This window comes from Macaca fascicularis, chromosome 13 (assembly GCF_037993035.2).
Source record: "Macaca fascicularis isolate 582-1 chromosome 13, T2T-MFA8v1.1".
NCBI lineage: Eukaryota > Metazoa > Chordata > Mammalia > Primates > Cercopithecidae > Macaca > Macaca fascicularis.
In genome coordinates, this window is record NC_088387.1 from 78,187,148 (window position 1) to 78,421,337 (window position 234,190).

The 234,190-nt window shown below is 41.1% G+C and overlaps 5 protein-coding genes, 2 long non-coding RNA genes and 2 pseudogenes across 40 annotated transcripts; 5 read left to right on the top strand and 4 right to left on the bottom strand.

The window, feature by feature from the left end:
* Positions 1-6,953: 6,953 nt before the first annotated feature.
* On the bottom strand, positions 6,954-36,184 carry ABCG8 (ATP binding cassette subfamily G member 8). 6 transcript variants are annotated; one of them, XM_005576001.5, is made up of 13 exons: positions 36,048-36,184; positions 30,047-30,148; positions 28,366-28,522; positions 21,890-22,128; positions 21,228-21,360; positions 20,846-21,115; positions 13,554-13,716; positions 13,385-13,465; positions 11,721-11,920; positions 11,232-11,308; positions 10,315-10,582; positions 8,336-8,463; positions 6,954-8,251 (listed from the first exon to the last, which is right to left on the bottom strand). In XM_005576001.5, the coding sequence occupies exons 1-13, from the start codon at positions 36,108-36,110 to the stop codon at positions 8,114-8,116; spliced, it is 2,019 nt and encodes a 672-aa protein (XP_005576058.1). In that variant the 5' UTR covers positions 36,111-36,184; the 3' UTR covers positions 6,954-8,113. The 6 variants fall into 6 exon arrangements, with proteins under 6 accessions (XP_005576058.1, XP_005576057.1, XP_073867980.1 ...); XM_005576000.5 differs by having other exon boundaries at positions 13,385-13,468; XM_074011879.1 differs by lacking the exon at positions 30,047-30,148.
* A 203-nt stretch (positions 36,185-36,387) lies between these two features.
* Positions 36,388-64,113, top strand: ABCG5 (ATP binding cassette subfamily G member 5). Of its 3 annotated transcripts, none has more exons than XM_005575996.5 (13): positions 36,388-36,615; positions 37,198-37,319; positions 44,782-44,918; positions 44,997-45,095; positions 49,102-49,234; positions 50,712-50,851; positions 51,683-51,812; positions 52,271-52,484; positions 52,585-52,790; positions 54,097-54,235; positions 56,911-57,096; positions 62,416-62,528; positions 63,644-64,113. In XM_005575996.5, exons 1-13 carry the CDS (start codon positions 36,473-36,475, stop codon positions 63,835-63,837), a joined length of 1,956 nt encoding a protein of 651 aa, XP_005576053.3. In that variant the 5' UTR covers positions 36,388-36,472; the 3' UTR covers positions 63,838-64,113. The 3 variants fall into 3 exon arrangements, with proteins under 3 accessions (XP_005576053.3, XP_005576055.3, XP_073867984.1); XM_005575998.5 differs by having other exon boundaries at positions 52,585-52,655; XM_074011883.1 differs by lacking the exons at positions 44,782-44,918; positions 44,997-45,095.
* Positions 40,684-45,254, bottom strand: LOC141408349 (uncharacterized). Its single transcript, XR_012422433.1, has 2 exons — positions 44,203-45,254; positions 40,684-41,474 (listed from the first exon to the last, which is right to left on the bottom strand). It is a non-coding gene; the product is annotated as an uncharacterized lncRNA (long non-coding RNA).
* DYNC2LI1 (dynein cytoplasmic 2 light intermediate chain 1) lies at positions 48,860-104,279 on the bottom strand. Of its 14 annotated transcripts, none has more exons than XR_010580474.2 (15): positions 104,168-104,279; positions 101,473-101,590; positions 94,868-94,902; positions 90,630-90,699; positions 88,164-88,252; positions 83,199-83,385; positions 81,887-81,955; positions 80,729-80,806; positions 76,600-76,676; positions 75,655-75,725; positions 72,621-72,718; positions 72,121-72,213; positions 64,682-64,811; positions 52,421-52,548; positions 48,860-49,832 (listed from the first exon to the last, which is right to left on the bottom strand). XR_010580474.2 is itself a non-coding variant. In XM_065527126.1 (14 exons), exons 1-14 carry the CDS (start codon positions 104,173-104,175, stop codon positions 49,639-49,641), a joined length of 1,317 nt encoding a protein of 438 aa, XP_065383198.1. In that variant the 5' UTR covers positions 104,176-104,279; the 3' UTR covers positions 48,860-49,638. The 14 variants fall into 14 exon arrangements, 12 of the variants coding, with proteins under 12 accessions (XP_065383198.1, XP_073867987.1, XP_073867986.1 ...); XR_012422430.1 differs by having other exon boundaries at positions 103,969-104,279; XM_065527126.1 differs by lacking the exon at positions 52,421-52,548.
* LOC123568391 (uncharacterized) lies at positions 85,032-109,848 on the top strand. 3 transcript variants are annotated; one of them, XR_010580475.2, is made up of 5 exons: positions 85,032-85,129; positions 86,344-86,540; positions 103,380-103,524; positions 103,981-104,255; positions 108,286-109,848. It is a non-coding gene; the product is annotated as an uncharacterized lncRNA (long non-coding RNA). The 3 variants fall into 3 exon arrangements; XR_012422431.1 differs by lacking the exon at positions 103,380-103,524; XR_012422432.1 differs by lacking the exon at positions 85,032-85,129 and having other exon boundaries at positions 86,284-86,540.
* Positions 109,225-233,424, bottom strand: PLEKHH2 (pleckstrin homology, MyTH4 and FERM domain containing H2). 12 transcript variants are annotated; one of them, XM_074011875.1, is made up of 32 exons: positions 233,330-233,424; positions 230,392-230,494; positions 225,779-225,908; positions 210,439-210,640; positions 201,423-201,485; positions 184,515-184,664; positions 182,623-182,706; positions 181,903-181,984; positions 179,766-179,951; positions 176,543-177,504; positions 173,077-173,152; positions 170,737-170,831; positions 169,612-169,756; positions 167,045-167,181; positions 166,841-166,951; positions 166,596-166,682; positions 164,812-164,970; positions 156,211-156,291; positions 152,673-152,852; positions 149,026-149,134; positions 147,163-147,275; positions 140,228-140,407; positions 137,765-137,862; positions 135,837-136,018; positions 134,766-134,917; positions 132,642-132,739; positions 124,563-124,704; positions 119,650-119,795; positions 118,167-118,296; positions 114,820-114,906; positions 112,852-112,989; positions 109,225-111,806 (listed from the first exon to the last, which is right to left on the bottom strand). In XM_074011875.1, the coding sequence occupies exons 5-32, from the start codon at positions 201,483-201,485 to the stop codon at positions 111,621-111,623; spliced, it is 4,359 nt and encodes a 1,452-aa protein (XP_073867976.1). In that variant the 5' UTR covers positions 210,439-210,640; positions 225,779-225,908; positions 230,392-230,494; positions 233,330-233,424; the 3' UTR covers positions 109,225-111,620. The 12 variants fall into 12 exon arrangements, 9 of the variants coding, with proteins under 9 accessions (XP_073867976.1, XP_073867975.1, XP_065383193.1 ...); XM_074011874.1 differs by lacking the exon at positions 230,392-230,494; XM_065527121.1 differs by lacking the exon at positions 210,439-210,640.
* LOC141408348 (small ribosomal subunit protein uS5 pseudogene) lies at positions 152,852-155,296 on the top strand (annotated as a pseudogene).
* On the top strand, positions 198,295-199,238 carry LOC135966928 (zinc finger protein 106 pseudogene; annotated as a pseudogene).
* C1GALT1C1L (C1GALT1 specific chaperone 1 like) lies at positions 202,319-203,625 on the top strand. The gene has a single exon (XM_045369421.2). It carries the CDS (start codon positions 202,452-202,454, stop codon positions 203,397-203,399), a length of 948 nt encoding a protein of 315 aa, XP_045225356.2. The 5' UTR covers positions 202,319-202,451; the 3' UTR covers positions 203,400-203,625.
* Positions 233,425-234,190: the final 766 nt, after the last annotated feature.

The following is a 234,190-nucleotide window of genomic DNA, read 5'->3' on the forward strand; positions in this document are numbered from 1 at the left end:
ACCTCAGCCTCCCAAAATGTTGGCATTACAGGCATGAGGTCCTGCACCCAACTGGCACCTTCGTTTTTATCTTATCAAATGTTTGCACAAGTACTTTAAGCCATTTCAGAAGACTTCAGTCTTAGAATTATAAATTAAAACTGAGGCGGGGACCTCTGTTAGGACCAGAATTTCCTTGTTAAATGGCCTGTAGGTTGTATGTGGACAACCAACAAAGTCACTGCTTATCTGTTTTAAGGACAAGCAGATAATTTGAGACCTCTGTGGGACAAAGTTGGCAAAAATTAGAAGGTAGAGTAAATTGACACCTAAAATGAAGGAGGTTCTATCTATCAGAGCATTTTACGTCCCCATAGATGGCTGGGGCCCACCCACCTCATGGACAGTCCGCCTTCAGCACCTGTACCCTTTTTTGAGAATGCTGAGATCACCATCAGTGTCACCTCTGCCTCTTGGACCCCTCACCCAACATATTGTTCCCTTTCCAGGTCTTCCACAGCTGCTTGAGCAGAGCAGGTATCACACATACTGTCTTCCACACAGATTCTGAACTTCGCAAGGACCAGTTCTTGGTCTCGTTGCATGTCCCCAGACCTAGCATAATCCTGTCACAGTAAATCAAGCTGTCTGTAGTCAGTTCTGTGGGTTCTAAACACTGCACCTACTACTATGGGTCAGGCTGCCCTTTTGCAAAGAGAATTCACCATGAGAAACCTAGGCTTACAGCAGTGAATTTGCCCAGAATCAACTTGATAAGTCGCATGGCTAGGACTCTAACTAAAATCATTTACTTCCTATGAGAATACAAAATGAAAGCAATCCGGTTTAAAGTCAGTTAAAAGTCAAATTGGAATTGAAACTATAAGAATATTCTGCTTTAATTAAAAAAAAAAAAAAAAAAAAAACCCTTCACATTCACATTAATACAAGTGCTCCCAGTTTCCAGACACCTCACACTGTAAGCCTGTTTTCTTCTATTTAATCAAATATCCAGTGCCCGGCATAATCGCTGAGTTTACGAGTTCCAGTAAATTATTAAGCAAGCTTTGTATTGCAAATTGTTCTCAGGACAATTTCTGTCTCAAGTCTGCAATGTGTGTACTCTGCATACTTTTTCTCATGTCCTTCAGCATAATTTTCATTTAATATTTGTCTTTCTGATGAACGAATATTTATAGAATTTCTATAACTGAAAGCAACATTCCTGAAGGAGGGCTGAACTAATAGCTGCAGGGAGTACAAAATCACGGTAATTTATCGCTTTGCTGTTGTACAATCATGCATGGGAGTGTTTCCATTAGAAATGTATCCTGCTTTCAGGCCCACAGACTTTACAAAGCCCACATTATGCAGCCTTAGTACAAATAAAGAAGCTGCATTAGCAAATCAAAGATAGGCACTTATCTTTTTCTTTTCTGCATGGAGGGGGAAAAAAAAACAACCCAAAACATCAGGTCCAGGTAAAGCAAAAGTATTCAACCAGCTTCAGTCTTCCTGCCCTTGCAGTTGTTTGGACAATAGTTGGCTGTTGAGATCTATCCTCAGAGAGTTCTCTAAAGTCACATCCTGTTCTTTTGTTTTGTTTTGGTTTTTGTTTTTTGTTTTTTGAGACGGAGTATCACGCTGTTACCCAGACTAGGGTGCAATGGCATCATCTCAGCTCACTGCAACCTCCGCCTCCCGGGTTCAAGCTATTCTCATGTCTCAGCCTCCCAAGTAGCTGGGATTACAGGCACCCACCACCACGCCTGGCTAATTTTTGTATTTTTAGTAGAGACAGGTTTTTTCCATGTTGGTCAGGTTGGTCTCGAACTCCCGACCTCAGGTGATTGCCCACTCGGCCTCCCCAAGTGCTAGGATTATAGGCGTGAGCCACCATGAAGTAGCGTCTTTACCAACCCAGGCCTGGATGTGCACTTGCTGTAACATTCCCATTATTTGCTTGTTTTTTTGTTTCCTCCCTAAGGAGGTGAGCTCTTCCAGCACTCTGCAGACCTGCCAATTAGCAGAGCTTGGCATGTTGGGCACCCGGTAGGCACCGCTGAATGAATCAATCAATGGGCACACCACCATGTCCTTCCGCTTTCCAAGTCGTGTTCCTTCTGAGATGGATGGTTTGTGTGCTTTGGAGGGCTTCCTCCCACATGGTGGTCTTACAGGATTTCTAGTCAACTTGGTAGCTCAGAGTTAGGACACTGGGGGTTGAGGCCCAAGGAGTCCTTCACAACCCGAGTGCCCACATAAAAATATTTTCAAGTTTACTGTCAAGAAGAGGAGGCCTGTGAAAGTCAGACAAATTCAAGCCGAGTCCAAGCACAGTGCAGGGTTTCTGTACAATAGTGGAATAATGGAATCAACAAAAATAAAGCTTTTCATTTTGAGACGGAGTTTCACTCTTGTTGCCCAGGCTGGAGTACAGTGGTGTGATCTCGGCTCACTGCAACCTCCATCTCCCAAGTTCAAGCGATTCTCCTGCCTCAGCCTCCCAAGTAGCTGGGATTACAGGCATGTGCCACCAGACTTGGCTAATTTTGTAGTTTTAGTAGAGATGGGGTTTCACTGTGTTGTCCAGGCTGGTCTCGAACTCCTGACCTCAGGTGATTCACCCACCTTGGCCTCCCAAAGTGCTGGGGTTACAGGCATGAACTTTTTTTTCTTTTTTTTTCTTTTTTTTTTTTTTGAGATAGTCTTGCTCTGTTGCCTAGGCTGGAGTACAATGGCACGATTTTGGCTCACTGCAACTTCCACCTCCCGGGTTCCAGTGATTCTGCTGCCTCAGCCTCCTAAGTAGCTGGGACTACAGGCACTTGCCACTGTGCCTGGCTAATTCTGTATTTGGAATAGAGATGGGGTTTCACTATATTGCCCAGGCTGGTCTTGAACTCCTGACCTCAAGTGATCCACCCGCTTCAGCCTCCCAAAGTGCTGGGATTACAAGTGTGAGCCACTGCGCCCGGCCGAAAGAGCTTTGTTTTTTTAGCATGGGTCAGTAGAGCTTATTAGCAGTTTGGAGGAAACAAGAGTATTTCCAATTTTAAAGAGAAAAGACAATCATACAAATGATGTGAGCACTATTCCATAGAAAGCAGAGAAGTGTTTTTGAGTTGGTATGTGTTTGAAAATCTCAACCCACTGCTTAGACATTATTGTTTTAATTATTAGCTGCTAACACCACATGTGCTGCTCTTCCTAGAGCACCAGCAGAAAATGGGCTATGCTCCATCTGCCTGCCTGCCTACCCTGCTGAAGCTGCCTCAGGCAGAGCCCATGTGATAAAGACAGGGGATGTTGCTCTGTACCCAGGCCACTTTAAACCAAGAACAAATCATTATCAAGTATAAATGACAGATGATTTGCAATCAGAATTATCTAGTGCAGACTATTTGCAAATAAGGATGTCTGTTGTCTCTCAGATGTGAATATTGGATATATTTTGCAAACAAGCAAAGGCCAACCAACAAAATATTTCATCACTTTCCCTGCATTCCAGTCCCTTGCATGCTTCCTCAGGGCCTGGTTAGTGCTGCAGACCCCAAGGCCAGTCGGGCCAAAGGAAAGTGGTTTGTCTGCTGTGCTAAGCCACTATGTAGAACCCCCGGTCCCAGGTCTGTTAACACGTGGATTTGACATAGATTTAAACATTTCTGTTGCTAGTTGTTTAATTTGGGATGAAGACAAGAATTGAAGAGAAGTAGAAAAAAACAAAAGCAAATGCAAGATCTACCTTTGTAGACTGGTTTAACCCAGGGCAAGATTACATCTTATATACTATTTATAGGAACAAGAGCAGATTTTTTTTTTTAAAAATCAGGAAATATTTGAGCCAGTATTTATTTTTTTCTGTTTAATTAAAATTCCCCGCCAATAGCATAACTTGAAATTGGAGGGCTTAAAATGCAAATTTGAAAACCTTTACCAAGGCTCTGCAAACTACAGCCTCAGGTCAAATCTAGCAACATGCCCGTTTTTGTAAATATTTTCTTAGAAGACAGCCACACCAGCCGCACGTTACTATAGTCCACAGCTGCTCTCACACTGTAACACCAGAGTTAAGTAATTGCAGCAGAGCCTATATGGCCCACAAAGTCCCAAATATTTACTATCTGACTTAACAGGAAAACTTTGCAAGCCATGCTTTCAGTAATGACAAATAAACAAATCTCTACCCTTTTGCAATGCAGGGCAGGGCTCGCTAAACAGCATGCGTGCCTTGAGAGCCTTGGTTGTTTTTTGGGTTTTTTGTTTGTTTTGTTTTGTTTTGTTTTTTTTGAGACACTCTGTCACCAGGCTGGAGTGCAGTGGCTCAATCTCAGCTCACTGCAGAGGCTCTGCCTCCCGGATTCAAGCGATTCTCCTGCCTCAACAGCCTGTAGCTGGGACTACAAGCACACACCACCACGCCCAGCTAATTTTTGCATTTTTAGTAGAGACAGGGTTTTGCCATGTTGGCCAAGATGGTCTCGATCTCCTGACCTTGTGATCTGCCTACCTTGGCCTCCCAGACTGCTGGGATTACAGGTGTGAGCCACCGCACCCGGCTGAGCCTTGGTTCTTTGTTTCCCTGGCCTCACAATGCCTTGAAGAGCATTTTTAACAAAACAGACCCATGGGATCAGAATCTCTGGGCAATGGGTCCACATTGGCCTTCTTAAAGCTCCAGCATGGGCAACCAGGGTGGAGAACCACCACTGTAGAAAAAACACAAATAAATGGCAGCTGCTGTAGTTTCTCCATCTCTCTTGCCTTTGCACTTTGCCCTTTTCCCCTGCAACCCGGCAGGCAGAGCCACTGGGTTACCAAAGCCGTTTGCAGACTGAAGAGTGAACTTACAAAGTCAGGTGATGTATCTTAGTGGCTGTCAATCACTGCACATTAGAATTACCTGGGGGAGTTAAGGAAGGATACCAATGTCCTCTTCATCCTTCCCCTTCTTCATTCAGGCCTAACGCCATTAGGGGACACAGTGACAGGGAGGTGGGGGGAAGCTGTGGTGGGCCAGGGGAGGGCGAAGGAGACAGCTGCAGATTCAGGGAAAGCTGGACATGGGAGTTGGAGCCTGAGCAGGGTAGGCAGGATGTCCACACAGGGCAAAGTGTGGCAGTGTAGATGGGAGATCACTTACATGCAGGCGGTTAATCAAATGAGTAAATAACCTAAGGGTAATGGAGGCCAGGTTTCTCACAATTAGAGAAGAGGGAAGAACCAAGGATCAGCTCTGTGTTGCTGGATTAGAATTGGGTTTTATCAGAGTAAACTCGTGTAGTTAGGTATGTATGTATGCGCGCACGTACTTGTACACACACACACACACACACACACACACTCCCCAACTCTGTTCACTGAGAGAGCCTGGGAGCAGAGATGTTCCAAAAGCAATGAGCTTACTTATCGCTAAAACCATAGCTCCTAAATACCATTTTCCACTAAGAGGAACCCAGATTCTCTGGAGAAACATCTGATTCCAGGGCTGGGAGAGGAAAATACAAGATGAACCTGTGACGCCGGGTGCCGTGGCTCACGCCTGTAATCCCAACACTTTGGGAGGCCGAAGCAGGTGGATCACTTGAGGTCAGGAGTTCAAGACCAGTCTGGCCAATATGGTGAAACACAGTCTTTACTAAAAATACGAAACTTAGCCAGGTGTGGTGGTGGCCACCGTTAATCCCAACTACTTGGGAGGCTGAGGCAAGGCAATCACTTGAACCTGGGAGGCAGAGGTTGCAGTGAGCCGAGATTGCGCCATAGCACTTCAACCTGGGCCACAGAGTGAGATTCTGCCTCAAAAAAAAATGAGCCTGAAACTCTTGGTTGTTTCAGCCCTCAAAGGATGATGAGGAAATGTCAAAAGGATGCAGGAGCCAGCTCGACAGGGTTCCCACTGGCCAAATCAGGGACAAGTTGAGCATCAGAATTAATCACAATAGTAAAGGGTTGTAATCCATTGGATACAATGGGAAACCACAAGTTTACATTGATGGAAATTTTAAAATGAATATATAGAAAGTTTACATAGTTTCAAAGTACCCACTTACAAAATGCTTATTAATTATAAAGGGAGGGAAAATAGTAACTTGGCTGTGGAGAAGCCTAGCAGACCCCCTTTAATCAAGTGATCAAAGTGAACGTTGTTGGTATAGGACAGGTTGAAATCACGTGCCTCCTGATAGGATGCACTGGGCAGAACACAACATCACTTCTGTGACATTCCTGCCCAAAGTGTGTGATCTGAGCTTAATCATGAAAATACACCAGATAAGCCCAAATTGAGAGACAGCCTTCAAAATTAAGTATCAGGGTCACGAAAGTCAAGGAAAGTTGACTAACTGTTCTAAACTGAAAGAGACCAAAGAGACTTGAGAACGAGATCCAAGGCTTGATTCTGATCTAGATCCTCTTGCTATGGAGGACATGATAGGAACACCCAGTGAATCTCAGGAATGGGGTCTGCGGGTTGGATGGTGGCAGCGTGACCGTGCAAGCATCCTGAGTGTGGCAGGTGCTTTGGAAAAGGGCAGCGTACTTGAATCTGCACAGATCACCAGGGGTTCTTCTTAAGATGCAGACTCATTGAGCCTGGGTGGGGCCTGAGGCTCATGGGACCTATCCAGCCAGCTCCAGCTGTGACCTTTCTGCTGGCCCAGGGACGATACTTGGAGTAACGCGGCTCTAGTGAACCTATGAAGAGTACTTTCTATTTGCCTTCCAAACACCCGCCTTCCCCTTCTTTTGATTCTAAACTCTAATTTTCCTTTGAGAACATTCTCTGCTGCCCTCTGTGCACCTGTTTTGAGTCAGATAGTCCCCAACACTCAGGCATGAAGTGTGCAACCTGGGCCTCTGCCATCCCATCCTCTGGCCACTGTGAAAGGTTCAAGGCTGGCCCTGAAACCCAGGCAGGGTCAGTGTATTCATCTGCTCTCACACTGCTATGAAGAAATACCCAAGACTGGGTAATTTATAAAGAAAAGAGGTTTAATTGACTCACAGTTCAGCATGGCTGGGGCGGTCTCAGGAAACTTAACAGTCATGGTGGGAGGCACCTCCTCACAGGGTAGCAGGAGAGAGAATGAGAGCTGAGCGAAGCGGGAAGCCCCTTATAAAACCATCAGATCTCGGCCGAACTCACTCTCAGGAGAACAGCATTGGAGAAATCACCCCTGTGATTCAATTATCTCCATCTGGTCCCGCCCTTGACACGTGGGGATTATTACAATTCAAGGTGAGATTTGGGTGAGGACGCAGAGCCAAACCATATCAGTCAGCGAAATGTAACTCTAACAAGCCTGGCTGAGTTAACACAGCCTCTGCAGACCCCATTTATCTTCTGGAGCCTTCCTGAACTCCTAAGCCTTACAGCAGCTCAGGCCTTGCCTTCTGCCCTCTAACTCCAAAGGCTTCCAAGGCTTTTCTGACCCCTACGTGACTCCACCACAAAGTATCCATGTGCCCTTAGGAAAATGAATTTTTGCTTCAGTTTTCACACCTATAAAATGGGATACCACTTACCTCAAAGGATTGTCCACCTAAAGTGTTTTTGCACAGGACCTGCCACAGAGTAGATGCTCAATAAATTTTTAATTGTTCACGTTGGCTTTTGGAGCCCATGACCCCACACAAAAAGAAGGGATGGAATCTTGCTGGTACATCTTAGGTCACTTTCTGTATTGATGGTGGCTCACCACGGAGTGTGGAGCCCCTGGAAGATGAAGCCATATCTGCTAGCTACTGTTACTGTTCCCTCCAGGTTCCAACAATTCCTGCACAGTCTAGCTACTCAATTCATTCCTAGTTTGCTCCCATCCTATATCAAGTTGCCTATATAAATGCATATCAAAAGGAAATAAATTAGCAACGTTGTAGGTGCCACCGAGTGCAGGTTTTCTCACTCCCAGTCATCGCAGTCTCCTGCCAGTGAGCAGAAATCCCTTTCGACTGTCTTTATTCTACTGCCATCCTGTGGCTGGTCTGTGCCACTGCAGCACTGTGGGCCGGATGTAGCTGAGCATCTGTAGGGTCATTGTCTTCACGGTCCCCAGGAAGGGGGTCTTGAGGAGGGAGTGCAGTTGAAGGGTCTGCTCAGGTCCCTCACCAGCGGGCAGGCGCCTGGCGTGAATCACCAGTCTTGACTTGGCTTCTGTTTGATGAACCTTAAGGACACGTAGTACAGGACCATGAAGCCACCGCTGAGGCCAATGACGATGAGGTAGATGGCGTAGAGAGGGTACGAGTTCAGCTCCATGGCACTGAGGATCTGGAGACAGACATGCAGTGGGCTTACTAGAATGATGGGCAGCCGGACGTCCAATAATTTAGAACCCGAGGCCTCCCCGCTTACTTTATCTCCTGAGACCGCGGTGGTGAAGTTCCCGAGAGGCATTTTATAATTTCTTCCGCTGAACTGAATCTTCATCAGCCCTTCAAAACACCACCGCAGGAAGGACACTTTGGAAATCCACGCGGGCACTGGAAACAGAGAGCCTCGTTACTCACAGGTCTCCCTCATATTCTCACGGTTTCCCCATATTCGCATGGTCTCCCCCATACTCACACAGTCTCCCCATATTCCCATGGTCTCCCCACATTTGCATGATCTCCCCATATTTCCACGGTCTCCCACATATTCAGTCTCCCCATATTCCCATGGTCTCCCCATATTTGCATGATCTCCCCATATTCCCATGATCTCCTTTATATTGACACAGTCTCCCCCATATTTACGGTTTCCTCATATTCCCATGGTCTCCCCATATTCCCACGGTCTCCTTTATATTGACATGGTCTCCCCCATATTCAGAGTCTCCTCATATTCCCACGGTCTCCCCATATTCCCACAGTCTCCCCCATATTCACAGTTTCCTCATATTCTCACAGTCTCCCCATATTCCCATGGTCTCCTCATATTCCCATTGTCTCCCCATATTCCCATCGTCTCCCCATATTCCCAGTCTCCCCCATATTCACACTATTTCCTCATATTCCCATGGTCTCCCTATATTCTCACGGTCTCCCCATATTCCCACTGTCTATATTGACATGGTCTCCTGCATAGTCACATGATCTCCCCATATTCCCACAGTCTCCCCATATTCCCATGGTCTCCCCATATTCACGTGATCTCCCCATATTCCCACAGCCTCCCACGTATTCCCACAGTCTCCCCATATTCCCATGGTCTCCCTATATTCTTGCAGTCTCCCCATATTCTCACCGTCTCCCCATATTCCCACAGTCTCCTCATATTCTCACGGTCTCCCTGTATTCCCATGGTCTCCTTTATATTGACACAGTCTCCTGCATATTCACACAGTCTCCCCATGTTCCCATGGTCTCCCCACATTCCCACAGTCTCTCCCACCTGCACAAGGGCACATTCCACTCTCTGAGACAGGGCCGTGGTGGCTCTGGCCCAAGTTCTCTGATGAGCAAGGAGGGGAGAGAGGCCAAGGGGCAAAAGGGCAGAGGGGCTGCTGGGGACACAGACTGGGGCTGAGGGAGCTGAGAGGCCACGGGGTCACCCACACGTTTGATCCATAGCAATTCTCGAGAGGGATTTGATGAGGCACCCCTGCACGTGCTCAGCTTCATGGACCGTGCGGGCTGAGGAGACTCAGCGGCCCCACACCAGAGACGATGGAGCCTGTGCCCTGATCCTATGGAGGTGGCATGGTATGGGGAGGGGAAGGAGGCAGTGAGCCCTGCCTGGATGCGTCAGGAAAGCCCTGGCAGAAGCGAGGCCCCGTGGAAGGCAGGGCATGACATTCCCGGAGACAGCAGCTGGGCAGGCTCAGAGGTGAGAGGGTGGGGTGTGCTGGGGGCTTCAGAAAGCTGGGGAGACTACAGGATTGAGCAGCCCTGGGAGGATTTGAACAAAGAGAGGCATGGGTTTGCACCTTGGAAAGCTCACTCTGCATGGCTGAGTTGAGAGGGATGTGGAGGGGCCCAGGTCACAGAGACCAGGCTATGGCAGTGGCCCAGGCTTAAACGATGGCAGCCAGGGATGGGGACACAGCCAAGCAGACATTTCAGAGAAACCCAAGGCAGAATCAACCTGGCTCACAGGTAGATGTGGAGAGGGAGGGAAAGAGTCAAGGGTGACTGCTGGGTATTGACTATGGGATAGAAGGAGGTGCATCTGGAATCTCTAATGAAATCGTTCCTTTGGCCTCCAGGACAGCGGGCAAAGGCCTCTGCTTCCAGAAGGGCCAGACTTAAGTTGGACCCAAGTAACGAGTGTCCATCTCCGGATGAAAGCAGGCTTCACCCAGCCGCATGAGGCCTAACAAAGCTGGCCCAGGCCCGGGGTGCAGGCCTCACCTGTCCACAGGCTGCTCAAGTTTATCATGTAGCCCGCGGTGAGGTAGAAGGAGTTGTAGAGGGCGTTGCTGAGGAAGGAGGCCATGTGGAAGGTGGGGAGCAGGGCCGCGGTGGCCAGGGCCATAATCCTGCAACAGAAGACCACCAGCCACACCAGCAGGAAGTGCAGCAGGAAGGGCTGGAGGCCCGGCCTCAGGTTGGCCAGCCAGTAGGTGGGCATCCCGTAGATGATGATGTAGGCACAGTGCTCCGGAAGCTCGCCGAGGATCTGCAAAGAACAGCCCTTGCAAGGATGTGAAGCCAGCACCTTCACTACCATTATAATAAATGTTTAAAAGTATCTGTGCCCTCCAGTGGCAACCTTCCCTCCTGGTGATGATGAGGCTGTGGCAGGAGGGTGTGCTGGGACCCGGCACGCTCAGTGCTGGCTTCCCCCTTGCAGATGCCAAGCGTTCCCTCTAGGGCAGTTCAGCCTGTTTCCCCCGGGGCAGCACTGGGCACCTGCTGTCCTAAGACCTGGTTTCAAGTCCCTACTCCCCCTGACCAGACAAGTAGCTGTGTGGCCTTGGAGAGCCGAGCAGCCTCTCCGAACCTCTGCTTCCTGGAAACGCCTGCCTGGCCGCTCGGGGCCACAGTGAGGCTCCGAAGAGGTAAAATACAAAGAGGATTTCTTTTTTTTAGACTCCTTCTGACCAGAAAACTATCATTCCTGGTCCACAATCCTGGTGTTTTGGTAAATGTTTAAAAGTTCAAGTCTCCGAAACTCCCCTAGAAAATGTGACATCTGGTGGCATCTGCGACTTCACATGACCCATAGCCCCATGGTTCAGAAAAGGCTTCCTGGTGGCAGTGTTTTCTCCACACTTACGCCCACCCTGGTGGGCGGGGGGCACTTGCTCTCAACCCTGCCCAGTCACCTTGGCAAAGAAATATGGACTAGTGGTGTACAGCCCGTCTTCCAGTTCATAGTAAAGCATTGCCCTCTCCGAGTAACCTAAAAAATAAGGGAAAGGAAAAGAGAATGAAAAAGTAGAATAAATCTACAGTGTTTCTGTTTTGGAGATTCTCTCAATACAATTCAAAGCAGTTATCATATTGCCCAAGTCTCTTAGGTTTTTTTAAAAAACAGGCACAGTAAAGCCATCCTAATTTAGATGTCTGATGAGGCTCTTCAGGTTTTGCAAGTCTGTAGCTCGTGTTCTGCTGTCAAATATAAATCCTGCTAGGATAGGAACAGCTAAGACTCGGTAATTTGCTTTCATTTGCATACTAACATTAACATGCAAACTTTAAAAACATTATTGTCTTGTATATCATAATCACGATGAAATCAAACCCAGAGCTCAGAGGAACACAGCTCAGAGGTGGCTGAGGTCCTGCGTGGCCACGCCAGTGGCCACACTCACATTTGGAGATGACATCCAGAATGACATTGAAAGGGATGAGAGCGCCGATCATGAACAAGAGGGCGGCTGTATCCATGAAGGAGAGCTGGATGTTCCCGTGGCCAAAATAGAGGAAACCGATGGTCAGCGACATCAGACAGGCTTCTGCCCCGTGGATGAGGAGGGTGGGCAGGTCTCGGAAGTCGTTGGAAATCTGACGACTTAAAAACCAAAAGGAAGAGATGCTCAGGCAACAACATACACCAGCCCTGTGACCTTGGGAATGTCACATTCTCCGTGCGCCTCGTTTTTCTCGTATGCAAAATGGGGATGGTAATACCTGCCTCCTAGAGCTGCTCTGAGGATTAAATCAGAAAACTGATGGCAGCATCTGTCCCACTGTAGGTACTCAATAAATGGTTGTTACTTTTATCATAATGTATCAGCTTGGCAATGTTAAAGAAATGATCCCCAGGAAAAAATCAATTAGGTCTGTGAAGATGTACAGATAGCCTGGGCATGGTGGCTCACGCTTGTAATCCCAGCATTTTGGGAGGCTGAGGCAGGTGGATCACTTGAGGCCAGGAGATCAAGACCAGCCTGGCCAATGTGAAGAAACTCCATCTCTAAAACACACAAAAAATTAGTCGAGCATGGTGGCGCACACCTGTAATCCTACCTACTTGGGAGGCTGAGGCAGGAGAATCACTTGAACCTGGGAGGTGGAGGCTGCAGTGAGCCGAGATCACCCTAGTGCACTCTAGCCTGGGTGACAGAGATAGACTCTGTGTTTAAAAAAAAAAAAGGTGTGTGCTCAATGATGTCTGCTGCCTCATTGCTTGTAGTAGTAAAAGCTGGAAGATAATCTGGCCATCAAGATGGACTTAACGGGTGGGTGATTATGGCTAGACTGACGGGAATGCCGAGGAAGACCCAATCAGACAAGAGGTAGAGGCGCTGCCCTCACTGAAAAGAAGCCAGCTACAAACCAGCATGCAGAGTATGATCCCACTACGTTTAAAAACACGTGTGTGCATGGAAACATCAGGAAAGACACACGCCACACAGTGCCGTCTGGTTTTCTTTGAGGGCTGGTGTGACTGGGACTTCCCTTTTTACTAGAGATTCTCTCCTATTGTCTACATTTTTCTCAATGACCCTATGCTATTTATACGATCTTCCAGCTGGTGAGGTTATCTTAATTTTGTTTAAAGAATAAAAGCAATAGGGGTGTTCTGTGTCCCTTGAAGATTAGTGCTGGTCCCAACAATGCTGTTTTCTTTTTTTTGAGATGGGGTCTTGCTCTGCTGCCCAGGCTGGAGTGAAGGTGCAATCACGGCTCAGTGCAGCCTCCACCTCCAGGAATCAAGCAATCCTCCCACCTCAGCCTACCAGGTAGGCCCACGCCACCATAACTGGCTAATTTTTGTACTTTTTTGTAGAGACGGGCTTTCACCATGTTGCCAGGCTGGTCTCGAACTCCTGAACTTAAGTGATCCACCCGCCACAGCCTCCCAGAGTGCTGGGATTACAGGCATAAGCCACCACGCCCCGCTGGATGCTGTTTTTTCAAATAACTCTATCTCTCATTTTCTCCTTTAAATTCACTTAAATAGAAAAGGCTTAATGTGATATACAAAGACTTGGTGGGGGCGGGGGTCAGTAATAAAAAGACAGATAATTACCGGATCAGCGTGGTAAACTGCTGCACCGCCCCAGGCATCTTCGTAGGACTCGAGAGGCAGTTGGTGTCTAGTGGGGTCAGGCTGCTGGGAGGCAGAAGATGTGGCCAGGTCATGTGGGGCAGCCACCTTCTGCAGGGAGCTCTCCTCTCAGAGCCGCCCGCCAGATTACCTTTCCACACAGGTGTCCTCATCAAGATCCTTCGTCTCTGCTTTCCACAGGAAGTCATCTAAGTCACGCACTTTTTCTAGAAACAGGGCTGCAAGTGACTGAGCCTTCTCCCTGGTGGCCACTTCCTGCTCTCTGCTGCGCCTGTCAATGCCGGTCAGGTCCACTGCAAGCAGGGGATGTGGAGTCATGGGTGGCCTGTTCCCTGGCACCTGCTCCCAGGTGAGGAGCTTGGCGCACGGCCAGCTCACAATGCTGATCACCCCTCGTGGGGCTCTGGGACATGCTCTCCACCTTCAGCCACGAAGCAAGGGGCAGAGCAGAGGGAGGCAGAGGGACCCCAAGGGCTGGGCCTTCACCCTGCCAGGCCTGACCACATCTGCAGAAGCCTCAGGGGAAGGGCAGTGGATCAAAAAATGGGCAACAGTAGAGGCCCCACCCAAGTCTTACTACCCAGGCTCATTTTGAGGATATCTTAGGACAGAGCAAGAGCCTTCAGAGCCAAGGGCCACATCACAGTCAGGCTCTGGCTCCAACTCTAGCTGTCCAGGAAGCTTTTCATGAGGACTCAGTGCCCCTCCATGGGGAGAAGTTGGGCTGGTCAAGGGGAGGCTGAGTAGTTGGGTTCACAGTTAGTGAGAGTTCTATCCAGAGAGTGAGAGTTCTATCCAGATGGTGAGACTTCTATCCAGGTAGATAGTGACAGTTCTATACAGATAGATCGTGAGAGTTCTATACAGAGAGTGAGAATTCTATCCAGATGGTGAGAGTTCTATCCAGATAGATAGTGAGAGTTCTATCCAGATGGGGAAAATTCTATCCAGATAGTGAGAGTTCTATCCAGATGGTGAGAGTTCTATCCAGATAGTGAGAGTTCTATCCAGATGGTGAGAGTTCTATCCAGAGAGTGAGAGTTCTATCCAGATGGTGAGAGTTCTATCCAGAGAGTGAGAGTTCTATCCAGATGGTGAGAGTTCTATCCAGGTGGTGAGAGTTCTATCCAGAGAGTGAGAGTTCTATCCAGATGGTGAGAGTTCTATCCAGAGAGTGAGAGTTCTATCCAGATGGTGAGAGTTCTATCCAGATGGTGAGAGTTCTATCCAGAGAGTGAGAGTTCTATCCAGAGAGTGAGAGTTCTATCCAGATGGTGAGAGTTCTATCCAGAGAGTGAGAGTTCTATCCAGATGGTGAGAGTTCTATCCAGAGAGTGAGAGTTCTATCCAGATGGTGAGAGTTCTATCCAGATAGTGAGAGCTCTATCCAGAGAGTGAGAGTTCTATCCAGAGAGTGAGAGTTCTATCCAGAGAGTGAGAGTTCTATCCAGATGGTGAGAGTTCTATCCAGAGAGTGAGAGTTCTATCCAGATGGTGAGAGTTCTATCCAGAGAGTGAGAGTTCTATCCAGATGGTGAGAGTTCTATCCAGAGAGTGAGAGTTCTATCCAGATGGTGAGAGTTCTATCCAGGTGGTGAGAGTTCTATCCAGAGAGTGAGAGTTCTATCCAGATGGTGAGAGTTCTATCCAGATGGTGAGAGTTCTATCCAGAGAGTGAGAGTTCTATCCAGATGGTGAGAGTTCTATCCAGAGAGTGAGAGTTCTATCCAGATGGTGAGAGTTCTATCCAGGTGGTGAGAGTTCTATCCAGAGAGTGAGAGTTCTATCCAGATGGTGAGAGTTCTATCCAGAGAGTGAGAGTTCTATCCAGATGGTGAGAGTTCTATCCAGAGAGTGAGAGTTCTATCCAGATGGTGAGAGCTCTATCCAGATAGTGAGAGCTCTATCCAGAGAGTGAGAGCTCTATCCAGAGAGTGAGAGTTCTATCCAGAGAGTGAGAGTTCTATCCAGATGGTGAGACTTCTATCCAGGTAGATAGTGACAGTTCTATACAGATAGATCGTGAGAGTTCTATACAGAGAGTGAGAATTCTATCCAGATGGTGAGAGTTCTATCCAGATAGATAGTGAGAATTCTATCCAGATAGATAGTGAGAGTTCTATCCAGATGGGGAAAATTCTATCCAGATAGTGAGAGTTCTATCCAGATGGTGAGAGTTCTATCCAGAGAGTGAGAGTTCTATCCAGAGAGTGAGAGTTCTATCCAGATGGTGAGAGTTCTATCCAGGTAGGTAGTGAGAGTTCTATACAGATAGATTGTGAGAGTTCTATACAGAGAGTGAGAATTCTATCCAGATAGATAGTGAGAGTTCTATCCAGATGGGGAAAATTCTATCCAGATAGTGAGAGTTCTATCCAGATGGTGAGAGTTCTATCCAGATAGATAGTGAGAGTTCTATCCAGATGGTGAGAGTTCTATCCAGATAGATAGTGAGAGTTCTATCCAGATGGGGAAAGTTCTATCCAGATGGGGGAAATTCTATCCAGATAGTGAGAATTCTATCCAGATGGTGAGAGTTCTATCCAGATAGATAGTGAGAGTTCCATCCAGATGGGGAAAATTCTATCCAGATAGTGAGAGTTCTATCCAGATGGTGAGAGTTCTATCCAGATAGATAGTGAGAGTTCCATCCAGATGGGGAAAATTCTATCCAGATAGTGAGAGTTCTATCCAGAGAGTGAGAGTTCTATCCAGAGAGTGAGAGTTCTATCCAGATGGTGAGAGTTCTATCCAGGTAGGTAGTGAGAGTTCTATACAGATAGATTGTGAGAGTTCTATACAGAGAGTGAGAATTCTATCCAGATAGATAGTGAGAGTTCTATCCAGATGGGGAAAATTCTATCCAGATAGTGAGAGTTCTATCCAGATGGTGAGAGTTCTATCCAGATAGATAGTGAGAGTTCTATCCAGATGGTGAGAGTTCTATCCAGATAGATAGTGAGAGTTCTATCCAGATGGGGAAAGTTCTATCCAGATGGGGGAAATTCTATCCAGATAGTGAGAGTTCTATCCAGATGGTGAGAGTTCTATCCAGATAGATAGTGAGAGTTCTATCCAGATGGGGAAAATTCTATCCAGATAGTGAGAGTTCTATCCAGATGGTGAGAGTTCTATCCAGATGGTGAGAGTTCTATCCAGAGAGTGAGAATTATATCCAGAGAGTGAGAGTTCTATCCAGATGGTGAGAGTTCTATCCAGATGGTGAGAGTTCTCTCCAGATGGTGAGAGTTCTATCCAGATGGTGAGAGTTCTATCCAGATGGTGAGAGTTCTATCCAGATAGTGAGAGTTCTCTCCAGATGGTGAGAGTTCTATCCAGATGGTGAGAGTTCTATTCAGATGGTGAGAGTTCTATCCAGAGAGTGAGAATTATATCCAGAGAGTGAGAGTTCAAGCCAGATGGTGAGAGTTCTATCCAGAGAGTGAGAATTATATCCAGAGAGTGAGAGTTCAAGCCAGATGGTGAGAGTTCTATCCAGAGAGTGAGAGTTCTATCCAGATGGTGAGAGTTCTATCCAGAGAGTGAGAGTTCTATCCAGAGAGTGAGAGTTCTATCCAGATGGTGAGAGTTCTATCCAGAGAGTGAGAGTTCTATCCAGATGGTGAGACTTCTATCCAGGTAGATAGTGACAGTTCTATACAGATAGATCGTGAGAGTTCTATACAGAGAGTGAGAATTCTATCCAGATGGTGAGAGTTCTATCCAGATAGATAGTGAGAATTCTATCCAGATAGATAGTGAGAGTTCTATCCAGATGGGGAAAATTCTATCCAGATAGTGAGAGTTCTATCCAGATGGTGAGAGTTCTATCCAGAGAGTGAGAGTTCTATCCAGAGAGTGAGAGTTCTATCCAGATGGTGAGAGTTCTATCCAGGTAGGTAGTGAGAGTTCTATACAGATAGATTGTGAGAGTTCTATACAGAGAGTGAGAATTCTATCCAGATAGATAGTGAGAGTTCTATCCAGATGGGGAAAATTCTATCCAGATAGTGAGAGTTCTATCCAGATGGTGAGAGTTCTATCCGGATAGATAGTGAGAGTTCTATCCAGATGGTGAGAGTTCTATCCAGATAGATAGTGAGAGTTCTATCCAGATGGGGAAAGTTCTATCCAGATGGGGGAAATTCTATCCAGATAGTGAGAATTCTATCCAGATGGTGAGAGTTCTATCCAGATAGATAGTGAGAGTTCCATCCAGATGGGGAAAATTCTATCCAGATAGTGAGAGTTCTATCCAGATGGTGAGAGTTCTATCCAGATAGATAGTGAGAGTTCCATCCAGATGGGGAAAATTCTATCCAGATAGTGAGAGTTCTATCCAGATGGTGAGAGTTCTATCCAGATAGATAGTGAGAGTTCTATCCAGATGGTGAGAGTTCTATCCAGATAGATAGTGAGAGTTCTATCCAGATGGGGAAAGTTCTATCCAGATGGGGGAAATTCTATCCAGATAGTGAGAGTTCTATCCAGATGGTGAGAGTTCTATCCAGATAGATAGTGAGAGTTCTATCCAGATGGGGAAAATTCTATCCAGATAGTGAGAGTTCTATCCAGATGGTGAGAGTTCTATCCAGATGGTGAGAGTTCTATCCAGAGAGTGAGAATTATATCCAGAGAGTGAGAGTTCTATCCAGATGGTGAGAGTTCTATCCAGATGGTGAGAGTTCTCTCCAGATGGTGAGAGTTCTATCCAGATGGTGAGAGTTCTATCCAGATGGTGAGAGTTCTATCCAGATAGTGAGAGTTCTCTCCAGATGGTGAGAGTTCTATCCAGATGGTGAGAGTTCTATTCAGATGGTGAGAGTTCTATCCAGAGAGTGAGAATTATATCCAGAGAGTGAGAGTTCAAGCCAGATGGTGAGAGTTCTATCCAGAGAGTGAGAATTATATCCAGAGAGTGAGAGTTCAAGCCAGATGGTGAGAGTTCTATCCAGAGAGTGAGAATTATATCCAGAGAGTGAGAGTTCAAGCCAGATGGTGAGAGTTCTATTTAGATAGATACTGAGAGTTCTATACAGATAGATAATGAGAGTTCTATCCAGACAGAGTGAGAGTTCTATCCAGATGGTGAAAGTTCTATCCAGTTAGTAAGAGTTCTATCCAGAGAGAGTTCTATCCAGATAATGAGAGTTCTATCCATATGGTGAGAGTTCTATCCAGATAGTGAGAGTTCTTGCTCTCACTGAAAATTAACAACTTGGCCTCCCAGGCAGCCTGCCCAAAGCAGGAGGATGTCTGGCTGGAGGGTTCCAGGGACTGGCCAACTTCAGGTAGATTTCTCACTGCCCCCTTTGTTGGCTGCTCTGCCCCAGGAGGGAGACAGCACACTCGGCTGGAGACCCAATCTGATCAGCCCTGCCTCCTAAATCCAAGGGATGCTAACCTGTGGGGAGCACCAGGCAGCCCCACACCACAGCCATCCTCTTGCAGTGCCTCTGCCTTCTATCTCCAAGGCCCTGGCAATGCCACAAAAGGCAAACTGAGCCCAGCCACAGCCAGGATCTCCCTATACCCAGCTCAGTCTAGACCCATGCATGCCTGCCCACCCTCCCTCCATTCCTTTCCCAGAGCCTTGGCTTGGCTAGAGGTGACCTACTCCTCTCTCTCCCCCTTCCTATATCCTCTTTTTTTTTTTTTTTTTTTTTGAGATGGAGTCTCACTCTATCGCCCAGGCTGGGGTGCAGTGGCGCGATCTCAGCTCACTGCAACCTCCACCTCTCAGGTTCAAGCAATTCTCATGCCTCAGCCTCCCAAGTAGCTGGTACTATAGGCATGAGCCACTGTACCCAGTTAATTTTTATATTTTTAGTGGAGACAGGGTTTTGCCATGTTGACCAGGCTGGTCTCAAACTCCTGACCTCAGGTGATCTGCCTGCCTCAGCCTCTCAAAGTGCTGGGATTACAGGCGTAAGCCACCGCGCCTGGCCCTTCCTCCCCTTTTCATAACACATCTCAAGACAAGATAATGTCTAGGTGAGGTCTTATAAACCATGATGTGGCCCCCCAGTGTGCAGCACTGTGGCTCAAAACATCAGATTTTTGGGCACCCCAGGCCCCGTGTAGCTCTTGCATCCCAGGTTGGTGAGGGGTTCCTGCCCCAGGGCTTGTAGGCCAGAGCCCCCTCCAATAACAATATAAAATGTAAAAAAGAGTTTTCAGGTCTGCTGTGGACACTTGACTTCTGGTAACCCCTCTCCAGGGTTACTTAAAATTATTCCCTGGTGGCCAGGTTGGCAGGTGCCCTTTGGCCCCTATTCTGGGGATAGCTGGCCTGAGAATGACACATCATCAGGAAGCCAGGCTGCCACCTGAGCATAGGGAGGGAGGTGACCTTTCTGTGAGTTTGTGCAGAACGTGAGTACATAGAGTGAGGGGCGGCCTGTCCTCCTGGGGTAAGGATGGTGGAGAACTTGGAACACTAGGAGGAGGGTGTGGGCAGCTGGATGAGGAGTCAGGGCCAGGGCTGGGCACCAGTCCCAGTTCTGTGCCTTACAGCTGTGCTGGAGCAGGTGTTTAGCTCTGCAGGCGCCAGGCTTCTCATCTGTAAAGATGGAGATGGCCTTGGCCTGGCAGGGGTTTGAGAGTCAAACAGGAGACCCTCTGGGCCTGGCATGTTTGGGCCCCCTGTTTGCCTTCAAGATGATCACTGTTGTCCTGTTTACTGGTGGGGTCTTTGCTACAGCTTGCCAGCCTGGGTGGAAGCTGGGGGCTCAGGTGACCTACAGGACAAGCCATGACAGCTGCCTCCCCGGGACCTGGTACAACAATGCCGCCTGTCCAGCAGCCAAGCCCTTCCTCAGCACTCAGGATTTCAGGCCAGGTACCTGGGAAGGCAACTGTCCCCTGCAGAATGAAGGCAGTGGCTCACGCTCCCTGAGTGTAATATGCTGAGGGTTCAGGAGCCAAGCAAAGGGCAAGTCTGGGGCTGCCAGAGCAATTTTCATATCTAGAGATTCTCTGGCCAAGGCCACCACCCTGGGCCCCTCTCTGCCACCCTGCACCTTCAGGCTCCCTGCCACTGTTTGAACACCAGGACATGTTTTAAGATCTGGTGACTTCTTGACCTTAAAGGTTGTTTTCCTACCGAGTCTGAATAAAGACTCTGATCTTTATTGATCCCCACCCTCTTGGATTCCATGCCCCCCCATCTTTGGAGCTTGCAAGTTTCTAATCTATCATGCACAGAAGGGTGGCTATTTGTCAGAAGCTTCTATTTCCAGGCCCTCATATCCAGCATTTGATAGCTGGTAAACCACCCCCTGTTCTTCTCCATCCTTGCTCCTCCTCTCCTGAAGCCTCTGGGAGTTTCTCCCCTGAATCTTTTCAGCAAGCTTGGGCAGGGTTTAAGCATCTGGGAGGCCCCGTGTGCCAGGGCCCTGGCTGCTGGCCTTGGGGACTCACCATAGAAGTCAGCGGGGTTGCTGTAGCGAGGACAGGGGTAGCCAATGGCTGTGAAATACTGGACCATGTGCTGGGCCGCCCCTAAGTAGATGGGGGTACCAGACGTCATCAGAAGGACCAGATCAAACAGCCTGAAGATGTCGGAGCGAGGCTGGTGGAGGGAGATGAGCACCAGCCGGTTGCCTTTGGCCAGTCTGGACAATGTCTTCACCAGGTTGTGTGCCGTGAAGCTGTCGAGCCCAGAGGTGGGTTCGTCGAGAATGAGGATTCCTTCCCAACACAGCGAGGAGCCTGGTGAGTCGGTGGGGCTCTGGCCAGACCAAGCCAAGCCTGAGGGGACCACACAGGTCCCTCTGCCCCCATCTGCCCCCTAGGCCCTCACCTGGGTTCCACAGGAGCTGCACCCCAATGCTGACTCTCCTGCGCTCGCCCCCCGACACCCCTCGCACATACGTGTTGCCCACGCGGGTGTCAGCGCACTGCCGAAGCCGCAGCTCCGCGATCACATCCTCCACCTGTGGGCCAGAAGGAGCTTTGAGACCACCCCAGGCGCCTCCTTCAGGGCTGGACACATTGTGACCCCAAGGATAAAGGCAACTGCTCCTCTGGCTGGGTTTGAAAGTGAAGGGAGACAGCTCCCGCACTTGAGTTCCAAGCTGCAACATTGGTTCCCCCTATTCTTTCCACAGGTCCCGAGCAGCCTCGACATACCGGGCATGGTGCTCTGTGCTAGGAACATGGCTGTGTACTGGGGACCATGGCTGTCTACCCACATGGAGGCCCAGAAAACACACAAACAAATACACTCATCCTACATCTTAAAAAGTGCAATGAAGGGAACCAATGGACTGAGCTAGCTTCTGGCAAGCTGTGGGGTTTGAAAGGAGGGTGCAGGGCAGGCTGCAGCCCAGGGCGGGTGGACCGCAAGCTGAGTTGTTCAAACTCAACCTGTGGCTGGGTCCTGAGGCAGGGCAGCAGGGGAAGAGGGGGTCATGGACACTGTGGCTTCTTGGACCCTGGGGGGTCACCACTGGGGCCAGTTACCCTTTTGTCACGCTGGGCCTGGGAGAAGGTTCTGGGCAGCCGCATCTGGGCAATGAAGGCCAGGGTCTCTCGCACAGTCAGGTTGGGGAGCAGCTGGTCGTGCTGGCGCACGTGGGCCACGCACTTCCTCACTAGCTGAGGCGAGCTGGGCTGCCCGTTGATCCAGATCTGGCCTGACTTGATCTTGCCACCGTGACCTCGGCTGGTGATCACGTCCAGCAACGAGGCTCTCCCACAACCTGCAAAGCCACCAGAGACATCCCTGAGAGCAGAGCTTCTGTGGGGGCCAGCCTGGCAGCCACTGCTCCCCACACACTCTCCAGGACCCTGGACTACTCTGTCCGTGCAGATGTGACCAGCCCCTAGAGAGGCAGCATAGTCCCTGGACCTAGCTGGGGTGGGCCCAGGACATGGAGCTCCAAGCCTTCTGTCTGCAGCCAATGTGAGCACCCCGTGGGGCTGTGAGGCCTGATGGTGCTGGGGGTTCAGGCCAGGCCAGCCAGTGGTGGCCTGACAGGAGAAGGCTAGAGTCCTAGATGCCACAGGGCCAGGTGGTGCCTGGAGCATTTGTCCCCTCCTGCCACCAACCAAGGCCCTTTCTCCCCAAGCAAGGCTAGTGTTAACGTAACTATTTTTGGCTGGCAAACATGCCAGCAATCTCTCATTATTCAATGTCGGTTGGCTCAGAAGCTGGTTTTGTGAGGACTAATTTGGAGCATTTATAGAGTGTCTTTTAAAAATGCAAAACCAAATCTATTTTGAGAAATAATGGAGGAAAATATAGAGAAATAATAGAAGTAGAAACGATTTTAAAACTACAGCACAGTGTACACATATGTTCTGACTGTATCCATACCCATCTCTCTCTTCTTTCCATCAGTGGTACTTTTTCTTTTTTTTTTTTTTTTGAGACAGAGTCCCACTGTGTTGCCCAGGCTGAAGTGCAATGGCGTGATCTCAGTTCATTGCAATCTCTGCCTCCCAAGTTCAAGCAATTCTCCCTGCCTCAGCCTCCTGAGTAGCTGGGATTACAGGCGTCTGCCACCATGCCTGGCTAATTTTTGTATTTTTAGTAGAGATGGGGTTTCACCATGTTGGTCAGGCTGGTCTTGAACTCCTGACCTCAAGTGATCCACCAGCCTTGGCCTCTCAAAGTGCATCAGTGGTATTTTTAATTCTCTTTTTTAATAAAAAGATTCACCTAACTGAGGGTGGAGGATGGGAGGAGGGAGAAGAGCAGGAAAAATCTCTTGGATACTAAGCTTAGTACCTGGATGATTAAGTAATCTGTACAACAAAACCCCATTATACTAGTTTACCTATATAACAAACCTACTTGTGTACCCCCAAACCTAAAATAACGGTTAAAAAAAGATTCATTGCACTCGAGTTAACACCACCCTCTTCCGAATGATGTACTAATTATTATTGATTTGAGAAAGTCAGCATCAGATTGGATCTAGTTTCCAAAGGCTTTCGATGAGGCTCTTTCTGTGACAGCTGTTTAAGATGTGAGTGCGGATTGGGCTCAGGCTCAGAACATCTTCCTACCGTGGAGCTAGGAATGAGCTCTTTCCACTCACCCAGATGGAGTGTTTTCTGCTTGTTTGCGTGTTTGTTTTGGAGACGGGGGCTCACTCTGTGGCCCAGACTGGAGTGCGGTGGCATGATCTCAGCTCACCGCAGCCTCTGCCATGCCAGTTCAAGACATTCCCCTGCCTCAGCCTCCCGAGTAACTGGGAATACACCCTCCTGCCACCACACCCGGCTAATTTTTGTGTTTTTAGCAGAGACAGGGTTTCACCATGTTGGCCAGGCTGGTCTCGAACGTTGGCCTCAGGTGATCTGCCTGCCTTGGCCTCCCAAAGTTCTGGGATTACAGACGTGAGCCACCGTGCCCGGCCCCAGACGGAGTTTTGATTTCCTTACTGGAGAGCAAGTTTTCCAAGTTGTGTTCAAACAGACTTGTCACATGTTGAGCCAATACATATGTGACAAGTCCTTCCTGCCACACACTATGTGCTTCTTGCAGGAAGCCCCAGAGCACCCAGTGCAAACCTCAAAAACCAAGAAGCTTCCCCACATGATCTCTCTGGTTACTGTGCAGAGGATCTCAGGGTAGAAGGGGCCTGTGCGCTACCTCTGGGTGTACCTCATTTAAGATCCCTGAGAACATAAGTGGAGCAAAATAGCCAGGAGAGAAACCTGGGAGAGAAGCTTCAGAGCCAGGCTCCAGGGGCACCGAGGACTTCACCAACATTCACAGGGACCACGGATTCCCACTCAGAAAGCAGGAAGTCCACGTTTTCTGAGCAAAACTTTGTGAGAGCAGTGGGGAGCCTTTCCAATGGAGGATGCCTGTGGTATCTGGGGAGACTCTTTATATGGTATGGCTCACCCAAATCTCATCCAAATTGTAATCCCCGCTTGTCGAGGGAGGGACCTGGTGGGAGGTGATTGGATCATGAAGGCAGATTTCCCCCATGCTGTTCTCATGATAGTGAGTGAATTCTTATGAGATCTGATGTTTTAAAAGTGTTTGGCCGTTCCTCCCCTCACTCTCCTCTCCTGCCACCATGTAAAATGTGCCTTGCTTCCCCTTTGCCTTCCACCGTGATTGTAAGTTTCCTGAGGCCTCCCCAGTCATGAGGAACTGTGAGTCAATTAGACCTGTTTTCTTTATAAGTTACCCAGTCTCAGGTAGTTCTTTAGAGCAGAGTGAAAACGGACTAACACACCCTGCATGAACTAAGACAAAACACCCACTGGCATTCAAGACCCTTATTGAATGGCTGGAATCTCCGAATCAGTAAACTCATCAATTGGAAACCACTTTTGGCATTGCTGAATCGATAAAAGAAACTAAAATGCCTAGGGCTGTTTTCTTTTATTTTCTTTTTTTCTTTTTTGAGATAGTATTTTGCTCTTGCTGCCCAGGCTGGAATGCAATGGCACAATCTCAGCTCACTGCAACCTCTACCTCCCAGGTTTAAGCAATTCTCCCACCTCAGCCTCCCGAGTAGCTGGGATTACAGGCATGTGCCACTACACCCAGCTAATTTTTTTTTTTTTCCAGTAGAGACAGGGTTTTACCATATTGGCTAGGCTGGTCTCAAACTCCTGACCTCAGGTGATCCACCTGCCTCAGCCTCCCAAAGTGCTGGGATTACAGGCATAAGCCACCATGCCCAGCCAGGCTGTTTTCTTTATATTTAAAAAATTATGGCCAGCGTTCTTTTGTGTGTGTGTTGGGCAGGTGGAGGAGGGGATGGCAGTAAAAGTCACAGGAAGTGTAGTTGATGAACCTTTCTAATAAATCATTTTAATAATTTCAGTTGCTCAGTTAAACTAAATTTGGCCTGAGACTGCCTGCATACTTTGAGTTCCCACAGAGCAAACTGCAAGCAAACTTAATATGTAAACAAACTGCAACTTATCTTAGCAGTATATTCCCTTAAGACAGAGATTGGCTGAGACAAGTTGCTGAGTCTCAGCCAATCATGGCAGCCAAGCATCAGCCAATCACAATCACCGCCTCAACCTACCAACTGATGAGATCCTGTCCATATCCAACACCTGATCACATCACCCTCCAATAAATAAGGTGAACACCCAACTGTAACCAATCAGCTATTTCTGTAGAGCACTTGCTTTTTCTGTCTACAAATATCACCTGACCAAATTGCTTGAGGGAGCTCTCTGAACTGGTCCTGTTTTTGAGTGCTGCCAGATTCATTAATCACTATTTGCTCAAATAACTCTACTGTTTATTTGTCTAAAGTTTTTGTTGTTGTTTTGTTTTGTTTTCTGTTTTACACAGGCAAGTAAACCTGAAGTCAAACAACACTGAATCTGTAGTTAAACAACCAGGAGCTGCTGGATGCAGTGGCTCACGCCTGTAATCCCAGCACTTTGGGAGGCCAAGGCAAGCGGATCACCTGAGGCCAGGAGTTGGCGATCAGCCTGGCCACCATGGCGAAACCACATCTCTACAAAAAATACAAAAGCAATTAGCCAGGCATAGTGGCACCCACCTGTAATCCCAGCTACTCAGGAGGCTGAGACATGAGAATCATTTGAACCCAGGAGGCAGGGGTTGCAGTGAGCTGAGATCACATACTGCACTCCAGCCTAGGTGATAAAGCGAGACTCTCAGAAAAACAAAACAAAACAAAACCAATTAAAAAACAAAAACGAAAAACCAGAAGACTATTCAATGTAATTTATTCATTCCTTTCTAAGACATGAGATCTTGCTGTATTGCCCAGGCTGGAATGCAGTGACACAATCATAGCTCACTTCAGTTTTGAACTCCTGGCTCAAGCACTCCTCCTGAGTAGCTGGAATTACAGGGGCATGGCACGCTGCCCAGCTAATTTTTTATTTATTTATTTATTTATTTATTTTATTTATTTTTTTTTTTTGAGACGGAGTCTCGCTCTGCCGCCCAGGCTGGAGTGCAGTGGCCGGATCTCAGCTCACTGCAAGCTCCGCCTCCCGGGTTCACGCCATTCTCCTGCCTCAGCCTCCCGAGTAGCTGGGACTACAGGCGCCCGCCACCTCGCCCGGCTAGTTTTTTGTATTTTTAAAGTAGAGACGGGGTTTCACCGTGTCAGCCAGGATGGTCTCGATCTCCTGACCTCATGATCCGCCCGTCTCGGCCTCCCAAAGTGCTGGGATTACAGGCTTGAGCCACCGCGCCCGGCCCCCAGCTAATTTTTTAAATTAAAAAAAAATTATTTTATTGAGGGAGTCTCCTCCCTATGTTGCTCAGGCTAGTCTCGAACTCCTGGCCTCAAGCAGTCCTCCTGCCTCAACCTCCAAATATTCAATACAATTATTGCTCTGCTTTTCTGAACTTTCCTCAACCACAAATTAGGGATACTGACAGCTAGAGGGTTGTATGTGCGAAGTATTAACCATGATATGACCCTAAGTAAAGACCCATGTGTCCCCTAAATGCTGGATTCAGGAAGAGAAAGTAGATACAACAAGAAACACTACTAGATGTTATAAATAAAAATACAATAGTAGGCCCATGAGGGATCCTCTTTTTTCTTTTTCTTTTCCTTTTTTTTTTGAGATGGAGTCTCACTCTGTTGCCCAGGCTGGAGTGCAGTGGCACAATCTCAGCTCACTGTAAGCTCTGCCTCCCGGGTTCACGCCATTCTCCTGCCTCCGTCTCCTGAGTGGCTGGGACTACAGGCGCCTGCCACCATGCCTGGCCAATTTTTTGTATTTTTTAGTAGAGATGGAGTTTTACCATGTTAGCCAGGATGGTCTCGATCTCCTGACCTCGTGATCCACCTGCCTCGGCCTCCCAAAGTGCTGGGATTACAGGCGTGAGCCACCGCGCCACATTTTTCTTATTTAGGTCAGGATTGCAGGGACAGGGACAAAGTGAGAGGAACTTCATGACTGTGATGCTGTTTCAGTTACAAAGTGCATTTATATATAAGATTTCATTTGATCTTTGGTTATACAGTAAACAGAACTTATCTACCAAATGGGTGTAAAAGTTTGGAGCAGATGTTTAAAAAAATTGAGTAATCTCTACCTCTGGAAATGATTAATTAAAAGATATAAAATTCTCTCTCTAACATTATGTAAGGGTGTCCCAGGGAGAAATGCGTTGATCCGAGAATCATGAAACCAAAGTTCTAGTTCTAGCTCTGCATTAAATATGTGTCCTTACGAGAATCTCTCAATTTCTCTGGATTTGAGGCTCCTCATTTGTCAAATGGAGGGAAGTGTGTGTGTGTGTGTGTGTGTGTGTGTGTGTGTGTGTGTGTGTGTGTGTGCGTGATCCCGCACAAGAGAATACTCTAGACACACTGAGGAGTAGGGAGTTTGAACACCTTCCTCTAAAAATGCTTCCAAAATGGTAGGGGAAAGAAAGGTGGAACATAATGAGAATGAACTCTGTTCCCCAAGCCCCCTTTCAGCTCAGACATTCTCTCATTTTAAAACTGGCTGTGGAAATGACAATTTGAGGCACTCCAAGAACATGGCTCTTTGCAGACGAGTGAAGGTTGTGCTAAGTAAGACGCTGGAGAGGCTGAGAGGTGAGAGTGTGGCAGGGGCTTCTGGCTATAATCAGAATGTGATTGCGGAAGAACAACCTGAACCCATGCCCCTCGTGGCTGGAGGAGTCTGAAAAGAACATCACATGCTGAAGCTGTTTGCTGATCTTTCAGTCCAGGTGTCAGCCAAAGTCAGATGCTCTGGCCACAGCCCCGGGTGGACAAGAGGCACACTCATGACTCTTAACAACAGCACCTACCCACAAAAGCCAGCAAATGGAGGAGCCAGGATTTGAGCCGAGGTCTGTCTGACCCAGAACCTGTGCTCTCAACCATTCTGCTGTATTATTCTACTAGTCAGCAAAGAGCTCCACAAGAAGCATCCATTTGTCCAAAGGACCATTCTGCATCCCAGGAGAGAAACCATTGCCCAGCGATTTGCCTTTCCGGTACCTGAGCTCCCTATGATGGCCAGCATCTGCCCACTTCTGACTTTGAAGCTTAGGTTTTGGATGCCCAGCTCACAAGAATTCCGGCGGCTGGCAGATGTCCAGGGCATCTTGAACTGAGCCAGGTGCTCAAACCAAGGGACCTGAGAAGCCAGGTCCACCTGTGGGGAGACATCAGAAGGTTCCTTAGAGAGCTGAATGGTTCAGAGGGCTTCAGCAACTTCTGTTTAGCATCGTCGTTCCTCAGGTGGCCCCTCTCTACAGAGGATGTGTCCTCACCTACACACAATAGGCCCCAACCCAGGTTTTACCAAACACGGAAGCGGGATCCATGCTGAGAACCTGTAGCTGCTGTTTCCAGGTCTGAAGATAAGAGGAATGAAAAGCATGTACAGGCCGGGCGTGGTGGCTCACGCCTGTAATCTCAGCGCTTTAGGAGGCTGAGGCAGGTGGATCACCTGAGGTCAGGAGTTCCAGACCAGCCTGGCCAACATGGTAAAACCCTGTCTCTACTAAAAATACAAAAATTAGCCAGGTGTGGTGGTGGGTGCCTGTAATCCCAGCTACTCGGGAGGTTGAGGCAGGAGAATCACTTGAATGTGGGAGGCAGAGATTGCAGTGAGCCAAGGTTGCGCCACTGCATCCCAGCCTGGGGCAACAGAGTGAGACTCTCAAAAAAAAAAAAAAAAAAAAGGAAAAAAGAAAGGCATGTGCAATAGTGGTACAGAAATAAAAATAAAACATGAAGCAAAATGTCTTTACTAATAATTTATCAAATGTTTACTATGTGCAAGACATTGTGTTAATCACTTAACATCCATCACCTTATTCAATCCTCATTGCAAACCTATAACACAGACACGATCAGAATCCTTGTTTTACAGATGAGGCTCAGAGCAGTTAAGTAACTTGCTCAAGCTCACACAGCTGGTAAGTGGCAGAGCAGAGAAAGGCTCATTGGCTTGTCCCAACTCACACCCACAGGAAGCCAGACTCAGGCCTCTGAAGTTCACCATCCCAGGCCCCACCATGTTCCATCTGGGTCCTTGGGAAGGTGAGGGAATATGGATCCTTGAATCTGACCAGGGGGTTCCTGGGTGCCTCTGAAAGGTCAGTGGTTGTCTTTGCACTCTGGATGTTTTATAAGCTCCAGGGATAGTACATTTTACAAAAAAAGAATATATATATATATACACACACACACACACACATATATATATATAAACTGATGAAATCTGAATAAAGTCTGTAGTTAATAGCATTGTACATTTTAATTTCTTAGTGTTCATAATTATACTATGGGTACGCAAGATGTTAACATTCGGGGAAGCTGGACAATGGGTATATGGAAACACTGTATTATTTTTGCAATTTTTTCCCAAAATCTAAAGTTATTTCAAAATATAGTTTAAAAAGAGTCCCAGAGACATTTTTCTATAGATTCACACATTTTGCTTTATGTTTATACAACAATTTCATTCTCTTTTCAAGCCTCTCAACCTCCAGCTCTGATATATGCCATTGATGACACCTATTGCACCTGACACGTGAGGCATGAATGTGGACTGGACTCTGTCCTTGGGGGTGGAGGGCCTGTAAGGTGGGCCCACCCTTTTATTCCACCTGGGGAATTTCCTGGCTGTCCCTGCCTGCTCCTCTCCCCTTGAACCCAGGCGTGCCTCTACCTGGTAGTTGAGGTCTCTGACCTCCAGAGTGTTGGGCTGACCACTGTAGGTGAAGTACAGGCTGTTGTCAGTTTCAGAGGAGAACAATCTATCCTGGAGGCCCTGTGGGAGACAGGACAGGTGAGGGGCTCCTTTGGAAGCCGCTGAGAACATAGGAGAAGACAAGGAGGAAACCGACAGGTGAGAGCAACTTCTTAGAGCCGACGTAGTTGAAATCTCAAATTGGCAAGAGATGGGATTGCACAGGTGGAGCCTTGGCGCTTTGGGAAAATAGGAGCGCTGACAAGGGCCCATCTCCTCTTCCCTTCAGAGAGAGCTTCAGGGCTTCTCCTGGGGCACCTGCCCCAGAGAACCTCAACCTCAGGCTGGTGGAGCCTGAAGCCAAGCGGCTTACGGTAAAGAGACCCAGACTCTGGACTGGAGAGAGTTCTATAAACAAACCTCTGTGCTCCGAGAAGATCTGACTGGAGCGGGCAGACCCTTTGCCTTTAACTTTCCCTGCAGCTGGCTTCATATCTCCTAATGCCAAACAGACATGACACATGCAGCATATGAGAGGGAAGTAGCTGTCGAGAGTTAATGCCCAATACTCATGAAGACACCACCCTGAGAAAAGTCCTAACCAACTTCTTAGTCCTCACTAACATCTGGCATACGTCTCCTCACATCTGATTTTGATGAGGAGTTCGTGCAACGAAGCAACTGAAAATGCTGCTGGGAGCTTTGAGAGGTAGTGCCTCTCATCGTCATCATCACGTTGTTGTTATTGTTGAAGTGGTGGTATATTTGAATGTACATTAAAAAATCAGCATTTCATGGTGTCAGCTGATACCTTTGAAAGGTACTAACCATCTGCAGACCTGAATTCCTCCTATTCTGACAATTCTATCATTTAAATCATTGAGGCCCAAACAAAGAAGCAACTAGGAAGTCCCCCACCATTTCTTTTTCTTTGGATTGGGTCTTGCTGTATCACCCAGGATGGAGTGCAGTGAAACGATCAGAGCTCACTGCATCCTCGACCTCTCAGGCTCAAGCAATCCTCCCACCTCAGCCTCCTAAGCAGCTGGGACTACCGGCGTGCGCCACCACACCTAGCTAATTTTTGTATTTTTCGTAGAGACAGGGTTTCGCCATGTTGGTCGCAAACTCCTGGGCTCAAGTGATCCACCCACCTCAGCCTCCCAAAGTGCTGTGATTACAGGCGTGAACCACCTCGCCTGACGCCCATTTTTTACTGCATTCAATTTTTCTTACATTTCTGTCAGGCAGGAACAAGTACATTTTCATTAACAAGTTCCCACAGACTTTCCTCCTCAAGCCACCATTCTCACACTATACATTCCTTCAATCAACCACGCATCCAGCAAACACTTATGGAGAGTCCAGAACACCCTTCGGGCTTGGAATTTGGGATGTGACAATGAAAAGGCCGTTGAAAAGCTTAGATTTTGGCAGGTGAGACAGGTGATTAGGATGGAGCGAGACAGATCGGGCAGAGAGGAAGGCTGGTAGGTTGACTTTCACTGTGTACGCAACGCACACACATGCTGTAGGTGAAAATAACAAGAGTATGCTTTACGTGAAAATAACAAATGCCATACGGTAGGGTTCTTGTCAAAGTACCCCTGCAACGATGGGGGCCAGAAGTCCTTGGAAAGAACATTCCAGGTCAGTGGAGGCGGAGGGAAAGAAATTCGGTGACAGTATGCTGCAGGCATGCTGTGGGGAACCCCCAGAGTTCTGGGAGAGCGTGAAAAGCAGCAGACCAAAGTGACTTCCACTGCTTAATGTTTGATTTATCACCATAAAGACCCAAAATTATACAGAAAAAAATGGGAAAGAGAAACACCTAATTCAGGAGAGGGGTTATCTCTGGGGAGCAGGAAGAGATGAAAAGAGAAAGGGGACACAGTAGGAGTGCAGGATCAGGCTTCAAAGCTTTTGGTAATTGGTGGCGTGTACATGAGGGTTCTTTAAGCTGATTTGTGTATAATATTTCACAATATGTTGTCAAATTGAGAGAGCAAGCCAGTGAGTAGAACTCCAGAGTTCCGTTCCCACCTCAACCCCAGCTGCCAAAGCCCCAAAACAGGAGGGAGGTTGGGGGAGAGGAGGTAAGAAGGTCTGTGACCCAAGCTCCTGGGGAGATTGAAAACAGCTCAGACTGATGCTGGACTCCTGGCAGATCAGCGCTTTGGTCTTGCCCCTCACTCGCCCTCTGCACCGTCACTGTACACATTGCTTCGTTGTCCCATTTTTGTTTGTTGTTGAATCATCAAAAAATCTTAGCCATTGCCAGCTGTGTGCGGTGGCTCATGCCTGTAATCCCAGCGCTTTGGGAGGCTGAGGCGGGCAGATCACCTGAGGCCAGGAGTTCAAGACCAGCCTGGCCAACACAGTGAAACCCTGTGTCTGCTAAAAATAAAAAAAAAAAATTAGCCAGGCATGGTGAAGCACCCCTATAGTCCCAGCTACCCTACTCGAGAGGCTGAGGCAGGAGAATCGCTTGAACTGGGCAGGTGGAGGTGCAGGGAGCTGAGATCATGCCTCTGCACTCCAGCCTGGGCCACAGCGTGAGACTTTGTCAAAAAAGAAAACAAAACAAAAACAAAAATCTTATCCATTGCTAAGAGACTCATGTGGGTTAACATGCATCTTGCTGTTGTTTTTAAAACAAATATCTGCAGGAAGGATATTAGACAATGTAAATGAGCTGAGAAATTACTTCTGCTGGCCCAAATACCCCCAGGTCGGATTTAGGCATGGAGGAGGGGCTGAGGAAGGAAGGTCAGACATTTGGAGTCGGGAGCGATGTGTGGAGGTGACCTGCAGCCCAACTGGGTTCCGCTGTGCGGTACTTTGAGAAGGGGAGGGAGCTGACAGAAAGACGAGGCAGAGCAGACACTGGATAAGAGGAAGGGGAAAGGTGCCTGGTTCCTTGTTCCAAGGCTCGCCCCAAGCCCCTTCACTGTGGGCTGGGAAGGCAGGTATGGGCCAGCCCGGACTCCAACCACCACTGAGGGATTGTGCCTTCCAGGAGGCATAGGCAGCTCGTCTTTCGGAGGAAGAAAATTAGTGCCTGGGTTGGGGACGACCTCTGTTCCATTTTAAAATATTTTCCTTGGCTCCCAGGAAGGATTTGTTAGACTCTTCCTGAGGTTTTGACAAACTCTCTGTATTTTTCAAATACTTAAATATCTATTCGGCTGACATCTTAATCAGTACACCTGTCAGAACATCACTTGAATTTCCGACAGGCGACACCCAAAAAAGCAAAAGCAGGTTTATTTGTAGGTAACCAGCTCTGCTCCTGCTGGGCTACATTGTAATTTCTCCCCGTATTAACTTCTGATCGAATTCCTGAGTCAGATGCCTAGGCAAGAAGGAAACTCACAGCGTACATGTTTCTAGTTCTGAGATGAGGAGCCTGTGCCTCGCGGGGAGTGATGTACTGACGCTCGCGGCTGGAGGGTTGGCGAGGGGACACGCAGGACTTGTTTTTGGCTGAAGGAATTTTATCGAAACATTCAGCCTAGGTCACACACAGTTCTGCCTGCTGCAGGGTCTCTCTTGTCCTTCTCTGTTGCTTCTCCTGCCCATGGCATGAAGAGTGCGTGGGTTAAGGGCACTTACCACTCCAGGTGCCTAAGCTGCCAGAATTCTCTGTGCAAATGGCCCCAAGTCCATCCCCAGGGTCTGTGCACTTCCTTCCTCCCCGGCCCAACCTCCTGAGGACCTTTAGGCCAGAGAGGTATATATGTCTGTGCAGGGCAGGGCTGCAATGCAGGTAGGCAGGAGGGTGACCACCCAGGGTGTTGAGGGCCCCATGGAGTGGGATGGAGCTGAGGGGGGGCAGAAAGGGGGACAGGTTGTGGCTTGGGCTAGAAGTGGTTCCCCCGTACCAGTGCATTCTACCCAAGATGCCTTAGAATTTCTCAGTTTACACCTGACCTTTCAGGTTGTGAGGAAGATATGTCGAGACAAGAGGATAGAAACTAGAGAACACACACTGATGTTCCCACAAAAGCCATCTGTCACCCTGTCTCACCCATCACTTCACTACTGAGACCAACCCGACAGCCACATGGGCGGAGGAGACACCAGTGGAGTCCCCAGCACGGGTGGGCACGTTTCTATGATGGAGTCTCATTGGGAAAAAGCAAAACTGGCCAGGAGCGCTGACTCATACCTGTAATCCCAGCACTTTGGGAGGCTGAGGAGTGTGGGTATCTTTGACTGTTCTTATAGCTTGACTGATGACTTTTATATATCTAGACATAGGAAATGTGACCCTCATTCTCTTGTTCCAAGCCCCACACGTGTTAGGGGCAGACCCTCGCTCAGCACCTGGAGTGACAGGATTGGACAGAAGGGAAGCAGAAATGGCAGGGCTGGAGTGCATTTCTGGTGCGGTCCTAGCATTTCTTTGCCTCTCAAGCTGTGGTGGCTGAATCGTCAGCCCTCCCAGGCAGAAAGTGTTCCCAAAGCCCTGCTAGCTTTCTATTCTATTCAGGCTTTAACCATTCCCCAAAGTGGTGGGCCCCACAGGGTATTCAGAGAGCAGAGCTGGTCAGGTGTGGTGGTTGCAGAACCGACTAGAAATGGTGGGCTCCTTGGGTCTGGCCGAGTCAAGTCCTGGAAACTCAAGGCCAGTCCAGATGGTTTTCCCCATTGGGTGCGGAGTCCTCAGTCATGCTTATCTTTCTCTCCTCCCTCCTACCCACGACAGGCAAAGATGGAAAGGTGGGATGGGGTGAGGCGGTGGGAGTGGGGATCTGCTTCTTGCCTGTCTTCCAGTTTAGCCTCCTGCTTCAAATCCTGCCACACTCCAATTTCAGTCAAAGGCTATTTCTTTTTTTTTTTTTTTTTTTTTTTTTTTTTGAGACGGAGTCTGGCTCTGTCGCCCGGGCTGGAGTGCAGTGACCGGATCTCAGCTCACTGCAAGCTCCGCCCCCCGGGTTTACGCCATTCTCCTGCCTCAGCCTTCTGAGTAGCTGGGACTACAGGCGCCCGCTGCCTCGCCCGGCTAGTTTTTTTGTATTTTTTTAGTAGAGACGGGGTTTCACCGTGTTAGCCAGGATGGTCTCGATCTCCTGACCTCGTGATCCGCCCGTCTCGGCCTCCCAAAGTGCTGGGATTACAGGCTTGAGCCACCGCGCCCGGCCCAAAGGCTATTTCTTGAGTAAACACTTCTCAGGTAAAATGAGGAAGGAAACGTACCTCCACCTCCTGCCACCTGGCTGCTTCTACTCCTTCCAGCTTTCTCCCAGACTTTACGATTGCCTGCTAGAGCCACACATACTGATGTTCCCACAAAAGCTGTCTGTCACCCTGTCTCACCCATCACTTACTACTGAGACCAACCTGACAGCCACATGGGCAGAGGAGACACCAGTGGAGTCCCCGGCATGTGTGGGCACATTTCTATGATGGAGTCTCATTGGGAAAAAGCAAAACTGGCCAGGTAAGCGGCTCATGCCTGTAATCCCAGCACTTTGGGAGGCTGCGGAGGGTGGGTAACCTGAGATCAGGAGTTTGAGCCTGACCAACATGGTGAAACCCTGTCTGTACTAAAAAATACAAAATTTGCCAGGTGTGGTGGCAGGTGCCTGTAATCCCAGCTACTTGGCAGGCTGAGGCAGGAGAATCACTTGAACCCAGGAGGCAGAGCTTGCAGTGAGCCGAGATAGCGCCACTGCTCTCCAGCCTGGGCAACAGAGCAAGACTCTGTCTCAAAAAAAAAAGAAAAAAGAAAAAGTGAAATTGTCCCACATCACACATAAGAACATGATTTCCCTAAAGGAGTGTTTCTTAGGGCAGAAAGTGACCTCAGAGGCCTCTGGGACCCTGAATCTGTTCCCCTCAGCCCTTTGCCATGTCCTCACACTGCTTGCTGTCCGGGTGGTGCTAAGACAGAAGGCTCCTGAGGGAAGAGAGAAAGGTTGGATTTCTCCTGCCCGCCCGCCGGGCCTGGGCTGACTCCCCATCGCTCACTCACCGAGGCATCCTGGGCAGCGGTCCCTTTCGGCAGCCCTCTCTCCTCTGCCACCTTCCCAGCCATGGGGCCCACAGGTCTGTGCCCCTGCGCTGCAGCTCTCTTAGACCCAGCTGCTGCCTGCCAGGGCCAGTGTCTTCACTCTGTTTCCTGGAGCCTCCTGCCCTGGGCCCGTCTCTCCCAGCATTCCTCTCTGGCAAGCCCACCTACAAACATGTGTGTGTTCTGCCCACTGTCAAGATAAGGACGCGCTGGCTAAAGGTACATCAGATAATGGTCTCCGTGGCCAAGTCCCAGTCCTGCCATCCCGAGGGACTCCGGGGTCAGGTGGAGCAGGCAGGGCAGTCTGCCCCAGGCTCCCCAACTGAAGCCACTCTGGGGAGGGTCAGGCCACCAGAAAATTTGCCCAGCTTTGCTGCCTGTTGGCCATGGGTGACCTCTCATTTTTGAGCCCCGGAGGGTCCACGGGTCTCCAAGTAAACAGGGGCTCCCAGAGCTCCCTGGAGGGGGCTCCTGCCACTGCCCTGGAGCCTCACAGCCTGGGCATCCTCCATGCCTCCTACAGTGTCAGGTAAGGCAGAGCCCTTGCTGCTGCTGCTCCCCCAGGAGTACGGGGCTCTGCACTCAACCCTCTGCTGCCTTTCTTCACGCTTTAGGTGTCTGCCTGGGGACTTTGGGTTCCCTCTTTAGTGGATCGGGTGGAGAGAGGAGAGGGAGAAGGGCTGTGCTGGGAAACGTGGAGCGACAGTGAATGGCCCCTCCCCCTGCCCAGGGAAGGGCCTGGGCATAAACAAAGTGGCAGCAGTGCCCTGCCTACCCCAGTGTCTACGGCCTGCCCTCTGTGGATGGGAACGGGGGTACTGGGAATGCAAGGAATCTTGAAACCTGGTGAAGGAATGCAGGGACAGCCACCTCCCAGCCAAACAGACAGGACATTCAGAGCAACTCCAGCACAGGCCCCCTCCCTATGTGACAGACAGCCTCAGTCGCTATCTGCCAGGTTCTACAGAGGAGGGCGCTGAGGCTGAAACACGTTAGGAGCCTGTCCGGAGACAACTGGGGTGGGGCATAGGTGCGATCAATGCTGGGGACCCGGGTGTAGTCCCTTCCAGGGCCCCAAGCTGCCTTTGCCTTCCTGGGGTTTCCTTTAAAGCCACCGCGTGAGGCCCTGGTGGGACGTCGCATCTTGCCGGCAGCAGTGGACCAGGCAGATCCTCAAAGATGTATCCCTGTACGTGGAGAGCGGGCAGATTATGTGCATCCTGGGAAGCTCAGGTAAGCTGGGGAAGGAGGATTCTAAAAAGGCTTTGGCTTGAGTTAAACTCCACATTGAAGAAACAGATTAAGTTGTAGCAAGAAAGCCACAGGTTTGATATTAGAATGAAATCTAATGATGTCTGACTGTGAATGGAACCTGCTACCAACGTGAAATCTTTAGAAAGATCCTTGAAAGAGGATAAAATCCTGCCTAACATATACGTGAATTCATATTTCAAAATATAAAAAGGCCCCACAGTTCCACGGCATATAAAAGTACTCAGAAAACACAATTTCCCCTATCTGTACACTGCCTAGAGAAAGGAAAAGGATTAAATAAGCACAAAAATGCCCATTAAGCCCCTATCTTTGATTCCACTGGTCCTGTTTTATGATGGTATATTTTGGACATACAATCAAGAATAGAGAATAGGCTGGGCACAGTGGCTCACGACTGTAATCCCAGCAGCTTGGGAGGCTGAGGTGGGAGGATCGCTTGAGCCCAGTAGTTTGAGACCAACCTAAGCAACATAGTGGGACCCCATCTCTACAAAAAAATACAAAAGTTAGCCGGGCATGGTGGTGCATGTCTGTGGTCCCAGCTACTCGGGAGGCTGAGGTGGGAGAATTGCTTGAGCCCAGGAGGTTAAGACTGCAGTGAGCTGAGATAGTGCCACTGCACTCTGTTGCCTGGGCAACAGAGCAAGACCCTGTCTCAAAAAAAAAAAAAAAAAGAGGAATTCCCAGACTGTCTCAGTCCATTCAGGCTGCTAAAACAAAATACCATAGACTGGGTGGCTTATAAAAAGCATAAATTTTTTTCTCACAGTTCTAGGGGCTGGAAAGTCTAAGATCAAGGGGTCAACAGATTCGGTGTCTGGTGAGGAAGACTTCCTCCTAGACAGCCATTTTCTTTTTTCTTTTTTTTTTTTTTTTTTTGTGTGTGTGTGTGTAAAGATTTCTTTTATTATAAGCTTCATTTATCATCAGTAAATACCTAAGAGTAGAATTACTGGATTTTATAGTAAATGTGTAACTTTATAAGAAACTGCCAGACCAGTTTTCAGAGTGAATGTACCTTAAAGGTACATTTAATCTTCAATTGCATGTCTGTTAAATAGCAGAATTTCCTGATACTTATAAGATGTTTTAATCTCATATGAAGAGCTATGACCTAGACAATTTCAGCCTTTCAGCCTAAACATTTTCCAAATTTGTCAAGTTGATTTCACAGTATTCTGACTTGTATCTTAATAATGGAGACATAGAGCTAATAATGAATAACAAGTTAGTGGTAAATTAAAATATTTTTTAAATGAATGTGTCCAGTATTTTTCTTATTTAAATAATTAATATGAACTTCAAAATTTTAATTTAATTCCAATATTAAAGTATAAATGAAACTAAATATTTCACATACTGTAAATATATTAAAATTGAACTTGAGTAAACTTTGAGAGTAATTTTTAACTCGAAATATTGTAACAGTGCAGCTCTTACTGTGCAGAACAAATCTGGCAAAATTAATTTGACACCAGTCTTAAAAAACTACATTTTGTTTTCAGGTGCCAATTCTAAGGGAATTTTAACATTTATGACCATTGTTTTTCTTCAAGAAAACTCTAAAATATGGAACACAAATAGAAATATTCCAGCTTCGTTAGGTGAAATATCCATTCCATCAAATAACCAAAATGGATCTAACTTTAGTGTATGTTCATATCTGCTGAAGAAGAATCTCATGAAGGTCACCTGTGTGTTAGTATTTCACTATGATTATCATCTCCCTATGGCGTCATTGAGAAAGCCAAAGCATTTGTGATGGTTTACCAATGATTCTCTCTTAAACCTTTAAGAACCATTTAAGTTGTTTCATTTTTCTATGACTATTTCTTCTACTTAACTCTTTCTTTATTAACTCTTTAAAATATCACGTACCTTAAAATTTTACCACTGATGGCATTCTCTTTCTTATATTCTCCTAACAATTTGAAATCTTTTTTTTTAATTTTTTAAAAATTTATTTATTATTATTATACTTTAAGTTGTAGGGTACATGTGCATAACGTGCAGGTTTGTTACATATGTATACTTGTGCCATGTTGGTGTGCTGCACCCATCAACTCGTCATTTACATCAGGTATAACTGCCAATGCAATCCCTCCCCCCTTCCCCCTCCCCATGATAGGCCCCGGTGTGTGATGTTCCCCTTCCTGAGTCCAAGTGATCTCATTGTTCAGTTCCCACCTATGAGTGAGAACATGCGGTGTTTGGTTTTCTGTTCTTGTGATAGTTTGCTAAGAATGATGGTTTCCAGCTGCATCCATGTCCCTACAAAGGACACATACTCATCCTTTTTGATGGCTGCATAGTATTCCATGGTGTATATGTGCCACATTTTCTTAATCCAATCTGTCACTGATGGACATTTGGGTTGATTCCAAGTCTTTGCTATTGTGAATAGTGCTGCAATAAACATACGTGTGCATGTGTCTTTATAGCAGCATAATTTATAATCCTTTGGGTATATACCCAGTAATGGGATGGCTGGGTCATATGGTACATCTAGTTCTAGATCCTTGAGGAATCGCCATACTGTTTTCCATAATGGTTGAACTAGTTTACAATCCCACCAACAGTGTAAAAGTGTTCCTATTTCTCCACATCCTCTCCAGCACCTGTTGTTTCCTGACTTTTTAATGATTGCCATTCTAACTGGTGTGAGATGGTATCTCATTGTGGTTTTGATTTGCATTTCTCTGATGGCCAGTGATGATGAGCATTTTTTCATGTGTCTGTTGGCTAGACAGCCATTTTCTCACCCTAACCGTGCGTGGCAGAAGTGGGGAGGGGTCTCTGAGGCATTCATCCCAATTGTAAGAGCTCTCCATAACCTAATCATCTCCCAATATCACCTTCTTGCATGCCCCACCTCCTTTTTTTTTTTTTTTTTTTTTTTTTTTTGAGACGGAGTCTCGCTCTGCCGCCCAGGCTGGAGTACAGTGGCCGGATCTCAGCTCACTGCAAGCTCCGCCTCCGGGGTTTATGCCATTCTCCTGCCTCAGCCTCCCGAGTAGCTGGGACTACAGGCGCCCGCCACCTCGCCCGGCTAGTTTTTTGTATTTTTTAGTAGAGACGGGGTTTCACCGGGTTAGCCAGGATAGTCTCGATCTCCTGACCTCGTGATCCGCCCGTCTCGGCCTCCCAAAGTGCTGGGATTACAGGCTTGAGCCGCCGTGCCCGGCCAATGCCCCACCTCCTAATACCATCATCTTGCGTAAGATTTCAACATATGAATTTTAGGGAGACATAAACAGTCAGACCATAGCACTGACTAAAGCTGTTACACTTTTCAAAGACTTTCTGTCAGTTCTCATTTCCATTTTTAACCAATATCTAGCTGTACACATGTACTGTAACGTGCAGGGTCATTCTCAGCTTCCTTTTGATAAATACAGTGCGCTTCTTTAAAAAGAAAAAAAACCTGCCTCTTCTCCTTTAACAAACTGTCACCTGTTGTCATCCTTATAAAGAATTAAACAGGGTGACATTTAGCACCCTTCTCAGAAGTGTGTCCCACTTCTAAGAACAACAAGAGATGGAACCCCCCATCTCAGAAGTGCACTCCAAAGGCCAATGTTGTGTTTCACGCACATACAGCAGGACAGCGGGAGGGGCTCTTGATTGGGGTGGGGGTGTGGGCTGGTTTCTGATGAGATGCCTAATCATGGCTTTCGGACAATGCCTACCCTTTATACTGAAATGAATCCACAGTGGGCTGCAAGTTCTACAAGGGCAGGGACTGTATTCTGCTGTATCCTTATCACCTAGAACAGGGTCGGTCACACAGTGGGTGCTTAATAAATATTTGTTGAATAAAGGAGTAAAATAATTTTATGAATTACTCCATAGTATTGCATAAAATGACAATCCCATTGGTGTCTTATCTCTAGCAGTGTTATCTATCAAATCTTTATTAGCGAGGCAAAAGATGATGACATATATGTTCAAAGTCTCACTAGAGCGTAGTCCAAAGCAAGCCTGCCTAGAGCCATCTGACTCCAGGGGAACTCCAACTGAAACTCATTTGAATTGTTGTTTGCTGTTGAGGAGGGCGTAGACTCTGGATTGGATGCTTCTTTGCAGATTATTTAGTTGCAAATGATTTCTGTCCTGTTAGAAAAGAAAACTACAAATGTCATAGTTTTATTGCCCTTTAGGGCATTAACCATTTTTGTATCTAACTTTGTTATCTTATTCCAACCTTCTTTTCCCCACTGTCTATACATATCAATTTCTCATATTCTTTTCTTTTTGAGATGGAATCTCACTCACCCTGTCACCCAGGAGTGCCGTGGTGCGATCTCGGCTCACTGCGACCTCCACCTCCCAGGTTCAAGCAATTCTCCTGCTTCATCTCCTGAGTAGCTGGGATTACAGGCGCCCGCCGCCACACTCAGTTAATTTTTGTATTTTTAGTCCAGACCGGTTTTCACCATGTTGGCCAGGCTGGTCGTGAACTCCTGACCTCAGGCTGCCTGCCTCAGCCTCCCAAATTGCTGGGATTACAGGCATAAGCCACCACGCCCAGCTTCTCATATCCTCTTTTGAATGAGCTTTGTCATCTTGCTGGTTCTCTAATTAATGAGTTAATAAATATTTGACATGTTTTTTAAAAAACTAAATTCATTATCTATTGTTAAAAAAAAAAAAAAGTATCCCACAGTTTAGTGGCTTAAAACAACACCATTCATGATCTCTCAGAATGTCTATGAATCAGAACTCTGGAAGTGGCTTGGTTGGGTAGTTCTGTCTTGTGATCCCTCCCAGAGAAGTATACGCTGGATGTGGCAACAGTAAAGTGGATTTTATATCCCTGGGGAGGCCAGTTTTGATGATGTGGTGGGGTGGGACTCAGGCAGCAGGACATCTGCAGCTTCTGTCAGAGTTCAGATTGGATCGAAAAATGTAAAGCCAGGGTGGCTCTGGTTAGAAGAACCGCACGACTGGGAAATTACAGGGCACATTTTGAAAGACAATCCCGGCCGGGCGCGGTGGCTCAAGCCTGTAATCCCAACACTTTGGGAGGCCGAGACGGGCGGATCACGAGGTCAGGAGATCGAGACCATCCTGGCTAACACGGTGAAACCCCGTCTCTACTAAAAATACAAAAAACTAGCCGGGCGAGGTGGCGGGCGCCTGTAGTCCCAGCTACTCAGGAGCCTGAGGCAGGAGAATGGCGCAAACCCGGGAGGCGGAGCTTGCAGTGATCTGAGATCCGGCCGCTGCACTCCAGCCCGGGCTACAGAGCAAGACTCCGTCTCAAAAAAAAAAAAAAAAGAAAAGAAAGACAATCCCAATGAAGTCACATTTTGTTTCTTTGTCATGGGTTTTCCTCTCTTTCCCCACTCTGACCACCCCCTGAACACGCTGGGGCTAATTCTGAGTTTTGTCAGTTATGCATTAGAAAAGAAGACAGCTGCTAAGGGAGTTGATTCATCTTTGTACCTCTCACAGCAACAAGCAAGTTTCTTCAAAATATTTCAACAAGGGCCAGGTGCAGTTGCTCATACCTGTAATCCCGGCACTTTGGGAGGCCGAGGCAGGCGGATCACCTGAGGTCAGGAGTTCAAGACCAGCCTGACCAACGTGGTGAAACCCTGTCTCTACAAAAATACAAAATTAGCCAGGTGTGGTGGCAGATGCCTGTAATCCTAGCTACTCGGGAGGCTGAGGCAGGAGAATTGTTTGAACCTGGGAGATGGCAGTTGCAGTGAGCTGGGATCTTGCCACTGCACTCCAGCCTGGGTGATAGAGTGAGACTCCATCTCAATAAATAAATAAATAAATAAATAAATAAAGGGCCAGGTGCAGTGGCTCATGCCTGTAATCCCAGCACTTTGGGAGGCCGAGGTGGGCAGATCACGTCAGGAGATTGAGACCATCCTGGCTAATGCAGTGAAACCCCACCTGTACTAAAAATACAAAAAACTTAGCCAGTCGTGGTGGTTTGCGCCTGTAGTCCCAGCTACTCAAGAGGCTGAGGCAGAATAATGACGTGAACCTGGGAGGCGGAGGTTGCCGTGAGCTGAGATTGTGCCACTGCACTCCAGCCTGGGCAACAGAGCAAGACTCTGTCTCAAAATAATAATAATAATAATAATAATAATAATAATATTTCAACAAAAGATCTCTTTGACTGCACAGCCATCTCATCAGCAGATTTCTCTTGCTATCTTCCCAGATAGTTCAGAACTTCCTGCCTATTTCTCTGTTATGAATCCCAACTTCTCGGCCTCCTTGGATAGGAAAGGCCTGGGAGGTCTATTCTGTCTCCATGAACTCTGGGTCTGTGGTAAACTTGTGTCCAGTATGACTGAGGGGCCATCAGGCTGTTGTCTAAAGGCATCACCTAACCTTTAACCTTAGAACAAAGCAGTGGCTCACGCCTATAATCCTAGCACTTTGGGAGGCTGAGGCAGGAGGATCACCTGAGGTCAGGAGTTCGAGACCAGCCTGGCCAACATGGTGAAACCTCGTCTCTACTAAAAATACAAAAATTAGCCGGGCGTGGGGGTGCATGCCTGTAATCCCAGCTACTCAGGGGGCTGAGGCAGGAGAATGGGTTGAACCTGAGAAGTGGAGGTTGTAGTGAGCCGAGACGGTGCCACTGGACTCCAGTGTAGGTGACAGAGCGAGACTCAGTCTCACTCAAACAAAAAAAAAAAAAAAAGAAGAAAGAAAAAAGCAAACCAAGGCAAGCATTATCCCGCAGTCACCTCCAGCAGGCAGGCAGTTCACCACAACCCCTCTGTGGGAACCTTCCTAGTGACATCCAGCTAGGCTGTGCCCCAGGCTCTAGCGTAGGCTGTGGCCAACTTGGTTTTACCAAAGGACTTACCAAGCCAGTGCTTCTCAACCTCGACTGAAGCAGATCTGACTCAGCAGGTCGCGGGTGGGGCCTGGGGCTCTGCATTTCTGGCAAGCTCTCAGGGGTTGCTGATGCTCCTTGCTTTGTGAGCAAGGCTCTAGATAATGTCACCTACATCCAGATACAACCAGACCGCCCCAGGGGGGCCACAAAAAGAAATCCGTCCTAGGATCCAAACGTTTCCAAGAGTCTTGGCTTTCCTCTTATTCTGATACCTATAGGTATTTTGTTTTTCAATCCAAAACAGTTTTAAAGGCAAACAAAGAAGCAGAGAAAGCACCTTCGGTCTTGACCCAGATGAAAGAAATGGCATGTCCCCTCTCACTCAGGGGACAATCCAGAGACTCATTTGCGCGTGAGACTGCTGCATGCACAGTGCGCGTTCTACAGGGCAGGGCCTGTATCCTGTTGTATCCTTAATACCTAGAACAGGATCCCTCACGTAGCACTCCTGGCACGCGGGGTCATGCCCACACAGAGGGTCTCGGGAAGCTCCTCCAAGGCCGGCATAGAGGGGTTCCCCCAGGGCCTTCTGTTGTCGCCCCACAGGCTCCGGGAAAACCACGCTGCTGGACGCCATGTCCGGGAGGCTGCAGCGCACGGGGACCTTCCTGGGGGAGGTGTATGTGAACGGCCGGACGCTGCGCCGGGAGCAGTTCCAGGACTGCTTCTCCTACGTCCTGCAGGTGGGCGCGTCCCCCACACCCCTGGCCAGCCGCCCGCCCCGGGGGCTTGGGCTACACTGACGCCCGAGTCTCCTGCAGAGCGACACCCTGCTGAGCAGCCTCACCGTGCGCGAGACGCTGCGCTACACCGCCCTGCTGGCCATCCGCCGCGGCAACCCCGGCTTCTTCCAGCAGAAGGTGGGTGCAGCCCCCCGCTCACAGCAGGCAAACTGAGTACCTTTGCATCCCCCGCTGCCCTCCTCTCTTCGCCTACGCTTGCCCATTACTCCCCTTTGCTCGTCACTCCTTCACTCTAGAGCGCGCCCTGCGCCTTGCACCGTGTACCCTGTGCTGCCTGAGAGGGCAGCCCCTAGTCACATGTGCTTTTGGAAGACTTGAAATGTCGCTAGTCCAGACTGAAACGTGCTCTGAGCGCAAAATACACATCAGATTTCAGACTCTGAGTCTGAGAAAAACAGAATGTGAAAAAGCCCATTAAGAATTTTTAGGTCTGGCAGGGTGGGCTCACACCTGTAATCCCAGCACTTTGGGAGGCCAAGACGGGAGGATTTCTTGAGTCTAGAAGTTTGAGACCAGCCTGGGCAACATAGCGAGATTCAGTCTCTACAAAAAATACAAAAATTAGTTGGGCGTGGTGGTGTGCGCCTGCACTCCCAGCTGCTCAGGAGGCTAAGGCAGGAGGATCTCTTGAACCCAGGAGGTCGAGGCTGCAGTGAGCTATGATTGCACCATTGCACTCCAGCCTGAAGGACGAAAGGAGACCCTGTCTTTACCAACCAAATAAATAAATAAATAAATAAATAAATTTCAAAAAGTATTGATTACAGGTTGAAATGGTATTTTTGGCTGTAAATAATATGTTATTAAAATTTCACCTGTTTCTTTTTACTTTTCAAAATATGGCTACTAAAATATTTCACTTCTGTCTGTGGCTTGCACTGCCCTTCTCTGGGACCATGCTGTTCTACAAGTTCCCTGTTTGAGCAGATATAGTTATTTTTGCCACTGATTTTTCTCAGCTTGCTTGGAGACATCTTGAACGTGCCTCATCCAAACTGGACTGAGTTAATGAAGGAAGAAACGAATGAATTGTCAACTCCTTCTAGGTTCCAATCTCTTTCTTAATTGTCTCCAGTTTGGAAGTAGCCACAAGTAAACCCACCGGGGACCTTACCTGGAAACTGCTTCATTTCTCTCTAGACTGGGAAGGCCCACAAGCACCCAGGGAACCAATGACAGGTGAACATGCCTCCTTCAAGGGGCACAGCTCCCTGGGAGCAGGAGAACTCCTGATAGCAGAGTTCTCTCCAATTGTGAGTCTTTTCTGAGCAAATCCAGCCCACAGCGTGTAAAATCCTGACAAGTAATTCAGTGGAAAGGAAGTGCTGATTATAATAAAGGAGACAGCATGGCAGATCTGCTTCTGTCCATGGAAGAACCTGGAAATAAAGCATGGCCAATGTGAGCAGGCTGTGTCTGCTGGGCTGTTGGCTAAGGCTCAGGCTTCCTGGACCGCTTGAGAGAGCCCAGACAGTCCTCTCAATCCTGGCCCTGCCATTTGCTAGTGGCATTATCTTGGGCAAGTTATGGACCTCTCTCTGTTTTCTCCTCTATAAAAATACAGTAAGAATGCATTTCTCCTGGGTTTGATGTGAGGAATACATCAGATTATGTGAAAGCACAGAGCATGGAGGGTTGGACTTGATCATCCCAATGATCCTTACAAGGTCCTTACAATATTCCTTACAAGGACTCTGAATTCCATTTCCAACAGTGTTTCCAAAATATGGGAGAGCATTGCTGCTGGGGTGTGAAACCTCCGAGACAAATTAAGTAAATATCTTCTCTGTCCATCCCTTCCAAGCCAGGAGGGGCAAGCTTACTCCTTATGATGTTATAGAGACATTCTAGAAGAAGGCTCAGACATCTACCCTGGCTGGTGAGCACAGAAATCTCACAGTGTCAAGCAAAGCTTAATTCCAGGATCCTGCTACCCTGATGGCAAGAGAAGACCTTTCTTTTTTTCCAGAATATATCATGCTAGTTTATTTATGCATTTTTTACCTTCTCGTTATTCCTTTGTACCTATTTCAGACACGTCCATTCTTTGGGTGGGTCAAAGCTACCTGTAAGGTGTCAACCCCACTCCCTGACTCCTCTTGAATGTAGGTCCACAAGTCATTCCCTCTTCTTCTGCAATCTAGCTTATTGTTTTTTAATGCAATGGTTTTGTTTCCATTTTCATAACACGGCTTTATTAGGGGTGTCTGGAAACAAAACTCATTACCATATGAGGACCTTCCGTCTCTTTCTGCTTTCCCCCTGGGGTGTCTGCAGATAGAGGTAATCAGTACGGGAGGACAGAAACAGATTTGTGAACAGGTCTCTGGAGAGGAGATAAGCTGGGGAAGGAAAGACAGAGAGGGAGGAAAAAAGCCAAGCTTCTTGATTAGAAAGTCAGTAAAGAATTTTTTTTAGTTGTTATTGTTTTGGGGGCGTTGAGAATGAGGAGGAAAAAGGGTTTCAGGGAGCTGCAGGGTTTAAGTAGAGTGAAGAGAATTGGAAGAAAGGGGATTTTAGATGTGGCTGGGGGTTATAAATTGGGTTCCCCTTAAAGTCCTTAAATAAATTCAAATAAAGATTGGAATTATTTTTAATTGCTTCTGAAGGCTGGATTATATGTCTCTGATGTGAAATCACACGGAGATTGTACCACACGGGACCCCAGCACTTATTTGGGTTATACAGTGGGAAACAGGTTTAGTTCAAATCAGGTTGGATTTTTTTAAACATATTTTCTTTTTCTTTTTTTTTTTTTTTGAGACAGAGTCTCGCTCTGCCGCCCAGGCTGGAGTGCAGTGGCGTGATCTTGGCTCACTGCAAGCTCCGCCTCCCGGGTTCACGCCATTCTCCTGCCTCAGCCTCCCGAGTAGCTGGGACTACAGGCGCCCGCCACCTCGCCTGGCTAGTTTTTTTTGTATTTTTTAGTAGAGACGGGGTTTCACTGTGTCAGCCAGGATGGTCTCGATCTCCTGACCTCGTGATCCGCCCGTCTCGGCCTCCCAAAGTGCTGGGATTACAGGCTTGAGCCACCGCGCCCGGCGTATAATAAAGTTTCTAAACCCAAACACTTAAAGTAAGTGATATTGTAATCATGACTTTGGGGGATTTTTCTGTATGGGCTGCAGTGACTGTGGCTCCTGCAAATAGGAGTTTAATGAAGTATCCGTTGTTTCCTGGCTAATTTTCCTGAAGCAAGTGTAAGCAGTTTTTGTTCTAGGGAATCTTATTTTATTTTATTTGTTTATTATTATTATTTTTTGAGTCGGAGTCTTGCTCTGTCACCCAGGTTGGAGTGCAGTGGCGCCATCTTGCCTCACTGCAACCTTGGCCTCCTGGGTTCAAGCAATTCCTCTGCCTCAGCCTCCCGAGTAGCTGAGATTACTGGTGCCCGCCGCCACACCCAGCTAATTTCTGTATTTTTAGAACAGACGGGGTTTCACCATGTTGGCTAGGCTAGTCTCGAACTCCTGACCTCAAGTGATCCACCAACCTCGACCTCCCAAAGTGCTGCTGGGATTACAGGTACAAGCCGCCATGCCAGGCCTATTTTATTTTATTTTATTTTATTTTATTTTATTTTATTTTGGAGACAGGGTCTTGCTCTGTCGCCTAGGCTGGAGTGCAGCGGTACCATCATGGCTAACTGTGGTCTCAACCTCCTGGGATCAAGCCATCCTCCTGTCTAAGCATCCCGAGTAGCTGGGACTACAGGCACGTGCTAGCATACCCGGCTAATTTATTGTTTCTTTTTTTGTAGAGACGGGGTCTCTCTCTGTTCCCCAAGCTGGTCTCAAACTCCTGTCCTCAAGCAATTCCCCCTCCTCAGCCTTCCAAAGTGTTGGGATTACAGGCATGAGCCACTGCACCCAGCCTCTGGGAACGTTTTAAAAAATACATATTATTTATTTAAATCTGACACATGTATTATATTACGATTTAAGTCAAATTGGATCATATTATTATCAAAGACGTGCTTTCTCCAGGGTGTGGTGAGTCTGGAAGTGGCCCTTGGATTCTTGGGGGCGGGGGGGTGTTGCCTCTTTCATGTCCTCCCCAGCCCGTGAATTGAAATAGCACCCACAGCCACGCCCAGCCTTCCTGTAATTTGTGTCTCCTGCAGGTGGAGGCCATCATGGCAGAGCTGAGTCTGAGTCATGTGGCAGACCGACTGATTGGCAACTACAACTTGGGGGGCATTTCCACTGGTGAGCGGCGCCGGGTCTCCATCGCAGCCCAGCTGCTCCAGGATCCCAGTAAGTGGCACCCAGAACTGTTACTAGTTGCTGTCTGGACATCTTCTGTGTGTCGCAGATGCTTTGGGCCCTGTCTTCACAGTCCTCATTCAGAAAGGGGTTTGTGTGCAACTGAAATCATAGATTTTTCAAATTGGGGACCCAGTTTTTTCAGAAATGCTGTATAGTTCATTTCCTGATGTGATTCCATCATCCAAACAAAACAACTCCTGGACCCGGAAGCGTTGCATTGGTGTTGGAGTGTTCCATTGGGATTTTCCATGAACACGGAGCCTTGCCCGGCCAATCATTTCTCCTCACCAGGGGAATACCACTGTGTGGGCTGGGGAGAGCCAGTGAGTTTTGGTATGACCACAGGTGTTTATGAAATGGCAGGAATTAAAATAGGAATTTGAAAGATAAACTCAAAAGTGTGTATGTTGTGGGGAAGGGAGTATCAAAACAGAGTAGTCGATCCTCTGCCTGGTTTGGTCATTTTCCCCATCACCTGGGGAAACCTCGCCACTCATATGCAGCTGGAGAGGACAAACTGCATCTGGATCCTTTCTTTGCACTGTGGTAGACCAGGACTGCCTGTTCTTCAGATGGTGCTTGGTCACTAGAAGGCAAATAAGAGAGATGTTTTTAAGAGCCCTTGTCACTTTTTTGTTTTTTTTTTTTTTTGAGACAGTCGTGTTCTTGTCCCCCAGGCTGGAGTGCAGTGGTGCAATCTCTGCTCACTGCAACCTCCACCTCCCGAGTTCAAGTGATTCTCCTGCCTCAGCCTCCTGAGTAGTTGGGATGACAGGAGCCCGCCACCACACCCGGCCAATTTTTGTACTTTTACTAGAGACAGGGTTTCACCATGTTGGCCAGGGTGGGCTCGAACTCCTGACCTCAGGTGATCTGCCCGCCTCGGCCTCCCAAAGTGTTGGCATTACAGGCGTGAGCCACTGCGCCCGGCCCCCTTGTCACTGTATAGGTAGAAATAAGTTACTTTAAACCCTCTAAAGAACCCAAATGCCTGCCACACTTCAGACCTTGTTTTATTAGTCAGATTTTTTTTCTTTTCTGTGCAAAGACCCTGCTGGTGTTGGAAAATGTTACAGACATGAAATGGGGTTGTCTTTTTGACCAGCCTCCTCTCAGTCTTGTTTTAAAACAACTTGATGCCAGCCTGCCAGCCGTTGTTCTCTGGCAGGGTGCCCTGAGCAGAGCGCAGATGGCCCATAGTACCCTATAAGAGGCCTGATCTCCTTACTCCCTGTACCCTCGAGGATTTGAGCCCCACATGTGCTCCAGAGCTGGGAACTAGGCCCCTCCACAGCAGGTGCTTTCTCCTGAGCTCAGGCTGAAAGCTAGTTTACATGTTTCCTTCCCACTGCACACTGTTTGGATGTGGTGCAAGCTCAATAAGGAACAGTTCAGAACTCCGAGTTTTAAGCACAGAGCCTGGGCTCTGCAGTGCCTCAGAAGTCTGGCCCTTCTTTGCTGGCAGAGGTCATGCTGTTTGATGAGCCGACCACAGGCCTGGACTGCATGACTGCTAATCAGATTGTCATCCTCCTGGTGGAACTGGCTCGCAGGAACCGAATTGTGGTTCTCACCATTCACCAGCCCCGTTCTGAGCTTTTTCAGGTAAGGGATTCAACTCGTAAAGGCCGGGTCTATGGTGTATTGAGCTGGGAATCGCAGGGGCAGGGGTAAGATTTGTACCAGTGGCCAGGCACGGTGGCTCACACTTGTAATTCCAGCACTTTGGGAGGCTGAGGCAGGAGGAGCACTTGAACCCAGGAGGTTGCAGAGAGCCGGGATCATGCCACTGCACTCCAGCCTGGGTGACAGAGTGAGATTCCGTCTCAAAAACAACAACAACAACAACAACAAAACAACAACAACTAATTGAGCCAAGATCACACAGTTATTAATAGTAAAAAGCTAGCATTAGGCTTTCACAGCCAAGTTGGCTTCAAAGGCTGTGTTTTTCCATGAAATCATACAGATTTCCTTCCAAAAAAAATCTCACTTTCTCTGCCCAGTATCCCTTTAGTTAGCTTTTATTTGCTTTTTATAGAGGAGGAGCCGAGATTTAAAATGAAAACAAAACAACAAACTAAGACCCACCCCAGCTCGCCCGAGGTCACTCACTTGGCTTGGCTGGGACTTAACCGCAGGTTCAGTCATGCTTGTCTCTCCTAGATATGAAGCTGGACCTCAGGATGGGAGGCAGCGTGACCCACAGTGGTAGCCTAGGCTCACAAGGGTAGCGATGCACTTCGAATGTCTCCAAGAATACTGATGCAGGGCCAAGGTCATCGAAGGACTGACTGCTTAGAAATGCATTTCCCATAAGGACATGGCGACTGTAAGGAATACTTGACCTTGGGCCTGCATCAGTGTTCCCGGAGACATTTGAAGTGCGTCGCTACCCTTGTGATCACACACTAACTTCGTCTGTTGGCTGATCAGCTCTTTGACAAAATTGCCATCCTGAGCTTCGGAGAGCTGATTTTCTGTGGCACACCAGTGGAAATGCTTGATTTCTTCAGTGACTGCGGTTACCCTTGTCCTGAACATTCAAACCCTTTTGACTTCTATAGTAAGTTTTTCTTTCACATTCCCCATCATGAATGTTTTTTAAACTGTCTCATCTCAGACTTCTGCCTGGATGACACGAGCTCTAGTGGGTTTGATTTTTGCTTTTGTTTTTGTGCTTTATACTCTTCAAGGAATTAATTTGGCCGGGTCAATTAACTTGCCAAAGATGACTATCAGAATGAGGTCGGGGATCTCTCTCAAACAAATTGGCGCACTGCTACTACTTTATCAGAGCATAATTAGCTGAGCTTGGGAATTCTCCCAGATAATCCCAGTGGGATCCTCAAGGCCCTGCTGGGATGCTTTAAAGTATTCTGATTTTATAGGTGGGCATTAACCACAAATTTTATCTTGATGGGATGAGGTATTATGGCCAGTACTCCTGTACTAATTGTATATCCATGTGCATGCATGCATTTAAAAACACATTGGGTGACATCTTTTGGGAAAAACTTTTAGTGGACCTGACGTCAGTGGATACCCAAAGCAAGGAAAGGGAAATAGAAACCTACAAGAGAGTCCAGATGATAGAATCTGCCTACAAGAAATCAGCAATTTGTCATAAAACTTTGGAGAATATTGAAAGAACGAAACACCTGAAAACATTACCGATGGTTCCTTTCAAAACCAAAGATTCTCCCGGAGTTTTCTCCAAACTGGGTGTTCTCCTGAGGTAAGAGGCTCACAAATGTGAGCAATGCCCATTGGAGGTATTTAGCCATCCCCCAATAACAGTTCTGAAAAGGAATTAAAACAGGGTTGTTTATTTTCAGGAGAGTGACAAGAAACTTGGTGAGAAATAAGCTGGCAGTGATGATGCGTCTCCTTCAGAATCTGACCATGGGTTTGTTCCTCCTCTTCTTCGTTCTGCGGGTCCAGAACAATGTGCTAAATGGTGCTATCCAGGACCGCGTGGGTCTCCTTTACATGTTTGTGGGCTCCACCCCGTACACAGGCATGCTCAATGCTGTGAATCTGTGTAAGTGCCCACGTGCTGGAAGTGCACCTCTTTCTCCCTAAACACCTCCCTTCTCCAGCTGTAACCTTACAAAAGTCCACCATTATAAGGGTATTTCTCTGAGCTCAACCCGGCCCTCTCCGGATTCCCTCTCTGGGGAAAGGCAACTATTGAGTTACCAACACATTAATATGAATGAGCTCACCAGGTGGATCTCTCTGAGGGCTAAGGATCCAGGGAAACATGAAGTGACAATGCACTGGTGGGGAGAGTTTGAGGAGTTTTTCAAAAGATCATTCCTCCTATCTCATCTTGGCCACCTCGAATGCACGGCCCATGGGGGCTCAGCGACCAGGCCAACTGTGTGCCATTAGCTTCTTTTTGGAGCTGGTTTTAGGACAGCCAGCACCTAATTTTCAAATTCAGTGGAATTCCAGAGACAACACCTGGTTGCCTAACCTTGCAGGAAGCTGGCGTTAGAGGGATTCCCCAAAGGCAACACTGTTAGGGAATAAGACGGAAGGACTTGGTCGGGCGCGGTGGCTCAAACCTGTAATCCCAGCACTTTGGGAGGCCGAGACGGGCGGATCATGAGGTCAGGAGATCGAGACCATCCTGGCTAACCCGGAGAAACCCCGTCTCTACTAAAAAATACAAAAAACTAGCCGGGCGAGGTGGCGGACGCCTATAGTCCCAGCTACTGGGGAGGCTGAGGCAGGAGAATGGCGTAAACCCGAGAGGCGGAGCTTGCAGTGAGCTGAGATCCGAAGATCCAACCACTGCACTCCAGTTTGGGCGACAGAGCGACTCCATCTCAAAAAAAAAAAAAAAAAAAAAAAAAAAGACGGAAGGACTTTGCTATTGTGAAGTTGCCCTAGAGCTTGACATGAGGGGCAATGCTAAGTGTCTGCATCTGTGGGGTTTGCCTGGCCTTCTGAGAGCAAGTCTAAAATGCAGGCTGCTGGTGGCAGGGGCAGGGCGGGGCGGGCCGGGGGGAGTCCTGCACAGAAAGGAGACAAAATGCTTCAAATCACTTATTCATGCCCCTTTTGCATGTACTTTTCTTGAATTGGTGACAACTCCTCACTTTAGAGAGAAGGAAATAAATGACATCTTTTGCAATTGTATTGCAATTCAGGTAGAGTGTAGATTTCTGGGGTGGAAATTTATTGTCCTGTGGATGGCAGGTCCCCTCCTTCTGACTAGGGAACTCCCCCTAGCTGGTCCTCACCATCCAGCCCTGACAGACCTCACGTTCAGCTTGGGCTAGCCCTCCCTCTTTCAGCTGGGTGGTGACTGACTTCGGAAACCTGCCTTCCATTCCCAGTTCCTGTGCTGCGAGCTGTCAGCGACCAGGAGAGTCAGGATGGCCTCTATCAGAAGTGGCAGATGCTGCTGGCCTACGTGCTGCACGTCCTCCCCTTCAGTGTCATTGCCACGATGATTTTCAGCAGTGTGTGCTACTGGTGAGGGGTTGTTCTGTTCACCCAGGGCCGGGCTCCCATGGAGTCATGGAGCTAGTGGGACTTGTGCAGGGAGAGCTCCAGGGTGAAGTTCTCTGCTCCGGAGGATCTACACTTTGCCCATCAGTGTCTAGTGCAATGTCCTATCTTCCAGGACATTAATGTTATTGTAAATAGCCCAACTGTGGGCTGGGGGAGACCTGAGAACAAACCAACAAGACGACACATGCCTGGGAATGGCCTGTCCCCATTCATGGCAGGGCTTGGGCCAGAGAAGAGGGCTCTGAAGTGGCTGGGACCCAGGTGCATGGGGGGCCCAGGGGCAGGGAGAAAACAGCCTGAGTGTAAAACCTTAAAACTGACACATTCGAGGGTGGGAAGAGGACAGCAAGCCAATAGAGGCGGCAGAGGGTGATCAGGGAGGCAGAAAGAGAAGCAGGATTGGGCAGCATCAGAGAGGATGAGGAGGGATAGAGTTTCAAGGAAATGTTGTAAACACTTCGATATTGCAGGGGTTAAAGGAGGTGAGGCATAAGGGGAGGAGGCCATTGCAATTTTCCAAAAAAGAGCTTTGGTAGAGTCATGGGGGTGTAAGTCAGGTTTACAAGAAGGTAAGGTGTAAGATGGAGGAAGCAGATACTGTTTTGAGAAACTTGGTGTTACAGGGTAGGATGAAAGGGGCAGTTACTTTAATCATGATCAAGTTCAAAAAATGGTTGTTTTAGCATGTGGTAGATAAGACCATCAAAAAACATCAGATTGAGAGTAGATGAAAATGCAGTCAAAATTTGGATAAGTCAAAGGGGAAGTTTCCAGAGTAGATCAAGGTAGGGATAGGGGAATCAATAACATGGGATCGAGGATGCAAGCAGCTAGGGTCACACTTTCAAAGATGGGGCGCGGGAAGAGAGAGGGGGAGAGAGAGAATGAAAAATAGAGATGATGAAGATATCAAGAAATTCATAAAATGGAAGGTGGATTCAGCTGCTGAGCACTGGGGAGAGAGATTGCAATTGGGGAGGGGAAATTTTAAAGTAGAGGTTTATATCAGTCATAATGGGACGTGCTATTAGAACTCAAGACACAATGAGGAAATCTTAGGGGTCCAGGGGCCAGCTGAGGCAAGATGGCAGAGGGGATCCAGTTAGTGCGGCAATAGGCATTGTCCAGCATACCTTCCATTGCTTAAGGGAGAATAGGGTCCCCAGATGTGGGAACTGATAAGGCAAAGAATGGCAGAAGGGGCCCAGCATCTGTGGCAGTGAGGGCACTGGGGAAGTGAGAGGCCCGAGGCCATCATCAGAGAGGGTGTCCTCAGACTCTGAAATCCTGGGAGTGAAACCGTTTTGAGTGATATTTAAGTCCAAGACACGGTGAGTGATGAAGATTAGGTTGCTGGAGCCACTGGAATTGAGATTAGCTAATTAGGAACCACTGATGTGGATGGCTCATCAAGAAGGTTAAAGAGCTTGAGGAAAATGATAGTGGAGAGGAGCAGAAAGAATGACTGTGGTCCAGATGCTATAAAATAATCAAAGGTGAGAGGATGTTTTAAACATCACAGAAGACAACAACGAGGAATGGCATTGATAGCATAGGCAAACTTCATGATTTGTACAGAGGAAAAGTAGATGGCCTTGAAGAGGAAGTGGTAAGGAGGGGTGAGTATAAGACACGCCAACCTTTTCTGCTTACTCTACAAATGGGATAAAGAGCAGCCATGCCTAATGGTCATTGAAGACATGCTATCACCAGGGAAATGTAATTTGGAGAAAGGAATAGAAGAGGAAAGGTGCATGGATATAGGGTGGTTTGTTTGCCAGAAAACGAAGGTCAGGCCAGGCACGGTGGCTCATGCCTGTAATCCTAGCACTTTGGGAGGCTGAGGTGGGTGGATCACTTGAGGCCAGGAGTTCGAGACCAGCCTGGCCAACATGGCGAAACCCCATCTCTACTAAACACAAAAAAATTAGCCGGGTGTGGTGGCGCACACCTGTAATCCCAGCTACTTGGGAGGCTGAGGCAGGAGAATCACTGGAACCCGGGAAGCAGAGGTTGCAATGAGCCAATGTACTCCAGTTTGAGCAACAGAGTGCAACTCTGTCTCAAAAAAGAAAACGAAGGTCAAATCAGTGGAAGGGGTTGGTAGAATAAAAGACAAGAATGGAATGGAGTAGACCTGGGGAGGGCTAACCTGATCAAGGACACAAGAAGTGAGGGGTTTTCACACAGGCAATAATCCCACAGAACAGAGATGAAGTTCAGGCAAGGGGTGCTGGGAGGCGGGTTGGGTGAGCCCGTTAACATTAAGGTAGGTGTGGTGCTGGCTAGGCAGAACATGGTTATTTATGAAGAAGCCTGTAGAGTTCAACAAGCCTGCTTCCTGCAGTGAGTTGTGACCATTGTCTAAGTAATTTAATGTTTTCCTATGAGAGCTGAAGGAGCTGTGAAAGGGAAAAGGTGGCTCCCAATGAATTGCAGCCAATGGGAACAATTTGATGTAATAAATAGTCTCATGTTGGCTCTGTTCCGAAAAGACCTTTCAAAGGGGAGTGTGGCTTGCCCTGCAAACGCCTCCCACCCACTCACTACCAAGGGTTTATTCATAGAGGCAAGCACAGTATTTTTCTTAAATGATAGCCCTTGGAGAGGAAACTGAAGAGCTTATGCTTTTCTAGGACGCTGGGCTTACATCCTGAGGTTGCCAGATTTGGATATTTCTCTGCTGCTCTCTTGGCCCCCCACTTAATTGGTGAATTTCTAACTCTTGTGCTACTTGGTATCATCCAAAATCCAAATATAGTCAACAGTGTAGTGGCTCTGCTGTCCATTGCGGGGGTGCTTATTGGATCTGGATTCGTCAGGTAAGATATCATAATTCAAAAAATGTAGATTGGGATAACCTGTTATTAATGATCACCTAATAATGACTGAAGTAAAGGAATACCAGAGAACTGATAGTGGTTATGGATATTACCTTATAGTCTGCAGCATTTGTACTGCTCGTTAATCATTATTGCCTTAGACCTTGAACTGTTCATTTGTCCAATAAAATGTCTTTTTTATTGGGAATCAGGAACTGACAAGTTTATGTTATGATATGATTCACGTGTAATAAGCCATTATACCAAGAGAAGAAAACCAGTCCAGATGTTCCAGGAAAAACTCACAGCCCACGTGACAGGCTAAATAAATTGCATATATTAGTTCATTTCTGACCTGGTACTGTTGATTTTGTACTGCAGTTCTCAATTCCCAGTTATTCTTAGGAATTAAGACTAGTCAGATAAAAAAAGAGCCTGCAGGATAAAAGACTGCTCCAAACAGTATCAAGGCTTAAAGGACATGCACCAAATGATAGCAGTAATTATCTCTAGGTGATATTGATTTTAATTTTTTCTTCATATTTCCATATTTTATCAATGTTCTATAATGGACAAGTATCATTTTATAACCAGGAAAAAATGCATCCACACACGTTTTTAAAAAGCAGCAGCAAAAAGGGCAGAAAATTTTAAAAGGCTAAAAAACGATCCCAGGCAGGTGGTATGAGTGGGATCTAGTAAGTAATCCCTGGGTCCCCAAGGAAACATGAAGGCTGTTTCTTTGACTTAAACTTTTAAAACTCAAGTCAAAAAGCAAAAACATTACTGAGCGTCTACTATATAAAATTATATGTGTGTGTGTTTAATTATTTAACTCTTAGAGCAATCCATTTTCAGAAAAGAAAATGAAGCTCATTTGACTTCGCTCAACTCACACCACTATGCTCAAATGAAGACTTGACTTTGCTCAAGTCACACCACTATGAAGGCTGTGATGCATGTGACTTCCTGAGAGAGGCTGACCTGAGTCAGAAACTTCCTCTACCACTTGCCAGTCTCTTTTCTACCTAAATTAGTTTCCTCATTTGCAAAAAAGAGATCACTATTTCAGCCTCACCATGATACCTCAAGGGATCATGAGAAGGAAAGAAAATAATCAATGTGAAAACACATTATAAATTGTAGTGAGTTATATGAAGGTGAGATATTATATAAAGCAAAGTGAACTAGGCTTTGATCAATCAAGGAGGATATTTTTTCACACTAAGACCATTACATTGTATTTGTCCATGTTGCTTAAGTGGATTGTTAATATTTATGAAAAATGCAGAAATCAAATCACGCCAAGAGTCAAGCCAGCAATGTACAGAGCCAACCTTGGGCAGCATCTCCTCTTTTATATTATTTGAATCATTGTTTCAGTTAATCTGGTGCCATTTCATGTACAGATAATCCCTGACTTACGATTTTTTGAGAAAGTGATACTCGTTCTGTAGAAACCGTATTTTGTTTCTGTTTTTTTTTGAGACGGAGTCTCACTCTACGCCCAGGCTGAAGTGCAGTGGCACTATCTCAGCTCACTGCAACCTCTGCCTCCCAGGTCCAAGCGATTCTCGTGCCACAGTCTCCTGAATAGCTGGGATTACAGGTGTGTGCCACCATGCTTGGCTAATTTTTGTATTTTTAGTAGAGATGGGGTTTTGCCATGTTGGCCAGGCTGGTCTTGAACTCCTGACCTCAAGTGATTTGCCCACCTCGGCCTCCCAAAGTGCTGGGATTACAGGCATGAGCCACCGCAACAGGCCTAGAAACTGTATTTTGAGTAGGCATACAATCATTCTGTTTTTTACTTTCAGAACAGGATTCAATAAATTACATTAAATATTCAACAATTTATTATAAAATAAGCTTTGTGTTAGATGAATTTTCCCAACTGTAGGTTAATGTTAAGTGTTCTGAGCACATTTAAGGCAGACCAGGCTAAGCTGTAATGTTTGGTAGGCTAGGTGTCCTAAATGTGTTTTTGTTTTGTTTTTTGTTTGTTTTGAGAGGGAATCTCACTCTGTCACCCAGGCTGGAGTACAGTGGCATGATCTTGGCTCACTGTAACCTCTGCCTCCCATGTTCAAGTGATTTTCCTGCCTCAGCCTCCCGAGTAGCTGAAATTACAGGACATACCATTATGCCTGGCTAATTTTTGTATTTTTAGTAGAGATGGGGTTTCACCATTTTGGCCAGGTTGGTCTTGAACTTCTGCCCTCAGGTGATCCGCTCACCTCGGCCTCCCAAAGTGCTGGGATTACAGACGTGAGCCACCGCGTCTGGCCTTAAATGCATTTTTAACTTATAATATTTTCAACTTATGATGGATTTATCTGGAAGTAATGCCATCATAAGCAGCATTTGTATTGGGTTTTTAGGAAAAGGAGGTTAGTTGCTCTTTATTTATTTTTTTGTTTCTTGAAATAGAGTCTCACTCACTGTGTCACCCAGGCTGGAGTGCAGTGGCACGATCTCGGTTCACTGCAACCTCCGTCTCTTGGGTTCAAGCAATTCTCCTGCCTCAGCCTCCTGAATAGCTGGGATTAGAGGTGCGTGCCACCACACCCAGCTAATTTTTGTATTTTTAGTAGAGATGAGGTTTCACCAAGTTGGCCAGGCTGGTCACAAACTCCTAACCTCAAGTGATTTCCCTGCCTCAGTCTCCCAAGGTGCTGGGATTACAGGTGTGAGCCACTGCGCCTGGTGGTTAATTTGCTCTTAAAAGGTAGGCAGTGGCAAAGAATACTAAATGCTCTCAGATTAGTTGCAAAATCTTAACATCCCAAGGCTTCACATGAATTCCACTTCCATCACTGAATTAAAACTCTGCTCTTAAAGGCCACATCAACCTGCTAGTCATTCCATTTACCCATTTTCCTGCCCAGTCATCATCGTTCTAGGTGAACTGCCTGTGGCATTTGTGCTGTTGGCTCCCTTCTCCTTTAAACACAAAGGAAATTAGCTTTGCTGTTTTTTCTGCTTACAAAATCATGAAGTTCTTGGGGGAAGAAATGCTCACAATATAAATATGGATGAGGAAGAAAGTAAAAGTTACCTGAAGTATCAGAGCCCAGAGTTAAATTTTGATGTAGTTCTTGCTAGAATTTGATATAAAATTTAACAAAGATGAAATAATCCTGTTGTATAAGATACAAAATATGCATACGTTTTTTCCCATTTAACAACATAATATGAATTAGCTGGGTGTGGTGTCACGTGCGTGTAATTTCAGTTACTCAGGAGACTGAGGCAGGAGAATCACCTGAACCCAGGAGGCAGAGGCTGCAGTGAGCCAAAATCGTGCCACTGCACTCCAGCCTATGTGACAGAGCAAGACTCAGTTTCAAAAAAAGAGACCAAAAAAGCACAAACCAACATAATGTGGACAATGTCATGTCAATACATCTAGATCTATGGTTCCTCCCGCTACTTCTCCTTCTGTCTGTGCCTTTCACTGATCCATTTGTCTCTCTCTGCCACCTGCACAAAGTTTATTGGTTGTTCCCAAGGCTAGAGGCGCACTCTCTCTGAAGGCCCCCTTTGTTTTCTCTCTCAGCCTATCACACGCTACCTCCTGTCATGGTTTTCCTTTGCAGTAATAGATTATCCGCCTCTTGAAGGCAGCAGCTGTGTCTCATTCATCATTTTAGACCTTCTCAGCAGCCAGCCCAATTAGGCCTTGGACCATCAGGCCTGCAAACATTATTTGTTGAGTGAATAAGTGAATGACTCTGTCTTTGAACTGTATACACACTGCATCACTCACCAAATCATGTTGGTTTTCTTTTCTGATATCAAACCATAGGTGCATTTGGAACATTTTTGTTTGACTCCGTGTGGTATAGGCAGAAACAAAGGTGCACGCTTCCTACCTCAAAAAGATACCACCCTAGCCACTAGACAGCCACCCTCTCATGGCCATCATCCTACTCCAGGCCTTTGTCATCTCAAACTTGAACTTTTGTTGGAGTCTGCTTTTTTTTTTTTTTTCTGTTCTTACTCTGCCCTCATTCTGGCCATCCTTCTTGCTGAAGTCACGTTAATTTTCTCAGAATGCTGATTTCAACGTGACCTTTCTCATCCATGGTCATTCGACCTCAACTCACCGCAAGGCCCTGAAATAGCTGTCTCAGGCTATTGTTCCGAGCTCCCCTCCCACTGTTCCTTCACATCCTCTCCTCCAGTCTTTCTGGTCCAGTCAGTCCAATATGCAGCCCTTGGTAGGCCTGTACTCATACCATTTCTGCCTTCCTAGAATTTCCTTTCTGTTCCCCTAATTCCTTCCCAGAGTCCCACGTATCCTTTTCAATTAGTAACCTCTCAATGTGGTTAATTCAATGTTGTGCCTTAGGAAACTGACAATAACTGAAAGTTTGAGGACCACTTGGAAATAAGTGAAACCATAAATACTAAATACAAGAACAGCACGGATGTGTGGTACACATTTTATTTTAATACTTTCTTGGCACAAATAGTTCACTACTGTGTATTTTTATAGTTTTAAGGATATAGTCTATATCTCCAACTACATTACGAGTTCTTTAGGGATAGGATACGTCTTTTGAAGTTCTCAAGCTCCTAGAACTAGTGTCTTGCAACCAGAAAGAATTTTAAATCTTTTGATTGACAGGAAATATATGGTGGACTAAAAAGACCACAGTGTCAGCATAAAGTTTCACCTGACATAGATTGGAGTGGAGACATATTACATTTTCACAATGAATGTTGGCTCGGTCTCTCCTTCCTTTTTCCTTTGTATTCTAGGTTAGTTCTAACTTTCTACACTGGTACCTTCAACTTTCTGTGTAATCACAAATCTCCTCCTCCAATTGGTATGTGTTAGGTCTGTATTTTCTTTTATGTTTATATCAATAGTGCTTACCAAAATAATTAGACAGTAACTGTCTACTTGAGACAACTGTTAAATTAAGGTCTTCACTATAACAGGCTACCAAGCTGTGACTAAAAATGACAAAGTACTATGCTTACTGACTTGGAAGGATGTCTGAGACATGTTTGGCAGAAAGAGTAGGTTGGGAAAGAGCATGAAGAGTTTAATTCCACTTATATAAAACTTTATAAACACATATGTTATATATATTATCAAAATGTTAACAATAGTTATTTCTAGGCAATGGTATTTCTTTATATATTTCAATGTTGTTTGAAGGTTTTTTTTATAGTGAGCATCATTTTTACAATAAAGAGATAGAAAACTATATTCATGTTGGAAAACATAAGGATTGCCTTTCTTTTTATTTGGTAGGACTATTGCCAGAGCCCACTGAATTTCATTTTTGTTTTCTTTTTCTTAAGAAACATACAAGAAATGCCCATTCCTTTTAAAATCATCAGTTATTTTACATTCCAAAAATATTGCAGTGAGATTCTTTTAGTCAATGAGTTCTACGGACTGAATTTCACTTGTGGTAAGTATTCTATTTGGGGATATTATTTTTGCACGTTACTCTGAGGAAGCAATTTATTGGAGGAAATGTATTTTTGAAATAAAAGCTGTGTTTCATAATAATTCAAGTTAAAACTCTGTCTTGAAATACGGTCCATTTTCTCTGATTTTTAAAATGAAAGAAAATAAGCAGTAGTCAAGTTAGTCTCCTGTCAAAGGTCAATAGGTAAGGGACATTCGGATGTTGTTAGAAAATGACAGACCTTATGTACACTGAGGTAAACTCTAGTATATTCGGGATAGACTCAGTTTCTGTATCTACTGAACACATTCAAGCAGGCTGAAGTGGCTTCTTTTTCCCCAAAATGTACATCGTACACAGCTAAGTAAAGCCACTTTTGGCAAAAGTCAGAAGTAGGACCAGGACAAGGACCTCATGGCCATTAGAAATCTCACGGTGGCTGGGCATAGTGGCTCACGCCTGTAATCCCAGCACTTTGGGAGGCCGAGGTGGGTGGATCACTTGAGGTCAAGAGTTCGAGACCAGCCTGGCCAACATGGCAAACCCCCGTCTCTACTAAAAATACAAAAATTAGCTGGGCGTGGTGGTGCATGCCTGTAATCCCAGCTACTCAGGAGGTTGAAGCATGAGAATCACTTGAACCCAGGAGGGTGAGGTTGCAGTGAGCCAAGATCGAGCCACTGCACTCCAGCCTGGGCAGCAGAGTGAAACTGTGTCTCAAAAAAAAAAAAAAAAAAAAAAAAAAACCCACCAAAAAAATCTCAGGGCCACTCCAAAGACAACCAAATAATATGGCTGAATTCAGTAGTGTTTTAAATAATTTTAAGTGATAATGTCAGTAACTTTAGGATAGCCTGTGCTAAGGGACCATGATTTTTATCACAAATGTGGTAATTAATCTATACTCAAAATAGAAACAAAAGCATGTCCATCTTCAAATGAGGCCAAAGGCCAGAACTGCTCACTCTTGCTTCTTCAAATTATAAACTCTGTGCTTGCTAAAGTGTCCTGTATTTTTCATTAATAAGGGTACTTAGCAAGCATTTGGTAAATACTTGTTGATTAAATTACCTGAGATAAACCACACCTGATACTGTCAATCTTTTCCTTGACAGGCAGCTCAAATGTTTCTGTGATGACTAATCCAATGTGTGCCTTCACTCAAGGAATTCAATTCATTGAGGAAACCAGCCCAGGTGCAACATCTAGATTCACAATGAACTTTCTGATTTTGTATTCATTTATTCCAGCTCTTGTCATCCTAGGAATAGTTGTTTTCAAAATAAGGGATCATCTCATTAGCAGATAGTGAAAACCATGGCTGGGAAAATGGAAGTGAAGCTGCTGACTGTGCATGACTGCTCTGAATGTCTGAAATGAGAGTGCCATGGATTTCTTTCTTGATAGGACATCTCAGGTCTTTTAACCATTAAGACTCTATTTGTGCCTCTTGGATCCATGCAGGCCTTGAATGCAATGGAAGTGGTTCATAGTCCCTTCCTGTTACAACTTGCAGGGACATGTGGTATTTGGAAATTGTGACTGAGCTGGCCCAAGAATTAAATAATAATCATTCATAAAGCTATGGGAGACTCGTGTGACTATTTTTTTCCTTGTTCTAGGCACAGAAAAAAATAGGTCATCCTAAAAATATGTTTACATTTGATAAAGGATTAGGCAAAAGTAAAAGGCTTGATGGATTACTGACTGTAAGTGACAGAAAAAAAGAGTTGTGGGTTTAGATGAAGCAAGGTTATCATGCAGAATTGGGTAAGAATGCTTCTGTTCCTGGAAGACCCAGAGTTAAAAGATCCCTCCACACGAGGGGTCGGAGTTACCTGATCACATCGAGAGAATGCTGGGCAGATGAATGGCGAGCAACACTGCTACAGAGCACCCAGTAATTTTACTGAGGATTAAAATAAAAAACTGCAGGAATGGGCTCAACAGTGAACAAAGCACACCAGACAAACCTCTGGTTATGTTTTTAAAGATTCGTTTGCTACTTTTCACTTTCAGCTGAGTTTACTTATAGAATTACAAGTAAACGTTACTGAAGTGTATACACTGAGAAATAACCTTGTTAAGTTTGGAGATCAGCTGTTAAAGTCCATATAGAAAAAATGCTGACATAGCTAGACATGGTGTCTCACCTCTGTAATCCCAGCTGCTCAGGAGGCTGATGTGGGAGGATCGCTTGAACCCAGGAGGTAGGGGCTGCAGTGAGCTACGATGGAACCACTGCACTCCAGCCTGGGCAACAGAGAGAGGGAGACTCTGTCTCTAAAAAAGAAAGAAAAAAAGTGCTGACATATTATTTACAAAGAACAGGGTACACCCTACAAATTTCACATTCTTGAACTGTAAAGGGTGCTGATATGTATAAATACAGACACCTGTATTACATATTTTCAAGGATAAAATAATATAAATAGGTTACTAAAAATGGGTTCTGGCCAGGCGCGGTGGCTCATGCCTGTAATCCCAGCACTTTGGGAGGCCGAGGCAAGTGGATCTTGAGGTCAAGAGATCGAGACCATCCTTGCCAGCGTGACGAAACCCTGTCTCTACTAAAAATACAAAAATTGGCTGGGCGTGGTGGCAGGAGCTACTTGGGAGGCTGAGGCAGGAGAATCGCTTGAACCTGGGAGGTGGAGGTTGCAGTGAGCTGAGATTGTGCCACTGCTCTCCAGCCTGGCGACAGAGTAAGACTCTGTCTCAAAAAAAAAAAAAATTGGGTTCTCTATTAAAATGACTGATCTGATTCTGTTTCTGATTGATCTTCAAGTAATTCCATGTAAGAACCCGAAATGAAACTGTCTCAGTGTTACTATGGTAACTTTGGGTGAGAATATGGTAGAGAGCGCATGAACTTGTTCACTGACTGTGACCTAACTTGTGAAGAAAGATAAATTATAGCATTTGAAATGTCTCACACTGAAGTAGGAAAGATCATTTCATTAACGAAACCACAGTAAAACTCTGTTTCTCAGAACAGTATTTAAGGATGTGGAGGCATTGGTAAATTATCAGACTAGTATTGTCAATTTTTATAAAAGGTCTTTGACATGGATGATTATGGTGTAATAGTTACACAATGTCTTACAGATTATATATGTCACATCAGTTATAGACAATTCTGGAGATGATAATCTATTACAGTAGTTCAAAGAGAGTCCCACAGGAACCTCTTTTGAAATCACTGATTTCAACTTACTAAAGATATGGGTGTACAGCATAAGTGGAAACATTTTCTACTATTCATATGCAGATGAATTTCATTCTAGCTCAGAAACATTTGGAAAACTGACATCACACGTGACTTCAAGCTATTAAATGTTAGTGATAGCACCTTAGAAAAACACAATGGCTTTCAACATGTGACAGTTTGTGTCTCAAGTCAAAAATGGACAGTGATGTGTAAGAAAATCAAAGTATATAACAGCAATTCCTATTACTCTTGTGGAACAGGCTGTTTCTTCCCACCAAGTCAGTGATGTTTCTGAGATCATAATGTTCACTGTAAATTTAAAGGGATCTCTTTTTCCATAGCACTCAGCAGGAAACCTGTGCTTAAGACTGAGGTTCCTTGGAAACATGCTGAAAACTCTGTTCTCAAGGGTGTGAGAACCATACATACTGCAAATAATTTATGAAGTCCTGGTTCGTTGCAATAAGCAGATGGCTTGCTATCTGCTCGGACACCACTCCCTTGGGGTAGTAAATGTGTTTATCTGAAGCTGGGAGTCAACATATTTTACGTGTGGATATGGAAGAACACAGGATAAATCATTTTTAATCACAGCAATCATACTTACTCAAAATGAACTTGGCTAGCAGGTACACCAATCTACAGATGAGAACGGCTTCTTAAAGGCTATCCCACCTTGGAAATAATCCTGGTTATCCCCAACACGTGATGTTTTGTCCTGCTTCTTGATAGGATATCTCGTTAAATGTGCCTGTTCTTCAAAAAGTGGTATTTAAAATAAATGTGTCAGTCTCACAGAGGGGTGAAATGGGTGCTGATTAAAAACACCCCATTCCAGACCACAGATGGTGACTATCTAGGTGTGGGGACCCAGGGATGTGCATCTCCTATTTCAGGTGCTTCTTGCGCCTCACTGTTCAGAGTAAAGTTTTGACATCTGTGAACCCAATTCTGGTTTCCTCCCAGCTACAGCTGAGAACGCCTCTTAGAAAGAATGTGTCTAACATGGGCACTTAACCTTGCATTTAAAACCGTAACCAAATACTCTTACTTTTATATTCCTAAAAACATATAAGCAGAAACTTATACATGCTGCATTGAGTATATACCACTTAAACATGTTAGAGGTAGGGAGTAGAAGATTCTTTTATTTAAAAAAAAATTACACATGGTTCTACAATATTTTTTCCTTTTAAAAAGCTTCAAAATATACAGGGAGAGCACTAGTCCAAGAAATCCAGCTTGTTCTTTCACAAATTATACAGTTTAACTTTCTTCACATATTGCCACAATAGTTAATTCATAATATAATCTTATTTGTATTTAGAAAAGAAGAAATAAATATACAACAATTGAATTAGGTTCAAGAATCAAGCTCGATTTGTTTCCAAGACTTGGAAGAACTTCTTTTGTACTGTTCCAGTTCCTAAAACAAAAATATGTATTACTTTAAGAAAAATCAACTTAAGAATTCAAGGAGGCACGTTAAAACTGCTTTCTCATTTTTTAGATATAACAATGTATCCTTAGTAGCATTATCATTGTAAAGATTTCTTGACAATTGTTTTGTAAATGATTATGCTTAGGACTTATTTTCTAGAAATACAGTCTTCAGAGTTTCTGTGCTGCTAAGCGGCACTCAGAGATGAATTTATTAAACTTTCAGACAAAATTATGTACATAAACTACATAACACATATGAATCATCTTTCAACTAATGAACTAGACATTTGTCATCCTTCAAGTATTCAAAAATACTCTTATTTTTAATTGTTTGCTGTTCAGTTCTTATCAAAAACTTGGTTGAAATTAGAAAAATATTTTAAAAACATATACCCAGGCTGGGTGCGGTGGCTCATGCCTATAATCCCAGCACTTTGGGAGGCTGGGGCAGGAGAATTGCTTGAGCCCAGGAATTTCAGACCAGCCTGGGCAACATAGGGGGACCGTGTCTCTACAAAAACTGAGAAAACTAATTATCCAGGCATGGTGGTGTGTGCGGTGGTCCCAGCTACTTGGAAGTCTGAGGTGGGAGGATTGCTTGAACCTGGGAGGTCAAGGCTGCAGTAAACTGTGATTGCGCCACTGCACTCCAGCCTGGGTGACAGAGTGAGACTTGCGTGTTCAAATGGGGCTATCTAGGGATACGCGGGATGGTAGTGTCCACTTTTAAGCATTTTCCTGAGAGATCCTGGGTTCTGTCAGGTATGTCTGTGTGCTTTCAGCCCTTAACTGGGTGAGATACATTTTCTGGTACAAGGAAAGTACAGGTATGTCTGAATGTCCTAATCAAAAACAAAACTCTTTATGTAATTCCACAAAAAAATGTGTGTGTGTGTGTATGTTTGTGTGTGTGTGTATCTTTTGTCCCAGTGATTTTACTTTTAGAAATCGATCATACATAACAATAGAGCAATGCACAAGGATGCTCACTGCTCTATCTGAGCACAACTGGAAACAACTTTGATGTCCCCCAGTAAGGACTGATGAAATAATTAGCGTTCATTCACAGGTGGCTTCCAAGGCAGCCAGCAAAAACAAAAGTGGCCACATGAAAAAATAGTATGTGCCACATGAAAAAAGCACACAGCTAGGGAGAGGGCAGGATACTTCCATTTTCTATTTTATATACATCTATCTATATCTTTTGAATTTTTTCACAATGAGTATATGTTACCTTTACAATTCATAAATAAATTTTAGTGGAGGTGGCTATCCTGCACAAGGCAACTGACATGTAAAAGGGGCCATCTAAGGGGATGCCTCTTGGCCTCCTACATGTTGTTCAATGTCTAAATAACTGTACAAAGGTTATCACCACTTCAAATAAACAAAATGTGGTTACTCTGCAAGATAAGGCAATCACTGCCCTTTGGCTAACATAACTGAAGTTCACAGTTGCTATGAAAAGAAAATCCATTCTAATTTTCAGAAAAATTGCAGATCGTCCCTTTCATACCTATACTCTAAGTTACTAAAATTTGAACGTTAAATGTTTCAAAATGGTATACAGACTTTGGAAGAATTTTTCCTTGTTTTTTTTTTAACTTCCTCACTGGATTCTCAGAAGAATTTGCATGGCAATAATCATATGTACTCTTTACAGCTTGTTTTATTTTTTCCTAATAAAGTTAATTCAGTTCACCAGTTATCTACCACTGTGGTTTTAAAGATTAACTCATAAAGAATAAACACATTGTTTACTGCAAACTTTGTCTTTAACTGGATGTGAAATTATTTTTACCAAGGACAAAGGTGAAAACGTTGTTTTGAGATTCTTTGCTAGTAGTATCTCCCTTTTGCAGACAGCAGACTGTGAGAAAACTAGGGCTATCACACAGGCCACGCCAGAGGGAGGAAAAGGAATAACCAATGTGAGACAGAACCCACCAAGTCCACTAGATCTTCAATATGACAATGATATGGCCTCAAAATAATACATTGATGTTTTAAAGGGATAGCAAGTAAGAAAAATTTTCAAAAGATATCTGTGGTTGGCCAAGAAGACCTTAAAAATAAATGTTAACTGTAACTTTTTTTTTTTTTTTTTTTTTTTGCCTTAACAAAAATATAGAAAAGAAGCTGGGTACAGTGGCTCACGCCTGTGATCTCAGCACTTTGGGAGGCCAACTCAGGAGGACTGCTTTAGGAGAGGAGTTCAAGACCAGCCTGGGCAACAAAAAAGGAAAAAATTACCCGGACATGGTGATGTGTGCCCGTAGTCCCAGCTACTTGAGAGGCTGAGACGGGAGGATCGCTTGAGCCCTGGAGTTCAAGGCTGCAGTGAGCCATGATCTCACGATTGCACTCCAGCCTGGATGCCAGAGCAAGACGCAGTATCAAAGAAAAAGAAAAAAACACAAAAGAGGTAGAAGGGCTCAGCAAGTTCTTTCCACATTGACAATCCCTTAAAATCGGGACTGCTTTAAAGCTAGAGGGCTTTTAAAAAGTAGAAAATACTACTATTTTCTGGTGCCCATGTGAAGTCTGGCAAAGACAGAACTTTAATTAAAGAGGGCTAATCACAAAAGACCCTAAGTCTGCAGGAAAGATGAAAGGGGTCTTCCTACCAATCCTCAGATCCTTGAGGATTGACCTCACAGCACACAACTGGAAACAACTTAAGGTCTCACAACTACGCGTGAAAGAGTATGAAATAATATTCAAATTAAAAATGCCGTATAGTAGAATGTCAAAATTTAGATTCAGATTATCAATGAAATAACAGCAACAACAATGATAATCATTAGGGTATCTTTAAAGCTAAAGCATAAAATTATGCTAAGGTCCTATGTGTGCAATCTGGAATCAATGCAATTCATCTAAAACTACACGAATAAAAGTGGTTTAGAGGCAAACTTAGGATAGCATAACTTTTCAGGTGGGTTAAAAAACATCTTGAACCAAGAGATGATAGGAATTGGTGATCTGCTGGCAGTGAGACACAAGAGATGAATGAAGGGTGATATGGGTACTGTGGGGCTGCCTTCCTTTTCCACACAGAATTCTTACGGTTTTAAGTCATTTAGAGAAGGCAGATTTGAATGTGAAAATTCATGATGCTCACAAATACCCTAATCCTTTAATAATACTGATGTATATGAACTTAATCAAAGTGATCATTATGCAATATAAACAGATATTCTTATCAACAACAACAGTTAATCATTGACCCCTAGATAAATATTAATCAGGGATGACTTCCAACTAATCCTTACATCCAAGCTGGAAACATAATAAGGGTTAAATGAGGTCATTTTACTGTTTCTACAACATGCCTCTCACTTTGCTACAGCTACAAAACCTCTAAATATTCATGGCATATTTTTCAAAAGTCTTCTGGACCGTTTACATAAAATGTTTTGCTTACTTCTCCAAGGGCCCCCTGCAGGTGAATGCTGAGAAAAATGCCCTGGCTCCTGCTCCCAGCTGATAGCTGCTTTCAGGTTACCCTCGAAAAAATGTGGCTGCTGCCTGAGAAGCTGCCAGGGCTTTCAATCTAGTGCTTACCATACATAAGTTTACTCATATAAGGACAGATTCTGTACAATGTCTCATTTTATCAAATCAAACTAAAACTTAAGTTTGCTTGTTTGTTTTTAGAAAAATCTAGGCTGGGCGTGGTGGTTCACGCCTGTAATCCCAGCACTTTGGGAGGCCAAGGTGGGTGGATCACGAGGTCAGGAGTTCAAGACCAGCCTGGTCAAGATGGTGAAACCCCGTCTCTACAAAAAAAAAAACCAAAAAAATTAGCTGGGCATGGTGGCGGGTGCCTGTAATCCCAGCCACTCAGGAGGCTGAAGCAGAGAATTGCTTGAGCCTGGGAGGCAGAGGTTGCAGTGAGCCGAGGTCACGCCACTGCACTTCAGCCTGGGTGACAGTGTGAGACTCGTCTCAAAAAAAAAAAAAAAAGAAAAGAAAACTCTAAGTATTTGGGTCATGGTGAGTTTACCAACTCTTAACATTCTTACATCAGATTTGTGTGTTCAAATGGGGCTATCTAGGGATACACGGGATGGTAGTGTTCACTTTTAAGCATTTTCCTGAGAGATCCTGGGTTCTGTCAGGTGTGTCTGTGTGCTTTCAGACTGTGCTTTCAGTCCTTAACTGGGCGAGATACGTTTTCTGGTACAAGGAAAGTATAGATATGTCTGAATTTCCTAATCAAAAACAAAACTTTTTATGTGATTCCACAAACCAAAGAGTATTGAGAAAATGTCCCTCCAGCAGCAAGGTAAGAACCACTACTCACCTTTAATGTACTATAAGCTAGAACATCAAAAAGCTTTATGTGAACATCAAGTCACGTCCGGGTGGTGGCATGACAGGTGATTTAAAAATTTTTCTTTATTCATATCAAATTTTTATTTTTTTCTACAGTATACTATTAGTGTGTTATTTAAATAGATGTACTACTTAAATAATTTTAACAGTAAAAAAGATACACTAAGTAAATACATTGAGAAAAATGTAAGGAATTCCCAAGGCACTCCAGGTTTTGTGATAAAACTTCAGATAAGGCCGGGTGCAGTGGCTCACGGTTGTAACCCCAGCACTTTGGGAGGCCAAGGCAGGCAGATCATGAGGTCAAGAGATTGAGACCATCCTGGCTAACATGGTGAAACCCCGTCTCTACTAAAAATACAAAAAAAAAAAAAAAAAAAAAATTAGCCAGGCATGCTGGTGGGCGCCTGTAGTCCCAGCTACTCGGGAGACTGAGGCAGGAGAATGGCATGAAGCCGGCAGGTGGAGCTTGCAGTGAGCCAAGATTGCGCCACTGTACTCCATGCTGGGCAACAGAGTGAGACTCCATCTCAAAACAACAACCACAACAACAAGAAAAACCTTCAGATGAAATTAAGTAAATGTTTAAGATAATACCTGATCCTTCTGAATTCTCATCTCATCGACTTCACTTTCAGCATACTGAGGATCTCTTGCAGGGTCCTTGATATTTTTCAGTGTGTTAATACTCTGAAATTACAAATCTCCAAATCACTTCATGCCCATAACCCAAAATTCAATGGCTACCATCTGCCTAATAAACCAAGCTCCCATTCCTCAGCCTACCACAAAGGCTCTCTATGATCTTTCAAGCTTTTTTCATCACCACTGAGGCCCGCTTCCAATTCCACCAGGTCCCCTTTCAGTTGTCTCTCCCTTCTCTAACAACCAGATAACTATCTTTGAAAGTGGAGCAGGAACCATGTCTGACTTTTTTTTTAATCACCACAGTGCCTATTTACATTTTCAGCAATGTTTAATTGATTTTTGAGCAGAAGAGATAAAAACAAAGTTATCATAATAGGCCCTTTGGCACGTTTCCTATAACTGTTAGATGGTGCTAAAAATCTTGCTTTTAAAAAATTAGAAATATGTACCTTTGGTGGAAAGAGCTTTTCATACACTTTTTTCCACAACTCCATTGGTGAGTGGGCATGAAGCTTTCCAATGTCATTTTCAGGAACAGGAGGAGATCCTAAAATAGCAAGTTTTACTTCAAATGACTGCATTGATTAAAATATTACAAATTCTGCCAATAAAAGAAATGACTCTAACAAAGGTATACATCTCAGATCACTCATTTTCCCTCTCCTTAATATAGTCACCATTAAAATTTGCCCTACCCAGCACAGCAAGGTCACTGGGACAGATTCTAATACTGAAAGAAGAGGAGCCAAAGAGTAATTGGTAAACTGTAACTCTCATTCTCCACACCCTGTATCTATACCTGTATCTACATCCTATTAACCAGTAATTCCAGTTCTTGGTAGTGTTTGCCCTATAAACACCTGCAAACTGGTACTGTATTAAGGATTTCACACTGCAGCATCATTTGTTATCACTGAATAAATTGACCTACAACCAAAATATTCATCAGTGGTGAATAGTGCATTAATTACTATGCACACCCATGCTCTGTAACACTATCCAACAGTTAAAATAAGAAATAGATCCATATGTAGCATTAACATGGAAAAACTACTAAGGTATATTGGTATATTGAATAAAAAGGTATTGAATAATAAGGTATATTTAATAAAAAAGGGAAATTCCAAAATGATATAGACTGAACATATAATTATGTTTAAAGCAAATAGTTTTTTCTACACTATATACACGTGTGTAAAGGCACAGGAAATTGGAAAGAACACAGATTTGCTCCTTGTATATACTCTTTTACCTTTTTACAAGGAGATATCTTTATGTATTACTTGTATAATTTAATTTGAAAAATTTAAAACTTTGCTGCCATTTACAATTTGTAACTGGATATTTCCCATTCTTTCTATTTCCAACATCTATTGTTCACCAAAACTGTTTTGCTGGTGATCTTCCAGGACATCCTTGCCACTTTGGTGGGAAAAGCATTGATACGCTCCACTGATGTTATTCAGCTTTGCCAAGTTTTACCTGTATTCCTTTGTGTGTCTGTGCGTATATTAAGTTCTATACAATTTTATCACCTGCATAGGTTCATGTATTTGCTACCACAGTCAAGATGCCAACTTAATTCCACTAGCACAAGGATCCTGTGTTGCCCTTTTATAGACATAACCTCCTCCTTCCTGAGCCCTCCCCTCGTCTCCCCATCCATAGTCCTATCCCTACCCTCTGACCACCACTAATCTGTCTCCATTTCTAAAATGTTTTTCATTTCAAAATTTTTTATAAATAGAATCACACTGTATGTAATCTTTTATAATTGGCTGCTTTTCACTCAGCATGATTCCCTGGAGATTCACCCAGGCTATGTGTATCAGTCATTTGTTCCTTTGTGTGGCTGAGCAGTTTTCTCTGGTACAGATGTACCACGGTTTGTTTAGTCATTCACCTGCTGAACAACTTCTGGGCTGTTTCTAGGTTTTGACTACTACACATAAAGCTGCTGTGAACATATGCCTAGAGATTTTTTGTGTGAAATTTAAGTTTTCATTTATCCTGGATAAACGCCCAACAGCACAATTTTTAGGTCATATGGTAGTTGCAGGTTTAGTTTCATAAGAAACTGTTAGACTGTTTTCTAGAGTGGCTGTACCATTTTACACTCCCACCAGCAATGTATGAGAGATCTGGTTTCTCTGACTCTTTGCCAGTATTTGGTGGTGTCACTGTTTTTTATTTAAGGTATTCTGTTAAGTGTATACTGATATTTCATTGTGGTTTCAATTTGCATTTCCCTAACGACTAACGATATTAAACACTTTTTTATGTGCTGCTTTGCTATTTTTATGTCCTCTCTGAAATGAAATGTCTGCTTATGTCTTTTGCCCACTTTCTAAATGGATTGTTTATTTTTCCGTTGAGTTCATGTATTCTAAACACTAGTCCTCTGTCATGTATGTGGTTTGAAATTCTTTTCTCCCAGACTGTGGCATGTCTATTCATCTTCTTCACATGGGCTTTCACAGAGCAAAAGTTTTTAATTCTGATGAGATCTAAGCTCCATGATTTCAAAATTCAGTAATTATGAACTCTCTTCTGGTCTCCAACTATTCAGAGGCAAAAGAATTCCATCAGCATTATCTATCAGTACAATAGTGATTCTCACTGCTACTGGAATTAAGTTGGCATTAATGATAATCATAAACATCAGACTCCATGACCATTCATTAAGCAAAATCACCTCCATTCCTTTCATTCCAATTAATCTATAATCTCATTACAAAGATTTCTATATTTGAAGTCAAGTCACCTTTAGCTTGTAAGAATAATAGAGGATGGGGAATACAAACAAAACAAAACAAAACAAAACCCCTACTGCTCATTAGAGTGTTAAAAGCAAACTATGCCACCTGCAGAGGATAAAGAAGTGCGAGGTTCAAAGAGCTTCACAATGAAAACAGTTTCTGTGGGAAGGTAAGGGGCTTGAGATATAAACTCTTAAACTTCCTTTTGATTCAGAAGCCTGTAGAGTCTATGAGTTTACGAAATACATTCCATTAGATGAGGCATGCTATTTCATAACAAAAAATCAAATCATACCTAATTGTTACAAACGTGCTCTTTTTGACTTACTTTTCAATCTCTCATATACTTGCTAATTGCCCGTAATATGTAGCTTTGAATTTCCTCACTACTCTATGCTCCTAGCTTCCTTAAATCCAAGGAGCTAAAATTTAAAAGTACCTGGAAATCAGTGGGGGAAAGAAAATACATGCAATTTGTTTTTCAGTGGAATAGAGATCAGAAATGAGAAATCAGTCTCTTATGTGGTGACATCCCTTCCATCACAAACATGTCAATGTGATGCATGTTACATTAATACTGGGCATATAAACAAACACATAGGAAATAACAGCAATGATAATGAAACCAGAAATAGGAGTATGTTGGAGACAAAGTGAACATGGAGTAGGATAAAATCAATAAGCAATTAAAAAAAGATTGAACAACCTTAATAAGTTCACTAACCTATTTGACTGAAAGAATCCAATCCTGCTGTGATAAACAGTGGTTTATTCTGATCCACACATATTGATTTGCTACGTAGAGAAAAAAAGATTCTAAATTAGTTTAGCCATTAAATTTGCTGCCACGCTCTCCCATAAACATGAGAGCAATATTATGGACTAGTTTTACATTTAGCCACTACCGAGAGCATTGCCCCAAATGAATGACTATCAATTTAAGTGATTTCAAAAATTAAAATATAGCATAAATAAACATTTTATAGGAAAAAAGTGACAGACCCTATTACCTTAAATTGAAACTAAGAGAAGTAGCAAGGCTAAGAAGATACATACCAAAATTTTCAATTCCATTTCAAATCAATAAAAGAAAGTAATAATAGAGGGAAGCTACCAAAGTGTGGGAAAGGAAGTAAAATAAATCAGGGAGCAAGTATAATATTATCATTATTTTATTTCAGCCTCAAACTAAATGTTATATAACATTTTGGTTGCAAAATTTGAGAAATATTTAAAGAATATAAGAAGCAGGAAATAATATGAAATTATCCCCTTTATGTTGAGTCATGACAAAATAAATAATAATAAAAATAATTTTAAAAAGAAATTATCCCTGGCCGGGCGCGGTGGCTCAAGCCTGTAATCCCAGCACTTGGGGGGTGCGCCTGTAGTCCCAGCTACTCGGAGGCTGAGGCAGGAGAATGGCGTAAACCCAGGAGGCGGAGCTTGCAGTAAGCCGAGATCGCGCCACTGCACTGCAGCCTGGGTGACACAGCGAGACTCCGTCTCAAAAAAAAAAAAAAAAAAAAGAAATTATCCCTTTAAGACTAGCCATCGAGGTCACTTTCCTGGTCAAGACACAACAGACTGAGTAGAACAATAATCAGATGAGACAACATTGGCTAAATCAATCACTCAATAAATGATATAAAAAATATCTTAGCAGTACCTTTTGTCAATGCCAAATGCCAACTGGTTGATAACTCCACGTATTTTTAGTAATAGAGCTTCTGATTTACTGGTAAACTTTAAACAAATCAGGAGAACAAATTATATGCTCTATTTTCCAATCACAGAAACAGGTAAAATAAATATGGCTTTGAACAAATACAGATTGCAAAGAGAATCACTATTTAGTTGCCCAACAAATACTTTTGTTTGAGTAGACAAAACAAAACCTGAATAAAGAAATCTTGGTAACTTTAACTTGTTCTTCAAACTTAATGAGTACATGATGTGGAAAGGACTTGTGTTTATGTACTAATCATTTCAGCTACTCACACAAATGGATCATAATCACTGTCAAATAATTTCTTTAAAATGTATATATGAATGTATGTTTATGGGCTGTATGTGTGTAAACATACTCATTATGGTCTAAAAGAAAATTTTCCAAAATGCAGTTGGGTTGGTTAGAAAATGAGAGGTATACCTCAAAAGTAGCTTTCACATCCAAGGGTGTATTGCTGCCTTCCAAACAGTCACTGTGGGACTGCAGACTGGTCTAATGATGCTGATACTCACTAAAGTAATTTTTAAACTTTTTAAATTGTTTTTGGTGCCTAAGCTACTGAATATTTTCAATGCTGGCATATAACTAGGGAAACCATAACCAGAACATTTCAGAGAATGAAAAGGGTTGGGTACTATTAATCATTAAGCTGTGACATCAGATAAATACCAGGACATATGGTTACTCTACAAATCTTTAAAAACTAGATTGGATTTCTGTAGATACCAAAAGTCATTCACAGCCAAGTCAAAATGACTAAGAGGTATGGAAGTGAGAAGAACAATTTTGAACTGAAATGAAATCTAATTATGAAGCAAAGACATCAGCGTTATGGTTCCAATGGCAATTCCACAAGATAAGCCTCATTCTGGATTAAGAACAGAAAGTTCTTAATGCTCTCAGAGAAAGTATTCAAATGAGAATACTCATGTGTATATATAAGATCTGATACATTTATTTAAAAGAAAGCATTGAAATAATTGTAATGCTTCTACTGAGACCATGTTTAAAAATACATATAGAAAACTTTAACTGAATTTTAGAAATATAACTGCTCTGCTTAATTTTATTTTCTTTATGAGAAAGGAAAAACCTAATCACAAACATATTTCACAGAACATAGGGCTGGGAGAACATTAGAAGTTTTCTAACCCAACTCCTCCATCTGCTGCATCAACCACTTCTGAAACACCCTTCACAAAGACCTGTAAGCCTTCTGCTTAAACAAACTCAATACCTGGGAACTCATCTCCCCAAATAATTCATTCTGTTTTCAGAAAATGGTAGTATTAGAAAGTGCTTTCATATTTTGAGTAAACTCTATTGATTCCTTTTTATGGACTTTAGAATAGCAAAGAATGAAGTTAGTCACTTTTCGATGGAACATTCCTTCAACTATATAAGAGAGTTATCACATTTTAGGTGATATTCTACTGGTCCTCATATATAATAATTTTAAGTCCCTGCCATCCTGATGGCTCTCCTCTGAATCTGGTTCTACTTACCAGTCTTCTCCTGTTCTCTCTGGGGGGTGAGGAGCATATTGGTTTTTTAAGAGATGGGGTCTTGCTCTGTTGCCCGGGCTAGAGTGCAGCAGTGTGATGACAACTCACTGCAGCCTTGAACTGCCAGGCTCAGGCAATCCTCCTGCCTCAGCCTCCTGAGTAGCTAGGACCACAGGCATGCACTATGATGCTAATGACTGGCTAATTAAATTTTTTTTTTTTTGTCAAGACAAGGTCTCATTTTGTTGCCCAGGCTGGTCTTGAACTCCTGGCCTCAAGTGGTCTTTCCACTTCACCCTCCAAGTGTTGAGATTAGAGGCAAGAGCTACCACGCCTGGCCTGTGTTTTGTTTTTATTAACTTAATTAGATTGTTCATAATGTTGAATCAATATTCTCAACTGCACTGTATAGGATCAACTATAGTGTTGGGAAAAAAAACCCTGCTAAATATCATGGAATTTTGCAAAGCAGTACCCAACTTTCTTCCTTAAATGGGGCAGAGGGTAAGAGGAGACATGAAACTGAAAGATGGGGCTTTGATCACTTTGGCTACATTCTTCCCGAAAGGCCTTATGGTTCCTTTGGTGGTCCAGAAGTACTCCACTAACCCAAACCCTGTTCCTTTGGGCTTACTGAAAGCTGAGATGAAGCCCTTCTCAAAGTCATTCCCTGGTCCCTGATCTTGTTCCATCTCCTGGGCCACAGTGAATCCCAGGCTTGCTGTGGCCTGCAATGACCCGACTTCATCTAAATTTGTACCCGTGAGACCAGACTGGGCCCTCCATCAAATGTAATCTGTTCCTAAAGAAATACAGGGATTTCCCTCAGCTAACTTGATAGCCAGAAGTAAATGTGTGACCCTCTCTAGTGGCAAAAATAAGTAACTGCAAGATCTTTACCTCTGTACCCTGGATGAGTCATTCACTTTAAATTCCCCATATCCTCTCAAAATAGTGAAGAAGAACATTTCCCAAAGTACTGTGTCAACCTAATACGTAAGCAAATACAATTCAAACATAAAAGGTGATCGTTTTTAAGAAAATACGTAATGAAATGTATGTATAATGTTTTGAAAGGTATAAAAGCTGAGAATACATACTTTGTAAATATTACTTTCAGTCAAAATATTCTAGCCATGAAGGCAAGGGGCTAGACCATGTTGTCTCTAGGTTCCTCTGAGTGCTTTAATTTGGAGGAAAAAAGAGACCATTAAATAATTATTCAAATGTAAAGGAAATTTTTTTTTTTGAGACAAGCCCAGTCTGGAGTGCAGTGGTGTGATAATGGTTCACTGCAGCTTTGACCTCCCGAGCTCACATGATCCTCCCACCTCAGCCTCCCAAGTAGCTGAGACAACCGGTGTGTGCCACCATGGCCAGCTAATTTTTAAAATTTTTTGTAGAGACAGGTTCTTGCCATGTTGCCCAGGCTGGTCTCAAACTCCTGAGCTCAAATGATCCTCTCGCCTCAGCCTCCCAAAGTGTTGGGATTACAGGCGTGAGCCACTGCACCCAGCTGGAAATTGTTTAAATAAAAATGTTTTGGCCAGGCACGGTGGCTCACGCTTGTAATCTCAGCACTTTGGGAGGCTGAGGAGGGCAGATCACGAGGTCACAAGTTCGAGACCAGCCTGGCCAACACAGTGAAACCCCGTCTCTACTAAATATACAAAAATTAGCCGGGCATGGTGGCACACGCCCGTAGTCCCAGCTACTCAGGAGGCTGAGGCAGGAGAATCGCTTGAACCTGGGAGGCAGAGGTTGCAGTGAGCCAAGACCACACTATTGCACTCCAGCCTGGGTGACGGAGTGAGACTATCTCAAAAAAAAAAAAAAAAAAAAAAAAAGTTGTTATATTTTATAGCATTAAAGGACATTTAGTGAAGTTTAGTCCTGCTATGGGAGATAATAACAGTGATTATAAAAACCAACATTTATTGAGTAATATTCTGTTCTAGGCCCTGTGCTAAGCATTTCACACGTACTCCCTCTTTGAATCCTCACAACAACCCTATGAAGAAGATACTATTTTTCTCCATTTTACCCTGGAGGACAATGAGGCTTAAGTGAAATTAAGTGACTTGCCTAAGATCACATGTCTAATAAATGGTCACCCTGAGATTCGAACCCAGAGCACATGACTTCAGATTTCATGTTTTTAACTTTTACAACAAACAGTACTTTTTAAAAGAGCCCTCATCCCCCGTACACACACTGTTAGAGTTATTTTTTGTTTTTCTTTTAAGGGAATACAGATTCTAATTCTTAAGGGGATACCAAAAATGAATAAATAGATAATCAACTTGTCTCTTTAAACTTGGTTGGGATTTATGGATATAAACAATTTAGAACTTTTGTTCCAAAGAAGGGGGAGACCAACTAGTAGCACATGTTCAACAGATGCACTATCAAACGCTCTGTAACGAGAGGTCTTCAGCAGTGGGAGAGCAATGGGACCATGTGCATTAGCAAAAGCATTTATTCCTCGTAGTTGTGCATCAAGTTGCTAATTTCCTCAAATTTGGTACTGTCCAAACCCAAAGGACAAGAAATGTACAAACCATTAATGATGCTCCATAATAATGTGCAACAAATCGAAGTGTCTTGCATATTACTTTTCTCTTCTCAGACTCAAAATCCTGTAGAAATATGTTATTAAAAAAAGTCAAGATAACCAAATATCTATAGCAGGAAGATTCAAATTATTAAATGTAGAAACAGATTATTTCTTATTTTTTTAAACTCACCTTCAGGAATAGTATTCCATTACCTTGATATTTGTTTCATAGAGAGCTGAACAACAGCTGCAGCCTTCTTAGAGCTTCAGCTATCAGATCTTTCTTTGTTTAAATACTTAGCTCAACAGAATTTAGATATAAGCGCACATTTCATAGTGTGGAATACCCTAACAATTCTCTGACAAGCAAAGATAAGAAGGAACTAATTTTCTACTTTCTTCAATTTAAAAGTTGAGAAGTAAGTCCTATTCCCCAGTGACTGGGTTGAAGACTTTTTTTTTTTTTTTTTTTTTTGAGACGGAGTCTCGCTGTGTCGCCCAGGCTGGAGTGTGCAGTGGCGCGATCTCGGCTCACTGCAAGCTCCGCCTCCCGGGTTCACGCCATTCTCCTGCCTCAGCCTCCGAGTAGCTGGGACTACAGGCGCCTGCCACCACGCCCAGCTAGTTTTTTGTATTTTTAGTAGAGACGGGGTTTCACCGTGTTAGCCAGGATGGTCTCGATCTCCTGACCTCGTGATCCACCCGCCTCGGCCTCCCAAAGTGCTGGGATTACAGGCTTGAGCCACCGCGCCCGGCCTAGACTTTTTTGTTTTTTTTTTAAGAGACAGTGTCTCACTGTGTAACCCAGGCTGGACGTACAGTGGTGTGACTACAGCTCACTGTAACCTCAAATTCCTGGGCTCAAGTGATCCTCCCCCTTCAGCCTCCCAAAGTGCTAGTACTACTGGCATAAACCACTGTGCCCGGCAGGATTCGTTTTCTAAATCTGCCTTATCCCCATTCTAATCACTGCATTTATTTTCTTTACCTATGTTTTTCTGTCCCAACTATGTCTTCTTTTCCAAAATCTTTAAGATGTATGACTTACTAATCTATTCCTTCAATAATTATTTTTCTTATGTTGACATTATTTTTGTACCTCCCTCATAAAAAGCACAGCCATGTATGTACAACAAACTCAGCTAGAAGTGGAAGAGCTTACCTGAAAAATATCATATTTACTTCCAATTATGACCAGAGGTACTGGAAATGGGTCAATTAATTCACGATCCTGTTTAATAAACATATTTCATTGATTTATTATAATTCTTTAATGCTAGGTGCTTAGCAATTTCTATTTACTTCCAAAACCATTCCATTTTCAGTCTCTTCATAGATGTTTACTTAATTTGCTTGACATAGAATTTGTTCCAATATTTAACTTTCACTTCCTAAGCTATATTTCATAAGTGTAAAACTAGAAATGGCAATTCCCTAAATTACTATGATATTTATTATTTTCCTTTTTCTACCCTTTTATTTCCTTATATATTACCTTCCTGGTTTTTTTTTCTATTTTATGTTACCTGTTTGTTGGAATAGCATTTATCCATCATAGATTTGTTTTGTTTCATTATTTCCTATGTAAAACACTTTCTTCCTTTTTTTTTTTTTTTGAGGAGAAGTCTCACTCTGTCGTCAGGCTGGAGTGCAGTGGTGCGATCTTGGCTCACTGCAACTTCCGCTTCCCAGGTTCAAGCGATTCTCATGCCTCAGCCTCTTGAGTAGCTGGGACTATAGGCACACACCACCACACCCGGCTAATTTTAGTATTTTTAGTAGAGATGGGGTTTCACCATGTTGGCCAGGATGGCCTTGATCTCTTGACGTCGTGATCTGCCCGCCTCAGCCTCCCAAAGTGCTGGGATTGTAAGCATGAGCCACAGCACCTGGCTACACTTTCTTATAAACTCTGGATAATATAAAATGCTGCTCTTAGTTTTCCAGATGCTGATATTTATGATTGTATTTGAGGAACCTGTGTTACTATCATAGCAACTTTATAATATAATTAGCTGTCAGATGATAAAAAGATCCTGAATAAGTGACAGAAACAAATGAATGTAAAATACAGAGTGATGGTGAAGGCTATTAAAACTCTACCTCTTGCTTAAAGTTGTAGCTTCATCTAGTCTTTCTCAGGTGACTTTTGTATAATCTGGCTTTTTATCTTCATGTTTACAGAGATTATAAAATCAATATCAAACCACTACTTTAAAACTCTATTTCTCTGATTGGTGTAATATGCCATAACAATCACAGAAGATGTCTAACAAGAAGATATAAGGAATCTTCTTTCTTGTTTTGCTCTTACTGAGGTTTTAATAAATTGCTGTAATTTTCCAGTAAGCAGGTTCATCTACATCAAATGAATTTCAAGTCATGCATAAAAATCTAAAGAAGTTGTTTGTGATGTTATCATTAACTATATACGGGACTAAGGAGTCCAGTAATAATCCCAAACAGCAACTCACAGGATGATCCTTCTGCATATTATTCCAGATCTTCTGTCTCATTTCAGAAGCTGCTTTAGGATTTGTCTTTCCCAGTTTCATTATCATTTTGTCTACATGGCTTTTTGTGGCTTGCAAGAGATTTTCCATGGTGGGCCAAAGATCATTAGGTTTTGAAAGATCCAGAACGAGAACAAGAGAAAACGTCCTAAAGAAATAAAAACATTTTTCAAAAAAGACTCAAAATAGTTACCATTTTGAAACACTAATGTACTGAAATTTATCAAAGAATAACGAAAATATACCTTAAAGGGGGGAAAAAAAACCCCATAGCATTATTCTAAGACCCCCAAACACAAAACAAAACAAAAAACAAAAAACCAAAGTCATAGCCTTATTTATTCCAATACTTTCCTCTAGTGATATTTAAGTGCTACAATAGTGGAACTAAGTTTCTGTTCGAACTAAAAGTAGTTTAGTTCCAATAGAGAAGCTGCAAGCATTTGAGCCGACAATGCCATGTTTACATCCAGTTTTACTGTGTGCTCCAAAAAAGGGAAGCAAAAATAATAAAAGAAGCAAAAACAATAACACAATAATCAGGTAAAGGAGAAGAAAATAGATTTATGGGTGGACCTTGCTAGGGAACTACCTAGTTAATCTCCACAATAACCCTCTCCAGAAGATGTTATAATGTCCATTTCATAGATTAGAAGAAGTCTAAGGTGCAGATTTACATAATTAGTAAATTGTAGAACTGGTATTTAGATCCAAAGTTACATGTTTTTCTGCAATAACTTTTTGTCTCTCTGAAAGCATACTCCTGACCACCAGATACACCACCACCATCACCATATGCACTTGTATTCTGTTCATGCACATCAAACATAAACCTAAACTCAGCAACGAAAACAAACATTCCCATTCAAAAATGGGCAAAGAGGCCAGGGATGGTGGCTCATGTCTGTAATTCTAGAGCTTTGGAAAGCTAAGGCAGGAGGATTGCTTGAGGCCAGGAGTTCAAGACCAGCCTGGGCAACATAGCGAGACCCCATCTCAACTACATTAAAAAAAAAAAAAAAGACAAAAGACTTAAACAGACATTTCTCCAGAGAAGGTATACAGATGGCCAATTAACACATGAAAAGATGTCCAACTTCCTATCCATTAGGCTAGCTACTATCAAAACATTTTTTTTTTTTTTTTTGGTGGAGGAGTCTCTACCATCCAGGCTGGAGTACATTGGTATAATTTCAGCTCACTGCAACCTCTGCCTCCTGGGTTCAAGTGATTCTCCTGCCTCTGCCTCTCGAGTAGCTGGGGTTACAGGCGTGCACTACCACGTCCAGTTAATTTTCATATTTTTAGTAGAGACGGGGTTTCACCATGTTGCCCAGGCTGGTCTCGAACTCCTGACCTCAGGTGATCCACTCACCTGAGCCTCCCAAAGTGTTGGGATTACAGGTGTGAACCACCGCTCCTGGCCTAAAACATTTTTTTAAATGAGAAAATAACAAGTATTAGCGAGGATACAGAGAAATTAGAACCCCTGTACATTGCTTATGGGAATGTAAAATGGTGCAGCTGCTGTGGAAAATAGTATAGTGATTCCTCAAAAAATTCAACATAGAATTACCAGATGATCCAGCAATTCCACTTCTGAGTCTATACACAAAAGAATTGAAGGAAGAGATTCAAACAGATAGTGTACACAGTGTTCATACCAGCATTACTCACAATAGTCAAAAGATGGAAACAACCCAAATGTTCCTGCATGGATTAATGGATAACTAACCTGTGGTTATTTGTTTACACAATGGAACATTATTTAGCCTTAGAAGTGAGGGAAATCCTAACACATACTACAACATGGACGAACCCTGAAGACATTATGCTATATGATACAAATAAATAACAAAAGGAGAAATAATGAATGATTTCATTTATATGAGGTACTGGAGTGGTCAAATTCATAGAGACAGGCAGTAGGGATGAGGGTTGCCAGGAGCTGGGGAGGGAAAAATAAGGAGTTATTGTTTAATAGGTAAAGAGTTTCAGTTCGAGAAGATTAAAAAGTTCTGGAGATGGATGGTGATGAGAATATACTTAATGTTACTGAACTGCACAGTTAAAAATGACTAAAATTTTATGCTATGTATATTTTACCACAATAAAAACTAAACATATATAAATCTAGGAGTATTTTAAAAAATGGTTACAGTAAGTATGTAGAACCATAATCCTTGATGGTTTAGGATTATCTCCAATATAACCAATATATCCTTGATCAACACAGCAAACATTCTGCTAGAAGACATAGCACAAAATTATAATGTTATTTAATTATTTTGTTTAGTTCAAGTAAACAGGCTATTTTGTATAATTCAAGCAAAACAGTAACAATTCTGTTGGTCTAAATTCAGAAAGTGGTCTTTTATACATTAATTATCAAATTTTCTAAAAATTATTGCGTTATTACATGGTCTAGGCAATTATATTTATGTCATTTTAATAAGCTCATAAACAGTTTTGCTTAACTGTAAAAATAATATATACATTTTTAATTGTACTAATTTTATTTTTAGGGTTTTGGTATGGTTATGTTTCAACTATGATTTAACATTTTTTCATTGTGATGAAATGGATATAACGTAAAATTTATTATTTTTTTCAAGTGAAAAATTATTTTAAGTGAAAGAAAACTAAACTACTCAAATTTTTCTAAGATTAAAATTTTTATTTACAGTATATTTGGAAATACTTTTGTTACTTTTTACCTATTTCATAGCAAATGATAGCCCCAAATTTCTTTTTAATAAACTCTTAAAACAGAGATTCAGACTACAGGAAATGTTCGATTACCAATTGTCTGAAGTCTGTGGAAATGTTCAATGCATTTATAATTCTATAAGCGGTTATTTCAGAGATAAACAGTATCTAACAGTATTTGGCAATATTGTTTTCTCAAGTTGTGGGACTTCATCCAACACAAGGAAATTATGTGTCAAACGAATTCCAGTCAAAAACACTTTGAGATTAGCAACCACATGAAGAATGAAATGTTTTCCATGAATTATTTAACCACTCAGCAACCTACTTTAGACCCAAGCCTATGGCTCCCTTTCCCTCTGTTGATCATAACCCTGACCCTTCCTCTTTCCTAAAGCAGGTCCCAGCTGTCCTGGGGCTCCAGGGAAAGGGAGACCAAGACCTCACAAATGAGGTATTAACCCTCAGGATGATCTGGCTTCCTGCAGAACCTAGAATTTCCACAATCCCAGCAGGCCAAAACCTTTTGGGCTTTGAGAAGGGGAGAGAGGTAATATAACAAATCAGCTGAATAGGAGCCAACTTCCGACCCAGGTAAGAGCCAGCTACTGTATTTTCACCCTTTCAGCCTCTGGCCACTCTTAACTGGAAGCTCCTCCTCCCCTTACTATCTCCCTCTCTCTCTCTCTCTCTCTTTTTTAAAGAGACAATGTCTCACTCTGTCACTCAGGCTGGAGTACAGTGGTATGATCATAGCTTACTGCAGCCTCAAACTCCCTGACTCATGCAATCCTCCTGTCTCAGCCGCCTGTGTAGCTGGGACTACAGAGGCATGCTATGATGCCTAGCTAATTTTATTTTTTAACTTTTTTGTAGAGATGGGGTCTCACTATGTTGCCCAGGCTGGTCTTGAACTCCAGACCTCAAGTGATCCTCTAGCTTTGGCCTCTCAAAGTGCTGCGATTACAGGCCTGAGTCACCGCACCTGGCCCCTCACCATCTCTTCTCAACCACACCACTAGGCACTATTCCCAGGCAGCTTCACTTATTTGTCTCCATTAAAGAGAGACAAATGAAAAACTATCTAACTGTAAAATTCCATGTTTCTGAAAAATAATATCATAGGGAAAAGTGTTTAAAAGTGGAAAAGCGAGATCTAAATATGTATATAAAATATCCCAAACCTGTACAAAGTCTATTTACAGATATTGAAAAGGCTGAAAGAAATACCTCAACATGTTAAAGTGGTTATTTTTTAATGTGATTCTGGTTCCTTTTACTTTCTTTGTGTCTTTCAGTATTTTTACAAGTTTTCTATATGAGCATATATTACTTTTGTAATAAGTGAAAGTAAATCATACTTCATTAAAAGGAAAAAAAAAAAAGACAAAATAAAGCCAACTGTATCCAGCCAGTTCTAGAAAAACAACAGTCCCATCAACAAGAAATAATTCCATCCTCCAAGGAGCTTAATGACCAACATGTAACAACTAATTGTCAAGCCCTTTGTATTTGATCCAGGCAGCAGCAATGGTTTATGTTAAACTCTAAGAACAAAATACTTCAGATTAAAAAAATATGTTTTTCTTAGCTAAGACCAGTTCCCAGGAACATTGTAAGAAATGTCACAATTTTCCACACATTTGGCCAACATGTGGGAGTCACTGTCAGGAAAACATCACTCAAGCGTTTTGAGGTTTCCCCTAAGTTCTATTTCTCTAAGGTCAGCAAACGGAGAGACTTTCTCTCTTCTCCGACATATAGTCTTCCTTTAAATGAAGCTTCAAGGATGTAAATTAGCATTAAATTCAAAGGTAGCTTATAATACTCAGCTGAAGAAAAAAACTCAGAGCCGAATTAACTCATACTGAGATGGATAATGGAAAGAATTAAGCTTTTCAAATTTATTTTTACAAAATGAATTCATTGCCCAAGTGTAATTTGATGTATTTTTTTTTTTTTGTCTGTTTGTTTTCAGCTTGGAAAATATGTTACTAGGAGGAATGTCAGCTATCTCAGTTCAGCACAGGCCAAAATCTTGGTTCTTTTAAAACTTCTTTGAAAGCATTACAATTTAGGCATTTAGAAAGGAAGTGGGCATAAGCCGTCAGCAACATAAAACTGTGCCCCAAAATTCTGACTGAGAAAAGCCAACTCATATTTCTCCTAGGGACACTCCTGTGCGCTTACAGCTTTTCCTGGAGCTGGCTCACTTACCGTAAGGTGTCACTTGTGATGGGGACGCTGATTAAGTCCAATAAAGAAGTTCCTCCACCCAGTTCCCAAAAGTGGGCGATATCTTTTGGCTGAAAAGCAAACATTTTTGATTTTTTGAATTTTAAGTACTTCTTACATGTCATTAGCACTTGCCAGTAATAATTATACATATAAAATATTGTAGTCTTTAATCAACCCTTTCTTGGCAGTCAAAATTTTTTCCTTTATTCCATCCCTCAAAATGCACCAAAGCACCTATTTTTAAAGAAAAATGATGAAATATTCAGAATTGTCTATATGTGTACACAAATGCCTTAATTCTAGTAATACAATAAACAGTGTGTCAATCTTGTAAATAACATATGTGGCATACACTTATGCAGATTTTAGATAAAAATTAACCCGTTGAGCAAATTTGGTATTATTTTTTGGAAAACATTTATAATTCTAGACAGAAATAAAACAGGTGAATAGGAAAACATTCCTGTTTAGGAAGACAGAAGCTCGCAGAATGAATTAGACACACGTAAGGCATAAAGAAAAGGGACGAACAAATGGCAGTCCTGGCTGCGGATCAAGATTACTTGAGCAAAAGTATAAGCAGACGATTTGTTCCTGATTCCTGTGGAGAATCTGACAGGCTACCACTGACAATAATACATGGTAGGTGGGGGAACAAGAGATCAAACAATAGTTTCTCTTTTTTATAGGACCCTCAAAATAATAGGAAACTGACAGGGCTAGGCAGCCAAGAAGTTCAGAAATAAGATCATCTAGGGTTGGGTGCAGTGGTTCACACCTGTAAACCCCAACACTTTGGGAGACCAAGGCTGGAGGATCACTTGAAGCCAGGAGTTCAAGGTCAGTCTGGCCAACACAGTGAGACTCCATCACTATAAACAATCTTTTTAAATTAGCTGAGTGTGGTGGTGCATGCTTGTAGTGAATTTGTGGGGGCAGTTTACTTGGGAGGTTAATACGGGAGGATTCTTTGAGCCCAGGAGTTTGAGGCTGCCATGAGCTATGATCCTGCCACTGTACTCCAGCCTGGGTGACAGAGTGAGACCTTGTCTCAGAAAGAAAAAGAAAAGAAAAGAAATAGGACCATCTATTCCATAAGACGTTCCTAGATTGTTGGCTAATGGCATTTCTGCTTCTGTCCTGACACTGAAGACCCTTCAGGTCACTGAAATTGTGTGAGGAGCTGACAAAATACTTCTATTTAGGACTCTTAGGGAATTAAATCTGAGAAAGATATGATGCTTCCAGAATGAATATGGAAATATCCCACTTGACAGTACAAAGTTTAGGAAAAAAAAAATCACACAAGTTTTTATGTATCTACTCCCATGAACCTGGAAGAGACAGGATGTCAATAAAATAAGTTTTAGATGAATATATATTATTTTGGATTTTTGACAAAATTTCATTTTGCAATCTCTACAATTGTTTGGCTGTTCATATCTGAATCATTAATTTTTGTGGGGAAAATAATTATTCACTGGAAAATCTCCCTCAATTCACAATTTGATAAAGGGAAGTTTTTAGAGCTCTTCTCAATGGTTAAGCTTATGAGAGCTGTCTCCAAGTTTCCAATGAAAAGCATAATTACATTTCTAGGCTTATTACTCGTGTCAAAATTCAAGTGAGTCACAAAAATGAAGTTATCCTGTACCTCTATTGTTTTTTTCTTTAAATTTCAGTTTTAATAACCCACTTTCGTTGGTGAATCCTGGAAGCAACGATAGGAAGTTTTATCTCTTTATATACTGTCTACTAATGAGCAAACATTTGGACTAAGTCAGTGTATAAAAATGTGCCTTTGTTAGGGGAGTAGCGGGATGCTCCATTCTAGATTGTCCTTCTACACACTTAACTTTATTTAAGAAATGACCTCTTTTCAGGTGACAACTCCAAAAAGATTCTATTTAGGAATTCCCCACCCCTCCCCCCGCCAACATATACTATAAACCCTCCTTCTATCCTGAAGAGTTTATAATGTTCCTCTAAAGAGACATTAAAACAAGTGAAAATAGGATTATAATCAAGTAGGGCATACGATCTCAACTGGTACTATCAACTTCAAGATGCATTTTTAAATGCTAGTAATTTAGATTTTAAACAGTATATTTTCATAAATATTCCACAGGTCAAACCTATATTTTAGCAGATTTTTGAGAGACCGAAAGTAACTCACAACACTATTCTCATGAACTGCACAATAAAGTTAAAAAGGTATCTTATTATAGCATTTTAAGACATAATACATGAGAAGGCTAAAATCTTTTCACAGTTTGGGTTGGCTTCTATCTGCCACACTGCATTTCAAGTTTAATGGCAGACAGCTATGAAGTGTACAACTGGATATGTTTATTGATTACAGATAAGATGGAAAATGTAAAACAAAGTTAGCAGTATTACTTTCCCATCTATGGGCATAGCAATGTCACTTTAAAAGACACTTACTGTGTTGTGCCCTTTTGCTCTTCTTCCATATGTATATTCCAAAGCTAAGGTTGGTTTTGGTGGCTCATCTCTGTAAAATAAAGGCAGATAGTATCATCATTGTAGGTGGTATTAGTTTCTTATGCTACCATCTTACCTGATTCATTTTTCCTTCCTCTTAAAAACTTTATTAGTAGAGAAGTTACCTTGTATAATAGCATTGAGATAAATTATATATACAAAAGAAATAAACCTGCAAAACACCATCTTAGTGGATTTTAACGGCGCATGCATAATGTGGTAGCCCCTAAAGGCACTGCTGGGGCACGTAGAGAATGAGTTGAGGCTAGCAGTGTGGATGGCCATGCTGGGCACAAGATCTCCACATCCAGGCCATGCAGGAAGCACTGACACTGGGTTTTTTTTTGTTTGTTTGTTTTGAGACGGAGTCTCGCTTTGTCGCCCAGGCTGGAGTGCAGTGGCGTGATCTCGGCTCACTGCAAGCTCTGCCTCCCAGGTGCACGTCATTCTCCTGCTTTTTTGTATTTTTAGTAGAGACGGGGTTTCACTATGTCAGCTAGGATGCCCTCGATCTCCTGACCTCATGATCCATCCGCTTGGCCTCCCAAAGTGACACTGGGTTTATATTCAGCCATGATGTGAGGAGCTAGGAATCTAATGACTGTCACATTACAACATCAATGCAAGACTTGGCCAGGCATGGTGGCTCATGCCTGTAACCCTAGCACTTTGGGAGGCTGAGGCAGGTAAATTGCTTTAGTCCACAAGTTCAAGACTAGCCTGGGCAACATGGCAAAACTCTGTCTCTACAAAAAACGGTAGTAAATGCCTGTAGTCCCAACTACTCAGGAGGCTGAAGTGAGAGAATCACTTGAGCCTGGGAGGTTGAGGCTGCAATAAGCCAAGATCATGCCACTGCACTCCAGCCTGGGTGACAGAGAGAGACCCTGTCTCAAGAAAACAAAAACAATGCAAGACTTTAATGCAGTTCTCTAGCAGTTCTTTATCTTAAATCACAGCTCAAATATAGGCATCATTTAGATAGTGATAGTTAATAAATTATATCAACAAGTCCTTAAAATCAGTAATGATTAGGAAAATATTAAAACAATTTGTTGAATTATTTATACTATAGCTTATATTGCTGGTAAGCAGTTTTATGGTGTATATATATATTTAACTTTTTATTATGGTAAAGAACACATAAAATAAAATTTATCTTACCTATTTTTAAGTGTACAATTCAGTAATATTGAGAACTTTTCCATCTCACAAAACTGAAACTCCATACCCATTAAACAACTTCTCGTTTTCCCTTCCCCCAGTTCTTGGTAACCACCATTCTTTTTGTTTCTATGAGTTTGATTATTCTAGATATATAAGTGGAATCATACTATATATATATACACACACACACATATGTATTTTTGTTTTTTTTTTTTTTTTGCAGTGGCACGATCTTGGCTCACTGCAACCTCCCCCTCCCAGGTTCAAGTGATTCCTGTGCCTCAGTCTCCCAAGAAGCTGGGATTACAGGGGCCCACCACCATGCTTGCCTAATTCTTTTATTTTTAGTAGAGATGAGGTTTCACTATGTTGGTCAGGCTGATCTCGAACTCCTGACCTCAAGTGATCTGCCCGCCTTGGCCTCTCAGAATGCTGGGATTACAGGTGTGAGCCACCACACCCAGCCCAATATTTGTTTTTTCTGTTTCTGGCTTATTTCACTTAGCATAATGCCCTCAAGCTTCATCCAAGTTGTAGCACGTGACAGAATTTCCTTCCTTTTTAAGGCCAAATTATATTGGTACATATCTTTATTTTACTTTCTTATTTTATTTTATTGAGACAGGGTCTCACTCTGTCATGCAGGCTAGAATGCAGTGGCGTGATCACAGCTCACTGCAGCCTCAACCTCTCAGGCTCAAGTAATCCTCCCACCTCAGCTTCCTGAGTAGCTGAGACTACAGGTGTGCACCACCACGCCCAGCTAATTTTTGTATCTTTCGGTACAGACGAGTTCTCACTATGTTGGCCAGGCTGGTCTTGAACTCCTGAGTTCAAGAGATCCGCTTGCCTTGCCCTCCCAAAGTGCTAGGATTACAGGCATGAGCCACTGCGCCCGACCCCATATCTATCCTCAGATTGGAGAAGAAAGAGAAATGATTTTTAAATTTGTAACTTACATAATTATGTTTATTAAATATTTTGAATATCACCCCTGCATATATCTTTTGAATATATTATATAGAGAGTAATGTTTGGTTATATTTTCTGAAAGATAGAAATTTTATCAAGCAGGCCGGGCGCGGTGGCCCAAGCCTGTAATCCCAGCACTTTGGGAGGCCGAGGCGGGTGGATCACGAGGTCAGGAGATCGAGACTATCCTGGCTAACATGGTGAAACCCCGTCTCTACTAAAAATACAAAAAACTAGCCGGGCGTGGTGGCGGGTGCCTGTAGTCTCAGCTACTTGGGAGGCTGAGGCGGGAGAATGGCGTGAACCCGGGAGGCGGAGCTTGCAGTGAGCCGAGATCACGCCACTGCACTCCAGCCTGGGAGACACAGCGAGACTCCGTCTCAAAAAAAAAAAAAAAAAAAAGAAATTTTATCAAGCAAAATGCTACTTTTAAGACAAAATTTATAAGATCTGATATTTAACCTATAGTTTAGAAAATTAACCTTTTCCTAAGTAGACTATTGAGGAATTGAAATTAATACTTTTCAGGGCTGGGCGTGGTGGCTCACGCCTGTAATCCCAGTACTTTGGGAGGCCGAGGCAGGTGGATCACCTGAGGTTGTGAGTTCAAGACCAGCCTGACCAACATGGATAAACCCTGTCTCTACTAAAAATACAAAATTAGCTGGGTGTGGTGGCACATGCCTGTAATCCCAGCTACTCGAGAGGCTGAGGCAGGAAAATCGCTTGAACCCAGGAGGCAGACGTCGCGGTGAGCCAAGATGGCACCATTGCACTCCAGCCTGGGCAACAAGAGCAAAACTCCGTCTCAAAAAAAAAAAAAAAAAAAAAGAAAGAAATTAATACTTTTCAACTCAATGTACTATTTTGTAGTATTTTATCCTAAGCTGGTGTTGTATTAGATGATCTGTTTATGACAGGAAACATCTAAATGTGGTCTAAAAAGACCCATGATTCCTGGAGATGGAAAGATAAAACAGGTGTTACTGTTGATAGTTCCTCTGAGAAACAATATTGTTGGTGAAAGGAATTACACCAAAGCGGGAATTTATTATTTGTATCCTTTAATAATATTTTTCAAATGAGTGATGTTTCTTTAATGTGACCTTAACACCAAATTCCATCTCTTTTGATGATTTTTGGAGAAGTTATAAGATATATGTATTCAAATGAAGGGAACAGAGAAATATCTTCCAAAAATGATTGAAGGCTTTCCTCATCAGCTTCCTGCAACATCTACCAATCATAATCCTAAATCTTTTTTTTTTTTTTTTTTTTTTTTTGAGACGGAGTCTCGCTCTGTCACCCAGGCTGGAGTGCAGTGGCCAGATCTCAGCTCACTGCAAGCTCCGCCTCCCGAGTTCACGCCATTCTCCTGCCTCAGCCTCCCAAGTAGCTGGGACTACAGGCGCCCGCCACCTCGCCCGGCTAGTTTTTTGTACTTTTTAGTAGAGACGGGGTTTCACCGTATTAACCAGGATGGTCTCGATTTCCTGACCTCGTGATCCGCCCGTCTCGGCCTCCCAAAGTGCTGGGATTACAGGCTTGAGCCACCGCGCCCGGCCCATAATCCTAAATCTTAATCTGACGGCCTGCTTCTACAGCATACGTTAGCAAATATATAAAAGAAATGATAAAATATCCAGTTTGAGGACCAACACTGTGCTTCAAAAATGTACCCCTGAGCAGCTAAAGCTTACAATGAATGTTCAAATAACTGTAGATTAGGTAGAATAAAAATAATTTAAATACCAGAGTAGCATAGCCAAAAAGAGGGTAAATACTATTATAGGCTGGGTCATTACAGTAGCATTTCTCCCTCAAATAGGGAAATCCAGTATTAGTCTCAAATAATTTTTGGCTTATTGTTAGTTTTATCTTTAAAGGCACTCTTAAAGGTTATACTAAGGATTTGCTAAGAATTAAATATTTTGTTTGGGTCTTAAAATCGTTCCCCTTCCTTATGTCTTTTAGATCTAACTTGCCCTGTACAACTAGAATAAGCATAACCGTAGTTTAGAGGTTAACATGACACTTACCTGTCAAGACACCTTAGAATAATAGTAGTCTTTCCCTGGAAATTAAAAAAGAAGGAATACTGTGTTAATGTCATTCATATGTAAAAATTGTATTATTGTTCATAATTGTGACCCAAAATAGATTTTTAATCAATTGAATGATAAATTACCCGGAAACTAAAAACTAGAAACTTTCAGAATTGTTCTGAAGTTTGATAAGTGGAAAAAGTTAACTGTCAACTTTCCATCACAGAGTAACTACACTGCTATTATTATAATTATAAAGTCCCACAGATGACAAACACTAGCAAATCATACCTCACTTAAGTGGTCAACTTGGCAACTGTCTTAAATTTTTTCTCTACTCATCAATGTTAATTACTGGTTAAGCTGATGTTTAGTGTCTTTCAAAATGTTTTAATTCCAATTGTTGAAGTGGAAATAAAGAAAAAGGTAACATACAAATAAAGGATACATTGTAAATATGTTCAAAGTAAGCAATTCAGATACTGCATTAGAGTAATTTGTTTTAAGTCCAGAGGATGTACTTATTACAAGTTCTGTTTATTTTTATTTTATTTTATTTTATTTTATTTTTGAGACAGAGTCTCACTCTGTTGCCGAGGCTGGAGTGCAGTGGCATGATCTTGGCTCACTGCAACCTCTGCCTCCTGGGCTCCAGTGATTCTCGTGCCTCACACTCTCGAGTAGCTGGGATTACAGGTGCATGCCACCATGCCTGGGTAATTTTTGTATTTTTAGTAGAGACAGGGTTTTGCCATGGTGGCCAGGCTGGTCTTGAACTCCTGGCCTCATCTGATCTGCCCACCTCAGCCTCCCAAACTGCTGGGATTACAGGCGTGAGCGACCACGCCCGGTCCCAAGTTTCTTTTTAGGAGTAAGGAAATACAGGTTCTGGCCTAATTCCTACCACTAGTCATGCCACTTAACTTCACAGCTTAGCCAGGGACTAGCTCAGTGGTTTATATCATTTTTTAAAAACAGTAAAACCCCTTTTTTTTTTTTGTAAACAAAATACCCCTTGCAAGGAAACAGATAAAAGAGAAACAGCAGGGAGAGCTCCACCCAAGAAAATAATTTGGAAAACTCTGGATTGCCAAAAACACAGAACACTTATTATATGTGTTTTTGTTTTTACTAAAAAACCCATAGTTTTTGACAAAAAAGATAATTATTCCACATTATATCTGGAATATGATCAAATTGAATAAATTTTTTGTAATGAGATATATTAAAAAATAACTGGAATTGTACAATATAAAAATGCTATTATTGAAGGATGTTTATTGGCTAGTGTTACATCAAACTGAAAAACTAAAAACAACCTACATGTCCCCAGTTAGGGGACTGGCTAAATTAATTATGGTAATCCATATAATAGAATATACAGCTATTAGGAATGACAATGTAGAAATATACTTACTGACATAGTAAGACATTCATAATAGATCAGCATGACTCTGTTTTCAATTAAAAAATACTTTTCCTGCTTCCTTGAAGTACACACACACACACACACACACACACACACACACAGAGAGAGAAAGAAACACACAAATAAATGTAGAGGGACATCACTATGTTAATAATGATTATTTCTAGCTGATGGATTTGCAGGTAATTAATGTTTTTAAGAAAATCAGGATTTTCTGCCAGGCGTGGTGGCTCACGCCTGTAATCCCAACACTTTGGAAGGCCAAGATGGGTGGATCACAAGGTCAGGAGATCCTGGCTAACATGGTGAAACCCATCTCTACTTAAAATACAAAAAAGTTAGCCGGGTGTGATGGTGGGCACCTGTAGTCCCAGCTACTCTGGAGGCTGAGGCAGGAGAATGGCGTGAACCCGGGAGGCGGAGCTTGCAGTGAGCTGAGATCACACCACTGCACTTGAGTCTGGGCAACAGAGCAAGACTCTATCTCAAAATCAAAAAAAAAAGAAGAAAATCAAGATTTTCTAATTTTCCTATACTTGTATCATATGTAGTATGCTGTAAAAGTTTTAAATTAATAAGGGCTACATTACCTAAAAAGTAATGTACTCTACAAGAAAGTAGAATAAGAATTGGAAGGAATTTTAAATAATATCTAGCCAATTTCCTCAAATTTTCATGGTACACTAGTACTGATTTAAATCACTCCTCCCTCTTTTTTTTTTTTTTTTTTGAGACAGAGTCTCCCTCTGTTGCTTAGGCTGGAGTGCAGTGGCGCCATATTGGCTTACTGCAACCTCCCCCTCTGGGTTCAAGTGATACTCATGCCTTAGCCTCCGGAGTAGTTGGGATTACCAGTATGTACCACCATGTGCAGCTAATTTTTTGTATTTTTAGCAGAGACGGGGTTTCACTATGTTGACCAGGCTGGTCTTGAACACCTTGGCCTCCCAAGGTGTTGGGATTATAGGCTTCAGCCACCATGCCTGGCCTTAAATCACCTTTATTATAATTTCATATAAATGTATAGTACTATATGGTAACAATTCCAAATTAACATAAACTAATCTGGGAACTGAAATCAAGTTTAAGATTATCATCAAAATTACAACCCAAGATTTAAAAATTCATTAGTACACTGTAGTCCCCTGAGAATGTCGCCATAGTCTTGTAGGTTTCCTAATTCAAGAAACATTGACCTAGTACAAGTTCGCTTAGAGACCATCAAAATGAATCCCATCTTCCCTCCCATTGCCTCAATCACCCCAGATGTCCAGCCCTCTCCACTGACCCATTATCCCTGGAACTCTGAATTTCCTAACTCTCTACACATCCCTTAATCTTGCCCAATAATCCCCTTCTGTCCTCCCTTCCTCTAAAATCCTTCCACTCTATGATTTCAACTCCATGACTGGCAAACTCCCTGATATCTCAGCCTTTTCAGAATATTCTCTCCACCTGTTGGCCTTAACTAAAATATGACTTACCTTGGACCCCTTCCTCTGCAGCCTTGTTAAACGAGGCTATTTATTCTCACTACCTTACATACTTTAGGGTCCTCCTTGTTCCCCAGTGCCACCTACAAACAACTACTCTACCTCCTTCCTCTTGCAAAAACCTCAGAGGCTCCTATCAGTTTACCACCAGGGTTGCTGTCATCTCTTCTGGCTCACAATCTCCCTTGCCTTCTCAGCTACTGTCATGAATCTTCTTCACACCCACATGGGTCTTGGCAATCCACCTGACATCCGGACCTCTCAGTGCATTTGCCTCCCAATGGAGGCCTTTTCCCTCACTCTATTTCTGCCACAGTCACTTCCAAGGTTACATCTTGAAGCTTTCCAGTTTCACTGGAAACTGCACTGCTTCCAAAATCACATATACAAACACCACATTCTCTAACCACTACTTCAGGAATCCCCACAGTAATAATTCCTTGGCCTTAGTGAAAGCTTTCAAATGTCCATTGATACCCCTCTTCCCCCAAACAACAGTCGCTCCTACTCCATCAGCCTCTTCCTACCTTCGCTTTTCTCCTTTTCCATCTCAGAGCCCATAGTTTACCATCACAACCATCTCTGGTAAATATCAGCCATCCCCTGAGCTCCCTCACTTTGCATTGTACCCAGCCAGCAAAGACAGCCCCAGGTAATCACCTTCCTCCTCCATGCCTGCACCCATGCAAGTGAGTGATGGTGGAGAAAATCCATGTACGCTGGGCAGACTAGTATCAAACTAACACCCATCATGAAAATGGCAGTCAACAATGACTGGCAATGCTGTTACATTCCTCTAGTATGATCTCTCTCCCATTTGTTGGAATATCTGTTTCATACATTTTTCTTGACCCTCTTAGAATACTCCACACTCTTCACCTGAATTACTTCTCTTTCCTTACTTCTCACCCTTCAAGCTTTAGCCACCACTCTCTTCAGGAGAATTTCCTAGTCTCCCAACTTTCTGGGGTGAGTAAAGTGCCCTCTCTGTTTTCCACCGTAGCATTTGTCTCATGGTATTGTCATTGTTGGTGTACAAGTCCTGATACACAAGTTCCTTCCCAGTAGAGAATGCCTTTCATTCCTGTTTCCACAGTGTCTAGCAGGATGCTTAGATATAAAAGATGTTTGTTCAATGTCAACCGAATGGATGAACAGCTGGTTGGAAGGAGTAAAGATAAGGCAGCAGGACAGCTGGCTTCTTTGGTAAAGGCTGATTACTATTAATTGAACAACAGAAGCATTAATTGCTTCTCTTTATCTTCCAAAATAACGTTCTCCATGAAGCAGAATCAGATACTTTTTTCTTTCTTTTTTGAAACAAGGTCTCCCTCTGTTGCTCAGGCTAGAGTGCAGTGGCACAATCACAGTGGCTCACTGCAGCCTTGACCTCCTGGGCTCAAGTGATCCTCTTGCCTCAGCCTTCAGAGTAGCTGGGACTACATACAGGTGAGCGCCACCACACCTGGCTAATTTTTTTATTTTTATTTTTGTAGACACTGGGTTTTGTCATGTTGCCCAGGTTGGTCTTGAACTCCTGGGCTCAAGCAATCCATCTGCCTCAGCCCCCCAAAAGTTCTGGGATTACAACCATTAGCTACCACACTCAGCAGAATCACAAACTTTTTAAAGAACAATATCCTCAAAAGTTTTAGGTATCTTAAGGGAGTTCCCAAATCATCAGACACAAAATTACTTTTGTTACTAAAAATGAAAAACAGCTTGTATATGCCGCATATTGCCATCAAGAAAAAGGGGTGGTTTCACAAGTAACAAAAAAACAAACAAAACAAGACAAAAACAGGGTATCATGACTACAAAGGAGTTAAGGATAACTGTTACAGAGAGCGCTAAGAGGATACTAGTAGTGGTATTTTGTATGTGAACATTTGTATGCTGGAGTCAGTAACCAGTACCATTAGTAGAAGCCATTCTATCTAATATTCTGTGTACAGAATGTTTTCTGTAATAGAAATTTATTTGTACCATAAGACTAGTACTAGTTATTTACTCATTTATTTAAATCCATGTATCTATCTACATGGCAGAGTAAGATAAAATGTAGGAAACTGTTAATACTACGCCTAATATGAAAATCACACACATCATAATAGTAAACTCATGGAATAACACGTAGCTGGGCACGGTGGCTCACACCTGTAATCCCAGCACTCTGGGAGGCTGAGATGGGCGGATTGCTTGAGTCCAGGAGTTCGAGATCAGCCTGGGCAACGTAGTGAAACCCCATCTCTATTAAAAATATGAAAAATTAGCCGGGCATGGTGGCGCATGCCTGTAATCCCAGTTGTTTGAGGGAAAATCACCTGAGCCAGGGAAGTCAAAGCTGCAGTGCACTGAGATCGCGCCACTGCACTCCAGCCTGGGCAACCAGAGCAAGACCCTGTCTCAAAAAAAAGAAATAATATGTGTTATGTACTATATACTTATATAGTTGGATTAAAATTTTAAAATAGAAATGCTCTATGATAATTTTATTTTAAAGAATTAAGTTGGAATTTTAAAAAGTGGGCCAATATGAAAACTCTGGAAAATAAAGAAACTAAAAACAAAATAAAAACATTAAGTGATTAAAATTTTACTATCCATATTTCTAACTTTTATTAGAATTTTTTATTTACATATTTGTATAATTGGGATCATATCATGTATGACATTTATGTCCTGCTTTTTCAATTCAGATTATATTCTTATATCACTAAAACCTTTTTCATGGTTGTGTAAGTATTTCTCCCAATAAATGTGATCTTAACGTCGTATATAAGACCCCCCAATGGAGGGTGTCCAGTTGTGCAGCGAGGGCCTTCTGGGACTCATCTGGAGACAAGATGGGTGCTCAGGCTGCCTGGGAACTGATGTTACCCAGTGAACATGTAACCTTGCTGATACAGAGTTTAGTTTCCGAAAGTTTCGTATTTGTCAATGCGCTTAAGTGGAAGCATGTAGCACAGAAAACGAACAGGAATTTGAAACCCACACAGAAATGAGCTAGGGCACTACATGAATTTCAGCATCTTGCATCTGGCAAGTCTTGACCTTTTTGTGTCACCAGCCATTTTGCCTTCCTGGCAGGAACTTTGTGGGCCAGGCAAAGTTGCATGAAGATATGATGCATACGTTCCTGCTCTGTGTGGCCACTTCCAAGCCCTTCTGTACGCTTGGCGAAGGAAAACAGAGACTCATAGCAAGTGGGGAGGGTCTCTTCCTACCAATCAGAGGCCCAATGGAAATGCTGCCATATTTCCCCCACATTTTTCAAAATAATTAATAACCCTGTAACAAATATCACTGACATAGTTCAATTATTCCTTTAATGAGATTTCTAAAAGTAACAATCTAAAATATAAAATTATTAAGATACTGACTTACTGATTTAGAGACTGACTTAGATATTTAAACGAATCCAAGCTTTTATACTCAATTATGGTAGAAGATCTGAATATTTTCAAATCATGAAATAAAAAATAGTTTAAATATATTTTTCTAAAATTTTGTTAACTATTATAGTTTTTCCTAGATTAATAACAAGCACTTTCTAATTCATGCTAAACCAGATTGGTCATCTGGTTGAAGTATCTACATTTTAATCAAAGTATTAAAAGATGTTTTACCAATGGTTGTTAAATCATCACAATAATTGAAAAAAAAGAAAGCATTACCCCATTTTTACTGCCAATGAAGAAAACAGATTTTTCTCCAATTTCAGCTCCATCACCTTCACTTCCATTGATTCCTCTTTTTTCCACTTCAGCTTTTGCAATTTCCCAGAGAGTTTCACTACATGAGAGGCAGAAAAAACAAAACTGAGGGAAAAAGAATTCTTTCAAATATTTATTTCAAGCTCAGAGAAATTTTATTTCAGTATAATTTATGAAATAAATGAACATTATTTTCTGAGGAACAATAATCTGGTAAAACATCTGAGGATTAGTCATGCTATGATTTTGTTTTTCTTTTGTTGCTTTGAACTAGTTCTTTGAAAAATGCTGAAACTGATAAGCAGAGCCTTTATCGCCAGGATTTGAGGCTGTCTTATTTGGGGCTTCCCCTAAGGTTCATAGCTGTGTATGTTAGCTTCTCAGACACACATGGAAGTACAATGATTTTTGGGAACATACAACTTGAAAACCACAAACATTTAAGTCACCTAGGAAGATGGGAAAAGTACAAAACCAGTGTATCAAATAATCTTTTCTCCCTGAAACATTTCTTTTTTGTTTTTTAAATTATGTTTTGGGGTAAAAAATCTTTTTTTTTTTTTTAATATAAAAGTATATGGGAGGCTGAGGCAGGAGGATCACTTGAGATCAGCCCAGGCAATATAGGGAGACCTCATCTCTACAAATAATAATAATAATAATAATAATAATAAGCATGGGGGACAGAGAGCATTAGGAGAAATACCTAATGTAAATGATGAATTAATGGGTGCATCAAACCAACATGGCACACGTATATATGTGTAACAAACCTGCATGTTGTGCACATGCACCCTAGAACTTAAAGTATAAAAAAAGAAAAGAAAACAAACAAAAAAAATTGACTGCGGCTGGGAGCGGTGGTTCACAACTGTAATCCCAGCACTTTAGGAGGCCAAGGTGGGTGGATCACTTGAGGTCAGGAGTTCAAGACCAGCCTGGCCAACATGGTAAAACCCCATCTCTACTAAAAAAAAAAAAAAAAAAAAAAATTAGCCAAGTATGGTGGCGGGTGCCTGTAATTCCAGCTACTCAGGAGGCTGAGGCATGAGAATCACTTGAACCCGGGAGGTGGATGTTGTAGTGAGCCAAGATCGTGCCACTGCACTCCAGTCTGGGCAACAGAGCAAGACTCTGTCTCAAAAAAAAAAAAAAAAAAAAAAAAAAGAAATTAGCTGGGTGGGCGACATGCACTCGTGGTCCCAGCTAATAGGGACGCTGAGGCAGGAGGACTGCCTGAGACCCGGAGGTCGAGGCTGCAGCGAGCATGATCACATCACTGCACTCCAGCCTGGGTGACACAGCAAGACCGTGTCTCAAAAAAAAAAAAAAAAAACTCTAAAGGAAAAAAAAACCCTAAAACCACAAACATTTTGAAAACGATCCTTTCATTCATTTCTTTACACAGATATATAACTTTACACAATAAAATCATATATATATTAAAGCCTAAGTGAAAATGGAATATTAAAACTAAAAACTAACCATGGGCAAGACCTGATGGGTCCTAGCCTGATTCTGCTACTTCCTATGTATGTGAACTTGGGAAAATTACCTAACCTCTTTAAGTCCTTCATTCCTTTATTAATTAAAGAAATATTTATTGAGAACCTAATATATGCAATCCTCTGTACTATTCCCCAAGCTCAATTGTTTCTCTATCGCTAAAATGCCAATAAATAAGAATACCACTTTTATAAGATTGTCATAATTGTTAAAATATGTATTTGTTTAGGGCATGGCCTATACAATTACAAAAATTATTGAGGGCTTGTAATTATTACTATTCAAGAACCAGGAATAAAGAAAAAGGGTCAAAACAGGAGACCTTAAATGTTTGCACTAAAATTCATGCATTTATTTCACAGGTGAGCCTTCAGAATTCAGTTTGGGCCTGTTTGCCCTTCATTTACACAACATTCTTTCAAAACGTGAGGATCTGCTTTCCAAATACCCAGCAGACAGGAGAGACGGAGGTGCTGCAGTCAGCCATGTCACCTGCGGAAATCCTAAGTATAACCATAGCTTTATAACTGTAACCAATTATCCCGTGATGGAAAGCTGACAATTTTCCACACTATCCCAAGGAGAGAAAAAGATTTATCCTGCTCTGTGATGCACTCCCTGACCCCTCTCCCCGACGTGCTTATAAATTGCTGAGAGGTGGTTTAGGAATATCTTGAGAACGGGTAATTAAAATGAATAGCATAGAATTGAAGAGCTAGAATATAATTTACAAACCCTCTCCCGTTTCCCCCCTTCAATGTGATGTTATACTTTCCACAATGCCTTCCAAGTTTCCCCTTGCTTATTACTGCGAATCCCCGCAACGGAGGGGAGGCCCTTGCGGTCTAGCTCATCGCCGAATGTCCTGCTCCGGAAGTAGTCTCCGGCCTGCAAGAAACTTTTATTCAATCATTGAATGGGTGGAGTTGCTGATGTTTCCAAATCTCTTACTTTTCTACCTAGGGAACTTTCTTTCCTGTTTGCGGCAGAATCTTTATGCTCAAGGCTGGTTCCTAGGTCCCCGACCACGCAGACCCGGGTGGCAAGCAGGCCACCCCCTCAGTCTTCCAACAGCTGGTCCCGCCTGGGCTTCCTCTCGCCAGGAATACTCTCAGCAGCCTTTCCCTCGCAAGCCGAGTTCAGGGAATACCTGGGCATCGTGGCCGGGCTGCCGCAAACGTCACGGGCTCGGAGGAGAGACCAGCCTAGAATCAGGCGGCGAGCTATGCAAGGAGTCTGTGAGTGAGGCCTTCTGGGTTGCCATGGGAGCTACGTCGCGGCCGCGGTTGCGTGGGGAGAGGGGCATCATGGGAAATGTAGTTCTCAGGAGTCCTGTTCCATCTCATTCTTAGCCTCAAGCCTTAGGACTGCTTTTAGATCCCAAGTTAGTAACCCCTTGTTACCTCCCAGAACGAGATGATAAGGGGTCACAAACCTGGGATCTAAAAGCAATTGTTTCTGGGCTGGAAATGTTCTTTTATTTTAAAATTTTTTTACTGAGTATCAACTATATGCCAGGGGTTTTTGCTCTCTCTCATCTTTCACCTTTTTCTTCCCAATCGCCATGATTTAGGAATAGAGGAGTAACAATCTCTTGAGCTGTTTTCTAGTAATTTACTAGAAGCAAGGAACATTCGCACTTTAAAATTTAAAATAAAGCCTGTAATTTTAATATTTTCCAACTTTCTAGATGCTTAGTTGTTTCAAGTTTTATTCAATAGCACATTGTGTATTTATTAAAAATTAATGAAGCAAGTGCATCTCCTACATACTTCGTTTACTTTATGAATGTAGATTATTTTCTTTTGGAACTTTGTGGTCTCTTTATAGATCTCCAGGAGTGTCCAAATAAATAACGAACATTGAAATAAATAACAATCACTGAATATGCAAGGCCCTATGCTACACAGAATAAGGAATAAAGAGATGAGTAAGAAAAGATCGCTACCTTTAAGAAAGACATACTCTGCTAATTATAAGCACCCAAGGAAGTGAGTGATCTAAGCTATTGTATAGCGGTACAAAAATTGCATTAGGGCAAGTGACTAATTATGCCTGAAGGAGATGGTGAAATATTCATGGCACTGATAGTATTTGGTCTGTGTTGAATGCTGAGTAGACCTACGCTTTCTAGCCTAAGACACCCTGAATATTTGAAGGAGATACCCTCCCTCCAATGCTCTGCTATTCAGCTTGATTTCTATGGTGTGGTGTTCAAGCACATGGGCTTTGGAGTGAGATGGACCTAGGTTCAAGTTCTGACTCAGCCATGCTGGCTAAGTTGCCACATTGCCACATCAGGTAAATCACTGAATTTCTGATCCTGTAAAGGGGAAAGATTGTGAATCTTAAATGAGATAAATATAGGTAAAACATAACTTACGTGTGTGTCTGACACATTGTAACTGCTTAATGCTTGTTATTATTGTGTGATAAACTGCTGGTCAGTAACTTTGAACAAAGAAACACATTCCTGGAAACCAGGCTGATCGTTGATAAAAGGGTGTTTATTTCAGATAGAGTCATTAGGAACAAAATATTCCCAACATCTAGGTATATTTTGGAGATACAAAGAACACTAAGTTGCACATAGGAAGGGAATTAATGGGAGCAGAGCTCATCGAAGAAAGGATGATTTTTTCAAAGGAGGCTTATACATCTGTCATTGAATCAGCAGCTATAGCCTGGTGCTAAGCCAGCCTCCTTTAAGCTCACAAACTGATATGGGACAGATTGTAATGAATTGTAATGATTTGGGTTCTAGAACTTCAGAATACTTTTGCATGCTAGTTAGGAAGCCCTGTTGATATTGATAGCAATAACAACAGCTAATATTTTTGCCAAGTGCTTGCTATGTACTGGGCACAGTACTCAGTACTAGCACTTCAAAATTACACTTGTTTGAATAACTGGGAGAGGTGTTTGAAGGAGGGAGCTTGTTAACAAGGAAAGTGAAGGTGATCTGGCTGGGCCCTGATCAGCAGCACTGATTCAGGGTTGATTCAGTTGGTCTGACTGAGCAGGTGAGTTCCCCTTTCTTCCCTCATTCCTCTTGAGGCCTTCATACTCGGGCAAAGAAAGTGACCTTCCTGGGTAGGTGAAGATTGTTCTTAAGGTAAGAATGGAAGGAGAAGGAGACCATTTTATGCTCCTTTCTGGTTGGAATGAGCAACAGTGCAGAAGGGTAAAGGCGTGTGCAGGATGTATCTGGGAAACTGAATAGTTTGGGGTGAGATCATATAAAGTACGTGGTGGAGCTACAGTGGAAAAGCAAACTGGGCAGGTAGATGGGGCTACTGTGAAGGATACTGTAGTCTAAACTTTACTGTGTTGGTTATGAGAAACCAAATAGGGTTGAAAAATAGGAGTGTGCCATGATTAGACATGAGTTTCATGAGATAATTTTCTGCAGCTGCGTGAAGGATATTTTGGCATCTAAAGACCATGTGGAGGCTATTAACAATAGCTAGGAAAGTGACAGGCAGAGTTTGAATTTTTTTTCCCTTGTTTTCAAAGTTATATAAGCTAATTGTAGGGGAAAAAAGGTATGCACAGAAAATTAAGAGGGTAAAATAAGCATAAGCCGGAAGTAATCATTGTTAGGTATTTTGGAAATACATTTGATATGTTTCATTCTAATCTTTTTCCTTACAAAGTTGAGATTAATTGTAAAGTTAATTAACATCCTGATTTTAACATGTATTTCCCCATATCAAATTTTAAAAATGCACCATATCAAATTTTTAAAATGCATCATAAACATAACTTTGATTGTTGCAGAATATTTCACTACATAGATTTTTCATAATTTACTTAAGCATTCTCCTAATGATGAGTACGTTTGGGGTGGTTCAGAGTAAACACCTAACATGAGCTGGGCTAATCCCAGTCTTTCCCTGAAATTTTTCAAACTAGAATTGGGAAAAGCAAGTCACTCTACCTCTAGAGGAAATTAGCATATTTTGTGCTAAATGAATTATTTTGTAGTTAGTGAGCACACAGTAGCAGACACACATCAATATGAAGAGAACGCGCTGGCATATGTCTCATGGTTCTAGTTGTCCCTAAGGCTTACCTGTGTCCTCACCTTTCTTATGGCTTGGTTGTTCAGCTTACTCTTTGATTATATGAGACATCCTAATATCCTTGTAATACAACTTCTCATTTTTGTCTAAGCTGGTTCAAGTTGAATTTTGGAATTTACAGCAAAAAGAGTTCTATCTAATACAATTACTAGGCAGTAGAGAATAAGACGTTGGTAAGAGGGAGAAAACTCAATGTTTCTTTCTTGATTGATGAACTGGTGATCCTCTTAACCAATTTTGAGGGGCACAGAGCAGGAGAAGCAGGTTTAGAGGACATGGTGAGTTTGAGATATCACCCAGCAGATAGTTGGACCATTTGGGGTCTGCTGGACTTGGCAGTTAAGTGGTCAGTGACAACCTCATGTGAAGAAGTTTCGGTAGAATAGTCAGAACATGAAAGCAGTGTTGATGATACCCTATCCCTGAGGGGAACATCTTATAATCTGTACATGATCCAAACCTAAGAACTCTCCACAAGCTTTTCTAAGGTTACACTTTCTGTTAACTTTTCTCTCATAAAAGGCAACTCTTATTGGAGTTTGATAGCATTTTCTAGAAACTCAAGAATAACATCTAAGCCATTTCCTCTGGTATTACCCAATATTCAGTTCCTAGGAACTCCTGGGAATTCATTAGAGCCACATAGTGAGAGAGGGAATTAGCCTTCTCTTGCCACTGCCACTGTTAAAGAAGAGTAATTTGATTTTCATAAAACCACAATATAACCTAGCAGCATGTTCAGAAAGAGATGCCCTTCCTCTCCCACCCCTACTCTGTTTATTAGAAAATGATGTTGGCAGGCCGGGCACAGTGGCTCATGCCTGTAATCCCAGCACTTTGGGAGGCCAAGGTAGGCAGATCATCTGAAGTCAGGAGACCAGCCTGACCAACATGGTGAAACCCCATCTCTACTAAAACTACAAAAAATTAGCGGGGCAAGGTGGCGGGAGCCTGTAGTTCCAGCTGCTTGGGAGGCTGAGGCAGGAGAATGGGGTGAACCCGGGAGGTGGAGCTTACAGTGAGCCAAGATGGCGCCACTGCACTCCAGCCTGGGCGTCAGAGAAAGATTCTGTCTCAAAAAAAAGAAAAAAAAAAATTAGCTGGGCGTGGTGGCAGGTGCCTGTAATCTCAGATACTCCTGTGCTTTGCCAACATCATTTTCTTTTTTTTTTTTTTTGACCAGATCCTGACCTTGTGATCCACCCGCCTCGGCCTCCCAAAGTGCTGGGATTACAGGCATGAGCCACCATGCCCGGCCATCCCTTTCTTCTTTTAGGGAAAAGAGATTGGGGGGAAATGTGAGAGGAGATGTCATTTCTGCATAAATCAGGTGGGCAGCAGGGAAACTGCTCTGTCCACTTCTTCCTGCTTGTCACTTCTCTTCCTCAATTTTCAAATTACTGGAGCCTCCCCTCCCTAGAAATCAGCTGCTCGGGGCGGGGGAGTGGGTGGGGGAAATATGTTCTTGGCATCCCACCAACAGGTAAAGCCTTTTTCTAGAGAAACATGGTTATCCATGGTGATTACTTCTTCAGGATCATGCTTCAGGTACAATTAAGGGTTAAATGTATTGTTCTAGGAACTTGACCACTGTGTATTTTTATTAAATTGGCAGGTAGATGTAAGCACATGTATTTCTTTTATGAAAAAAAAAAAAAAATCCAAACAGCAAACTATTAAACACATTTTTGAAATAGAGGGTCTTTATAAGTTGTGACTAACTTCTCTTGTAAATTGAGAGTTAAATTCATTTCTAAGCTATGATAGTATTTGATTTTAAGGGCACACACACACACACACAAAATCCAGAACATTTAAAACAAATTTTTGGAACATAGTCCATTCAACTCAACTATATGAAATATGAAATCATGGGAGAACCAATATTTCTATCTATTTACCTATTTATATATTGTGTATCAATATGCACACATATGGATTAAAATTACAATTTGCCAAAACAGCTTTCTTTTATATGGATAAAACACAGCAACACTGAAGACAAAGCATGAATGCAAGAGAAGGAGGTAATAACTACCATTTTCACTAGTACTACACCTCAGCTTTGACAATGAAAACATTAGGTATTTCTTGAAGATTATTCAAAAGGTAATGCTCAAAATGGGTTTTGTAAATCATTTATTATGATTGAAAGGGAAGAAAATGATAGGAGACAAATATTACAATTAAACGTGTAACATTATTCTCTTGTAACCAATCATAATAACATACTTTGAATTTTTGAATGGCTATATAATTTCCCAGAAAATAAAATTTTCACATCATCAGTTACAGAAAATTGATTTCCTTCCATCAAAATATTTTACCTCTGCTCTATCAAAAATAAATGCCTAGTCTAAAGTACTACTCAGTTTAAGCTAAGCCTTCACTACCTGTTTAAATTAGAAGATTGTGGGGAGGGGCTTACCAAATGATGAATAAACTACTGCATGAGAATAAAGCCCTCACACATAAGTAACAGCTCTGTCGAGCCTCTGGCTCACCAACTAATTATGAGATGGCTGTCTGGGAACTTAGACACTCTACTGTATCCCAGCCAAAAGGTTTCTGAGAGTCATCATAAATTGGTTACCAGTTTATTCTCAAAAACAAATGTGCTTATTCAATGGGCGACTGTGGCTCAAAAGATGTAGGGGAAACAGTCAATGGAAATCTATTTTGATGGGGTTTAAAAAATATTCTTTTTGGTCATTATCAATAAAGTACAATATTTTTTTGAGCAATGTACTTCTTAGCTCTGTCCTTTCTAAGGATGCTAATACAGTATGGAACATTTTTTAAAGACTTAATGTGAGAACAGTACATTGCCACAGGGAGAAAGCAGCAAAGAAGAAAATATGACGTCTCGGCCAACAAATTAATTCAGCAGCTAACATTTCTCAAATTGGTTTAAAAAAATGACAAAGTGATAAATATATGTCCAAAAAATAAATACAAATATTCTATACATAAATAAAATTAAGTATACTCATGATTACCATTACAATTGAACATTTTAATAATATAATTTTCATGTCTTATCACAGTTTCATTTTTATCACGAATATGAAGTACATTGTTTTGACACATACTGGAATACACTGACCACTTACATAACCTAATAAAGTAATGCACTTAAGTACTCTATCAACTAAAATTTAACCTCCTTTGACAGAAGAATTATTTTCTCTTTTCTTTTAAAAAATATTTTTGAGGCTGGGCACGGTGGCTCATGCCTGTAATCACAGCACTTTGGGAGGCTGAGGTGGGAGGATCGCTTGAACCCAGGAGTTTGAGACCCAGCCTGGACAACATAGGGAGATCCTGTCTCTACTAAAAATACAAAAATTAGCTGGGCATGGTGGTGCATGCTTCTAGTCCCAGCTATTCAAGAGGCTGAAGTGGGATTGCTTGATCCCGGAAGGTCGAGGCTGCAGTGAGCTATGATGGCCCCACTGCACTCCAGCCTGGGCAACCAGAGTGAGACCCTGCCTCAAAAAAATAAAATGAAATATTTCTGGAGCCAGGTGTGGTGGCTCACACTTGTAATCCTAGCACTTTGGGAGGCTGAGGAGAGAGGATTGCTTGAGGCCAGAAGTTCAAAGCCAGTCTGGGCAACATAGCAAGACCCTATCTGTATATACATATGTATGTATGTGTAGGGAATCTATTTTCAAACTATAATTAGAAGGTAATGTGTGAGGGGGAAAGCTTTAAGGATTGTCTTTGTTTTTAAAGATATTATTACTAAAGCAAGGTCAAGATGACCCAGCACCAAATACAGTGAAATGTGGGCAATATTCTTGTGAACCTGGGCAGCACGAACAGTCAAGGAATGTCAGGAATCACCACCTTGTTTTAAATTTTATACTCCAGTGATCTGCAAAGGTGACAGGGTATACTTTCTAATACCACACAGGAGGCTCAGGTTACCTAACGTTACCCTGCTTTCTCATATGATGATTCATAGAGCCGGAAGATGTACTGCACCTGCTCTGAAAATGGACTCCTCACACCACTCTGCAGCTGTTTCTTATTCTGCATGTTCTACTCCTTTCCAAACACTATATCATTAATTAAAAGCACATTTAATTATAGCACTTACTATTTTGGCAGTGAACATTTCCAAATAATCAACTGGTTTACCAGATGAGAGTTTGGAATCTCCCTTTCTAAAGATTGCCAGAATATTAAAAAGGGGAAGAAAAGAAAAGAAAAGAAAAGCCACATTGCACAATGTGTCTGATGACAAGGGAGAAGGGAGTTGGAAAAAATGATGAATTCTTACTCATTTACTCTATGAGAAAATCAGTGTGTTGGCAAATTTTGTGTTTATGTTTTACTGTTAATATTTATTTGAATATTTAAGAATCAAATAAAAGAGACTAACCCCCTTCATTGTTAAAGTTTGGAATACTGGTGTGTGGCTGCCATGCTGCCAGGTGTAAAGGAACTTGTAGGGAGCTGATACAGCCACAGCATGGAGGACAAGGAGTGAACGTTCAGGCTCCCCGGCTTTCAGAGTAAGGTGGGGCCTTTGGTCGGTCTGCTGCTTGACAGAAGAGGCTGGCTTCCCATCATTCTGGCTTGGGGTCCCCGGGTCTGGGCTGAGAGCAGTGCTGGAGCAGAGAGGTGGTGAAATGCTGCCTTTTGCTGATGGAAGTTGTTTATGTAACTGGCGATCAAAAGAGTAATTTCAAGAATCTAAAACAAGGAAAACAGAACTGTTATGCTCCTGAGAAGTTCTCATCACTTCCAGAAGAGCACAGTGTTGGCCACAGGTGAGCTCCATTTGCAAGTGCCCAGGCTACCAGAATTCCCTTCTCTCTAGATCAAACAATGAAGTGCTTACATGTCCAGCACCATCAAGGCAGCCACACATTTTTTCATCACTTAAACCGGCAGAAAGAGTGAATCTCAAAAACAACCACATTGAGTGGCAATCTTAGGAAATGTGACAGTCAGTAGTACAGCTCTATCAAATTATCATAAAGCCACGTTCGTGAATATATGAATTAAGAAAGTTAGTGTCATAGGAACTCTCTATTTTCACTAAAGACTGAGTTCCCTGATCTGCACTTACTGGTTAGCTGCTTTCACTTAAGTATAGGCTTAATTAAGAAAGACATCTATTTTTTTAAAAAAGCTTCAGATTCTGAAGAAGTAATTTCTTTTATCAGATAACATTAAGACAGTTAAAGTTTTAGGAAAATCACTTTCAATTAGAATTGCATGTTAGAATGTAATCCATTTATTTATTGCTTTTACTTAGAGATGTTAAAACTACATAGTTTGTTAAAAGTCATAAAGGAGCAAGTATGTTTTAATTATAAAACCCCGGTCTTTCCTCTAATGAGTCCATAAAGCAAACAACCACAAGTGAATAAGATAATGTGCATAAAGTACCAGACAGCGATAACTTAATGCCACAACCATTTATTTGGAATCTTCTATATACCTGGCATTGGGCTAAGTACTCTACAAACTTCCTTCATTTAATTTCTAAGCCAAAAGAAGGAGGGAGTATGTTACCATATTTTTAGACAAAGAAACCAGGGCTTGGAAAGATGATGTAAGTTGGACCCATGTTTGTTTGACTATAAATAACGTCTGTTTTCCCATCTGGAACGTAGTCTTTGCTGAATAAATGTTTTAGTATGAAAACAACTAGCATTGCTTTTTGGACTTTTGGCTAAGATTAAGTGAAAACAACTAGCACAAAAAAGTTGGCAAAAAGGCTCCTACTCACCTTGGGTTTTGCCATGGCAAAAAGTAATTTCTCTGTTGGTGTGTCCTTTGAATGTGTATTGTTAATGACTACCATAAAATCATCTTGATAGCCTCCAAAGGTCATTAGACTCTTGTACACATAGCTGACTATTAACCTCTTTAAAGAGAAGAAAAAGTAAATATGTTATATGCTCTTACTTCCAAAGAGAGATGAAAAATAATAATATAGCTCCATTAAAATGCAGATATTCATCAATTATGGTATAATACAAAATTATTTCTAAAATAAAATCTATTATGATCCAAAATAGATAGTAGTGGTACTAATTTTATTTAGGCATCATCTACCTTTACAATGTTGAGTCTGAAACAAGTCACTGAAGAAAAATGAGAAAATATAAGAAAAAAATAAAAAGCAGCTATACTCCAGCATCTAGTGGAAAGCCACTGTTAATATTTTTTACATGCCCTTTCATATGTCTCTTATATATATGTTAGGTTAAGCCATATTACTGATACTTTTCATGGTCAAAACGGTCAAATATTGGTAAATCTACCCTGATAGATGGATTTTGAAATCTATAAACAGAAACAGTATCATATATTAACCCTTTGTCACATATGCAGCAAATATTTTTTTCTAATGTGTTTCCAAAACAATGTAAAAATGTAACTTAGGCTGGGCCTGATGGCTCACACCTGAGTCTGAGGTGGGAGGATCACTTGAGCTCAGCCTGGGCAACATAGGGAGACCTTGTTTCTATGAAAAAATAAAAAATATTAGCCGGGCATGGTGGTGCATGCCTGTGGTCCTAGCCACTTGTGAGGCTGAGGCAATAGAACTGCTTGAGCCCAGGAGGTCAAGGTTGCAGGGAGCGGTGATCACACCACTGCACTTCAGTCTGGGCGACAGAATGAGACCCTGCCTCAAAAAAAAAAAAAAAATCAAAAAATCAATAAAATAAAATAAAATGTAACTAATATACGGCCTGAAAGGATTCTGCATATCTAATGATTACCTTGCAAGACTGAGCAGACCATTCCAGGACTGAATGCCTCGGACCTGCAACCTACCTGTGTGTGCTTCCCGGCCTGTCTGGCTACCTCCTGAGAGCTAGGGAGCTGGTTTCCTGAACTAAGGTAACTCAATACCGGTGTATAGGTTTTTTTTTGTTTGTTTTTGTTTTTGTTTTTTTTTTTTTACTTTAAGTCACTGATTTTATAATACCTTCAAGTTATCCATTCAAGAACTAAAAGGCACTCAGAAAATATAACCCTTTGAAAAAAAGTGTGTGTGTTTGTTTTTTAAGCAATTGCAAGGGGAAACAGTAACTATAACACAAAAGGATAGTTTGGTTTCCAGAAAATTTTCAGTGATCTCTGATTATAGCCACACGATTAGACCTGCCTGGTGAATGTAGTAATTCCTGCCCACCAGATTAAACAAAAAAGAGAATAAAATTGTATTAAATAATTAGACACATGAAATATGATTTAAAAAATGTAAATTTCAGGTAAATAAATGAACATATATAGAAATCATAGTTTGACTTTATGTGGAAAGTGCTAAGACGCTATATATATGACACTATAGAAAATTATAGAAATTGTTAAAGAAGCCTTAGTGAAAGTGAACTTAAACTTTGGTTATTAAAGTTCCCACTTTAATGATTTCTTACAGATTTTTATTTTACACAGGAAACAATCTTCTTAACACTTTTAAAAATATAATCATTTCACGAATATAACCATGATCACAATATAGTCACGCTATCAAGATTTTTCTCATACACTGTCTTATCTTGTTTTAAAAGGTTAAATTATAATCATAGCTGTATTTGTAAAATGACTGTTCATGACATAGTATTAGGAAGAATGTTTTCTGTGTAAGAGAAAAATCAGATTAAGATATCATTACCTTCTGTTTATGGTACACTGAGCAATGGAAACAGTTGACTTAATGCAAAACTTGAGCGTTTAAACTTACCATGGAGTTGTATTCTAAGAGGTTTAAACCATCCTCATTTACAGCCAGCCACATGAAAGTACTTCCAAGTGATGATGGAGTTATGGGCTATGAAGAGGTGAAAATACACTATATTATAAATGCTAAGCAAAATTACAGAATTTTTTTCAGTCTAAATGTCATGTAACATTTGCCATTAAACAACAAAAACTTATTAAAAATCTCTCCTAGGAAAGAGGCAGGGTGGTATACTGGAGCAAAGAGTGAATGTGGTATTAGGAGACCTAGCTTTGAGACCCAAACCGGCCATTTATTAATGTGTGCCTTTGGACAAACTACTGAATCTCTTTGTGGCTCAATTTCCTCATCTTTAGCATAGGAACAATAATGTTCATATTTTAATTTTCTTCTGCGTTAAGACATTAATAGTCAACAAGGCTTTTAGGGTGTTCATGAGGACCAAAATCCTAATGAAGCAAAATATACTGCTGTGCTTGATAAATTGTGTAGTGCTATTACAAGGTAAAGGATTATTATTATAATTGCACACCTTTCCTGAAAGTTCATTAAATCTGATATTCAATGTGTAATAAAAACACAATAAAAAGAAAATATGAAACTGTGTGATAAATAGTAATGAGAAATATGAAAATTTCCACCAAATTTTTTATTGTAAAAGCTATGAAATTGGCTGGGTGTGGTGGCGCATGCCTGTAATCTTAGCACCTTGGGAAGCCGAGGTGAGTGAATCATTTGAGGCCAGGAGTTCGAGACCAGCCTGTGCAACATGACGAAACCCCATCTCCGCCAAAGACATAAAAATCAGCTGGGCATGGTGGTGCACGCCTGTAATCCCAGCTACTTGGGAGGCTGAGACAGGAGAACAGCTTGAACCTGGGAGGCGCAGGTTGCAGTGAGCTGAGATAGTGCCACTGCACTCCAGCCTGTGTGACAAAGAGAGACTCCATCTAAAAAAAAAAAAAAAAGGTAAAAGCTACTCCTGGTTCTCATAGAAAAAAAAAAGCTATGAAATTATATTAATAAAAAGAACCTCCTACCACTGAAACCCATAAATTATTTTGAGCAATTAATGATGCTTGTTTGGTTCCATTAACAAATGAAATCCTAAAAAAAATCTTAACTATTTCTCTTAAATTTTACAAAATAATGTCAAGACTATAGATATAAAACTGGGATGAATGTTGGGTTATTTTATATAATAAAACTTGTTAGCATCTCATATATACAAAACCCTGAGTTAGAAACTGTCTACTGAGGGTTGATTTGCAAAGGATAGGGAAGAATTCAATTCAAAAGGATGCCCTTCAACTCTAGTGTCCACTGACAGGTGAATGGTAAACAAAATGTGGTATATCTATACATACAGCGGAATGTTATTCTGCCTCAAAAGGGAAGGAAATTTTGACACATGCTACAACATGGATGAACCTTGAGGACATTATACTAAGTGAAATAAGCCAATAACAAAAGCACAAGTATTATATTATTTCTCTTACATGAAGTTCGTAAAGTAGTCAAATGCATAGAGATAGAAAGTAGAGTGGAGGTTGCCAGGGGCTGGGAGGAGGAGGGAAGACTGGAGAGTTAGCATTTAATGGGTACAGTTTCAGTTTGGGAAAATAAAAAGGTTCTGAGATGAATGGTGGTGACAGCAACACAACAATGAGAATGTACTTAATGCCACAGAACTATACGCTTAAAAATAGTTACCATGGGCCAGGTGCGGTGGCTCACGCCTGTAATCCCAGCACTTTGGGAGGCTGAGGCGGGTGGGTCACTTGAGATCAGGAGTTCGAGACTAGTCTGGCCAAAATGGTGAAACCCTGTCTCTACCAAAAATATAAAAATTAGTTAAGTGTGGTGGTGTGCACCTGTAATCCCAGCTACTTGGGAGTCTGAGGCACGAGAATCGCTTGAACCTGGGAGGCAGAGGTTGCAGTGAGCCAAGATCGTGCCACTGCACTCCAGTCTGGGTGACAGAATGAGACTCCGTCTCAAAAAAAAAAAAAAAAAAATTAAAGGGTAAATTTCACCACACACACAGAAAACAGGATGCCATGAAGCAACAAAGGAAGTGTCGCTTGTTATAAAGAAAGAAAAGTGAGCAAAAAAGATGCCTGCCATGTAATATGAAAAGCAATATTATATTTAATAAATTTTGTGCCAGCAAGCACATATTATCAGAACAGAAAAGGGTATTTAATATTATTTCCAATGCTGAAGTTAGAATTAAAATCCATGCTGCTCTACAGTTCAAATCTATTCCTTGTAATTTTAAAAAATATATATTCAACTCCCTGTGAGAACATTAATTTTATAGATGTTTAAGAATACTAACTTTATCGTCTTTTTCTTAATTAATATACAGCTTTCAGTTCCACTAGAAAAAAAATTAATTCTCACCTATCAATAATATAGTCACTTATAGAATCAGAGTTCGAAGATACCTTAGATTTTACTTTTCTACTCTAAGTCATTAACAGATGAGGAAAAGTGAGGTCCAGAGAGGTAACCTGACTTGCCCAAAGTTGCACAGCTATTCAGCAAATATTTATTAAGTGATAATTATTAATTATGTTTAAAGCACTACGGTAGGTACCAGAGGAAGATTTTAGGATCAGTGAGTTTATACTTTCAAGGAGCATGCAATTTAATAGTGAGGATAAAACAAACACACAGAAAAATATAACACAAGGCAAGATGTTATCTTAAGAGCCTGAGAAAGTACAAAGAGACATGGTTCAACAGAAAGAAAAGGAATCAAAAGGCACAATTTTTCCCTTGGGGAAAGGGCTGGCCATCCCCGGGCAGGGCGAGTCTGCTTCCTCAGTGTTCCTGCAGCATTCTGTTCATGTGACTCATCGTGATATTTGCCATACAGTGGTTTGTTTACAGGCCTGTTGCACTACAGACTACACAAAGTAAAATAGTCCTGGAAGTTCATGTACATTCCATCTGAAACAATAGGTTATGTATCCCTAGAGCTTAGATCAATGTTTAGCAAACAGAACTATTTAGTAAATACTAAATAAATAAGCAAATGAGTGACAGAGTAAACGTGTGCATGGATGAATGAATGAACAGAAGAATGCAGAGTTGAGCTGTGGTTTAGGACTCATGATTAGCCAATGAGTCCAAGAAATGATTTAGGGTGGGAAAAGTTGGGCAGACAGGAAAAGATAGAGAAGCTTTTGTGCCCTTTCCCTAGTGTCTCTTCATTGTTTTCTTTACATTATTGGATATTTCTTCATTTTTTACAGAAGCCAAATATACTAAGTCTGGGGTAAATCTGGTCGGCTATGTACACAAAGGTTTTCATTATGCATCTCTCTCCCATTCTTTCTTACTTTTGCAAGAAACAACTTGGCACCAAAGAACGGCCACTTCCTGGCTACTGTCAAATAAATGCGCACACAGTCAGCAGCACTGTGTCCCCGGAGGGCCATCCATCTGGTTGAGAGTCGCTGGCAAAGCTGCCTAAAAAAAAGAAAAGAACAAAAACAAAAACACTAAAGCAAAAACATAAACAGTGTGTCATAATCTTAAGATAAAACTCTCCTTGAGCCAATCTTAAGCATAACTGTGACCCCTAGGCATAACCCGGGTAAAGATTTTGTGGCTCTTATCACACCACCGTCCACCACTTGTCCTTTCTGGAATATTCCTTTCACCAAATTCTCATACTATCCATATTTTCAGCATGAACTAGGTACCCCCAGCAGATCCATTTTTAAAATCTGAATATCTACCATCAAAACTTAGTGTAAATTAGTTTAAAAGATAACTTCTCATGGGAATATTTTCATTTTAAAACAAAAGTACAGGCCAGGTGCAGTAGCTCACGTCTGTAATACCAGCACGTTGGGAGGCTGAGGCTGGCGGATCACCTGGGGTCAGGTGTTCAAGACCAGCCTGGCCAACATGGTGAAACACCATCTCTACTAAAAATACAAAAACAAGCCAGGCATAATGGCAGGTGCCTGTAATCCCAGCTACTCGGGAGGCCGAGGAGGGAGAATTACTTTAACCCTGGAGGCAGAGGTTGCAGTGAGCCGAGATCGCCCCATTGCATTCCAGCCTGAGTGACACAGCAAAACTCCGTCTAAAAAAAAAAAAAAAATACAACTCGTAGAGCCCAAAGATGAATCCCTGATAGTAGAATTTTAGGTCCTACCACCCCTGGCTTGGAGAGATGTTAGATGCAAGGTGATACTTGTCAGATCAAATCACAAAGGCAACCACTCATTCTACATAGATAAAAGGCTAATCTTAAATGTTTCTATTTTGGAAAAGCTCATGATAAACTGGGTTTGCCTCTATTTTTAAATCTAATCACCTTTTCTTTATATATTCTCTGAAACTGAAACTCCAAATTGAGGTAAATTAGAAACTTTTATATTAAAAAGTCTTATGTAAGAAGATAGTTTATTTTTATTTCAATTTATTCATAATAGAATACACAACATATGATTTTTTGGTAGGCACTTCATAAAATTAAACATATTATTGGCCAGTTTTTTTCTCTTATTCATTATCAGGGAAAAGAATGAAAAAGATCAACTGAAAACTACATCTAAAGGCTTTTTTTTTTCTTTAATAATTAAAGAAGGCTTTTTTTTTCTTTAATAATTAAAGAAAGTTTAAATATAGATTCTAAAGCTTCTGGGCTTATCTTAAATAAAAATATCTATAATCTCCTGTGCTGAATAATATTAAAAAAATCTTGAGAAAACTGTCAAAATGTTTTTCACCTTTAAAATTTGAACAGAAAAATATTACCAAAAAACTCGCAAGACCCTACCCTCTAAAGAGTTACAAAGATGTCCTTACCTTAACTGCTCTTCAGAACAGCCATCTCTATACCTTTTAGGATAAAATTTCTCTATGACTTGCTTTAGAGTTTGATTCGCTTTGCACTGATGGGTAACATGCCCTGCTGGAGTTGAGAAAGGTCTTTCAAAATCTCCAATCTCTACCTAATTGGAAATCCAAAAAAGTGAAAATATATCAAAAAGAGTTTTAAGACAGAAAATCAGTTAGTTTTATTTTTCCTAAACATTCTTTTTTAACACATAATACATAAACCTATTTGTCATGATTATGTGATTATGAAATTTATAATCACATGTAGGAATTTTTATAAATTACATTTGAATTCTAATTTTGTTTTTTTTTTTTTGAGATGGAGTCTCGCTCTGTCACCCAGGCTTACTGCAACCTCTTCCTCCCAGATTCAAGTGATTCTCCTGCCTCAGCCTCCTGAATTGCTGGGACTACAGGTGTGTACCACCATGCCTGGCTAATTTTGGGGCTTTTAGTAGACACGGGGTTTCACCATGTTGGCCAGGCTGGTCTCGAACTCCTGACCTCAAGTGATCCGCCTACCTTGTCTTACCAAAGTGTTGAGATTACAAGCGTGAGCCACCGCCTGGCCTGAATTCTAATTTTGAAAAAAATCTGTAATTTAAACATTTGCGTTCCATTTCTACATTAACCTTCCTAGTTTACTATCCCCATTTAGTAGTACTTGCTAAAAGCCACTACTTTGTTATTGTCTGTAACACAAGGACAATTTTTCATTTTTAAGGCACTATTTTAATTGCTGATAATAAGATGAAATGGATGTTAAAAATAAAAGGCAATTGATGGGCATGGTGGTGGGCACCTGTAATCCCAGCTACTCGGGAGGCTAAGGCAGAAGAATTGCTTGAACCCAGGAGGCGGAGGTTGCGGTGAGCTGAGATCGTGCCACTGCCCAGCCTGGGTGACAGAGCAAGACGCCATCTCAAAAAAAAAAAAAAAAAAAAAAGTTATAAGAAATTTCAAAAAACTATTAGTTGGACTTTTTTGAGGGTCTCTCCTGAATGTAATGGGAGCAAGAACCATATTCTCATTACTTTGTTCCTAGATTTTCTCCATGTTATTGTGTTCATACTGTCATTCTACTAGCATTAATCCTGGGCATAGAGTCCTTCATTCCCCTTTATCCCTTAATGAAAGAATGTTCAGCTTTCATCTCTACTAATAGGCTGCAGAGATGCCATCCTCAATCCACCCATCTAACTATCCACCCATCCATCTCTCCATGAACTCACCAATTCATCCCTTCAAACAAACCCATTCTGAGTCCCCACTGTAAGTCAGGCACTGTGCTAAGTGATGTGAGAAAGGAAAATGCTGAGCATAGCCCCACCCTCAAAGAGTTTATTATCTAGTAGAGAAGACTGAGGCATAAATACTTGTGATAAACTGTGTTAGGTGACTTGTAGAGCCATGTAGGTATGTAGATATCAAAGAGGGTTAGGGAGGAAGACAGGACAGGGGACATTCAGGTGAATATCCTACTGATCATTCACATCATTACCTACAGCATTCCCCAAAAAGGGGATCAAAGGTTCCATCAAAACTGGAATGGTCTCATAGAAAGCCCCAGCTCTGCATCTCAAATGGGCCCTATTCCTTAGCACAACCAGCCTCTGAGACTCCCACCCTGGGGCTCCTCTTTTCCAGTTCTTAATCTGATCACTTACTGTCTAAAGTCCTCAGCTGAGCTTTGCGCTTACAGCCTATTCTTACAACGTCCTAGGTTCCTTGACCCAGTTTCTTACTTGCTGGTTACTTGGGTTGATTTTGCTTTTCAGCTCCCATTCTTCATTTTTCCTTTTTTCTATCAATCCCCATCATCTCCTACTTAGTGAAGTATCCTTCCAAATATCTTCACTCCAAATAAAAGCTGTCCACCAGCTCTTCAACCATACTGAAATCCTTGCCCTAGAGCAAGCTATGCATTGTTCCCATCTATCACCAAGCAGCATTCACCACAGCTACCTGGGAAACCTGACATCAGATTCAATCTCCAAGGATACGACAGTCTAACGAAGAATAGTTACCAAAAAAAAAAAGGAAGCTGGGCGCGGTGGCTCGCGCCTGTAATCCCAACACTTTGGGAGGCTGAGGTGGGAGGATTGCTTAAGCCCAGGAGTTCAAGACAAGCCTGGGTAACATAGCAAGACCCCATCTCCACAAAAATTTTTTTTTAAAAAGTCAACTAAATTATCAAGTATTCATTCCTCTAAGAACAGTTATGGAGAAGGAACTGTGTGTAAGGCTGTGCTAGTGACAAAGATGAACAAGAACAGCCCTGGCCTCAGGGGGGCTGCAGTCAGTAGTGCAAAGCAGAAAGATAAATCAATGATTATAAACCACTGAGGTCAGGATGGCAATAGAACATTACAGAAACCCCAAGAGGGACATTTAACCCTCCAAGACAGGATTCAGAAAGTTAACAGGTGAAGTTAACAGGTGAAGGGATGGGGTAGAGATGATCTGGGTAAAGGAGACAAACTAGTCAATCATAAGAGGCAAGATAAAGTGCACCACACACAAGGCAGGGAGTTGTGTATGGAACCACAGTTTATACTTTATTGGAGCATGAAGCTCAAGGTAGGGAGTATTAAGGGAAAGTTGAGGTTGGAGAGGCAGGCAGAGTTCAGATCGTGAAAGTCCTTGCATGTAAAAAAGGAATGAGAAAGCTAGATTCACATTTTTGCTATGTCTCTATCCCAGTTACTAGTGCTGCCTAATAAAGCTCCATGCACAGGTGACACTGTGCCAATTTCCAGGCTCAGCCCTTAAGAAAATAGCAGCTTCCGCTTATTGTCTTTCTTCTGGGACGTTGTTGCTGTCACCCATTCACCATTCTTGGAGGAAGCACAAGCAGTCATATACATGAAGAGACCACGTGTAAGGTGCTCCAGCTGACAGTCCCAGCAGAAGTCCCCACAAACAGCCAGCATCAATCAGCCACCAGACATGAGTGAAGGAGCCTTCAAATAATTCCAGCCCTCAGCCATAGAGCGACAACTGACTCTCAGGTTATGTCAGCTGATACCACCTGAAGCAGAGACACACATGTCCCTTCATATCCCTGCCCAAATTACTGTCTTAAGTAGCTGAGTTTTGGAGTCATTTGTTATGTAGCAATAGATAAGTGGAAAAAATTCTTCTAGCATTTGTGTGAAGGATAAATTTGTGAGGGAAGAGACCACAGAAAGGCACACTACTTAGGAGCCTGCTGTAGGACAGCAGGCAGTGTGAGACAATGATCCGAACCTTAGCAACAGGAGTCAGCATACAGAGGAGAGAACTGAGTAAAACATCCCTAAGAATTCACATTCACAGGATGTGGTGACTGGTGGGAAAGGGCCAAAGTGAGGGAAGAGTCATAATTCCTGGGTTTGAAGCTTGCTTGTGGGACCGGGTGGAGGCAGTATCATAAAGAGGAAACAGAGTGTGAACACAGAGGAGGGACGATGATTAGTTTGGTTTTCAATACGCTGATTTTGGCTGGGCGCGGTGGCTCATGCCTGTAATCCTAGCACTTTGGGAGGCCAAGGCAGGTGGATCACTTGAGGTCAGGAGTTCGAGACCAGCCTGGCCAACACGGTGAAACTCCGTCTCTACTAAAAATACAAAAATTAGCAGAGCATGGTGGTGGGTACCTATAATCCCAGCTACTAGGGAGGCTGAGGCAGGAGAATCGCTTGAACCTGGGAGGTGGAGGTTACAGTGAGCCGAGATCGTGCCACTTCACTCCAGCTTGGGCAAAAGAGGGAAACTCCGTCTCAAAAAAAAAAAAAAAAAAAAGATTGACTTTAAGGAGACCACAAAAGAACTACGAACTGAAGAGAAAAGATCTGGGAAACTTTGGCATAGGTGGTGCCTAAAATAAAAAGAATGATTGAGATGTCCTGGGACAGAGTGTAGTGTGAGGAGCCATAGACCAAAGACCCTGGGGAATCTAAGCCTTGGTCCAGATGCCATATCACAGAGTTGCTTTAACTTTTTCCTTAATTAACCTAGGCAAAGACTCAGGTGTGGTTGAGACTATGGGTTGCATCTTATGACCATTCTCTCCTTCTTCTTAAGAAAAACCTTAAATTTAGCTGGGCACACTGCCACCCCGCTGAGACCACATTCCCCAGACTCCCTGGTAGGTAGTAGGCAAGGCCATGTGACTAAATTCTGATGGGAGAGACATGAATGGAAGGGTTCTATGCAACTGCTGAGAAGTTTTCTCAAGTGCAGGAGGGCATGCCCTTTTCAGCCCTTCCCCCACCCTGAGGCCTGGAACACTGACGTTAGCTGGAGCTCTGGCAGACTCCCAGGACCATGATGATGACACCCTAGGGACAGCAGAAGAGAGAAGAGGATAAAGTCCATGCCCCTAATGGTTTCAGAGGTGCCAGGATGCCTCTCTCTCTATGTGAGCGCTAAATATACTTCTATTCTGATTAAGTCAGTATTAATGTGTGTGTGTGTGTGTGTGTGTGTGTGTGTGAAGGTTGAACTTAATCATAACTAATATAATAGGTAAATAAAAGAAAGTGCTCTAGCCTTTTCAAGGTCTTATTCCTGTTAGATTACCAAGCGATTTCAGCATGACATCTTCAAGCCCACAGCTCTACATTCCAATTCCTTTATTAAATACAAAGCCTAGAGATATATTTTCAACATAATTAAGAAACTGGGTTCTCTTTATGGAATACTGTCTCATTCTATGTCATTGCAACCGTCAGCACTTTAGAGGCTAACTGTAATTATAGTGCCTGTAATTTTTAAGGTGCTAATCATAGCAAAATGAATGTAAAGAGTTACCGAAGTATACTGTTTTACATTTAATTCAATGTAGAAATTAGTATCTTATTATTTCAATATATAACTCTATATAACATGGAAGTTACCTGAGCTAAAAGAGCTGCCATTTCTAATGCCAGATCCTTGTTCAGAGGAAAAAGTCCATTTATGATTTGATCATTTGTCTGATACATTAACAGCAACTTTTCTCTATCAGTCTCTCCACGAGCTTGCACTGAGAAATATAGTCTGTAAAAAAAAAAAAAAAGAGTAAATTTCTCATTAAATTATATTCTTACAAAGGAATAAAGTAAAGATAAATCCAGGGAACTGAGATGGGGTTGTTTTAACACAGTACTCTAAGTGGTATGAACTTAGACTATTACTGTCAATGACTTCTGTTCTGTTCTATTTAGTACTTCCAGCAAAATAAGAAAAAACTGCTTTAAGGTTGAGGTTGAGGAACTGCTGGAGGTGAGGCTGAATCACGTTAAATGTCCATTATCTAAATATACCAATGAAAAGACAGAGATTGTCAGAGTGGATAAAATATAAAACCCAACTATATGGTGCTTATAAGAAATCCACTTTAAATTTAATAAAAATACATAAATAGAAGTAAAGAGATGAAGCAATTTTTTAGGCCTTGAAACACCAAATCCTTAAATGTTCCTGAGGAAGGACCTAAGACATCAAGCGAAATTAAATATGCCCTCTCTTGCAAGGAATGTATGATACAGGCCTTTATTTCAATGGGCTGTGTAAACCCAGTCTTCAAAACCCTCATGATCCTTCCTGAATACCTTGGACACAGCACGGAAAAGGAAGTGAAGGTTTCAACTCAAAATCACCCCCAAATCAACATCAAATAAGGGGAGGGGGAGAAGGTGAGTTTTCTCTGGGAATCTAAAAGATAATATTTATATATGTAAGTGTGTTTTGACTTTTTGGCCACAATCTGATAAGCAGCTTTAGGGGCTCAAAAATAGTTTACATGTTATCACTATGACTTGCTGAAACACAACATGGCTTTTGTCTGCCTAGGGAGGTCTTCATTAAATCAGTAACTCGATATATTCACTGTGTCATTTGTTCATATGTGAGATTTGTGGGGCTCTGACTCCAGGCTGCAGATCAGGCACAGGTGCTGTAAGGGCTCTAAATGCTGTGACATTGGGGTGGGTGAGCAACATCTTGACATACCTGAATCCTGCCATGACAACACAGAGGCTGGAAAAGAGAGATTTAGATACACTAGCTGTTAGGTGTGTGCTCCATTGGCTAAAACTTTGCATTTTAAGCCTTTTTTCCTCCTACACACTTGAGGGAGAGGACCCACCCCTATCATTTACAGTATCTCTCCCAGTAATTCTCTCAAATAGCAGGGAAGGGGAGGGCAGCAGGTCTGAATCTCTGGGCAAGCATGGGTGGGTGTACTTTGAAAAGCTCCTCCTACCCCATGATGCTATTCATTCTTTCCTCTCTACCCAGTTTACAAATCAGAAACATCCTAAGCTCCATTTTAATCTACGATGACTACACCATGACAAATAATGCAGGATTATATTGTTAAACTGGTAGTAGAATACGGCTGGGCAACAGAAACAGATGCCAAATCCAAAGTGATATCAGAAAAGTCATATAAAACAAAGAGAAGAACATTTAAGATGAAAGCCTTCCCTTCTGGCATGCTTACATTGGTATGCACAGCTTATTTTCCCTACTGGAAGTTAGGAAGTATATCATACCCATCACTGTAACCCACTAGAGTTTAGCTAAGTGTTACCACTGGACGGTTTGGTAATACGGCTAAGGGGAGAAAAAGAACCAAATGGCTACAGGCAAGAAGAGCTTAAGTGCATTTTCTGTTATTCCCGGCAGGCAACACGACTGAGCCTGAGAGGGAAAAAGGAAGCGTCATTAGCAAAAATAAATAAATAAATAATAAATAAAAATAATAATAAAAAAACAGAGAAAAACTATATTGGACATGAACCATTGACTCAAATCCCTAATGAAACAGTTTGGGCTCCAACAGCTATCTAGGGATTTGGGGAGAATTTGAAGAGGAACAAAAATGACCAAGAAGTCATAAATATCAAATCCGTGGAGCTTGAATAGGAAAGGCACTACAGGAATGTGATCTAAGCCTCTCACAGTATGGCCAGCTTTCAGCTGCTTCCAAATCCTAAAGAGGCTTGGAGCAGACAGAATGGGCTTCTATGACAGCAGGCAAGGCTTGGATTAGCTCGCAGGGGTATTCCCAAATCTCCACCTCCTCACTGCACACCCAGAAAGCTGAATACTGTGGGATGGAAATCACATCACTGTGGACCAGTACCATTAAACAAACACACTGCTTCCAAATTCAGCAGGGCTCTCAGCGCCGCTGGGTAATCCTTTTGTTTGCCCTCAACTGGATCCATATTCATTCTTCGGAGCATTTATTTCCTACTGTTCCCTTTCCCATCCTCTTGTAAACTTACTGGGGGGACAGCCTGCAATCTCTCTCCGTTCACCCTTCCTTCACTCCTCAGTCCACCATGTCTACTGGTTATACTCTAGTAAAACTGCAATTGTTCTCTTCCTGCCTCAGTGGCATCCAACCTCCAGTCATCTGCTCAGAAGTCACCACTCTGCAGTCTTCCTCTATGTCCCTACAACCTCTTGGACATGCACGTCATATTCATGGTAATGACAAATATCTACAAAGCATTAACTATGTGGCAGGCTCTGAACCAAGTGCTTTACAATTGCCAACATTTAATCCTTCAGACAACCCTAGAGGTGGGAATCATTTTGACATCCATTTCACATACAGGGTACCTGAGGCACAGAGATGTTAAGTGACTTGCTCAGGGCCACATAGTAAGTAGTAGAGCCAGGATTCTAACCCAGGCAGCCTGTCTCCAGCCCATGGTCTTCACTCCTGTGCTACATTCTTCCTGTTATAGCATTGATTGCACTTCTAAGACTTCATGTCTGCCTCTCCCTATAAACTGGAAGATTCTAAAGGGTAAGGAAACTCTATTCACCTTGGAATTCCCAAGGCTTCAAACAAGGCTTGGCACTGGTAGATGGCATGAATGGACAAATAAATGGTATGTGAGAATTGCTAAGTACAGGAATTTGCCAAAAAAGCCTGAAGAATTCCCTTTCATAGTCTTAGGCAAGTGACTTAACTCTCTAAAGCTTCAGTTACCTCATCTGTGAGATGGAAATAATAATAGAACCTCGAAGAGTTGTAAGGATTATATAAGAATGCATACAAAGAGTTCAGAATAGGGCCTGATGTTAGGTAAATGTTCAACAAATGCAGGTTAGTAGTACTAGTAGTACTAGTAGTAGTATTCTCCAGAGGTCTCTGGAATCACGAGAGTCTCTTCTTTTTTGAGATGGAGTCCTGCTCTGTTACAACCCAGACTGGAGTGCAGTGGCATGAACTTGGCTCACCGTAACCTCTGCCTCCTGGGTTCCTGCGATTCTCCTGCCCCAGCCTGCCATGTAGCTGGGACTACAGGCACATGCCACCACGCCCAGCTAATTTTTGTATTTTTAGTAGAGACAAGGTTTCACCATGTTGACCAGGCTGGTCTTGAACTCCTGACCTCAGGTGATCCGCCCACCTCGGATCCCAAAGTGCTGGGATTACAGGCGTGAGTCACCGTGCCCAGTCCACATGAAAGTCTCTTGATCCTGCAATTTTTTTTAGTGTGAACATAGCTAGGAGAAATGGGATAAACTCCATTTCTTGGCTTAAACTTCTTGGCTGTGGCCAGTTTTGTTAAAAACATGCCATGGCTCTTACAACTTCAAAAACACAGTGAGAAATCAAATTAAATAAGAAGCTTAACTGTGAATAGAATTTAAATGTTAGTTGCCAACGATTGTCTATGAGAACAAGTTCAAAACCGATTAATTAGATCTTTCATACCTGAATCTAAATCATTAAAATTCTATCACTTGCTAAGTATCAATTTAAAATTCCATGATAAAGAGGATTGATATTTTAGCTTTGTTTATTACCATGATGCTTGGCAGATGAAGAATCAGGTCCTTGGCTGTGTGACAGGTCACAGCAAGGTTCCCTCCTAACTGTATCACTAGAAATTAGGGCTCATTGTCTAAGCTACTTATAAACACATGCAAAGCATGGCCATGTTTAGAAACAGTACTTTCTCACAGCTGTGGGTATCCAGCCATTTCAGAGTTCTGTTAAAAATTAAGCCTTTCAGTTGAGTTACTTTTTTTCCTGATGTCAAAGACATTGTCATGAGGTTTTATTTTTAAACAAGGTAATCATCATCTGTTATTCACAACTCTCTCTTTTTCAAAAAAAAATTTTTTTGAAGAGATTTATTCTGAGTCAAATATGAGTGACCATGGCCTGTGCCACAGACCTCAGGAGGTCCTGAGAACACGTGCCCAAGGTGGTCGGGGTGCTGCTTGGTTTTACACATTTTAGGGAAGCATGAGACATCAGTCAAATACACTTAAGAAATCCATTGGTTTGGTCTAGAAAGGCAGAACAACTTGAAGTGAGGACTCCACCACCTCTTATCGCAACCCAGACATTCCTTTCTATTGATCCCAGGTCTTTGGATAAACTCAACCAATTGTCAACCAAAAAATTTTTATTCACGACTCTCTTTGTCCTTCCTTGTGGTGTTTGTTAGACTTGAAGCATTTTTTAAATCTGTCTTTCATATCCAAATTGTATCCAAATTTCACTTTAGTTCCAGTCATAGCCATCATCATCAGAGTTGGTATGTATTAAGCATTCATAAGGTTTAGGAATTCATAAGATTTCATAAGCATTCATAAGATTATTAGGAATAGTCTTGGCCAGGCGCGGTGGCTCACACCTGTAATCCCAGCACTTTGCGAGGCTGAGGCGGGTGGATCACCTGAGGTCAGGGGTTCGATACCTGCCTGGACAACATGGTGAAACCCTGTTTCTACTAAAAATACAAAAATTAGCTGGGCGTGGTGGCAGGTGCTTGTAATCCTAGCTATTCAGGAGGCTGAGGCAGGAGAATCGCTTGAACCTGGGAGGCAGAGGTTGTGGTGAGCCGAGATCGCGCCATTGCACTCCAGCCTGGGCGACAAGAGGGAAGCTCCATCTCAAAAAAAAAATAAGTAAATAAAAAATAAAATAAAAGAGAATGCCTGAACCTCTTCTCCATAAATGTCTCTGGCAGGCCAGGTCCAGGAGCTGGCTCCTTCCACAAAGGCTGAGGTCAAGAGGCAGGGGCAGTGATGAGGACCTTTAGGTCAGTGCTTCTCAAAACCCAGCACATGGAAGAATTATCTGGAGAGCTGTCAAAACACGGACTCCTGGGCTCCACCCCCAGAAATTCTGACTCAGTGGGTCTGAAGTGGGGCCTAATGATTTGCATTTCTAACATGTTCCACGTGGTCCTGAGGCTGCTAGTGTGGGGCCCACGTTGGGAACTACTGCTCCACATTAAACAGAACTACAATAATAATCTAGAGGGTCCAAGTCTCCTAGCCTGCTGTCCTCACCAGTCACCAAAGGGCCATTGATACATTGATAAAGGTTGCCCTCAAGGGAAACAGGTCCCTCCAGAGGTGATGCCTATTAGATTTCCAATATCTATGCAATATTGGTTATCTCTAGGAATGTATGATTTTAAAATCTTAGATACCAAAGATTAATAGTCACTTTCTTGTTACTTGAACCTCTGGCAAATCATCACAGCTCATGAGCCCCTGAATAAAGAAGCTCCAGTGTTCACAACCACCATTTATTCAGATCAACAGAGTCTGTTCAAATACTGGGTGGCCTTTTAAGTGGCCAACTGGATGAGAGAAGAGTCCAAAATATGAATGTGCCATATTTATTTAATTGATCTCCCTATTAATAAACATGTAAGTGTCTGTCCCAAATTTTTCACAAAAACATTGTCAAAGAATATGACAAAAATATGACAAGGAAGATACTGGGACATACTGGAATACTCTGCCCACTTATCTGGGTATTTCTGTGGGATAGACTATTAGAACAAGAACTTTTAAAGTGGATCAACGGCTATTACATCCTTTATGGTACATAGTGCCTTCAATTCTTACTTTCCAATTTTAAGTCTGAACATCTTCCAAAAAGAGGCCTCTGAGCATGACTCCAATAATTCCACCAGGCTCTGGGTCTAACATTTTATAGGTTCCTGAATTGACAGGGTATAAGACTCAAATAAAACCAGCAAAATACCATTATTTTGTTATAATTAATGTGAGCTGGTCAGTTAATAGTGTTTATTAAGTACTACCTTTTGCTAATACATGAAAGAAATGAAAATATTTAAAAAGAAAGAAAGGAAATCGGGTTCCTGACTACGTGCCAAAGTACATTACCATTTTATCCGTAGAGACGGTGTGTGCTCTGGATTCTCTGGCATTTTCTCAATTCCTGACACAAGCTGAGCAGCCTCCCTCAACAGGCCTTTGGGTCTTTGTACATTCTTTTCCATGCATTTTGATGTTCCCACTCCCATCTCCCTCTGAACTTGGTGTAAACATCATTTCCTCAGAGGAGTTTCCCGAGGTCTCCCGTCTAGGTCAGGCTCACTGTTGTGTGCCCTCACAGTACCTCTCTCTCCCTTCAGAGAATGTACTGTGTCATTACACACTCATTAGAGTGAGGATATGCCCAACAGTTGTCTTCCTCGCTAACCCGTAGATTCCAAAAGATCAGGGACTGCGTCTGTCTGTATTTATTACAATTTTATTCATAGCATCTAGCTAAGTGATAGGCCTTATAGTTGAAGCTTGGTGAACATCGAGAGAGAGAGAGAGAGAGAGAGGCAGAAAGAAAGAGAAAAATGAGAATGAAAGACTGAGAAGGAATAAATATGAGTATAAAGAGTATATGACTTCCAGAAGACTGAGGCAAACATAGGTATCTCTTCTTTTTATTTATTTATTTATTTATATATATATATATTTTGAGATGGAGTTTTGCTCTGTCGCCCAGGCTGGAGTGCAGTGGCCGGATCTCAGCTCACTGCAAGCTCCACCTCCCGGGTTCACGCCGTTCTCCTGCCTCAGCCTCCCGAGTAGTTGGGAATACAAGCGCCCACCACTGGGCCCGGCTAATTTTTTGCATTTTTAGTAGAGACGGGGTTTCATCACGTTAGCCAGGATGGTATCGATCTCCTGACCTCGTGATCCACCCGCCTCGGCCTCCCAAAGAAACATAGGTATCTCTTCTTACTACAGATCTGCAGTAGGGTATTGAAGTATTCAGTCTTTATGAAAAATGTAATAATACTGTTAAAGGAAATTATGAAAGTGAAAAATGCATCCTTGTATCAACTACTCTGAGAGAGCAGCTATTTTTTCCCATAGTTTCTATGCTTGTGTGTGTGTGTATTTTTTGTTTGTTTTGAGACAGGGTTTCACTCTGTTGCCCAGGCAGGAGTGTGGAGTGCAGTGGTACAATCATGGCTCACTGCAGTCTCAACCTCCTGGGCTCAGGTGATCCTCCCACCTCAGCTGTCTGAGTAGCTGGGATTACAGGCCCATGCCACCACACCTGGCTAAATTTTGTATTTTTAGTAGAGGTGGGGTTTTGCCATGTTGGCTAGGCTGGTCTCAAACTCCTGACCTATCTGCCCACCTTGGCCTCCCAAAGTGCTGGGATTATAGGCGTGAGCCACCGTGCTCAGCTGAGACCTAGTGTTTCTAATCTTTGTCTAAAAGCATATTTTTATAAAATACAATTCTTTATGACATTAAGAGACTAGAATTAGAAACAAAACTTTATGTGACAAGTTTTTTTCCTATAGAAACAGAGTTATCATTTATAGAAAGACAAACTTACAAATAAATAATTTTTAAGGCATTCAATAGAAAGGTAAATAGTAGGTGCATTATTTGAACATGTTGTATACTCACACTTCGGCATCTGGATGCAGTATTACACACCTGTATTATTTGAACATATTGCATACTCATCCTTCGGCATCTGGATGCAGTATTACACACCTGTATTATTTGAACATATTGCATACTCATCCTTCGGCATCTGGATGCAGTATTACACACCTGTATTATTTGAACATATTGCATACTCATCCTTCGGCATCTGGATGCAGTATTACACACCTGTATTATTTGAACATATTGTATACTCATGCTTCGGCATCTGGATGCGTATTACACACCTGTTTTTGTATGTCAGACGAACAGTCCTTGTACCTTCACATTTTCCAGGCTGCTGTTCTTTGGAAGCCTGTTCCCATTTGGAAATAATGTCACAAATCTAGAAAGGAAGTGGAAAATTGAGATTTACAGTACTTTTCAAATCAACATTTTTTGAAGACAAGTGTGCTGCAGACTGAAATTTTTCCATTAATATGATCAAACCAAATATACTCAAGCTTTTTGTTTTCAGCCTCGATGCAGCTCTGAGTTTAGGATGTCATTATAAATTGCTCTTTGGTCCACTTACCCTTTCGGACACACATTAACTCTGGACTGTGGCCATGCATTTTTTACTCAGAAAGGAATCTTAGTGTATGACTGCCTGAAACTGGAAACAAGAAGATTCCAGGGATTTTTTCATGATTTGGTCACTAAAGAAGTAACTTTTTCATCTTCCGAGTTCAAAAAGATTGTAATAAGTAAAGTTATACCAAAGAAATCTGAAATATAATTTATGGAAAGGGTCTAGACCCAGGTCTAGCTATTCGATTTTGGATAACTCATTTCCCTCTCTAGGCCTCAGTTTTTTCATTTGCAAAATAAGTGCATTGTTTCTCTAAGGTCCCTTGTGGTTCTATAATTCTATTTTTTTCTTTTAATTGAGATGGAGTCTCACTGTGCCGCCCAGGCTGAAGTACAGTGGCACGATCTCGGCTCACTACAACCTCTGCCTCCTGGGTTCAAGTGATTCTCCCGCTTCAGCCTCCTGAGTAGCTGAGACTACAGGTACCCGCCACCATGCCTGGTTAATTATTTTTGTATTTTTAGTAGAGACAGCGTTTCACCACGTTGATCAGGCTGGTCTTGAACTCCTGACCTCAAATGATCTGCCTGCCTTAGCCTCCCAAAGTGCTGAGATTACAGGCGTGATCCACCCCACTGGCCTAATTCTATATATATTATTGCCATTACTAAATGGAAGCTCTATTAAAGTTATTTTACTATGATCTGGAAAAGATTCTTTTAAAATCCCTCCCTTTTCATTTCCACAGGTCTGTTTTCTTTCTTTCTTTTCTTTTTTTTTTTTTTTTTTTTTTTGAGACGGAGTCTCACGCTGTTGCCCAGGCTGGAGTGCAGTGGCGCGATCTCGGCTCACTGCAAGCTCCGCCTCCCGGGTTCCCGCCATTCTCCTGCCTCAGCCTCCTGAGTAGCTGGGACTACAGGCGCCCGCCACCGCGCCCGGCTAATTTTTTGTATTTTTTTTTTAGTAGAGACGGGGTTTCACTGTGTCTTGCTCTGTCGCTCAGGCTGGAGTGCAGGGGTGTGATCACAGCTCACTGCAGCCTTGACCTCATGGGCTCAAGAGTAGCTGGGACGACAGCTTGCGGCACCGTGCCTGGCTAATTTTTGTATTTTCAGTAGAGATGGGTTTTTGCCATGCTCCCCAGGCTGGTCTCAAACTCCTGGCCTCAAATGATCCACCTGTCCCGGCCTCCCAAAGTGCTTGGATTACAGGTGTAAGCCACTGCACCCGACCACAGGTCTGTTTCCTAAACCATTTTTCATTTCCAGCTCAGGCCTTCCCTAACTCCCAATGCTGAACTTAATCTCCCTCTTTCTGTGCAAAGTTCATAGCACTCTTAAAACTCATCACTTTCAACTCTAGTTCAAGGTTATCTGTGTATAACGTTGCTCTTCCCTAAGCAAATTTTAAGTTCACTGTGGGCAGGGACTATTTCTGGTCCTTTTGTATTCCCCACAGAGTCCAGTCAGCCCCTGAGATAACAATAGTTTGGTAAGAGATAAAACAGTTTAGTAAGTATTGTTAAATAAATGATAAAAAAAGGAAAGTCATTTTATTAGCACTTCTACATATCTACCCTTAGTCTCCTAATATTTAGAGTATCATTTCCATTACTAACACTTTTCCTCTCTTTAATATGGAATGTATAAATGTAGAGATTGTATATTAAGAATTCTATGAGTTTAACAAAGTCCTGTATTTTTTTCTTATCGTGGAGATTAGATTGGTTAAATTTTTGGAAAACTCCTAAATTAAACTTCTTGCAAAGTGTACTCTTCTTGTAAAGAGCAGCTTCTTTGCTGTTCATTGGGCTTGGCTCCTAAAAAGGACTTGGTTTCACCTTGATGTTTCCTTGAAGACAGTGCTCTAAATCTCTGCCAGAAGGATCGTCAGTGAACAATGCAAATCCAGACTGTGCTGGTTTCCTCATTCCTGTGTCCTGGTTCAAAGTATTCAAAAATTCTTCCACTGTGGTAGATGCGTCAAAACCAACTACCTAGACAGAAGTAACAAAACAGTTCTCTTAATAAGAAATATATAGTTTCAAACTGAGATTTTGAGGATGAAACAGAGCATGCTTGATGCATGATTAATGATAACATATTTTTCTAGGTGCTTTAACTTTTTTTTTCCAAAGCTCCTCTGGAGAAAATGAACAAGGTTACCTCAGCAATTAGCTTGCTGAAGAACTCAAAAATCTTGGCTTCAGCAAACAGACACAAATCTAAAATAGAATGATCAACTGACAGCTATAAATATTTTGCAAAGATATGATGCTTACTCATTAGAAACAAACCAAGAACTATAGTACAATATGCAATCTTTAATCAAATGGAAGAAAATAAACCAGAAATACGTTTAAATAAATGAACACTTTTATGTATTTAATGTTTGTTTCTTTAATAGGCAGTTAAGTATCTGAATTCTGTGATAAAAGGCATATGGTTACAAAGACTAATTGCTAGTTTGGGAACATGTTTGCTTCAATTAATAAGCAAGCATCTAGATCTGAGAATTGGAAGGGCCCAGTGAAGTCTTCCCAGATAATTTCTGAGATTTGGAGATTTTAAAAGAGACTAAAATTGTACACACCCAGTATCAGTAATTATTTCCACACCTAGCAGGTGTACTGATGGGAAAAAGCCCCAACCAAAATGTTTTTGATTTTTCTGTCCATCAGAATCATAGTGGCAGTGAAGCCCATCCCTTATTCAGTTCAATATGGATTTGTTATAAGTGCGAATCCTTTGTAGCAAAACTGTTTCAAAACTCAGCTGTTCTGATAGTAAGTCTAAAGTATTTTCATGTTTGTCACTGCCAGGTGCTGACAAAAGTAGGCAGAGAAGTCTCTGTTCCCTATAACAGAGGTTGCACATAGGATTGTCAGCTAAGCATATTTTCATCAGGTAACCTACCTGGTATATCCCATTCATGAAGTGCACCGGTATACTAAAGGGCAAAGAATGGTGATAAGGGTTTCGGAGAAGAGTTGAAAGAATTTCCATCCTTGAGGGTCTTGCTTCTCTGTCACCATTTTGTTGCGTTCTTTCTACACAACGCTGGCAGTAAATGGCATATTTTCCAAATTCTGTCCTGTAATACAAAACTTAAGATAAAATCTAAGAATAAATTTAATTGACAACCTAATATATGCAACCATTAAGAAAGCATCCCTTGTACATCATCACAATGTATTAGGCTAACTTTGACAGTAACTTTTTTAGAATGATAATACTAAACTGCTGTAACTTTCCTCAAATTCCAACTTTAGTTTTGTAACTGCCTCACTCAAACCTCCCCAAAAAGCATTCTTCATCTTTACTGTATTATTATAGTCACAAGCTGAATTTAAAATTACCAGTCACAAGTCAATATATAGTGATTTAATATTAACAAATATAAAGAAAGCAATTGCATGAAGAATAGTAGAGAGTAACCTATAAAAACATGTTACAGCAGAATTCATGAAGAACATGGTGGTTCACCATGAAGAACATGGTGGTTAATGCTTGACCACTAAACAAGGTAAAAAAAAAAAAAAGAAAAGAAAAGAAAAAAAGAAAATGCCTTCAGGCCAGGTGTGGTGGTTCATGCCTGTAATCCTAGCACTTTGGGAGGTTGAGGCGGGCAGATCACCTGAGGTCAGGAGTTCGAGACCAGCCTCGTCAACATGGTGAAATCCCGTCTTTATTAAAAATACAAAAAATTAGGCAGGTATGGTGGCACACGCATGTAGTCCCAGCTACTTGGGAGGCTGAGGCAGGAGAATCACTTGAACCTTGGAGATGGAGGTTGCAGTGAGCCAAGAATGTGCCACTGTACTCCAGCCTAGGTGACAGAGCGAGACCCTGTCTCAAAAAAAAAAAAAAAAAAGAAAATCCTCAAACAAAAATAAAAATGTTTTCTTTCTTTATTCTATAAAAAACACTGCATTTGTTAGAAAATGTTAAGCATTAGACAAACTCATTTGAGTAAATAAATGTAAAAGTTGGATAGAGATCTTATTTGCCCTTGTTTGTTATACATAAATTTTACTGCTTATTCAAGCAGATTGATAACACCTGTCAAATATGTTTGTATTCAAGTGCCCTGTAGGCAGATCCTTGGTCTAGGGGCTCCTCAATGACTGCAACTGAAATGACATGATCTTGATCACAGATGACCTTGATCACAGAGGCCCCAAAATGTATTATGAACTGTAGAATATTTTCCTATTGCTTCCAAGTTCGGTTTGTTTATTTGTTTGTTTCTTTTACTGTGTTTGTTTTAGTCCAAGAGTTTATTTAAGCAACCTGACGCAAACCTCTTGGTGGACAAAATGACCCTGGATAAGCCTTGGCTGAGTGACCTGGGTCCCAGAGTAAGAAAGCCATTCTGGAAGTTGAACTTTAAATGTGTTTTTCAAAGGAGTAACAATTCTGAAGTAACTCAAATACATCCAATTAGAAAAGGAGGAAAGACCACGGGGGAAATTGTTCACATAAAAGAATTTAATGTGGAGAAAAATAGTAAAAGGGAAAACTAAGGAAACAAAATAGTTGCTTTTATTGAATGAACACCCACTAATGCTAAGTCATTCATACTTGCGATGCAAATACACTTTTCACTTAAAAATACTCTGTCAGTTTTTCAAGTATTTATTGCAATCTTCCCTAAGAGATTTAACATAACAAAGGAAGTATTTTCCTAGTTCCACATTAATAACCAAAGGCTTCCTGTACCAATATTTGTTTCATACATTCTTCTAAAAATGTACCTGGCAGATCATTAAATACTTATGATTTATCGTAGACTTTCAGAGACCACATAAACAGTTCAGCTGGCTAGTATGCTGCACACCTGGAATCTGCATTCCTCTTTAGGTGAAGCCTGAGGAGCCACAGGAAAGGATGATGGGGAAGGAAGAGCCCAACGCAGAGTGCCAAGAGCTGCCAGCCCTGGGCAGGAAGAAGCACCATAGGTTAGATACCACGTGCCAGTCAGAGATCCACATCAGAGTGAGTGTAATGGGCTGATGACAGTCTCTTTTAATGCAAAAACGTTTTGTTTCTTTCACATATGCATGATCTGTTTATAGCATTTATTATAGGTTAAAAACAAAAAACTCTACATTGGGTCAGATCTATGATCCATCTAGTTGTGTATATGGTTATCTACAACAGAGGAACCAAGGCACAAGCAGACGTGGTGCTCCTTTTTGACATCACACTCAAAGATTAGAAACATTGTTTCTTTTTTGTTCACTTATGTATTTACTCATTCATTGAAATACAAGTAATAGTTTTGAGAAAGGCAGATTGCAAAACAGTAAAAAACACATGCCCTAAATCAAAACCAAGCCACCTACACATACATACGTATCTACGTACATAAATAAGGGACAAGTATAAAAATATTAACGGAGGTTATCTTTAGGTAACAGCAATATATGTGATTTTTATTTTTCCTTTGCTCTGTTCTGTATTCTCCTTTCTATATTTTTTTGAGGAAGTATAAAACATGTTACAGCAGAATTCTCTTCTGAAGAACATGGTGGTTAATGCTCGACCACTAAACAAGGTAAAAAAATGTCTTCAAACAACAACAACAAAGTTTTTATTTCTTTATCCTATAAAGCACTGCATTTGTTAAAAAATGTTAAGCATTAGACAAACTCTTTAGAGTACATAAATGTAAAAGTAGGATACAGATCTTCTTTGTCCTTGTTTGTTATATATAATTTTCAGTCATTTTTAAAACGTTATATTAAAAAAGAGGGAGAAATAGGCATTGTCCCTGCCCTTAAGGAGCCTACAGTCTAGTAGGAGACAGTTACATATTTAAACAGTAAATTATAATACAACATGGTAATACCATGTATTAACTTTTTAAAGCATAACCAATGGAAGGAATGACTAACTTCTTGTGGAGTCAGAGAAGGGATCACAGGGAATATGTTGCTTGGGCTGGGCTATAAAGTCTATGGGAGGGAAGGAAGAGGAGGGATCCAGGTAACAGGAATACCATCAGGTGCAAGGTGGAGAATATTGCAAAGGCAGAGTGTGTTTGAAGGATGGGGCGTATTTATTCATTCACTGTCTGCTGGAGGCAGGAAGTGGAGAAGGAGGGGCCAGTGGAGCCAGATTATGAAGTGTTCTTGATGCAGATGAAGCTTAAGCTTCAGATTCCCTCTTGGGCACAGGTCCTGGGAAAGGCCTTATTAACTGTGTTTACATGGTCATATGATTTCTAAAATGTGCAAAAGTAATCCATTTTCAAGTCTTTGTCTTAAAGAGCATTTCCCAAACTGTATAAGCTTCAAGTCTCACAAACCTGGATCCAACCCTGAGAGTCCTATATGCTAAGGTAAGAAATTTCTGATTTATCCTGTGGCTAACAGGGAGTCAAAACACAAAGATAAAAACAGGTGTTCATTGAAGAGTAAACACAGATGACTACCAAACACCTGAAAAATGTATTTAACTGCAGTAATAAAGGAAAGCATCCTGATTCAATAGTGAAATAACATTTTTTACCTGTTAAGAATTTAAAATATACTGAATGTTGTTGAAGATATAAGAAAATTCTAAAAATGAGTTCAAAGGAATTTGCTGGACCTGTCCACAAGATTTAGGTTCCTAGTGGGTGCGGTGGCTCATGCCTGTAATCCCAGTACTTTGGGAGGCCGGGGTGGGTGGATCACCTGAGGTCAGGAGTTCAAGGCCACCCTGATCAACATGGTGAAACCCCATCTCTACTAAAAATACAAAATTAGCCACGAGTGTTGGCACATGCCTGTAATCTGAGTCACTTGGGAGGCTGAGACAGGAGAATTGCTGAACCCGGGAGGTGGAGGTTGCAGTGAGCCGAGATTGTGCCATTGCACTCCAGCCTGGGCAATAAGAGTGAAACTCCATCTCATTTAGGTTCAAAGATGTCTACTGCAGAGGTATGTATTATAGAAAAAATTTGGAAAAACCTAAATATATAGTACTTAATGTTAACATGACCATTAATGTTTTGAAGAATGTCTAAGGATACAGGGGAAATGATTATTTTCTAGTTTAAAAAAGTAGTATGCACACTGTAATGCCAGCAATATAAAAATCTGTGAGTGTGCACACACCAACATACATACATGTATATATAAACATATAAATATATAAATAAACCAAAAAGGTAGACATCAAAATATTAATACCTATTTTTCCTTCTGCACTTTTTGTGTTCTCCAAATGTCTATGCTGAATGTGTATCATTCTTACAATCAGAAAAACAGTATCACTTTAAATTGCATGTATATGTATCAATATCAATATCTACCTGCAATGGTCCTGGTTGATTCTGTGGCTGTCTTCGTCTTGTCTGTTTAATAAGCTGACAGCAAATTTCGTTCTGCAGCTCAGGATGTGTCAGGCAGATTTGCAAAGCACTCTGGGCTAGAGATATGTGGTAATCAATTGCAGGAGAGTCAACTGCAGCATTTATAAAAAGCTGGCAGGTCTGAATTAAACAAAAACAGATATATTCAAGGTGAGGAGTGAGTAGATTTATTCTGCATGAATTATATCGATTCTCTTTTCAGCAGTAGTTTTTGTTTAAAATGATGGAAAAGGATATATTATGATAACACTAATCAAAAGAAATCTGGAATCGCTACAATAATAGCAGACAAAGTAGATTTCAGAGCAAGGAATTCTGCCAGAGATAAAGAGGGTCATTTTATAATGATAGAGGGGTCAGTTCATCTAGAAGACATAACAGTCCTAAACATCTACATACTTATTAACAGAGCTTCCAAAGACATGTGAATCTCATCCAGTGTATTTTTCATTTTAGTCATTGCATTTTTCATCTCTAAAAATTCAATTTGAGTCTTTTAAATCTCTTCTCTTACTCTTCTTAAAATGCTCATGCTTTCCTCTACCTTCCTGAACACGTGAAGTATGGTGGCCAATCTCCAAAGTGGTCCTCCGTGAGCTCCACATCCTGACATTCAGATCCGTAGGTAATCCCCTCCTGTATTCTACCAGTGTTGGTCTGTGTGAACGGTAGAATGTGGCATGCCATTTCTAAGATTAGCTTATAAAAAACAATGCACTTCCATCTTGGTCACTCTCTCTCTTTCCCCGTTAGATCATTTGCTCTGGGGAAGGCAGCTGCCATGTCTTGAGCAGTCATTTGGAGAGGCCCATGTAGTGAGGAATTGAGGCTTCTTTGCCAACAGCCACGTGAGAGAGTTTGGAATCCTCCAGCCCCATTCCAATCTTCAGATGCCTGCTGCCCCCGCTGACAGCTTGATGGTACCATCAGGAGACTATGAGTCAAACCACCCAGCTAAACTGCTTCCAGATTCCTGACCCTTCAAAACCAAATGTTGTAAGTCACTAAGTGGTGGGGAAATTGTAAATGTAACAATAGACAACAGATACACAGAGATGTCCTTACCTACCGTCACCTGCATCATTTCTAGATATGTTTCTATGATTACTTTTTCTTACCCACTGTATGTCATACTTGATCTGATTCTCTGTATGCCTGGTGATCTTTGACTGGATGCAGACATTGTAAATGTTATATTCTTGGGCACTGGACTTTTTGGGATGCTTTAAATAGTTTTTAGTTTTGCTCTCAGATGATAGTTAAATTACTTGGAAACGGTTTGATTCTTCCAAGGTCTCTTTTAAGTTTCTTAGAGTGGACCAGAACAGCCTTATATTTAGTACTATCTGGGCCCCATTCCAGAGGCAATCACCTTCTGTGCACTCTATTTGATGTCCAGCGTATCAGAGATTTTTCCATTCTAGAAGATGGGAAAACTATTTCCAGCTCTGTGTGAGCTGGAATGTTCTTGCCTGTGTCTTTCTGTCCTCAGCCTCAGGTACTTTCCTCAAACACACACATGCTTATCAGTTCTCAGATGAAAACTCAAATCTCCAGAGCTTTCCCTCCCTCCCTCTCTTTAGCTCTCTCCTCTCAGCCCTGTTTTTGTTTGTTTGTTTGTTTGTTTTGAGATGGAGTCTTGCTCTGTTACCCAGGCTGGAGTGCAGAGCTCAGTGCAACCTCTGCCTCTTGGGTTCAAGTGATTCTCCTACCTCAGCCTCCCGAGTAGCTGAGATTACAGGCACCAACCACCACACCTGGCTACTTTTTGTATTTTTAGTAGAGACGGAGTTTTCCCATGTTAACCAGGCTGGTCTTGGACTCCTGATCTCAGGTGATCCGCCCATCTCAGTCTCCCAAAGTGCTGGGGTTACAGGGTGAGCCACGGTGCCCGATCAGCCCCGTGAAGTCTACCTTGGCCTTCTCAAATTCTGAACTCTGTCTTCACAACTCAGGAAGACTGCCAGGCTCTATTTGGGTGCTCCCTCTCTGCACAGCAGTCTTGAATCTCTCCAGACAGTAAGCTGCAGCAATCATAGAGCTTATGTCATTAGTTTTCTGAAGAATCTGTCCTGCACTGCCTGCGTTCAATGTCTAAAAACCACTGGCAGGACAAATCCAGTCCTGTAACTTCATCATGGCCCAAAGTAGTTCTTCCTTTCTGTCTTCTAACTGGTTGTTGCTTGCACACATAAAAGCGTTTGTTTTTTGCTTATTTTGTACCTCTCACTATCTTATCAAATTCTCTTTTCGTGTGTAGCAGTTTTTTAGTTTGTTCTTTTGGGTTTTCTGGGTATACAAATATGCCATCTGTAAATATTTTTATTTACTGCCTAATTACATAGGTTAGTTCTCTAAGAGAATATCAAATAATAATAATAATGACAAACCTTATAAAATTTATACTTTAATTGAAAAATTTTAAAAATAATGGGGCACATCTTTGTCTTTTTCTCACTTTAGTGGAAACGTTTCCAAAATTTCTCCATAAAGCATGATGCTTGCTTTTAGCTAAAACAGGAATATTCTGTCATGTTAAAGAGGTATATATGTATTGCTATCTATAAGTGTTAAATTTGTCAAATGCCTTTTCAGCATCTACAGATATGATTATCTCCCTAATAGTAAGTAATATTAATAGATATCCTAATACTTAGCCATCCTTAATTTCCTAGAAGAAATCCCTTTCAGTCATGATTTAACATTTTTTAACATTAAAAAATGTTATCGACACATAATAGCTGCATATATTAATGGAGTATATGAGTTTTTTGATACATGCATGCAACATGTAATGATCAAATCAAGGGAATGGGATATCCACTACCTCTAACATTTATAATTTCTTTGTGTTGGGAACATTCCAAATGTTCTCTTCTAAGCATTTTGAAATACACTCTAAGTTCTTGTTAACTATAGTTGCCCTACTGTGCTTTGAACACTAGAACTTATTCTTTTTATATAAATGTATTTTTGTACCTATTAACCAACCTCCTTTCATCCCTCCACCCCCTACTACCCAGCCTCTGGTAACCACCATTCTATTTTACCATCTACCTCTATGAAATCCACTTTTTTAGCTTCCACCTATGAGTGAAAACATGAGATGTTTGTCTTTCTGTGCTTGGCTTATTTTACTTAACATAACGTTCTCCAATTCCATCTATTTCCATCTGTGTTGCTGCAAATGACAGGGCTTTGTTTTTCTCAATGGCTGAATAAGATTCCATTGTGTATATATACTACATTTTCTTTCTTTCTTTTTTTTTTTTTTTGTTGAGACAGAGTCTTGCTCTGTCACCCAGGTTGGAGTGCAGTGGCACGATCTCGACTTACTACAACCTCCACCTCCCAGGTTCAAGTGATTCTTGTGCCTCAGCCTCCCTAGTAGCTGGGATTACAGGCATGCGCCACCATGCCCAGTTAATTGTTGTATTTTTAGTAGAGATGTGGTTTACCCATGTTGGCCAGGCTGGTCTCAAACTCCTGGCCTCAAGTGATCTGGCTGCCTTGGCCTCCCAAAGTGCTAGGATTACAGGCCTGAGCCACTGGCCCGGCCTATCGTTATCCATTCATCTACTGATGAACACTTAGGTTGATTCCATATACCAGTTCTTGTGAACAGTGCTACAATAAATATAGGAATGCAGATATCTCTTCAATATACTGATTTCCTTTCATTTGGATATACTCCCAGTGAGACTGCTAGATCACATGGTAGTTCTATTTTTAGTTTTTTGAGGAACCTCCACACTGTTTTCCAAAGTTGCTGTACTAATTTATATTCCCACCAATGGTGTATGAGTTTTCCTCTTTCTCTGCATCCTTGACAGCATTTGTTATTTTCTGTCTTTTTGATAACAGCCATTTTAACTGGGGTCAGATGATACTTCATTATGATGTTGATTTGCATTTCCCTGATGATCAGCGATGCTTAGCATTGATTCATATACTTGTTGGCCATTTGAGTGTCTTCTTTTGAGAAATGTCTATTGAGATCTTTTGCCCATTTTAAAATTGGATTATTTGTTTTTTGCTATTGAGTTGAGTGATTTAATATTCTTAAAATGATGCTGGATTCTGATTGCTAATATTTTATTATTTTTGTACAATCTTTGCTGCACTCTTGTATGAAAGTGATACTTATTTAACAAAGAGAATATGGTGATATAATGATCGAGGATTGCTTCAAAATAATCCAAAGTTAGGGTACAGTGGGGAATGGGAGAATAAAACAAAATTGGCCATGTGTTGATGACTGCGGATCTGAAAGACGGGCACTCTAGGCCTCATTGTAATATTCTCTCTACTCATATATGCTGGAAATTGTCTCAAGTAAAAAGTAAAAGAAAAAATTGAATTTGGAAAATTTCTTTCTTTTTCTATGCTTTGGGACAATTTAAACAGCATTGAAATTATCTACACATAAAGTTTGGTAAACTCCTCTTTAGATTTTCCTTTTCCTGTGGAATCAATTTTGGTCATTTATATTTTCTTATAAAATTGGCCACGTCATCTAGATTTTCAAATATATTTGTGTAGTCTTTCTTGATTTAGGTATTGGCGTACTCTACAGGTGGATATTTTTAAACTTTCCATTATAGAAATTTTAAAAATGTATAAAAGTAGAGAACAGCATAATAATCACCTATGTACCCATCACCCAGTGTCAATAATTATCAGCATTTTGCCAAACTTCACCACCTCCCCACCTCTACTTTCTTTTCCTCTGGGGTATTTTAATGTATATCATATTACTTTATTACTTTACCAATAAATACTTCAGGCTGGATGTCCAGTTGATACAGATTTTTTCTATAGCCATCCATGACCCTGCAATTAACAATAACTCCATACATAATATTATCTAATAAACAAATAGATTTTTTGAGATGGGAGAAACTTAGGCAAGACAAAGCCAAAAGAAAGAGATTGAGCTCCAAGAGACTAGGGGAAAATGAAGTACCAAGATCCTGGTGTAGAGTCCAGACTTGGAAACACAGAAGATCCACCATATTCTGAGGCTGGAGGAGTGGAGGAGAAAAGAGATGAAAGATTGTCTGTTAAGTGGAGGGCTTTTTTCTTTTTCTTTTTTTTCTTTTTTGAGATGGAGTCTTGCTCTGCCACTCAGGATGGAGTGCAGTGTCGTGATGTCGGCTCACTGCAAACTCCACCCCCTACGTTCATGCGATTCTCCTGCCTCAGCCTCCCAAGTAACTGGGACTACAGGCACGTGCCATCACGCCCGGCTAATTTCTGTATTTTTTTAGTAAAGACGGGGTTTCACCATGTTAGCCAGGATGGTCTTGATATCCTGACCTCATGAGCTGCCCGCCTCGGCCTCCCAAAGTGCTGCGATTACAGGCGTGAGCCACCGTGTCCAGCTGCAAGGGGAGGGCTTTGAAGTGGTCATGTCATGTCTGATGTCCTCTAATTTTCTCACTGAAATAGAAGGTAAGTTTCTCTGCTGTATTCTTAAGTAGAGAGTTTGAGGGGGATGTGACCAAAGACAAGCACAAAGGCAGAAAGTTGGCTGTGACAGAGGAAGACCCTGAATTTATACTGACATCAGACTGCATGGCGGTTTGATGCTCTGCAGCATTGCACATCTGGTTATCCTGGGAGCAGAAAACATAGCACTGATCTAGGTTGGGATCTGGCTGAAGAGTGCATGGAAGTATGGGTCCCAAGGAACTATGACAATTAATAGGAACAAACCAGACTGGATAAGGAAGGAAGAAAAGTCAAGATGCAGTTCTTATGATCTCAAAGAAAGCAAATGGTCCAAAACAAAGGTCTTAGAGATGAAGAAAAAAATGGAAGAATAAAAAAAAAAAAATAAGAGCTTGCAGGCTAGGATTCTGCTTAAAGAAAGAGATGTTCGAACTGAAGCTTTTAGAGGTGACGTACTTGTGAGGAATGGTGAAGTCAGGTGTGGACATGGAGAATGGGATGATGAAGGAGACCAGAGATGAAGCTTACTGGAATTTAGAAGGTCAAGAATCTTAAAATCATGGCATTGGTGAGTGAAGTGATAACAGTCATTTGCAAGAGTTCAGGTAGAGAATGTGAGTTGGGAGCTAAAATCCTTAGATAATTTTTTTTTTTTTTTTTTGAGACTTAATTTCACTCTTGTTGCCCAGGCTGGAGTGCAGTGGCGTGATCTCAGCTCATTGCAACCTCCATCTCCTGGGTTCAAGCAATTCTCCTGCCTCAGTCTTCCAAGTAGCTGAGGTTACAGGTATGTGTCACCACGCCCACCTAATTTTGTATTTTTAGTGGTGATGGGGTTTCATCATGTTGGCCAGGATGGTCTTGAACTGACCTCAGGTGATCCACCCTCCTCGGCCTCCCAAAGTGCTGGGATTACAGGATTAAGCCACCACGCCTGGCCCTTAGAGAAATCTGAAGAGTTACTGGAAGGTAACTGATGATAGGGATAGAACGATAAAGAGTGCTAAGGTGCATGGCAAGTTTTGAGTGATCAGGGATTTCTAACAGAGATTGAGGAATAAGAAACTGAGAGTAACACTAGAGAGGAAAGACAGTGCTGACCCCTCTCCCAGTGCTGTGCCTGGTGTGATGTGGAAAATTAGAAGTTAAAGGGGAAATGATTCATCTGATACCAAGTATTTCACATTGCCCAAACCATACATATTAATAGTTTATTTCAGTAAATCCAAAATCCTCACTAAGAAAGCATATTAAATTCACCAATTTTATTTCAATAATATTCTTAATAATAATAAACACATTTTGAATTTTCTTGGAGTAAAATTTTGTAACCCAAAATGTTATTTTTAATTTTTTTCCAATTATTTAACAACATATAAGTATTTTACCTTAAATAATTTAACAACGTATAAATATTTTACCTTAAATAATTTAATAGCTTCTGTCTGTAGGGCTTCAGAAGGTAGAGTTGTCAGAGGAGAAATGATTCCTTCTTTACTGTGACACAAAGTGGGGTGTCTCCATATCTGAGAGGCTAAATGCAGAATAAAATATGAACAGAAAACTGAATAAACCACTTATTTCGGCCTCCCATTAAATTCATCCTCTAGACATTAGCTCATTCAGGCTTGGCTCACAACTTTAAGTCACAAAGGTCAGAAAAAAACTCTTTGGCAACATTATTTTATTTTGGTAGCCAGGCCATTGGGATTCTCATGTTACTGTTTTTTGTTTGTTTGTTTGTTTGTTTTCTTTTTTTAATTAATTTTAAAAATTTCCATAGGTGGTATTTGGTTACATGAGTAAGTTCCTTAGTGTTGATTTGGAAGATTTTGGTGCACCCATCACCTGAGCAGTATCTACTGAACCTGATTTGCCTCACCCGCTTCCCACCCTTTCCCCCTGAGTCCCCAAAGTCTATTCTGTCATTCTTATGCCTTTGCATCCTCACAGTTTAGCTGCCATTTATGAGTGAGACATGTTCTTGTTTTGGATAATCTTGAAGAGTTGGGTCCTAATTTACTAGGCTGTAATAAGTCTACCAGGGCACTAACACATTGCTTAAATGTGCTAAAGATTGGTGACCTAGGTAGCGGGCATGACTATATATGAGAAAGAGCTGGAGAAAGATCTAGAACTTCTCTAGAGAGGAGAAGCCAAAGTAGAAAGAGATATAAAGATAAAGAGGAACTTGAAGGCATTCCTAAAATCAATATTTATTAAATTCCTGTGTTGGACACGGCAAATAAAATATGGTCTCTCTTAGTGTGTAAAGCATAGGATAGAATCTAGACTCTCAGTGGGGAAACCTTAGCCATAAAAATTCATTTCAGACTAGGCACAGTGGCTCATGCCTGGAATGCCAGCACTCTGGGAGGCCGAGGTGGGCGGATTACTTGAGCTCAGGAGTTCAAGACCAGCCTTTGCCATGACGAAACCCCATCTCTGCCAACGATACAAAAATTAGCTGGGCATGGTGGTGCACGCCTGTGGTCCTAGCTACTCAGGAGGCTGAGGCAGGAGGATCACTTGAGCCCAGGAGGCAGAGGGTGCAGTGAGCTGAGATCATGCCACTGCACTCCAGCCTGGGTGACAGAGTGAGACTCCGTCTCAAAAACAAAACAAAAACTTAATTTCAATGCAAAATTACAAATGCTATAAATCTTTTGGTTTCCCTGGGCCACATTGGAAGAAGAATTGTCTTGGGCCACACATAAAATATATTAACACTAATGATAGCTGATGGGCTTAAAAACAAAAAACCTCAGAAAGAAATTTCGTAATGTTTTAAGAAAGTTTAGGAATTTGTGTTGGGTCACATTCAAAGCCATGCTGGGCTGCATGCCACCTGTGGGTTGCAGGTTGGACAAGCTTGCTATAAAAGAATTAAGTGACAAAGCGTATTAGGACATAATTTTAACATTGATGAAGCACCTTTTATGAGCCAGATGCTGAGCTGGAGGGGGCTGGCTGGGGGATCTCGTAAGGCTAGGTGGGGTTTCATTATATTGGTGAGGACTGCCAGGGAAGGGGGCATTCCAAGCAGAGGAGCAATGGAAGCAAAGGCAGAGGGAGGTGACCTGACACAGCCTAATAAGGAATGATGGTGTCCCTGCAGCCAAAGAGCCACAGAGAGAATTCTCTCCCATGATGAACAAAGGCAGTGAAAAGGTGGGTATATTTCAGGGAAACAGGAACCCATTAAGTGAAAACTCCATTAGGCTAAGTGGGTTGAGGTCCATTTCATAAACCATAAAGCTTTATTTATATATTTATGAACTTACAAGGCTCCCCGTCTATGTTTAGCAATTTGCAAACCAGTTGTTCAAATTCAGATCCAACGTTGACATTGTTGCTTCCAGCTGCAACAGTCAGATGGTAAAGCCAGGTGTCCTGAAAACCAGAACATATTAACAGAAATGTGAAGACACAGTTTTGATTACTCAAAAAAAAAAAAAAAACAACTTGCATAAACAGTAGAAAACTTTGAGATGGAAACGAACCACTTGCTTTAATTTTAAATAATAATGAAAAGCCATTTATTCAAACCATTCTGAGGCATGCTCACTTGAACTGTGTTTATATTACCTTTTCCCATTATTCACATTTTTCTTATTTTCTTCAGATGCGTCTTAGAAAAGCATGACAAAATTAAGAAGAATAACACATGTTAAGAGACTAAATACAACCAGCTGATATTCTTTTATAAAATAAATAAATTCTATGAAATTAAAAATCTGGCTCCCAGAGTGATACATACAGGATATTTTGGAAATCCAGAAAATTTAAAGAAAACATAATATCCATCTTATCCCATTCACCAGAGATTTCTGGTCTTTTTTTCTCTATGAAAATATATATGTAGATTAAATTTTTACATAGTTGAATTATTCTAAAAGTAGAGGATAATTTCTGAATTTTAGTAATATAGTACAAGCACTCCCTTATTGCTAGAAATTCTTTATAAACAAGTTTTAATGACTGCAGGATATTCTATTACACATATGGACATACCATATTTATTTAAGCAATTTCTTATTGCTGAACGTTATGATGGTTACTAACTTCTCACTGATAAAAAATACTGTGACAGCTATCACCTGTTAACTGAAAAGGAAATGTTATATTTTCCATGTTTAAAATCCTTAAAAAATAAAATTATTTGAAAAAGAGTATTGTAGGCCGGGCATGGTGGCTCACACCTGTAATCCCAGCATTTTAAGAGGCCAAGGAGGGTGGATCACTTGAGGTCAGGGGTTTGAGACCAGCCTGGCCAATGTGGTGAAACCTTGTCTCTACTAAAAATACAAAAATTAGCCGGGCATTGTGGTGCACGCCTGTAGTCCCAGCTGTGGTGCACGCCTGTAGTCTCAGCTGTTCAGGAGGCTGAGGCAAGAGAATCTCTTGAACCCAGGAGGCGGAGGTTGCAGTGAGCCGAGATCATGCCACTGCACTCTAGCCTAGTGACAGAGTGAAACTCTGTTTTTTTTTTTTTTTTAGAAAAATGTGTATTGTGTCGAACAAACTATACATAAATGTTTGGCTGCATTTACTAACATTTTCTTTCTCTTTCGTTTTCTTTTTCTTTTTTTTCTGAGACAGAGTCTTGCTATGTCACCCAGGCTGGAGTGCAACGGCATAATCTTGATTCACTGCAACCTCCGCCTCCAGGTTCAAGTGATTCTCCTGCCTCCGCCTCCTGAGTAGCTAGGATTACAGGCACCTGTCACCACGCCCAGCTACTTTTTGTATTTTTAGTAGAGATAGAGTTTCACCGGGTTGGCCAGGCTGGCCTCGAACTCTTGACCTCAGGTGATCCACCTGTCTCGGCCTCCCAAAGTGCTAGGATTACAGGCGTGAGCTACGGTGCCTGGCCAACATTTTCTTAGTATATATTTTTTGAAATAGAATTATGAGTCATTACTAGGGCGTGAAAACTTTCAGGAATTCTTGAAACATATTTTCAAAGTACTTTCCAAAGCATTTACACTAATTTCTATTCTCACCAGTAGTGTATAGGAGTGCTTCCCTCCTCATAGCTTCACTAGCATAATTTTTAAAATCTTTGATAACCTCAGAGACAATAAAAGCTTTATCACTTTTAAATGTGCATATCTTTGATTACAGATGAGTGTAAGTGTTCATTAGCCATTAAATTCCTCAGTAAGTTGTTCGTCAGGCCCTCTTTCCATTTTTCTACTAGAAACATAGTCCTTTTCAAATCAAATGAGAGGTAGCAGAGGCAAGTGTTCAGGAACACAGGCACTGTGGTTAGAGACAGGGGTCTAATATCAACTCTGCCTCTTGCCAGATGTGTGACCACAAAAAAGTGCTTCAGTCTTTCCACCTACAAATGGGAATAAGGTCACCTCCCACAGAGGGTAATTGGAAGGATGAAGAAGAGATATACTTAGCACGTGGCCTGATACATGTGCTCAAAAACAATGACCAATAGTAACAATAATAATCTATAAAGAGTTGTTTATATGTTAAGGATACAGTAGCCATCCATGAAATATTTTGTTTTCTGTATTATCTTTTTAGTCATATTTATGATAATATTTGACAGAAAGAATTATTTCAATTTTTATAGTCAAATCTATCAACCATTTGCACTCTGATTTCTTACACTGCCTTTTTGTTTTCATTCTTTCTTTCTTTCTTTTTTTTTTTTGAGATGGAGTCTTGCTCTGTCACCAGGCTGTAGTTCAGTGGTGCGATCTCGGTTCACTGCAACCTCTGCTTCCCGGGTTCAAGTGATTCCCCTGCCTCAGCCTCCCAAGTAGCTGGGATTACAGGCACGCGCCATCTTGCCTGGCTAATTTTTGTATTTTAGCAGAGACAGGGTTTCAACATGTTGGCCAAGATGGTCTCCATCTCCTGACCTTGTGATCCACCTGCTTCGGCTTCCCAAAGTGCTGGGATGGACGTGAGCCACCGCGCCCGGTCCACTTTTTTGTTTTCTTAGAAAGTACTTCTGATTCAGAAATCAGATAAAGGCCCTCTTAAAAAATAATTTCATTGAATTCTTTTAACTCTTTAAATTCATCTGGAAATTATTTTGCTATCTGTATGAGATGAAAAACTAATGTTTCCTAAGTAGCCAATTTCCTCAATATATAATAAATACATAACCCTATGTATTGAATGATACATTGCTTACCCATTAATTTGTGATACCTCCTTTATCATAAATGACTACATGCACATATAATACATAAAATAATTAATTTTCCAATGTATCTAAGCCCAAATTTTTTTTTTTTTTTTTTTTTTTTTTTTTTTTTTTTTTTTTTTTTTTTTGAGACGGAGTCTTGCTCTGTCACCCAGGCTGGAGTGCAGTGGCCGGATCTCAGCTCACTGCAAGCTCCGCCTCCCGGGTTCACGCCATTCTCCTGCCTCAGCCTCCCGAGTAGCTGGGACTATAGGCGCCCGCCACCTCGCCCGGCTAGTTTTTTGTGTTTTTTAGTAGAGACGGGGTTTCACCGTGTTAGCCAGGATGGTCTCGATCTCCTGACCTCGTGATCCGCCCGTCTCAGCCTCCCAAAGTGCTGGGATTACAGGCGTGAGCCACCGCGCCCGGCCCTAAGCCCAAATTTTAATAAAATTAGTCAAAAATATAAAATGGAGTCCTTAGATTTACCAAAAAATACTCAGTCTGAGAGATTCACATTTTTAACATAAGGTCCTTTAGCCCTCCACTTCCATGCACTAATTTCAGCCTTGATACCACTTTTACCAACAGGATTGGAAAATGACATATTTGAACAAGGCTCATTTCCAGGGAGGTAAATAATCTCTGAAAACAGAGTTGAAAGTCTATAGCAAAATTTTCTTCCTTATTTCCATTAAATTGATTTGACAATTATTACAAATATCTGAATAATATTAGTCTACATCATTCTAAATCAACCAATAAGTCTTTGAATACCTTTTCATGCTTGGATCCAATTAGGAGGTAAGTTGGACCTTGGTCTTTGGGATGGATAACAATAGTATAATGTGTGGATAACAGACTGCGTCCACTGGCTTCATAATCTTCATCTGAATCACAAGATCGGTCGACCTCTTCCACTTTAGCCTCCCAGAGTTTGATCTGACCTAAAGGAAACTAAAGTAAATGTTAGTAATTATGAGGAAGGCATTTTCTAAATCTTTTCCTACTAAAATGTTTCATAGTCTTTTTCATTTTTAAATTTATAAAGCATACTTTTAAATTTTTTTATTTTCCTTTTTTTTTTAGAGATGGGATTGGGTCTCCCAGGCTGGAGTGCAGTGGCTCAATCAGTAACCTCACTGTAACCTCGAACTCCTGGGCTTAAGGGATCCTTCCATCTCAGCCTCCCAAATAGCTAGCACTACAGGCACATGGCACCATAACCAGCTGATTAAAAAAAAATTTTTTTTTGTTTGGAAATAGGGTCTTGCTACATTCCCCAGGCCAGTCTCAAACTCCTGGGCTCAAAGAATCCTCCTGCCTCAGTCTCCCAAAGTGCTGGGATCACAAGCGTGAGCCACCACACAAGCATAACATATCTTTTTAAAAATGATGCCTAGAGGCAATTTGATCATCCACAGTGTAACAAAAGTAGTGGCAACAACCAAAGAGCCCAAGAGTAATATGAAAGAACCATATACATATTAGAGATTTAACTTTTGAGGAAAAAGCAAGGTGCTACTTCTATACAGTAGTTCAGATGATTCAGCTGTACTAAAATTGTTATAGGAGGCAGAAAGAAATTATTTAGATAGACAGTTAGGGTAAAGTGAGTCCCCAGCAGAAAACTTTCCTTTTAAAAAAAGCAGCTCAGCTTCTCCGAGAAAACACCAAATGGTGGATGACGCCGGTGCAGCGGGGGGCCTGGAGGCCCTGGTGGCCCTGGGATGGGGAACCGCGGTGGCTTCCGCGGAGGTTTCGGCAGTGGCATCCGGGGCCGCGAGGGGCCACGGAGACAAGGCTGAGGATAAGGAGTGGATGCCCGTCACCAAGCTGGGCTGCTTGGTCAAGGACATGAAGATCAAGCCCCTGGAGGAGATCTACCTCTTCTCCCTGCCCATGAAGGAATCTGAGATCATTGATTTTTTCTTGGGGGCCTCTCTCAAAGACGAGGTTTTGAAGATTATGCCGGTGCAGAAGCAGACCCGTGCTGGCCAGCGCACCAGGTTCAAGGCGTTCGTTGCTATCGGGGACTATAATGGCCATGTCCGCCTGGGTGTTAAGTGCTCCAAGGAGGTGGCCACTGCCATTTGTGGGGCCATCATCCTGGTCAAACTCTCCATTGTCCCTGAGCGCAGAGGTTACTGGGGGAACAAGATTGGCAAGCCCCACACCGTCCCTTGCAAGGTGACAGACCGCTGTGGCTCTGTGCTGGTGCACCTCATCCCTGCACCCAGGGGCACTGGCATCGTCTCAGCACCTATGCCCAAGAAGCTGCTCATGATGGCTGGTGTCGATGACTGCTACACCTCAGCCCGGGGCTGCACTGCCACCCTGGGCAACTTCGCCAAGGCCACCTTCGATGCCATCTCTAAGACCTACAGCTACCTGACCCCTGACCTCTGGAAGGAGACTGTGTTTACCAAGTCTCCCTATCAGGAATTCACTGACCACCTTGTCAAGACACGCACCAGAGTCTCCGTGCAGCGGACCCAGGCTCCAGCTGTGGCTACAACATAGGGTTTTTATACAAGAAAAATAAAGTGAATTAAGCCTGGAAAAAAAAAAAAAAAAAGCAGCTCAAAGATAGCTCCTTTTCTAACCTCATGCAGTTCAAGGAAATCACTTCTCTTCTCACAACAAGCAGCCTGAAAGAGCAGACAGTAAAACACGGATAAGACAGCTTTGGCACAGGAGTGGGGAAGGTCTCCTGGGTAATTACCAAACTTCACACTTGTACAATGGGCCCCAATAAAACAGTGGGCCTTAATAAGCACATTCTTTTCCCTTTGGGCACACTAAGATAGGGAAGCTAAAAGCAGACTTGGGGGTGGGGGGTGCCTACAGCTGCAAGAAGATGGGAACAAACACAGAAACTCTCCCTCCCAGATAACCAGGACGAAGAAACACAGACTAAGAGTCGGCCTATGTGGTCAGGGAATGAGACACAGCTGATAAAAAAAACAAAAACAAAAACAAAAAAAAAAACTGCTCTGTACAGATAGCACACCTGGTCCCAACTAAACCATCAGGAGGATAAGATATCCCCTCCTTACGAGCCCCCTCCTCACTAGCCCATTTATGAAAACCTTGATATTTTTACTACAACTTGGCAACCCACTCGGGACCCTTCTCTGTGATGGAGAGCTGTTTTTTCCTTTTGCACTGTCTACTAAACTCCTGCCCTAAACTCACTCTGTCTGTGTGTGTCCACAACCTAGATCTCCTTGGCCGTGAGAACAAGAACTTTGGTATTCTCCACCTTCCAGGCTCAAGTGATCCTCCAACCTTGGCCTCCCTAGTAGTTGGGACTACAGGCACGCACTACCACACTCAGCTAATTTTTAAATTTTTTGTAGAGACAGGGTCCTGCTATGTTGTCCAGGCTGGTCTCAAACTCCTGGGCTCAAACAATCCTCCCACCTCTTGGCCTCCCAAAGTGCTGGGATTATAGGCATGAGCCATCGTGCCTGGCCTCAGCATTGTTTTTAATGGTTGTCTGTGTTAATCTCCACCCCATTAGCAATATTGAGTATAACGGCATGTATTTTAAATATAGCTGGTCAGACCTGAGAGTGTAGTCTGTTAAATGGGAGGGAGAAATACTAACTGTCCCACGTGGTCACTAGACCAAGAAGTTTAGTCTCATTAACACAGTAACAGTCACAGGCTGCTCTTCAGAGGAGCGGACATCATTGTATCATATAAGTACTCATGGCCCATGTTGGTTCAACTTTTATAGTTTCAGTTACCCGAAGGTGACACAGAATACCCGCAGCGATGACTGGCCATGCATTTTACCTTTGGGTAGATACCCTGTCTTTTTACTCTGAAATTAAAAATAATTCAGATTCTTTTGTGGAGGGTATTAAACATGAATATAAACAGGCAGATGGATGGGTAGATAAGTGATATTCGGGAATTTGAGGGCCTGGCACAGAACTAGATTCTTTTTCCTTTTTAGGTTTTCTTTCCTAACTTGCTGCTTCCTTCTGTCAACCTTATCTGGTCTGTAAGAACCTGGGAAAATATAAGAAACTGATGGTTGTGGGGAGGGAGTAGAAGAAGACTTTTCTAGGTCTTAGAAGATGCATTAATTAAAAGTTGCTAAGGCTTGTAATTAAGAATCAAGACCCTTGTAGGTGTACGTGATAGATCTTTGTATAATTATATAAATTTGTGAAATTATACCAAATTTCAACCTCATAAAGATTCTGAAGTTTTACAAAGTAAGAGAAGAGTGAAAAGGAAAAGTTTAAGCCCTAACAAACAAAAAGTTATTTCAATTGGCATATTAAAAATACATACATACCTTATCTTCTTGACTCCGAAAATAATACAATGTCTTTCCTATTAGTGTACACCAGACTCTCTTGGAATATCCATGTTTTACCTGAAATCATATTTCAATGAATTACAAATGTAGCCCAGAACTCTGATACCTTAAAGTATAGCTTATATACTCTATTCGAGTTTCTATAGGTATTCAGTTTGCCCAGATATAAGTGATATTCCAAATAGATGGTCCAATGCTGTTTAAGATTTACCTGTTACACACTGAGCACACATGGACATAAATATGGAAACAACAGACACTGTGGACTACCAGGGTAGAGGGAACCGGGGTGGCCGGGTTAAAAAACTACCTATCAGGTACCATGCTCACTAGCTGGGTGATGGGATCTGTACTCCAAACCTCAGCATCATGCAATATTCACATGTAACAGACCTGCACATGTACCCCTATATCTAAAATAAAAGTTGTAAAAAAAAAAAAAAAAAGATTTACCTGTTAACAGTAGTAGAATGGCAAGTTTTGCTTTAGTGCTCACCATTCAACATATAATGAATGTTTACTGTGCATCAAATACTATGCCTAGGACTGAGGTTTCACAGATGGATAAAGAACGGAGTGGAGGGGTGGATTGTGATTATGTAATGGGGTACAATGTATGTTATTACGAGTGATGGGTATCCTAAAAGCTCTGACAGAATCACTATGCAATCAATGCATGTAACAGAATAGAACTTGTACCCCATAAATGCATTAACATAAAGAAGAGAAAGTGCAATTTCACCAGTAAGTATATTTCACAGCTTCCGTATTTCACAGATTTCCAATAGTCCTGTGGCTCTCTAGATTAACACTCTAACGTTAGAAGTGAGAAGATGAAGGCTGGGCACGGTGGTTCATGCCTGTAAGCTCAGGACTTTGGGGGGCCGAGGCAGGTGGATCACCTGAGGTCAGGAGTTCAAGACCAGCCTGACCAATATGGTGAAACCCCATCTCTACTAAAAATACAAAAATTAACCAGGCATGGTAGTGGACATCTGTAGTCCCAGCTACTCGGGAGGCTGAAACAGGAGAATTGCTTGAACCCGGGAGGCGGAGGTTGCAGTGAGCCGAGATCACACCACCGCACTCCAGCCTGGGCTACAGAGCAGACTCCGTCTCAAAAATAAAATAAAATAAAATAAAAATAAAAAAGAACTGAGAAGATGAAAACCTAAAGAATTCTAGTAATTTCCCAAATGTAAAACAGTCATTCATTCAAAAACATTTGATGCCTTCTTAGAAGTAATCATATAAAGTAATAAAATAATGTTAAAAGCTATTGCTGTAAATTGAGTACCTCCTATATATCAGGTAGTAAGCTAAGTGACTGGGACAGAATTTGAATCTAGCTCTTGACTTTGAATAGTCAGTAAGTGATATAGGTCCTGGAGAAACAGATTTGAACAAGATACAGTCTCCTTTCTCAGGAAGCTCACAGCCTTGTGAGGAAGACAGACAATTAGCAGTATGCTAAATATTTTCATCAAGAGTGCAAAGAGGCTCACAACTGGGCTATGGTGAGAGCCAAATACGAAAACATAAATAAAGGATAGCAGTGGTTACTCAATGAATGCTTCTGTCCTCACTATGAATAAGAAGGAAAACACGTTTTCTTTTAAACTCATAAACCCAGTCAGCCTTTGGGCTTTTCAAACGGTTTAAGCAAACGAGTAACTCCACCACCTAACGGTTTGATGGATTTAGAATACTGTTTGAGACAAAACAAAAAATGTTTCATTTGAGACATGTTTCAATTTAATTAAATTTAGAAACATATTTACAGACAAATATCCTGGAAGCTTTAAATAGCGTTGTGTGGGGTGTTTTTTTCTTTTCTTCTTTAAACAATCTCCAGAAAGAAGTCTCATAAAAACTGAAGTATAATGCATCTGGCTATAGACAGTGTGCTTCTGAAATGATTTGTCTTTAAAAGAGAACAATGTATGCCTTTGAAGAATGGCAAATTAATGAAGACCTTTGCCAATTCACTGTAAAAGCTGTGTTTTAACAATCTATCTTTATACATAAATCTTGCATTAGGATTTTTTTTTTTTTTTTTTGGATACAGAGTCTCGCTCTGTCACCCAGGCTGGAGTGCAGTGGCGCAATCTCGGCTCACTGCAACCTCCACCTCCCGGGTTCAAGCTATTTTCCTGCTTCAGCCTCCCGAGTAGCTGGGACTACAGGCGTTTGCTACCATGGCCAGCTAATTTTTGCATTTTTAGTAGAGATGGGGTTTCACCATATTGGCCAGGGTGGTCTCAATCTCTTGACCTCGTGATCTGCCCGCCTCGGCCTCCCGAAGTGCTGGGATTATGGGTGTGAGCCACCGCACCCAGCCTAGAATTTCTTAAAACCCTGACTTACTCTTTAAAAAATTAGAAAACAAATTATACTAGAAGAATCCTCATGAAAATTTAAAGGCAACCTCAAATCTCAAAGTGAACTAATTAAAAGAGTAATTTTTTTTTACCATGCCTCCATAACAAAGGTAGTTCCTATTGGTTTTGTTTGAAATTTTGAAGACAAACAGTACATCATATCCTAATGAGCCCTTGCCACAGCACAAACCATAAGCCCCTACGGTATTCTCTCCTTCCCCATAAGCCCATCCCTGTAGTGCTCTCCACCACAAATCCTGCCACCAGCCTTGCTGACTTCACTATCAAGGTGAAACTCTCAGATGATAATAGCTAGCATTTTTTGTGTGTGTGTTTATGATATGCCAGGCACTGTTCTAACACAATTTATATATTTAAATAACTCATTTAATCCTCCCAGTACCTTGTGAGGTTGGCTCTATTATTACCCCCATTTTACAGGTGAGGATGCTAAGGCACAGAGCCTGTAAGTAACTTCTTCAAGGTCACACAGGTGGTAAGTGGCAGAGCCAGGACTTGTGCCCAGGCAGTCTGGCTCCCACCCTGGCACTTGCCTCTTGCCACACTGTCTCCACATCCTTGCGCTCTTCACTTCTAATAACCTTTGCTGTCCTTCCACTTTTGCCACCCATCCCCTCAGCCATACCCTAATCCTTTTTTCTTCACTGGGATTTACAGACAAAAATCCCACTTCTGCAATTGACTTTCTGCTCTCTGATCACAACTTCCTCTCAGTTCCTCCTGCTTCCCTCCCCCTCTCACTTACCGCACTCCTATTCTTGGGTTTTTTTGTTTGTTTGTTTGAGATGGAGTCTCACCATGTTGCCCAGTCTGAAGCACAGTGGCACAATCTTGGCTCACTGCAACCTCCATCTCCCGGGTTCCAGTGATTCTCCTGTCTCAGCCTCCTGAGTAGCTGGGATTACAGGCATGTGCTGCCATGCCTGGCTAATTTTTGTATTTTTAGTGAAGACAGGGTTTCACCATGTTGGCCAGGCTGGTCTCAAACTTCTGACCTCAGGTGATCCTCCCACCTTGGCCTCCCAAAGTGCTGGGATTACAGCCACCATGCTTGGCCCAAGCTCTTATTCTTTGACCTCACTCATAATTTTAAGCCCCTTGATCCTTCCATTTTATTCTAGCTTATCAGTCCCCTCCTGGCCCCATGTCCTTCTCTGCCAACCTGGGTTTCCATGTTTGATCATGAAACAACTCTTGCTCCAGGGCCTGTGATTATGCTGTATTCCTATGCTTCTAACAAATCCACTCAACAAAATTCCATCTCCATTTGCTTTGAAATAATCTAGTGAAGAATGTAACAAGACACAGATGGTTACAGGGGGTTATAGGAAATAATATTAGCCATAATTAATAACTGTTGAAACTAGATGATGAATATATGAGGGCTCATTATATTATTCCCTCTATTTTCACATATGTTGGCAATGCCCATAATGAAACATTAATTTCAAATATCATCTTGATAGATAGGTGGTAAAGCAAGTAAAATGTTGATTACAGAAACAAGGTGATGGGAATATGGGTGTTCACTGTAAAATTATTCTGTTTTTTTGCATATTTGAAAATTTATATAATAAAATGTTAGACAAAAACCACTATCCTCACTTGACTGCAATGTAAATTCTCTGCTCCTTTTCCTGGGCATCTGAAGATGTTAGAGAAAAATAATCAATATAAACTCAAATCAGGAAGTCTGGTGGGCCTTCAATAATACTTATCAAGCCTTCTATTTATCCTTGGGTACATCCTACTTTCCTGAATGATTATTCTCCATCCTTTTCCCCACTCTTAGTAAATAACATTGTCTTACGGGATAATGTTCATCAAGAAAACCGAGGATATTAGACATGATATCACTCAATGTCCCACAAACTTAAGATACTTGTCTACACCCTTCCTCACCTATCCTCCAGTTTCAGTCCTTCCAGTATGCCTTCTCACCACGTCCAGCCACCCACTTCTTCTGGACTTTGTCTTTAATCTCCCTCCTCCCCTCTTCCAGATGCCTGCCCCTTAGTTTGTTAACCCAAGGCACATCTTTCCCACCCTAAAAAATGCCTCTCCTGACTCCAGGTTCCCTCCAGCTTGATTCTAACGCACTGAAAGGTATAGATAGACCTTGAAACTTAAATACTTCACTTACTAATCTCCCATTTACCCTTCAACCCACTGAAGGCAATGTACCTTCTTCTCTGAGCACATGTGACACTAGATCAGTCACAGCATTACTCTCAGATCTCTGCACACATCTCCTTACTGTGCCCTGAAATTTACAAGTGTTCCCCTGCTCTCCCCTGCCCTACCTAATTTCCCATAATTGCCACATGTATGCTGATGATTCCTCTAACCCCGCTCTCCAATCCAGCCCTCCAGCACTCTCCTCTGATGTAGACTGGTGGTCTGCTGCCTGCTGGGTTTCTTAAATCTTTTTTTTTTTTTTTTTTATTTTTTTTTGAGACGGAGTCTCGCTCTGTCGCCCAGGCTGGAGTGCAGTGGCCGGATCTCAGCTCACTGCAAGCTCTGCCTCCCGGGTTCCCGCCATTCTCCTGCCTCAGCCTCCCGAGTAGCTGGGACCACAGGCGCCCGCCACCTCGCCCGGCTAGTTTTTTGTATTTTTTAGTAGAGACGGGGTTTCACCGTGTTAGCCAGGATGGTCTCGATCTCCTGACCTCGTGATCCGCCCACCTCGGCCTCCCAAAGTGCTGGGATTACAGGCCTGAGCCACCGCGCCTGGCCGGGGTTTCTTAACTAAGACGTCCTACCAGCTCCTGATGTCTTCCAAAATAACCTTCTAATCTTCCTAAAACTGCTCCTCTTTCCTGAGCTCTCTCTTACCGGCTATCATCTTTCTACCGGGCATCTTTATCTCTTCTACTTCCTAACCCCAAATTCAATCAAACTAAAGATTTTACTTCTTACCATTATTTAAATTCATCTTCTCCTCTCTTTTCCTGTAACCCCTTCAGAGTTTCATCCTCTTCATGGGAACCACTCCCTTAACTGTTCTTAGAACCTCCACCTTGCCTCCCACTAATTCATCTTCCTTTTAGCAGAGTAATCTGTTAGCAACAGGAATATGCCCATGCTCCTGTTACAAACCCTGAAGGGTTTCAAATATCCTTCAGGATAAAGAACAAAGTCCTTAAAAAGACAAAAATAGCTCTCCACTCCTCTCCATAGGCCCCTCTAGCTTTTTCTCCGAAGGATTTGTTCTTAGTGCAGCTGGCACTGCTTAGAGATTTCTCTTCTCTTCTCTTCTCTTTCTTTTTGACTGACTTTCATTTGTCACCCAGGCTGGAGTGCAATACTGCAATCACAGCTCATTTCAACCTCCATCTCCCAGGTTCAGGCAATTCTCCTGCCTCAGCCTCCCAAGTAGCTGGGATTACAGGTGCCCACCACCACGCCTGGTTAATTTTTGTATTTTTAGTACAGACGGTTTTTCACCACGTTGGTCAGGCTGGTCTCCAACTTCTGACCTCAGGTGATCTGCCTGCCTCGGCCTCCCAAAGTGCTGGGATTAGAGGTGTGAGCCACTGCTTCGAGACTCTAAGCCTTCATTCATGCTGTCTCCTAGCCTGGAGTACCACCCCTCCGCCCATTCCCATTTGGTATAACTAACTCTCCTACTCCTCCTTGAAGTCTCAGCACTGGTAAATTTCCTCTCAGAAGTCATTCCTGACACATCTCAATAATTGTACTTTACATATATCATTATAAATAAGCTTTTGTCTCCCTCTTTCTCAACAGATTATGAGGCTCTCTGAGGAATGGGACAATGGCCTATTCATCGTAGTATCTTTCAGCACATTGTGCTCCATGTGGTAACTGCATAATAAATTTTCGCTTTTTAAAGAACCGAATTTTTATATAGAAAATGTTCTTCCTAAGCATTAAAATGAAAATTGTAAGAGTGAATGTCTAGAATCAAATTAGTCAAGTTCTTAGCATCTACCTATATTATTCTGTACTCACTAATAACAACGTGACAACCTGAGAAAACTTCCTCCCCTCCAAGGTACTCAAATGCAATTCGATAGTATCTCATATTGCAGCCTGAACGTGAGCTCAGAACAAGTCACTTAGAATAACTGAGGGAAGCTGTTGTCTTATAAGGTTCTGAGGGTGAAAACATGGGGGTGGACAAGCACAAATGGCAGGAAGGAAAGTTAATAAGCATCCTGGCTATAAACCCTAATGATTTAGTCATCTGAGAATCCCATTGACTCATGCTCATTTAAAATGCAATTGTGAAATGGGAAGTGGAGAATCACAGAAACATTACAGGAGCAGAAACTGACATGCCATGCTGATAAAGTAAAAACAAGCAAGCAAACAAAAACCTAATTGTGGGGGAAGTAATAAACCCTTAGCCATGGGATCATCTTAAATTCTCAGGGTTTGATATACATATGTGGTCCTCGAAACAAGAGCATAGCTCATTATTATGAATTACAGTAAGAATGTGATTAAAAGTAGCAGTGTGTTCACTGGAAACGTATTGTGCAAATATTTTGTTCCTAACCCATCAGTAACTAAGAAAACATTGTCACAGTTGTATCTTAGAAAAAACATAGTACATAGTATATCTCTTTGTTTAATGCAATGGTGAATTATTTTTTACCTTTGCTATAGTTGTCAGTCTTTTTAAATATTATGGAATAGCTCCCACCTACATTCCCACATTATTAATAAATATAAACTACACAGTAGCATTGTTCCTTTCCATCTAATTTTCCACCTCTTACATAATCAGAGTACATGAATGAGGAGTGATTATGTGTGTATAAATATTTTATTGTATTTTTAAAAAGTGACCAATAGGACTTTTTAAAACTTAAAAATAATATTAAGTATAAGTCAATACTTATTGTAAAAAAAAAAAACAGAATTAAGCAAAAATAAAATAAAATTACAGAGATAACCAATATACCTTGGTATATTTCCCATTCAGACATTTTTCTATAAATACTTACAACAAATAAGGGATAATAATGTAACACTGCACTCTACTTATTACCTAACAATACATCGTATTTCTATAGCATTAGATATTCTTTTACAACATTTAAAAGGCTGCATAGTAAAGCATTATATGGTTGTACAAACATTTTTTTTAAGCTATCCCTTACCCTATGTCTAAGTTGGTCCCAATTTTTGTTTATTATGAATCATGCTGTGCAAGGAATCTTTCTGGGGTAATGGACATGTTCTGCATCTTAATAGAGTCAACAGTAAATAGCTTTCAAAACTCATCAAACTCTACACTTAAGATCTGTGCATTTCAGATATATTAATCATACCTCGTTTTTTAAAATAGGAAAAGAAACATGCTGCGAGGAACATCTCATAATTAAATCTTTCGCAAATTAAGACCATTTCCTAAGGATAAATTTTTAAAACGGAGATTGCTGGATCAAAGGAGATATATATGAATGTGTGTGTGTGTGTGTGTGTGTGTGTTTAAAATATTTGATATGGATTTGTTCACTCAAAATTATTGGCTAAGTTAACACTTCAGCCAACATACTGCCAAACTGCCTTGTAGAGTAATACTCTCACTAGCAGATTTATTTTCTACTGCCTCTATAATTGCAGAAACTAGCAAATTTCTTAATCTGTCAATACTAGATTTCAAAATTTGTAAAAATGTCTTACTTTTCACCAGATTTTAAAAAGTGACACCTATTATTTCAATCTGTGCTTTTAAAAAAATTCTGAGTGACAGTAAAATGTTTTTCCATATGCTTATTGATCATTTGTATTCCTTCCAATCTCGATGATCTCTCCTTCTTTCCCATTGAGTCCTTTGTTCCTTTTCCCCCAACTGGTATTCATTGTTTGCTTACCGGTTAGAAAAAAGGGTTAAATATTAATGATATTAACCAGTTTTCACATGTTTCAAATACCTCCTCAAAGTTTTTCAATCCTTCTTTTAAAAATTCTGCTCATAGAATTTTTAATAGAGCCTTTACATTTTTACATATTATAGTCAAATTTGTCTTCTTTTCATCTTTATAGCTTTTGCCTTGGGCATCATACTTAAAAACACCCTTTCCTATCCCCAGGATCATATAAATATTCAATATATATATGCTCTGACATCCCATTTTCAGTGATCATGGGCTCATGCCCATAGTTGCCCGGGACATTGCTATACACAGGAGGTTCCTACCTTAGTGAGCAATCCCTTCACAGTGGGTTTGCCCTCAGGCTGCAGGGAAAGTGGGTTGGCAGCTTGTACTCGAAGGACATTCTGTAACACTTTAATCCACTCTTCCAATATATTGGGAGAATCTGCAGTCAGATAGTATGTGTGTTTTTCAGTGGTCAACTAGAATGCAACGAGAAAGGTATAGGAAAGAAAATTGTGAAGATTTAGGATTGTTAGCATTTCCTTGTTCATTATTCGAACGTCATCACTTAACATGGAAGCAAACATGCTAAACCTCAAGTCCCAGGTTCTAAATAAATGACTCCATAGCATTTAGAACATTTTAACCACTTTGGAGAATTACAGCAATTAAATTTTTGTGGAAATAATTTTGTTACTCCAGTTTACTTAATTTTGGGGTTATGATTTTATATCTTGTTTATTTGTCACATTTTCCCTTCCTCGCTTAAATGTGCTACAGGTTCCTACTTTTTTTTTTTTTTTTTTTGAGACGGAGTCTCTCTCTGTTGCCCAGGCTGGAGTGCAGTGGCATAAGCTCGGCTCACTGCAAGCTCCGCCTCCCGGGTTCACACCATTCTCCTGCCTCAGTTTCCCAAGTAGCTGGGACTACAGGTGCCCGCCACCATACCCAGATAATTTTTTTGAATTTTTGGTAGAGACGGGGTTTCACCATGTTAGCTAGGATGGTCTCGATCTCCTGACCTTGTGATCCACCCACCTCAGCCTCCTGAAGTGCTGAGATTACAGGTGTGAGCCACCATGCCCGGCCAGGTTCCTACTTATTGAAATGAGGAGCAGAATGATTAAAGACTGTAATAAAATAACACATTTTTTAGCAACTAAACAAGAGCTTTCTTAATACAAATGAAGAAATCAACTATAAGTAAAATAAGATCTTGCATATAAGAAGAGAAATTCTTGGAACTAACATGTGATTAGATATTATGAACTCAGAATTTTCCAGTCTCAAATTAGCCACATTGCAAATTTTCCAAATATTTCAGAAGCTTACAAATGATTCCTAACTGCCATGACCAAAGCCAAATCTTTCCTTGATTCTCCTTTCTAAATTTTTGAGGGGTTTTCAGGTACAATTCATTGGAAACATTGATAATGTACCTTTCTGGCAAAGTTGTCTTCCACCCTCCAAACAAGCAATATAAGAAAATAATGGTTATTGAAGACATTTCAGAAATAAAGTGTCTGAATTTAAATTACACATACTAGAATATCTCAACAGCCTGTGTTTTAAATTTAACAGATTTCTGGCAAGACTGGCCTTACGTGTGAGTAAAATGGGCAGCAGCTACCCCTACAGTGTGACTTGCTTGGCAGTACAGTCCCTCTGCTCACCAATATATTTCCCACTTAGGTGTTATGGCATCTGAAGTTCATATAAGAACTATCATTTTCAGATTCTATATTAAAATACAAACATTCTTGAATTTCGTAGTACATTATATAACTAACATCTTATTGAGAATTCATTTACCAGATAACCCTTCCTTAAAATAGCTTCACAGTTTGATAGCTGAAAATACCTAGGAGATTAAATATGAAGAAAGAAGAGTATAAAGGAAGAAAGGTAAAGTGTGGTGGGAGTCACCCAATACAAACCTAACTTACATTATAGTTTTAACAAAAATCCTTGGAGTTTCACATACTTTCCAGGCATCAAAGTGAATAAAGAAACATTGAATTATCCAATCTCCTTTCCATTAGGTTGGATAATTGAGAATCGAGTTTGGCATGATACAAAAAAAAAAAAAAAAAAAGTTAAGTACCTGAACTGTTTGTTTGTTATCTCCTCTTAAAATACTACAGGATGCACTAAGTTCAATATGGCCCTGGGGTTTTCTAATTACATCACTCTGTATGAAAGAGAAAAACAAATGGAAAGTGATTAACTTTAACAGTAAAAATAAGAAATGCTTTGTATCATTACTTGCATTATGGGAAGGAAATCAACCAGGCGTCTGATTTATAGTTTGAGGAATTACGTTCTAAACAGAAAACATTTTTCACTTACCGGAGATTTGTAGTAAAGTAATTCACCACCTTTAAGAACAAACCACCTCCGCTTCCAAGACTTGACTTTACCACTCATTTTTAATAAATAACCAGATTTTTCCAGTGGTTCCTAATTTTTAAAAGATAGAAAAAAGCATTTTCAGTTTCCTTTTGGAGGCTCAAACTGACTCATTACTTTTTAAAAATCATATTCAATATTTACATTTTTCCCATTATCACTGGAAGATGAGCAAGTTTTTGGGAGCTTCTGCTCTGGCTGTGAGTACTCCGTGTCTGTGGAGTAAGCATCAGGAGGAATAGCATAATCACTTTCAGAAGCCACAGAGGACAGAGACACACCTAAGAGAACAAAGAAAGAAATCAAGTCAGTATTTAATACTGGGGAGGGCCAAACACCGGCTCTGAGTGTTCCTACAGAATGCAATTATTCCTAAACCATAAGCCTCCCTAGACTAGATTTATTCTCATTCCCTTGGCCATAAATAACTTTTTTTTTTCTTTTTTTGAGACAGAGTCTCACTCTATTGCCAGGCTGGAGTGCACTGGTGCAATCTCGGCTCACTGCAACCTCCGCCTCCTGGGTTCAAGTGATTCTCCCGCCTCAGCCTCCCAAGTAGCTGGGGGTACAGGTGCGCGCCAATTTTTGTATTTTTAGTAGAGATGGGGTTTCACCATATTGGCCAGGATGGTCTTGATCTCTTGACCTCATGATTTGCCTGCCTTGGCCTCCCAACATGAATAACTTTTAAAGCAGAAAACAGAACTAAGGGGTAGGGACTGTCACATAAATCTCTAAGGAAGTGAAAGGAACAGGAATCATATTTTGGTATGATTACAATCACAGCTATTTTACATATATAAAATATATGCAAGAGTCTACTCATGTATCTTTTATTAAAAATTAAAAATATGTGTATTTATACATTGATATATAGGCAAACAAATGTTGAATCTTAATTTATCAAGATTTTCACAATCACATTTTAAATTTCTTAACTTCTGTAATCACTTTTAAAGTAACTTCACATTTAAAAAAAACACAATTCAGTAGTATTTTTTCATTCAAGTTTCATAAACTACTAAGCAGTTTACAGATTTTTAAAATCTTTCATAAAAGAGAAGCAATAAGATTGAAAGATATAAACAATTTCTTTCACTTGCCAGCGGCTATAACATAAAATTCAATGGATCATTTATACAATAATTCATTTGCCTTTACAGAAAACGACTTGGGAGTTGCAAGCCACATTTCGTAGGTCACTACAATTGGACATTTAGAATATATTAAATAAAATCGAGGACTTAGGTAATTATTTATAAAAGTATCCAGCAATTTTTCAAAATATATATTAACATTTAAGGGGCATATTAGAACAATGTCACTCTTGTGACACTACTTTTTATTTGACTCAGACAAGTAACAGTTGCTCTATCTTTATTTTTCATAGAATAAACAAAAATTTAGACCTATAGGGACCTCACAGATTGTCATGGCTAATGCCCTAAGGAGACTAAAGCCCAGAGATTAAAGGATTTGTCCAAAGTCAAAGAGTTAGGCAGGGGCAATGTTGGAACACAAATCTCAGGCTCCCAGGACCAGGGCCAGTGTGCCAGGCACTGTCCTAGATGCTAGGGATAGAGCAAACAACAAAAATATTGGCTCTCATGGAACAGATTCTAGTGGAAGGAGACCACTGACAAACAGGCAGTAGGTGCTATGGAACAATAACAACAGCAGACTAAAGGGAATAAAAAGATCTGGCAACAGAAGAAAGACAAAGGGCTGCAATTTGAGTGATGTGGTCAGGGTGGACCTCACTGAGAAGGCAGCGTTTGCTGACGGAGGTGAGGGAGTCAGCTATACAGACATCTAGGGGAAGAACACCAGCTGGAGGAAACAGCAGTGCCAAGGTCCTGAAATGCAAGCATGCCTGTCATGTCCCAGAATAGCAAGAGGGCCAGTGAGGCTGGAGCTGAGTACACAGAAGAAAGGAGATGGGGTCAAGTACATGACCGAATCCTTATATCCATTGTGAGGAGCCACTGCAGTGTTTCCAGCAAAAGTGTGACATAACCTGATTCTGGCCACAGAGGGGCAAGTTGAGAGCAAGAAGACCAGTGGAAGCTCAAAATGTGAATCCTAGGAAGGCTGAGCAGCTCCAGTTGAAGTCGAGGGGACTGGAAGTACCCAGAGGTTCCACGGAACACAGTTTGAAAACCAACAGACACACCATGCTGCATTAAGGGCTTTTCATAAAATACAGATGTCATTTAGTGGAGGTAGATCTCTCTGTAACCGCTACCCACACACAGAATCCACTAAAAATCATAGACATATCCCAAGTAAAGCTTTGGTTGTTCTTCACTTTAACATCAGATTAATTGACAAATTTTAAGGTATATTTTCTGCCAGTTAGCAATGTAACAAATTTAGCTGAAATACGTCTATTTCACAAATTATCCAAAATGCCAAGAGAGAAACCTCATTTTGGCCAATTATCTCACTTTATTCCAACAATAAAGTGATCTCCCTCTCACAGACAATAAAAGGCTAAAAAAAAAAAAAAAGACTATATAATTTATTTGAAATCACAGAGAATTAAGAAGAGAATTAGGACTGTAAACATATCAGTCATAGGCTAAAGTTCTTTTCACTAGGGTCTGAAGCAAGTTCTTTAATTTAAAAAATATCCTGTTATGGAGATAAAATTCCCAATTAATATTCAGAACGATCTGGAGTTGCCTCATATGCCCGTGATTTTCCCTCACCTCGTTTCATGGCTCTGGGGCTGCCTGGCCCACTCCTACTGCGTGAGTCTGACTCTGACGTCCGGGAGCTGGATCTGGAGCTGTCTTCTTCCTCTGACCCAGATGAGTCATCCAGGAAAGGGCTGCTACTTATTTGGGTCGCCTTCTAAAGAAAAGCGGAACAACCTCCCTGTATTCATCCCTAATGTTACCACTCATCCAAGAAAAGGCTGCTAGTTATTAGGGTCGCCTCCTAAAGAAAAGCGGAACAACCTCCCTGTATCAATCTCTAAGGTTATCACTCTTTTTAGATAACAGAAAGTTTTACAGGAAGAAGTCACAGGATATGATTTTTTTTTTTAGATGGAGTCTTGCTCTTGTTGCCCAGGCTGGAGCGCAATGGCACGACCTTGGTTCACTGCAACCTCCGCCTCCCAGGTTCAAGCGATTCTCTTGCCTCAGCCTCCTGAGTAGCTGGGATTACAGGTGCCTGTCACGACGCCCGGCTAATTTTTATATTTTTAGTAGAGATGGGGTTTTGCCATGTTGGCCAGGCTGGTCTCGAACTCCTAACCTCGTGATGCGCCCGCCTCGGCTTCCCAAAGTGCTGGAATTACAGGTGTGAGCCACCGTGCCCGGCTAGCATATGATTTTTAAAAGGAATTCGGGAATGTATTTTGCTGTTATCAAACTCATGTTGTTAAACCCTGAATTCTAATTAGCAATTATAAAAGATTTCTGAAAATATAAGGTTGTCAATACCTGACAATCCTTCTTTTAATTAATACTTCAAGCAAGCAAGGGGTACCCTGGCATTGATACAAAGATCTGCCTAAATTAGGAGTTTTCATTTACATTATTAATAATATGTCTCCTTTAAACAATTCATGGCCATGGGAAGGTGGAGGAATCAATTACACGGGACACAGTAAAAATTGGCTCAGACCTCTAATATTCTGATAAGTGTCTTCTCCAGACTTTTCCATTGCTTCTTTTTTATGATATGTTAATGTGAACTTGTAAAACTCTCTATAAAGGGAGAGCCTGTGTAAAATGTTAAGAATGGAACCTGGAGTTTGAATTAACAATTTCCTTGATCCAGCATGAAGAGAAGCACATGTTTTAACAATAACAATAATGAGTTACCCCCTTCAAAGTTGTATACACTGGGGTGGTCATGTTCTTGTATATCAGAGATGTATAAAGCCCTGATGTGGTATAGGAAAGGGCTGCAACAGAATCTGAAACAGAAAAACAGGAAACAACATTTAAAAAAAATCTAATTAGCACATTGGTCTTTTTCTTATGAATACAAATTAGTATAATTTCCATTTAAAGAGAAATTGGATTAATACATGATTACTAACTGTATAGTCTACTTTATAGATAATGGCATTTACAGGTTTATTTATACACTTTTTTACATGGTTCATTATTTCCTCATGTGTGCTAGTTCCCCAACTAGACTGTAAGCTCTTTGAGAGCAAGAACCATAGCTTTTATTTCCTTGGAATCTCCATGCATGCTTTGCTCAGGCTGGGCAGAACTAAGTATTGGCAACTGCTTACCAACCAATTCAGTGAGCAGTACATAGGAAGATATTCTCTGACTATTCATAACCCTATTACCAGCATGGTATCAAAACCACTGTTCTGGTGCAGCATGGTGGCTCACACCTGTAATCCCAGGACTTTGGGAGGCCAAGGCGGTGGATCGCTTGAGCCCAGGAGTTTGAGGCCAACCTGGGCAACATGGCAAAACCCTGTTTCTACTAAAAATAAAAATTAGCCGAACATGGTGGCATACACCTGTAATTTCAGTTACTTGGGAGGCTGAGGCACAAGAATTGCTTAAACCCAGGAAGGGGAGGTTGCAGTGAGCCGAGATCATGCCACTGCACTCCAGCCTGGGCGACAGAGCGAGACTTGGTCTTGAAGAAAAACAAAAACCAAAACCACTGTTCTTAAGCCTTTGTCAGGTAAATCTGATGCTGAAATATTGGAATATAATTTCCTAGCTGAGTGTAGGGGCTCACACCTGTAATCCTAGCACCATGAGAGGCTGAGGCAGGAGGATTGCTTAAGGCCAGGAGTTTGAGACCAGTCCGGGCAACACAGTGAGACCCCCATCTCCACAAAAAATCTTAAAAAGTATCAAGGCGTGGTGGCGTGCACCTGTCGTCCTAACTAACCAGGAGGCTGAGGCGGGAGGATCTCTTGAGCCCAGGAGTCAAGGCTGTAGTGAGCTATGATCACACCACTCCACTCCCACCTGGGTGACAGAGTAAAACGCTGCCTCAAAAAAAAAAAAAAAAAAAATTTCCTGAATGGAAAGAACTGCAGATAGCTGAACAGGAACTGAATATCAATAGTTACCTCTAACATATGAATTAGTGGTGGAATAGGGAGGAGGTAGTAAAAATAACCACAGGGAAATTTCTTTTTATTCCAGACAGTTCTTGTTGATTGGTTTCATTTTTTATAATGAGCATGCATTGTTTCAATAATAATTTTTTGGAAGAAATAAAGAAAGGGGAAATGTGTTTTAAATCCTGGCAAAAAAGGACATAGAAGGCTATATTTTTACCATTTTAAACAGCTGAAATGCCACAGTTTCTCTGATTTAGTCTCTCTCAGGTAAAAAAATACACATCAAAGTTGAGTGTATTTGAGTCCCTACACTAAGACGAATTTCAATTTTAAAAGACAAATCAGCAACCCTAGAAATCATTTTTTGAAAGTTTATACAACTCTTTACTCCAGTGAATTTAGACATTTAGGAAGTTCTTAGCAAATGAAATAGCAATACAAATCACTTTTCTAAACTTTTCTTATTGTGAACATAAAATATACCATCTTAATCTTTTTTTTTTTTTTTTTTTGAGACACAGTCTTGCTTTGTCGCCCAGGCTGGAGTGCAGTGGCACTATCTCTGCTCACTGCAAGCTCCACCTCCCGGGTTCACGCCATTCTCCTGCCTCAGTCTCCCGTGTAGCTGGGACTATAGGCGCCCGCCACCATGCCTGGCTAATTTTTTAGTATTTTTAGTAGAGATGGGGTTTCACTGTGTTAGCCAAGATGGTCTTGACCTCCTGATCTCATGATCTGCCTGCCTCAGCCTCCCAAAGTGCTGGGATTACAGGCATGAGCCACCATGCCTGGCCCATCTTAATCATTTTGAAGTGTACAGTTCAGTAATGTTAAGTGTATTCACACTGTTGTAAAACAGACCTATAGAACTTTTTCATTTTGCAAATCTGAAACACTATACCCAGTAAACAATAAATTCGCTTCTCCACGCACACCCTGCCCCTGGTAACCACCATTCTACTTTCTGTTTCTATGAATTTGACCCTTTAAATACCTCCTTTAGGTGGAATCATACAGTATTTCTCTTTTTGTGACTGTACCATGTATTTGTATTATACTATCCCTTAGCACAAAGTCCTCAAGGTTCATCCAGGTGGCAGCATGTGAAAGCACTTACTTTTATTAACATTCTCCATATTGAAGGCCTCAGACATTCGAATACCTGATTTGGCTACAGCATAAATTCTGCTTTCCTAGTGTAAAAGAGAGAGTTTGAACAGGGTATTTAAAGCCAAAAAAAAAAAAATGATTATGTTCAATACACATGTTTTTCATTTGTTCTTCATTTAAGATTCACTAGAGTACAGCATTATTATAAAACCATCATCGGTGCCAACTAAAATATGCCATTGTGAATAGTACTGCAGAGATTTTTCTCCATCTGTTAATTATTCCATTATTTATCTTTTTCCCACATTTTTGTTTTATAAATTCTTTTGAAGATGTGAGAAAAAGTAAGAGAAAGCTTCTTCACAATCACTGACTACACATAAACACCACCTTTAATATCCTTAGCATTCTAGAATATGGTTGGCGGTGGGGAGAAAAACCATGAATGGCTATAACATTAAGCTAGAAACCACTCCCAATAATTGATTACACATAAACACCACTTTTAATATTCTACTGTTCTGGAACATGGTTAAACAAAGAAAGGAAAAGCGTGAAGTCAGAAGTCATACACAGAGTAGCATTAAATGCTATCACCTTCCTATATCAATGTACATTTCACTCAAGTAGAAGCGATACCTAAAGTCAAACAAGAAATGAATATGAGAATTGCAATGGAATTTATATTATCTTGTTCCAAAAGTAGAATTTTGTTTTCTCTTCTCTTCTGAGAAATCTCTGAAACAGGTACTGGACAGGTTATTAGCCCTGCCCCCTTGAGAAAAGGGACCACAGGCGGTTCCTAATGCATATAGCAACATGTCCTGAATTTTGTAATGGGTCTAACTCGGACACAGTTGACCGTCCAGGAAATAGTGGGCAACTAAGGCCATCCTCTTCAGCACAGCCATTGGCCTAAGAGGTAACTGGCATGAAATCGCTGACTATCAGGGACATTTTAGATTGAAAAATGTCTGGCTGAATGAATCAGATGTAGTTTCTTTGAGCGTGAGATACACACACACACAGACAGCAACAGAAAGACATATAACAATAAGGCAGTAAGCAGGAGACGGGAGGCAGTCTGAAGCCCTAGGAGAGTGGGGGAAAGTAGTTAGTAGTGGAATTCAAGAGAGGGGACTGGAGGCCTGGGAGGACAAGCTGACTCACTGGGAACAGGGGCAATGGATGTCACTTGTTTCTGGCAGAGGTACTGCTGACTCATCACAAGTTGTCCCTCTAGAGTGACTGTTGTAATTTGCATGGTATTCTAGTTCAATAAGGATAGGCTATGCCTTAAAATAAACTCTTAGAAATTCTTAAAACAAACATATTTATTGAGGTAACTAGAATACATCTCTTTTCCTTGAAACCTGAAAATACCTAACAAACACAGAAATAAAATCTTAGACTTGGCCAGTCTGCTGGAAGGCTTTTGAAAAGCAATACTACTTTTTCAGGACTGAATAGTTTCAGGAGAGTAAGAGAAGACAAAGTGGGAAAAAAAAAAAAAAAAAAAGTAGTAGAATGGGTTGCCAAATAAAACGAACTTAAAAGCCTAATCTAAATCTCTGAAAATCTCAACATCATAAGATAGGCAAGATTTCAATTTCTCACTGCCTAAAGTATAACATAATTGGAATTCCAGAGATTCACATGACATTAACTTCCCCTTTCCTGTGCTATCCAAAATTTAGTAATAAACTACAGAAGGTTTCATGTGGATATTGAAATAAAATGTCCTCTTGAAAGCAAATAAGAACACATATATCTTAAGGTCTGAATTTATATTAGAAAAACATGTCTGCCCTAATTTGCTTAAAACTGCATCAGTCACAAAATTAAAAAATATAATAATAAAAGAACATGACACCAAAAACCAAAAAAGTCTTGCAACCCAGATGTTTCTCTGGAGGTCAAAGGTTAGGTCAAAGGTTAAACTATGCCAATATGTGAAGAAAAAAATCTATAAAACAGATGATTTCAGGCCAGGTGCAGTGGCTCACGCCTGTAATCCCATTATTTGGGAGGCTAAGGTGGGTGGATCACCTGGAGTCAGGAGTTCAAGACCAGCCTGGCCAACATGGTGAAACCCCATCTCTACTAAAAATACAAAAAAATCAGCCAGGTGTGGTGGCAAACACCTGTAGTTCCAGCTACTTGGGAGGCTAAGGCAGGAGAATTGCCTGAACCCGGGAGGCAGAGGTTGCAGTGAGCTGAGATGGTGCCATTGCACTCCAGCCTGTGAGACAAGAGTGAAACTCCACCTCAAAAATAAATAAATAAATAAATAAAAATTAAAATTAAAATTAAACAGATCATTTCATTTTATTTCAAATATAGGATTTTTTTTTTTTTTTTTTTTTTAGTCTAGCAATGTTATCCTACTAATAGTCAATGTTTCAGTGGAAGAAGATTTAATCTATACTAGGTCTGTAGAAAGATGCTTTGGAAACCAATGGCTATATAAGCTCAAAAAGGAAATTAAATTTATCTTAAAGCCAATCAGATAAATGACTAAGTTCAAAAACTGATGACTAACAAGAGTATCCTGGTTCAGAATTCACCCAAAATATCACAGTTAGGGGGAACCCTTCTTTCCTACCCCCAACGTTTTCTTCCACATGGAGGAACCTCCAGTAATTGAACACTGCTGATCCCTCTCTACCTATTCACTTTCCCCTCCCCAAGAGGAAGAGTGGCTTAATGTGATTGGTAAGCTGAGAAGGAGAAACTGGGCATGCAGAGCCTGGCAGCTTCCTCTCCCCTTTCTCTTGAGAAATAGCTGCCTGCAGAAAACAACCATCTGTTCTGTTTTTCAAGGTGGTAAGTTTTAGAGGGACACGGCTTCACTGGCAGAATCCTGTGGTGGTCCAGGGCTTCTGGGAATGGGTGAATCTTTGGTTCAGTATTAGAAAGCTCATTTGCCCACTAATTCTCTAAAATTAGTTTTATCAGTAAATAAGGTAATATCTTGATCTCCCATCTGTCTTGTCATTATCTTATTTCTTAATTGATTCAGAACTCAGTGAGGGAAGAGAAGAAATTGTAGTCTAAAAACTGGAAAATGTCAGAACAAAGCTGGATTTGAAAGGAAACAAGAAAAGACAAAGTAAAACTTGAAAATGAGTATGGACACTTTGGGAGGCCGAGGCAGGAGAAACACTTGAGGTCAGGAGGTCAAGATCAGCCTGACCAACATGGCGAAACCCTGTCTTTACTAAAAATACAAAAACTAGCCAGGCGTGGTAGCGCATGCCTGTAGTCTCAGCTACTCAGGAGGCTGAGGCAGGAGAATCACTTGAACCCGGGAGGTGGAGGTTGCAGTGAGCTGAGATTGCGCCACTGCACTCCAGCTTGGGCAACAGAGCGAGATTCCTTCTCAAAAAAAAAAAAAAAAAGAAAGAAAGAAAGAAAAATGAGTGTTGAGAAAAAAACTACTGTGTATGTGCTACGTGCAGCGATATAATTACCCAAGAAGGAAAACGGTGCAGGGGAGGAGTTGGAGGTTTGCTGCACGCCGCCTTCTTTGCTGAGTCACAGTTTTCCTGGTCATCTGAATTTGGAGAGTCCAAGGAGTCATAGGAAAATAATCCATCATCACAACTCGTGTCCATATTCTCTAAAACTTCTGCACTGTCACCATCAACTAGATCAAGATCAGTTTCCTGAGGTCTCAGTGGTCGTATCATGCTTATAGCATTTCTATTTGTACCACACATCCTGTCGGAGCTTAACTGTGGCTGGCTTAAGTGCCTTTTGGCGAGTGCTACACTTATACTGAAAACATTAGGAATCCTTAACTTTGGGGGTGGCAGGTGTGATGAAGGCACTAATTGTGTTCCTTTTCCAGAGAGTGAGTTAGGATGCTTTGGCATTAAAGCTGGGGTCAAAATAGGGCTTGGGGTGTTGGCCTCACTCGATGAAGATGAATAATCAAGTCTCTGAGATTGAAATTTTTTATTCAGTTCATCCGAGGAACTATCTTGCTCCTTTTTACTCGATTCAGAATTTCCCTTTCTGAGAGGACTATTTAGAGCTTTCCACTGTGCCTCCTGCTGCCAAGAATATAGCTTCTTGTGTTCTGGTCTCTTTATGCCAAAATTCTCTTCCTCAAATATAGAGCTGCTGTCATCAGATGCTGTCAGATACATTTCACTCCCCATCCTGCTACACTGGACCCCTTCCTCAGATGTGTGACTAGAGAGGGTGGATGTACATCTGGACTTGGATCTTCCTTTGTTCCCGTCTTCCTCATCAGAACTCCAGTCACTCACTGGAGCCCCAGAATTCTGGGAGACACCACCCTCTGTGGCAAAGCTTGTTCTTGTTTTCCGATTCTGTTCCGAGCCACAAGGGGTTGGATGCAATGTTCTCTGGCCTCTGTTGTTTTCTAGAACTTGGTTATCAACAGACTTTTCTGGAATTTCCATTTCTAGAAAGGGATACATCATATCAGCATGCTGCCTTTAAGAATATAATATTTCTGTACATTTAGCTTTATGTAGATACACTGTAGAAATTGACACTGTAGAAATTAGCTGGGTGCAGTGGTGTAGTACCTGTAGCACAGGTACTACACCACTGAGGCTGAGGCAGGATGATTGCTTGAGCCCAGGAGCTGAAGGCTGCAGTGAACTATGATCAGCCACTGCACTCCAGCCTGGGTGACAGAGCAAGACCCTGCCTCTACTTTTTTATTAAAGGAATAAACCAAAAATTTCATATAAATCATTTACATTATCCTGTGTTAGTCTTACATCTTTTTTAAACATAAGTTTTTGAAAACTATAAGCTTTATATAAAACTCAGAGCCCTAACATGTCAATATAATAGTTTCCAAATTGGTTTTTACAAAAAAAACATGTTGGGGGAAAAAAAAACTGAAAGAGTCTAAAGAGAGATAATACAAGAAGCAAAATGTGAAACAGGGCAACTTTGACTATCAAAGAAAGCAATCACCAAAAAAATGAACAGCATGAATTCTATTTTAGAAGCAAAGAAAATGACACCTCCTTTCAACTAAATATTTAAATTATAATAAAGTAAATTTAAGCATAATAAATACAAAGCTATAGTTTAAGAAACAAACCTTGCACCAAACTTTGGTACACTGAGATATGTAAAATCGTGAAGGAAATTAAACACAGAAAAGCCTTCCTTGCTCTACTTTTGGTTTAATCGTAACTACAAAATGTGTTTTTATAATAAGAATAACACTTTTTAAAAATATCTTTAGATACGGCTTATTTTTATGTATAACATAATTAACAGAATGAACCATTGACTTCATAAACAAGGAATTAAACTTTTAGACTGAAGTGTAGAAAAGAAACTGAAAACATGAAAACATAGACAGGACCTTCATAATTAAGGAACTAGAGGCTGAACAAATAAACTCTAAAATCTGTTATTAGGCAGTTTGTTAAATCTGCAAATGAGCAAGAGCATCAGTACAGGCAACCTCAGCTGTACTTGACTGTTAGAAAAAGGGAAGGAAATGAAAACGGCTTCTCCAAAGGAGGAAAAAAGGTGCAAGTAGGCCGGGTGCAGTGGCTCACACCTGTAAATCCAGCACTTTGGGAGGCCAGGACTGGCAGACTGCTTGAGCCCAGGAGTTCAAGGCCAGCCTGGGTAATATGGTGAAACCCCATCTCTACAAAAAATACAAAAATTAACTGGGCATGGTGGCATGTGTCTGTAGTCCCGGCTACTAGGGATGCTGAGGTGGGAGGATCGCTTGAGTCCGGGAGGTCAAGGCTGCAGTGAGCTGTGATCATGCCACTACACTCCAGCCTGGGAGACACAGTGAGATCCTGTCTAAAAAAAAAAAAGAGAGACAGAAGAGAAGAGCAAAGTAAGTAATGGCATGAAAGCAAGGAGCAAAGAAGCCTTCTGATTGGAAAATATATCATTTTCAGAATTTCATAACCAAGCATAGACACAACTTTTACCATTATACTTTTTCTCTTCTGGGGGAAGGAACTTGGAGTTGAAAGTAGAGAGGATGAAAACTCAGGTCTCTCTAAAATATCTGGGGAAAGTCAACAAAAGAGATTGTGCTAGAGGTGGCAAAGCCAACAGCTGCAACGAAGCAAAATTTAGAGAGATTTTTTTCTTTTTTTTTTGATAGAAGTGCTTCAAGACGAAAAGAAGAAGAGTAGAAATCTGTATACAGGACCAGGGTTTAAATATCTAGGAAAACATTTTCTTCTTTGAAGGATTAAAGGAAAACCAAAGCAGTTATTAATTTATCCTCTAGGGTTTTTTCTTTATAAGTTTGCTACGCCAATGTTTAATTTCATGTGTAATATTAGGTAATGTTTTATATTTTAAATAAATAATGAATAGGAAATTCACAGTTCTAATCTGAAACTCTGCTAAAACAAGTACAGCATCTTGTAAGCGGGACTGTAAACTTTTTAATTTTAAATACCCCCTTCCACCTACAGCAGGAAATAAATATTAAGAAGGAAAAATCAGTTTCTCCTACGCGTCACTGGCAAAGGCTCTCAGAAAACACAAAGTAATTAGATACACAAAGTTAAATGCTGTATTTCTCTTTAGAAACATTCTGATAAAATATCAAATTGTCAGAAAAAAATAAGGAAAATTAAGCTGTATTTGGATTAATCTTAGCAAATGATTTTTCCTTTTTAAAAAATGCCACAATCAATTCCTGTAGTCCATAAATACCTTCCATGTCTTTTCCTTCAGTGAACTCAGGTTCTTTCGATGATATCTTGCTCATTTCCTCAGATTTTACTACTTGAGGAGGACTCCTTGCTCGAGATAAAAAGCACCCAAAGGTCAAACTGCTCAGGCGCTGGCCTTCCGAAAGCTTTAGTGTAGAGACAGTGGACGACTTCTTTCCTTGAACTTCTACAACGTCATTAATCAAAATTAAGATTTGAATTTTTTATGAAAGTTTGTTACACATAGAACCAAGGCATATAAAAACTTGAACAAATCACTCTTTCTGCCAGAAAAAAAGCCTAAAGGTCATCTTTACTGATGTACAATAACATGGAACCTTCAATGACAAGTATCACATCCCAATGTTTAAATTCTGTTTTATATATTTTGAATGTTCAAAATATTTTTAACTGAAGAAAGAAAAATATCTAATCCCTTTAAGAGTAGTTAGTTCTAAGCAACAACAAAACACAAACAGATTATAAATAACTAGAGAGCTCTAGCTTCCTGCAGAGTCAAGTATTGACAAATACCAGTTCAGCGTTGGTAAAATGTGCACAGTATGCCACTGTGAAGAAAAAGAAACTGAGGACCTGGTTGCTGAAACAACCAAAGGAACCTTGGATCATCCTTGGGGCAAACCAACCCATGATAACTGTAATGACTTCTGCTTATCTTAGTTTTCAGTCATGAGAAAAAAGCAGATGGGGAGGTTTGGTCTATGGTAACCACAATATAAAGAGCTTTAATCACTTCTTTGGAGAAAAAAATAAAAGAGGAGATGGGTAAAGAATTTAGATAGCTAGTGAAGTGATTAGGTCAGCACCTAATCACGAATTTAATTCATCTCTTGGACTTTATTATTATTTATTTATTTTTGAGACAGGGTCTCTCTTTGTTGCTCAGGCTGGAGTACAGTGACATGATCATGGCTTACTGCAGCCCCAAACTCCCGGGCTCAAGCAATCTTCCCACCTCACCTCCCGAACAAGCCCCCACATAGCTGAGAGTATAGGTGTGTGCCACCATGGCCAGCTAATTAAAAAAATTTTTTTGTAGCAATGGGGTCTCACTATATTGCCCAGGCTGGTCTCAAATTCCTGGCCTCAAGCAGTCCTCTCACCTTGGCCTCCCAAAATGCTGGGATTACAGGAGTGAACCACTGCACCCAGCCCAGTGACCCAGTCAAAAGTTAGAAATAATTTTGGAGATACATGTTTTTTAAAATAGACCAATCTCACCACTGATATTCTTGAGTTTATCAGCAGATTATCAATTGATTCTCCCAACTGACTGGATTCAAACCCTCATCTAGAAGATCCATATGGGGAAAGGATTAGAACACTGGTGATCCATGAACGAACTGAGTTGTGACATTTGCATGCAAGTAACCACCAGCTCAGGCATCTAAGAACACACAGAAGTGCCTCAGAGCTGCCCTCAAATAATGCCAAGTTCAGTAATGTGTTCGGCATGTGTGATGCCAAGAAGCCTCCTCCAAAGTCTTCAATGCAGCTACAAATGTATATTTGTGACTCTCCTAATCCTCATTAAAAGGTCTATTCTCTAAGGTCAAAATTCAAGTCTTCTTGAACTTTTGGAGTACATGTCTCTCTGATACGACTACCTCTAACTCACTATCTTGTGTGGTAAAGTCCCCTATATTCTTTCAAGAAAACAGGGATATGTAGCACTACATCACTTAGAAGGAGCAAAATGTCCTCACCATTAGAGATTAGTACCCATCATCCATGATGTCTGACCTCCCAGGCTAATGTCACTATACAGTACTTTTAGCAAGGCGGACTCTCCGGAACTTAGTGTGCTTCTAAAAAGCGTAGCGATGGAAGGCCTTTTAGAATAGAGAGGGGCGAAATTAGTATTTGGTCATGTTTTTCTGATCTGTGTAGTGACCACTTTGGTAGACATCATCAATTCCATCTCTTTTTTGCCTTCCGCTTTCAGGCCCAACATTCGCTTGGGTGCAGGAGTTCTGGTTTGTTTAGAAATTCTCTTTCATTTTATGACAACAGCTTCTTGGATGATATCCATAATTGCATCTTTAAAACATCAAAAAAAGTAAAAGCCTATATAGTCAAATAAATCCAACTAAGCTATCTTAGTAAAGTATTTGTACCTTGTAGTTTCGACTGCATTGTTCTTATCTCTTCAGTTTGGTTTTGGTTGATCAAACGAAGATTCTGATTCTCCAGTTCCAGCTAAAAGAACATAATGGTATTCTTTTCACAAAGAGATAACATTATAAAAATGTACTAATAAATAATAATATTAGAAAATGTTAATATTTAGTTTCTCTACATGTGTAAGCAAAATACAAAGGAAATGATAAACAAATATCAGATTAATTTATCAGAATAGGCTATCAACCTAGATAATTATGATATCAATATTTACATTTTTCAGAACTAAGAGTTTTAAATGTTTTCTCCCCTTATGCCTTTTCCACTGTAAAATTGTTTTAAAGGAAACAATTTCAGCTTTAAACTGCCATAAAAATGAAAATGTGTGCTTCTCAGCTACCAAATACATTAATTTTATGAGATATAGACATATGTCCTATTATTATTTGAAATTAATCAGAACTAAAATTAACTTATCAGAATAAAGTTATTTACAGTTTATTATACATCATCATGAGTCTATTAATATGTTTAATTTTAAAAATACACTGGATATTAAAACAAAAGCTACCTATATCTCAAGTTTATCAAAAGACAACAGTATCACCAACCGATCAAAATTTTTTGTTTTACTCAGAGTAATCATATATTCTGATGATGTATCAATTCACAAGAAGTAAAAGGTAAAGAAAAGGAAAACATATAGCAATAAATACCTCATTTAATTTAACTGTTACCCACTCTTTGATCTTAGCTGCTTTCTCTTCTATTATTTTAGCTTCTTGTATTCTTATTTGTTTCTGAAATAACAATAGCAATTTGTTTAGTTCAAACATAAATGCAATGGTCTGGAAATGTTATACCATAAATATACAAGGCAAATCCACTTAAAACTTGTTTCCAAGTTACTATATCTACTTTCAAATTACCAAATAAATTTTTAAAAGAAAAAATTATTCAGTAGATACAAAAAGAAACCACAAAGCCATATGCACGTATTACTAGTTTTAGCAACCGCTATTCTCTTTCTCTGAAAGATCATACACTGAAGTCAATCCACTGAATTTATCAACAAAATAAGCCATTTTCTGGAAATGTTCTAGGATTTAGAGCAGTAACACAGGGGTCAACCACGTTGGGGAGAAGAGAATAAGACTCTCCTTAGGGGCATAGCTTTTTTTTCCCCCTCAAATACTAGCTTTCAAAGATCCAAGAAAAATAAACATAGTGAAATTCTAGCTCTCATTTACCAGCCTTAAAATCTGGCTATGGTCACAAAACTACTGAGAATGTGACTACCAAATAAATCACAATAGGCAGGGTCTAGGGGTGGTAGAAAGCTGAAAACCACTGACCTAAAGAAACACTGGTCTTTATCAAGAAATGGGAAAAAAAAATGCTGAAAATAAACAACACATTTAACAAAACGATTTCATAGTGGTCATATTTAAATGATGTTAAGTGACCATTAAATACATAACCCCAAAGCAATTTTTTCCTAATACATTATTATTATTATTATTATTTATTTATTTATTTATTTTTGAGATGGAGTCTCACTCTCTCGCCCAGGCTGGAGTGCAGTGGCTTGACCTCGGCTCACTGCAAGTTCCGCCTCCCAGGTTCACGCCATTCTCCTGCCTCAGTCTCCCAAATAGCTGGGACTACAGGTGCCCGCCACCACGCCTGGTTAATTTTTTGTATTTTTAGTAGAGATGGGGTTTCACCGTGTTAGCCAGGATGGTCTTGATCTCCTGACCTCATGATCCGCCCACCTCGGCCTCCCAAAGTGCTGGGATTACAGGCATGAGTAGTACATTTTTTAAACTAGATTACTTGATTCCAATAAAGTGGTTCAAAAATGGTATACACGTTTCTAAGCAGAAGGATTGGCATCAAATATAAATATTTAAAATGTAATGTTCTATGAACATTTCCAACACTAACAGTCTGAAGCAAAGATTGGTTGCAAACAATTTACAGACATACCTGCTGATAACCAGATGCTCCCAACTTAAATACTACATTTAAACTCTAACTTTTGGCCGGGCATGGTGGCTGGCGCCTATAATCCCAGCAGGTTGGGAGGCTGAGGTGGGCGGATCACCTGAGGTCAGGAGTTCAAGACCAGACTGGCCAACATGGCAAAACCCTGTCTCTATTGAAAAACAAAATACAAAAATTAGCTGGGCATTGTGGTGTATGCCCGTAGACCCAGCTACTCGGGAGGCTGAGGCACAAGAATCGCTTGAACCTGGCGGCGCGGGGGTTGCGGAGGTTGCAGTGAGCTAAGATCGAGCCGCTGCACTCCAGCTTGGTTGACAGAGCGAGACTCTATCTGAAATAAATAAATAAACTCAAATGTTTGAATATTAAGGAGCATTCTCACATCCAAAAAGTGTTAGATCTTGCCTGGAATCACTCTGAACTTAAAGGAATGCCATTTTACTTGCACCTTTCACCAATAAATGTGATGCAATCCTATGAGTTGACTGAATAAGCAAGATTCCTCCCCAAATATAGAAATTTAGGCTCTCTCTTTTTAATCTTTGTGATTATGCACAAATGAGTGCACACACTTAGAACTCTTTATCAAATTCTTCCTAACCTGCTCTTCAAGTTGCAATTCCAAGTTTTGAATGATGTCATCTTTTTCCTGTATTAGCGACTCCAGATCTTGGCATTTATTATATAATCTTGTCTCTGATTCACTGGTTTGAATATTAGCTGCTTTTAATTTATCTTCCATAACTTGTACCTAAATTCAAAGGATAAAATATTAAAATTGTGTGTGTACTTAGGTTATCACAGTATTAAACCTAGAATTTTACCTTAATATTATGTAGATTCCTAAAAGACTTCAAAAAGGAAAACATTAAACAGCAAGGTTTAATGTGTTTAATGATTATAAAGTCTGAAGCCTATTTCACCAAGTGGTGTTACCTTTGAGGTACATACAAACATAAGAAATTCTCAGAATATTGCTATCATATAAAGTAATGTACATGTTTCCTAGAGCAATGACAATAAGCAAAGTGTTATATGAGTATAGAAACAGAAAGTTTCCAGCCCTCATTTTTTCATATTTTAAACAAAGTATAAATTAAGAAAGATGAGTGGTGAGATGAGACCCAGACTGGATGGCCTGGTATAATAATGTATTATGGGAAAAAAACTTGAACTTAGGTGAAAAAGAAGCATATACACTATGGAAAGGGGCGTGGGGGAAGAAGCTTAAAGCCCCAAATGATGGAATCATAAAAAATAAAAAAGTATTAGAGTCTAGATATAGGTAGGACTCACTGAGGGCTTCTTGATTCATTCATTTAACAAATATTCAGTGAAAACCTGCCAAGTGCCCGACTTATTCCAGGCCCTGCGAAAGCATCAGTGAATAAACTAGATCCCCACATCTCTGCCTGCATAGAAATTACATTCTAGACCTGGCACAGTGGCTCACACCCGTAATCCCAGCACTTTGGGAGGCCGAGGCAGGCAGACAGTTTGAGTCCAGGAGCTTGAGAAATTACATTCTAGTGGGTGAGAGAGATCACAAATATAATAAATGTTTTAAAAAAAGAAGAGTACATTACATTACTCAGGTGATAATGATAGAGGCAGGAGGCAGACAAATGCCTAGGCAGATGGGGCAGGTCCCCAGTGAAATATCCAACCTTCAAGCTGGAAACAGTCCGGGGTAAATCCTTGAACCAGACTGAGAACCTGCCTTCCTGTTTGGCGCACTTTCTTTCGATTGATCCCCATCCTCCACCTATTTTACATATACCTATCCTTTCCTAATTGGTTTTCTACACTATCATGCCCACTTTTGAGTAATGTCTTTACTTTAACCTTTTTTGCATACTCGCAAGCCAGTCAGCACGCACTCCCTATTCTGAGCCCATAAAAAGCCCCGGGCTCAGCCATATTGGGAACTCTCCTGCTTCGGGTAGGGGGACCACCCCCACCCCTGTCCCCTCTGCACTAAAAGCTGTTTCATCACTCAATAAAACTTCCTGCCTTGCTCATTCTTTGAGTGTCCATGCGACTACTTCTTCCTGGTCATGAGACAAGAACCCAGATCCAGCTGAGCTAAGAGGCAAAAAATCCTGCCTCTTAGGGTAAAAAATAAGGGTAGTGGGAAAAAAATAGAACAGGGTAAAAGAGACTGAGTGTGTGGCTGGAGGTTGAGTGGTGCTGCAAGTTTATTTTATTTTATTTTATTTTTTTTTTTGAGACAGAGTCTCGCTCTGTCGCCCAGGCTGGAGTGCAGTGGCCGGATCTCAGCTCACTGCAAGCTCCGCCTCCCGCGTTCACGCCATTCTCCTGCCTCAGCCTCCCGAGTAGCTGGGACTACAGGCGCCCGCCGCCTCGCCCGACTAGCTTTTTGTATTTTTTAGTAGAGACGGGGTTTCACCGGGTTAGCCAGGATGGTCTCGATCTCCTGACCTCGTGATCCGCCCGTCTCGGCCTCCCAAAGTGCTGGGATTACAGGCTTGAGCCACCGCGCCCGGCTGCAAGTTTAATATCTAAGATAGATTGGCCCTGCTTGGATCTTCTGCGAAACACATCCAGGCATATAAAATCTCAGAAAGGCATATCTGCATATTGTGTTTGCCAACCTACATGGATTATATAAGTCTATTCAACTTATAGTAAAGTTTAGATTTTCCTATCAACACCTTTTAGTTCTCACTTTTCTCTCCTTTAGTTCTCACTTTGACTCACAAACTTGATCCTTGATTGTAGATGGTTGAGTTGATTGGATGCCTCAGCAGAAACTTCACAAGGAGATCCAAGTAAGAGATGTTTGAGATGTTAATGGTAGTATGAAGGAAAATAAAATATTGGGGACTGTATACAATATTAAGACTTTCATTCTATATACTCCAAATAGGTAAGAATATAATTTTAGCAATGTTTCAGATTATACAGGCAAAGAGAAAAAAATAATGTGAAAGCATTTGAGAAATTAAAGATGACAGTTAAGATGAAAATCTGAAATTATTAAAAACACTTCTGAAAAGTCACAAGGAATCCTTACTTAAAGCTAAAAAATATTTGACTAATGAGGATTTTCTCCTGAAAGGTATAAAGATTAGTTTGGATTTCTTTTTTTAACCATGAATGCCAGGTTTCTTTTTTTTAACCATGAATGCAGTGGGTTCACTGCATAAATGTAAACCAACTCGGATGCCAAAACTATTCTATTTAAATACCAACCACATGGCTGGAAACTAGGAAAATAAAAGCAGATTAAAAAAAAGAAGAAGAAGAAGAAAAAAATGTATTCCACTATCCAAATGATAATTTAAGCTACCTTAGATTCTAAGTAATATAGCGGGCTTTCTGCATGAGCTGAAGGACAAAGATCTGTATCAAGCACAAAGGTCTGCATCAGAGATGATGTCATGCAAAACCGCCCGAGCAGGACAGAGAGCTGGACAGTAATCTTAAGATGGGATAGCCAGTTGCACATATGGCATTCTGAAGCTGAGGAAGCAGGGAGAGAAGAGCAGAGCCCAAGTCCAAAATGGTAGTTCTCATCTGGGCACAGATTAATAGAAGTAAACCTCAAGAAAAACAAAAGTAATTGAGTAAGAATAAAAATAAATGCGACCAGACCTACATCTAGTGTCCCTTTATTAAGTTAAAGCAAGCCACCCTACAGACATTGGGCAGCCACATAAAATAGTCCTATTATTGCTTAGGAAAGGTCTATAGTCCTGGAAAACTATGGTTTGGAACTGTTCTTTTACCCTGAATAACACATTCAATTTGGAAGTTGTTATTACATGAATGAATGCTACAGAGCTCCTTGGATGCATCCTTCCCGTCTGAAGCTCTTTAATTCGACCATTACTTTTAGGCAAACAACTTTCCTAGGCAAGAAAACTATTGGCAAAAGGGGCAAAATCTCTTAGAGAGAGAGACCACAAAGTAGTTACAAGCAACCTACTTACCAACTGGTCCTATTAAGACCAAGTTCTGTAGACAGGATTCAGCCTTCCTTGGTAATTAATATGAATAAGAGGTCTACAGAAAAGCTAAGAGGTCCACAGAAAAGCCAAGATGCCTTTTAAAACATCTCACCACAACCATATGGAAAACAGCTCACTTGTTTTTCCATTCATTTAACCAGAACCATTTAAGAATTTTAACTATTCAGAGACTGGCCAATAACAAACACCTGTGAATTCAAATTGGTTGTTAAATAAACTCTCACAAATGTGTATACAAGTATAGCCTCCAGTGTGGAATGCTTTGTGTTTTTAGGCTACTTTGCTTCTTTACTTCTAGGAGAGCCTCTGGTTGTATCCACCCACCTCAGCGCACTCCTCACCTACTTCCCCCAAACATTCTTGATCCCAAGGTCCCTAAATTCCTGTTCAGCAAAGGGTTAACTCAGTAGACTTGGGTGCACAGATCCTCCACATTCCAAAGAAAGGACTGGTCCTTCACTGGCTCTTGGGAGACAACATCTGATGCCCTGGAATATCTTGACTGTTCAGGCTGCCCTTGTAGTAATACAGTTGAGATCTTGGGCCATACCACATAGTTTATGTTAATTGTGTGACTTATGGTAAATGCCTGTTTTTTTGTTCGCCTGGGGTCCTGGGCCAAAATGTATCAGTTTGACCATTGGGTGGGCTGGAGACTGACTAAGAACAGTCAAGTGGATATTTCAGGCCTACATGACCGACCTCTAATCAAAATCCAGGACACCAAGGCTTGAGTAAGCTTATTTGTTGGCAATATTTCATATATTTTGTCACACATTGATGGAAGGATTAAGTGCATCCCTGTGCAACTCCACAGCAGAAAGACAACTGGAAGCTCATATCTGATTTCTCCAGGACACCACTCTATGTGCCCTTTTCCTTTGTTGATTTTAATCTGTATCTTTTCACTGTAATAAATGGTGATCGTGAGCAAAACAGCTTTTCTGGGTCCCATGAGTCATTCTAGCAAATCACAGAACCCAAGAGTACTGTTGGGGATCCCAGTACAGCTTCCAGTGCTATTTCCCATAGGAGAAAGCAGGAGCTGCAAATATTACTCCCATTGTAATTATCCATATCGCTATTTCCTTCTTCCCACTTCTAACCTTATTCCTGTCCACTATACATAATCGAGATGTGACTGTATTTTTGAGAGGGAATTAAAAGTTTCTATTTCTATATATAAATTGCTATGGCATGACAAAGATTCCTGATTGTTTCCAAACAGAATGACAAAAAAGATTGTTCGGAGTATTTTAAATCCCAGACTACTTTCCAGTTACTTAAAATTTACTTGTTGATTTGTTTAGATTGTTCAGATTCAAACAATAACAACTTCCTTATAGATTCTAGATATTAGACCATTGTTGGATGCACAGTTTGTGAATATTTTCTCCCATTCTGTAGGCTGTATGTTTACTCTGTTGATAGTTTCTTTTGCTGTGCAGAAGCTATGGGCAAAGGACATGAACAGACACTTCTCAAAAGAAGATACAGGCTGGGTGGGTGTGGTGGCTCATGCTTATAGTCCCAACACTTTGGGAGGCCGAGGAGGGAGGACAGCTTGAGCCCAGGAGTTTGAGACCAGCCTGGGCAACACAGTGAGAACGCATTTCTACAAAAAATTTCTAAAATATTAGCTGAGTGTAGTGGCACATGCCTGTGGTCCCCGCTCCTCAAAAGGCTGAAGTGAGAGGATCACTTGAGCCTGGGAGGTCAAGGCTGCAAGTGAGCCATGATCATGCTGCTGCACTCCAGCCTGGGCAACAGAGAAAGACCCTGTCTCGAAAAAAATACTTAAATAAAAAAAAAGAAGACATACAAGCAACCAAGAAACATAAGAAAAAATGCTCATCATTGCTAATCATCAGAGAAATGAAGTTCAAAACCATAATGAGATACCATTTCACACCAGTCAGAATGGCTATTATTAAAAAATTAAAAAATAACAGAAGCTGGCAATGCTGTGGCGAAATAGGAACACTTATACACTGTTGGTGGGAATGTAAATTAGTTCAGCCAGTATAAAAAGCAGTTGGAGGTTTCTCAAAGAAACAGAAGTACCATTTGACCCAGCAATCCAGTTACTGGGTATATAGTCAAAGGAAAATAAATTGTTCTGCCAAAAAAGACACATGCACTTCTATGTTTATCACAGTGCAATTCACAATAGCAAAGACATGGAATCAACCAAGGTGCCCATCAATGGTGGGTTAGATAAAGAAAATGTGGTATATATACACCAGGGAATACTACACTGCCATAAAAAAGAATGAGATCATGTCCTTTGTAGCAACATGGATGCAACTGGAGGTCATTATCCTAAGAGAATTAATGCAGGAACTGAAAACCAAATACCACATGCTCTCACTTATAAGTGGGAGCTAAACATTAAACACCCAAGGGCATAAAGATTGGAACAACAGACACTGAGGACTATGAGACAGGGAGCAAGAGATGGGGACATGGGCTGAAAAACTATTGGGACTATGTTCATTGCCTGGGTGATGAAATCATCCATATCCCAAACCTCAGCATCACGCAATAAAATCATGTAACAAACCTGCACATGTACCCTCTGAGTCTAAAATAACAGTTAAAGTTATTTTTAAATGTGTATACATATATAAATGTGTATATATACACACATTAAAAAATGTATATACATATACATTCTCATATATATATATGAGAATGGGGGACATGGCCAGATATAAGGCTGCAAATAAGGAGAGGGACACACAGATCTTTGCATGTCATGCTACACTACTTGGATGGGATCTCATAAGAAAGGGAAGGCCACATGTTTATAAAATATTTTTTAAACCTTCTTAGAAAAGTTGAACTCAAGAATGTGTCAAAATTTACTGACATGTTATCAAGGAAATCAGCAAGTTGATTATAATTTTTATATGTTTACTGCAAATTAATTAATCATTTGAATCACATTTACAACACAATTATTTTGACATAGTACTCCATGATTATAAAGTAGGATTTTTCTTGCAGAAGTTGAAAAATCAAGATCATTAAATAATTTGCTTTCCATGTAATGAAGGTTGGGCCTCATATAGCAAAGCATTGCAATGTAATATCCATTACAAGGTCATGGATATTAGAATGACTGAGCAGCATGGATTTATTAAGAGTCAAAAATGACTTCAGGCTGGGCATGGTGGCTCATGCCTGTAATTCCAACACTTGGAGAGGCCAAGGCAGGCGGATCACCTGAGGTCAGGAGTTTGAGACCAGCCTGAACAACATGGTGAAACGCCATCTAGACTATAAACGCAAAAATTAGCCAGGCATCGTGGCATGCGCTTGTAATCCCAGTTACTCCGGAGGCACAGGCAGGAGAAATTCTTGAACCCAAGAGGCAGAGGTTGCGGTGAGCCAAGATCACACCACTGCACTCCAGCCTGGGTGACAGAGTGAGACTCAGTCTCAATAATGATAATAATAATCATAATAATAATACTAAGAACTAACTTTACAGTAAGGCAAGATTAGCTCATGCGTTAGAATGGTCAGAGGCAACTTTAAATGCTGCCACCATGCCTGAATCACACAAAGGCAAGAGATCAAGCCCCAAAGGATAAAATAAAAACACACATACTTTTATAGGGCAATAATCTACCCTTCTTTGGTTAGCATAAATAAATGTAATATATTAAGGTATTCACCTAATCAGATACTTGGGAATGAATCCTATATGTCAGTATTTTCCAAATATGCTCTTTGCTGCTTTTCTATCTCACAGGAGTACTCATAAGTAGAACTGGGTTAATTTGATCATATTGCTTTCAAAACTTGTGAACAACAACAATAAGGATACACTAGGGCCAGGTGTGGTGGCTCATGCCAGTAATCCCAGCACTTTGGGAGGCTGAGGCTGGAGGACTGCTTGAGCTGATGAGTTCGAAACTACACTGGGCAATATGGTGAGACACCATCTCAACAACAACAACAAAAAAAGGTTAAAAAAAAAATTAAATGGATGTGGTGGCACATGCCTGCAGTCCTAGCTACTCCAGAGGCTGGGGTAGGAGGATTGCTTGAGCACAGGAAACAGAAGTTGCAGTGAACTGAGATCGCACCACTGTACTCCAGCCTGGCTGACAGAGCAAGACCCTGTCTCAAAAGACAAACAAACAAAAAAAAGATGTACTAGAACATTAAGTATAAAGATTACCAAGATTTATCTGGCAATAAAATATTTATCTGTGACTTTTTTCTGCAGAGAATTTAGTTAATTGTTACAGAAGTGAAGTGATGCCATTCATTGATAAACAAAGAGAAAAATGTACAAAGCTAAACTATAGAGTTGACCTGGTTTTAGCTGAGTACTGCTTTTAGTGGCAAAACATTCCTTTTTGGTTAAGATAAATACAGTTGTTTGAGTCTTAGGACATGGTGAAATGAGAAAAGGCAAGCTGATTTAAGCAACATAAACATCAGATAGGCCACAGTCCCATGGAAATTGTTAAAGATAGCAAAGGATTGAGTTACTCTGAGTTATTAACACTTAGTCTTGTAAAGGCCAAAAAGGTGACCTCATCAGTGCATGAGAATTCATCTGCTCTCTGTATTTCCTGTCAACTTTTAGATTATGAGGTAACGTAAAGAAAAAAAGTCCTTCTGAAGTGTAACAACATATGCACTAAATAAATTTAAAGTGTGACAAAAAGAAATGCCTACAGGTTTTGCTAACTTACAGAAACTCTGAGAGATTTGTAATTCTCTCTCTTTTTTTTTTTTTTTTTTTTTTTTTTTTGGTGATGGGGGTAGCAGTATGTCTAAAATAACCAATCCTGGTGTCTTTTTGCTTAAAGATGTAGCACATAGAATTAAATAACTTTATACTCAACATCCTCAAAGAACAACTTCAAAGGAGAGAAGTCCTTCCTGTCAAACTTACCAAGACCAGTGGTTGGCCCGGATGACAACAAACCTCTGTGGTTTGCTTCCCTTGAATCAGGAACAAGGATCCTTTTTTAAAGAATCCTCACTGGATCTCGTAAGACCCAAGGAATCGGAGCAGAGCAGTGCTGGGGGTGGGGCGTAGATAGTTGAAAATCACAAATAAAAAATACTTAATTTAGTTTAATTTTCACAAACAAAGAAATTTGCCACGTATTATGAATTAAGAATTTTAAATTAAGGCAAAACAAAACCATCCTCAATTTCTTTCTCTTTTTCCCATAATATGGGCAGTTAAAGGAGAGAAAGGAAGGGAAGGGAAAGATAGGGAAGAACAGATAGAGAGACATATAGAGACAGCCAGGGTACAGAGGTAGAGAGAGATGCTACTAGGAAGGCCAAAGTCAGAAAACACAAGACAATGAAGGAAAAAGAAGGGAAGGGAAAGGAAGAGGAAAAGAAGGGAAGGAGAAAAGAAGGGAAGGGAAGGGGAGGGGAGGGAAGGGAGGGGAGGGGAAGGGGATGTACTAGAACATTAAGTATAAGATTTATCTGGCAAATGTGTGACTTTTTCTGCAGACAACTTCATTAATTGATACAGAAGTGATGCCATTCATTAATATACAAAGAGAAAAATGTACAATGCTAAAGTGTAGAGTTGAGCTGGTTTCAGCTGAGTACTATTTTTAGTGGTGAAAGTCAGAGAGGCAGACAAAGCCAACAAATGTGTGCTGCAAGGTGCACGACTGAACAGGAACATGCATATACGGCTCAGTACACCTCTACAGAAAAGGACTAAGACATCTGGCATGCAGTGACAGAGAATGCTGCACTTCTTTCACAGAATTTAAGTAGGCTTTTATGATTTTACTGTTAATTATTGCCTTTGTAGACAGGTAAGTGGGAATATCACTACTTGGTACTATCAGCCAAAGAGTATTAAAACACAGGCACAGCATAGATCCTCACATTACTAATCGTACTTCTACCACCACCACCATTTATTAAGGGCTGACTGCATGCCAGGCACTTTACTTAAATCAGAGTCAATTTTCATAATGGCTAAATAACACTTCTATGTGGCAGGAAATATTCCAAGTACTTTATTCATAGTAACTATTCAATTTCCCCAAAATCCTACGAGCTAGGTAGTAGATAGTACTACATTGTATAGATAGAAAGCTGAGGCCCAAGTTGAAAAGGTGATAAGAGATGGAGACAGACTTTGAACCCAGACAGTTTGGCTCAAGTCTGTGTTCTTAATCACTGTGTTGTACACCTCTACACAATATAAAGAGACTATGAGCTCAATTAGCTCTTTTCCATAAGTGACACAACTAAGACTTGAAGAAACTAATAAGCTTTTTCAGTCAACTAAGTGGGAGAGTTTAGATTTAAATCCAGCTAAAATTTTAAGTTTGTTCCCAAGGCAGAGAAACATGAATTCACCTTGATTTCTCTTTGGCTATACAGACTTTACCTTGCCAAACAGGTTTCATATTCCTCTCCTGTCTTCATCCTTCCCCTTCAAAAAAGAAAAAAGAGGAAGAGGTGGGAGGAGAAGGAGGAAGAGGAGAAAAAAAATCAACAACAAAATTTTTAAAAGGCCAAGTTTGCAGCTCACGCCTGTAATTCCAACACTTTGGGAGGCCGAGACAGGAGGATCACTTGAGCCCAGGAGTTTGAGACCAGCCCTGGTAACACAATGAGGCCCCATCTCTACAAACAATTTAAAATTAGCTGGGTGTGGTGGCACATGACTGTAGTCCCAGCTACTTGGCAGGCTGAGGCAGGAGGATTGCTTGAGCCTGGGAAGTTAAGGCTACAACAAGCCATGGTCGCACTACTGCATTTCAGCCTGGGCATATAGTGAGACCCTGTCTCAAAAAAAGAAAAATTAACTGCTTATTCCAAACTCTGGACTTTAATTCTATATGTCTAGAACACCATTGTATGCTAATTGAAATAACTGTCCTCTAGGAATCCTGGAGAAGAGCTGGGTTGGAATTAACCTTGAAATGTGCCCTGCCCATAATTTTCTTAGCAATTTCTACAGTTGTCTTAGATTGGCTTTCCCTCATGTTATATCCTACATTTATCTTCTCCTATCTTGGTAAGACTTATTGGGCATTTCACAATAAGAAAAACTTGTTTATTTTTCTAGGCAGGGATCATTATTAGATGTCAAAAGAATTCTGATCAAGATAGATTCAAACTGTGGAAATGGCATCTTTTGTGTATTTAATGTTTAGCTCCCACTTATAAGTGAGAGCATGTGGTATTTGGTTTTCAGTTCCTGCATTAATTCTCTTAGGGTAATGACCTCCAATTGCATCCATGTTGCTACAAAGGACATGATCTCATTCTTTTGTATGGCAGTGTAGTATTCTCTGGTGTATATATACCACATTTTCTTTATCTAACCCACCATTGATGGGCACCTTGGTTGACTCCATGTCTTTGCTATTGTGAATTGCACTGTGATAAACATAGAATTGCATGTGTCTTTTTTGGTGAAATGATTTGCTTGTTTTCAGCTTAGGGCTGTTATGAATAAAGTTGCTTCACATGTCCATATACCTATATTTTGGTGGATACGTGTTCCTATTTTTCTTGGTATACACCTAGGAGTAGAATTGCTGGGTCACAGGCTGGCAAATGTTTACTTTAGTAGATGTTACCAAACAGCTTTCCAAAGTGAATAAATGTACGAAGTTGCATTACTACTGGAAGTGTATGAAAATTCCAGTTGTTCCATCTCCTTGCCAACACTTCATTGTTGTTCTTTTAATTTTAGCCATTCTGGATAAGTTAGTGTTGAAAAGAATGCTAATTGAAAAGTCATGGAGAAACCTTAATGCATATCACTAAGTGAAAATGAAGCCAATCTGAAAAGGCTGTATACTGTCTGATTCTAACTATATGACATTCTGGAAAAGGCAAAATGATTAAATCAGTAAAAAGATCAGTGGTTTCCCGGGACGTAAGAGGAGGGAAGGACTGAATAGGTAGAGCACAGGAGACATTAAGGGCAGTGAAACTATCCTATATGATACTATCGAAGAGGATACACATCATAAAACATTTGTCAAAATCCATAGAACACAAAACAGCAAGAGTAAACACTAATGTAAACTATGGGCTTTGGGTGATAATGATGTGTCAGTGTTGGTTCATCAGTTGTAATAAACATACCACTCTGGTGTTGGATGCTGACGGTGAAGAAAGCTTGAACGTGTGTTGGAGGGGAGAGGATATATGAAAGCTCTGTACTTCATATACCATCAATTTTGCTGTAAATCTAAAACTTCTCTAAATATTAAAGTCTATTTTTAAAAAAGCAATAACCTCCCTGATGAAATCATTCATTTAAACAAAGTAATCAATGGCTACTAATACCACCAAAAAAAAAAAAAAGAGAAAGAGAGATAACTAGACATTATTATATACCTTCTGGCGGAAGTCAACAATATCACCCAAGAAGTAGTCTTGAAAAGAGAGAAAGAAAAAAGGTCAAAATTTTAGATCTAACTATATTTTACAGGAAATATAGGGGTAGAGGAGCTTGTTAAATCACATCATAGGTATGCAATCGGCAAACTCCAGAATGTGGAAAGCTTTAGAGAACAAATTAACCCATACAAATAAATTGAAAGAAAAAAAAGAAGGAAAAAAGGGAAAAAGATCCTATAGATTAAAAGAGTTTAAGAATCAAATGAAATGTGTCAATCTAGTGTAGATCCCAATTTGAACAAATCAACTATTAAAAACAAAAAAAAGAGGGCCAGGCGAGGTGGCTCACACCTGTAACCCCAGCACTTTGGGAGGCCAAGGTGGGCAGATCACCTGAAATCGGGAGTTAAAGACCAGCCTGACCAACACAGAGAAACCCCATCTCTACTAAAAATACAAAATGAGCCAGGCGTGGTGGCGCATGCCTGTAACTCCAGCTACTCGGGAGGCTGAGGCAGGAGAATCGCTTGAACCTGGGAGGCGGAGGTTGCAGTGAGCCAAGATCGTGCCATTGCACTCCAGCCTGGGCAACAAGAGCGAAACTCCATCTCAAAAAAAAAAAAATAAATAAAAAGGGTATATAAATAAAAGAATTAAAAAGGGGTACTCAAACAAATACATGTATGTTCTTAACAGCACTAGTCACAATAGTCAAAAGATGAAAAGGTAGAATAGGTAGGGCACGGGAAACATTGAGGACAGTGAAAGTTCATAAAAAGACAATGTCCATAAAAAGACAAATGGATAAACAAATTTTGTGTGTGTGTGTGTGTGTGTGTATATATATATATGGAACATTATTCAGCCATAATGAGGAATAAAGCATGATACATGCTACAACATGGATGAATATCAAAAACATTCTGCTAAATGAGAGAAGCCAGACACAAAAGATCACATAGTATATAAATCCATTTATATGAAATATCAGAATAGGTAAATCCATAGCAACAGAAAGCAGATTGGTGGTTGCCAGGGGCTAGGGGGAGGGGAAAATGGGACTAAATGCTTAATGAATACAGTTTCCTTTTGAGATGAGTTTCCTTTCAACATTTTGGAACTAGATAGAGGTGATGATTGTACACAACACTGAATTGTTCATTTTAAAATGCTAATTTTGGCCGGGTGCGGTGGCTCACGCCTGTAATCCCAGCACTTTGGGAGGTTGAGGCGGGTGGATCACAAGGTCAGGAGTTCGAGACCAGCCTGGCCAATATGGTGAAACCCCATCTCTCTAAAAAATACAAAAAATTAGCCAGGTGTGGTGGTGGGTGCCTGTAGTCCCAGCTACTCGGGAGGCTGAGGCAGGAGAATCACTTGAACTCAGAAGGCGGAGGTGGCAGTGAGCTGACAGCATATCACTGCACTCCAGCCCAGGCCACAGAGTAAGACTCTGTCTCCAAAAAAAAGTTAATTTTATGTTATGTGAATTCCACTTTGATTAAAGAACAAAACACAGAAGCAATTATTAGCTATTTGGAAAAATTTGAATACTAACTAGATCTTTGATATACTGAAGAATTATCGGTAATTTTTTGGTATAATGATGGTATTGTGGTTATGATTTTTAAGAGTGTTTGGTTTTAGATTAGTATAGTATATAATAGTGGATGAAATTATACCATGTCAGGGATTTGCTTCTAAACAGTCCAGTGTGAGGGGGGCAGGGGAAGTGGGTGGAGGTACAGATGAGCCATGACTTGACTAATTGTTGAAGTGGGTGATAGGGGTTCACTATACTATTTTCTCGACTCTTGTATGTGCTTGAAGTCTTGCCTAATAAAGTTACAAGATTTCCTTTTCAAGCATAATTAAGAAAATCAAAGATTAGGCTACATTGGGCTTATTTAGAAATCTATTAGGTACTTACTCTACTCTGTAAAATTAAATCTTTCATGTATCCGCTGAATCTAAAATGAAAATTGAGGGTGATGGGGTCTGGTAGGGAGCAGGTCCAGAGTGGGCTCTCCCACCCAAAACTGAATGGGGTGTCTGGGGCATCAGGGAGCTCCCTTGCCTGGCCCTCAGTGGCCTGATGGAGTAAGAGGGTTTGGTTGAGTGCTTCAGATCTGATCACTATGGTAGGAGAACAAAAATGCATATTGTGTCACATTGTGTACAGCTCCAAAAAGGGGCACTAGTCATGAGTGTCAAATGTGCGGGGCCACAGAAGTGGGTCTTTCTGCATATGCTAATCACATTTCTGGCCAGCTGCACAAAGATAACGTTCATGCCCAGGAGAGAGAAGATGATGGAAAAGGAGAGGAAAAGGAAGAAGATTATTTTGACAAGGAACTCATTCAATTAATAAAACAACGGAAAGAACAAAGTCGACAAGTAGCAGCCAAGAAGGAAACTCTGATGACAGGTGACCCTAATGGAGCTGAGAACACCAAATTCCTCACCAAGACAGAGAAAGTTACAGTCAGCCAGCGTGGCATCACCCTGGACCTCCACAGCAGGATTGGAATTGGGAAAAAGATGGCTTTAATAATACGTGGAGAAACAGCTTTCTGCATTCTTTGAGGAATAGTGGTGGACCAAAAGGATGTCCTGCGTGGCATTAGGGTGTTGCAGGAGGTTCCTTGACTTGGTTTCACAACCATAGTAATTCTGGAGTTGGTTGGCATTCAAACAGTGGAACAGTAGATTGGAATCATAATGGTACAGGAAGGAATTCCAGTTGGCATTCTGAAGGAACAGGTGGCTTTTCCAGTTGGCATATGAACAACAGTAACAGAAACTAGAAATCCAGTGTATGTAGTAAAAATAATTGCAACTAAAGTGGCCCTGGACACAAATTTCAACGAGGCAGAAACAGAAATTCTGATTGTCAAATGGAAGATGTGACTATGCTGTGAAACAAGAAATATAGTAAGTCAAGCAAATACAATTAAGAGAGATATATTTGGGAGGCCGAGACGGGCGGATCACGAGGTCAGGAGATGGAGACCATCCTGGCTAACACAGTGAAACCCTGTCTCTACTAAAAAAAATACAAAAAAATTGCCGGGCGAGGTGGCAGGCACCTGTAGTCCCAGCTACTTGGGAGGCTGAGGCAGGAGAATGGCATAAACCCGGAAGGCGGAGCTTGCAGTGAGCTGAGATCCGGCCACTGCATTCCAGCCTGGGTGACAGAGCGAGACTCCGCCTCAACAATTTTAAAAAAAAAAAAAAGAGAGAGAGATAATTGGCAGTGGCAAGAAAATGAGAAACTTGGTATGGCTGCCACATATAGAGGTCCTTCTGAAGGATTTACAAGTGATAAATTTCCTTCAGAAGGCTTACTTGACTTCAATTTTGAGCAGCCAGAAAGCCAAACCACTAAACAAACAGATACTGCAACTTCCAAAATTAGTGGAAAGAATGGCAGTGCGGCAAGGGGAAAAGCCTCGTTGCCAGACTCCTTACCCCTCTAAAATAAAAATTAAAAAGAAAAAAGATTTGGTAGTACTCAAGTTGAAGGAAGGAAACATGACAAACTTAGAGGAAGCATAAGGAATTTCATATGTGCTTCTTAGGAAAAATAATTTTGTATTTAAGCCTTTTTTTCCTTTTTAGTTGATACAAAATAATTGTACATATTTGTGTGATACAGAGTGATATTTCCATGTGTGTATACAATGTGTAATGATCAAATCAAGGTAATTAGTGTGTCCAGCACCTCGAACATTTATTATTTATTTGTGTTGTGAACATTCAAAATCCTCTCTTCTGGCTTTATGAAAATATAGAAAGCTGGCTCTTTTAGCTTTTTGTAAATATGCAATAAATTATAGTTAACCATATTACTCTATAGTGCTGCAGAACACCAGAACTCACTGGAACTCATTGATTAAACTGAATATGACTGAGATCTTTTCATGAAATGAGAAGCTATGGATTTAGAATCATTAAACTTTAAGGCTGGGTGGGCCCGTCCAAACCCATCATTTTACTGCTCATTTTACTGCTGGCAAGGCCCAGAAAGGGTTATATGACTTATCAAAACATCTTTTAAAAATAATAAAAGCTGTCTGAGCAAGTGAGCTCACACCTGTAATCCCAACACTTTGGGACATTGAGGATCACTTGAAGCCAGGAGTTCAAGATCATCCTGGACAACACAGTGAGACCCTGTCATTACAAAATTTAAAATTTTTAATAAACAAAAGTTATATTTAAAAACTCAAAGTATGAAAATATAGGGGGCCAGGCACGAGACCTCACACCTGTAATCCCAGCACTTTGGGAGGCCAAGGTGGGCGGATCACCTGAGGTCAGGAGTTTGAGGCCATCCTGGCCAACAAGCCCCATCTCTACTAACAATATAAAAATTAGCCGGGTGTGGTGGTGTGCAGCTGTAATCCCAGTTATTCAGGAGACTGAGGCAGGAGAATCTCTTGAACCTGGGAGGCAGAGGTTGCAGTGAGCCAAGATCGCACCACTGCACTCCAGCCTGGGGCACAGAGCAAGATTCCCTCTCAAAAAAAAAAAAAAAAGAAAGAAAGAAAGAAAAAGAAAATAGGGGAAAAAATAATTCCTGATTCCATAATTCGAACAATTTTAAACTTTCATTAAAATTTTGGGGTGTTTCCTCCCAGCCTTTTTTTTAACTCTTAGGTTTGACTTTTCCTAATATAACTCGAAGCATTTTTACATATTAATGCATAGCCTTAGAAACAATTATTTTAATGGTTGTCTAATGGTTCATGGAGTTGATAATAATTTACTTTTTCATTCTCCTATAATATGGCATTCATATGATTTCCAACTCTTTATGACTACAAATAAAGCTGCTACTAACATATTTATATACAAAACTTAATTATAGTTAGTATTACCATAACCATTATGGTTAGTATTACCATAAAAGTTTTCTCAGAAGATAAAACTTCCTAAAACAGCCTTTTTTTCCTTTGAAAATTTGTTAATGGACAAAATAGAGTTAGATTCTCCATTTCCTTTATGGATCAAGCTATGAACAGTCAAAATGATAAGATGTAGAGGCAGGCTGATGATTGTCTTTCCATTATGAGCCAAACAATCTTTATGTGAGTAGTAGAGGCAGAAAAAACATTTAAACTAAAATTTTACTCTACCTGTTGAAAAGCTTTTTCTGCTTGACGTTCAGCATCAATAACTTGTCTCTCAAGCTGCTGCATCTGTAAAGTGAGGGAAAATATAAATACAAAAATTTATTTTTGAAAAATAAGCCTTTCTGAAAAAGGCTTAAAAAAAATCTCATCATGTCATCATCAGTTTGGATATTTTAAAGTAGTTCACTGGAGATGAGTTAAATACAGTTAGCACATTAAAGGCTCTTTGCATATTTAAAAGTTGATCAAAATGCCAGAGTTTTGGTACTTTTAATACAAGGACTATATATATACCTCAAGAGTATTCATCAGTAAAATTTTCTTCAGTGGATTGTAAACTAAAAATTACTGATTAACACATACTAAGAACAAGAAAATAAATCTAAGAGGAAAGAAAGGCTTCAAATGTCCTATTTGATGGGTTGATGAAAAAGTCATAATGACATCAGGGAAGCGACGTGTTCTCCTAAACTCCGTGGGTGCTATATTTCAATAAAAACTCTGGGTTGTTTTACATTCTTACAGATTGATGGAGAGAGTATAGAAGAGATTCTTTGATTAAACACACAGACACACAAATACTAAAACGAATATTACAAGGAGAATTTTAAAAGCCTTAAGAAGGACCCGATGCTAATCAACATAGGGATGTGTTGTACCAGGGGCTGAATACACTAATCGTGAGGTAAAACTCAATTTTATTCTTTTTGGCTCAGTGCTGATGTCTGGCCCACTTCAGAGCCGTCTGTGACTCGACCTCTGCTCATTTTCAACGTTATTGTTGGTTGGGAGGCCAGGCGCGCAGAACTGCTAGCACACCTCTCACTCGCAGCAGCCCGGACCCCACCCACAGTGCCGGCCGCGTCCGGCTCCTGCCCCGCCCCCTTCTCTACGCCACCGAGAAGCGACCTTCCGCAGCTAGAGTGGCCCAACCGGGAGGGCGGCCGCGAGCTCCGGAAGGCGCGGGACCCCCCCCAGGACCCGGTCCCAGGCTGCCTTTGACCCGAGGGCACTGTCCTCAACGCCTGGAAAATGGTTTCCGCTAGTGGGACATCATTTTTTAAGGGTATGTTGCTTGGGAGCATTTCCTGGGTTTTGATAACTATGTTTGGCCAAATTCACATTCGACACAGAGGTCAAACTGAAGACCACGAGCACCATCACCTTCGTCCAGCTAACAGGAACGATTTCTTAAACACTTCGAAAGTGATACTCGTGGAACTCAGTAAAAGTATTCGTGTTTTCTGTATCATCTTTGGAGAATCCGAAGATAAGAGTTACTGGGCTGTACTGAAAGAGACCTGGACCAAACACTGTGACAAAGCAGAGCTCTACAATACTAAAAATGATAATTTGTTCAATATAGAAAGCAATGACAGGTGGGTACAGATGAGGACCACTTACAAATACGTCTTTGAAAAGTATGGTGACAACTACAACTGGTTCTTTCTTGCACTTCCCACTACGTTTGCCGTCATTGAAAATTTAAAGTATCTTTTGTTTACAAGGGATGCATCCCAACCCTTCTATCTGGGTCACACTGTTGTATCTGGAGACCTCGAATACGTGACTGTGGAAGGAGGGATTGTCTTAAGTACAGAGTCGATGAAAAGACTTAACAGACTTCTCAATAACTCTGAGACCTGTGCAGATCAAAGTGTGATTTGGAAGTTATCTGAAGATAAGCAGCTGGCAATATGCCTGAAATATGCAGGAGTTCATGCAGAAAATGCAGAGGATTATGAAGGAAGAGATGTATTTAATACAAAACCAATCGCACAGCTTATTGAAGAGGCATTGTCTAATAACCCTCAGCAAGTAGTAGAAGGCTGCTGTTCAGATGTGGCTGTTACTTTTAATGGACTGACCCCGCAAAAGATGGAAGTAATGATGTATGGCCTGTACCGGCTCAGGGCATTTGGACACTATTTCAATGACACACTCGTTTTCTTGCCTCCAGTTGGTTCAGAAAATGACTGAGGGCTGGAGAATTATAGACCTGTGCTGTCCAAGAGCACTTGAAATGTGGCTAGTCCAAATTCTGATACAGTGTAAGTGTAAAATACACACTTCATTCAATAATTCATATATTATTTGAAAACAGTATGAAGACATAAAACATCTCATTAGTAATATTTTATATTGACACCACACTGAACTAATGTTTGGGTATTTTGCATTAAATAAAATATACTATTAAAATTAATTTCACCTGCTTTTTAATTTTATTAATGTGTCTATTAGAATATTTTAAGTTACACATGTAGCTTACATATTTCTACTGGTTAATAAAGGTGTAGAACATTTGTTGTCACCATGTATGGCCACATATTTAACTGCCTGTCTACATGGCAGCATTTTTTTTTTTTTTTTTTTTAAATAGAGTCTTGCTTTGTCACCCAGGCTGGAGTGCAGTGGCACAATTTCGGCTCACTGCAACCTCCGCCTCCCAGGTTCAAGTGATTCTCCTGTCTCAGCCTCCTGAGTAGCTGGGACTACAGGTACACAACACCATGCTGAGCTAATTTTTGTATTTTTAGTAGAGATGGCATTTCACCATATTGGTCAGGCTGGTCTCAAACTCCTGACTTCAGGTGATCCACCCGCCTCAGCCTCCCAAAGTGCTGGGATTACAGGTGTGAGTCACCGCACCCAGCCCCATGGCAGCATTTTAAAAGGCAGTTTATTGCAGGGATCTAGATTCTGGAAGAGGTTTCAAATATTTGGATATGTAAATAATACCGTGCAAGTGCATTCTCAGTACCTCATTTAATTTCTGTGAAAATATTTCAAATGTTGAATGAGCAAGTATTGTGGTTTCAAAGCATTTTGTTGAATTACTTGTTTATAGACTATGGCACTATATAGAAGCAACTGGACAAGTATTATGTCTTTTGGATGTCTCTAGAATATTCCCTAAACCAAAAACCAACTAGCAAACACATGCCAATACCACATTCTTCCACTACTGGCAATATGCTGACAATTGTCACTTCTACAATATAACTATATTCTATTTTCAGGGAAATTTGGTTTTTCTGGAGCCTTAGCCTGGATTTTGAATATTGTCAGGATTGCCAGGAGAAACAGAAGAATGCACAAAATTTTGCTAGTGAAAAAAATAGTTTTCTTAAGAGGACTATGCAAATATCTTGTCTGATTTCTCCTCAAATGTTTAGTTTCTAGTGATAACAGGAAGGACAAAAGTCAGCTTGCTTCACTATTACATAACGAATACAGGTCTTTCTACATAGTAGGTATTTAATATATCACAAATTATTGATGAAATGACAAAGCTGTCATGCCTAAAGTACCACGCATATATTAAGGACAGCATCATTATCTTTACCACTGCCAAATAACTTTTTTTCTGCTCCTATGGCACTGACTTCCTATCTTGTACTATCTTCCCAACTACACTGTAAGTTGCTTGAAGGCAGAATCAGGCTCAAAAGTTACTTGCTTTCTTAATGAAAAGGAGGTAATCCTTGAAATATTAATATAGGGAAAATTGGAAAGAATACTGAAATTAAAGGCAAGACCTAAATTGGAACCCAGATTCCAATACTTACTAGCTATGTGATGATGGGTACATTATTTAACTTATCTGAGTCTCTGCTCCCTACCTGCAAAATGATACAACACTTATTTCACAGCATTTATGTGAAGATTAAACAGAAAAGCATCCAACATAGTATCTAATACTTAATAGGTGTACAATGAATATTTACATAGAAATTTTTAAAGCAGCCTATTTCTACCATATATATGTGTTATTTTTATGAATAATTTTAGGAAACTCTACTATTCACCAATAGTTTGCCACTGGATTCTAAAATTCTTGTGTATAAAATGTGGATAATATAACCTGTTCTAACTACTTTACAGGATGTTATAGGGATAAAAATAAGAAAATATATTCAAGCAATGTGAAAAGCTGGTGGTATCTCATTTATTTAAAAATATTATGGTAGCAGTTGTACTGTTATAATTTGAATGATAAAACTAAAAGTCACAAATGTCCAAAAACAGGATTATGCAAATATATAAATAATGGTACATCCATACAGTTAGATACCATACAGTCATTACAAATTTACATGGATGGAGGAAATGATATATTTGTCTCAATATAACACAGGAGGAAAGAAGTAGGTCAGGGTGTAGATGAAACAGGATTGGCCCTGAGTTGACAACCATGAAAGCTGGGTGATGTGTACATGAGGGTCCATTATAACATTCTGCTTACTGTTGTATGTTTGAAAATCTCTCTAATAAAAAGTTTTAAATATATTTGAGAAGATATAAATGACATTTTAAAAAATAAGTGTAAATGATATATAAAATGATATTATACATAAATGATATACTGAGGAAAAAGGGACTGCAAAGCAGTAATGAATGTTGCAATCAAATTTTTGTTAAAATGTTATGTGTGCCTGTTTTTATGGAATTAAAAAGGAGTTGTCTATATCTAAGTGACAGGATTGTGGATAAAGTAGTTTGTATCATACATGATGAGGCACCACAGGGAGTTTTATGGAGCTGAAAAAAGTAAGAGAATAATGGCAGGGAGGAAAAAAAAAAAAGGGTGTTAGAACCTTGCATTAGAAATAGTAGCCAATTGTCAATCAAAGGTAATTCTGCTCCCTTAGAGGGAATGAGTAGAAAATTAAGAGGAAGATTTTCAAATGACCTGTGAAATTAGAGAGGCTATATATAAATGTACATAGAAAAAGGGTTCAAATGCTGAAGTGGAATCAAACTAGGTAACAACTGGTGATGACGCCACTGCTAATCAGGAGGTCATTAGTGACTTTTGTGATTCCAGCTGCACTGTGGAGAAGTGAGGGCATAAGCTGAAATGCAAGAGTCTGAATGAATTAAAATCATTAGGAAGAGCAAATTAAACCTAAAGCCAACAGAAATTTAAAAACTAATAATAAAGATTAGAGGAGAAATTAATAAAATTAAAAACATAAAAACAGAGAAAAATCAATAAAACAAGCTGGTTCTTTAAAAATATCAATACAATTGATAACTCTCTAACCAGACTAATAAAGCAAAAAAGAAAACAGACACAAATTATCAGTATCAGTAATGTAAAGGGAGACATCACCACAGACCCCACAGATGCTAATGAAATAACAATATTATGAACTACTTCATGCTCATAAATTGAATAAAATAGCAAAGCTCATTTAAGAAGAAATAAGTTAGCTTAATAGCCCAATGTCTATTAAATAAATCACACTTGTAGTTAAAAACTTTCCCACAAAGGAAACTCCAGGACTGGACGGTTTCACTTGTGAATTCTACCCAAAAAAAGTATGGAAGAATGAATAGAAACTCAACAAAAACTCTTCCAGAACATAAGAGAAGGGAATGCTTCCTAACACATTTTATAAGGCCAGTATTGCCAAAACTAGAAAAAGATTAGACTAATATCCTTGTGAATACAGATGCAAAAATCTTTAACAAAATATCAGCAAATCCAATCTAAACATACACAATAAAGATAATATGTCATGATTAAGTGGGGTTTATCCTAGGAATGCAAGGTTGTTTTAACATTTGAAAAATAAACCAATGTAGTTCATCATGTCAAGAGGCTAGAAAAGAAATATCATTTCAATAGACGAAGAAAAATCATCTGACAAAATTCAACATCCATTCACAATAAAAATCTCAACAAACTAAAAATATAAGGAATTTCTGATACCTAATAAAAGGTATCTACAAAAAAACCTATAACTAACATCATACTTAATGGGAAAGACTGAATGCTTTCCCCGACAAGAATATCATTTTACCACTTTTACTCAAGGTTTTACTGCAGGTGCTAACCAATGTAATAGCCAAGAAAGAAACATAAAAAGCGTATATATTGGAATGGAAGAAATAATTCAATATTTATTCACAGATGACATGACTATCTGCACATAAAGTCCCAAATAATCTACAAAAGAACTAATGAATGAGTTTATTAAGGTCATAGGATACAAGGTCAATATACAAAAATCTGCTGTATTTCTATATAAGAGCCATAAACGTCCAGGCGTGGTGGCTCACGCCTATAATCCCAGCACTTTGGGAGGCCGAGGTGGGTGGATCACCTAAGGTCAGTTCTAGACCAGCCTGGCCAACATGGTAAAACCCTGTCTCTACTGAAAATACAAAAATTAGCTGGGCATGGTGGCAGATGCCTATAATCCCAGCTAGTCGGGGGCAGAGGCAGGAGAATCGCTTGAACCCGGGAGGCAGAAGTTGCAGTGAGCCAAGATCGTGCCATTGCACTCCAGCCTGGGGGACAAGAGCGACATTTCGTCTCAAAAAAAAAAAAAGGTTAAAAAAAAATAAGAGCAATAAACAGTTGAAATTAGAATTTAAACAACAGTAGCATTTACAAAAGTATCAAAACCATAAAATACTTAGGTACGAATGTAACAAAATAAGCACAATATTTGTATGCTGAAAACCACAATATACTGATTAGGAAAATTAAAGAAGAGCTAAATAAATGGAGAGTTAAACTATGAGTCAGAAGACTCGATATTATTGTCAGTTCTCGTCCAGTTGACCTATAGATTCCACCCAGTCTAATCAAAATCCTAGCAGGCCTTTCTGCACAAATTAAGAAGAAGAATCTGAAATTGGCATAGAAATGCACAGGACCTAGAATCGCCTAAACAACTTAGAAAAAAAAAATAGAATATTTATAATACCTGACATCAAGACTTATAAAATTGCAATAGTAGTCAAAAGAATGATATTTGGGTAAAAACAGACATATTAGATGAATAGAACAAAATAGAGTTCAGAAATATACTTTAAAATATGCAATTTTTTCCCCAATTTTTATTGGTTTACTCTATCTTCAATGTCAGATCATATAGCCATCACATACTACAATCTCCCTAGTTACTCTAGTTGTCTGAACCTCATTCTCTAAATTTCTTAGGGAGAACTCCTAGGAACAATATTTTCTGAGTTCTTGAACTGCTAATAGCTGCTTCCTATGCCCTTTATAGTTGAAAGCCAGTTCTGCTTGACACAAAATCCTTGGATCATATGTGCTTTCCTTGATATCTGAAACATGGTATTCCATGTTCTCCTGGCATAAAGCATTACTATCAGTGTAACAACATAATTTTATTCTCCTAATGATATAAAGGTCATGTTTTTATTTTTGCCTAAATACCTAAAGAATGTTTTCTTTTTCTTTAACATTCAGTATTTTGATGAAAAATATGCCTTGAAGTAGGTCATTCTAGGTTAATGTTCTCAGCCACATGATCCCCTATTTCAATATGCAACATTTTGCTTTTTTAAGTTTCTGTAAACTTTTCTTAAATTATACTGTTTGCATTTGTTTCATTCCCTTGTTTTGATTTTTTTCTTCAGGGGCTTCTTTTATCTGTATATTGTATCTTCTTTGCTTATCTTTAATACTAGTCATTATTTCAAATCCTTTTTACCTTTCCTCACTTTGATGTTTAAAAGTTTCTGGGAGACTGAGACATGAGAATCACTCAAACCCAGGAGGTGGAGGTTGCAGTGAGCTGAGATCACACCACTGCATTCTAGCCTGGGCAACAGAGTGAGACTCCGTCTCAAAAAAAAAAAAAAAAAAAAAGTTTCTTCCTTTTCACCTTGATTTCTCATTAAAGCATTATGTGTTGAGTTTATCAATTCTTTTGCTGACCCAGAAGTTCTACTTAAGAGAAATAAAGAATACAGCTAAATGATAGAGGCCATTCACTAAAAACTATACACCTTATGTCATACTGATGCTCTAAAATAGGCAAAACTAAAGGTCCAGAAACTATATCAGTGATTGCCAGGGCTTAGAGTTTGAGAAGAAGACAGACTGTTAAGGCATAGGAGGGAAATTTCTGAGGTGATGGAAATAGTGTGTATGCTGATTGTGGTAGTGGTTACGGAATCGTGTATATTTGCCAAAACTCTGAACTAAACACCCAAAAGGGTGACTTTTACATATGTACTCAATTAACTTGACCAAAAATTTTTTTTTAAAAGTACGTTGCAGGCCAGGCACAGTGGCTCACACCTGTAATCCCAGCACTTTGGGAGGCCAAGGTGGGTGGATCACTTGAGGTCAGGAGTTCGAGACCAGCCTGGCCAACAGGGTGAAACACTGTCTCTACTAAAAACATAAAAATTACCTGAGTGTGGTGGTGCGTGCCTGTAGTCCCAGCTACTTGGGAGGCTGAAGCAGAAGAATCACTTGAACCTGGGAGGCAGAGGTTGCCAGTGAGCCCAGATCACACCACTGCACTCCAATGCAGTGAGAGTCTGTCTCAAAAAAACAAAAACAAAAAAAAGTACCTTGCAACCCCAAATTCCAAAACATACAAAGAAAACTAAGAAATACAGATAACAGTATCAATGGTCAAAAGACCAATTTAGTCTGGTAAAATAAAAATGATAACACCATGTGAAAGACTTTAGATTTCTTATGTTTAGGATTGTCAAAGAGATGAAATGAGAATGACATCTATTTTTTAAAAGACAAGAATTGAAAAAAAGAAGAAAAACAGCAGGAAGGTATTAAACAAGAACAAGCAGGCAGGAAAATAAACCAGCTTAAAGTCTTGGCCAGGCTTGGTGGCTCACGCCTGTAATCCCAACATTTTGGGAGGCTGAAGCAGGTGGATGGCTTGAGCCCAGGAGTTCGAGACCAGCCTGGGCAACATGGCAAAAACATCACTTCTACCAAAAAAAAAAAAATACAAAAATTAGCCAGGCATGGTGGCATGCACCTGTATTCCCAGCTACTCAGGAGACTGAGGTGGGAGGATCGCTTCAGCCCAGGAGGTCAAGGCTGCAGTGAGATGAGATCAAGTTACTGCACTCAGGCCCAGGCAACAGAGTGAGACTCTGTTTCAAAAAAAGAAAAAAAAGTATTAAAAATTTAGAAATACACAGTCACTGAAAGAGAAAAAACTCAATAGATGGTTCAGTAGCCAGCTTCTAAATGGCTCTCAACGATCCTCACCTTCTGGTAATCACACCCATGTGTAGTTTTTTCCTTCACAACATAGGGCTGACCTTTGCAACCAACAGGATATTGTGGAAATGATGAAGTATGACTTCTGAGGGTAGGTCATAAAACGCACTGCATCTTCCACCTTGCATTCTCTTGGATGACTTGCTCTGGGGGAAGCCAGCCACCATGCTGTGAGAACCCTCAAGCAGTCCTGTGGAGACATCCATACACTTAGGGACTGAGGCTTCCTACCAACAGCCAATACCAATTTGCCAACAACCATTTTGGTGAACCACTGAAAGTGAACCCTCCAGCTCCAGTCAAGCCTTCAGATTACTACATCCCAGACCAACATTTTGATTGCAACCTCATCGAAGACATAAGCTAAGTCGCTCCCAAATTTCTAATCCGTAGAAACTGTGCAAGATAATAAATGTTTATAGTTGTTTTAAGCCATGAAATTTTGGGGTTGTTAATACAGCAATAGATAATACAGATGAAGTAAACTCTACTCTGAACACAGGAGAAGAGAGGGCTCATAACATGAAAAATTGTACAAAGAATTCACGTATTATTTAATACATATGAATGTGAAAAATATAAATTACCAGATTTAAGAGATATACAGAGACTTCAAAGTAATGGGAAGAAGCAGAAGAAAAAAAGTGAGCAAATAGGAATAGCACAATTATGCTGAAAGATAAAAGTACACTCCCTGTACAATGCCGAATAATTGCCTAAGGCCTGTATGTTTTATTTTAAAAAATGAAATGAAAGCTCAAGATAGTAATACAAAGGAAGATGAAGAAATATTCAATGGGTAGTCGAATAATGTGAAGATCACTGTTCAGAAGACAGAAAATGATATTGTATTAACTTTAGCTTCTGCAAGGACAATTTATATATGTATGTGTTATAATTTAAACTGTAGGCACAATTGTAGACATGGAAGAAGGAGGGCAAAACAGTGTTTACCCTTAAAATTTTAAGACACACCTGTAATATAAATTATTATCTGCCCTACCCTACACCAGTCTGCCCAGTGTCTATCAATGCTGCAGATACTGGGAATACATTTAGAGATCATCTTCTGCAGAGGTGGGTCCACCCTCTTGAAGTACAGACAGACCTGCATGGTGCACTACATGTGAAACTTGAAAACAATTCAATTTCTCAATAGACAGAAACAAGTTTATGTTAGACAACCAGAAGGTGATCCAGTAACTCCTATCCCACGTGCTGTTTTTCCATGGGATGTCCTCCATCAACAGATAGAGAATATTTCCCCTTCCCTTAACACTGGGCCACCCTGTGATGGGCTTTGGTTGTTAGAGTGCTTTGTACCTTTTGAGACTGGGCCTGAAGAGATTTGCAGCTTCCACTTGCTGTTTCTTGGAGCCCTCAATCACCATGGAAAAAGATCTGGCTGCCTTGGGATTGGTTTAGCAGGGTGGCTAGGATAGTTTCCAGTTGTTTCACCACTCCCAGCTGAGGCATCAGATATGTGAGTGAAATCAAGGTGTGGCGGCGTGCGCCTGTAATCCCAACTTCTTGGAAACACCTGTAATCCCAACTACTTGGAAGGCAGAGACAGGAGGCCAGGAGACCTAGACATCCAAGTGAATTCATCTTGGATATCCAGACCCAGCTGTCCCAGCACCCGCAGTGAGTCCACCCTCCAGCTGATTTGCCAACTGAATGCAGTCACATGAGTGATCCCATTCCACGCCAAACAGAGTAAAAGAACCACCAACAGAATCACGAACAAATAAAATGATTGTTAATTGAAGCCACTAAGGATTTTTTGTTTTGTTTTGTTTGTTTGTTTGTTTGTTTTTTGACATGGAGTTTCCCTCTTGTTGCTCAGGATAGAATGCAGTGGCATGATCTCGGCTCACTGCAACCTCTGCCTCCTGGGCTCAAGCGATTCTCCTGCCTCAGCCTCCCAAGTAGCTGGGATTACAGGTACTTGCCACCATGCCTGGCTAATTCTTTGTATTTTTAGTAGAGACAGGGTTTCACCATGTTGGCCAGGCTGGTCTCAAACTCCTGACCTCAGGTGATCCACCCGCCTCAGCCTTCCGCAGTGCTGGGATTATGGGCGTGAGCTACCGCACCCAGCCCACTACGGTTTTCTTTAATGGACAAAAATTGTATATATTTATTGTGTACAACACGATGTTTTTAAATATGTATACATCGTGGAATGGCTAAATCAATAAAGCTGCTAAGTTTTGAAGTAGTTTTTTATGCAGCAATAGATAACCCCAAGGTTACCCTGTTATGTGTCGACCTGTAAAGATAATCCTCTGACTATTCCTGTGATCATCTATCTGGTCATCATTCCACTGGAAGCCACTCTCATTTTGACATGCAGCTTCTAGGAATATCTTCTCTTAGCTCTCAGTCCTTGGATGTGAAATGGAGAAATTCAGTGTCTCAGCTTCAAGAAGTATACTCAAGAAGTATACTCATAAAAAGTACAGAGCGGCCGTACGCAGTGGCTCACGCCTATAATCCTAGCACTTTGGAAGGCCGAGGTGGGAGGATCACGAGATCAGGAGATCGATACTATCCTGGCTAACACGGTGAAACCCCATCTCTACTAAAAAACCGCAAAAAAATTCGCTGTGCGTGGTGGCGGGTGCCTGTAGTCCCAGCTACTCATGAGGCTGAGGCAGGAGAATGGCCCCAGGAGGTGGAGCTTTCAGTGAGCAGAGATCGCGCCGCTGCACTCCAGCCTGGGCGACAGAGCGAGACTCCATCTCAAAAAAAAAAAAAAAAAAAAAAGTACAGAGCTTTTCCTAACTTTCCATTCCACAAACTATATAAACATATGCCAAAAATAAATGTATTACACAGATTTGTTTTCAAGTAAAAAAAAAAAAAAAAGTCCATTTAAATCGTTAAGATAGGCTGGGCACAGTGACTCATGCCCACAATCCCAGCACTTTGGGAGGCTGAGGCGGGCAGATCACTTGCGGTCAGGAGTTTGAGACCGGCCTGGCCAACATGGCAAAATTCCATCTCTACCAAAAATACAAAAATTAGCCGACATGGTGGCACACGCCTATAGTCCCAGCTACTCAGGAGGCTGAGGCATGAGAATCACTTGAACCCAGGAGGCGGAGGTTGCAGTGTGCCCATATCATGCCACTGCACTCCAGCCTGGGTAATACAGCGAGACTCTATCCCCCACCCCCCCAAAAAAAACAAAAAAAAATCACTAAGATACATTCCAAATTAAATAGATGATAAAGTATTAATGGTACAATGATAAGTTAACCTTCAGAGAAAGATTTTTCTGAACAAAGAATGTGTATTTTTTCCTTTTCATGAAAATGCATCTAATATTACAAATTAAAAGTCTGCTCCTGTTGCAAAGCTCAAGAGGTTGTTGAGGGCTGAATTACTCTCCAAGACGAAAAATCTCATTCAGTTGTAATAATCATCCTACTCCAAGTGTTATTTCCAACCCGTCTCCACACCACCTTAGGCTTTCAAAGTAGGTCGTTTTGTGGCAATGTTGGAAAAACCACTAGTTTTCTCTAGGACAAGGTGAGGCATCTGAAGTCTTTCTGGTTACCTGCCATTTTACGGTTTCTAATGGATTCACATAGCATTTAGCATCTTCCATTGTCCATCAAAGATACATAATTACCTACATTTCAAGAGTTTCCTGAAAGTTTAAATTGAAGGTGCTGGTTTGTGTTCTAGAAAATGCCTAGTTTCTAAAGTGTTATCTAAAGAAAAATCAATCCCAGCTATTGTAAGGATTTCAGCAGTTCCTGGTTTTGATACCTTGCTCTCCACTGCTCTTGATTTCCTCACCTTTCCTTCACCAAATCCCCCACCACTACACTACCCTATACAGATTTGTTTTTTAATCATCCCCCACGTTTCCTTGCCGCATTCCAGTTTGAAGTTCTATTATAATGTTATAAAGTATTTGTGCGAGCCTTCCCCCCCGCCCCCCAGGCATCATATCATAGCACTGCAGCCCGGAATTTCCGGGTTCAGGCGATCCTCTTGCCTCAGCCTCCCGAGTAGATGGGGCTACAGGTGTGCACACCACACCTGGCTAATTTTGATTTCTTTATTTTAATTTTTTTGAGACAGAGCCTCACTCTGTTGCCAGGCTGGAGTGCAGTGGCACGATCTTGGCTGGCTCACTGCAACCTCCATCTCCCAGGTTCAAGCAATTCCCCCACCTCAGCCTCCTGAGTAGCTGGGACTACTGGCATGTGCCACTACACCTGACTAATTTTTGTATTTTTAGTAGAGACGGGGTTTTGCCATGTTGTCCAGGCTAGTCTCGAACTCCTGATCTCAAGTGATCTGCCCACCTCAGCTTCCCAAAGTGCTGGGATTACAGGCGTGAGCCACCACGCCCAGCCTATTTTTTAATTTTTTGGTAGAGATGGGGGGGGATCTTACTATGTTGCCCAGGCTGGTCTTGAACTCTTGGCCTCGAGCAATCATCCCACCTTGGCCTTCCAAAGCACTTGGATTATAGACACGAGCCACTGTGCCAGTCAATGCTGGCAACTAAAAAAAAAAAAAAAAAAAAAAAAAAAAAAGTTAAGGGGACAAGAGTTTTAAGTGGTTACACTTAACAGAAATTCAGTGTATAACAGTCATCATCTGGCCAGGCGCGGTGGCTCACGCCTGTAATCACAGCACGTTGGGAGGCCAAGGCAGGCGGATCACGAGGTTAGGAAATCGAGACTATCCTGACTAAGACAGTGAAACCCCGTCTCTACTAAAAATATAAAAAATTAGCCAGGCATGGTGGCGGGCACCTGTAGTCCCAGCTACTCGGGAGGCTGAGGCAGGAGAATGGTGTGAACACGGGAGGCAGAGCTTGCAGTGAACCGAGATCACGCCACTGCACTCCAGCCTGGGCGACACAGTGAGACTCAGTCTCAAAAAAAAAAAAGAAAAAGTCATCATCTCTGTTAATTCCTAGACTGGTATAAATTTTGTTGCTATTCTGATTGCTGTTTTCATCTCTATTATGCTTTTTTAAAGTCAGTTGCTATTGGCATATAGAAATATGGTTTGTTTTTGTTTTTTGTTTTGAGCATGCCAATCTTATATGCAGGAGGCAAAAGCCGCAGTGAGATGAGATTGCGCGCCACTGCACTCCAGCCTGGACAAAAGCAAGACTCTGCCTCAAAAAAAAAAAAAAAAAAAAGAAAGAAAGAAAAGAAAAAAGAAAAAGAAATTCAATCTAGAGCTTCCAAAAATGCCAGGAGGGAAGAAGGATGGAAACAGGGAGAGATAAAGAAAACTTGATCAACATGACATACAGAAAATAGAATGCATTTATTTTGATTTCAGATATATTTAAAGATATTATTTCCGTAGTTGGATAAAGAAATCTGGCTACACACTATTTAAAAGAGCATAATTTTGCCAGGCATGGTAGCTCACGCCTGTGATCTCAGCACTTTGCAAGGCCAAAGCAGGCAGATGGCTTGAGCTCACAAGTTCGAGACAAGTCTGGCCAATATGGCAAATTCCCATCTCTACCAAAAAAAACAAAAACCAATACAAAGATTAACTGGGCATGGTGGTATGCACTTACAGTCCCAGCTACTCAAGAGGCTGAGGTAGGAGGATAGCTTGAGCTTGGAGAGGCAGAGGTTGCAGTGAGCTGAGATCTCACCACTGCACTCCAGCCTGGGTGGTAGAGCTAGTCCTTGTCTCAAAAAACCAAAAAGCATATTTAAAACATTTCACTATGAGGTTGAAATTAAAGAGACAGAAAAATAGACCCAAATATTAATTTAAAACAATATTAAAACCAGACAAAACTAGCAATAAAGAGAATCAATAATTATAAATGAAGTAATTCATCAAGAAGATATAACAATCCTGATCCCAAGCACATCTAACATCAAAATATATGTGGCAAATGCTTTGTGACGCATTCTGAAAACTCACAATTGTTATTTTGTTTAGATAATTATTTCCATGGAAACATCCTATTAACATTTCCCCTGAGAAAACTAAACAAGCCCATTTACTTCGCAACTGGATTTACTTTGTGTTTGTTTTTATGTTTCTCAAAGCCTTACTGAATAACATAAAGAAGGCCGGGCGCGGTGGCTCATGCCTGAAATCCCAGCACTTGGGAGGCCAAGGCAGGCAGATCACAAGGTTAAGAGATCATGACCATCCTGGCCAACATGGTGAAACTCCATCTCTACTAAAAATACAAAAAAATTAGCTGGATGTGGTGGTGCACACCTGTAGTCCCAGCTACTCAGGAGGCTCAACTGGCTCCCCTCTCTGCCTGGGCACAGCTGACGTCTTGGGGAGACCCCTCAACTTTCTCCCCTATAGAATCTCCTGTTTCCTGTATCCCATGCCTTCCTTGTTCTTGGTTTACTTCCTCCTTTTAATAAAGCACTCCCTTTGGGGAGTCCTCAGAGAAGTTACATGGGACCTTGAATGTCTTCAAAATATCTTCATTCTACCTTCAAATAAAATTCATAATTGGCCTCGGTACAGAATTCTGGGTTTGATATAATTTTCCTTCAGAATTTTGAAGACATTGTTTCATTATCTTCTAATCTCTAGTGGTGCATTTGAAAGGTCTGAAGCCATTTCAATTCCTGAGGCTTTGTATGTGACCTGTTTTTTCTCTCTGAAAGTTTTGCAGAATCTTTTCTTTGATCTCTATATTCTAAACGTTCATTATGATGTACCTTGAGGTGGAAATTATGTTAATCTGTTATGGTAGGTGCTTGATAGACACTTTCAACTTGGAATCTTGTATGCTTCAATTCTAGGAAACTTTCTTGTATTGTTTCATTTATTTTCTCCCCTCTAGTCTTCCTATTACTTGGATCTTGGACATATTGAACTGGACCTCTAAATTTCTCATCTTTTCTCTCCTGTTTTCCATCTCTTTAGTGTTTTGCTTTACTTCCCAGGAACTTTCCCTAAGTTTATATTTCAACCCTGCTCTTAAGTTTGCCATTTTTTTCTACGATGTTTTTGGTTTTCTAAAAGCCCTTATTTATTCTCTGAATACTCCCTGTTTCTTGGATGCACTATCCTTTCCTTTCTCTCTGAGAATATTCAATGATAGAGTTTTGCTCATTTTGTTTTGCTTACTTTTCCCCATATAGGCAATGCTGGTTTTTTCTGATTGTGCCCTATCTTTCATGGTAGAGGCTTTCTTCAGACGTCCAGTCACCTATGATGTGCTACTTAGGTTAAAAAGCTGACTAAAAACTTCAGGATGCTCCCTGATGGGAAACTACTGATGTCAGCATCCCTGTTTCTTTCCTCCTGGACTCATGGAGTCCCTAGAGACTTCTATCTCCTCCTGTAGAATAAAGGGTGGCTGCTAGCATTTTAGGAGCCAAGTGGGATAAAGGAGGTTGGGGGTGAAGGGTCAGCTTACCATTAAATATGCATACAGTCAATTAATCCCCCTATTTTTAGTGTAGCAGAGTTCTGGGTAGCATAGCCTAGAATAAGGCTTGGAGAATAAGTCTTGAGCTTCTCCTCCTAAGGGCCAAATGCCCTGCAGAGCCCTGCAAAGACCTAGAGATGGAGTGATATGTCGGACTGAAAACAGTAGGTATTAATGGAAAAATCTGTGGCCCTTAGAGTCAACTAATTCCTTGAAACCTTCTCTCTTTTCCCCATCTGCCAAATGTCTAGCAGCTAAGCATTTACTTCCTGCTAAAAAAATGGAAAAGTTCTTCTCTTACGAAATTGAATAAATGAACTGGAGTGCACTAGTCCAACAGCTATGCCATCTATGAGCTCACCGCCCAGCAGGTACTCTCCCATCCACTCACACTAAAGAAAAGATTGACTGCTAACCAGCAACTGACCAGTTATACATAACTGCCACTTTGCAGGTGTCCTATTCTTAAATATAAATAGACCACTAAAAATCATCAGGCATTTGAGAAAAGTTTGCAACCTGAAAAGTAATTACAAACATAAAAACAGGAAAATAATCCTAGGAGAAAGAAAGATAATTCAGGGAATAGAAGATAACTTTTTAAAAATTCAAATTAGTGTTTAGGAACCAGGAACTTTCAAATACACTATTTCACAGCTATGCTGTGAGACAGGAATTGTTATTCCCATTACAGAGATTAGAAAATTGATGTTCAGAATGAACATGCCTTGTACATGGCTGGGATTTCAGTCTTCATGTTCTGATTCCCTAATGCCCTTTTAGTTGAACCACAGGTGCTATAGAATTTATAAGCCAGATGCACACAGTGTATAGTGATACAGAACTATATGAAAATCAGAGTCCCAAATAAAAAAAAAAAAAGCACACACACACACAAAATCTTAGCTGAAAAGCATTTGTCTTGATTTCTGTCCTTTGTCTGCTATTCGTTCAGCCTAGAAATCTTCTATCTGTAACTTAAAGGCATAACATTCATAACAGGAACAATGCAAGTTACATGTTATCAGGGAAGTTATCACAGAAAGAAACAAAGGGATAGAGATATAACCAAGAGAAGCTAAATTTGAGATTTAAGGGATGGGTGTGTGGTTCACACCTGTAATCCCAGAACTTTGGGAGGCCAAGGTGGGTAGATCGCAAGGTCAGGAGTTCAAGACCAGCTTGGCCAAGACAGTGAAACCCTGTCTCTACGTAAATACAAAAATTAGCCAGGCACAGTGGTGGGCACCGGTAATCCCAGCTACTTGGGAGGCTGAGGCAGGAGAACCACTTGAACCTGGGACGCAGAGGTTGCAGTGAGCCGAGATAGCACCACTGCACTCTAGCCTGGGCAACAGAGCAAGAATCCATGTCAAAAAAAAAAGAAAAGAAAAGAAAAAAGAAATCTGAGATTCTAACAGAATTCTGCCACTGCCTAGAAAAAAACTAAGTGCTCTCTCTCCAGATGTTGGATGATTTACTTATACAACAATGGTTGAGGAAGGCATAATGAATACATATAACAGAAACTCAATGTTTACTGAACAAAATGAATGAATGAACGAATGAATGAAAAGATTTTAACTCCAAAAAATTATGATGTGTGGATAAACTTGATAAAGGGTAATCACTACATTTTCACAATCTATGTTACAGATTATAAATTCTGAACACTTCACATTGTATTAATGTAAATATACATTAGGTATATCCAATAAAACTTAGATTATTTTAAAACCAGTTTAAATATAAGAGTAGTATGAAAGGTAATGCTGACTGGGCGCAATGGCTCACGCCTGTAATCCCAGCACTTTGGGAGCCCAATGTGGGCAGATCACGAGGTCAGGAGTTTGAGACCAGCCTGGCCAACATAGTGAAACCCTGTCTCTACTAAAAATACAAAAAATTAGCCAGGCATGGTGGTGCAAGCCTGCAGTCCCAGCTACTTGGGAGGCTGAGGCAGGAGAATCGCTTGAACCCGGGAGGCAGAGGCTGCAGTGAGTCGAGATCGTACCACTGCACTCCAGTTTGGGCGACAGAGTGAGACTTCATCTCAAAAAAAAAAAAAGAAGAAAAAGAAAAGAAGAAAGGTAATGCTTTGTTTTTGAGTGATTGTTTCTATTAATATAATCATTCATGCTGGACAATAACTTTGCAAAATACTCAAAAAAGCAATGCAGACAATATTCATGTAAGTTTATACTTTCACAATAGAGAATATGATGTAACCCTTGGGCCAATTCCATAGCCAATCTATCTTAAGTCAGTAAAAGAAACCTGAAATGGCCGGGCACAGTGGCTCACACCTGTAATCCCAGTACTTTGGGAGGCCAAGGTGAGCAGATCAGTTAAGGTCAGGAGTTTGAGACCAGCCTGGCCAACAATGGTGAAACTCCTTCTCTACTAAAAAGACAAAAATTAGCTGGGCATGGTGGTGCATGCCTGTAGTCCCAGCTACTCGGGAGGCTGAGGCAGGAGGATCACTTGAACCCGGGGGCAGAAGGTACCACTGCACTCCAGCCTGGGCGACAAAGCAAAACTCCGTCTCAAAAAAAAAAAAAAAAAGAAAAGAAAAGAAAAGAAAAAGAAAAAAAAAGAAAAACAAACCTGAAATGATCTATTGTCCCATATCAGGCTTTGGACAAAAATAAGTATTTTATGAACAGGCCAATTATGTAATAACAAAATGAAGCAGCAAATTCTAAGCCTAGTGCTTAATTTACTACTACAGAAGTACCCTCTGTAGCCAAAGTGAACTTAGCAACAAGTGGCAGAGGGAAATTTGCCATTGAGCCTGTATTCTTACAGAGCCTCTCACTGTTAAAGGGATCATACACAAATAAATTTGTTTAATGGATTGGTTAATTTAGGTGGAATCCTGTAGGATCTTCACATCCACTGATGTGGACAGCAGTTCCCTGCCACGTGTCTCTCTTCCTGTCTTTTCCCCCACAGACCCCGTGAAACATTCTACCACCAAACATTATTTTATGTTTTTATAATAAATATCTTCAACCAGTAACCAAAGATGTGACATTTAAATTAGCCTGTACAGTCTCATTGTTAGTATATGTAGAATTTCCATTAGACACTGTGAAACATTAGGCAAGCCAGTAGAGTAACTGAGGGAATGTATAATTTAAATAGGTTAATCATGATATTGTACTGGATTGTTGGGTAAAAGCATATGCTATGCTGTCCAAGGACTCCTTATTCCTGTGACACAATCCGAGGCTGCTTCAAGGGGATCACAATCACAAAAGAAATGCCAAGTGGCAGGAAATTCCAAATGGCAATGCCGCATCAGGTAGAGGTAGCATGAGGTTATGCGAGCCATGCTGATGTCCAAAAGGAAAATTCTTCATATTTTTCTCCCTTTCCTTTTCACTGAAAATCTAACTCATAGGAAATAACATTTCACTTCAACTTACAAAGAAACTTTCCCTTTTCCCTCCCTGACTCAGAAAACTAACTAGTAATATTGTAAAGTAGGAAAACTACTTAAATCTCAGCTTCCCTGAAGAGTTTATATTTGGCATACTAGGGATATTTCCAACACCATTCCTTAAATTCCTCTAAAGACCTCTCCCACTTACAGCAGCATTTGCCCAAGACTTCAATAAGGCCTTTTTCTTCACAAGCTTCAATGTTCTAAGTTACTTGGAAACTGTGATGAAAAAAATAGGTGCAAAACAACTTTTCTAAAAGATCCCATGTATTCTCCAACTTCATCTCCAAAAATATAGGGCATATATAATTGAAATTCATCTCTAATCATAAAAACACCTAGATCATCTCACATATTTTTCCGTAAAAAATTCAGAAATACATCTGCTATAAATATGTAATTACATTTAAGGCCAGGCATGGTGGCTCATGCCTGTAATCCCAGCACTTTGGGAGGCCGAGATGGGTAGATCACTTGAGGTCAAGAGTTCAGGACCAGCCTGGCCAACATGGTGAAACCCCGTCTCTAACAAAAATACAAAATTAGCCTGATGTGGTGACCCGTGCCTGTAATGCCAGCTACTTGGGAGGCTGAGGTGGGAGAATTACTTGAATCCAGGAGGTGGAAGTTGCAGTGAGCCGAGATTGCACCACTGCACTCCAGCCTGGGCAACAGAGTGAGACCCTGTCTCTCTCTCTCTCACACACACACACACACAAATGTAATTACATTTAGGTCACCTCCCCATTCACTTAACCAGTGTGTCCATTCAGAAAGACACAGGAAAAAAAGCCAGGCACGGTGGCTCACGCCTATAATCCCAGCACTTTGGGAGGCCAAGGTGGGCGGATCACGAGGTCAGGAGTTCAAGACCATCCTGGCCAATATGGTGAAACCCCGTCTCTACTAAAAATACAAAAATTAGCCAGGCGTGGTGGTATGTGCCTGTAGTCCCAGCTACTCATTAGGCTGAGGCAGAAGAATCACTTGAACCTGGGAGGTGGAGGTTGCAGTGAGCTGAGATCACGCCACTGCACTCCAGCCTGAGCAACAGAGCAAGACTCCATTTCAAAAAACCAAACCAAACAAAACCAAAAAACAGAAAGACATAGGAAAATAATAATGAGTTACTTCTATGTGCCAGACACTCTACTAGCTACATCACAAGTCTGAAAGATCTACAGTCTAACGGCAGCTCTGCTTTTTGTTAGCTGTGTGATATTGGGCATGCTACTCAATTACTCTCAGCCTTAATATTAATTCTCTGGATTGAGGATAATAACAATCACCTCATAGGGTTCCTGTGGGGTTTAAACTAGTTGATGGTTGCAGTAAAGACTTAGGAACCATATTTGGCCCCCAGGGTCAGCTTCCTATACCCATAACCAATAAAGTGGAACTAAGAACTAGAACTGTTGCAGGAAAGAGAAGTTGGCCACAATTCCTGGCAAAGAGCTAAAGAACCAAATTAGTATTCTCTCAAGAATCTTCAGCCTTGGGCCTGCATCCATTTAGGGGGAAAGTATAGAGCACTATTAGGGAGAAGCCCTGGGGCTGACTGGTGCTAACACAAAACCAAAGAGGTGGATAGGACCAGACCAGTCTCTGGAATGCAACATTTGACTCAAGTTGGCACTTAAAAGTAATGCCATGGGGTTTGCTTAAGTAATGTTATGTAAATTGTTAATATTACATACATACCTACATACATACATACATACATACACACACAGGTACCTGCCCCCAAGCAGAAGTGGATTTTTATGTTGCATGGCTGAATAGAGAACAGAATGGATGAGTGAATAGATATATCAGAGAAGGCAAGGAAGGTGAAAATTAGAAAGGCCATAGAGAGTGATGGCTAAGCCTTCAGGCTTAAAAAGGCAGAATGCCTGGGTTTGAATCTTGGCTCCCTTATTCACTTTTTGGTGTGAACTCAGTCAAGTTAAATAACTTTTCTATGCCTAAGTTTCCTCTTCTGTAAATGTGGATAATATTAGTAGCTACCTCGTAGGATAGTTAAAAGGATTTAAAAGTTTATATATTTAAAGCACTTAGAAGATTTCTTGGCATAGTAAGCATCAGTTTCCTAATCTATAAAATGAGCACAACAAAATGTATTACTTCACAAGTTGTTATAAGAATTAAATAAATCATACCTATACAGTGCTTATCCTATACATAATAAATCAATAAATATTAGGTATTTTCATTAAAACATGGATGGAGACCAAAATAAATTTTTAAACCTGAGAAAAATATTCATAATAGAATATAATAGAAAATGTTGTGAAAATCCTTATTCTTGTGTTGAATATATTTACTGGGAAGCCATGAGTAACCTGGCACATTTATCTACTTTCCAATGTGTAAAACACATCAGAATAATTCCATTTCTTAGATCTGCCAAAGAATTTATGTTACAGATACAAACTACAGACCAAAAAAAAGAAAAAAGAAAATTAAAGAAAAAGAAACCACAACTAGAACAGCAATTCTGAAATAATATTCCTATCAATGCTCATTCACTGACAAAGAAAACATTTAATTTAATAGCATAAAATTAATAATAAAAAAGCTCTTTTACTTATAGAGAAATTATTGGAGATAACAACACTTGTATTATTTTTAAAATGGGCACTCATTGAAAAACTTGCTGCAATATGCTTTCTAAAGAACAGAACAAATGTTGCCAAAAAATTTAGAATTTAAAGGTTAACTAATTGGAACCCAAATAAGGTGATACCTTCTACTTAGTTCATAAGGAAGCCAAATGAGTACAGAAGTCAAGAAAACCAGGAAAATTTTGAGAGGGATTCTGTGGTCAACAGTGTCAACTGCTGAGAGGCTTAGGCAACAACTGGGAAGTGTCTATGAGGTTTAGTAACAAGGACATAATTGGTGAATCTTGACAAAAATCACTGTATGGGGCAGTTGGAGTTGTTGAAAATAACCAGATAAATCATAGTACAACATGGAAAATGATTTTCATTGAGAGAAGAGCAAAAGATAAAAGATGAGTCACTAAGTTATGTTAGAAAAAACTTCTCCAACTTGTCGATACTCAAACTGGGATTTTATAAGCTATACTTTTGCTGGAATATCAATAAATAAAGCACACTGAAGTTCAGGATTGATTCATTGATTGACTACTGAGTCATCCTTGACCCAAAGTGAGTAAGGATAACTTTAGTCTTTCACATAAAAGATGTTAAAGCCCAAAAGTTTGAGATGATATATATGCAAGCTTAGACTGAATGATGTTTCACTGAATTTTATTAGAATAATTCTGCACTAAGAGATTCTTGGCTAGCAATGAAAATAATATTTAATACCTTTTTTGGAAATATGATACATGTATCAGCCTCTATCCCTAAAGGATTATGCAGACTATTGTTTCAGAAACCACCTGTAAGTTCCTCTGATCAATTCTGAATAACCACTAATATCATTCATCCATTCATACAGACAGTGCTGTCTGATAAAAATATAATATGAGCCACAGGTGTAATTTTTAATTTTCTAATATACACATTTAAAAAGTAAAAAGAGGTAGGTAAAATTAATTTTAATATTGCCTATTTACCCAATATCCAAAATATCATTTCGACATATAATCAATATAAAAATTATTCCTGAGATATTTTACATTCTTTCTTTCATGCTAAAACTTTGAAATCCAGTATTTATTTTACTTTTGCAACACATCTCAATTCGAATTAGCCTTATTTGAAGTGTTGAACATCCATCTACATGTGGCTAGGGGCTACTGTATTGGACAGCACAGGTCTAGAATGCAAGTTCCCTGGAAATAGGAATATGGATTGTCTTGTTCACATATGTAACTGTAGTATTAAGAATGGTGTCTAACACATAATTAGCCCTCAAAGAATATTTGTTGAATGAATAAATGAACAAATCTATTGGTTTTATACACATACTTGCAAAAAAGTTCCTGTAATATAAATGAAATTCTAATTACATGATTAGAAAAGCATACAATTATGTTAAACTCAGTTCTAGCCCAGGTGAGAATTTAGTAATATATACTTAGTCAACACAGATTCCTAAGTAGATACATCTTTCAAATACGGTATAAACACATTTTACTACCAATAGATAATTTTTTCTATAATCCCCTCAATGTGATTTTTATAAACATTTAGTAGATCAAAGCTGTCATACTCCTCTAATAAAATCAAATAAATTATAGCTTTCTCTCTGGAATGAATGAAGTCTACAGTCATCAAACACACACAGTCCTCACATACGCCACTAGCATTTGCAAATAAATATTTTTTGTCTTAAAGTTCGATCTACCCTAACACTGGCAGAGAATATGCCAAATATAGCTTCAAACACTTGATAAAAATTAAATCCAACCCCCAAAGTACTGAGATTATTTAATATATATGAAACAGGCCCTCAATAGCTGACATTTAATAACAAAGCTTAGGGAGAAAGCTTACCTTCTCTGCTAAGAGCTCTCGTATCTTGCTCGCTTGAACTCTAAATTTCATGAGCTGGGACTCCAGAGCTACGCATCGTTCTTTCCAATCTACTGGTCCTTCTGACTCAGAAAGCTCTGCCATATTTATTCTAAAAAAAAAACCCAAAATAACAAAAAAAAAGCAAAACATTCAAATGGTACAACACAATTAACATGCAGGATAATTTGTTAAATTATCCGATGTACACATTCTAATCACTGTCTAGTGTGATCCATGTACAAGTTTTAAATTCTAAGGCGAATTCCAGAACTGGTGAGGGCTTACGGAAAGAACTTAGTGGGAAATAGGAGACTAAGGCTGGAGCCCAACTATGCTACTTAACCTTTCTAGGTCTCAGTTTAGCCAGTCCAGAAAAAGGGGCATGTTGACAACAAACCATTATTCCTTGTGGATATGTAGTGAGGAACAAATGAAGTACTGCTATTTCTAGTAGAACAACAGACAGTATAACACCACCACATAAACACAGGGTGTTATTATTTTAGCTGTGCCTAACAGATAAGATTGTTTGAATCTATCAGCTCATAATTTACCATATTCTGAAATTTAAGGAAGTATTACAGTTTGATTCAATTGCTACAATTTACAGTTTGGATTTTTACTATAATGATTCCTTATCACCACTCTCAATTTGGCCAGGTCCAGGTTAAGTCTTTCAAGCCAGAGGTCCTTTGGCGTATTTAAGGGTAAGTTGTTGTGATCCTGACAAGTTTGCATAATTTTTATTTGACGTAAGAGAAGGCATATGAACATGCAATTTGGAGTTAGCCATATGAAGTAAATCTGGAATTCATGTTTTCCATATTAACTTTCCTTTTGGAGGAGATTAATTGCAGGGAGAAGCACCGCAAGGGAGACGACAAGATGCAAGGGAATTGGTTCTAAAATTCTGAAGTGTTACTTGATTTTGGAAGCATGATGGTTTCTGGCTCTGAGATTCATAAAGCTAGTTTTAAATGTTTGGTAATATTTAATCAGGCTATTTTTAATAAGCAGCCTAATAATGTATTTCTGAATTCCTCTTGCTATGAACTGCCCTGCTATGAAATTTACATTAGGAATGGAAAGCCTCTGTTACGAAGAACTGTGACAGCAAAACTCTCAGAGCCCTGGAATGGAACTGCAGTTGAAGTATACTATTCTTTTGTTTTCTAAAAATATGACCACGTTGATTTTCCCAGTATTTAGTGTAATATAGCACCCTCCCTAATCCTATACCAGTTTTTAAAAACTTTATGCTGCTAAAAACCCACTAAAAGATTATTTTCCTAGCATAAAGACTGTTTTGTACTTAAATTTTCACATTAATACTGACAATATCATTCAGTACGTGAGAAATAAATATAAGCAGAATTATTCTTAAAAGACTACAACATTTATTAAGAGCACCCCAACCTGTTAAAGCCTTCAGATGTCCCTAAATTCTAGCCTTAATTTAAAGGAAACGTATTACTGTAGAGCTGGAAGTCATTCTCTTTTCATTTCTTTGTTTTCATAGAATCCTCGCCCCATTGTTTTCTGAGGTTTTTCCTAAGGAGATTAACCTTAATAACCTTTTCCATTACCCATATTAGCATTTATGATTAATGATTCACACTGGCATTTACTAGCAATGATTTAGGAGTAGATAATGCAGTTTGTTGATCACAAACATGTTCACAGTTCTGGGGCTGCTTCGTTTTTCTCCTTATTAGCTTTACAGTGAACAGGGAAAGAAAGTATGGATGCAATACTAGAAAATGAAAAGTAGTCCTGAAAGGGGCATCTTTAAGTCTTGAACTATCATATAATTCCGCAGAAATGTAGGGATACTCTTCAGCTTAAGCAATAAGAGGAGTCTATTTACCCATTTGTTAATAGATTAATATTGATTAATTTTTGCTCTCCATGTAAAATAACTTGCTTATGTCCTACAGTAAAGTGTCCACAGTTTTAAAAATAACATGAAGAGTGCATATTTTTCAACAAATTGAAATCAATCAATGTAATGCACCATGTGAATAATATAAAGGACAAAAGGTTAATATTGGTCAATTTTTGCTCTACATGTAAAATAACTTGCTTACGTCCTACAGTAAAATGTCTACAGTTTTAAAAATAATATGAAGAGTGCATGTTTTTCAACAAATTGAAATCAATCAATGTAATGCACCACGTGACTAGAATAAAGAACAAAAACCCAGATGATCATTTCAATAGACACAGAAAAAAAAATTCAACAAAATCCAACACCCCTTCATGATAAAAATATTCAACAAACTACAAATAGACGGGAACTTCCTCATCCTGATAGAGGACATCTACTAAAGCCCACAGCTAACATCACACTTCCTGGTAAATGACTGACAGTTTTCTCCCTGAAATCAGGAACAAGACAAAGATGCCTTTTCTCACCACTTCTATTCAGCATTGTAACAGAGATAATAGCCAGGGCAAGACAATAAAATAAAAACCATCTAGATTGGACAGGAAGAAATAAAACTATCTCTACTTACAAATGACGTGATCATGTACATGGAAAATTCTAAGGAATCCACAAAAAACTACTAAACTATAGAGTTTAGCAAGGTTTTAGGAAATCAGATCGACATATTGTTTTTCTATACACTAGGAAGGAAAAATCCAAAAACGAAAATAAGAAAATATTCCATTTACAATAGGATCAAAACTAATAAAATATTTAGGAATGAATTTAACAAAAGAAGTGCAAGATGCGTACACTGAAAACTACAAAACATCACTGAAAGAAGTTAAAGAATACCTAAATAAATGGAAGAAATTGTATATTCATGGATTGGAAGACCTAATACTGTGAAGATGGCAATACTTGCAAATGACTATACACACACAATGCAATCTCTATCAAAGTTTCAACTGCATTTTTTGCAGAAATTGACAAGTTGATCAAAATTCACCTGGAAATTCAAGGGCTGAAGAATAGACAAAACAAAATCGAAAAGTTGGAGGACTCACATGTTACCATTTCTAAACTTACTACAAAGCTATACAGTAGCTTGATTACACAGTGTGGTACCTGCATAAAGATAGATATATAGATAAACAGAACAAAATTAAGTCCAGAATTAAAGCCTCACATTGATTTTTGGCAAGAGTGATAAGGTCATTCAATGGAGGAAGGAATAGTCTTTTCAACAAATGATGCTGGGACAACTGGATATCCATATGCAAAAGAATAAATGTGGACCCATATCTCATACCGTATATACACAGTAACACAAAATGGATCACAAACTTACAGGTACCAGCCAAAGCTCTAAACCAGGGGTGTCCAATCTTTTGGCTTCCCTGGACCACTTTAGAAGAATTGTCTTGGGCCACACATAAAATACACTAACACTAATGGTAACTGATGAGCTAAAAAAAAAAAAAAAAAAAATTGCAAAACAAATCTCATAATGCTTTAAGAAAGTTTACAAATTTGTGTTGGGCCACATTCAAAGCCATCCTGGGCTGCATGTGGCCTGCAGGCCACAGGTTGGACAAGCTTGCTCTAAACTCTTAGAAGAAAACAGGTATAAATCTTCATGACCTTGGATTAGGCAACAGATTCTTAGATATGACACCTAAAGCACAAGGAATCAAAGAAAAAAATAGATAAATTGGACTTCATCAAAATTTTTAAATTTTTATGTTTCTAAGGACACTATCAAGAAAGTGCAAAAATAATCCACAGAATGGGACAAATAGTTGCAAATTATATATCTCAGGGATCTGTGTCTAGAATATATAAAGGACTCAGGACTCAATGATTAAGAAAAAAAAGATAACTCAATTAAAAAATGGGCAAAGGCCTGGGCATGGTGGCTCATGCCTATAATCCCAGCACTTTGGGAGGCCGAAGCAGTTAGACTGCCTGAGCTCAGGAGTTTGAGACCAGCCTGGGCAATGTGGCAAAACCCTGTCTTTATAAAAATACAAAAAAAAAAAAAAAATTAGCCAGGCATGGTGGTGCATGCCTATAGTCCCAGCTACTTGGGGGTTGAGGTGGGACGATCACTTGAGCCCAGGAGGTCAAGGCTGCAGTGAACCATGTTCACATCACTGCACTCCAGCCTGGGCGACAGAGAGAGACCCTCATCTCTAAAAACAATAATAATAATAAATCAAAAATAAATAAATAGATAAAAATGGGCAAAGTATCTGAATAGACATTTCTCCAAAGAAGATAAACAAATGGCCAATAAGCACATTATTTGCTAGGAGGGAGAATGCAAATCAAAGTCACAACAACATTCCACTTCACATCAAATAGGATGTTCTAATGAAAAAGACATCTAACAAAGTTGGTGAGGATGTAGAGAAATGGGAACCCTCCTACATTGTTGGTGGGAATGTAAAAATGGTACAGCTGCTTTGTAAACAGTTTTACAGTTCCTCAAAAGTTTAAACAGGCCAGCATAGTGGCTCACACCTGTAATCCCAACAGTTTGAGAGGTTGAGGTGGGAGAATTCATCTCTGAGCTCAGGAGTTCAAGACCAGACTGTGCAACATAGCAAGACCTCATCTCTATCAAAAAATTGAAAAATAAGCTGGGCGTGGGGGAGCTTACCTGTGGTCCCAGCTACTCAGGAGGCCTGGGTGGGAGGATCACTTGAGCAGTGAGCTATGATCATACACTGCACTCCAGCCTGGGTGACAGAATGAGACACCGTCTCAAAAAAAAAAAAAAGTTTAAATATAAAGTTACCAAGTTACTGGAGTAACTTTATATTTGGTATACCAATAAAAAGTATTGGTAACTTTATACTTGGCATTGGAGTTGCTGGGTCATATGTCAAGGGATGGGGTCATATGCCAAGGGATGAAATACACGTCCACACCAAAACTTGTAAATAAATGTTCAGAGCAACATTATTCATAATAGCCAAAGAGTAGAAACAGCCTGTGCCCACCATCAGATGAACGAATAAAATGTGGTAGATCTGGCCAGGTGCAGTGGCTCACGCCTGTAATCCCAGCACTTTGGGAGGCCAAGGCAGGCAGATCATCTGAGGTCAGGAGTTCGAGACAAGCCTGGCCAACATGGCAAAACCCCATCTCTACTAAAAATACAAAAATTAGCTGGGCATGGTGGTGCAGGCCTATAATTCCAGCTACTAGGGAGGCTGAGACAGGAGAATCGCTTGAACCTAGGAGGCAGAAGTTGCAGTGAGCCGAGATCCTGCCACTGCACTGCAGCCTGGCTAACAGAATGAGACTCTGTCTCAAAAAAAAAAAAAAAAAAAAAAAGTGGTGTATCCATACAATGGAATATTATTCAGCCATAAAGAAGGAATATAGTACTAATTACATGCTATAGTCATGAAAGAGCCTTGAAAACATTATGCTAAGTGAAAGATACCAGACACAAAAGGCCACATATTGTATGAGTCCATTTATATGAAATGTCCATAAGAGGCAAATCCAAAGGACAGAAAGTAGGTTAGTGGTTGCCAAGGGCTATGAGGAGAAGCTAATGGAGACTGACTACAATGGATATGGGGTTTCTTTTTGGGGTGATGAAAATATTCTAGAATTAGATATTGGTGATGGCTACACAACTTTGTGAATATACCAAAACCCAGTGAACTGTATACTTTAAAAGGAAAAATCTTACAGTGTATGACTTATATTAAGATCTCAATTTTAAAAATCACGTATTTACAAATGACTAAAGAAAAAGTCGTCGTTTAAATGGATGTATACTAGGACCGCATTTAGAAATTGAATGAACCATAACTTGTGGCTATCCCTGCCAAGAATTTCACCATTAACTCGAAAAATTGAGAGGTAACTGTCAACCTCAAATATGAAAAGTATCATACATATATCTTACCTAGAGCACTTTGCTATGATAATGACAAAATAAATTAATTCAAAGTTAAACATACCTATTTCTTTAGTTATGCTACTTATATATTTTATAGTGAAGTAGCAAAGCCTTAAGAATATTATTAAATTGGCATTTAACATCTACATTCCCTATTAATGGGTCATAATAAATCAAAACTGCAAATTGGTTGGATAATGGTCTGCACTGAGATCTAGACACCTGATTCCCTCATTTCATTCTGTAATTTCAGTTAGGTAACAAGTACAAAGCAACTGTTGTATTAGTGCACCATGTTGGGCCATTAAAAATTCTAATTTTAAACAATATCCACCATCCTTTTCATTACCACTAATATTATAGAACTATATAACATTGAGACTATATATGTAACTATATAACATAGCCGACTGCTAAATAAATAAAATACCACATTTAGATTCTGAACCTGAAAGGAATCTATCATGTCTAGATTCTGAAGTTGAAAGTAATCTATCTTCACTTCAGGGGACAGGAAAAAGTCTTGGTGTTCCAAATACCCCCAGTGACTTTTGGAAATATTTACTGACATAAGATAAACTGTTTACAGTTGTGGAGTGAATGCTCTTTTCTCTGAATCTCTGACTTCCTGTTTCTCTTCCAAATCCCAAAAAGGAAAGAAAAAGAAATGAAATAATTCTTCTACTTAGGCTTACCCTGATGAAGCGCAGCGTTAGCCTCTATGATATTCTTTAGTTTTTGGCTCTTAAGGGACACCTTAATTTGGTTAGGTAATCGTGTGTGTGTGTGTGTGTGTGTGTGTGTGTGTGTGTGTGTGTGTGTGTGTAAAAGATCTTTCTAGACGAGACTGAGGCATGCCTTGGTTAAGGAACCTTCTGACCGCCACCTAGCCCCACTTGGGCAACGCCTGCCCTTCGGTGGCCCTGCCCGGAGCTCCTCGCTGCACACTCCTCTGGGACACACCGCTGTGCGGGCCAGGCTTCCAAGACTGGCATTTTCACAAAGAAAGCAGTGACCCTCAGGTAGCCCACCACCAGCGCTTTTCCAACGTTAAGTGGTTCGACTTCTATTTCCACAGCGTTACGCACAATAAAATCCACGGGTAAAAAGTGCTGTCCTTTAAACAGTGTCCCACTAACTTTGGGGACAGTGGTTTCAGGGTAGGTCACCTTAGGGTGCTTTGACGTGCCAGCAACTCCAGGTGTACAAAATGCCTCTTTAAAGGTTTGAGTTTAAAGTTTCGCCCCGGAGATCCTGGTGGATCTCCCGAAGCCGAAGACTAGCGCGGCATCCCTGACCGCGCGGGTTCCTCGGCGCGGGAACCCTGGGCTGCCCCGCTGCGCCCCCGGGACCGCTCGCGCCGCGCCAGAAGCCCGGGCCCGATGTTTCCAAACAGAACGTCACGGGAGCCCAAGGGGGCGAGGGACCGCCGGCCACCGCCCCCTGCCCACCTCTCCGGGCGACATCGAGACTTGGGGGCCGACTCCGGGCTGTGACGGGAGGTGTGGCGGCGGATCCCGAGTCAGTCCGCTCCATCCCCCTAGTCCCTGCCAGCCCGCTCCTCCCAGCGCCCCAAACCTTGGCCCCGCGAGCCCCCCGGGATGGCGCGCACTCAAGGGGGCGGGATCCCAGGGTGGCAGGGACTCTGGGGTGGCCCCTCGTCCCCGGGTCTTCTCACCTGCCTATCTCAGCAGCGGGTCCCCGGCCGCAGCGCCCGACGTCCCGGCCGCGGCTGGCCCCCAGTCTCCCCGGGCTCTTAGCCCGCGCACTCCTAACGCCGAGCTCAGAGAGGGCAGGGAAGGGCACCGCCTCCTCCAGGGACTGGCAGCCGGTGTAGCCAATGGGAGGCCATAGCCGACCACCTGGCGTCACCGGGGGTGTGGCTATAACTTTGGTTCCTCCCAGTCCCTGCCCCAGGAGGGAGCTCTGTCCTGGAGTGGTACCTCTAATGTCCCCACTGAGAGACTCCAGAGCTTCCTAGCAGCGGCCGGTCACCTTCATTCCACTCCTTATGCCTGGACTGTTGCAGCACCCTCCCTTAGTCTCCTAGTCTGAAGTCTCTCCTCTTGCCAATCCACCCTTCATCTTCCTGCCAGGTTAATTTCCTTAAGAGCAGTTTTGATTAACAGTGTGCCAAAGACTTTCATTGGCTTCCGTTTGCTTAAATTATCAAGAACAGATTCCCTAGTCTAGTGTTCAAGGTCTCCATCCCGTCTTTTCAGATTTCTCACAGCTGCCCTTCACACACCTGAGACTACTGCTGTGCACCTCGCCACTCGAAGTAAGTGCACTGGGAGCGTTTACACGCTGTTTCCTGTCTCACTTTATAAAGTTCAGAATAATCTTCTCACCGGGCGTGGTGGCTCACACCTGTAATCCCAGTACTTTGGCGGACAGAGGCAGGTGGATCACTTGGGGCCAGGAGTTCGAGACGAGCCTGGACAACACGGTGAAACCCTGTCTCTAAAAAAAAAAAAAGAAAAAAAAAGTGTGTGTGTGTGTGTGTGTGCGTGTGTGTGTATAAAAATTAGCTGAGCCT

Excerpts from the sequence above, each read along its gene's own strand:
- ABCG8 (XM_005576000.5), bottom strand. The coding sequence starts at position 36,110 with ATGGCTGGGAAGGTGGCAGAGGAGAGAGGGCTGCCGAAAGGGACCGCT. Across the intron at positions 28,523-30,046 it reads TCAGAGACCTCAACTACCAG|GTGGACCTGGCTTCTCAGGT; the intron begins GTAGAGGCACGC and ends GTCTCCCCACAG. Across the intron at positions 21,361-21,889 it reads AGGCCCAGCGTGACAAAAGG|GTGGAGGATGTGATCGCGGA; the intron begins GTAACTGGCCCC and ends TCTGGCCCACAG.
- ABCG5 (XM_005575996.5), top strand. The coding sequence starts at position 36,473 with ATGGGTGACCTCTCATTTTTGAGCCCCGGAGGGTCCACGGGTCTCCAA. Across the intron at positions 36,616-37,197 it reads CATGCCTCCTACAGTGTCAG|CCACCGCGTGAGGCCCTGGT; the intron begins GTAAGGCAGAGC and ends TTTCCTTTAAAG. Across the intron at positions 52,485-52,584 it reads AAACTGGGTGTTCTCCTGAG|GAGAGTGACAAGAAACTTGG; the intron begins GTAAGAGGCTCA and ends GTTTATTTTCAG.
- PLEKHH2 (XM_065527120.1), bottom strand. The coding sequence starts at position 225,901 with ATGGCAGAGCTTTCTGAGTCAGAAGGACCAGTAGATTGGAAAGAACGA. Across the intron at positions 152,853-156,210 it reads TTCGGAGTCAAGAAGATAAG|TTTCCTTTAGGTCAGATCAA; the intron begins GTATGTATGTAT and ends CATTTACTTTAG. Across the intron at positions 137,863-140,227 it reads ATCAACCAGGACCATTGCAG|GGCTGGCAGCTCTTGGCACT; the intron begins GTAGATATTGAT and ends CTTCCTGCCCAG.
- C1GALT1C1L (XM_045369421.2), top strand. The coding sequence starts at position 202,452 with ATGGTTTCCGCTAGTGGGACATCATTTTTTAAGGGTATGTTGCTTGGG.
- DYNC2LI1 (XM_065527126.1), bottom strand. Across the intron at positions 83,386-88,163 it reads ATCACAAGTGACACCTTACG|GACGTTTTCTCTTGTTCTCG; the intron begins GTAAGTGAGCCA and ends TTATTTCTTTAG. Across the intron at positions 72,214-72,620 it reads AAAAGCTCTTTCCACCAAAG|AGTATTAACACACTGAAAAA; the intron begins GTACATATTTCT and ends TTGTAATTTCAG.